Genomic DNA, 263,919 nt, shown 5'->3' on the forward strand with positions numbered 1-263,919 from the left:
GCACATAGCATGGATGAAACAGCGCTTGGTAACAACAATAAAGATTGTGATGAATGTCCTGCAATACAGACCAAGGGAAAGGGAGAAGTGAAAAAGAGAGGGGGGGAGAGAAGAAGGGAAGGGGGAAGGGGAACAGGGATAGGGAAAGGAAGGGAAAGGTGGGGGAGGGGAAAGGGGACTGAAAGACTGAAAAGTGTCCGTGCACATTAGTCAAGGGAATCTGCAAAAAGAGTGCTAGATCCCTCTCAATCAAATTGCTAGCTGCACTAGAATTTATGAAAGCAGAGAGGTAATGAGAAAACTTGGCAGAACTAAGTTGTGCAGGAACAAATAGTTTATATCCATGGGGAACCTGGCACTAGTGATGGGCCGAACACCCCCCCAGTTCGGTTCGCACCATAACTCGCGAACATGGAAAATGTTCGGACTCGAGCCGTGAACCCTATTAAAGTCTATGAAAACCGAACCTAAAAAAACTCCCAATTTTGAAGGCTCAAATGCAAGTTATTGGCCTTTAAAAAGGGTCGTTTAAAGAAGCAGTGATAATATTGATGCTTAAAGTGAAACAATTAAAATGAAAAATTTCTTTAAATGTAGTGCCTTGGGGTGCATCTCTGTACCCTGTATAAAACATGCTGCAGCAAGACTGCCATACATAAAGAAAAAAAAATGACATTTAAATTGATATTTCCTGCTGCAAGCCATTGCTGGCAATACAAAAATGTTTAAAAAAAGTGGTGTGGGGGTCCTCACAATCCATACCAGGAACTTTGGGTCTCGTATGGATTTTAAGGGGAACCCCACGTCAAAACTAAAATTAAAATAGTGTGGGACCCCAAGATCCATGCCAGACCCTTATCCAAGCATGCAGCCTGGCAGGCCAGGAAAGGGGGGGGGGAGAAGAAAGCACCCCCCTCCTGAACCATACCAGGTTCATATCAGACCCAAAGGGCTTGGTATGGATTGGGGGACCCCCAATGCCGTTTTTTTCCCCCCACATTTTTGTATTGTCGATAATGGTTCTTTTTTGATTCAGCTGTAAGTGGGTAAGCCCACCGGCATCCGTCTCCCGGGTTCACTTCTCTGCAAGCGTTGCAACGCTGGGGGGCGGAACCAGGTGGAAAATTTTTAAAAAGTACACAAAACATGACATGATACATTGTAATCTGTTAGGATTACATTACTGTATCAAACCATTTCACCTCAGTGTTGTCCCTAGTGATTTGTCCAGTGCCCTGCCTGCACTTTTATTGTTTTATTCCTTTTATTTTTATTAATATTTTTTTATTAATCTTTTTTTCATTTAATTTATTAATTAATTTATACATTTATGAATATTTTTTATTCCCCTTTACTGGTTTGTTCCTAAGAATTACAGGCCTATAATATAAAACAACAGATTTCCATGCAAAACGATGTACCGCTTTGACATTCAAAAATACTGACATAATCAGACCGCCAGGGAGGTTAAGGGGGATCCACAGCTCTTTTGTGAGGTCTTTTGTGACCCCCAACATAGCGGAGCATGCCGAGACCCCCAACATACCGGAGCGTGCCGGGACCCCCAACATAGCGGAGCGTGCCGGGACCCCCAACATAGCGGAGCGTTCCGGGACCCCCAACATACCGGAGCATTCCGGGACCTCCAACATAGCGGAGCGTGCTGAGACCCCCAACATACCGGAGCGTGCCGGGACCCCCAACATAGTGGAGCGTTCCAGGACCCCCAACATAGCGGAGCGTTCCGGGACCCCCAACATAGCGGAGCGTTCCGTGACCCCCAACATACCGGAGGGTGTCGGGGCCCCCAACATACCGGAGCATTCCGGGACCCCCAACATAGCGGAGCATTCCGGGACCCCCAACATACCGGAGCTTTCCGGGACCCCCAACATGCCGGAGCTTTCCGGGACCCCCAACATAGCGGAGCTTTCCGGGACCCCCAACATACCGGAGCTTTCCGGGACCCCCAACAAAGCGGAGCGTTCCGGGACCCCCAACATACTGGAGCGTTCCGGGACCCCCAACATAGTGGAGCATTCTGGGACCCCCAACATGCCGGAGCTTTCCGGGACCCCCAACAAAGCGGAGCGTTCCGGGACCCCCAACATAGCGGAGCTTTCCGGGACCCCCAACATACCGGAGCTTTCCGGGACCCCCAACAAAGCGGAGCGTTCCGGGACCCCCAACATACTGGAGCGTTCCGGGACCCCCAACATAGCGGAGCATTCCGGGACCCCCAACATACCAGAGCGTTCCCGGACCCCCAACATAGCGGAGCGTGCCGAGACCCCCAACATAGCGGAGCGTGCCGGGACCCCCAACATACCAGAGGGTTCCGGGACCCCGAACATAGCGGAGCGTGCCGAGACCCCCAACATACCAGAGCGTTCCGGGACCCCCAACATAGCGGAGCGTGCCGAGACCCCCAACATACCAGAGCGTTCCGGGACCCCCAACATAGCAGAAAGTTCCGAGACTCCCAACATAGCGGAGCGTTCCGAGACCCCCAACATAGCGGAACGTTCCGGGACCCCCAACATAGCAGAGCGTTGCGGGACCCCCAACATAGCGGAGCGTTCCGGGACCCCCAACATACTGGAGCTTTCCGGGTCCCCCAACATAGCGGAGCGTTCCGGGACCCCCAACATAGCGGAGCGTTCCGGGACCCCCAACATACCGGAGAGTTCCGGGACCCCCAACATAGCGGAGCGTGCCGAGACCCCCAACATAGCGGAGCATTCCGGGACCCCCAACATACCAGAGCGTTCCGGGACCCCCAACATAGCGGAGCGTGCCGAGACCCCCAACATAGCGGAGCATTCCGGGACCCCCAACATAGCGGAGCGTTCCGGGACCCCCAACGTAGCGGAGCGTGCCGAGACTCCCAACATAGCGGAGCGTGCCGGGACCCCAACATAGCGGAGCTTTCCGGGACCCCCAACATAGCGGAGCGTGCCGGGACCCCCAACATAGCGGAGTGTGCCGGGACCCCCAACATAGCGGAGCGTGCCGGGACCCCATAAAAAAAAAAAGTAGTAGTAATAGTAGTAGCCCTAACAAAATAAATAAATAATAAATAACCCTAACCCCTAATCCTAACCTAACCTAGTTTTCTCTGTTTGGTAATAAAAAAGCGCCAAAGCCCAAAAAACACTCAGGTGTGAATGCAGCCTAAGAAGTAAAGGGAAAGAGGAGCAGTCAGCTCAGGAGAGGAGGAAGTGGGGTCCAGTGACAGAGGTTCTGTCGGAGGGATGGATTGTTGGCTGTATGGTCTACAGCCTTTATACCTGAAATGTCAGAGGGTATGCAAGCAGGTAGATGCTTGGGCACGGTGCACTGGGTGTTAGACATGCCTGTTTGAGGCATAGGAACTGGTAGTGGAGCCCCTAGATCTCAATGGAGATGCCAAGGCTGTTCCCAAATCCAACTTATCAGGCCGGTGATGAAGCTTGTGTCAAGGGGGTGGATTGAAGGCTGTATGATCTACCCTTTTAAGCAGCAAGGTCCTTGTATTAGGGCCCGTTGTAAAACAGAACCCTCCTATGGATCGGGCCTGGACCATGGACATGCAAGGCCTTGCAATGTAAACATCAGCTTCCCTCTATGCCTTTGGTCTGAAGAGTAAAGTGTAATGCATAATGTGTGTAAAAGAGCTGGTGGAGTAAAAATGGTATTCTACACTGTTTCCCTCAAGATTTCTCTGTAGTCAGTGCTGGGACAGTTTTCCGTGGCAGGTGAATGTAAGAATTCTATTCTCTTCAAAATACAGCCTTTCTAACATTAGCTGGCTTTCTGATACATCTGCTTTTTTTTATATATTTGATTTGTATTGGTTGTGGGGGTATATTTTGACACATACTGTCACGGAACCATGAACCAGACGTACAACAACAGATAAGTGAAAATAAGACAGCTTTATTGAAAAACAAGCTATAAAGCAAAAGTCCAAACGGATGGCGAAACCGATGCAGAGTCTTTGCGAAGCCAGGGGTCAGGAACCAGCAGGGTAGTCAGACGAAGCCAGGATCAGGAACCAACAGGGTAGTCAGACGAAGCCAGGAACAGGAACCAGAAGTAGCAGCAGTCTTAGTAGCATGTGAACACAGGAGGACCAAGCAGGGAACTGAAGCCACAGACCTCCTATATATATGAGCTAGGCATCCAGCTCCTCCCAGTGGGAAGGAGGAGCCGCAGGGTGGGAGGCTACAAGAAACCCAGAAACCAAGATGGCCGCCAGCACATGTCAAACGAAGGAGAACAGCAAGAAGGTAAGACCATGACAGTACCTCCCCCTCAAGGGCCCCTCCTCCGCGGAGTAAAGAACGGTTTCTGAGGGAAGCGTGCGTGGAAGGCTCGGAGCAAGGCAGGAGCATGGACATCTGCGGAGGGAACCCAGGAACGCTCCTCTGGACCATAACCACGCCAATGAACCAAAAACTGCACCCGACCGCGGACCAGGCGTGAGTCCAGGATATTGCTCACCTCATACTCCTCACGATTGCCCACTCGGACCGGACGAGGCCGAGGAACCGAGGAAGTGAAACGATTACACACCAGAGGCTTCAACAGGGAGACATGAAACACGTTGGAGATCCGCATGCCAGGAGGAAGCGCAAGGGCATAGGCTACCGGGTTTACCCTGCGAAGCACTCGGAAGGGACCAACAAAGCGAGGCGCCAGCTTGGGAGTGGGCACTCGAAGGTTGAGGTTGCGGGTGGACAACCATACACGGTCTCCGGCCTGGTAGGAAGGAGCAGGCGCTCGTCTGCGATCAGCCTGGAGTCTCTGGCGCTGCGCAGAGACCTCAAGGGACTTCTGGATCTGTACCCAAGAAGCACGTAGGACGGAAAGGTGATCCTCCACAGCCGGAATATCCTGGGGAGAGAATACCTCCGGTAACACGGCAGGTTGGAACCCATAGTTGGCCATGAAGGGAGACGTCCCAGAGGAAGAGTTCACCGCCGTGTTCCTGGCAAACTCAGCCCAAGGCAGGAGGTCAACCCAATTGTCTTGGTGATCGGAGACATAGCAACGAAGGAATTGCTCCAAGGCCTGATTGGATCGTTCTGCGGCCCCATTGGACTGAGGGTGGTAGGCCGAGGAGAAGGAGAGATGAATCCCCAACTGGGAGCAAAAGGCGCGCCAGAACCTGGACACAAACTGACTCCCCCGATCCGACACAATCTCCTTGGGCAAACCGTGCAACCGGAAGACCTCCCTGGCAAAAATCGTGGCCAACTCCTGTGCAGAGGGTAACTTCTTGAGAGGAACACAGTGACACATTTTGGAAAACCGATCCACAATCATGAGAATGACCGTATGGCCTCGGGATGCAGGGAGGTCCACAATGAAATCCATCCCCAGGTGTGACCATGGGCGCTCCCCGGTGGCTAAGGGTTGCAGAAGGCCCAACGGAAGGTGCCGAGGGGACTTACTCTGGGCACAAACGGAGCATGCCGCTACATATGCGGCGATGTCGGAACGTAGGGAAGGCCACCAGAACAGACGTGAAACAGCCCAGGACAGCTGATTCTTTCCAGGATACCCCGCGGTCTTGGAGTTATGGTAGGTTCGCAACAACCGAGTGCGCAACTCCTCAGGCACAAAACATCTGCCGTTGGGTCTCCCAGAGGGAGCACCAGATTGAGCCGCCAAAATCTGCTCACCCAGGGGAGAGGTCAGGCTGGTGCGAATGGCAGCCAGGATCTGATTCGGAGGTATGACCGAAGTCGGAATCGACTCCTCCCTGGACAGGTCGGAGTACTGCCGTGATAAGGCATCAGCCCTGATGTTCTTGGAACCGGGTAGGTAGGAGACCACGTAATTAAAACGTGACAAGAACAGAGCCCATCTGGCCTGACGTGGTGTCAATCTCTTGGCCTCAGAGAGGTAGGTCAGATTCTTGTGGTCCGTCAGGATGAGGACCGGAACCACCGAACCCTCGAGCAAGTGCCTCCATTCTTTAAGAGCCTGCACGATGGCCAATAATTCCCTGTCACCAATCTGGTAGTTGCACTCCGCGGAAGACAGTTTCCGGGAGTAAAACCCACAAGGAAGCAGAGGACCCTCTGGTGTTCTACGCTGAGACAGAAGGGCGCCTACTCCCGTCTCAGACGCGTCCACCTCGAGGACAAAGGGCAACCCAGGGTTGGGATGCGACAGAATCGGAGCCGACACAAAGGCGGACTTTAGAGCCTCAAAAGCTCGGATGGCCTCGGGCGGCCAGACCTGGGAATTACTGCCCTTCCTGGTCAGATCCGTGAGAGGCTTGGCTAGCATGGAAAAGTCCCTGATGAACTTCCGATAATAATTGGCGAAGCCCAAAAAGCGCTGCAGGGAGCGAAGACCACTGGGCTGGGGCCACTGTAAGACAGCCGAAACCTTCTCAGGATCCATGGAGAACCCCTCAGCGGAAATGATGTAACCTAAGAAGGTTACCTGGGATCGGTGAAATTCGCATTTCTCAAGCTTACCGAACAGCTTGTTCTCTCGTAACCGTTGCAACACTCGTTTGACATCCAGAATGTGGGTCTCCATGGACTCAGAATATACCAAGATGTCATCCAGGTAGACCACCACACACTGCTGCAACAGGTCACGGAAAACATCGTTGATGAATTCCTGAAAGACTGCGGGCGCATTGCACAGCCCAAAGGGCATAACCAAGGATTCATAATGACCAGTCCTGGTGTTAAACGCGGTCTTCCACTCATCGCCCGCCTTGATCCTTACGAGGTTATATGCCGCCCTCAGGTCGAGTTTGGTAAAGACCGTGGCCCCTTTAAGGCGATCGAACAGCTCGGAAATCAAGGGTATCGGGTAAGCGTTCTTGATCGTGATGCGATTGAGACCCCTGTAATCGATGCAAGGCCTCAACTCACCGCCCCTCTTTTTCACAAAGAAAAATCCAGCCCCTGCCGGGGACGAGGATTTGCGAATGTGTCCATGTGAAAGCGCCTCCCTCACGTACTCCTCCATGGCCTCATTCTCCGCTACCGACAGTGGATAGACTTTGCCACGAGGAGGAACGGCACCAGATTGTAACTCGATGGCACAATCGTATGGGCGGTGCGGAGGTAGGGCAACCGCGCGCACCTTATCGAATACATCCCGGTACTCCTCATATTCAGGGAGGGGGCAACAGAGAGTCCGAGGAAGTACACAGCAACTTGACAGGCCCATGGATGCAACTAGTCCCACACTGCGGTGACCACGAGAGGATCTCGGCCGATCTCCAATCGAAAATCGGATTATGCTTCTGGAGCCAGGGGTACCCCAAGACCACCGAGTAGTGTGGAGACGAAATAACCTGGAAGCAGACCGACTCTCTGTGGACGGCACCAATGGCTAACCCCACTGGAAGGGTCTCATGAGTCACGTGTGGCGGCAGAAGGGGTCTGCCGTCTATCGCCTCAAGAGCCAGAGGAGAACCTCGAGCCTGCAGAGGAATGGAATTGGCGGTAGCGAACACACTATCAATGAACAAACCACCAGCACCAGAGTCCACCAACGCCTGGGTCGTCACCGAGCCCCCGACCCAGGAAAGGACAACAGTGATCAGTGGTTTGTCAACACGGGAAACCGGGGACGAGGAGACTCCACCCAAGATCTGCCCCCGACAGGATCTCAGGTGCGAGCGTTTCCCTGGACGGTTCGGACATGCCAACCGAAAATGCCCACCGATCCCACAGTACATGCATCGGCCCTCGCGTCTCCGGAGTACCCTCTCCCCCTCGGACAGGCGAGCAAACCCCAGCTGCATGGGTTCACCCCCAGACAAGTCATCCCCAGGAGGCGTGGGAGGAGAGGGAGGCACAAGTGGGACAACAAAGGTAGGCGCCAATCTGTTAGGAGGCCTCCGCAGACTCTCCTTAAAGGAAGGTCTCTCCCTGAGTCTGGTGTCAATCAAAATCAGGAAAGAAATAAGAGACTCGAGCTCCACTGGTAGGTCCTTAGCTGCAACCTCATCCTTCAAGGCATCCGAGAGACCATGAGAGAAAGCAGCGACCAGAGCCTCATTATTCCAGCCCACCTCTGCTGCCAGGGTACGAAACTCAATGGCGTATTCAGCTACGGATCGTGAACCCTGTCTGATGGACATAAGGAGCTTCGCAGCAGAGGCAGCACGAGCCGGCACATCGAATACCTTCCGAAGAGAAGCAACAAAACCGGAAAACTCGGCAACCACCGGATTGTTGTTCTCCCATAAAGGGCTGGCCCAGGCCAAGGCCTTGTCCGAGAGCAGCGAGATTAAGAAGCCCACCTTTGATCTCTCAGTAGGAAAGGCATGTGGCAGCAACTCGAAATAAATGCCCACCTGGTTAAGGAAACCTCGGCACTGAGTTGGCTCTCCCCCAAAGCGCTGTGGAAGGGGGGCAGAACCGGACATACCCCGAAATACCGCGGGCGCAACAACAGGTGTCGGGGTAGACTCTGGCGCAACAACCGGAGCGGCAGTAGGAGCGGACCCAGGAGCGACAACCGACCCATCGGCAACGGGAGCGAAATGAACCGTGCGTTCAAGCAGGGTTTGCAACGCCACGGCGAACTGACCCAACAGGTGATCCTGCTGATCAAGTCTGGCTACCAGCGTGGGTAGTGAGGATGGCCCTGTACCGTCAGAATTCATGGCCTGTGGTACCGTGCGTTCAAGCAGGGTTTGCAACGCCACGGCGAACCGACCCAACAGGTGATCCTGCTGATCAAGTCTGGCAACCAGCGTGGGTAGCGAGGATGGCCCTGTACCGTCAGAATTCATGGCTTGGTCCTAATGTCACGGAACCATGAACCAGACGTACAACAACAGATAAGTGAAAATAAGACAGCTTTATTGAAAAACAAGCTATAAAGCAAAAGTCCAAACGGATGGCGAAACCGATGCAGAGTCTTTGCGAAGCCAGGGGTCAGGAACCAGCAGGGTAGTCAGACGAAGCCAGGATCAGGAACCAACAGGGTAGTCAGACGAAGCCAGGAACAGGAACCAGAAGTAGCAGCAGTCTTAGTAGCATGTGAACACAGGAGGACCAAGCAGGGAACTGAAGCCACAGACCTCCTATATATATGAGCTAGGCATCCAGCTCCTCCCAGTGGGAAGGAGGAGCCGCAGGGTGGGAGGCTACAAGAAACCCAGAAACCAAGATGGCCGCCAGCACATGTCAAACGAAGGAGAACAGCAAGAAGGTAAGACCATGACACATACATTGTTATTTAGCGCAGAGTAGGACTGCAAATATCCTTCTGCTGTACGTCCTGTAAAGTAATTTGAACCAAGTATGGCCAATTTATTTATGGCCATATGGGAGGAGGATGCCGTCTATGCATATAGGCACCCGAAGCTTGTACTCTGGGGAAGATACATAGATGACATCCTCCTGGTATGGAATGGCACTTTGGAATCTTTGCAGGAGTTTATCCATACTCTTAATACCAACAATCAGGGCATTGCACTCCAGTGTGAAGCCAGTGCCAACAAAATCGATTTTTTTGACATAACTATCAGGGTGGGGATGGAGGGTCTGTCGACTGTCACCTATTATTAGAGATACTGACAGAAAGTCTTATCTAGACCACACAATATGCCATCACCCCTCATGGCTAAAAGCAATATTGAAAGGTCAATTTTTGCGCCTGAGGAGAAATTGCTTTATGATCGAACATTTTTATGTCCAGTCACAGACTATAAAATCATGATACATTGAAAAAGGCTACAACAGTTGTGAGTTGGATGCAATCATTGAACAGGTGGCTTCTAGAAGGTGGGCAGGTGAGGAATATCTATCCCAATATAGGGATAGAATCAGCCCAAGGTGGTCTGTGTGAAGGCAACCAAGTCTGTGCACGATCACCCCCCTCCAATGTCACGCTGGTCTGGTGTGTCAAGGGGGACCCGTCCTTTAAGGAGGCAGCCGTCTCCCACGATGGCATTGGGAACCCTCACAGCAGCCGAGTTGATATAGGCGTGCACAGGTCATGGCGTCATTAGACGCCACGTGTGTGATGCCAAGCGTGGCACCGATGCATCGTGGGATCCACCCACCCAGCCTACCCGCTTGGCGTAGAGGGAAGGGGGAGGGGGGCCAGGATGAATCGCAGCTCCCGGATATTAGACATCCAAACAGCCCCGGTGAGGCACATAGCATGGATGAAACAGCGCTTGGTAACAACAATAAAGATTGTGATGAATGTCCTGCAATACAGACCAAGGGAAAGGGAGAAGTGAAAAAGAGAGGGGGGGAGAGAAGAAGGGAAGGGGGGAAGGGGAACAGGGATAGGGAAAGGAAGGGAAAGGTGGGGGAGGGGAAAGGGGACTGAAAGACTGAAAAGTGTCCGTGCACATTAGTCAAGGGAATCTGCAAAAAGAGTGCTAGATCCCTCTCATATGGCCATAAATAAATTTTGCGCCTGAGGAGAAATTGCTTTATGATCGAACATTTTTATGTCCAGTCACAGACTATAAAATCATGATACATTGAAAAAGGCTACAACAGTTGTGAGTTGGATGCAATCATTGAACAGGTGGCTTCTAGAAATAGAAAGGACCTGTTGGTGACTCATGAAGGACATGTGCCCAATTGTGAGAAATACAATTGGTCATTCCTTACATCCTACTCACAACATAGATCTATCAAACATATTTTTAGGAAACATTGGAGGATCCTACAGAATGATCCTGTTTTGAGTCCTCTAATTCTGGAAAGACCTGATGTAATTTTTAGAACAGCCCTATCCATGAAAAATAATGTAGCCCCTAATATCGTTGACCCCCCCCCAAGAAACCCCAGTTTTTTCAAGATTTTAAATGTTTTTTATCCTTGCCGTAGATGTGAGGTCTGAATAATAAAACATACAAAATCAATTCTCTTATCACATGCGATACTAAGATTGTCGTGTGTATGATAATTTGCCCATGCGGTTATCAATATGTGAGCAGGACAATCAGGAAAATGCCAACTCAATTAAAAGTACATATTTCCAATATTGGGGGGGGGGGGGCAGTTGTAAACCACAGTGTACCCAAACATTCTGCTAGATTTCAAGGAAGATACCCCACTTTTCTATTGACAGGTTCTCTCCACACTGGAGGGGCAGCAGCACCAGGAGGAAGGTATCTCATTTGGAAACAAAGTGGATATACAGACTTATGACTTATATGCCCTTCGCTATGAATGTCGGTTGGGACATAAATTGTTTAATTAATAATGGCTGATATACAGCTTTACCCTCCTGGTGTTGCTGTAAACCTGGGATTACATGCACATTCTCCTTGCCTATGAGTTAGTTTTGGGTGGTGCGTATGGATTATTAAGTCTGCTTATGTGATTGAACTGTTTATCTGAATTTAAGTTAAGATCCTTGTTATATTTCTTTGCTCTAATATAAATACATTGATGCTCAACCCAAAGCAGCAAGTTGTATCTCTGATGAGGTTTTAATAGATGTTTTAAAATGTAGTATGTGGCTTTCCCCGCTAGATGGAGCCCTTTTTGTCCATAGGTGTTTTTACATAATTTGATGGCTTTTATGGTATCTCATTCTTCTTACAGGTGTGCTGAGTTCCATTATCAAGCACCCTAGAGCTTGTGTTGGTTGCCTGGTTACCAACAATGCTTTATAAGTCCTAGCGTGGTGCAGGTAGTCTAAGCCGGTCCCCCAACAACATCATCTCTCTGACTAAACACATTAGGATAACTAATATAATCAGTTGCCCTGAATAAAATACTAGGCAATTGTCAAGAATAATATTGTTTGTCCAATTAAAATTCAGTATTTCCCAACACTGCCCTTATAATCCATTATAACACACCCAAAACAATTCCCTTTGTTTCCCTTTGATGCTTGGGAGAAAAATAGGTGTTTTATCTGTCTTTTGATTCATTCTCATTATATTTTATTTTTATTTTTTGTGTTTTGAGTTGTTTATGCTTTGTGTCAACAAATGGATGTCAATAGGTATTGCTATTGCTAAAGAGGGTCTAGAAGGAGTAGTGGTAGAGATGTCTGACCCTGTGGCGGGGGTGTGGCTGGTAGCGCTATCAATAATCCATGAGAATAGGCTCCTCCCTGGTCGAGCACCTCCTCAGGGATCATGGCGGCACTCTTGTGGTTAAGCCTTCTTGTGGTGGTTCCAGAATGCACCAGTCCACCTGTCGCTCGTGGCAAGGGTAGTGCTCCTGTGCAATCCCGTACTGTATTGCATGTGCACCATCCTGCATGCAGCAGGTTGGGGGGGGGGGGCGTGTACTCGGCCAGGACGCCTCGGTTTGAGAATACATGAAGAGTTGTGGCAGAAAGCCAGCTAAGAGTGCCACAATCTCAGGTAGCCTAAAGAGACTGGCAGCATCTTGTACATTTAGTCTGGTTGGTGGCGAATATATTCCCCCTAGGGTATTGAGATCTACTTAATGCTATAACAAGTAGTTTTACAATTAAAGATATCTACCAAACACACTACATTTTCTTAGGATAAGAGTCTGTATTCTCCTACGCAGGGCTGGTAGATCTGGGCGCCCCGGGGGGAGGGGGGGCTGGGGCGTGCGGCTGGCACGTCTCCCCCCCCCCCCCACGCCGTTCCTCTTTTCCCTTTTGCTTTTGTTCTCTCCTACAACTCTCTGTGCCTCCTGGACCTTCCCCCCCCCCCATTCTTTTCACCATCCTGCCCTCACCTTCCCCCCCCACCTTTTTCTTTTTTTTTCTTTCTCTCTCTTCTTTCTTATTTTTCTTTTTCCCTTGCCCTGCTGGTTCTGATGTGTTGGAGAGCCCGACGGTGATCGACCCCATGGGCGGGTCGGGCTGCTCCACTCCTATATAAGTATGGCTAGCGGTACTCTGATTGTTGCTCATACGGACACTATTTGTGTCCCATGCTCAGGACACTTTTACTTGACTTGTCAGTGTACAACATGTTGCTGTTACTAGGGTTGAGCGAACACCTAGATGTCCGTGTTCGACGGGTTCGGCCGAACTTTAAAAAAAAGTCCGGGTCCGTGTCCCGGACTTTTACCGAACTTTTCCCGGACACCGAACCCCATTGAAGTCAATGGGGACCCGAACTTTAAGGCACTAAAATGGCTCTAAAACACCAAAGGAAAGGGCTAGAGTGCTGCAAATGGCAGCAAAACGTAATTAAGAGCATGGCAAGTGCTCTGCAAACAAATGTGGATAGGGAAATAACTTAAAACAACAAAAAAAAACAGAAAAATAAAACAATGTTCTTCTTCATCTCTGAAGGACGAGGCCCATATGGAGTAGGAGGGAGGTTAAGGTGGTGGTGGATGTGGCGGTGACATAGGCGTGCGCACAGGGTGTGCTGGGTGTGCCTGGGCACACCCTAATCACCTAGGGCACATAGCATTGCCAGTGAGGAGATGGGAAAGATCTCCCTGGGACCTGCTCTGCTCTATTTCTCCTTGCCTACAGGTACATGGCCCCGATACATTACTCTCCCTGCTGGCAAACACATGCATGTGTATTTCAACTTTGGGGTGCACACCTTAATGCAATAGGCTGCGCACACCTATGGGCGGTGTAGGTGGAAGCGGCGGTGGAGGAGGACCAGGGCCGGATTAACAGCATCATGGGCTTGGTGCTGAGGATTTTGAAGGGCCTTAGGGCCGTGCCTTGCCATGCACCCAGAGGAGGAAGGGTGCAGCCATGCATGCCTAATTCAACATGGGATGCTGTCTCTGAAGCCCATAAACACATCCATGCATCGCCAACTGTCCCTCCTTGTCCGGCCTTCACGCTGTGTGGGGAGGTTCTGAGGGTGCTGCCTGGGGAAGCGAGCATAGAAGCCAGACTTCTGTGTTTACAAGTGACAGAAGAGCGGTAACAGTGAATATGGCCAACCCGGGGCCTATATAAAAGGTAGGGGCCTGGAGCTGCAGCTCCAATAGCCCCTACATTAATCTGGCCCTGAGGAGGAGGACGAGGTAGCCAACACTGCTTCTTTTCACAAATTTTAAATGAGGGTACACCCCAAAAGAGTGAGAAAGAGCAAAAATGGAACAATGGGTGGGTAAGGTCGGTATCCATTGCTATTCTGCATAAGGTACGGAAAAGTCCCGTGGGATCCATGCCTGGTTCATTTTAATGAACGTGAGCTTGTCCACATTGTCTCTGGACAGGCGGCTGCGCTTGTCTGTTATAACGCCCCCAGCCGTGCTAAATACCCGTTCAGATAATACACTGGCTGCAGGGCACGCCAGCACCTCCAAGGCGTAAAGGGCAAGCTCAGGCCATGTGCCCAATTTGGAGACCCAGAAGTTGAAGGGGGCAGACCCGTCATTCACTACATGTAGGCGTGTGCACACATACTGCTCCACCATGTTGGTAAAATGCTGCCTCCTGCTAAGACGTTCCATCTGAGCTGCTGGTGCTGCTGTTTGTTGTGGCGTGCTGACAAAGCTTTTCCACATTTCGGCCATGCTAACCCTGCCTTCTGAGGTGCTGGCGGTGCCCTGGTTGCGTTGGCGACCTCCTCCTCCTCCTCCTCTGCCTTGTGCTTCCACTGTGGCCCCGCTGTCAGATGGGAATGCCAGCAGCATGGCGTCTACCAGCGTGCGCTTGTACTCGCGCATCTTGCGATCGCGCTCCAGTGAGTGAATTAAGGACGGTACGTTGTCCTTGTAACGGGGATCCAGCAGCGTGGCCACCCAGTAATCAGCACAAGTTAGAATGTGGGCAACTCGGCGGTCGTTGTGGAGACACTGCAGCATGTAATCGCTCATGTGTGCCAGGCTGCCCAGAGGCAACGAAAGGCTGTCCTCTGTGGGAGGTGTATGGTCCGTGTCCTCTGTATCCCCCCAGCCACGCACCAGTGATGGCCATGAGCTGGCCTGGGTGCCACCCTGCTGTGAACATGGTTCCATCTCCTCCTCCAGCTCCTCCTCCTCCTCATCCTCCTCATCCTCCAGAACTGTGCCCCTGCTGGACAATTGCGTCCCTGGCGTTTGCGTGTGCAGGAACCCACCCTCGGAGCCCCTTGCGAATGACTGCCCTGAAAGCCTTGGAAATGTTACCTCTTCATCCTCCTCCTCCTCCTCATCCTGTGCCACATCCTCTTCCATCATCGCCCGAATTGTTTTTTCAAGGAGGCATAGAAGTGGGATAGTTAAGCTGAGAACGGCGTCATTGCCACTGGCCATGTTGGTGGAGTACTCAAAACAGCGCAACAAGGCACACAGGTCTCGCATGGAGGCCCAGTTAAATTAAATAGCGGAATAGAAAATATGATCCAAAAAAAGTGTATGTATATCACACGTACACAACCACACTAGGCCCCAATTACTATTGTTTGTACCCCTAAAAGGCTAGATGAGGAGTAGGGGGAGTATGGAACAGGCAGCACCCTCAAACCTTCAGAAGTATGAGATGAACCCCAACAACTTGGAAAGGTGGATCTCTCTCACACGTACCGACACAGACTATCCCGCAATTCAATTGATCCTCAAAGGTTTTTATTGAATAGCGGAATAGGAAATATGATCAAAAAAAGTGTATGTATCTCGCACGTACACAACCACACTAGGCCCCAATTACTATTGTTTGTACCCCTAAAAGGCTAGATGAGGAGTAGGGGGGGTATGGAACAGGCAGCACCCTCAAACCTTCAGAAGTATGAGATGAACCCCAACAACTTGGAAAGGTGGATCTCTCTCACACGTACCGACACAGACTATCCCGCAATTCAATTGATCCTCAAAGGTTTTTATTGAATAGCGGAATAGGAAATATGATCAAAAAAAGTGTATGTATCTCGCACGTACACAACCACACTAGGCCCCAATTACTATTGTTTGTACCCCTAAAAGGCTAGATGAGGAGTAGGGGGGGTATGGAACAGGCAGCACCCTCAAACCTTCAGAAGTATGAGATGAACCCCAACAACTTGGAAAGGTGGATCTCTCTCACACGTACCGACACAGACTATCCCGCAATTCAATTGATCCTCAAAGGTTTTTATTGAATAGCGGAATAGGAAATATGATCAAAAAAAGTGTATGTATCTCGCACGTACACAACCACACTAGGCCCCAATTACTATTGTTTGTACCCCTAAAAGGCTAGATGAGGAGTAGGGGGGGTATGGAACAGGCAGCACCCTCTAACCTTCAGAAGTATGAGATGAACCCCAACAACTTGGAAAGGTGGATCTCTCTCACACGTACCGACACAGACTATCCCGCAATTCAATTGATCCTCAAAGGTTTTTATTGAATAGCGGAATAGGAAATATGATCAAAAAAAGTGTATGTATCTCGCACGTACACAACCACACTAGGCCCCAATTACTATTGTTTGTACCCCTAAAAGGCTAGATGAGGAGTAGGGGGGGTATGGAACAGGCAGCACCCTCAAACCTTCAGAAGTATGAGATGAACCCCAACAACTTGGAAAGGTGGATCTCTCTCACACGTACCGACACAGACTATCCCGCAATTCAATTGATCCTCAAAGGTTTTTATTGAATAGCGGAATAGGAAATATGATCAAAAAAAGTGTATGTATCTCGCACGTACACAACCACACTAGGCCCCAATTACTATTGTTTGTACCCCTAAAAGGCTAGATGAGGAGTAGGGGGGGTATGGAACAGGCAGCACCCTCAAACCTTCAGAAGTATGAGATGAACCCCAACAACTTGGAAAGGTGGATCTCTCTCACACGTACCGACACAGACTATCCCGCAATTCAATTGATCCTCAAAGGTTTTTATTGAATAGCGGAATAGGAAATATGATCAAAAAAAGTGTATGTATCTCGCACGTACACAACCACACTAGGCCCCAATTACTATTGTTTGTACCCCTAAAAGGCTAGATGAGGAGTAGGGGGGGTATGGAACAGGCAGCACCCTCAAACCTTCAGAAGTATGAGATGAACCCCAACAACTTGGAAAGGTGGATCTCTCTCACACGTACCAACACAGACTATCCCCCAATTTAACTGATCCCCAGAGGTTTTTGATTAAATAGCGGAATAGAAAATATGATCCCAAAAAAGTGTATGTATATCACACGTACACAACCACACTAGGCCCCAATTAACCCCTAAAAGGCTAGGAGTAGGGGGAGTATGGAACAGGCAGCACCCTCAAACCTTCAGAAGTATGAGATGAACCCCAACAACTTGGAAAGGTGGATCTCTCTCACACGTACCAACACAGACTATCCCCCAATTTAACTGATCCCCAAAGGTTTTTGATTAAATAGCGGAATAGAAAATATGATCCCAAAAAAGTGTATGTATATCACACGTACACAACCACACTAGGCCCCAATTACTATTGTTTGTACCCCTAAAAGGCTAGGAGTAGGGGGAGTATGGAACAGGCAGCACCCTCAAACCTTCAGAAGTATGAGATGAACCCCAACAACTTGGAAAGGTGGATCTCTCTCACACGTACCAACACAGACTATCCCCCAATTTAACTGATCCCCAAAGGTTTTTGATTAAATAGCGGAATAGAAAATATGATCCCAAAAAAGTGTATGTATATCACACGTACACAACCACACTAGGCCCCAATTACTATTGTTTGTACCCCTAAAAGGCTAGGAGTAGGGGGAGTATGGAACAGGCAGCACCCTCAAACCTTCAGAAGTATGAGATGAACCCCAACAACTTGGAAAGGTGGATCTCTCTCACACGTACCAACACAGACTATCCCCCAATTTAACTGATCCCCAAAGGTTTTTGATTAAATAGCGGAATAGAAAATATGATCCCAAAAAAGTGTATGTATATCACACGTACACAACCACACTAGGCCCCAATTACTATTGTTTGTACCCCTAAAAGGCTAGGAGTAGGGGGAGTATGGAACAGGCAGCACCCTCAAACCTTCAGAAGTATGAGATGAACCTCAACAACTTGGAAAGGTGGATCTCTCTCACACGTACCAACACAGACTATCCCCCAATTTAACTGATCCCCAAAGGTTTTTGATTAAATAGCGGAATAGAAAATATGATCCCAAAAAAGTGTATGTATATCACACGTACACAACCACACTAGGCCCCAATTACTATTGTTTGTACCCCTAAAAGGCTAGGAGTAGGGGGAGTATGGAACAGGCAGCACCCTCAAACCTTCAGAAGTATGAGATGAACCCCAACAACTTGGAAAGGTGGATCTCTCTCACACGTACCAACACAGACTATCCCCCAATTTAACTGATCCCCAAAGGTTTTTGATTAAATAGCGGAATAGAAAATATGATCCCAAAAAAGTGTATGTATATCACACGTACACAACCACACTAGGCCCCAATTACTATTGTTTGTACCCCTAAAAGGCTAGGAGTAGGGGGAGTATGGAACAGGCAGCACCCTCAAACCTTCAGAAGTATGAGATGAACCTCAACAACTTGGAAAGGTGGATCTCTCTCACACGTACCAACACAGACTATCCCCCAATTTAACTGATCCCCAAAGGTTTTTGATTAAATAGCGGAATAGAAAATATGATCCCAAAAAAGTGTATGTATATCACACGTACACAACCACACTAGGCCCCAATTACTATTGTTTGTACCCCTAAAAGGCTAGGAGTAGGGGGAGTATGGAACAGGCAGCACCCTCAAACCTTCAGAAGTATGAGATGAACCCCAACAACTTGGAAAGGTGGATCTCTCTCACACGTACCAACACAGACTATCCCCCAATTTAACTGATCCCCAGAGGTTTTTGATTAAATAGCGGAATAGAAAATATGATCCCAAAAAAGTGTATGTATATCACACGTACACAACCACACTAGGCCCCAATTACTATTGTTTGTACCCCTAAAAGGCTAGGAGTAGGGGGAGTATGGAACAGGCAGCACCCTCAAACCTTCAGAAGTATGAGATGAACCTCAACAACTTGGAAAGGTGGATCTCTCTCACACGTACCAACACAGACTATCCCCCAATTTAACTGATCCCCAAAGGTTTTTGATTAAATAGCGGAATAGAAAATATGATCCCAAAAAAGTGTATGTATATCACACGTACACAACCACACTAGGCCCCAATTACTATTGTTTGTACCCCTAAAAGGCTAGGAGTAGGGGGAGTATGGAACAGGCAGCACCCTCAAACCTTCAGAAGTATGAGATGAACCCCAACAACTTGGAAAGGTGGATCTCTCTCACACGTACCAACACAGACTATCCCCCAATTTAACTGATCCCCAGAGGTTTTTGATTAAATAGCGGAATAGAAAATATGATCCCAAAAAAGTGTATGTATATCACACGTACACAACCACACTAGGCCCCAATTACTATTGTTTGTACCCCTAAAAGGCTAGGAGTAGGGGGAGTATGGAACAGGCAGCACCCTCAAACCTTCAGAAGTATGAGATGAACCCCAACAACTTGGAAAGGTGGATCTCTCTCACACGTACCAACACAGACTATCCCCCAATTTAACTGATCCCCAGAGGTTTTTGATTAAATAGCGGAATAGAAAATATGATCCCAAAAAAGTGTATGTATATCACACGTACACAACCACACTAGGCCCCAATTACTATTGTTTGTACCCCTAAAAGGCTAGGAGTAGGGGGAGTATGGAACAGGCAGCACCCTCAAACCTTCAGAAGTATGAGATGAACCCCAACAACTTGGAAAGGTGGATCTCTCTCACACGTACCAACACAGACTATCCCCCAATTTAACTGATCCCCAAAGGTTTTTGATTAAATAGCGGAATAGAAAATATGATCCCAAAAAAGTGTATGTATATCACACGTACACAACCACACTAGGCCCCAATTACTATTGTTTGTACCCCTAAAAGGCTAGATGAGGAGTAGGGGGAGTATGGAACAGGCAGCACCCTCAAACCTTCAGTATGAGATTGTGTTCACTGTACCCCACAAAGATTGAGTTCACTGCACCCCACAATGATTGTGTTCACTGCACCCCACAAAGATTGTGTTCACTGCACCTCACAAAGATTGTGTTCACTGTACCCCCCAAAGATTGTGTTCACTGCACCCCACAAAGATTCTGTTCACTGTACCCCACAAAGATTGTGTTCACTGCACCCCAAAAAGATTGTGTTCACTGCACCCCAAAAAGGATGTTGTTCACTGCACCCCAAAAAGGATGTTGTTCACTCCACCCCAAAAAGATTGTGTTCACTGCACCCCACAAAGATTGTGTTCACTGCACCCCAAAAAGATTGTGTTCACTGCACCCCAAAAATGATTTTGTTCACTGCACCCCAAAAAGGATTTTGTTCACTGCACCCCAAAAAGGATGTTGTTCACTCCACCCCAAAAAGATTGTGTTCACTGCACCCCAAAAAGATTGTGTTCACTGCACCCCACAAAGGATTTTGTTCACTGCACCCCAAAAAGATTGTGTTCACTGCACCCCAAAAAGGATGTTGTTCACTGCACCCCAAAAAGGATTTTGTTCACTGCACCCCAAAAAGATTGTGTTCACTGCACCCCACAAAGGATTTTGTTCACTGCACCCCACAAAGATTGTGTTCACTGCACACCAAAAAGGATTGTGTTCACTGCACCCCAAAAAGATTTTGTTCACTGCAGCCCAAAAAGATTGTGTTCACTGCAGCCCAAAAAGATTGTGTTCACTGCAGCCCAAAAAGATTGTGTTCACTGCAGCCCAAAAAGATTGTGTTCACTGCAGCCCAAAAAGATTGTGTTCACTGCAGCTCACACACAGAAAAATGGATGTGGATCACTGACACCTGCCTATCTCCAATCCCACACCACACAGCAATATCGATTGTAGTTTGTAGAACACAGTTTCCCTAAAATTCAGCAGACTCTGTCCCTAACAGGATTGAGAAGAGATCGTAGATCAGGATTGAGTGCAGACCCCACCCCCCACACAGCAATATCGATTGTAGTTTGTAGAAGACACTGACCCTATATAATTCAGCAGACTCTATCCCTAAAATGCCTACAACTCGCCCTGCCTAAACACTCCGACCTGTCCCTCAATTCTATCCGGACACAAATGGTTTTTTCCTGCCTATCTTTCCCTAATCAGCAGCCAGCACGTTGATGTGTGCTCTGTCCCTGAATCTAAGCAGCATAATGACGCCGCTGCGGCTGCCTCGAACTTATAAAGACTTGGTCACATGCTTCAGACGGCCAATCACAGCTACTGAGACATTTGCAGGCATGGCTGGGATGGCTTAAGGCACACCAGTTAAACGATTGTTGATTGGCTGTTGAAAGCCCGCCATGAAAAGAGCGCCAAAGCATGCAAAACCCGGAAATAAAACGACCGAACACGGATTTTTACCCGAACATACAGTAAAGTGTCCGTGTCCGTGTTCGGGTACAAAAAATCCAATTATTCGGTACGAACACGAATAATACAGTCCGTGTTCGCTCAACACTAGCTGTTACGTATTTGTAACCAAACAAAACAACCTGTATGTTATATTTTCATGCGCTCATTAGAGCAAATGTTTGTAAACTCCTTTTTCTCTTAGGCTCCATTCACACCTGGGCGTTTTCAGCTCCAAAAACGCTCAAAATAAACGTTTCCAAAACGCCCAACAAGTAAAACCCCATTCATTTAAATGGCCCCTGTTCACATCTGAGCGTTTTAACGCCTGAAGCAAAACGCCTAACGCTCAAAAAAGTACATGAGCTTCTTTTTGGGCAGATTACAGGCGTTTTCCATTGGTCTCTAGTCAATCTAAAAACGCCTGCACAAAAAACGCCTGTAAAACACCTGCAAAAACGCCCATAAAAACGCCTGAAAAAAACGCCTGAAACAAAAACGCCCAGGTGTGAATGGAGCCTTACTCTTTAATAAACTATTTTGATGGAAAAAAAAAAAGAATCTGTATTCTCTCTCAATCGCATATATTGGGTGCAGTCTGTAAAGCTTGGAAAGACTTTTCGGTTTACATTTAACTACTGCAAAGACATGGATGATTAGTCACAGGTATAGGACAGAATTTTTCTGTTTTGTATTGACACCCTAGGTAAGAGCGCCTAAATTACGGGGTTTATTATTTATTGGGGACCTTCCTTTTCCCCTCTTTTTTGATCTGTTTATAGTTGTACTAGTATACTAACGGGGACAATGGTGATATATTAAGGTTCCCAACATTATATATATGAATACATATGGCTAGTCTAGCAACCTTATAGCCTTAGCTCTGCCATTACCTAGGGCAGCAGCTTAGTTGGATAGCTAATAGCATTGGGGTAAATGGTCTATATATGATGTTCTTGCCGCAACATGTATTCTGGGCTGGATGCTTCATGCTCCCTGTACCTTTCTATACTCACTTCAGATGTTTTGTTGAATTATAATACTTCTTTTGTAAGTATTTCTAGGCCTGAAGGCAAAATAAACTGTGAATCTTCTCTTATATATATGATACATGTGTATTGAATACGTTACCTTTTTCTATGTAGAACTCTCTTTTTTTATGGTAATAAGCTCCTTAAGAAGTGCAGTCGGCGCGAAACATGTAGAGCCAAGCTGTATCCCTACCACTGGACACACTACCCCACTGTTAGTTACCCGTGTAGATCTCTACACAGGAATCTACCAATACAGGTTCCATGTTTTAATGTAAATTGTGGGTGTGTTTATCCAACAGTGAAGTGGATAGTCCATCTAAGTGGTGGGATGATGAGATAGTTCTTGAAACCTATATGTCTTATTGATTGTCTTGTGACTGTTTTTCTTTTAATGAGAATATAATAAAATGCATATTTTAGACAACTTCACTTGTTTGTGAGATTATATTGTGCCACCAAAATCAATTTCTCCCTGCTTTCTCGTAATTACATAATGATAGGATGAGGCACAGAACTACATAACAGTGTCCACAGTGCCACTCTGTGGTGACACTCAATACTTTATCCATGGCCACGCTACGTCATCACCCACGCTTGCTGATTGGCAGGAAAGTCCGGTGCGGCCACACAGCTTGCTGTCTATGGAAGAGCAATTGCATTTTTTTCTTTCTTTTAAGCTCATTGCTTGTTGAATTATATAGTGGGATTCCGCTTACTAGCTGTACAAGCTTTATTTGTCCATATGTCTTTTTTAAAATAAATGTTTTTTCACATATTACCTTTTGGTCGTATATGTGCCTTTTATTTTTTCATTATGCTGATGAATCTACTCTTGACTGGATGCACCTGGCGCTGTGGAGTTTCCCTGCCCAAGCAGATTTAATACGTGCATTCTACCATATTATATGATGGTCCATATGATCCGGTAAGAGGCTTGTGCACTTGGCTTCATCTGCTGGTGGAAGCACTGTAAATTGGGATTGGGGGCGACACCTGTGGAACTTTTAATTGTGGATGGTCCGTCCCTCTTTGAACTTTGTTGTCCACTAATTCCCTATCCAGATTTTGCTGATGGGCCTTCATGGACTCATATTTTTTGATTATTTGGTGTCATGTTTGGTTCAGAAATATTATTTTAATGTCACAATATATATTTATGTACAATTTATTTTTGTTTCACAATATTAATTTAAGATCAATCACTCGTTCACTATTTTAGCGCTGCTTATACATATTTCTTTTGTCCTGTAAAGTAGTTTGTCCTCCAGCCTTGAGGGGTGCTAACACACACATTGAAGCAATTCCATCATGCTAACACTTCACCCAGGTAATTAATCTAAGAGCACTCAGTTCTCCCATGCTGCCAGAACTTAGCGTAGTCAGCAGGATTCACTGTGTGACAGGATTTACTGGGAAGAAAGGCGCTAATGGACAGTGTATCAGTATTGTGACAGACCCAACCAGGACAGAGGCTTTTGGAGGGGACTGCAAACTAGCCTCTTGCCCACTGACTGTGGGTCCTTGCTTTTAAGGGAACACTACTCTTTGGGAGGTGTGTGCCTGGGGGACACTTGGAGTGGCCTTGCTTCGGATTCAAGTCTATGTTTCCCCAAAACACACAGACTCTGGGAACTAGAGGACCCCTATACATATTTGGGGTCTCTAGGCCCCAACCAGCAATGATTACTTCAGACTGTGAGACTCAGAGCAGATGTTAATATAATCAGCTCAAGCAACCTGGTGCCGGGGGTCTCCTCCTATAGTCTGTTTATTAAGGTGTTATGTGTTTATTAAGTGTGTCTCTCCCATTGTGTAAATTCTTATTGTTAATTAACTACTTGCCTTCTGTGCACTTAAACACCCTTCCCATCCAGGCCAATTTTCAGCTTTCAGCGCTGTCACACTTTGAATGACAATTGCGCGGTCATGCTACACTGTACCCATTTGAAATTTTTATCATTTTTTTCACACAAATATAGCTTTCTTTTGGTGGTATTTAATCATCTCTGGGTTTTTTATTTTTTACAAAAAAAAAGAATAAAGACAAAAAATTTTGAAAAAAAAAAAAAGTTTTTCTTATTTTCTGCGAGTAAATTTTGATAATAAATTTTTCTCCTTCACTGATGTGCGCTGATGAGGCGGCACTGATGGGCACTGATAGGCTGCACTGATGGGCACTGATGAGGTGGCACTTATGGGCACTGATGAGGTGGCACTTATGGGCACTGATGAGGAGGTACTAATATGCCGCACTGATGAGCACTGATAGGCGGCCCTGAGAGTCTGCACTGATGAGCACTGATAGGCGGCACTGCTGGGCACTGATAGGCGGCACTGCTGGGCACTGATAGGCGGCACTGCTGGGCACTGAGAGGTGGCACTGCTGGGCACTGACAGGTGGCACTGCTGGGCACTGAGAGGCGGCACTGACGGGCGGCACTGATGGGCACTGATAGGCGGCACTGATGGGCACTGGCGGATGGCACTGGACACTGACGGGTGGCACTGATGAGCGGCACTGATGGGCAGCACCATCAGTGCCCACACTCAGTGCCCATAGTGCTGCCAGTCAGTGCTCATCAGTGCCTAGATGAGCAGGCACTGATGGGCACTGACTAGCAGCACTATGGGCACTGATTGTGGGCATTGATGGGGGGCACTGATGGCGGGCACTGTGGGCACTGATGGGGGGGCACTGTGTGTGTGTTTTTACCTCTTGTAATCAGGGCACTGGTGATCAGTGCCCTGATTACATTCTCCTGTGTCCCCGGCGCTGTGAGGCTCCCCCTCCTTCCTCACACTGCAGGCTCCGTGTGAGGAAGGAGCGCCGGCGATGAGAGATGATCTCATATGTTTACATATGAGATCATCGCTCATTGGACGGCCAGATCACGTGGTGAATGGCCGCTGTGATTGGCCATTCACCACGATCTGTGATCGGCCGTGTCCAAGGGACACGGCCGACACAGATTTTCCCCGCAGCGCGCTCGCGGGAGCGCGCTGGGGGCGTGTCACTGGGAGGCCGTTTAAAAACGGCCTCCCGAAAATTCGAGTCCGCGCTGCAGCCGTATATAGGCTGTAGCGCGGATGGGTAGTGGTTAAGGTAATCGAGTCACCTATTGTTTCTGTCTGTTGGCTAACTTGGCTAACTCTTGGAAGTATCTTTGATGAGATTAACCATGTGTCAGCTCTACCTTGTTATCATTGTGTGATGTTTTGGGTAAATATTTGGTTTCATTGTTCATGTGGTGGCCGACCTACTATTCAAGTGTATAAAAAGCCTGTATTTCTGTTCAATAAACAGTCATTTCTTTGGTTCTATCCCAACATCTTGTCTGTCTATGATGCTTGGGGTAAAAAGGGCTGGTATTAGCTCTCGGTCTGCTCGGAACAGTTTGGAGGGCAGGAGGCACTGTTATTGCTGGAAGCACCTAATCGGGGTGCCAAGCAGTTCCATCACAATAATTTCTCTAATCTCCCCTGCAGCCACTGCTGGCTGACACAGGAGATCATGTGACCGTCCAAAGCGGGCTGAAAATAGGTAAATATTATATATCTTTCTTACACAGATTAGTAAGCATAGGTGTTGGGGGGGATTTTTAGGAGTTAGAGTTTAGTCTAGAATTCCACTTTAAAGCTTAAGTCAGGGATTAACAAATATTGTCGAAATGGAAGAGGTATGTGTACTGTTGTTGTTGTGACTTGATAAGAGTTATGTGTACTGTTATACTTGTGACTTGATAAATTATTAAAGCTGAAGTGTGGGATAAACAAATATAATCAAAATACAAGAGATGTGTGTACTGTTAATAATGTGACTTGATAAATCATCAAGTCTGGAGTCTGGGATAAGCAAATATTGTCGAAAAAAAAAAAGAGGTATGTGTACTATTATTGGAATCCCGGTGTGCTTTTAAAATTTTTCCTGACCTATACAGTGATCTAGTGTGAAAATTTGTATATTTGCAGGAACTTCTTGTAACACAGACTGGTCACGTCATGGTCTCTCCATGTACAGGGGCACTGGTCTTGTCTCCACCCCCTCCTGCAGTTTTCTGTGGGCAACCTGTAGTAGGTGGGGCTTCCCATATTATCTGCACAGGCTAAATGCAAGCTCAGTGATGATATCACTGCAACATCAGGGATTTCAAAGGCGTTATATGTACACAATGTGGATGTATATCCTGGGTGGCTATTATGTAATATATTTAAAGGAAACTTTTTGTGCCCAGAATTAAACTTTAAATTTTCTTGGAAAATCATAAAAGAAATATGTCAATAGATCTTGCACTTTGATAAAGGAGAACCTTCAATGTATTTTAGAAAATATGCTTTTCCATAAATAATTTGCAGTACCTGTTTTAATAACTTACAGCCTTACGCCAGGCAATTTTTTTCAGTTTTAGATAAATATTTATTTGTCTGGAATTTTATTAATGTCTGTAACCCCCCTTGGTGAGATTTTCTCTCAATTCCTGTCCTTGTGACACGTGCATGTGAAATGGGGGTAAGGTAGTTATCGGAACAGATCTCCCCAGTAGGGAAACAGACAACAATAAAAGACCTAAAAAGGCTTTAAAGTGGAACTAAACCCTCCTGTCCTTTTCAGTCAAGGAAGCTGCCACCTTAGTGTCTGTTTGATTTACAACTGCCATAGCACCACTCATGTGATCAGTTATGACACCAGCCATTTGATGAATTGACAGTTCAGTTGAGAGCACAAGCAAATGTGACAGTTAGCACTCCTGGCATGCCTGGAATGTAACTGTTTTTTTTTTAAACTGTTAAAGCGGTTCTCCAGTCTACCCACAAAAAAAATTTAAAATCAGCAGCTACAAATACTTTAGCTACTGACTTTTACCCACTTCTGAACAGGAAGGTTTTAACCCCTAAATGACCAGACCATTTTTTGCGATACGGCACTGTATTAATTTACCTGACAATTGCGCGGTCGTGCAATGCTAAACCCAAATAAAATGTATGTCCTTTTTTTCCCCACGAATAGAGCTTTCTTTTGGTGGTATTTGATTATCTATATTTTGTTTTGTTTTTTCGTGCTATAAACCAAAAAAGAGCGACAAATCTGAAAAAAAAAATCAATACTTTTTACTTTCTGCTATAAAACACACAATAAAAAAATTGAAAAATCTATTTTTTCATCATTTAGGCCAATATGTATTCTACTACATATTTTTGGCAAAAAAAAATCCCAATAAGTGTTTAATGATTGGTTTTCACAAAACGTCAGCACATCTAAAAACTAGGGATAGCTTTATGGCATTTTTTATTTTTTTACTAGTAATGGTGGTGATCAGCGATTCTTACTGTGACATTGTAGCGGACAGATCAGACACCTAACTGACACTTTTGAGGGGACCAGTGACATTTCTACAGTAATCAGTGCTAAAAATATGCATTGTTACTGTACTAATGACACTGGCAGGGAAGGGGTTAACACCAGGGGCGATCAAAGGGTTAGGTGTGTCCCTAGGGGATGCTTTACTGATGCTTTACTAGGGGATGCTTAAATGTGTGGGGGACGTACTCACTAGATGAACACAGAGATCTGTGTCCTTAAAACGCAGGAGCACAAGATCCCTGTGTTCATCTCTAACAGAACGGCGGTCTGCCTTGTTTACATAGGCAGACCGGAGTTCTGTCTCTCTGGGGAGCGATCACGGGTGGCCAGCGGACATCACCCACCCACTGCAATGTACAGGTATGTTGTTTCTGCTGGTGGTCAGCAAAAGGTTACTATAAGGACACTTACCTGTCTAGGGATCTAGCGCTGTCCTCACCCGAGCCAATTCTTCAATTGGATTCGGGTCCAGGAGCATTTTAACTGAGGGAAACCGGACATGAAGCCTTGCAACCTCACTGTCGGTTTCCCACACACGCATGCTTGAGCTGCGCTGCACATTGTGAATGGTCCCATAGTCTTCTGGGACCTGGAATGTGTCCCAGAAGGCTGCGAGGGAAGAAGGTTGAGCGAACTTCCGCTTGTATCACTTAGACGATGAGACCAGGAGTGGGAGCAGGTACTTGTCAAATTTCCCTACCAAAAAGTGCCAAATGTCAAAGAGGAGGGGGGTGGAGGGGGGATGCAAATAAGCGGAACTTCCCCTTTTGAGTGAAGTTCCATTTTAAATTGATGGGTTTAGTTCCACTTCAATTCATTCCTGTTCTGTGACAAACTAAGCATAACATTTTTGACTGAATTTGGGCTTCAGCTTTAAAGACTCACTAGGTTTCACCTATTCCCCACTCGGTGAGGTTTCCTCCATGCTTTAGAGTTTTCAATTATTTTTCCATTGTTAGATCTCCTAAGAGAACCATGGGTAAGGGAGCTGTCATATTACATGACATAACTCAGATCAAAGCCTGGAAGCATCAAAATACAGATCCTTGGCTGGTGTGCACCAGAGGTCCTAGAGGTTTAGAGGTCTTCTGGTGGTCACTTGATAGGCTGGATCCATTTCATTTTATCTAGCACTGTGTGGTCCTTGATGATGCAGATGCTGCATCTTTGTATCATAGCACTGTAAATTAAGTGTGCCATGAGAAATACCCCGTAAGAGGGCGATCCCATGACACCCTATGCTTATAGCATGTCTTCAGGGCTGAATGGTGTTGTGCATCATACAACCCAAAAACAAAAGGAACCCTTGTAACAAAAAGGACAGCACCAGAATAAAAGGCAGTACTCACACCTGAGTTGCTTGCATTTTAAGCACTTTCTGGGGGAATTCTATTTTATTTTAAAATGATTTGCCTGGAGTTGTGCTTTAAAATCAGCTTTGAATGTTACCTGATAATTACCCAAGGGTGAATGCCGAGGAATCAAGACAAATTAAAGGGGGGTAACTCCACTTTCATGGGAAAAAAAAGCAAATATAAAAAAATAATATAACGTAAAACAATTGTGATACAAGTCATATTGTATTTGGATGTTATTAAAAATTACCTTTCCTTTTCAATCTGCAGCAGCTGTAATTTTCTGTAAAATGCAATGCAATATGGCTACCTGGAGGTGTTCTGCACACAGAATGTTTACTGAACACCTTCAGAAACATAATTTCCTGCTTGTCTGACTTTCACTGATTTTCCCAGAAATCTGCCTCAGATACAAGTCAGATTTCAGGTATCCCCTGGAAAAAAATGTAATTTTTGGTTAGATACTCCCAATAGGAAATCACGTCAAAAGGGATGCAGACCCTACAACTTTCCTCATTAGAGCCCTGCAGGTGCAACAGTTGATTGATAATTTTGGAACCACTCCCATTAGACTCACTTACCACATGGACACAGACAAACACACAGGGATTTCTTCAAAATAACAAAAGGTAAGAATCTGCAACAAAGTTTGTTATGATCTTTGCAATGTACATTGATCACCCAGAGGGGAATGTTTTTTTCTCAACAAAAATGGAGTTACTTTTTAATGATATAGATTTTCAGATTTTTGTTAATGTGCCCCTGGGTAGATTGTAAAACCAGTTTGGTACATTTGTGTCCAGGTTTAAAGGCTAAATGCACCTTTTCAGAGAGAATTTCACTTTTCACATAATATAGCAGACTTTTTCAATGTCTTTTCTGCCCAATCCCAGTGTGCCTATACCTAACTTACCTAGTGCATGGCAGCTTTGAATCTGAATTTCTCAGTTCAAAATCTATAAAAATGCCATTGTTTCCTGTGGCATCATGTGACCTTCCAGGAAACTTCATATACCATCATATACCATCATGCACTGCCTTACTGCTTCACAGAATAGGGCGTGTTTTACTTCTGTGGATAACAACTCCTTCATTACTATACCACCTCTTTTTTATTTATTTCCACCAACTTTCCTACTTCTTCCTTTAAGGTGGCAATACATTGTACAATCTGATTGTACAATCTCCTTTAGATCTACCATCCACTATATAGTGCAAGGACTTTCCTGATTTGATACAAATTGAATAGTTTGTTTAAGTGGATCCTCCTATTACATAGTTTTGGTAAATCTAAAGGAAATTGTACATAGATTGTACAATCAGATTGCATCGTGTATGGACAGCTTTATATAAGTACATGGGAAGGAGACATTCATCTGTTAATGGTATTGTAATCCAGGGCCCTCTTATGGAAGGGGAGGGTGTAAACATACCAATTTCACTTTCCGGTCCTTCTCACACAGAGTAGCAGGAGCATGTTTTTTTTTTCTTGTGAAACACAAAGGGCATCCCATTGATTTTAATTGGTGGTCCTACATGCAACAAATGCAGCAAAGTAGCTCATGAGGAATTTTGGCGCATTGTGGTTTGCACATTTATACTCAACAAAATACACGTTGCTTCCATGTTTGGGGTGCCATTAACAAATAATGGCATTGAAAGTGCAACTAATTAATTTTAGGTGTATAAAGGAGGTTATATACTATGCAATCCCCTTTAGATTTAGGAAAACTATAAAAAAGGAGGACACACCTATCTATTCAATCACTCTGTATCCAATCAGACAGGCCCTTGCAATACATAGTTGATGGTAGATCCAAAGGAGATTGTGTAATCAGATTTTAGAGTTTATGGTGATTTTTACAGACTTCCAGGGACAAACTTAGACTGTCATGTGATCGCTCTGCTCCTGCACACTCTGTCAAATGAATGATCTGTGCAAGAAGAAGGTACAAAACGAGATCTCAGCAGAGAAAGAGGCAGGAGCCAAGCATCATTGCACAACTTCCGGTTTGTGTCTGTGGGGCGCATATCGCCCTGGATTCCTGGAATCCAACACGAGAGATTGTTTGGTTTTATGTAAATGCACTACTTTTATCAATAAAACTTGTTTATTACGATTTTACACTATGGAGACTGTTTCTTCCATGTTCCACTGACCCAATGCCACTAGACCATCTAATACGCGGGGGAGCATAAGGAGACCGTGAAGACTATATACAAGCCAGGCATACTTATATACAGTGGGATACCCCTGTTGAAAGGGGTAGGATATCTGGTGAGTTCGATACCAGGTAGGGGAAACGAGTGGAGACACTGGGGGTCACTGCATGTTGTGGTTCTAGCTTGAGTATAACAGCACCTCCTAAGGTTTTTCACCAATGTCACTACAAGGAGCAGCAAGGCCATGAAGGGAATAAAATATAAAGGACACTGCACTTTTTATCTATAAAATTCCACACATTTTTTTTAACTATACATTTTGCACTGATCATGAGCCTTATGTATGATTTATGTATATGCATCTACTAGAGGGGTTTGAAACCTCATCTATTTCAGCACTTGCACTTTTGGCAAATTTGCACTATTCCTGTTTTGCACAAGGTTGTGAAGTTGGTTTCTAATTTTTTATCATTTTTAATTGATGTGAACATTTATGTTCAATCTTGCTTTTTGCACAATAGGAACAGTTTGTTTGCACATATAGCACATGCTTCATTTGTAGGCCACAGAGATATATATATGTTTGATTATTAGTTTATGTTTCTATTTTAATGCAAGCACGTGACACTTTTAATATTAGTCTTCTTTATATGTAAACTAATCAAATGGCACTACTCTAGTTTATATACGTCTTTCATGTCCATTTAACTATACTTGATATATGAGCTACCATAACACTCAGATGTAATATAGAGCAGCGCCAACACCCACTTTTTTTATCTTGTGCACACCCAGCAGAGAAAGACACTGGCTATGTATTCAGGGAGAACAGTGCTCACTAACATTGATTGCATTTAGGTACAGGGGTGGGTGGGAGCAATCTCCTAGAGGGGAAGGACAGGTGAAGGGTGTCTGTTAATGAGGTTAACTGCTGAATTACTTCTTTTTTCAGTTTACCTGTCCCAAATACCAGGATGTAAACCAAGTAGTAATGGAGGAGTTTTCTATAGGAGATAGTGGAGGCTGAGGTAAAGCCTGCATTAGAATATACAGAAATATTTTTCTTTTCTGCAGCAGAGGTGCATTAATGGTATATTTGTACACAGTAAAGCTGGAATTTAGGGAAAAAAAGTGATCTTAGCCTTTAATAAAGTCTCTCCAGCCCCACCAAAGCACAGCTGGCCTTTCTGAGAGTTAATTTATAGTGCCTGTGAGCACAAGTCACAATGATTGACCTGTGCATATCAGCTCCATTATTGCCAGACTTGATAATTCAATGTATCAATCTGCAGCTATAAGCAAAAGTGACCTTGTGTTAAAAATACACAGCAGATCAAGGTAGAAGGTTATATTACTGTGGCATTTGCTCATTGTGAGTATATCAGGACAGAAATGCAGCGGATAACAGTGCACAGTTTGAACAGCAGTGGCTGGATACAGCTGACCAGATTTGCTGCTACAGGGCAGACTTTCTGTGCAGAATCACGTATTTATTTATCTGATTCTGCACTTCCCGGGTAGGGGATGATTAGTCACAGCAGAAGCCGATCAGAGGGTGCCAGCCAATGGATGACCACCGGCACCCGGTGATCAGCAAGGAGACAGCCTTGTCAGCGGGGAGGTGCTGGATCTTGTTTCCCTGCAAAGCAGGGAAAAGCAGCACACTGTGCACATAAAAATACTGGTTAGGCACACATTTAACCCTTTGATTGTCCTAGATGTTTAACCCCTTCCCAGCCAGTGTCATTAGTACAGTGACAATGCACATTTTTTAGCACTGATCACTGTATTAGTGTCACTGGCTCCCACAGAGTGTCAAAATGTCAGTTAGTATCAAATTGCCAGCCGCAATATCGCAGACCCGCTATAAGTCTCTTATCGCCCCCATTACTAGTATAAAAATAAATAAATACAAATTCCAGTATATATATCATAGTTTGTAGACACTATAACTTTTGCTTAAACCAATCAATATATGCGTATTGGTATTTTTTTTTAACAAAATGATGTAGCAAAATATATATTGCCCTAAATTTATGAAGAAATGTTTTTTGTTTTTTTTTTAAGTATTGGATATGTTTTATGGCAGAAAGTAAAACATTTTTCTTTCACAATTGTCTGTATTTTTTGGTTTATAGCACAAAAAAAAAAATAAAAAAAAACAGAGGTGATCAAATACCACCAAATGAAAGCTCTATTTGTGGGGAAACATGACCTAAATTTAATTCTTGTACAGCGTTGCAATTGTCGGTTAAACTAACACAGTTCTGAATAGCAAAAAATGGACTGGTCCTGAAGAGGGGTAAATCTTTCGGAGGTCAGTATTTCTGATTGTATTTCTTAAAATGTTTACTTTTTGTAAAATTGGTATTGTGGCTGCTTACTAGCTACTGGAGCAATTGTGTATTGCACATTGTTGACTAAGTGTAGGCAGTACTGGGTGTGTTCCAAATAGCATACGTAAGAGAAGTGAGGTATTATTTTAATTGGTGTAGTATTTAAAAGGAGCAGCAAAACTGTAGGGTTTACTGTGTTGAGTTTGCTCACTGTGAGTGCATCAGGACAGAAGTGCAGCGGACAAAAGTGCATAGTTTGAACAGCAGTAGCTGGATACGGTAAGTTTAAAGTATTTGTGATTGGTTTTCTTAAATTGTTTACTTTTTAACTTTGATACTGTGATTGTCGTCATTGGTATTTGTTTACTCGGTACTGCAGTAATTGTTTATTGTGCATTGTTGACTACGTTTTGGGAGTACTGTGTGTGTCACATTTTTTTTTTTCCAATTCTTTTATTAACATTTCACATAATAAAGTCAACTTACATAATATATCCCATCATTTCCAAGAAAAACAATTACATAACTCAAAATAGCTCCAAACACATTCATTCATATCATCTCCTCCACCCCTTCACATATATACAAAGGTCCCACTCTCTCCAACCCATGCAAACCCAAACTCCCACATTTTTACAATAAATCCCATAATTACCCACATTTCTTATATACATAAATTGCAATTACAAAAAAAAATCACCATGCCTCTTTTTGGCCTATATTTATGAAGAAAGATTTATCTGCAAAATTGGAAAAAAAGAAACAAATAAAAGCACATTTCAATATCTTTGGTCATTTTTTGTTTATTTACCAAAACATAAAAAGCCCTGTGGTGATTAAATACCACCAAAAGAAAGCTCTATTTGTGTGAAAAGAAATGATAAAAATGTCATGTGGGTAAAGTGTTGCACTTTCACCTAGCAGCAAGAGGGTCGCTGGTTCGAATCCCAACCACAACACTACATGCCTGGAGTTTGCATGTTCTCCCTGTGCCTGCATGGATTTCCTCCAGGTACCCCGGTTTCCTCCCACACTCCAAAGACATGCTGGTAGGTTAATTGGATCCTGTATAAAAAAAAATAAAAAAAAATTGACCCTACTATGTATGTATGAATGTGAGTTAGGGACCTTAGATTGTAATCTCCTTGAGGGCAGGGACTGATATGAATCTGCAATGTATATGTAAAGCGCTCCGTAAATTGACAGCACATTATAAGTACCTGAAATAAATAATAAATAATAATAAGTTCCTGGTATTGAAGTGGGTATTCTACTAACCACAGGCAATCCTTCCACAAATTTTCCTAAACTGGTCCACATTTGCCTTGCAAAACCATGCTCTGTTAGTTATAATTTTTTGTTTCGATATTCTGAAAACTTATATTGGCAAGAAAAGTCCAAAATAGAAAATCCTTCCAGTTCTTGTGTTAAAACTCAAAATGGATTTTATAATAAAATGGCATATGGCTACAAGAAAAATAATAAACTACAAAATAAAAGTTAATACTAATAAAAGTGTAGCTATATTCTTGAGATACAAATTGTGTGTGTGTAATCGTGTGTGTGTGTGTGTAGCAGTGGTCAGCTCATCCTCGTGTAAATGTCTACTTTCCAGTCTTCGCTCTCTTCCTTTTTACTCTGAAATGAGCAATTCAGCCCTCACTTTCTCCTAAAAGTGGTCTGGTTTTACCTCCTGTAGGTATATGTATAAAATGCTCCTAAAAGTTTATTTATCAATATATGTATATAAGATTCTATCTTGTATAAATATCTTAATCAACAAATATCACAGTATAAAGAACCTATATTCTTAACATATACTGTACATACTTTAACCTTTAGTCCCCGTTCACATCAGCGTGACTTGACATGGGATTTGACAGGTCAAATCACAGCCTATTGCAAGCAATGGGAGCACCCCCAATCGGTGCAACGCCAACATTGCAGCGCCGCACCGATTTCCAAAAGTAGTTCCTGCAATACTTTTGGCGACTTCAGGGACAACTTCAATAGACATCACTTAGGGATGTACTCACTTTTATTGCCAGTGGGTTAGACATTAATGGCTGTGTGTTGAGTTATTTTGAGGGGACAGCAAAGTTACACTGTTATACAAGCTGTACACTCACTACTTACATTGTAGCAAAGTGTCAGTGTTCAGTGTTGTCACATGAAAAGATATAATAAAATATTCAAAAAAATGTGAGGGGTGTACTTACTTTTGTGAGATTCTGTATGTATATATACATATATATATATATATATATATATATATATATATTCCACAGTCTAGTCACATTCATATCCATACATACTTTTAAATCTTAAAATAATTGATTTTAATATATTTTCAATTGTGATTCCAGTACATTTGATAAACCTAACTTTAGTTTTGTATGCCAAAATATATTTTTGCCCTCATTATATTATTTTTCCCTTAATAAAATAATGAATAAATGTAACACTGTGGTACAACACTTTGAATTATAAATGTCACTTCAAAAATAGATGTTTCATATTTTCCCTCCAACATGTGTTTGTCATAAAGTTCCATAACATACACCCTTTAACCACCTCAAAACTGGGCACTTTTCAATTTTTATTTTTTGCTAAAAAATATCTGAGAATTATAATATATATATATATATATATATATATATATATATATATATATATATATATATATATATATATATATATATATTTTTTTTTTTTTTTCTTAGTTTCTTAGTCTGTTGGAAATAAGTAATTTTTCTCCTCCACTGATGTGCGCTGATGAGGCTGAACTGATGGGCACTGATTAGGCGGCAATGATGGGCACTAATGAGGCAGCACTGAAGGGCACTGATGGGGTGGCACTGATGAGGAGACACTAATATGCAGCACTGATGGGCACCAATAGGTGGCACTGATATGCAGCACTGATGAGCACTAATAGGCAGCACTGATGGGCACTGATTAGTGGCACTGAAAGGTGGCACTTATGGGCAATGATATATGGCACTTATGGACAATGAAAAAACAACAAATACTATGGTGAGTGAGGAGTGAAGATTGGGATGCCATTAAAGTTCATCTGTGTGTAAAGGCAGGCGTCCCAATACTTTTGGTAATGGGTAGTGTTTATTGGTTATAAACGTCCAAAATAGAAAGTCCTTCCAGTTCTTGTGTTAAAATGGCTTAAAAAATAAAATAGCAAAAGATTACGAAAATAATAAGAAAAATATTAAAATACAGAATGAAAGTTAATAATAATAAAAGTGTAGCTATTTTCTTGAAATACAAATTATGTGTGTATAATCATGTGTGTGTAGCAGTGGACAGCTCGTCCTCACGTAAAGGTCTCCCGTCCAGTCTTTTTTCTGTTACTTTTTACTCTGTAAGGAGCAATTCAGCTCCTACTTACTACTAAAAGTGGTCTGGTTTTCCTCCTGCATATTTTAGTCCCACTATAGTATCTTGAGACAAACGCCTACAGTGGGAAAATAATTACTGGATTCCCTGCAGATTTTGTAAGTTTGCCCACTTGCAAAGAAATTAAGGGTATATAGTTTTATCATAAGTGTATTTTAAATGATAGACAAAATATCAACCAAAAATCCGGGAAAAAACACATAGAACAAATGCTATAAATTAAGTTGCAGTTTAGTAAGTAAAATAAGTATTTGATCCCCAAGCAAAACATGACTTAGTACTTGGAGGAAAAACCTTGTTGGCATGCACAGAGATAAGACATTTCTTGTAGTTGGTGACCAGGTTTGCACACATCTCAGGAGGGATTTTGGTCCACCCTTCTTTACAGAGCTACTCTAAATTCTTAAGTTTTCTTGGCTGTCTCTTGGCAAGTCGAATGTTTCAGCTCCCTCAAAAAACATTATATAGGATTAAGGTATTTAAGGTCTGGAGACTGACAAGGTCACTCCATGACCTTAATGTGCTTCTTCTTGAGCCACTCCTTTGTTGCCTTGGCGGTATGTTTTGGGTCATTGTTGTGCTGGAAGACCCATCCATGACCCATCTTCAGTGTTCTGGCTGAGGGAAGAAGATTCTCATCCAAGATTTTACAATACGTGGCCCCATCCATTGGCCCCTCAATGTGGTAAAGTTGGCCTGTACCTTTAGCAGAGAAACAACCCAAGGCATCATGTTTCTACTTCCTTGCTTGACTGCACGGATGGTGTTCTTAGGGTCATAGCCAGCATTTTTCTTCCTCCAAACAGGGTGATGCACCTCCATCCTTGTTAACATCCTTCTACATCAAATCTTTTCCTGACACAAGCATGACAGCATACACATATGGGTAGGCTCGACCAATCAGGACTGGCTATACTAGATAAATGAGTCACCTCCCCTAAGGCAGCATTCTCTTTTTGTTCCTCAAATGCTCAACTGGTTATAACTATGGAAAGAAGATTTTTATTTTTGCCTTCACCTTGCCGGATTTATCTGGTCAGCAGCACGGGTTTAGCCTCTCTCCTGTGATAAAGCTCCCTCCGTTCAGGTGTAAACTGCCTATACGAGGGAGGCCTCCCCCCAGCTCCAGGTACTGGGGTGCAGGATACTGGTCTCTGGATGCAGGTAAAACAATTCTGCCTTGTTGTTTGTTGGGGCTGATCCAGTCTCTCCTCCTGGTGAATTATGGCCCCACACACTATTGGTTAGTCTGGCGGTCTGTGTATATTTTGTTTCCCTTGCAAAACGCTGGCATTGTTGTTAGGGCAGCTGCCACCTTCCAAAATGGCTCCTTGTGTTCTTCCTGTGGCTGTACTGCAGGCTGCCCTTTCCAGATTGATGTGTGGATGGGGATGGCGCCTGGCAGAATTGAGGTTGACAGGGAGCAGAAAAAAGCTACCGGGCACCCCGGGCGGCTGTCTGGGTGTGTTGGTGGCCACCTGTTCAGGAATCGAGCCTCTGCCATCACTTTAGAGCTAGTCAGGGATGTGTGCTGCACAGGCAAGTAAGCTAAACCATAGGCTGTTATGATGATGGTCTATCATGATTATTATGCGGTTAATATTAAAGGATTAAAGTGTTTGATATACGAAACATGTTAACAAAGTACCGACATCCCAGTTGAATAATCAATATGTGGTAGAAAAGGACTACCAAAAAAAGTGGATGGGGGCTCGAGGTGTTCGAGCCTTCATCCAGAAAATACATGGAAAGCCATGGATGAGCATAGAAAGGAAAGAAATGTAGGGAGGGGGAAAAGCAAAGGCTGGGTAAAAAAGGGGGGGACGAGAGACAGAAAATGAAGAAGGAAAGAGAGGGAGGGGAAGAGAAGGGGAACAGGAAGAGAGAAGAGAAAAAAAATATATGGAAAAAGAGGAAAGAGAAGAAAAAAGAAGAACAAAGAGACAAAAAATAGAAAAATGAGAAAAAAAGAAAGAAAAAAAGAAGAACAGAACAAAGATCCAAGAAAGAATATTAATGAGGGCTGGTGGGATTTTAATGGTACCGTAGAAAAAATCATAGAAAAGGTGATAAAATCAAGTATTTTATTTATACATCATTAAAAACCAGGTAGGGGAAAACATTTGTATATGTATAAAAACATATCAGCGGGTACAAACAGTACAGTAACAAAGGTATGGACAATAAGCGATGATAGATTTATAGCTCATCCGGTGTGCAAGACCTCGGAGAATTAACCCAACATGTTTCGCAGCCTGTATAGGGCTGCTTCTTCAGGGGTCTGTAACATGCTATATAAGAGGAGAGTTTTAATAAACCTATGTAGAAACAAAACAAGTAATGAATAAACAAATAAAATACAACTTAATGGTTAAACATGCACATGCGGCTCCTGTGTGTACAATGCACAGCCCATCACCACAAATCATCACCCGGCAGTGCACCAAGGAGGGAGAGAGCCCGGGATCCCCACAATACGTCTTACCCACGGATGTGGAGGAGAAATAAGACAAGGATAGTCAAATGGCGTAAGTGTTGTGAACCAACCGAGGTACCCCGAGGGATACCAGTAGGGTTCGAAAAATGAAAAGAGAGAGCACACCAAAAATTTCCAAAGGGATATCCAAGGGAAGTGTTTGCTAAGGCAAGTAAAATTAAAAATAGAACTTAAAAGGCAATAAATTTACCTTTAATGGTACTGAATTATATATGACTCGATAATGAGACCGAGTGATTTGGAACCCTAAAGCTCCTATCTCTAAAGAGAGAAATATAGAATATATTAAAAGGCATAAACTGATCCTGACAAAGAAGCAACTTAGAGGGACAAAACGAAAGGAAGGGAAAAGGGAAAGGAGCCAGAGAACATAAAAAAGAGAGAAAAAAGGATAAAACAAAAGAAGCAACACAGGGAAAGAAAGAGATGGGGAGAAAGAATGGAAAGGGAGACAAAACACACAACAAGCGTTAAAAAAGGAAAGGAGAAAAAGGGGGTAGGAAAAAAAGGGGGGGAGGAGGAAAAACAAAAAAGGGAAAGCAAATGAATGAAAAGAAAGGAAACGTGAAAGAGATGACTACCTCACAGAGAATGCTGATAAAATATGGAGAGGCCGATTGAGGAAAAAGCAACTAAGCGTCTACAGCTGCAGTGGGTAGTGTCTAATTGTCATGCTCGTTCTGAGGTACGCCAGAGGGAACCACCTATAGGTATCCAGATAGAGTTGACCAAGTAGCACAGAGCACCTAAAGGGAAGATACAGAAATAGTTTGAAATTGAGACATAGCCTCGGGGTTCGTATGATAGCAAACCTCCAGGCATGGCCATCGATCAAACAACAGACCTCCGGGCATGACAAGCAACACGTACTTACCCACATGTGTTCAGATGGAAAGCATGGCCTTCTCACAAGGGTATGAAACGCCAAACCTCCCGCTTATATACTACCTCAACCCGACGCCGGACGCACGTCATAGACATGCGCCACGGCGTGGGTCAGATCCTCAACGATGCGCGCACCGGAAGCGCGCATAGTGCTGCACTGGACTCGGCCGCACCACGCAGCCGCGTGCAGCCATGGAGAGCGGAAGTGGAGGTAATCATACCTCCACATCCCGCGCCTCCATCCGAGGATCACACATCCGTGGGAAGCGAGAGGAGGAGCCAGGGCTCTCCAACCCATCACAGGGGCAAAGCAAACCAGGCGATCGGAGGGGTAGATGAGCGTGCATTGCAGATAGAGACAAAAGGAGCAAAAAAGCATGTGAATGGATGACACACATACAAAAAAAGAATTAACATATAAACAACAAAGTATACAAAGTCATACACCTAGTGCAGCAATCAATGCAGCATACATGAAGCACTCCATTTAGCAATGACGTGGCGATCCGTGGCTGGGAAGAAAGGACGAAAAAAAGGGGGGGGGGAGAGAGATACAGGAGAGGAAGGGAAACATCACCAGCCAAGGACCGTCACGCTGTATACAATATAAAGTATCACAAATTACCTTTCCACAAATACATCAACAATTTATGGAAATGGCCACAAGGGTCCAAAATGAGGATTGGTCAGGAACAAATCATGAAGAAAATAAATAAATATAGCTCCCAGGGAGCGGTTATCAAAAAAAGCCTTACAAAGGCACAATTCCGTCTGTGGAATGAGCAAATTTTTAGATTTTTATTTCTCCCAGAGTCTTTGTGGCCCCATCTCATGACCGCCAGGTGAAACAAGGGACCAACGTGCAAGGGGTAGGGGTCCCACCAGGTGTGAGTGGAGTAGTATGTCTAAATGCAAGAATGCAAGACAGTCTCTATCCAAGGAATGGTTTGTAGGTTAAAACCTCATTAATTCCTGGGGGTTTGATAGCATCCAGCAACTCAATCCAATAGGTTTCTTTTTGTAAGATGCGCTTGTCCCAATTACCCCCGCGGGGGTCTGGGGCAATGACATCCAGAACCGTGAATTTCACAGTTTTATTATTGTATCCATGATGCAAACCAATGTGCCTGGTGACACTCGTTTGTATGGTTCCGCCGTCAGAGTGGTAGATGTGGTCCCCAATACGTTGGCTCAACTTGCGAATCGTCTTGCCGACGTAGAAGGCCCCACATTGACAGGTCATCAAGTAAACAACACCTTGCGTGTTGCAATCAGCAAAGTGTTGAGGCCTAAAGTATCTACCGTTGGGTAATCGGACCTTAGATCCGCAACGGATCCAGGGACATTTGTCACAGGATCCACAGGGATAGGTACCTTTTTTTGAAAATTGGGGGGTGTTGTATGGTCTATAGTGACTTTTTGTCAAGCGGTCACGAAAGGAAGTCGCGCGTCCCTGGGAGCTATATTTATTTATTTTCTTCATGATTTGTTCCTGACCAATCCTCATTTTGGACCCTTGTGGCCATTTCCATAAATTGTTGATGTATTTGTGGAAAGGTAATTTGTGATACTTTATATTGTATACAGCGTGACGGTCCTTGGCTGGTGATGTTTCCCTTCCTCTCCTGTATCTCTCTCCCCCCCCCCTTTTTTTCGTCCTTTCTTCCCAGCCACGGATCGCCACGTCATTGCTAAATGGAGTGCTTCATGTATGCTGCATTGATTGCTGCACTAGGTGTATGACTTTGTATACTTTGTTGTTTATATGTTAATTCTTTTTTTGTTTGTGTGTCATCCATTCACATGCTTTTTTGCTCCTTTTGTCTCTATCTGCAATGCACGCTCATCTACCCCTCCGATCGCCTGGTTTGCTTTGCCCCTGTGATGGGTTGGAGAGCCCTGGCTCCTCCTCTCGCTTCCCACGGATGTGTGATCCTCGGATGGAGGCGCGGGATGTGGAGGTATGATTACCTCCACTTCCGCTCTCCATGGCTGCACGCGGCTGCGTGGTGCGGCCGAGTCCAGTGCAGCACTATGCGCGCTTCCGGTGCGCGCATCGTTGAGGATCTGACCCACGCCATGGCGCATGTCTATGACGTGCGTCCGGCGTCGGGTTGATGTAGTATATAAGCGGGAGGTTTGGCGTTTCATACCCTTGTGAGAAGGCCATGCTTTCCATCTGAACACATGTGGGTAAGTACGTGTTGCTTGTCATGCCCGGAGGTCTGTTGTTTGATCGATGGCCATGCCTGGAGGTTTGCTATCATACGAACCCCGAGGCTATGTCTCAATTTCAAACTATTTCTGTATCTTCCCTTTAGGTGCTCTGTGCTACTTGGTCAACTCTATCTGGATACCTATAGGTGGTTCCCTCTGGCGTACCTCAGAACGAGCATGACAATTAGACACTACCCACTGCAGCTGTAGACGCTTAGTTGCTTTTTCCTCAATCGGCCTCTCCATATTTTATCAGCATTCTCTGTGAGGTAGTCATCTCTTTCACGTTTCCTTTCTTTTCATTCATTTGCTTTCCCTTTTTTGTTTTTCCTCCTCCCCCCCTTTTTTTCCTACCCCCTTTTTCTCCTTTCCTTTTTTAACGCTTGTTGTGTGTTTTGTCTCCCTTTCCATTCTTTCTCCCCATCTCTTTCTTTCCCTGTGTTGCTTCTTTTGTTTTATCCTTTTTTCTCTCTTTTTTATGTTCTCTGGCTCCTTTCCCTTTTCCCTTCCTTTCGTTTTGTCCCTCTAAGTTGCTTCTTTGTCAGGATCAGTTTATGCCTTTTAATATATTCTATATTTCTCTCTTTAGAGATAGGAGCTTTAGGGTTCCAAATCACTCGGTCTCATTATCGAGTCATATATAATTCAGTACCATTAAAGGTAAATTTATTGCCTTTTAAGTTCTATTTTTACTTTTACTTGCCTTAGCAAACACTTCCCTTGGATATCCCTTTGGAAATTTTTGGTGTGCTCTCTCTTTTCATTTTTCGAACCCTACTGGTATCCCTCGGGGTACCTCGGTTGGTTCACAACACTTACGCCATTTGACTATCCTTGTCTTATTTCTCCTCCACATCCGTGGGTAAGACGTATTGTGGGGATCCCGGGCTCTCTCCCTCCTTGGTGCACTGCCGGGTGATGATTTGTGGTGATGGGCTGTGCATTGTACACACAGGAGCCGCATGTGCATGTTTAACCATTAAGTTGTATTTTATTTGTTTATTCATTACTTGTTTTGTTTCTACATAGGTTTATTAAAACTCTCCTCTTATATAGCATGTTACAGACCCCTGAAGAAGCAGCCCTATACAGGCTGCGAAACATGTTGGGTTAATTCTCCGAGGTTTTGCACACCGGATGAGCTATAAATCTATCATCGCTTATTGTCCATACCTTTGTTACTGTACTGTTTGTACCCGCTGATATGTTTTTATACATATACAAATGTTTTCCCCTACCTGGTTTTTAATGATGTATAAATAAAATACTTGATTTTATCACCTTTTCTATGATTTTTTCTACGGTACCATTAAAATCCCACCAGCCCTCATTAATATTCTTTCTTGGATCTTTGTTCTGTTCTTCTTTTTTTCTTTCTTTTTTTCTCATTTTTCTATTTTTTGTCTCTTTGTTCTTCTTTTTTCTTCTCTTTCCTCTTTTTCCATATATTTTTTTCTCTTCTCTCTTCCTGTTCCCCTTCTCTTCCCCTCCCTCTCTTTCCTTCTTCATTTTCTGTCTCTCGTCCCCCCCCCCTTTTTTACCCAGCCTTTGCTTTTCCCCCTCCCTACATTTCTTTCCTTTCTATGCTCATCCATGGCTTTCCATGTATTTTCTGGATGAAGGCTCGAACACCTCGAGCCCCCATCCACTTTTTTTGGTAGTCCTTTTCTACCACATATTGATTATGCGGTTAATATGTCAGGCTGCCAAAGTAGGGTGACTTGCTTTTATAGTTCTGTTTGTTTCATTAATGCCTCGCGGGTTTTTGTTTTGTCTGCAGTACTGTTAATGCAGGGCCTAATAAACAGGTGTTGCTGTGCAAAGTTGAGTCTTTCCTATTAACTCAGCGATTCCCGGCTCTGCAGGTTGGATTACTGTTTAATGCTCCAATACCTGGGTTTGCTGTTTTTAACTTTGCAGACCAGTGGCCTAGTGTAGGTTATCCTGCCAGGGCTATTGGTCTGGGGTATATTAACCCTTCCTTGTGCTACTTATGATATAGTAATGCTTCAGTATTAATGACTGATATGTGTTGTATGGCTGCTATGCGTTTAATGCCTGCTTTTGGCTGCCAAACATTGATGGCTGCTATACGTTAGGAACTGCTATGTGTTTAATGATTGTTATGCCTTAACCTGTTATGTCTAAATTCTGGAGTGAAGTTCAGTGCTCTGATTAAATTTACAGTGTCTTAAGTAATTTGTCTAATACACATCTATTGTTAATTACTTTTTCTGAGAGATTAATCTTAGCTCACAATAGCATATAGCATATATCCATTTGCTGCTTCAATGTCTGCAGATGGATGTGTGGATGGCCACTGATAGTGTAATAATGCTAATGTCCTAGCCAGTACTTCCAGGCATTTATTATGACCACAAACCTGCAGCTCATATCCTTGATGTATGAGCTTACCCAGAGACCAGCCATGATCATTAAGGTGAGGGTCAGGTAGGTACACTATAATAAAGAGTGCACGGGCAGTATGGATGGTAAAACTTTCCAGCCCCTAATACCTTTTCCACTCCCCAAAGGAAAAGATGCAACTTGTTCCTTCAACAGTGACAGGTCCTCTCTGGCTCTGAGGAAAACCACTATACATTCAAGGTGCTGCCAGGAGGGGCAGACTAAAGGAAACCACAATAAGGACCATCCTGGGCGGTATGGGGAGTGTGGTTAGCTGACGTGCCTGCCAAGATGCCATGCCAAGTTGCATATCAGGTGACTGTAAACAAAAAGGCAGATGTTTTGGCACTCTTCAAACTGACTAGGTGGATCTCTAGTCACTATTACTAATGCTCAGGTACTAAGCTAATTAGACAGCTAGGTTTGTTTAAAGAATACGTCTGCCTCAAAAGCAATGGGACAAGGAGCTTTCATCAGATTGGCCAGATGTGTCTTCATGCTAGCGGGGGATGCAAGATCCTTTCTGTAAAGTCAAGCTTTACTTCAGAGCCAGTTGGCCAGGGAATCTTAATCAGACTAGCCAGAAGTGGCAGTCTGCCAGCGGATGATGCAATATTCTTTGCAGAGGCATAGGAACAGCAATATAGATTTGAAAATGAAGTTTATTATATCATTAGGAAGTGTTGTGTGGCCTACGTGGGTATTCACTTCAGTAGCCAAGGCTATATGGTTCTCAGCAGATAAATTGAAGGCAAACTGGATCATTAATACGTCTCTGTGGTGTGTGATCCCTGAGTGAAATTAAAGAATGCTGTTCCTCTAGTATTCTGTGTAGTTAGTCAAGCCATATGGCTTAAACCCACTGACTGCATATGTCTCTTTCTAAGTGAATCGACTGCAATTCAAGATGGAATCAGTGATGTCTAGATTTGGGACTAATCCTTTAGGCTAGTCACCTTGGCCCAGAACAAAGAGTTGGTGACAGGGCCTGAAAGGAGCTATAGAAGAGATTGAAAGATCCACAATCGTCTTTCTTTAGTTGCCTAAATCCAAGTCTGCTCCTCGCTAGCAGCAGCAAAATTCCTTTCACTCGAATTTGCCCAGTAGGTGTTATTGCAGGAATTATTGCAAATTGGGGCAGTGAAGGCTCAGGATCGGTGGGGCCTGTGCAGTAAGGAAATCATTGGAATTTTCTTTCCATTCCTCCAAATCCTCTAATTCCCACTATGCTTCTTTAAAGCTTTAAACAAAGGGAAGCATGTTTCATAGCTGGACAACAGCCTGCGGGTGGCTCAACATCCTGCAGGTCCTGGCAAATTCAGACTCAGATCAAATTTGGACGGATCATCAGCTGGGGAAAGCCAACTCATATCATTATAATAATGGCATTTTGGACACTTAGTAGAATACTGCAGAGTCGCTCTCACAGAAAGTGACAGTATTAGGTTCACACTTGGGGCAAGTCCTAGCTCTATCCTATCTGTTCATATCCCATGTTCTTAAATGATCGAGAAGTAGTCTGCAGTAATCCATGCAGTCGGTTGGACTCACTGGAAGATTGGGAACATTATAATTTGCACTTCTAAGGTAATGGAAGATTTGCTTCCTACTCCAGACAGGATGACCCCCACATATGAGACAAGTCCCGTTGGTGGGGGCCGAGGATAGTTAGTTAATCTTTTTCAGATTTCATTCGCTTCCTGTCATACCAATCATCACAATCTATTTACTTTCTTGGTATTCACCTTTTTGTTTGGTCATATCTTCATAGCAAAAGGGAATACAATGTTATTAAATCTTTGTCAAAGGTAACTCCCATTCAGGTTTGCCAACAGTAGAACCTGTCTCATATCATTGTTCTTTGTGTTCTGGCTTCCCAGAACTTCCTGTCAGACACTGTAAGATACAAAGTCTTGGATGTCAAGAGTGTGTCCCTAGACCAACAAGCAGTTCAATATATCTCAACCTGACAGTTACCTCTATAGTCATGAATGGAATTTATTCCTGCAAGAAGGAGCTTCCCAGAAGTTGAAACAGTGAATTTACGAACATCCAGTTGGGTCGGCAGGTTAGCCTATATAGGCACCAGACCCAGTAGTCTCCAAGCTCCTCATCAGGAACCGTAGTTGTCCAGCTGTGATGAAGGCACTAATGTCCTGGTGGCCTTGCAGGCCGCAATGTCCTCAAGTACAGTCTTTGGCCCAAGAACCTCCTATTTTCCTTCCTTAGATTTCAGACCGTACATGGTGGGGCAAAGTGTATCCAAATTCATCCAAGTTAAATCTAGCAGCTGGGAGACCAGGTTTGGAAGGCTCATCCAGAGTCTCGCCTTTCAGTATTTGAAACCCTGTGGAAGCCAGGGAACCTGCTACAAACTTCAGGTATAACAGAACGTGGGAAACCTCGCAGAATTTAAGGATGGAATCCTCTGCTCCCAACTGTAAATATTAAGATGTCTGCAAATAGGCCGAGATAAGGGATTAAGTGGTAGTCAAGTCTTGGTCAGGTCCTCACTTCCTGGGATCGAAGGACCGCTGCACATCTTGGTAAACCAATTCCGAAAGGCCTGCACAGATCATTCTTTTCCCTTAGAAACTAGCAGAGTTGTATAAAGTACTCGAAACCCATACTTGAGTAAAAGTACAAGTGCTCGATCAAAAAGTGACTTGAGTAGAAGTGGAAGTGCTCGATCAAAAAGTGACTTGAGTAGAAGTACTAAAGTATTCAACATTTTTTGTACTTAAGTATTGCAAGTAGTTTTTTTTTAATTTTGCTACTCAAGTACTGAAAGTAAAAGTACCAGTAGTTTTGAAAAAAAAATTGCTACTCAAGTACTGAAAGTAAAAGTACAAGTACTGTGTTATGTAGTTATTAAAGAAAGAAGTCAAAAGTTTGAACATCATATTGTTTTTTATTATTTCAAATGCAGCTTTTATTTATACATACAGTAGCATTTATTTCCGTATGCGCTGATAATACACGTGTTTTGAGCTTCATGAAACCTGCCATCTACTGTTCTAACAGTGGTAATTTTTATAATTGTAACGAGTAACTATGCAGCACAAAAAAAAATATCGGAGTAGAAGTATTGAAATCATTGAAAAAATGTAGTGAAGTAAAAGTGGAAGTAGGAGAAAAAAATTCTACTCTAGGAAAGTACAGATACCGCCTTTCGGTACTTAAGTACAGTAGTGAAGTAGTTCTACTTAGTTACTATACATCTCTGGAAACTAGTGTTGGGAAGGTTGTCCCACTCCTCCATTCTTCTGAGCAAGACTTCCTCAATATTTTCTGTGACACTAAAGCAGTATTTCCTAAGGCTATCATGTCTGGGAGCCCTGAGTTATCTGGCTCTTATATTAAGCCAGCACACACCTGTGCCACCAGTGTGCTTGCTTCTGCCAAAACCTATCTTAAACCACCATTTTAAACTGTAGCACGGGGTCACCCTGCTACACAATCCATACATAAAACCAAGGCGCAATGAATACAATATCAATATACCTCCTACCTCATATCTCACCTTACATCCCCCAGTACTATGTTTTTTAGTAATCTCTACACACATACTAACATGCTTCACCACCAAGAACCCTTCTATACACACCAGCCCTTTTTGCCCACTCATTTCCACTTTCATTACCTTGCTTCATGTTTTCCATTTTGAATTACCAAAAAAAGCTAAAACAAAATTTTATAATAATTTTAAGCATCTAGTACAGGGAAAATAAAACACAAAAACAACAAAATTGGTAACTGACTTAAAGGAAAAGTTTTTCTTAAGAAAAACAATTATTGCAGGTAAAAAAATGTGCATTTACTATTTTTTTTCCTAGTATCCAATAAAGCAACGCACACCCGATCAGTAGATCACATGTAGGCAGGTTTCCTACAGGTGCATTAGTTAGTTTGCAGCTAAACTGAGGATGAGGGGGGAAAGAATTATTGTATATGTTACAGTTCCCAGGCTTTTTGGATCCAGCTTACTCACCAGTGATATAAATATGGAGGAAAGCAGGGAGACCCATTCTTCCATAACCAGGTGCGTGGCTGTAATTTGCTGAATGACCAAATAGTCATATTCCGGCTTGACTAGCTCTATCTGATCCATATATATGGTACCCTATAACACAGTCTTGGTACATCTGGTGAAACCAGGCCTCGATCTAATTATTTTAAATCTGCAATTCCCGGAGGTGTTCCAGCATGTAGAGTTTTTCCCAAATGGCCTGCCTTTAAATTTTAGGTCTTTCTTCCTCTTTCTGTCAGAAAAAATCTTCGGGCACAAAAGAGAACGTACAGTATTTTGACTCCTACAAAGGAGTCGAAATAGCATTGAAACCTTGACAGCCTGGTGACTTTCCCACCTGGAGATACTGACCCTTGCAGGACATAGCTGTCCACAGGGCAGCGAGTCAATGCTTGTAGTCTGTTACTACGGGATCTAGGGGCAGGTCATTCTGGAGCCTCTTATGGAACCTGTGGTAGGGGAATAATGACCTCAGGCCGAAAATAGGCAAGGTGTTTGTTATATCTGCATTTTATCAGGATTCCAGCCAGTCTGGTGACAGTGCAGGGGCGTATCATGAAATCATGTCAAAATGTGGGCGTGGCTTAAACTGCGCTAAATATTGGCTTAAAGGGGGTGCGGTTTATTCGAGTCTGAGATTACTTAAATTATGCAGAATGCAATAATGTTATATAGGGACTTTACAATGCGGAGTGTACAGCGGTGGGTAGTATGTGCAGGAGAGGGGTGTGGAGTGTATGGCAGTGGCTAGTATGTGAAGGAGAGAAGTACGGTGTGTATGGTGGTGGGTAATATGTGCAGAAGAGGAGTATGGAGGGTATGGTGGTGGGTAGTATGTGCAGAAGAGGAGCATGGAGTATATGGTGATGGGCAGTATGTACAGGAGAGGAGTGTGGAGTGTATGGAGGTGGGTAGTATGTGCAGGTGGGGAGTGTGGAGTGTATGGAGGTGGGTAGTATGTGCAGGTGGGGAGTGTGGAGTGTATGGAGGTGGGTAGTATGTGTAGGATGGTGTCAGTAGGGCAGTGGATGGTATAAGTAGTTGTTTATTTTTATTAATTTTTTACAATTTAATGTTTTATTATTTTTGTTTTCATTTTTTTTAAATGCTTTTTGGGGGCCAGTGGATGGTGTCAGTAGGGCAGTGGACCATGTCAGTAGAAAAATGGATAGTATTTTTTTTTTTTTTACAATTTATTTTTGTACTATTTTTTTTCACAAATGGGAACAGTGAATGGTGTCAGTAGTTTTGTATTTTTATGTATTCATTTTTTTACAATGCTTTTTGGGGGAGGGGGTTGGGGCAGTGGACAGTGTCAGTAGGGCAGGGAGAGTGGTGTCAGTAGTTTTTGTTTTTTCCTACAGTTTTATTTTGTATTATTTTTTTTATTTAATTTTTTAGAATTTATTGCTTTGTTGAGATATCAGATAACAGACCCCTGACATCTCCCCTTTGAGACAGAGAAAGGGACTGAGGACAGAGATTCCCCAGTCCCTTTTCTCAGAAGCCTCAGCATTGAAAATGAATGAACAGTGACAGCAGCTCCCGTTCATTCATAAACTGAAGCAGAGTAAACACAGCTTACTGTGCTCAGTTATCACAGAACACAGGAACTATCGGTAGCAATAGCTCACTCTGCCCAATTCAGAAAAAGGAAACAGCTGGTAAATTAAATTTTTACTGGCCCTTTCCTCTGCTCTCCATCCTGACACATCCCCCAGCAGCCAGCAGGGGAGGAGAGCCCCCCCCCCCCCCCACTGCTGCTGGGGACTAGGGGGGCAGAGGTGGAGGACAAAGGACCGAAGGAGCGGGCCAGAGGAGCACAGGGGGGGGGGAAGGAGGAGGACATGGATTGGGGCTGAAGGAGGATGACATACAGGGGGGTTAGAGGAGGAGGACACAGGTAGCAACCAGGGATGATCAGTGCAGTGGGAGGGCCAGCTGTGAGTCCTGATTTTCCTGAATGACTTTTAAACTGACAGCCATGAGAGGGAGAGGAGGAGAGGCGCCTGTCAACTGAAACACCATGCAGAGAAATTGGTGCTCACAGCTTTCGGCAGTTTGAATAGGCCACGTCAGAAAGGACATGCTATAGCTGCTGGACTGCTGCACCTTCCTGCTGGGACCTTATTCTGTTACTGGGAGGGAAGTAACAGAGGTACACTGGACTGGTGGGGAGGGTGCAGGCTCAGCAGTGTGCCTCCTAAAGCAACATCCATTAATTTACCGGTCCCATGCATTGGTGAGCCCATGCACAGGCCGTCAACAGCAGAAGTGATTAGCCCTTTTGTCAGGTTTGGATTGTTGTTCAAATGTAACCGGTGGGGAGATTTATTTCCTCTATTTGTCCTGATGTGCATTCTTATTGAGATAGAATGGGATGGAAAACCAAATTTTCCCCAATGGGACGAAAAAAGAACTTGTCAGAACTTTTACGTAGTCTTTACTCCATTCAAATCTAAAAATAAAACATTTGCTTTATATAAATTTGAAAGGCTTTTGGGACGTATTCTACAATAAATATAACAATGAGGTGTGCAGGGTCCAGTAGAAACTGATCAGATTTCAGGTTTAAATGATTTTTAATTGGTATGAGATTTTGCACAATATCATTCCAAAAGGAACTATATTACAAGCTAATACACAGTATCTCACAAAAGTGAGTACACGCCTCACATTTTTGTAAATATTTTATTATATCTTTTCATGTGACAACACTAAAGAAATTACACTTTGCTACAATGTAAAGTAGTGAGTGTACAACTTGTATACCAGGGTAAATTTGCTATCCTCTCAAAATAACTCAACACACAACCATTAATGTCTACAGTAAACCGCTGGCAACAAAAGTGAGTACACCCCTAAGTGAAAATGTCCAAATTGGGCCGAATTAGCCATTTTCCCTGGGCCGAATTATGTGACTCGTTATGTGTTACAAGGTCTTAGGTGTGAATGGGAAGCAGGTGTGTTATCGCTCTCACTCTCTCATACTGGTCACTGGAAGTTCAACATAGCACTTCATGGCAAAGAACTTTCTGCTGATCTAAAAAAAAGAATTGTTGCTCTACATAAAGATGGCCTAGGCTATAAGAAGATTGCCAAGACCCTGAAACTGAGCTGCAGCACGGTGGCCAAGACCATACAGCATTTTAGCAGGATAGGATCCACTCAGAACAGGCCTTGCCATGGTCGACCAAAGAAGTTGAGTGCATATGCTCAGCGTCATATCCAGAGGTTGTCTTTGGGAAATAGACGTATGAGTGCTGCCAGCATTGCTGCAGAGGTTGAAGGGGTGAAGGGGGGGGGGGATCAGTCTGTCTGACCATGTGCCGCACACTGCATCAAATTGGTCTGCTTGGCTGTCGTTCCAAAAGGAAGCCTCTTCTAAAGATGATGCACAAGAAAGCCTGCAAACAGTTTGCTGAAGACAAGCAGACTAAGGACATGGATTACTGGATTCATGTCCTGTGGCAAGCATGTGTGGCGGCAACCAGGTGAGGAGTACAAAGACAAGTGTGTCTTGCCTACAGTCAAGCATGGTGGTGGGAATATCATGGTCTGGGGCTGCATGAGTGCTGCCGGCACTGGGGAGCTAAAGTTCATTGGGGGAACCATGAATGCCATGAACCATGAATGTCAACATGTACTGTGACATAAAAAAAGGTGCACTCTATACAAAGTTTAAAATGAAAAAACTCCTCATGAGTCCACTAGCGGCACTGTAGGTACGTTGTCCACATACACTGATAAAGTTAAAAAATGTCCTAATATATGCAATGAACGGATCTTTACTTCTTGTATATATTATTAGAAGAGCGATCCCAAAGATAGTCCATTGCCGTGAGTGAAATCATATGAAGAAAGACAGCTGGGCACACAAACCTCCACCACACCGCTGTGCTCGCCTAGTGGTAATGAACTCACCAGAGGCAGCTTGAAAACAAGCCTATAAACCAGACACAGAAGGAGATGGATCCTCAGCCAGCCTCCAGATATTATAGCATCTTCTCCAATATGGTAGACAATTCACTCGTCAGATTATGCATGCAAAAAAATGTTCAGAGACACATAGCGTAATCCCGTTACAACATTTATTTCACAAACCCAGTGATACAGTGAATCCCGTAAGAATTTGCACTCACATGTAAAACAGAACAATCAAGCATATAGATCAGGTTACCGAACAGCTTCTCGTCAATCCCCGTGTACACGAACAACCGCCCGGTACCTAGGTTGGGTGTCTTCCGGGTGTGAGGTCAGACGCTGCCGAGTACCATGGAAACCGCGTGCTCACGCTCTAACGCGTTTCGTCATCACGGACTTCAACTGACGCCCTTTTTTTATGTAGATTGTGTTAATAGTGGCAGCTGTTGATTGTATGAGTTTTGAGTACATTTTTGTTGCATTCAAAACATATTTATTTTAGCGCTGGGTGAGTAGGATACATTATCCATTTTTTCTACTCCTTATTTTGTATGTACTGTGTTTTGTATGTACACAGCATGATCCCCTCCCTTCGGAGACTGGGCCGCAGGGCAGTATTACAACATGATAACGGCCCCAAACACACCTCCAAGATGACCAACGCTTTGCTAAAGAAGCTGAGGATAAAGGTGATGGACTGGCCAAGCATGTCTCCAGACCTAGAACCCTTTTGAGCATCTGAGGGTTATCCTCAAACGGAAGGTGGAGGAGCGCAAGTTCTCTAACATCCACCAGCTCCGTGATGTCATCATGGAGGAGTGGAAGAGGACTCCAGTGGCAACCTGTGAAGCTCTGGTGAACTCCATGCCCAAGAGGGTTAAGGCAGTGCTGGAAAATAATGGTGGCCACACAAAATATTGTCAATTTGGGCGGCCCAATTTGGACATATTTCACTTAGGGCTTTACTTACTTTTGTTGCCAGCGGTTTAGACATTAAGTGCTCTGTGTTGAGATATTTTGAGGGGACAGCAAGTTTACACTGATATACAAGCTGTACACTCACTACTTTACATTGTGTAGCAAAGTGTAATTTCTTCAGTGTTGTTACATTAAAAGATGTGAGGGATGTACTCACTTTTGTATGATTCTGTATATAAATAACTGTTTATGGACTGTACTGTTCATTTCAGGGGAAGGGCAATATATTGACCTATCCTCTCTAACTATAGGCTTGGACAAATACTAAAGGTCACTATGTCTTCTAAAGGGACTTGACTGCCTACTTAAAGCCCAGCATGCCACAGTACCCATTCAAGCCTGGTAACGATACTGTCCTATTCCAAAACTACCTCTGCCAGCACTCAAGTATTAAAGTGGTTGTAAACCCTTACATATACCCAATGAAGGGACTGGTCTCATATAATAAACAGAGATGAAACAAATTCTTCTACATAACTTGTACCTGTTTATCTGCAGTATTCTCTTTTCTACATTCATTCAAAGGCCAAAATTGATATAGCATGTCTGAGCTGTCAGAAAAGAGAGCTGAAATTACACACTACAGAGCTCAGTGAGGAGAGCTCTGAGAGCTGATTGGAGGGAAGGGGCACACACCCCTTTACACAGCACACAGGAACAGAGGTGAAGCTATCAATCTAATAGAGCTCCCTCCTCTGTCACCCTTTTTCTCTTGGTGTCAGGAAAGCTTGTCAGAAGCGACTCATGCAGATAGGAGAGGAAGAAGGCAACAGACAGAAATTACACTTAGTGCTCTGGATAGAGACAGGTACACACTGTAGAGGGATATGCTTTGTTCATATTTCATGTCTGTGGTGTACAACCACTTTAAGCCTCCTCCACCATTACCCAGTTTACCCCAAAAGGAGATAAGAGCACTATGGTGCAGGAGGCTTAAAGGGGTTGTAAAGTCAGAAGGTTTTTTTCTCCTATTGAATTCTATGCATTAGGATAAAATAACCTTCTGTGTGCAGCAGCCCCCTCAGCCCTCCCAAATGCTTACCTGAGCCCCATCTCCATCCAGTGATGCCCATGATTGTCTCAGCCATCTGGGACTCCCCTCCTCATTGGCTAGGACACAGCAGTGGCACCATTGGCTCATACTGCTGTCAATCAAAATCAGTTAGCCAATGAGGAGAGAGAGAGGGGGCGGGCACGAACCGCAGCTCCATGTCTGAATGGATGCCCATGTCTGAATGGATACACAGGGCTGTGGCTTGGCTTGGGTGCTTGCTATGGGGGCACTCAAAGGGAGGGAGGGGCCAGGAGAGCTGAAGAGGGACCCAAAGAGAGGAGGATCTGGGCTGCTCTGTGCAAAACCAATTGCACAGAGCAGGTAAGTATATCATGCTTGTTATTTTTATTGAAAAAAAAAAACCAGACTTTACAATCACCTTAAGGGTGATAATTATGTGCTGTCAGAGATAGTGTTGGAATAACACAGTATTGTTACTGGTCAGGAATGAATCCTGTGGCATGTTTGGCTTTAGGTAGGCAGTCAAACCCCTCAGTAGCTACAGTGGCCTTTAGCATCAGTCCAAGCCTGTAGTTGAGGAGGATGGGTCAATATGTTCACCTTCCTCTGCACACTTCTCCTTTTAGACAACAGTAATTGTCTTTTGCAACAACAGTAAAATATATCTCTGCTGGTTGCTGACATGTTATGTTTTTAATATCTTCCTTTGGATGGAGCCACTTATGCATACCTCCAGCATTTTATGCCCCTACACTAGACCCATACTTCCATGTGGGTAAGGTCACATACCTGGCAGTCTTTTGAATTCCTTAGACTTTCTATATTATGTATTTTATATATTCTTTTTTTTTTCTTGTTCTGTTTTATATATTCAATAAAAGTTGTTAAAAAATGTTTTATGCCATGGTGGGTTTTAAATGTGTGGGTTTTGCGCATCCCTGTTTCTTGTTATTTTATAGAATTTTCAAAAAAAAAGGCCAGTTAAGATAGTAAATGTATATATCAGGCCACTAGCTACTTTAGGATTTCAGCATTTAACTCATTCTTCACATAAATTCATTATTTTTTTATAGGTATTTATATAGCAAGAGGAACTTATATCAGTCCCTGTGCCATGGAGCTTACAATCTAAGGTCCCTAACTCACATTTATATATATGTATATATATTTATTTATATCTCCAAAAGTATTGGGATAACTGCCTTTACACGCACATGTTCTTTAGTGGCATCCCAGTCTTAGTCCGTAGGATTTAATATTGAGTTGGCCCACCCTTTGCAGCTATAACAGCTTCAGCTTTTCTGGGAAGGCTGTCCACAAGGTTTAGGAGTGGAGTATCTATGGGAATGTTTTACAACTCTTCCAGAAGCACATTTGTGAGGTCAGGCACTGATGTTGAACGAGAAGGCTTGGCTTGCAGTCTCCGCTCTAATTTATCCAAAAGGCATCCTATCGAGTTGAGATGGGGCCAGTCAAGTTCCTCCACCCCAAACTCGCTCATCCATGTCTTTATGGACCTTGTTTTATACACTGGTCCAAATAATTTGGTGAAGCGGGTATTATGGTGTGGAGTTATTTTTCAGGGGTTGGGCTTGGCTCCTTAGTTCCAGTGAAAAACATGCCAAAGAACATTAAGTGTGAATGGAGCATGACAGTGCAAATGGTGAATGGTTTACACCCTTCCCCTCCCTTAGCTGGACATTGATTACAAGAACATTGACAGTTGAATGTCTCCCTCCCATGTACTTGTATAAAGCTGGCCATTTACAATGCAATCTTATTGCACAATCTCTACAATTTCCTTTAGATTTACCAAAACTATGTAATACCTGAACAATCAATTCAATTTGTATCAAATCAGGCAGAACATTTCACTACATAATTGATGGTAGATTTAAAAGAGATTGCACAATGTATTGCCATATTAAAGGAAGAAGTAGAAAAATGTGTGAAAATAAAAAAAAAAAAGAGGTGGTATACAGCATTAATGTGGCAGCTATGGTCCAGAGAAGTAAAACACATCCTATTCTGTGATGCAGTAAGGCAGTGCATGATGGGATATGAAGTTTCCTGGATGGTCACCGTCACATGATGCTACAGGAAGTCAGGTCTTAGAATGCAGTTTTGTACATTTTGAACCGAGAGGTGCAGATTCAAAGCTGCCATGGACTAGGTAGGTGAGGGAAAAGCACATTGGGATAACTTGGGCAGAAAGGACATTAGGAAAGGCTTCTATTTATTGTGAAAAGTGAAATTAGGCCTGAAAAAGGTGAACTTAGCCTGTAATCCAGGCTCACACAAACTAGCATTCAAATATGTTTACACTATAAGAAAATAATAATCATTTTTGGATTTTTATTGCTCTTTGACAAATAAAACTTCAAACATTTAGCTTAATTTAAACTGATCATATATTTTTTTCTTATAGGAAATATGACAGCTAAAGACGACTACAGTTCACTGGTCCATGGCCTTGGTAGCCTGGACTTCTCTGGAGACAGTGCACCCTGCCAGCTTCTCCTGACTGGTGACACGGCCTTCCCAGTGCTAGTGACTCCAGCACAACATGTCCTCCTGGCTGCCTCTAAGTATGGGAAGGGTAAAATAGTGGTCATGAGCCATGAGTCATTTTTAGACCAACCACAATTCATGGATTTCCTGAAGAACGCTATAGCCTGGCTGAAACCATCCCTTAAAGCAGGAATTGGTGTTAACGGCAACCTAGATCGCCTGGAGCAGACCCTGTCTTCTTCTGGACACAGGGTGGAAAAGGTGTCTGGTCTGAAGAAAGATCTAGGGGTGTTCTGTACTAATGGATGTGATGACAGCCAGGCAGAAGATATTGTCACATTTTTAAGACAAGGTGGAGGTGTGCTTATTGGAGCCCAAGCCATGAATTGGTCTCAATCTCACCAACAAGAAAACGTTCTGTGTCATTTTCCTGGGAACAAAATAACATCAGTTGCTGGAGTGTATTTCACTGACAAATATGGAGAGAAGGGAAACTTCTCTGTGAGTAAGAACATAACGTGGATTCCAATTTATCAAGAGTGAGTACGCTATGACTAATAGTCCTTACAGAAATAGAGCTGTAATAAGGAATAAACTGGTCTCTGTATCTTGAAAATGCATAGTACATTTTAGGATTTCTTTCATCATATCTTTAAAACTATTAAATAACTGTAAATATATAAGTATCTCCAAAGATTAATTTTTAGATTCTATATTTTACAGGTGCCAAAGAATCTAACTGTTCACTGCAAGAATCTGCTCTATAGCAAATCACAAGAGGCCAGTGGGCTAAATGGAAAACAAAACAAAGCAACAGATTTCTCCATCCACACAAACAAGGACAATGTATTCTGACAGCGGGACCCTCTGATATCAGAATACACTAATCAGTGTCTGCAGCTGATTGTCTGCAGCCGCTGATTGACAAAAGGTTTCCAGCATGTCCCATTGACAGAATTTAAATGCAATATTCGATCTAGATTATTACTTGGCATGGATGTACCTAATAACCTAATACAAAAAAAAAAACTATATCTGACGCTAGGGCCACTTTAATTTTCACACTGCAGTACAAGTTATTAAAGGAAAGTGCAAAGTATTTTAACCATATTGTATTGTATTTGAAACCCTATGTGCAGATCACTTTTGTGAAGTGCAATGGATGGTGTGGTGGTTCACAACAGCCGTGGACTACTGAGCAGACCAGATTTTCTTGGTGATCCACAAGTTACTGATCTTCTTCACAGTTCACTCACCCTATATACAAAAGGTGGTGCTTTGTGTATGTGAGGGCTACCTACTTGCTTCCTTCCAACACTGAAAACAGAACTCGGTATTATTATGCACATGATTCACTTTTTATTATGTCACTTTCAGCAGTTATTAGGGCTCTATTTATTAATAAGTCAAACAATAGTTGCACTATGTGTCAAGGCAAAACAGTGAAATTGATTTCTCAGTGACAGTCGCAATCAACAAATATCTACATAAAAATATAAGTGACCAGTATAACCAAAAATGTGTTGCGCTATTCAAATAAAGTGCAAATGCATAAATATAAAACAAATAAAAAAATTCAGAAATCCATCAGATGAAATGACAATTCATTTAAGTGAAATGCATAAAGTGTTTAAACATATAACTTAATATTTATTATATACACACTCATAAAAAAACGGTCCGAAAGAAATCCCTGTTGACAGAAATGTGCTCGGTGCAAAAGCTTATAAACAAATTCATATATCACCAGATTCCAGTGACCAACACTCTTCACCCAGGTACACACCCCCACTGACAAACTGCTTACAGGCAGGTAAGATCTCAATGATGGAGGAGGTCTGGCTACACTTTGGGAAACAACCCACTGAGATGGATGGATAATGCGATCCGGGGCTCAAGTGAAAAACATCGGCCAGGACAATCCACATATGGAACTCAGTAAAAGGCAAAGAAGTATTTTATAGTGTAGTAGTTGTAAAAACCAGCATTTAATAAACTACTTACAACAAACAGGCAAGAAAATCACATGTAACAAAGGTATTCCCGATCAGCATCCTGGCAGGCATGATGACGTCTGCGTTTCATCCAATGAAATGCATCGGATGGAGCTACATCGGTGATGTCATCACGCCCACCAGGGTGCTTATCGGGATTACCTGTGTTACATGAGATTTTCTTGCCTGTTTGTTGTAAGTAGTTTTACCTTATTCAGTGCTGGTTTTTACTTATTTTTCTATGCTTTTTACTGAGTTCCATATGTGGACTATCCTGGCCGATTGGAAGTTTTTCACTTGAGACGTGGATCACATTATCCATCCATTCCAATGGGTTGTCTCCCAAAGCGCAGCCAGACCACCATCACTGAGGTCTTACCTGCTGGTAAGAAGTTTGTCAGTGGGGGTGTTCACCAAGAGTGTTGTTCACTTCAATTGGATCACTGAAATCTGGTGACATATGAATTTGTCTATGGACTTTTGCACTGAGCACATTCCTGTCTACGGGGATTTCTTTTCTACGTTTTTTTTTTATGAGTATGCATATATTATTATTGATTTATATGTTTAAACACATTTATGCATTTCACTTGTATGATTTGTCATTTCATCTGATGAATTTCTGAAATTTTTTATTTGTATTATAGTTATGCATTTGAACTTTTTTTGGATAGCACAACACATTTTTGGTTATACTGGTCACCCTATTTATCAATGTTTTAAAAAAAGATTCACACAACCTTTACCCAAGGTTCACACATTTTTCTATTTAAATCTTAGGTGGAACAAGTGAAAGCATTGATAAATAGATCACTTAGTGTACTAATAATAAAAAAGAAGACAAGAAGACCACTTTTTGTACATGGTTATTATTAATTCAACATATCAGCGTTTGCCCCACTTTAACCTAGCATGCTATGTTTTGTGGTCATAATGTATGTTTCTTGTTTGCAAAATGAATGCCTGCATGGGTGTCTGATTTTGTTTTATACAGTATAGATTTTTCGGCGGATCTAAAGCATCTAATGCAAGGGGTTAATGACCTGGACATCAGTGGAGGATCTTTGCCCTCAGAACTTCTTCTTCATGGACCTCTAACATTTCCAATTGGGCTCAGCGACAACAATCAATGCTTTTTTGGTGCTGCATACTACGGCAAAGGACGTGTTGTTGTAGGAACACATGAAGGCAACCTCTCCAAGCCAGAGCTGAAGACCTTCATTCTCAATGCTGTTTCATGGCTAGACATGGGCAGAAAGGGAAAAATCGGTGTTAAGCAACTGGGAAACGTCCTACATGTGTTACAGAAGGAAGGTTTATCTTGTGTGGCTTCTGACTTGATTCCTGGTCTCAGTGTGTATTTCTGCACTTCATACAGTGATGCAGAAGCTAAAAAGATCCATAGATTTGTGGCAGAAGGGGGGGGCCTGCTTATCGCTGGCCATGCCTGGTACTGGTCTTACTCCAACCCAAATGTGCTTTCCCAGTACCCAGGAAATAAAATCCTAAACAAGTTTGGAATTAGTATTTTAGCAGAGACAGTTAAGCAAGGAGTTTACAAGGCGTTGGATCCCAAAAAAGTTGATAGTACCTACCACTTCCCTAGAGTGGTCTGCGAGTTGCTGAGGGACTTGAAAAGTGGAGTTGAGCTGAAACCTCCTCTCACCACTTTGTTGGACAGGCTCAGACAAGATGTTTCATCATACATGAGGCTTCCAGCCAGCCCTCTCACCTCATTAATACAGCAAGAACTGGCACATCTAGTACAAGAGTGTCCTTTACCCACTGTCAATAAAAAGTGTCCTGTGAAAAACGGCTCCAAAGAGGCTTTTATCATGGGTTTGGCTCAAGAAGTCAGCTGTCTTCAATGTCTGGATGACAGTGAGGAAGGTATCACTGATTTATTGGACCAGACCCCTGTTACAGTACAGATTGATGCCACAAACCCAGGTATAGCATTAAAAAGTATGTCTGTGTCTCCATCAATGCAAGATTTGTAGTACATTAACAATTACTCCATTACTTGTAGGTGGTGATGCATGGAGAAGTACTGGACTCTTTCTGCCCCCTGGAAAAAAAGCATTACTAATGTTTCCAGCATCAGCTGTTAGACATGGTCTTCAGGTATTTCTTTTCTGAGTTTTACTTGATTTTGTTGCCCTATTTTGAAGTCTCATTTGTCATGTTGCTCACTTCAGTTATTCAGTTATTTGTAAAGCAAATTACTGTTCGCATTGATTCCCCAGTCAATGAACTGAAATCAGTGAATAGGAATGTGCTTTTCATGTGATTGGATAACTGAAGTGAATTTTCTAACAATTTAGTGTATGAAGATTTTCTACTCTTGGTTAAACAGGCTTATTGTGTATAGATCATAGTTACATAGTTACATAGTTACATAGTAGGTGAGGTTGAATAAAGACAATAGTCCATTCAGTTCAACCCGTGTAGGTGTGTGTGGCTGTAATCATCTCACATAGCCCTGAATGTTCTGATCCTTGAGATGTACGTCTAAGAGTCTTTTGAAAGGCACCATACTACCCGCAGAAACTACCTCTTGTGGTAGAGAATTCCACAATCTTGTAGCCCTAACAGTAAAGAACCCCCCACGTTGCCTGAGGTTAAAACTCTTCTCCTCTAATCGCATTGTATGCCCTTGAGTCCTCATGCAATCCCTTCGACTGAACAGCTTATTTTCTAAGCTGAGATCCCCATTGAGATATTTAAAAATTGCTATCATGTCCCCCCTCAGGCATCTCTTCTCCAGGGAGAATAAATCAAGCGATTGCAGATGCTCTTCATAATTAAGGCCCTCCAATCCCCTAATTAGTTTAGTTGCCCTTCTCTGGACTCTCTCCAGCTCCAACACATCCCTCCTGAGGACTGGCGACCAGAACTGGACAGAATACTCCAGATGCGGTCGGACCAGAGTTTTATAAAGTGGATCAACTTGTAAGCTAGAGACATTTTGCAAGGGTTGTATTTTGTCATCTGACAAAAAAAAAAAAAAAGAAAACACAAAGTGTGTGTTTAATTTTGAACTCTATGTTATTTATTAACAGTATAACAGAGAAATGCTTCCAAAAGGGAATTTTGGGGTACACTGCTTGCAAATTTTCTCCATTTAGGCTTTATGCACACAGCTGCAAGAGGGCATTCAGTATGCACAGAGCATAAGTAGCAGGTATAAGAGAGCCACAGGTACAGCACTCAGCCTCCCATTGCAATGCTATATGACAATGTACTCTGGAATGTGAGTAAACGTGTGCATACACACAGGCATATAACTCTGGATGCAGCCTGTGGCTCCTTGTTTATGCACTATGCACGCTGCACGCCATTTTGTCGCCGTGTGCATAATGCCTTAAACTATAAATACTTGATCACGACTCTCTAAATAAAGAGTTTGTAGTTATTGTGTGAATATTTTTATCCAATTTTAAAGCCAATATTCAAGCAAAGATCTCCTGCCTCTAAACCATTCCACCCCAATCCACCCATTTGGCAGCTTAAAAAACTACCTTTGAAGGTTTTTCTTGCATACCTAACTCTGTCACACATGTCCAATGACTGATGCTGCTTCCTGGGATTATGAACTGTGGAGTATAGTGATATAGCCTATGCTCATGCTAGTTTGTAGCCTCTTTATAATGTCATCATACTGCTGCAGACTGGACACCGATAGAAGTGTCTATGTCACCTTGGAAGCAACCTGGACAAAAGAAGTACCCTCTGCCTCTGCACTGACAAAGATAGAGGAGTCAGCATCTGATGTGTCACGTGACCATGAATTTAGATAAGTAAAAGGAACATTTAACTTTTTTTTTTTTTTTTTAATTAACAAAGAATTTAAAAGACTAGGGGGTAAGTTAATTTTTTTTAAAAGGCACAAACTGAACTCCCAGCAGGAACCATTATTAGGAAGTTTACAAGACTGGTGAGTATATCACAAGATTTAAAAAATCTGTTTCTTTCTACAGAAAGTGGTTAAAAGACACTGGGGCATGATGTAGAGGGGGAAGTTTGGGGGTCAATTTTAATTATTTTCAAACAATCCTTTAAGATTATAATAACTAAGCAAAACAAATTCAATATTGCAATTACACTTCAATGACCCTCCTATATACGTTCAACTTACAGGTTTCTTTAACTATTTTTCCAGGTTCAGGTTGGCTGCCAGTCAGATAACTTGAATGGAGCAAAGGAGTTCTGTCGTGCTCCTGTGGTCATACATCGGAAAGATGTTAGTGGAGAAAAAGTGAAAATATCTTGTATATGGGGAGGTCTTCTATATATTATTGTTAAAGAGAAAAGCAAGTTGGGTCTGATTCCAGTCACAGTGTATGGTGCAGAACATGCTCCAACATTCATAAAGGGTAAGCATTTGAAAAACAAATATACTAAGTACACAATGTTTTGCATTTTGTCTGTAAAAGTGCATTTTGACTGGTAAATATATACAGATTATAAAACAGGAGATATTTTTGTTTAATATAGTTGCATAGTTTTGAAATTTTGCAGTTATTTTGTTAATTAAAAAAGGTTATAAAAAGGCAGAGAAGCTTAAAAATGGCAAATAATAGAAATGTGGCTCAACAAAAGTCCTGATTGGGTAATGGATATGGAAGGTCATGGTGTGTTTACAAAAGCTTACAAAGGATAAAGAAGACAAAAAGAGGGCAGACTTTGTGTCAGGCAGTTAACTGAAGTGCGCATGCACCAGCACACAGACAAGGAATTCATGCCAGTAACTGACTTGGGTTCGCACATTGGTGCATCTGCATATGGGTACGCAGAGGCATATGCTTGTGCATGCCCAATCTCAGAATCAATCTGCCACTAAGTGCCCTATTTAAAGGAAGGATTGGTGACTGACAAACGCTGGATAATCTTCAGCCACCATGTAATCTGTGCTCCTGTGTTCCTGTTTCCTGGTTACTTGACCCCTGAAAACGCTCTGCTGAACTCTTGATCTCAACCTTGGCTGTCCAGGTCCAGTTATGATGTCACTTCCTCTTGTGACATCATGTGTGGATCAAATGTGGATCTGGAGACCAAAAAATGGACATGCTGTATCTAACCAAATAGTTAATTTTAGCTGGTGAGAATCCAATGTATGGGGTGTACATGCAGTGGTGGATAGAAAGACTGGGCATCACATTGGTGATTTTGAGATTGCACTTGCACATTTATGTAAGCACAATCAAGAGTATTTTCTGTTGGTTTTCCTGTATAATACTACACTATGAGTGTTTTTTCATTTGCTTAAGGCTCCATGCACACTGACTTAAAAATCTCTGCTTCTAATGGAGTTTTGTGTTTTGCCTGTAGAAGAGACTCAATCGTCCATGCACATTAGGGCGATTACAGGCATATTTAAGGCTCATCATTTATAGGCAGGAAAAAAACCTGGTTTGCGTTTCTGATTGGAGATTTGTCTCCTAAATTCTGTGCAAGGAACCACTCTATGTGAGCATTTATTTCTGCCAAGGGAGCTGCCGTTTTTTTTAAGCCTTGAGTGCAACGAGCCTTATGCATTTTTGAGTGGAAGTGAGAAGTGAAAAATCTTGGAAACGTCTGTCGTTAAGGGAGGAGTGCAACACCTACTGGCTGTTTTCACTATTGCACAAGCTTAATATGGCTCATTGGTATTTAGGGTAAAACTGTCTGGTGAGTATTTTACTCAGATATTCTTTATTAAACGTTTTCATTTTTTTGATTTAACCCATTTACAAGAATTTTTTTAACAATAATTTTTGTCTCCAGGTAACTTAATAATTAAAATTAACATGTAAATACATATACAAAATGCAATATAAACCTACAACAGTGCACTTCATATACCCTCAAGGACCCTAGGTGAAACATCTTACATAAGGAATTTGAAAGGTGAAATTATAGAGTGAACTTTCTTTATATAGATATACTGTGTAATAATAACTCTCTAAAGAGCTAAAGATTCTCTAAATAACAATCCACTTAATATTATATTATATTATATTATATTATATTATATTATATTATATTATATTATATGTCTGTATGCCCCACCACCCCATTTATATTTGTGACAACGTTATGAATTTCAATCATTATTTTTCATAAAGACTTTTTAACCACTTAAGCCCCAGAAGATTTTACCCCCTTCCTCACCAGGGCCTATTTTGCGATTCGACACTGCGTGACTTTAACGGACAATTGCGCGGTCGTGCGACACTGTACCTAAACAAATTTCATGTCCTTTTTTTCCCACAAACAGAGCTTTCTTTTGGTGGTATTTGATCACCTGTGCAATTTTTTGATCATGCACTATAAACAAAAAAAGAGCGACAATTCTGCAAAAATAACAATATTGTTCATATTTTCTATATGAAATTTCCCCAAAAAAAAATTTAAAAATGACAATTTTTTAACATTTTTGGCCAATTTGTTTTCTGCTACATATGCTTGGTAAAAAAAAAATCACAATAAGCATATTTTGATTGGTTTGCGCAAAAGTTATTGCTTTTACTAACTAAGGGAAAGATTTTTATCATTTTTGTTGGTTTTTTTTTTTTTTTACGAGTAATGGCGGCGATCTGCGATCTGCGATTTTTGTTTTACATGTTTTACATTTTAGAATGGGATTCCTTGAGACTGTCCATAATTTTAAAGGTTGCCTTGAGACTGCCCATAATTTTAAAGGTGCCTTGAGATTGTCCATAATTTCAAAGGGTGCCTTGACTGAAAAAAGGTCGAGAAACACTGGTCTAGAACATAGATGTGGTGTGAGGCAAATGGGCAGCATGAATGTATATACAATTCTGCCCAATCCCAGGCAGGGTGGCCCTGAAGGCTGCTGGAAGTCTGTATAAATACTATGAGACACAGAGGAGGGGAACACAGCCTAAAGGGCTCACCTAAGCAACCCTGCCATGTGCTTGCTGTTTGTGAGGCCTCAGTTGTGCTACCCGAGGGCCTGCTTTTCTGGAAGCTACTGAAAGCTGACTGAGGGGTTGTAATCTAAAAAACTAGTCTGGTATCACTGGAAAAAAAAGGTAAAATCAAAAAAGTTACTCTCCTCCTGAGCTCAGGTGTTATGCTTTTAAGAAAAGGAAGAGTATCTTATACTTTATTCGTAGTTGTAATGTTCTGGTACCTCTGGTACCCTTGTTCCATATTTCTCCTTTGCTAATTGCGTCCCATCTTGTGTAACAAGAGACGCATATACCTTTAAGACCGGATGACATCATTGCCGAGCGCCGCTATGAGCGGCTATTTCAATCGCCGGCTTTCTCTCACTCATCGCTCGTTCAAACCACATGTTCACCGCACCTTCTCCTGTGAAGTCGGAGCTGCTGACATTTCCTTTGCTGAACTGACGCCGGAACCTCGCCGCTGATCCGTATCTCGCTACGGGATCACCTCTCTCTCTATGGACATTGTTACTACTAACCTATCTAAGTGATAAGTACCCCACAGGGGATTCCTACTGTCATCTACTGCAATTACCAGGACTATCTATCTATCTATTCCATACCATCTGCATTGACTGTTAGCTCTTGGGACTACCTTCAACTATCCTTGCACTAGGTTACTCTGTCTAAGTATACTCCATCTGTGTCCTCTTACCATCTGCACTATACTAGACATCAGAACCTATCTGCTTTACCATCACCTGCAACTCTCCTAATACTACTCCTAGTAATCACCATACAAACCTGTCTCTCACCTATACATTCTCATATGTTCTATCCCTCCACTAAAACATCTGATTGAGTATATGTATATTGCATAACAGGCTGTACACCGTGATGAAGTCCTGAGAGTTGGATAGGTTTATTCAACAGTATCTCTACAAGGCTACTGAGTGTGATAATTCTGCAGCTGAAAATCCATCCATTAACAAAAACGCATGAACGTTACAGTAGTGCCCACAGATAACGGATGTTAACGGATGATCATCCGTTGTCATCCATTTGTACATAGAGATGCACTGATGTCCATTTTTCATCCGTCAACGGATGGATGAAAAACAGACAAACGGATCATATGTGTGAAAGGGGCCTTAGACTTACCAAAACCATATAATATGAGGTCAGACCTAAACACTTTCAATTTGTATGCAATCGGGCAGGCCCATGCACTACATAGTTGAAGGTAAAGCTAATGGAAATCTACCAACAAAAGTTGTATAATGCGTATCCAGCTTTAGATTCCGAGAAGGCTTGAAAGACAATCTATGCTCTAAAATGACTGCATTTTATAATTTGCATGCAATAATTTCCTTTCTTCTCTGTTAGAGGAAACGTGATTGTTCTTTTGCAGTGATTGGAGGTCTGTAGTTCCTGACACATGCACACATTTATCAAGCATGTGTATATTGGGTACAAACTAGAAGCCCACCATCTATTGTCAAAGGATAAACAGTATATAAACAGAATACAGTGTATGGGTAGGTACACAATATAAACAAGCCAAAATAAATAAATAAATAAATCCAGTAGTAGAACAATGAGGTCAAAACAAAACAACTTTCAATTGTATCCATTTAGGGAAGCCCTTACACTACATAGTTTAAGGTAAAGGAAAATTGTACAAGATAATTGAACATGTATGGACAGTTTAAATGAATAATTCCAGGGCTAGAATTATCAATTGAGAATAATTATGCCATGATGCAAATGTGCATGTCTTGCTTTCTGGTTATGTAGAATATATGCCAGTAAATTCTATTTGGAAATGTTGTTTAAGACATTTTGAGATTGCATTTCACTAGAATATTAAATAAAAACTTGTAAAAAAAAAAAATAGAATAAGATTTTTTATATTCTTGTTTAGGTCAGACTAGCCTCTCTTCATGGCAGCAAACAATTCGTAACTATCCAGTTCCTTGGGCTGAGCTTATCACCGAAAACATAATTCTTACTGTGCCCTCTGATGCCATCCGCTCACTAGATGATCCAGAAACTTTGATGTCATTGTGGGATGAGATCATGGAAGCTGTTGCTGATCTAGCAGCAATTCCTAAGAAATTTCCTCGTCCAGAAAGAATGGTGGCCGATGTACAGATCTCAGCTGGTAAGGAATTTTTTTATTTCATTGATCATTGATCTTTGGAGAGGAGTGTTAGGAAGTTGTATGAAGGCTGCTCTCTGGGATAATTGTATAAATATATGCACAACCTCAGTCAGTAAAGAAAACTGAAAATTTCCTATCAAATACTTACCGTAATTTTCCTTTCCTGGTGGACTCCATGGCAGCATAGGTATGGGTTAACCCCGTCTCCACTCCTACCCTATAGGTCCCCACTCCCATAAATCTTTGCTCGAGCCAGAGGCGGTGTTCCGTAACTAGCCTACTCGTGACTCTGGGAGCCATGTATTGTCAATCTGACCTAGAAGGACTTAAAACCCTAAAAGAAAACAAAATAGGGTAGAAAGGGAAAACCCAAAAGGAGTGTCCAGGCAAGCGAGGAAAAGAAAGGGTTAAACACACCCTCTCATCCCCGCTACACAAGGGCTGGACACAAGGGCTGGCCCCAAGGGGGGGCAGTGATACATTCGTAGTATGGAAACTGCACAGACAGCCAGCCTGCACAGTGGATAGAACCATCAGGATCACACACAGGCAGCACACAAAGGCGTTATTGCAGAGCATATACCTGTGATGGTTGCACACAGCATTTACGGAAACTGCTGCAAGCTGCCCACAGAGAAATCCCAATATCAACAGTACTGATGATTCAATTTCTCCAGTGTAATGAAACCACCCCCGTCCACAGCACACATGCACTGAGTCCCTGGGCATGAGTAACCCAGGGACACCAGGCCGGAAGAGAGAGCGGTGACTTGGAACGCAAATGTGCTCCAGCTGCCACAGGCAGCTGGAGACTCCACACGTCTTTCGGGGCACAGCTTGCCGAACAACCAGGCCTCGATCGTGGACACTTCATTCAAGGAAAGACTTTAACCATTCTGGTCCGTAGAAGAAGGACAAAAAAGTAGCATGGCCTCTGGCTCAGAGCAAAGATTTATGGGAGTGGGGTCCTATTTGGGAGGAGTGGAGGTGGGGTTAACCCATATGTATGCTGCCATGGAGTCTGTCAGGAAAGGCACACTTTATGTTAAAGAGGAAGTAAACTTCCTCTACTGACTTCTACCTATAGGTAAGCCTATAATAAGGCTTACCTATTGGTAGTGTAAATATCTCCTAAATGTGGACGTGGATGTTTACATTACATGCAGCCAGTTATATGACTGGTGCATGCTCTCAAAAAGAACGGCCACCTGTGCTCTGTGCATGAACGGCGGCTCCAAACGGAGCCCGTGAGCCCCGGAAGCAAGACGGGTGAAGATAGAAGCGGCTGCAGTGCTGATATTGCGGGACTGGAACAACTTTGTTTCAAGGTAAGTTTCACATAACGGTCTAGTATAGTATGCAATGCAATTTTCCTCCAGCCGTGGTCCGAATTGCTCTCTAATAAAACATAAACGTAGGCTAATCACATCCATATTTCAAGTAAAAGAAAAAAAAAACACCTTGTGTCCCCATCAGAATGCCTCCTTACATCAGGTGTCCCCATCAGAATGTCTCCTTACATCAGGTGTCCATGTCCACATCAGAATGTCTCCTTACATCAGGTGTCCCCCTCAGAATGTCTCCTTACATCAGGTGTCCCCATCATAATGCCTCCTTACATCAGGTGTCCCCATCAGAATGCCTCCTTAGTCCTTACATCAGGTGTCCCCATCAGAGCACCTCTTTGAATCAGGTGTCCCCATCAGAGGGCTTCCTTACATCTGGTGTCCCCATCACAGTGCCTCCTTACATTAGGTGCCCCCATCAGAGTCTCTGAGTCCCGCTGTTTCAAAACCTGGACTATATGGGGAATCCCGGACAGGTGGTAACCCTATGCACCTATCTCCATGGGTGATTACCTGTCACTGCTCACACAGCCAGTGCAAAAATCCAGGGATTTTCTTTGTTTTCTTTCTGAAGGGCTTGCCAGCATGTGACCACTTTGACCAATCAGAATCACTGTGATCCATGCCGGAAGCCCTAGGAAAGAAGAGGAAGAGAAAGAGGAAGAAGAGTGGGGCTTTTAAATCTCTGGACCATTGCACTGTCTGTGTGAACAGTGGCAGTTAATCACCCACAGAGGTAAGTGCAGCTGTGTCCGGGAGACTGTATGTTGTTAGCTCACCCTTTGATTTTTTGTTAAAAAGTGAACTTACACATTAACCCCTGCCTATTGCAAATTGATGGGCGGGTGGGCAGGATTTTTTTTAATTCCAGGTGGACATCATATGGCGTCCTCCCGGAGTGCAGTCACACTGCGGGCACGATCTGTCAGCTCCCGTGTCCACTGGACACAGCCGATGACAGATCAAAGTACCGGCCTGGTGCCGGTATTATGTGATCGCTGTGACCAATCACAGCAGATCACATGACAATTGTAAACAATGAATGGCTTCCTTTCATACCATTCATTGTGTACAATTGTGATGCTAGCTGTGGTTAGTCAAAGTGATCACATGGTACAGACATGGCCAATAACAGCCCATCTGTACCATGTGATTAGCTGTGGCCAATTACAGTTAATCACAACAATACTCACTGAATGAAGCAGTTTCAGCCAGTAAAAATGGTTGCTTATACCAATTAAGTCTAGGTTCAAATCTATGCGGGCTGTGCTTGATGCGTTTTTCCGGCGCGTTTTGCATTTTTAAACCTGTGTTTTTGCATGCAGTTTTCATGCATTTTGCTTTTTTTTGTTTCTCTTTAAACACACTGTATATAGTTGGTTGCTAAGGAGCGAGCCAGGAAGCCGACCACCGTGTCGTTAACAACCAATGACTCGTCAGCTCTCAGCAAGGCAAAAAAAAAAAATCGGGAAAAAAACAGCGTGGGGTTTCCCTCCAAATTAGGGGGAAGATCCCAAGCCATTTTTTTTTAAAAATAGCGTGGGGTCCCCCCAAAATCCATACAAGACACTTACCCGAGCATGCAGCCCGGCAGATCAGAAAAGGGAGGGGACGAGCGAGCGCTCCCCTCCTGAACAATACCAGGCCACATGCCCTCAACCCTGGGCAGTGGTTGTGGGTGTTTTTGAGAAGGTGTTTTTTGGTGAATACCCCTACTTATTCACCAAAAAAGTGTAAATGTGAATAAAGACACTAAAAGGGTTTTGACAAGTCCTTTATTAACCACTTCTGGAAGGATTTGCCCCCTTAATGACCAGGCCATTTTTTTTTCCATTCGGCACTGCGTAATTTTAACAGACAATTGCGCAGTCGTACGAAGCTTTACCTAGATAAAATGTATGTCCTTTTTTCCCCACAAATAGAGCTTTTTTTGGTGGTATTTGATCACCTCTGCGATTTTTATTTTTTGCGCTATAAACAAATTCTGAAAAAATATATATATATATTTTTCACATTCTGCTATATAACATTCCCAAAAAAAACATCTAAAAATCCGATTTTTTTTTTTTACATTTTAGGCCAATTTGTTTTTTGCTACATATTTTTGGTAAAACAAAATCGCAATAAGCATATTTTGATTGGTTTGCACAAAAGTTATCGCGTCTACTAACTACTGGAAAGATTTATGTCATTTTTATTGTTTTTTTTTGCTAGTAATGGCCGCGATCTGCAATTTTTAGCGGGACTGCGACATTGCGGTGAACAGATCGGACCCCTAACTGATATTTTTGACACTTTTGGGGGGACCAGCGACATTCGAGGGACCAGCTAAAATATGCACGGTTACTGTAATAATGACACTGGCAGGGAAAGGGTTAACACTGTGGGTGATCAAGGGGTTAAATGTAAGCCTAGGGGAGTGTTTCCAACCGTATGGGGGTTGGGCTTTTGAAATGATCACAGAGACCTGTGATCCTATATAGAAGGATCACAGGCGCTCTGTGATCATTGAGAAGAACGTTTACGACAGCTGACTGTCCTTCTCTCTCAGCGGGGAGCGATTGCGGGTGCCCACCAGTTCTGTGCATCAGAGTCCCCGCCCCCTAGCTGCAGGCTCGTGACCGACATACAGTTACGTCGGTTCGCGCAGGAAGGGCCGCCTGCTGCAGTAAATCTGCAGCGGGTGGTCCTTAAGTGGTTAAGAAATATAAAAAAAAATGTCCCCCTGATGTAGATACATCATCAATCACAACGCCCGCCGCCACCGCCTGACCCAAAAAAATAAAAATAAAAAAAGCACTGCTCGCGACTTACACTCCCGCGGTTTACCTGCCCCGTTGTGTGAAATTTCCTAAATAGCTATAGGGTGGGGCCACGCAGCGATGCGACCTAGTGGCATCGCCCCCCTGTGACGTCGATGGCCCAGCATGCACTGGTCGATTATGTCACTTTTACAATTACATACGTTTACCAGTCAGTGTCCCTGTTCATCGCCAATCCGGTTATATGATTATGCTGTAATGCACTAGTCACAGTATGTAAAAACAAAAATGGGAAAAAAAACTTTTTTTATTTTTTGATATTCCACAAAATTGTGACAAAAAATTACAACTTAAACAAACTCGCCATGCCTCTTACTAAATACCTTGGACTGTCTACTTTCCAAAAAGGGGTAAATTAGGAAATACGTATTTGTATTGTCCTGGTGTTTTTGCGCCTGAAGAAATGTGATAAGCCGTCAGTACATGAGAATTGATCAGTTTTCAGATACTGTACATACTGTACATACTGTCCATAGTTTGTGGACTCTTTAACTTTTCTACAGACTTAATAATAAACACTGATTTGGGTTATTTTCACTAAAGAAATGGAGCAGAATACATTTTGACCTAAATGAAGAAAGATTTTTTATTTGCAAAATGTTCAGTCTTTTTTTTTTTAAACCCAGTGGTAATTAAATACCACCAAAAGAAAGCTATATTTGTGTGCGAAAAATGATACAAATTACATATGGGTACAGTGTTGCAAAATGGCGCAAATGTCATTTAAAGTGCGACAGCGTTCAAAGCTGAACATTGGCCTGGGCAGGAAGGTGGTGATAGTAACCAGTATTGAAGTGGTTAAGCACCAGAAATTTGCACATACACATTTTCTACATATATATCGTTTATTGTATGCGCAATACACCGATCATAACTCTAAACAATACCTTTATCACATCCTAAGAAATACAGTCTCTATTTATTAAAATAGACATTTTATCTTAGAGGCCTGTAAATACTATTCTATTGAGTTTTATCATACTGGTATGTAATGGCTAGTAACATGCTGATCGCTCTAAAATCTGATAGGCAACTTCACTTTGTGGTTTAAATACACCTATAGAGGTGTACAGAGCCGCGCTCATCTAAAGTGCACTAAGTGTAGTGTTTTAATATAGTGAACCATTAACAGGTAATAGTATATATATTAAAAATAAATCACTAATAACAATTGATATGAATATAAATATAAAGTGCATTAACAGTGGTGAATATAAAGTGCAACAACAATAAGTGAAATAAATCACATATAAAGTCCCATGCACAGCAAAATAAATATAAAGTGCAGCAGCAATAAGTGAAAAAAATCGCAATAAGTGAAAAAATCGCATATAGAGTCCCATGCACCAACAGACTTCAGTGCAGTCTCCAAAGGATTCTTCCACACACAACCAGATCTTCAATCCCTTCACCACATGGACACCCAATGTGTGAAAAGGCTTACCAGAAATCACCCACCCCTTAGTTATAGGGGGACAGTGTAAGCTGAATGATATTCATCAAAGCCAAAATTCCAGAGTAGATTAGAGCCCTCCTGGAGGATCCACCTTGCAATCGCCAGTATAATATATAACTTCAGAATCCTTAGCCAGCCCCACGTTCCTCAGCAGTGTAAAGTAAAGGAATGGCCAATATAGTGAAGTACGTACAGGCAATATTTATTGAAATAAGGTAGATACACTTACATTTAGCAGGAAAAAAACAGGCATTGGATCAAACAAATGCTGGGGATATCGGGTGGCGCTTCCACATCTCAATGCGTCAGATCTGGTCTCAGAAATAACATGGCAGTGTGATTGCACTCCTAGGTCCCGACCGGTTTCGATAGCACACAGGTCGTCGTTGTCAAGGGTCATAGGGTCCAACTTCAGTTTGTGTATGCAGTTTCATTACAGTCCGTTCTAAATTGTACATCATCCCTGGGTCATATACTTCTGCTGCCCGGCACAGTGGGTACATTGCATCACAAGATGAGGATATATCATTCTCTGGATACTGCACAGGTTCTTTAAAGGGGAACTTCATTCTCTCAATCAACAATGACTATTTTTAAACCTTATGTTGTCATAATCCTAATGACAAGCAATGTCATACATCCCTGGAGTCTTCAGGAGGGGAGGCGGGTTTTTCTCAGCTAAGCAACTCCTGTCTGCATGCTTGAATTAAGGGCAGATGGATTCCAGGAACTAAATGCTACATTAATCATTTTCCCTTACTCAAGATGGCCATGGCCAGAAAGGCTAGGGGGTGTTTTTCAAAATGTTTTCTCAGCAAAATAAAGCATGAAGATATGAATAAATGGGGGAGTTTGCTTTGAATATTAAAAATTAATTAAATAGCGTTTTTGATTTGTGTTGCTCAAATTGCGAGTAGTTCTGCTATAAGTGCTAAATACCTTATTCACAAACTGACCCAGGTCATATTTTTCCTTTTGGCCCCTTTCACACGGGCTTTCCGATCATGTCCGCCTGTCAGTTTTTCAGGCGGACCTGATTGGATGCTCCGTGCCCCTTTATGGAGCAGTAGATGTCAGCGGCGACATGGCAGCTGACACCCGCTGCTATCCGATCCGATCCTGTCCATGAAATCCAAATGGATGGTAACCCTATTTTCCATCCGTCTGGAGGATTGGATGGGATCGGATGAAAATGGACATAGAGGAGTGCGGGCTCTGACAGGTCTGTCTCAGCACAGTGAGCGGAGATGGACCTGTCATCCGCCTGCTCAGCGGGGATCGACGGATCGATCCCCCCGCTGAGCAAAACAGAGTCCGCCGGGTGGAAACCCCGTGTGAAGGGACCCTTTGTTTTAAATGTGTTGTATGTTGATCTGTTACTTAGTGAAATTACCTTGTTTTTAAGGTTGGATGCATGCTGGATACCCAATAATGTGTCATTCAGAGACAGTAAAGGAATTAATCAGCACCAACAAAAATGGTTTCTGGGGATTTGTACATGAACTTGGCCATAATGAGCAGAAGGGCAATTGGGAATTACCACCTCATACCACAGAAGCAACGTGTAACCTCTGGTCAGTATATGTACATGAAACTGTCCTGGATATTTCAAGGGATAAAGCACATCCTGATCTAAAGCCAGATAACAGGAAAACTCGAATCCAGCAATATTTAAAAAATGGAGCCAAACTGACAGATTGGAATGTGTGGACTGCTCTGGAAACCTACCTACAGGTATTGTACATCAGATGACAATGATATCTACCAATGAAATTATATCTTACTTTTCAACTCATAAAGACATAGGGGTCAAAAGGGCCAAATGTATGATTAACCCATGATTTGCTATATGTTTGCTGACAAATTATTGGCCAATTTATAAAAAACATTAGTCCTTCAAAGAAAATTTTGGAATTGTTGTTGCTTGAGGGCTTTTTCACACCATCAGTATAAACAAATGGCAACCACCCCAGCCTGTCACTGGCCTTGCAGCAAAGAGCAAATTGGAAAGGTGACGTATGTAAAAAAACAACAAATAAAAATTCAAAGCTCACTTAGCACAATCTCAAGATCCAATCATGCTCAAGATTTGGGCGAGGGATCAGAGCAACTCACTGACCTATACCAAAAAGAATGATCATAGACCCCATGTGATCCTTCTATATAGGATCACATGTCTCTATGGTCATTTCAGAAGCCACGCCCCCCACAGTTAGAATCACTCCCCTAGTCTTAGATTTAACTCCTCGATCACCCACAGTGTTAACCCCTTCCCTGCCAGTGTCATTATTACAGTAACAGTGCATATTTTTTAGCACTGATTACTATAGTAATGTCACTGGTCCCCCAAAAGTGTCAAAAATGTCAGTCAGGGGTCCGATCTGTCCGCAGCAATGTCCCAGACCCATATAAAATCACAGATTGCCGCCATTAATAGTGAAAAAAAAAACAATAAAAATTACATAAATCTTTCCCATAGTTAGTAGACGCAAACCAATCAAAATATAATACCTCTGCTGCACTAGGACCTTGCCTTATGGTCTACAGCATTCTGCTACCTGCTACTTGTTCCTGGTGTTAAAAACTCTGTTGCCGTTCTGATCCATCTGACCATGTTTGTACTCTTCCTGACCTGACCCCTGGCTTGCTCTTCGACCATGTCTCTGCTTGATCCCTCTGTCTGCCTGTTTGCTGTTGCCAACTCCAGCCTGAACCTGACTACTCTACTGCCTACTGCTCTGTTCCTGACAAACCTGCTAGTTACCGACCCAGCTTGCCAGACCCTACTGTGTGTCCAGCTGTCCTTATATCTGCTGTCTGCTACCTTCCAGCCTGCCAACTGCCTGCTGCCTGTGACCTGCCAGCCTACTAAGCATCTGCTGCCTGTGACCAGCCAGTCTGCCATGTAACTGCTGTCTGCCACCTGCCAGCCTGCCAAGTACTTGCTGCCCTGCATCACGATACAGCCTGCATCCAAGTACGCAAAGACCTCACATCTGCAGCCTTTACCATCTGAACTTCTAGGGCCTATAATCTAGGTACTCATGCCACTCCAGGCTTCCGTGTCTCCTGTTTACTTTATCAGGGGTACCAGGCCGGAGGAGTAAGAGATCGCCTTCCTCTCCACGTCAGGCTCCATTTCCAGGCAGGTACATGATAGGATGTTCTCACAAATTGATGCTAGCAGTACTCTGACGGTTTCTTGCAGACCCCGTCCACTAGCTCAGTCTCAAGATACTGTTCTAAACACAGATGAAGAAGAGAAACAGCCCCAGTGGTCCCCAGATTTGAGATGCCAGAGCTCATGCCTCAAACGTTCTTTTTGTTCCATTGACCTCAGGCATTGGAGACCCCCATAGCTTTTTTAAACACTGTTTTCAAATTCTTTCTTGAGCATTCAACAAATCCTTGGTGAGATGGTATGGACATCTGATCTAAGAAAGTGCCAAAGGCTAGAACAACAGGTAGTTGAACTTCCCTCCCAAACATTAGCAGGTATGGTGAATAGCCCATAGTGTTGGGCATGAGTTTACTTTTATGTACACACTACATACAATACTATCCTGCATAGATGATAAGCCATGTGTAGTGGCGTTTTATTGACAAACTAACCAACTTTTCACATTTTTAGTTACAAGAATGCTTCGGATGGGATCCCTTCAAGCATCTTTTTGCAGAGTACCAGAAACTGTCAAATGTCAGTGGAAATAATACGGATAAGATGAATCTCTGGGCAGAGAAGTTCTCTAACGCTGTCAATAAGAACTTGGCTCCATTCTTCAAGTCCTGGGGGTGGCCCATTGAAGAGCAAACCAGCCAGAAGTTATCTGCATTGCCTATATGGGAGGAGGATCCTATGAAGAAATATATCAGTTCTAAATAAGAGCTTTTACAGAAACCACTTTTCCTATTGAAATGAGTGAAAATATGAAACAAACCACACCCACATATTATTATTCTTTTTGGAATCACTGAATGGCTAAAACATTCTGTATTACCTTTTCTTTTTGAGAATTCCCACCAGAGTTGCATTAATAAGGATATTTGAAGTTCCTCTATGCAAAAACCTGCAGTTAGGTATGTTAAAGCCTAATTCCAGGAATACTATGATTTAAAAATTTTTATTTGGGCCAGGCTGGCCCAACAAACTCTTTTCTTTACTAATTAATGCGGTGACTGTTGCCAGAAAACAGCAGCTCTATACTGTAGGTAGCTGATGCTACATATGGTTCATACAGCTCTTACAGCCACTGCATAGTAAAGGAAAAGTCCAGTATTTTTGTGAGTTAGGCTTTACCTCTCCTGCCTTGCAAGCTCTGGGGTCATCAGTTTGAATCACAACCACAACACAATCTTAGGGCTGGCCATACAATTACCTTTTTTTTATTCATTCACCACCAGGTTGAACAGAAAAAAAAAAGACCCGATTCCTGCATTCACACAAAATCTCTTCCGTTGTGCTATTGTGTTCTAACAACGGAGAACACCATCAGAATACACTAATCAGTTCTGCCCGCTATAGCTGGCAGCACTGATCATTCAGGAAAAACCCAACAGGCTGGTAGACCAACTTTTGTACAACCAGCCTTCCCATATGTGGATCAAAAGTTATTTGGTCCTGCTAAACTGGCCAAATTTTGATCCATGTATGGCCACCCTTATGGAGTTTGCTTCTTTACCTGTGCCTGCGTGGGTTTCCTCCATGTACTCTGGTTTCCTCTTACATTTCCAAGACATACTAGTAGGTTATTTAGCTCCTGTTTAAATTGTCCCTATTAAGTGTATGTATGCATGTGAGGTAGGGACCTTAGATTGTAAGCTCCTTAATGGCAGGAACTTATGTGAATGTAAAAAAGGTACTGTTTAAAATTGTCAGCACTATATAAATACCAGTAATAAATAAATTACTTATTATAAATATAAATTATTACTCTCATTAGTTTACTCTGACCCCCTTCATTAACAGGCTGAACCACAGACACATAGCAGTGGGAAAGGTGTAGTAAATATAGCTTTTGTTTAAATAGGATTCTCATGCACAGTGCATTTAAATCGGTTTCTCATACACTGTGCATATTTTAAAAGGACAAGGGCTACAGACTAGTTGCTGTATATAGTAGTTGAATGCCAAGGAAGTAGCCAAGCTGTCAATCAATAATACTAGTAACAAAATCAGACATACAGAAATACTAATTTACAGGGTCTCTGGTTGCCAGCTACTATAGGGGTTCTTAAACACAGGCAGTAAGCTTCTTGTACTCTGAAAAGCAATCCACATTGAATAATTTTTCAGAGGGTGGTAAAGCAGTGGCTGACATGTGTTTGGCTCGTAGTTGCAGTGTGGCCCCATTGATCCCAATAAGCAAGTTTGACAGTTGGGGCCACATGCCAAACTGCAGCCCAAGTCAAAAAATGCTGCACCATGAAGCAGAGCATCGCCACTGTGACATATGAGCAGCCCCATCAGTCTGTTATGTTAGAATTTGGGTAGGCGGCCAAGGGGAAAAACCACAGCCCAGCCGTTTCTGTTTACTGCCCCTGGCCCCCTGTGTACAGGAGCCTTTATTGTTTCAAATTATTGGAGACTGTATATAATCTATTGTATGTAATGATCCAATGGTAATGATCCAATGTGGCGCTCCCATTTTTTTTTCTACAGAGAAACACATTTTTAAATGTTTTTAATACAAAACAATACAAGACTGATTACATTAATCTGATCACTTTCACAGACAGTATACTGTAAATCTAACATATTCAATATAGTTTGGTTTCTATTTTACCTTACTGTAGGATTATCCTTAACTTTTTCTTTACTGAAGTATAAAGAAATACCTAACACATAGTTACATAGTTTGTCTGGTTGAAAAAAACACAATTTCATCCAGTTCAAACAATAAAAGGGAAAATAAATAAATACATTCTTCAGAAAAAAAATACAATTCTATATACAGTATACAATCCTATACCCACAGTTGATGTAGAAGAGGGCAAAACCCCAGCAAAGCATGAATCAATTTGCTACAGCAGGGAAAAAATCCTTTCTGATCCCCTGAGAGGCGATTGGATATTTCCTGGATCAACTTTACCTATAAATATTAGTACCCAGTTATATTATGTGCATTCAGGAAAGAATTCAGGCCTTTTTTAAAGCAATCTACTGAGCTGGCAGAACCATCTCTTGAAGGAGTCTATTCCACATTTTCACAGCTCTTACGGTGAAGAAACCTTTCTCTATTTGGAGATGAAATCTCTTTTCCTCTAGACATAAAGAGTGCCCCCTTTTCCTCTATGATGACCTTAAAGTGAATGACTCAACACCAAGTTCACTATATGGACCCCTTATGTATTTGTACATGTTGATCATACCCCCACCAATCTCCTCTTCTCAAGAGAGAATAAATTCAGTTCCTCTAATCTTTCCTCATAGCTGAGCTCCTCCATGTCTCCTATCAGTTTGGCTGCCCTTCTCTGTACTTTCTCCAGTTCCCCGATATCCTTTTTGTGAACTATTGCCCAAAACTGAACTGCATATTTCAGATGAGGTCTTACTAATGATTTGCACAGGAGCAAAATGATATCTCTCTCTCTGGAGTCCATACCTCTCTTAATACAAGAAAGGACTTTGCTTGCTTTGGAAACCGCTGATTGGCATTGCATGCTATTATTAGGTTTATAATAACAGGTCAGGCAGCATATATAGCTATAAAACAGAGCAAGAAAGAGCCCAGCATTTTAGGCGTAAAACTTATGGCAGTTGGTTACACATTTATGATACATCATAGAGAACTTGAACAAGGAGGTTGGTTTGAATTTATTAGCTGTCTGTCGTAAACAATTGTTTATCTGCAGATCACATTTTTTTTGCTATTAATTTACTTTGATTATATGTTGATTGTAATCTTAATAATGTGTTACAAATTAAGTCTGAATCAATAAAGAGCTCTTAAACTGAATCAGTTGCCTATCCTTGATGTCTTATGATAATTATTGATGAGCTGAACACCCTCCCCCCGGTTCGGTTCGCACCAGAACACCGCAAACAGAGAAAAAGTTTGTTCGAACAAACAAACTTCATTGAAGTCTATGGGACTCGCACGTCAAAAGTCAAAGCTATATATGTCCAGAATTTTAACCTTACCCTAAACGGTAAATAACAATAAATCATAAAATAATGTATACAGAGGAGAGGCGAATATGTTATAGAAACCACCAAATCCTCTGACTGGCCTTAAAAAATATATTATGAAAAAAACAAAACCAAATATCAAATAAAATAACATATTTTAAAAAACTATAAATTTTGACCATATATAGAATATATATAAAAAAAATTCTCAAACGAAGAGAACTCCACCTAGTGGTCAAAAAATAGTATAAGATAAAAAATCTCTGTGTATGCAATGGAGCACCTCCATTGCCTTCATATAATTACTGCATCAGAAACAGAGAACATTTAAAAACAGAAAACAAAAACAACTAAATCAACTATTATTGATAAAACAATTTATATCCCACTCCACGTTCATGCCATGGGGAACATACATTTTTAACAAATAGATCCACGAGTTTCCATGCGGGATATCTCCCTCTTTGTATTTGATCCCCCTCCAGTGGGGAACAAACGTATCTATAGAGACAAAAAAGGTTCCATGAGGGTTTCTCTGATGGCAGAGGTCGTAGTGTTTAGAGAGACTATGGCCTGGGAACCCCCTTTTAATGTTTCCCACGTGTTCTAACAAATGTGTCTGCATAGCTCTCATAGTGCAGCCTATATATTGCTTGCCACACTTACATTGGAGCATGTATACAATGTTTGTGGTAGAGCATGTGATGAATGAATTGATTACTCCATACCCGTCTTCTATGACTGAAATTTTTCAATTTTCCTGCCCTTGGTCTATACAGACCTGACCGCTAGATACTGAATGGCCTGATATATACTCAAGTGGCCTATATATACACAGTGCATTGCGAAAGTATTCGGCCCCCTTGAACTTTTTGACCTTTTGCCACATTTCAGGCTTCAAACATAAAGATATAAAACTGTAATTTCTTTTGATCAACAACAAGTGGGACACAATCATGAAGTGGAACGAAATTTATTGGATATTTCAAACTTTTTTAACAAATAAAAAACTGAAAAATCGGGCGTGCAAAATTTTTTTCAGCCCCCTTAAGTTAATACTTTGTAGCAGAGAAAAGAAACAAGGGCGCCAAGTCATAAAGGTAGATGAACAGCTGTGTAATTTAATGTAGTAACTTACATGTTAAAAACAGGTATTCCAATGAAGCAGCATGCATGGTGTAAAAGGACAGTCCCCACAGTAGATCAGATGGAAGATGCAAATGAAGGACAGTCACATCTGGGTCCTATGTGGCGCGTCCTGTGTAGTGGTGAAGGAAGTCCTGAGTACCGGCAATGCCCGGTGATGCTGCAAATGGCGTGGGCTCCCTGGCTGGGCAGCCTCACCGCTGTCTGCCGTACAGCAGAAAGGTAATGACCCGGAACCGGAAATACCTCAGTTGCCTGACGAAGGAGGAGGTCCTCCGAAACGACGTTGCAGCCCGCCCTCCACTCTCGGTTCAGTGTACGTTCCTGTCGGCTTCCGTGGAAGAACCGACAGACTTGTCCTTCTATTTCCGGTTCCGGGTCATTACCTTTCTGCTGTACGGCAGACAGCGGTGAGGTTGCCCAGCCAGGGAACCCACGCCATTTGCAGCATCACCGGGCATTGCCGGTACTCAGGACTTCCTTCACCACTACACAGGACACGCCACATAGGACCCAGATGTGACTGTCCTTCATTTGCATCTTCCATCGGATCTACTGTGGGGACTGTCCTTTTACACCATGCATGCTGCTTCATTGGAATACCTGTTTTTAACATGTAAGTTACTACATTAAATTACACAGCTGTTCATCTACCTTTATGACTTGGCGCCCTTGTTTCTTTTCTCTGTTACATGTTTGGAGGGTATCCCTACCTCTTGAGGAGCTGCCTGTCCAATCTTCACCCCAGTACCCTGATTTGGACTTTTTGTACTCTTTCATCAGCAAGGATCCATCCGGGATCATCGCATGATTGATTAGGACTTCCACACACTTGAGGTTCTTGTATCTTGTTTGCCCTGCTATATTTTCTATACTTTCATTGTTATCCAATTTAATTTATTTATTTATCCATTTATATTTATTTTAATTTTATATTTTAATTTTTTTTTTTTTTTTTTATTGGTGATTCATCTGTGGTACCACTGGTCATGTGGTCCCCTCCATAATGGTCCAGTGAGCGCTGATTCACTGACCTAGGTCAGTGTGTGTCTTTTTATTCATTAATACTTTGTAGCGCCACCTTTTGCTGCGATTACAGCTGTAAGTCGCTTGGGGTATGTCTCTATCAGTTTTGCACATCGAGAGACTGAAATTTTTGCCCATTCCTCCTTGCAAAACAGCTCGAGCTCAGTGAGGTTGGATGGAGAGCGTTTGTGAACAGCAGTTTTCAGTTCTTTCCACAGATTCTCGATTGGATTCAGGTCTGGACTTTGACTTGGCCATTCTAACACCTGGATATGTTTATTTGTGAACCATTCTATTGTAGATTTTGCTTTATGTTTTGGATCATTGTCTTGTTGGAAGACAAATCTCCGTCCCAGTCTCAGGTCTTTTGCAGACTCCATCAGGTTTTCTTCCAGAATGGTCCTGTATTTGGCTCCATCCATCTTCCCATCAATTTTAACCATCTTCCCTGTCCCTGCTGAAGAAAAGCAGGCCCAAACCATGATGCTGCCACCACCAAGTTTGACAGTGGGGATGGTGTGTTCAGGGTGATGAGCTGTGTTGCTTTTATGGCAAACATGACATTTTGCATTGTTGCCAAAAAGTTTGATTTTGGTTTCATCTGACCAGAGCACCTTCTTCCACATGTTTGGTGTGTCTCCCAGGTGGTTTGTGGCAAACTTTAAACGACACTTTTTATGGATATCTTTAAGAAATGGCTTTCTTCTTGCCACTCTTCCATAAAGGCCAGATTTGTGCAGTATACGACTGATTGTTGTCCTATGGACAGAGTTTTCCACCTCAGCTGTAGATCTCTGCAGTTCATCCAGAGTGATCATGGGCCTCTTGGCTGTATCTCTGATCTCCTTGTATGAGCTGAATGTTTAGAGGGACGGCCAGGTCTTCGTAGATTTGCAGTGGTCTGATACTCCTTCCATTTCAATATTATCGCTTGCACAGTGCTCCTTGGGATGTTTAAAGCTTGGGAAATCTTTTTGTATCCAAATCCGGCTTTAAACTTCCCCACAACAGTATCTCGGACTTGCCTGGTGTGTTCCTTGTTCTTCATGATGCTCTCTGCGCTTTAAACAGACCTCTGAGACTATCACAGTGCAGGTGCATTTATACGGAGACTTGATTACACACAGGTGGATTCTATTTATCATCATTAGTCATTTAGGTCAACATTGGATCATTCAGAGATCCTCACAGAACTTCTGGAGAGAGTTTGCTGCACTGAAAGTAAAGGGGCTGAATAATTTTGCACGCCCAGTTTTTCAGTTTTTTATTTGTTAAAAAAGTTTGAAATATCCAATAAATTTCATTCCACTTCATGATTGTGTCCCACTTGTTGTTGATTCTTCCAAAAAATTACAGTTTTATACCTTTATGTTTGAAGCCTGAAATGTGGCAAAAGTTCGAAAAGTTCAAGGGGGCCGAATACTTTCAAAATGCACTGTATGTAGATATCAATATATGGTTTATACTGAAATGACCGCTAGATACTGAATAGCCTAATATATACTCAAGTGGCCTATATATATTAGATATCAATGTATGGTCTATACTAAACTAACCGATAGATACTCAATTGCCCTATATATGTATAGATATCAATGCATGCTCTATACTGAACTGACTGATAGATACTCAATGGCCTAATATATACTCAATTGTCCTATATACTGTATATATATATATATATATATCAATGTATGCTCTATACTGAAGTGACCGATAGATACTCAATGGCCTAATATATACTCATATACTCAATTGTCCTATTTATATATAGATATCAATATATGGTCTATTATGAAGTGACCGATAGATACTCAATGGCCTAATATATACTCAGTTGTGGCTTACGAGCCCCACACACTTGGTTTATATCCTTTCATTCCCTTGGGTGTCACCCTTTATCAGTATACTTTCTTTATCCCAGCATTTGGCAAGCAGCACTATATATATTTTTTACTCTATTTTTTACTACTTTATATACTCATGGATATCAATATATTTTTTTCTGCTGCTTACAGCATTCAGAATGCATTGAGAATCTACACAAAAGATTGGATGAGGCACTAAATAAAATCGATGATCTGGAAAACTGGTCTCGTCTGTACAATTTTAGGGTTCAGGGTGTCCCTGAATCTTTTACTGATGCCGAAGCCATTGAAAAAGAACTTATTGTGCACCTCATTCCTGATATTGCTTCCCACAAACTGGAATTGGACAGAGCACATAGGGCCCTGATGGGGCCACGTGATGATGGACTATCAAGGGATATTATTGTGAAACCCCATTATTACAATGTCAAGGAACAAATTAGGTCCAGGGCTAGAGAAATAGAAGACCTACAACTCGGAGACCATAAAATCCAGATTTTTGCAGACATTTCACCGGCTACCATCCAGAAACGCAAAACCAGGAAGCCACTGCTACAACCACATATAGCTAAAAACATCAAGTATTATTGGGCTTTTCCCTTTAGGCTGAACTTTACCTATCGTAATAAGAAGCATTCCTTTGCTACATTCCCTGAGGGGGAAGCTCTCCTGAAGAGACTTTTCATCATCTCTATTGTTCCGGATGGACCCCCTTGTACCCCTCAACCCAAATCTCCTGTCCCCAGACCCTCACAAAGCCCTTTGCCTCCAGTGTGGCGTTCCACCAGAAGCCAGGCCAAGCTGAAAGGCAGACCCCCCTGATGGACGGCTGTGACCTCTAGGTCCAAGGAGATCAAGTGCAAATTTTTTTCCCTTCAGTTGTTGTTTTTGACTTTCCTCTTTTTTCTTCATTGATCCTAGGGTGGGATCTCAAGGGGTTCATCTCACCTGACCCCTGATAATACATTGCTAGAAATGGGAGCGGCGACCCCGGGACCAGGGTTTAGACAGTATCGGGGCTTTTTTTCGTGTTGCTCCGTGCTGGGGTCTCTGGGGGCTCTGGGTCCTCGACTCTCACAGTTACCAGTTAATGTTCTTATGATAAGTGTTTTTTTTATGGGCGGGTAAGGGCCAGTGGTGGTGGTCATGTACCTTGTTTGTCTTTGCTTCCCCCTCCTTGAGGGAGAGACGGAGTTAAACCGAGTCCTTGTCTAGGCCCAGTGTAACATTGATAGTTCACCAGGGTGTATTCCCTAGGTGGTTGAAACTTAGTTGAATTACTGTTCATTTATTGAGTAACTCCTATAACTCTCTTAATTACAGGTCAGTTACATTCCTGGGAGTTTTCCCACTCTCAATTTCTTCTTCTTGTCTTCTTTTGTGCTTTCTCTACCCTCTCCTTCTGACTGATTTCCTCTCCTTCTTACGTCCTCCTGGCTCTGGACGTCAGCCTACTGAATTTCGCTACGAGCTAAGTTGTCAATCCGTACTGCCCTGAGTTTGGTAAGTGCGTATGTATAGATCTTGGTGCACCATGGCTGACATTACCACTAGGCTTCCCACCAAGTTTGTTACCCATAATGAGAAGGGACTGAACTCTCCGATGAAACGGAGGCAGGCCTTTCAACATTATAAATCATCACACGTGGATGTGATTCTCCTGCAGGATACACATTTCCCACCAAACTATAACCCGAGCTTCCTACATCACCAATACCCCACTTTCTATTTAGCTAATGGCCCAGGCAAAACTGGAGGAGTAGCGATTTGCTTCTCAAAGCGGGTTTTCTTCTCATTAGAAAAGACGATTAGCGACACAGAGGGACGATACCTGATGGTGGTGGGTTATTTGGAAGGCTCCCTGATTTCCCTAATTTCCTATTATGCTCCTAATTCAGGCCAACTCCCCTTCTTTCTTTCTCTATTGCATACGCTCACCCCCCACTTGGTGGGAACAGTACTCTATGGGGGGGGGACTCTAATGTAGCTCTGGATTCCATCTTTGACAAAATATCTAAGCCAGCGTCCTCTTCTAAACACAATCCCAAGATTGGCTCCAAACTTGCAAAAATGCTGCACTATCATAACTTGAAAGTATTTGCAGCAATAATTCGATGCATGAAAACCTTAATAGTATCTGAAATCGGAGAGAAACATTTCAGTATACAGGTTGACTCCACACAGGATGTTGGCATTGTAGATCAAGCAACTGTGGTTGTGAGATATGTGAAAGATGAAGAAATTAAAGAACAGCTTGTGGCGATTCTCCCTGTTAAAGATGCTACAGGAAAAGGATTTCATGAACTTCTAATGTCCTGTTTTGATGTACTGGGATTAGATTTCCAAAAAATTGCCAGTGAATAATTTGATGGTGCAGCAAACATGAGGAGTAAGTATGTGGGACTACGTGCACAGATCGCGAAGGTAGTGCCAGATGCGGTCTATATTTGGTGCTATAGTCATATCCTTAACCTGTGTGTCTCAGATTGCTGTCAAGCATTGGAAGAAAAAAATATTTTTGGTCTCCTAAATCGTTTGGCAACCTTTATTGGAGACTCCCACAAGAGAATGGATATCTGGAAAGATCATCTGGATAAAAGACATGGACAAGAAAAACTTTTAAAATTACAAAAACTTGGAGAGACAAGATGGTGGGCAAAAGAAAAGGCCCTTAACTGGATTTTTGGCGAGAAACATTCTCTTTATTTGGACACCCTTGAAGTTTTATATGTAATTTCCCAGAGCAACTTGTTTGAATCAAAAACCACTTCCGGGGCCTCATTCCTTTTCAAAATCTTTGTCAGTTTAGGACTATCTTAGCAGCAAACATATTTTTGCAGGTTTTTGATGTTATAGGCAAAAAATTTGGGGGAGCATACCCATGTATTTCTAAAGCTGGTGCAGCTATGAACCAAAAGACATGTATATTAAAAAAGAATAGCGCACACATGCAAAAGAAATTATTACCAAATTTGAAGACAATCCATAAATAAAAATGGGGATTTGGTCCCACCATATGGCCATATAGTGCTCAAGCCCACCACTACGTCAAAGTACCCCATTATCAGTGGGTCCTACACTATCCATGAAAAAGAGATGAATCCAGCCTTTCTAACCCTTGGAGACAACACTCCTTGCTGGGAAAGATGTGCAAATGCACTACAGGGGACTCCTCCTATATCCACTTGATAGTGGACACTGATAGAGTACAGGTGTGTGTGGGGGGTGGGGTGGGTTGCTCAACCTCGGTAGTCTGGTCAGACCGAATACATAATAAACAAGCAAAAAATTTGGGGGAGCATACCCATGTATTTCTAAAGCTGGTGCAGCTATGAACCAAAAGACATGTATATTAAAAAAGAATAGCGCACACATGCAAAAGAAATTATTACCAAATTTGAAGACAATCCATAAATAAAAATGGGGATTTGGTCCCACCATATGGCCATATAGTGCTCAAGCCCACCACTACGTCAAAGTACCCCATTATCAGTGGGTCCTACACTATCCATGAAAAAGAGATGAATCCAGCCTTTCTAACCCTTGGAGACAACACTCCTTGCTGGGAAAGATGTGCAAATGCACTACAGGGGACTCCTCCTATATCCACTTGATAGTGGACACTGATAGAGTACAGGTGTGTGTGGGGGGTGGGGTGGGTTGCTCAACCTCGGTAGTCTGGTCAGACCGAATACATAATAAACAAGCAAAAAATTTGGGGGAGCATACCCATGTATTTCTAAAGCTGGTGCAGCTATGAACCAAAAGACATGTATATTAAAAAAGAATAGCGCACACATGCAAAAGAAATTATTACCAAATTTGAAGACAATCCATAAATAAAAATGGGGATTTGGTCCCACCATATGGCCATATAGTGCTCAAGCCCACCACTACGTCAAAGTACCCCATTATCAGTGGGTCCTACACTATCCATGAAAAAGAGATGAATCCAGCCTTTCTAACCCTTGGAGACAACACTCCTTGCTGGGAAATATGTGCAAATGCACTACAGGGGACTCCTCCTATATCCACTTGATAGTGGACACTGATAGAGTACAGGTGTGTGTGGGGGGTGGGGTGGGTTGCTCAACCTCGGTAGTCTGGTCAGACCGAATACATAATAAACAAGCAAAAAATTTGGGGGAGCATACCCATGTATTTCTAAAGCTGGTGCAGCTATGAACCAAAAGACATGTATATTAAAAAAGAATAGCGCACACATGCAAAAGAAATTATTACCAAATTTGAAGACAATCCATAAATAAAAATGGGGATTTGGTCCCACCATATGGCCATATAGTGCTCAAGCCCACCACTACGTCAAAGTACCCCATTATCAGTGGGTCCTACACTATCCATGAAAAAGAGATGAATCCAGCCTTTCTAACCCTTGGAGACAACACTCCTTGCTGGGAAATATGTGCAAATGCACTACAGGGGACTCCTCCTATATCCACTTGATAGTGGACACTGATAGAGTACAGGTGTGTGTGGGGGGTGGGGTGGGTTGCTCAACCTCGGTAGTCTGGTCAGACCGAATACATAATAAACAAGCAAAAAATTTGGGGGAGCATACCCATGTATTTCTAAAGCTGGTGCAGCTATGAACCAAAAGACATGTATATTAAAAAAGAATAGCGCACACATGCAAAAGAAATTATTACCAAATTTGAAGACAATCCATAAATAAAAATGGGGATTTGGTCCCACCATATGGCCATATAGTGCTCATGCCCACCACTACGTCAAAGTACCCCATTATCAGTGGGTCCTACACTATCCATGAAAAAGAGATGAATCCAGCCTTTCTAACCCTTGGAGACAACACTCCTTGCTGGGAAAGATGTGCAAATGCACTACAGGGGACTCCTCCTATATCCACTTGATAGTGGACACTGATAGAGTACAGGTGTGTGTGGGGTGGGGTGGGTTGCTCAACCTCGGTAGTCTGGTCAGACCGAATACATAATAAACAAGCAAAACATTTTTGGGGGAGCAAACCGATGTATTTCTAAAGCTGGTGCAGCTATGAACCAAAAGACATGTATATTAAAAAAGAATAGCGCACACATGCAAAAGAAATTACCAAATTTGAAGACAATCCATAAATAAAAATGGGGATTTGGTCCCACCATATGGCCATATAGTGCTCAAGCCCACCACTACGTCAAAGTACCCCATTATCAGTGGGTCCTACACTATCCATGAAAAAGAGATGAATCCAGCCTTTCTAACCCTTGGAGACAACACTCCTTGCTGGGAAAGATGTGCAAATGCACTACAGGGGACTCCTCCTATATCCACTTGATAGTGGACACTAATAGAGTACAGGTGTGTGTGGGGGGTGGGGTGGGTTGCTCAACCTCGGTAGTCTGGTCAGACCGAATACATAATAAACAAGCAAAAAATTTGGGGGAGCATACCCATGTATTTCTAAAGCTGGTGCAGCTATGAACCAAAAGACATGTATATGAAAAAAGAATAGCGCACACATGCAAAATAAATTATTACCAAATTTGAAGACAATCCATAAATAAAAATTTTTTGCTTGTTTATTATGTACTGTTTAGTGATAATGCCGTCAGATAGCAGCCATCTGAGCATATAGGTTAGTATTGAAAGTGCCAATCCTTGAGTTTGCTAACATAGAAATTTATTGGAAGGTTGGGAAGGAAGGATTTTCCGGCACATAAATTCTTTAAAAAACAATTTTATTCAAATTCCATAGCACAAACATAATAATAAAGAAAAGAACACATATAAACACAAACAAAACATGAAATAATGGTTAAAATAGGTAACATACAGCAGTTCTACTTGATGTGGTCATGCATAGTTTGTACTGTTAGTCACAGTTTGCAACTATATATACATGCCTATATACTTAGAAAATGGTGACAAAAAGTAGTAGTTCGATTGATCAAGTTGCTCTACATGTTTCGCCTCATAAAGAAGCTTCGTCTGGAGCCTGTTTGTAATCAGAATGGATAATTCTATATGGAATAGAAACATACAGGATTACTGATGGTGCAAGTAATTTCCAAAAATTTGTGTCATAATAAATAACATCTATAATTAGAGAACTACATGCATGTTCATGGTAACGTCTCCAGTCACTGGCTGGGCGAGTGCAAGCCAAGCGAGCGGTCAAACCCCATGGGCGCAACGGACAATGCACCCCGGAAGTTACCCATAAGATCACATGTGGGGGGCCACACAGTAACAATTTATATGTTGGATATCAGAAAATGGTACATATGCCAATAAATAACTGGGTTTATACATACCTGTATAATTGTTATGCAGGACAAACGTCATAGAATATACCCTGAATATACCCTGAATATCTTATTTATATCTATCCCAGGACTTTGACATACTAATATCTGCTGGTATATTTAGCTGGCTTTTCTCCATCTAATACATGGAGAGATGCTTTCATAGTACAACCTGTTTGGTAAGACATGAGGCCGTTTCTGGCACTCTACATTTATTATGTGTGTTTCTTTCTTCTGCATGTCCTCACACGGTCCTCTGGGAGGTGTATATCAATCTTTCATCACGCTCTACTTGCAAACTTATCTTTGGTTCCACAATTCCCTATAGTCTTTTCTGACTATATATGATATTTATCACTATTATTAATGGGTATGCTATTATGTCCTTATGTAGGTGGCTCCCAGGCTTTACTACCCCTGGGTTAATCTCCTCCCTCTATACCGAGCTCTATACCTATCCATGAATGTCCCTTCGTTATTCATTACCATGTTCTTGCGGTGACGTTTGTCCTGCATAACAATTATACAGGTATGTATAAACCCAGTTATTTATTGGCATATGTACCATTTTCTGATATCCAACATATAAATTGTTACTGTGTGGCCCCCCACATGTGATCTTATGGGTAACTTCCGGGGTGCATTGTCCGTTGCGCCCATGGGGTTTGACCGCTCGCTTGGCTTGCACTCGCCCAGCCAGTGACTGGAGACGTTACCATGAACATGCATGTAGTTCTCTAATTATAGATGTTATTTATTATGACACAAATTTTTGGAAATTACTTGCACCATCAGTAATCCTGTATGTTTCTATTCCATATAGAATTATCCATTCTGATTACAAACAGGCTCCAGACGAAGCTTCTTTATGAGGCGAAACATGTAGAGCAACTTGATCAATCGAACTACTACTTTTTGTCACCATTTTCTAAGTATATAGGCATGTATATATAGTTGCAAACTGTGACTAACAGTACAAACTATGCATGACCACATCAAGTAGAACTGCTGTATGTTACCTATTTTAACCATTATTTCATGTTTTGTTTGTGTTTATATGTGTTCTTTTCTTTATTATTATGTTTGTGCTATGGAATTTGAATAAAATTGTTTTTTAAAGAATTTATGTGCCGGAAAATCCTTCCTTCCCAACCTTCCAATAAATTCCTTGTTTATTATGTATTCGGTCTGACCAGACTACCGAGGTTGAGCAACCCACCCCACCCCCCACACACACCTGTACTCTATCAGTGTCCACTATCAAGTGGATATAGGAGGAGTCCCCTGTAGTGCATTTGCACATCTTTCCCAGCAAGGAGTGTTGTCTCCAAGGGTTAGAAAGGCTGGATTCATCTCTTTTTCATGGATAGTGTAGGACCCACTGATAATGAAGTACTTTGACGTAGTGGTGGGCTTGAGCACTATATGGCCATATGGTGGGACCAAATCCCCATTTTTATTTATGGATTGTCTTCAAATTTGGTAATAATTTCTTTTGCATGTGTGCGCTATTCTTTTTTAATATACATGTATTTTGATGTTATAGGGCCAGTGTCAAAATATCTACAAACCAGTGGCCTTGACTTCATGGTAGCATGGGAAATTATTTAAAGTGCAGTTGAGCAACTGAAACAAATAGATTTCATCTATCTAAAACAAAAGGCTGAACACTTTGCAATAAAAACAAATGAGTTGATGGATGAAAGTGACATTCTCAGCTCCTTGGAAGTTGAGACTGTGCTTCCAGTTTGAAGAGTGTCACGAAAAAAAACACATGGCTGGAGAATCTTCACATAATGAACGACCTGAAGATGAAATGCAATACTTTTGAGCTAATGTGTTCAGATCAATTCTGGACCAAATCATACAAAGCTTAACAGATAGATTTTCAGAAAATAAGCAATTGGTTATGGATTCCCACTTTTCTGAAAATTAGGACAGATCCCAAAGTGCTGGATGGAGGGGCACTGGAGAGAATTTCTAAGTTAGCCAGAGTAAACAAATGTTCTCTCAAAATGGAATTAATAAGTTTTGCCAAATTATTTCCCAGTCTTACAGGATTTCTTTCTGAAAATGAGACACAGAAAGTGGAAATAATTCTTGATGATAATGAGGAGGAGGATGATGACAGGATTTCCCCTACCGAAAAACTAGTCGAGGTACAAAAGGAATCAAAGTGTGGTTCTTGCAGGCAGTGCTTTTTTTTGCTGTCACAGGTTGTTGCTAAAATACAACCTTTATTCTAAAGCTTATGAAAATCTTTCAATCACCTATGAGTACCTGTTGACCCTTTCTTTTACACAAGTGTCATGTGAGAGAGCATTCAGCAAGCTGAAAATCATCAAGAACCGACTCCGAGCCACAATGGGACAAGAACTGCTTGATGCCCTAATGCTCATGTCAGTGGAGAGAGATCTTCTGGAACTGGTCCAGTTTCTTGATGTATTGGAAATTATTTGTCAATGTTCTTCCTTGATGAGGTCTTTGCTAACTGTTTGAACAAATATTTTGTTTAGTTTTATACAGATATTTCTTTCTCTGGCTTCTGTATTTTCAGAAAAAGTTAAGTGTGAAGATTTATCCATATCCCTAAATGTATCACATTCTTTAAGTGTATTGTGTACAAACATTACCTTCATTTGTTAAAACTGTAGATTTTATTTTTTTTAAACCTCCTTTGTTGCTATTAAAATTAAAATATGATACCACATTGTGTCATATTTGTCTTGCTATACAACATCAATATTCATTTTAAAACCAGGTGGGCATGGATGGTGAGTTAATTCGGTGGTTCAATGGGCCACTTGACTGGACTTGCCCCCTAGGCCTAAGGCTGTCAGCCCTCCCCTGTGGACTGGCCAAGCATGTCTCCAGACCTAAACTCTATTGAGCATCTGTGGGGCATCCTCAAATGGAAGGTGGAGGAGTGCAAGGTCTCTAACATCCACTAGGTCCGTGATGTTGTCATGGAGGAGTGGAAGAGGACTCCAGTGGCAGACTGTGAAGCTCTGGGGATCTCCATGCCCAAGAGGGTTTAGGCAGTGCTGGAAAATAATGGTGGCCTCACAAAATATTGACACTTTGGGCCCAATTTTCACTTAGGGGTGTACTCACTTTTGTTGCCAGCGGTTTAGACATTAATGGCTGTGTGTTGAGTTATTTTGAGGGGACAGCAAATTGACACTGTTATACAAGCTGTACACTTGCTACTTTACATTGTAGCAAAGTGTCATTTCTTCAGCGTTGTCACATGAAAAGATATAATAAAATATTTACACTAATTAAAGTGGTGTACTCACTTTTGTGAGATACTGTACATATATATATATATATATATATATATATATATATATATATGTACTGTATTTATATATATATATATATATATATATATATATATATATATATATATATATAGATATATATATAGATATCAATATATGGTCTATACTGAACTGACCGATAGATACTCAATGGCCTAATATGACAATGTATGCTCTATATTGAACTGACCAATGGATACTCAATGGCCTAATATATAATCAATTGTCCTATATATATATATATATCAATGTATGGTATATGGTCTGTGGTATATACTGCACTGCTGAATATACTTTACTATCTGATCTCTTAAATTGTAAAAAGCAGAAATCTCTCTCCCTGCCTAACTGACTGCTACTAGCAATGTCTTCTTAATTAGACTACACTGCATTGTCTTATAAACTGCAAATCACTTTCCTCTCCCTGCCTCCATCACGATCCTCTCCCTGCCTAACTCACTGCTAGCAATGTCTCTAATTAGACTACACTGCACCATCTGATAAACTGCAAATCACTTTCCTCTCCCTGCCTCAATCACGATCCTCTCCCTGCCTCAACCACTTCCTATCTCGCCCGCACAATCACACTACACGCGGCTGCTGTGTGTGAGCAGCCTTTATATAGTGTGGGGCATGTACTTAGCCCCTGAGCCCTGATTGGCTAAAGGCAGCCTGCCTTTGTCCAATCATGGCAGAGATGATTTGATTGGCCAAAGTATGGAGGTCAGGGTGCATGCTTTGGGCAATCACATATTGCACTGCATGCACGCACAGTGCATTATGGGTGCGGGCACATTTGACAAAAGAGCGAACGCCCGAAAGTTTGAGTCGAACTTACGTTCGACTCGAAATCGAAGCTTATCCCTACTTGTTGGAAGCATTGAATGGCTAAGATATTCTGTATAATCCTTTATTTATTTGAGATTTCTCCCCCAGTTGTATTAGATTCAATATTCAAGACTGTTTAACCTCCCTAGCGGTATTCCCGAGTGTGGCTCGGGGTTAAATTTCAGTGCCAAAAGCTGTAACCCTGAGCCACACTCAGGGTACCGCTAGAAGGATCGCTAGATCACTGGATCCTGTAAGAGAGGGTACTCCCCTTGTCCCCGGGATCCAGCGATGTATCCCGGCAGTGTGCGGCGGCCGGATCTTCCGTCTTATGCTCTGAGCCCCGGCTTCCGTCTCCTGCGACGTGACGATCGCAGGGGGGTGGAACCAGCGGCAAATTCAAACAGTAAAACACACCAAACACACTGATACAGTACAAAATAAAATAAATTCACATTGGTTTGCCCCCCAGTGCCCTTTCCTGCAGTTTTACTGTACTTTTGATGTGTGTGTATATATATATATATATATATATATAGAGAGAGAGAGAGAGAGAGAGAGAGAGAGAGAGATAGATATACACACACATACACGTATATATATATATATATATATGCACATATATACATATATAATATATGTATATACTGTACATATATATATATATATATATTGTGAGGGGTTAGCTCGGTAGCGGGGTTCGTTACACAGAGAGACAGCCGAGGAGTGGTTGAAAACAACAGTCTATGGTTTATTCTTCCAATTTTCTTCAAACAAGTGCAAGCATCCAAAACAGCATAACTCAAAACAAACATAAAATAAACCCTGGCCACTTGGGGCGTCTACCTTCACACACAGGAACCTACCTATGGTGTCTGTCCCAACCTACTGCTGGGCAGACACTGCTGGTCATACAGCAGAAAACCAATAGTCTTCGTTTTCTTTTCACACAGAAAAAATCCAACACTTCACCTTCAGAAGTCTTTCAGCTCACTGCTCTCCTTAACGCACACAGCTTCAGGAGGCTTTCAGCTCACTGCTCTCCTTAACGCACACAGCTCCAGGAGGCATTCAGCTCACTGCTCTCCTTAACGCACACAGCTCCAGGAGGCATTCAGCTCACTGCTCTCCTTAACTTTTTCAACGTCCTTAAACCTTTCTGGCTACCTCTGCAGCCGACACCCTATAGTAATTGGTGAATTGTCTAAACAAGGCAGAAATGTATCTCCCGTCTGTGACAACACCCACAGATTTACCCGACTTCCTGTCACACTATATATATATATATATATATATATATATATATATATATATATATATATATGTATATGTATATATACAGTATATAGATATATATCTATATATACATACATACTTTAACTTACTTATAGTTATTTATTATATTATAATTTATGATTTTGTGTTTCAAACTTTACCATACCCGAGATGTTATAAAGAAGAACGCACAGTAAAAAAAAAATCATATGTAAATAGTTGGTTTGGGCTGCTCGTTCTTACGAATTACATGCAAAATAATGGTACCGCTTTCAGCACCTACAATCGGAAAGAATCATACCACCAGGGAGGTTAAAAAAATGTATTATCCTTCAAAAAAAAAATACAGAAGTAGTCCCATATTATAAAAAAAAAGGATCTAATATTGCATGTAAAAACATATATAACCACATACAAACACAATGGAAAAAATACACACACCCTCAGTCTAAATTGTCTGAATATCCCCTTCCAGAGTTCAAAAGTTATATAGTCCGAGTAAAGAAACTATTTTGAAGCCTGGTGGCTTACTAATTTACAAGGTCTCTTGTTGCCAGCTACCACATGAGAGGTTCTTTCAGAGGGTGATATAGCAGTAGCTGACAAGCGCTCATCTTATGGTTGCAGTGCAGCTCCATTGGTCTCAATGGGCAAGTTTTTGACAGCCGGTGCCGTCTGTCAAACTCTGCAGCCTAAGTTGAAAAAGTTGTGGCTGCGAAGCAAAGCATTGCCACTGCAGCATGTGCCTGTCTGGCTGTAATGTTAGATTTTTTTGGTGGGCAGCAAGTGGGGTAGTAAAACAGTGGCTCTACCGCCGGTCTTTGCCACCCCCAGAGCCGCCCATATGAAACAGTCCTTAGTGTTTCAAGATATTAAAGACTATAAATAATCTATAGTAGGAAATGAATCCTAAATGGGGTGCATAGGCGCAGCCTATTCAAATGGCTGCATTTTAGTCCAACTCTGCACATCCCAGGTATTCTGGGCAACCTCAGACTGTACACAATAGAAAACCAATTGGAAGCCATTGGGACCAGTTCAGCAAACACTACATAAGATACAGGATCTTTCAAAGGCACTGAATTGATTTCTTGAGCTGGCAACCTGAGCAGTCTATCCTACATCATGGGTCAACCCGATAAGGCAAAAACAAAGCTACGACCTGAGCAGAAATCTTTGCAATGGTCCTTATCCAAGATGACAATGATCCTTCTGAAGGGTAAACAATGTGCCAGTCTGTAAAAGACTCCTAATAGTTTACTGGGAAGCCTTTAATAGTTCTCTCTCCACACTGCCCTCTCCTGGCTCAAAGAGATCAGAGGGATCAGGAGGCAATGTACTCTCAACTGCTACTTTACATTTTGTGAATTTCAGGTGACTTACAAACTGTCCATAGTGTCGATTACGGACAGGGGCCGCGGACCGGCTATGGAATTGCTCGTGGGAACTTGCACAGTAGTGCCAGGGTTGCCTCATAATCCCTTTAAAACCAAACACATATTAATTACACAGGTTGGAGAGCTAATTGAATGCAGGTGAGGCACTATGTGAACCACCTTAATCAGCCACAGAGCCTGTGCAATTATTATGTGTTACATTTTAAAGGGATGAGATGGCAACCCTAAAGCCGGGTACACACTATTTGTTTTTTGTTTTTTTTGGGGTTGAATGAAAACAAAACTGTCAGCTCAGAGGGGGAGATCGCTGAACTAACCTCACATGGTTACTACAGCAGCTCCGACTGGAGCTGACAGTCTTTTTTGACAGGGGGACGGCCCCCCTGCCAGAAAACTCCAATCATTGGCGGAGAGCGCTGATCGGGAGTCGGTCAGATGCTGGTTTTGCAGCATGCACGTCTGACATACACACAGGCCGAATGTCAGGTTTTTTTTTTTTTTTAACCACCCCTTGTCTCCTTACATTTGGCCAGTGTATACCTGGCTTTAATGGCGCATGCCTTTTATGAACAGAGGCCAGGGCAGGACTGGAGTGGGAGGAGATGGAAGCGGGAGCACTACTACGCCGTGGTCAACTGAGTTGTCTTCTGGGCTGGCTCTGTGATCAGGACAATGGTGCGTGGGGACTGGGGATGGCAAGCAACTTGAAGCAAACACGACATACGAGGAAGGTATCAAAAAAATATAAAGCTCAGTGTTGTAATATCCTAAGGACTATCTGCTACATTCCTAAAGATATATAGAACACAGAAAAACAGAGCACCCCCAAATGGGACTTTTTAGGCAGTAAGTAAGTAGAGTAATGAAAGTATAAAATCAATACATTTTATTCAAATAAGTAAAATAGTGACAAATATAAAATCAATGCAAAAATTGGCCATCTATTTGAGTACACATACCATAAATTCATTAGATATTATGTACTGTTTGTTGGGAATACCCTTATGTCTACTATCATTTTTTCACTAGGATTAGTTTCCTATTTTTTGATCCTTGTGGGTGACCAATGTGGCGGATCCCTTGAGCATTTACTTTTGAAGTATTCTTTTCTTTCCATCTTTTGCCTTTATAGACGCAGCTTTATCCCAGGGAAACACACTAAGGCATGGTTACAATGGGGCACGTAAATATGGGCCAACTGCAATGTTCTGATCCAATTGTATAGTGTGAGTATATAATATAGTATAGTATGTGCCATGAACATTGTATGGATTTGTTGTGATGATATTAATTGGTTTAACTAAATATACCTACTTGTTTACTATTGTATTTATAGACCTCAGTACCTTGTTCCCATTTTCGTAATCGTGTACGTAGACAATATCCTGGTTTTCTCTACTTCCCTGGTCCAGCATTGAGAACATATTAAGAAAATACTCCACCGACTCCGGCAGCACAGACTCTACGCTAAACCAGAAAAGTGTGAATTCGAACAGCAGAGTATCCAGTTCCTTGGTCTGGTGATTTCCTCAGAAGGGATCAAGATGGATCCACAGAAGGTCTCTGCCATTCTGGACTGCCTAGCACCTGTGGATAAGAAAGGGGTGCAGCGTTTTGTGGGGTTTGCAAATTTTTACAGAAGATTTATCAAGGGATTCTCCTCCATCATCTCCCCTATTATCCTGCTCACCAAACAGAGTACCCAATTTCACTGGACTCCCGAGGCTCAGGCCACCTTCACAACCCTAAAAGAACTGTTTACTACTGCTCCTACTTTGAGTCACCCGGATCCTACCCTGCCCTACCTACTCGAAGTTGATGCTTCTGAAAACGCGGTAGGAGCAGTTATCTCCCAACGCCAGGGTATCAAGGGCTTGGTCCACCCTGTAGCCTTCTTCTCCCGTAAACTCTCACCTGCGGAGAGAAATTATGATGTGGGAGATCAGGAACTCCTTGCTATCAAGACCGCTCTGGAGGAGTGGAGATACCTGTTGGAAGGAGCAGCGCATCCTGTCCTCATCTACACCGACTATAAGAACCTGGAATATTTAACAGCCAAATGCTTGAGACCTCGCCAAGCAGGTTGGGCACTTTTTTTTTCTAGGTTCTCATTCCACATCACGTACTGGCCGGGCTAAAAAAATATAAAACCAGACACTCTCTCCCGGATGTACGACGGTCCAAAGGAAACTGCCGTACCAGACACCATTTTACCCGAAGGTAATTTCCTGTTGTTGCAGGCTGATCTTCTTTCTTTTCTGAGACAAGCCACGGTAGATGTTCCCCAGCCTCCTGGAAGTAGCTGATACCCAGGAATGGTTTACTATGGAAAGGAGACCAAATTTTCATTCCGGAAAGTGCCTGTGTAACCATACTGGGACTCTGTCATGACCATCTGCTCGCAGGCCATTTTGGGATTCATAAAACCTTTGACCTTATTCAGCACATGTTCTGGTGGCCCGACTTGGAGAAAAGTTGGAAGCAATACGTTACCTCTTGTGCCATCTGCAACGAAAGCAAGACTGCTTGAAACAAAGCATGGGGCTTGCTCAGACCACTACCGGTTCCTGACAGACCATGGAAGATGATTGCCATGGACTTTATTGTGGGACTTCCTCCGTCAGATGGGTGCTCTGCCATTTTTGTAGTAGTGGACCATTTGTCAAAGATGGCCCATTTCGTGGCACTGAGGCGCACACCTTCCACTCCGGAGACTGCACAGGTCTTTATTAAAGAAATAGTGAGGCTCCACGGGGTCCCAACAGACATTGTGTCGGATAGGGGGGTTCAGTTTACCTCTCGCTTTTGGAGAGCACTATGTGAGTCTTTAAAGATCAAATTGACAATGTCCTCTGCTTACCATCCCCAGACTAACGGGCAAACCAAGAGGACCAACCAGACATTCGAGCAATATATCTGATGCTTCACCACCTTTGTCCAGGATGATTGGGTCTCATTGCTACCCTTGGCGGAATTTGCATACACCAATGCCAAGCATTCGGCTACAGGTCAGTCCCCGTTTTATGCCAACTACGGGTTTCACCCATCCTTCCTACCCTGCCTTGTTCCTGAATCCGCAGTACCAGCAGCCTGGGATACCGTGGATTTTCTCAAACGTAACAGCAAACTGTTACAAGACACTGTGACCAAGGCTCAGACCTCCTATAAGGAGACTTTTGATAGAAAAAGAAGAGGGGAGCTAGTTCTATAACCAGGCAACCAAGTATGGCTGTCTACAACAAATCTTCGATTGGCTTGCCCTTCTAAGAAATTGGCACCCAGATTTATAGGTCCATTTCCGGTGAAGAGGAAATTAAATGAGGTGTCGTATGAACTTGCCCTACTCGACTCACTCAAAATACATCCGGTTTTTCCTGTATCGTTGTTGAAACCCGCAGTACCCAATCCTTTTCCAGATAGAAGCTCGAGACCGCCTGCACCTGTAATTATCAATGGTAACGAAGAATTTGAGGTAGAGGCCATTGTAGACTGCAGAAGAAGGAGAAATCAGCTGCAATACCTGGTCAAATGGAAATGCTACGGCCCCGAAGAGAATTCCTGGGAACCTGAGCGGGACGTTCATGCCCAAGAGCTAATCCGTAATTTCTTTCACAGCCATCCTCAGAAAAGGAATATTTTGGGCACCCAGAGGTTGCCCATAAGGAGGGGGCAATGTCAGGGATTCACTATTATGCACTGGTGCATAATACCGGCAGCGAACGCCTATGCGCATGCGTGTACGCAGTGGTGCCTTGAATAGTTTGAGGCTACCATGGAACAGTCCAAGGCTACCATGGAATAGTTTGAGGCTACCTATCATAATTGGCGCCAAATGTCCTATTTAAGGGGAGTGGTCACACTGAATGCTTGCTGTGTGATCTTCAGCTCTCCTGTCTCCTGAACCTGAAATTTCCTGCTGTTCCTAATCATCTGACCCGGCTTGCCTTCGACCTTGATTACCTGCTGCCTGCCTTGACCTCGGCTTGTCTTGACTACTCTTCTGGCTCACCCTGATCTGCTTATCCGCTACCGGCTATTGGACCTGGACCTGCTCTTGGCCCGGATGGGGAATCCGGAGGACTGCGACCTGGTGTTAGCACGCAGCCAAATGCATCCCCACCATCAGGGGCCCTGGTGAATACTGGCTAGCACTTAGACTCAGCCCCTCTGGTAAACCTGTGTCCTGCTAAAATACCCCGTCAGCATCCCTGTCCTGGGATTGCACATAGTTCCAGGCTCTTCATCTGGTGAGACATTCCTCTACACGTCAGGCTCTGCCACGACATCCCTGACAATAGACTTCCCTAGTCACTCCTGATTGGCTGGGCGCGACCAATGTCTCCACCCATTCTTCTTGTTTGGCGGTGGCTCCTCCTGCTAGGCAGAAACTTTTAGCTTGCGCTTTCCCGCGCTGTGCAGTAACCCTTCCAATGCTGCGCTCTCTCTCCTCAGCCGACACAGAAGTTGCTGCAAAGCGGACCATATCCCTCACCAGACATGCATCCACTCTTCTTGTTTGTAGCAGGGCCCCAGCTGCGCCTTCACCTCCAGGAGCCAGCTGTCGCTGTTTGCCAGGCCAGAGAATTGTCCCGCTGTCACATGCACGGTCGACAGTCCGCTTCCCAACACATGTACAAGCAAGGCCCGTCACCATACTGTCTCCGAAAAAAAACTCCACTGCCCTTCCTGGCATGGCCGACCGCTATCTTCACAGTATCGACACAGTCGCTATATAGAATAAATGTCCCGCTGTCACATGCACGGTCAATATCACTCCATATAACCTTGACACACACATGGTCCCTGGCACACTGCTCCATGTGCCCCTAACCGCCATTTTCTCCATCCAGACTTGGACCTTTTCCTGTCAGGCAGATGCAGTCATTGCTCACAGTCAGAGGCCTTTTTATCGCTTTCCAATGCTTTATTGAAGTGTACATATCATAGCTGAGGTAGAAGGTTCCTGCGATTTTGCGATTCTGACTGGAATGTTTGCGTTGCCGCGGGCAACCTTCAAAGTGCACTTTTATCTTCATCCCACTCTCCCTATCTCCTGTGGAGCAGGCCTCACACTTGGTTTGAATAGCAGAACTATGTTACAGACATAAAAATTAAGATTTTGCAAATTTTCTTCGGCTGTTGCCGTTAGCAACTGGCCCGGGGCGAAATCCCGGACGAGCCCCCAACTGTAGCACAACTCCCAAGGGAGCCACTGAGTGTGGGTCCCCCTGGGTTACCACTAGCAACAACAGTACCTTTAGACATGTTTTTCAAGTGTGAGCACCTCACCAGTTCAGTTTCTTTGGTTTTTAGTGTTTATTTGAGAACTTGGATAGGAGAACGGAGAAGTGGGATACTCCAACAACTGAACTATGCACAAATTGGCAGGAACACTGAATAATGCTGCTTGACGCTATTTAGTGATTCACTGATGCCGGTTAACGCTTCATTGATGCTGGTTAATGCTGACTGATGCTGGCCTCAGCAAGACCAGTTACTAGAACTTCACCTCTGACAGTGGGAAAGTCCCCTTTGAGCTCCCCAGAATACTCCTTCCTGAGGTAGCTGACATTAAAGCAAACTGTATTGCTGAACACTTCATGGCCCTTCCTGGTGCCCACTTGGCACCCCCTTTACTGTACACTCCTGGTTAGCTGGCTCCTGGATCCCCTTTGACCTCACTGGAGTGGTCCCCTCTCCTAGGCAGACCCCTGGGCAGATCTTGAGTACTCACGACACTGTTTTTCCTGAAGATCTCTGCCCAGCAGCTCTACTCAGTCAGCAACTCTGGATCCCTTCAGCCCAGCTCAACCTCCAGTCCCTAGGCCGATGTAACGCTCCTGCGTTTGTTTAGTGAACTGGATTTGCAGCTGCAGAATTTCCACTCAGTAGTCGTGTAGAGATGTGTTGAATTACCATATCAAACTCTCCAGACTCATCATTGTGGCCCAGCCTGCCTCAGCATGCAAATATACAGACACTCAGATAAGATGTTCCTGGAGTGATAGGTTGTATACGATAGTATAGAGGTGATGTGCTGAAAGGACAGAGGTGAGTAGTGATAGCAATGATAGGCACTCAATAGTAATGTTCAGGAGTGTTAGCAGATGGTGATAGATAGTATGCAGATAGGTTAGCAATCATGTACAAATAACAGGTCGTAGGGGACAGCAGATGAAGTGTACAGGAATTGCTAACTCAGTGCAAGGATATAGATGGTAGTAGACTCAAGAGCTAGCAATCTATGTAACAGTGCAGATGATAGAAATAGTAATGCATAGATAGCAACAGTCTTTAGTATGCAAGAGTAGATAGTGTAAGTTGATAGGAAGGAATCCCCTGTGGGGTACTTATCACTAGTTGGTTTAGAGAGATGAGGGGTCCGGTAATGAGATAAGGATCAGGTAGCGAGATAAAGGATCAGTAGCGAGATACAGGATCAAGTAGCGAGACTCCGGTCTATCCAGATACTAGGGAAATAGCTGGAGGCTTCGGCAGCGTCAGACAAGGCTGTATAACAAGCGGTAGGATCAGGTAGCGAGATACAAGATCAGAAAGTGAGATACAGGATCAGGTAGCGAGATACAGGATCAAGTAGCGTCAGGTATAGCTCCATACAGGTGGCTTGCACGAACACCTTGTGAGTGAAAGCCGGCGATTGAAATAGCCGCTCAGAGCGGCGCCTAGTGATGACGTCATGAGAGTTAAAGGGACAGGTAGCTATATGCGTTCCACCTACCTGAATGGTGGAACGCAATGCGGAAGAAATGGGCTGGAAGGGTACCGAAGGTACCAGAATCTTACAGCCGACTGCCTGGACCACTTTCTCACTTTTACAGGAGGAGAGACATCCGTCACCTCCTCCTGGGACTGATGCTCCTGCCAAAAGACACTCTGTCACATGCTCCCTCTGGATTTATTTCCAATCCCAGGATGCATTGCAGCAATGCCCGGCCACTGGGACAGTCATAAACCCTGGTGTGCTATTGGCCAGGTTTCCTCTACTGTCCAACAAGATCCCTCAATGGATACAGTGGGGAAACTCCCCAGACTCAACAGACCACACCTGGAAGCATGTGACAGATTAGCTAACAGATCAGGCCCCCCTGATAACCAGACAGGACCACATACTGTATATGCTTTGTCCTAGCACCTACCTAGGAGAGTGCTACACATATATATATATATATATATATATATATATATATACACCTGGGGGCATGGTGATACCCAAATCACCACCACTCACCGTTGGCTGATAGTAGAAAACAGGTGTGAAGGTAGCCTAGGGAAACCGTGTTAATCTAGGAGGTCACGTAGATCCGTTCACTGCCCCTAAGAATGGCATCCAAGATGATTCCCCGGCCCGGCGGCATCCGGAGCTGCCATGCATGCACGGCAGTGTCCGACATCACAAAGTCGCCAACACGCACATAGAAGCTGCATCAACAACCGATGATGAGGGTCTCAACGTGCACATGCGCACCCCGCCATCTATGTTAAAAAATATGTTACAATCAATCTTGCAACAAAAGAACCAACATATATATAGTGAGAACAACATATATAAAGACAAAAATAGGGAGAAGGAGAAGGAGGAAATTCACAAAGGAGAAAGTGAAAGAGACTATCGAAAGATATTTACAAAATACTAGTAATGTTTGCTATTATTAAATAATAATATAAGAGTAGTATATATTAGTCAAAACTTTTGCCCCAGAGTGAGCCCATTGACATTACAATAAACTAGCATTCAATGTAAAATGACAAAAACTCCCTCTGGGGAGGCATGTCACACGCAAACATGATGGTAATACTCCCCAAATATCTTTTTTGGCATTGGATCAAATCCACCCCAGCTCACGAGGCAAAGACCTCAACAAGCTCCTCCTACAGTGTGAGCTGCGGTGGATTTTTGATCTAAATGCCACCACTGCTTCAGGACTCAACAAGGCCTTCAACTTTAAGCCATTCCTTCAGGGCTTTACCTCTGGAGGCTTTGAGAGAGACTTGTAATTTTATATTGAATGCTAGTTTATTGTACTGTCAATGGGCTCACTCACTCGCTCGCAAAAGTTTTGTCTAATATATACTACTCTTATACTATTATTTGATAATAGCCAACATCCCCTCAGTTGTTCTAATTCCAAAATGTCCATATACTGTACTAGTATTTTGCAAATATCTTTCGATAGTCCCTTTCAATTTCTCCTTTGTGAATTTCCTCCTTCCCCTATTACCTATCTTTGTCTTTATATACATTAGGGATCTTCAAACTATGGCCTTCCAGTTGTTAAGGAACTACAATTCCCATCATGCCTAATCATATCTGGGAATGTCAGAGTTTTACAGTGCCTCATGGGATGTGTAGTTCTGCAACAGCTGGAGGGCTGTAGTTTAGGATCCATGATATACGTTGTTCTCACTATATATACATATTGGTTCTATTGTTGAAAGATTGATTGTAACATATTTTTGAACATTGTTTGTTTTTTTTGACTAAGTTATGTTTTTTATTAACTACCAGTCTGTTTATCTGCTGTTATTTTCTAATTGGTATATGTATCAACTTTTTGCCCTGTGGACGTGCCTCATTGGCATATGCTCCTTCCTGTGGGTATCTGTCGCTCTGCTGTCACTCCCCAGCACACAAAGGCCCCGGGGCGTCTTTTAGCCTAGGGGTCTTATAATGTGGACACACTGTGTCCTTGAGCCGGTGCCACTAGATGGCGCGATGCACATAAGCACGTTGAGACCCTCATCATCGGTCGATGATGCAGCCTATGTGCGCGTCGGTGGCTCTGTGACATTGGACACTGCCGCGCATGCACGGCAGCACCGGACCCTGCCGGGCCCGGGGGATCATCTCGGACGGCCATTCTTAGGGGCGGAGAGAGGCTCTACGTGACCTCCTAGATGAACACGGTTTACTTATGCTACCTTCTCTACCTTTTCCACTGTCAGCTAACAGTGAGTGGTGGTGATTTGGGTATCACCAAGCCCCCCAGGTGTATATATATATATATATATATATATATATATATATATATATATATATATATATGCTGTCCCCTCAAAATAACTCAACACACAGCCATTAATGTCTAAACCGCTGGCAACAAAAGTGAGTACACCCCTAGCAAAAAATTTCTAAATTGGGCCCAAAGTGTCAATATTTTGTGGGGCCAACATTATTTTCCAGTACTTCCTTAACCCTCTTGGGCATGGAGTTCACCAGAGCTTCACAGGTTGCCACTGGAGTCCTCTTCCACTTCTCCATGATGACATTACGGAGCTGGTGGATGTTAGAGACCTTGCGCTCCTCCACCTTCCATTTGAGGATGCCCCACAGATGCTCAATAGGGTTTAGGTCTTGAGACATGTCTTGGCCAGTCCATCACCTTTACTCTCAGCTTATTTAGCAAGGCAGTGTGTGTAAAACTGCCCTGCATTCCAGTCTCCGAAGGAAGGGGATCATGCTCTGCTTCAGTATGTCACAGTACATGTTGCCATTCATGGCTCCCTCAATGAACTGTAGCTCCCCAATGCCAGCAATACTCATGCAGCCCCAGACCATGGCACTCCCACCACCATGCTTGACTGTAGGCAAGACACACTTGTCTTTGTACTCCTCACCTGGTTGCTGCCACACCTGCTTGACACCATCTGAACCAAATACGTTTATCTTGGTCTCATCAGACCACAGGACATGGGTCCAGTAATCCATGTCCTCAGTCTGCTTGTCTTCAGCAAACTGTTTGCAGGCTTTTTTGTGCATTATCTTTAGAAGAGGCTTCCTTCTTGGACGACAGCCATGCAGACCAATTTGACGCAGTGTGCCGCGTACAGTCTGAGCACTGACAGGCTGATCCCCCACCCCTTCAACCTCTGCAGCAATGCTGTCAGCACTCATCCATCTATTTCCCAAAGACAACCTCTGGATATGACGCTGAGCACATATACTCAACTTCTTTAGGCGATCATGGCGAGGCCTGTCCTGTTAAACTGTTGTATGGCCTTGGCAACCGTGCTGCAGCTCAGTTTGACAATTTGTCAGTTTGATAATCTTCTTATAGCCTAGGCCATCTTTATGTAGAGCAACAATTCTTTTTTTCAGATCCTCAGAAAGTTCTTTGCCATGAGGTGCAATGTTGAACTTCCAGCGACCAGTATGAGAAAGTGAGAGCGATAACACCAAATTTAACACACCTGCTCCCCGTTCACACCTGAGTCCTTGTAACACTAACGAGTCACATGACACCAGGTAGGGAAAATGGCTAATTGGGCAAAATTTGGACACTTTCACTTAGGGGTGTACTCACTTTTGTTGCCAGCGGTTTAAACATTAATGTTGAGTTATTTTGAGGAGACAGCAAATTTACACTATTAATTTCACAACGAGCCGGCGCGAATGGGAAAAAATCTCAGAAAGGGGCTCAGACTGAGCTATCAATAAAAACCAAAGGAGACTCCTAAGATGAGATGTAGCGGTAATAATCATACAATATATACCGCTGATGAGATAAGGCAAGTATATACTCAATCAAAAATTAGAAGATGTATGAAGATCAGCAGACTTAAACACAAAATCGTATAGAATCCTAAAAATCAATCCGATTCCTAAAACAATTTGCAAAAATGTCTTCAATATATATATATATATATATATATATATATATATATATATATATAGCAATAATGGGTCCAATGTATCTAACTAGTAGCAACTCCACCTACATGACCAATAAAAAATATATGCCGACTATGGCAGGAATCGTATATGGTGCGAATCCTAAAATTCAGACAAAATTCCTAGCATCAATTTATATATAAATCCTCAATATATGTTCAAAGATAACTGTTCCAGGTAAGTATTAAAAATAGGTCTCTGACCAAAGTCCACTGTAAAATCACACAGAGAAATGGCTAGATAGTCGCACCAAGTGACTAAAATCGCTACTCCAATAGCTCAATAGCCCAGCATCCCACCCCCAGGGTCAGAGACCAGCTTAAAAGCGCCTTAAAAGGTGCAGTGAGGTGAGCGGCCACTGTGCCTATATTATCACAGCTCACTCCGGATCACAGCACTGGATATCCACATTATTGTTCTAGAGAAGCACTAATTGTCACTTAATCATATGTGCACGGATGAACTTCACTTTATCACCGCACCTACCTCATTTATTACATATGGACTGTTTATTGCACTAGATCTATATATTTATGCACATGGACTGTTAATTGCACAAGAATCTATTTATTCATTTATTGATCACCGCACTTGATTGTTATTATTTATACTTATGAAATATTTATTTATTTATTAATTTATGCTATTTTTCTACATGTTGGTTATTTAGAATGCATATGGAATATTTATTGATTTTATTTCACCTTTAATATCTCGTCACCTTATATATTTATGGATACTTAAGAAATACATGCACTGATCGATTTATTTACACCACCTTTTACTAGTTTTTAAGGATCATCACATCTGCTAGTATTGCTCTATTTTAGACTACTGTGAATATTAGTCTATTAGCTCATCCATTGCTTATTTATTTTGCTTTGCGATTTTAGTCGCTTGGTGCGACTATCTAGCCATTTCTCTGTGTGATTTTACAGTGGACTTTGGTCAGAGACCTATTTTTAATTCTTACCTGGAACAGTTATCTTTGAACATATATTGAGGATTTATATATAAATTGATGCTAGGAATTTTGTCTGAATTTTAGGATTCGCACCATATAGGATTCCTGCCATAGTCGGCATATATTTTTTATTGGTCATGTAGGTGGAGTTGCTACTAGTTAGATACACTGGACCCATTATTGCTATATATATATATATTGAAGACATTTTTGCAAATTGTTTTAGGAATCGGATTGATTTTTAGGATTCTATACGATTTTGTGTTTAAGTCTGCTGATCTTCATACATCTTCTAATTTTTGATTGAGTATATACTTGCCTTATCTCATCAGCGGTATATATTGTATGATTATTCCCGCTACATCTCATCTTAGGAGTCTCCTTTGGTTTTTATTGATAGCTCAGTCTGAGCCCCTTTCTGAGATTTTTTCCCACTTGCGCCGGCTCGTTGTGAAATTAATATTGGTATTGGTATTTTAGTGATAAATACTAGAGTTGGCTGCATGGGGGAGAGGATTTGATCCTAATCTCTTAGTCATTCATTATTTTCTACTAACGACATTATATTAGAGGTTATCCTCCCACTTGGATACCTGCGTGACAGCGCGCATATCACTCCCCAATTTTTTCCTAGCAAATTTACACTGTTATACAAGCTGTACACTCACTACTTTACATTGTAGCAAAGTGTCATTTCTTCAGTGTTGTCACATGAAAAGATATAATAAAGCGCTGCGCAAACTGTTGTCGCTCTATAAATCCTGTATAATAATAATAATAATTTACAAAAATGTGAGGGGTGTACTCACTTTTTGATGCTGGTTAATGCTGGCTTGCTGCCTGTTAACTCCAAACTGACTTTGGACTGCTTTCTTGCATAAAGAAGTCCTCTTTGAGCTCCCTTAAGCACTACTTGCTGAGGTAGCTACTTGTACTACTGCTGCACTGCTGAACACTTCAGGGTTCGCACCGGCATCTCCTTTCTAAGCTTTCTCCGCAGGTGAGCTGGCTCTCAGATCCCTCTGACCTTCTGGAGTGGTCCCCGCTCCTAGGCAGACCCCTGGGCAGTTTTGAGTAATCACGATACTGTTTTTCCTGGAAACTTCTGCCCAGCAGCTCCACTCGGTCCACAGCACACTGGATCCCTCTCTGCAGCTTAGCTCAACCTTCGTCCTCTAGGCCTACTGCCCAGGACACCTCACTAGCGCTGACAGGAGGAGAGACAGCCATCACCCTCCTCCTGGGACTCTGCTTCCCGCCATAGATGCCCTGTCACATGCTCCCCTCAGACGTATAGCCCATCCCAGGGTGCAATGTGGCAAACTCCGCCCACTGAGATAGCCACAAGCCCCGGTGTGCTATTGGCTAGGTTTCCTCCACTGTCCAATAAGAGCCCTCATTCGATACAGTGGGGAGACTCCCTAGGCACAACAGGTCACACCTGGAAGCATGTGACAGCCTAACTAAATGATCAGGCCCCCCTGATATGCAGACAGGGCCACCAATATACTTTTACCTAGCACCTACCTAGGAGGGTGCTACATCTATATATATATATATATATATATATATATATACAGTATCTCTCAAAAGTGAGTACACCCCTCACATTTTTGTAAACATTTTATTATATCTTTTCATGTGACAACACTGAAGAAATGACACTTTGCTACAATGTAAGTAGTGAGTGTACATCTAGTATAACAGTGTAAATTTGCTGTCCCCTCAAAATAACTCAACACACAGTCATTAATGTCTAAACCACTGGCAATAAAAGTGAGTACACTGATCTCAATACACTTCTCACAGACTTCACCCCAAGCAAAAAAACCACACCGGTGTTCCTTGGACCTTATCCAGCAAGGGGATCTTGGATTGCAGGGGACTACAAAGCCCAGCAGTTGCCATCTCTCTGGCCGAGGAGGCCATCAGGCTCTATAGGTCTTTTTGCCATAAGGTAATTAAGACCCACATTCTCTGGTGAGTTTACATCTTTACTATTTCCTGAAGCCATTTCATAGCATTGGCGGTTGGACCACTGGAGGACCCAGCACATAGCACTTGCACTTTTTCTTCCTTTTTTGGCACTGAAGTTTACCTTTCTGCACTTAAGTCACATATGAACTTTGATTGGACTCATTCGGCACTTGTTTTGCACTTTAACCACTTAAGCCCCGGAGGATTTGGCTGCTAAACGACCAGGGGGTATTTTGCGATTCGGCACTGCGTGACTTTAACGGACAATTGCGCGGTCGTGCGACACTGTACCTAAACAAATTTGACGTCCTTTTTTTCCCACAAACAGAGCTTTCTTTTGGTGGTATTTGATCACCTATGCGCTTTTTACTTTTTGCGCTATAAACAAAAAAAGAGCGTAAATTTTGCAAAAATAACAATATTTTTCACATTTTTTTATATAAAAATTCCCCAAAAAAAAAATGTAAAAATCAAAATTTTTTAACATTTTCGGCCAATTTGTTTTATGCTACATATGTTTGGTAAAAAAAAAATCGCAAAAAGCGTATTTTGATTGGTTTGCGCAAAAGTTATCGCGTTTACTAACAAAGGGAAAGATTTTTGTCATTTTTGTTGTTTTTTTTTTAACGCGTAATGGCGGCGATCTGCAATTTTTTTTGCGGTACTGTGACATTGGGGCGGACAGATCGGACCCTTGACTGACATTTTTGACACTTTTGGGGTTACCAGTGACATTTCTACAGTAATCAGTGCTATAAATATGCACTGTTACTGTAAAAATACACTGGTAGTGAAGGGGTTAACTTTATTTGAGAGGGAGGGGCTGTGTGTGTCCCTAGGGGCGTGATTCTTACTGTGATTGGCTGTGACTTGAGGTGTAAGGACACTGATCAACGGTTCTACATAGTAGAACCGTGTGATCAGTGTTTTTACACCGAGGAGAATGACAGGTGGCTTGTTTACACAAGCTGCCTGACTTTCTCCCTCTCCCCCGAAGATCGCCGAGTGACCGGCGGACATCGGGTCCGCCGGTCACACGCGCGGGGGGGTCCGTGACCGCGCGGGAGCGCGCCTCCGGCGGCGCGCGCTCGCTCCCCAGACCCTCCCAGGCTAGTGACGTTAATTAACGTCACTTTGCCTGTGAGGGGCTGACCGCCGCAGTAAATTTACTTGCGGCGGTCGGCAAGCGGTTAATGGCACATATGTGATTTTAATTATTTATAGTCTGACATTTTATGAATAATTATTGATTTTACACTGCAATATTGTGTGATACACTATTATCCAGTTTATGATTTTTTAGTCACAAATCAACGTTCTTATATATTTATATATGTATATTTACTTCACATAATTTATTTAGATTATTGTGAACCCTGGTTCCCAACAGCAAGCGCTATAATAATCCCAATACCTTGGGGTTTTCTTCATTCACCAGGCTGACTGCCTGTTACCATCACCAACTGCTGCAGAAGAGGAGGCAGCCACCACCCTCCTTCTGGGACTTTGCTTCCCGCCAAAAGACCTCTACCTCATGCGCCCGTGGCTTTTTATACCCTGCTCCATAATGCACCGAGACCAACTGTCTGTGTCAATCACTGTGACAGTACCAAAAGCCTGTGTGTCATTGGCAACGTTTCCTCCAGCATCCAATGTGCCTCCGAATTGGATCAGCGGGGGACACTCCCTTGGACCAGATGAATCACACACTGGGCACACTGAGCAGACCTAACTTGCAGATCCTGATCCCTGATAAGCAGAGTGCAATATAGATTTTGCCTGCTGCTCCTCTGATAGGCAGACAGAGCCAAAACGATACTCACTACCTAGCACCTGACTAGGAGGGTGCTACATCCACCCCCCACCAAATGAGCCATGTCCTCACTGGCTCTGGGGCAGCCACCCCCTACATACATTTCCTACAAAATTACCAACGGAGTATCCCCCAAACCTGGAAAGGGGGAAAAGGGAAAATAACCAATGTACAAGTAACAAATTACGTATAAAAATAGAATTATGCTGTACAAATCAAAATCTAGAGTAAGGTCCAATAGGGTATGCTACTACTGTTGCTCACTCACCCAGCACTACAGATAAGTAATAAACAAATATAAAAAACCTTATTTAGGTATAGCTGCTGCTATAAGAAAACAAACTAATACACAACATATGTGTTAAGTTGCTCAGATAAATGGAATGAATAGCAGCGCTTATCACAGTCCTTGTATTCCCCAAAGGGGATTCACAGTCCATAAATAAATATATAAACAGGTTCACAGTCCCTTGATGTAACCAGGATATTATGTCTTTTCACCAATGTGTTTAATATCCAGAATATGCGCCTTCAACACACCTCGTGTGCCGCTCCCTAGGCAGTTCTCACTCACTGACTAGACTCTTGTACTGGGCCTTTGTTATATTCAAAGCACTGAATTCGCTATAACACTCACTTCCACTCACTGTCGGTATGTTTCTCAGATGAGATCAAGCGCTCCAGTGTTGAGAATGAGAATGCAATGACAAAAGTGAGGACTCAGGGTAATATTGTAAAAAACAAACCATTTATTGCAAACGACCCTTAACCCCTCTCTCATTACGATCACTCAATATAAAGGCATTAAAACGTCAAATTCCATGTAAATTCAATAATAGGCTTAACCGCGCTGATGCGCTGTGTCCATCTCACCCTCCGCTGCTGATGGTTCGTCTGAGGTTCCCGGGAAGACTCGCACAGCCTGACCAGCGTCCTGTTACTACGGTGACCGCGCGCTCACGCTCTGACGCGCTTCGTCATCACAACTTCAACTGAGGGCTTGGGCACGCGGCACGGCCACTTTTATTTTTCTCCCTCCTCTATGAGCGATTAACCCCTTTGGCCAGCTGTCAGACATACAGTCATTGTTGACCAGGAGTCCCATCTGCTCCTAGGGAGATCATTGATAATACACTTCATCAGTGCTGGCATATATCTCCCTCCTCTCTGAGCGATTAACCCCTTTCAGCCTACTACCGGCTATATGATCATTACTGATCTGGAGTCCCATCAGCTCCCAGGGAGGTCATTGATATTACAATAGTTATTGCCAGTCTTTAAAATTCTCCATCTGTAATTGATAACGAATTACACCAATTTAACAGATTACCCTCAAGCGAATACAAAATTATTCTACTGATAATCTAACCAAGCGAATAACATATTCAAATCAAATGCCCTTACTTGAATATATATATATATATATATATATATACATATATATATATATATATATATATATATATATATATATATATATATATATATATATATATTAGAATTATGATTAGATGCAATATGTAACCTAAAATATACTGCAGTAAACTTCATAGTTATTACCGCAGGTATAAGTAAACTGACTACATAGCAGTATTTCGGTATATATTCCACTAAAACAGCAGGTTAGCTCCTAAATGTGAAAATCAATAAAATTATATAAAAAAATTACTAAAATAATAAATAAGAATATTATAGAAATGCATACTATCCTATCTGGACATAGGGATAATCTATATTGCATATTTTGAATGATCTCACCCATTCCTATAGATAGATGAAAACTGTCATGTTCAAAATACTTAGATCAATAATTGCTAATATAGCAATTTACATCTAATTCTATATTTAGTTCATTTGGATACAGGGCATTGGCCAAATAGATCCAGTGTGTTTCACACTTAGATAGCTCCATAACTGAGTTAGATCCTCGCCACACTGGTTCCATTTTTTCAATGCCCCAAAACTTTAAACTGGACGGGTCCCTATTGTGTTTCTGTCTGAAATGCAGAGACACACTATGATCCTTGAAACATTTGTGAATATTCGCTACGTGTTCTGATACCCTTTTGGCCAAGATTCTCTTGGTGCGCCCAATGTAAATAAGGCCACAGGGACATTCCAAACCATAAACCAAGTAGCTGGAATTACACGATATGAAGTCTTTAATGACAAAGGAGCTTCCATTAGCTCCAAGAACAAATGAGGTCATCCATCTCGGGTGTGTATTAACCTGTCTGCAAGCTTTACACCTATGGCAGGCATAAAATCCCGCTTTGTCCCAAAACATTTTGGGCCTCCTTGGAGGATCTACCACCTTTTGGACAATCCGGTCGCCAAAAGTCAGGGCTTTTCTGCATATGAATACCGGCTCTTTGGGCAAAACCTTGCCCAAAATCTTATTCATGCCCAGGATGCCCCAGTGCTTTCTAAAAATTTCCTTCACCTCTCTATGTTCATTATAATGTGTGATGAAGCCCTATTCATTTTTGTCTCAACAGCTTTTCTTTTCTTCTGAAGACATTCCACCTGTGGGATCCTTCTCACCTCTTGTATAGTCTGGTCCAAAACTGACCCACCTTTAACCACTTGATGACCGCCCAAAGCAGATTTACTGCGGCAGGCAGCCGCTCCTGGGCAAACCGACGTAGCACTACGTCACTCGCACAGGAGACTCTAGGGGGTGAGCGCGCGCCGGCGGCGGCACGCTCCCGCCCCCCGCTGATAATCGCTCATAGAGGATGGAGAAAAATAACAGTGGCCGTGCCATGTGCTCCAATGGCCATCGGCCACTTGTGATCTCCCCCCCGCTGACAGAGAAGGACAGGCAGCTGATGTAAACACAGCCATCTGTCATTCTCCCTTAGATGATCACAGAGGCTATGTGATCCTGCTATATAGGATCGCATGTCTCTGTGATGATCTCACAAGCCACGCCCCTCTACAGGTAGAATCACTCCCCTAGGCTTACATTTAACCCCTTGATCACTAATAGTATTAACCCCTTCCCTGCCAGTGTCATTATTACAGTAACAGTGCATAGTAGTGTCACTGGTCCCCCCAAAAGTGTCAAAAATGTCAGTCAGGGGTCCGATCTGTCCGCCGCAATGTCGAAGTCCCGCAAAAAATCGCAGATCGCCACCATTACTAGTAGAAAAAACAAAACAATAAAAATGACATAAATCTTTCCCGTAGTTAGTAAACACAATAACTTTTGCGCAAACCAATCAAAATATGCTTATTGCGATTTTTTTTACCAAAAATATGTAGCAGAAAACAAATTAGCTTAAAATGTTAAAAAGTTTTGATTTTTAAATTTTTTTGGGGGGGATGTTAAATAGCAGAATGTGAAAAATATTGTTTTTATTTCAAAATTGTCGCTCTTTTTTTGTTTATAGCGCAAAAAATAAAATTTGCACAGGTAATCAAATACCACCAAAAGAAAGCTCTATTTGTGGAAAAAAAAAGAATGTCAATTTTATTTGGGTACAGCTTCGCACAACCGCGCAAATGTTTGAGCAGCCAAATCCTCTGGGGCTAAAGTGGTTAAACATTAAATTTCCCATTAGCACAGGAGTTCTTAGACATTCCAATCTGCTACTGATAATACTATTGTACAGTGGAATTTGCAGCCCTCATGTGGCCATCCAGCAGAAGTGCAGCCTCAGAAGGCGTTGTCGGGAATGAATTCTTTTTTAGCAGATGTTATCACTCTGAATGGAGAATGGTGGCCTCTAGTGGTCATCCAGAAGATGTACAGCCCACAGGAAGGACGTGAACAGCTGTCATTTCATTAACAGTCTTGTACTGTACATAGAAAAAAAAAGTAGCAAACTCACTTCCTGATCTACAATGACGTATTGACCTGGGATTACAAACCAGTTCTTCTTGTTCATCCTCTCTGTCCTGTTATAATCCCCCCTTTGTTAGTGTGCTGATGTCTACACTTTCATCTATGCACTCCACCCAGTGTGAATGTTATATTGCTGGACATCCCCTTACTGGAAAGCTAAATCTGAACAGAGCTTGCTGGATCCACTCCTGATCGTCTGCTTCTGTGACAGGTATGTATCTATCAGATTATTCCCCCAATTCTTCCATTCAACTATATACTGATCATCTGTTTATAATCAGTCGATCCAATGTTGTTTATTTATGGGAAACCGCTAGCATTGTAAGGATAATTTTGTATATTCAACAGTCTAGAAGGTTAATTGACTCCTGTCTAATGGCCCATACACACAATCCAAAAATCGTACGACAGATCTGTTATTTTTGCATGCTAGTCTCATATCAAAAATGAAGAGTTTACAAAAGTGACAGAAATTCTCATATGAGAAAATACAAATTTGGAAGTGATGTGTTGTAGTGTATTTGTATTGTATTTTCGAATGACAACTGTATTGATTAAACAAACATTGTACGATCTGGTATCGTCCAAGAAAAAGCATGCTTGTCCAATCAGATAACATCAGATGAACTCTCGTGATCGGCTGTTGAAAGCTGTGTACTAACTATCAGATTATCGTACAATCGCTTTGAAAGCTGTATTTTTCGTACAATTTATGTACTGTGTGTGTGTGTGTACGGGCCATTATGCTGGCCATACACTATGTGATCCTCAGCCGATTCCTGATGACAAAATTTGCTACGTGAAAAATTGACAGGTGAACAACAAGCTGTCACCAATGAAACTCAGCTGCTGTCCAGGTATTCTGACTGGTGGCAGCTGTCAGAATACAAAAAAATAAAAAAAATGTTTTCGTTTAGCCTACAAACTGAAAGTATGTGTAAACCCTAATCTTGTAAAACAACCAATTCAGTCTAAAATAGAAATGAAAGGCAAAACATTTGTGTATGGATAGAAAAAAAACATTATAAACATCTCTTCCCCTTTTTTATTATTATTATTATTATACAGGATTTATATAGCGCCAACAGTTTGCGCAGCGCTTTACAATGTGAGGGAAGACAATACAGTTCAAAACAGGAGGAACTAGAGGGCACTGCTCGTTAGAGCTTACAATCTAGAAATCACATTCCCTATGTTATCAGCTGCAAAAGCTGGCTAGGGGAGAAACAGCAGAACACTGATCTTCCCAGTGAAAGGCTGTGCAAGAGGCGTGTGTCAGGACAAGTCTGATTATTAGAAAAGAACAGACAGAGTTCCCAGCACAGCTAGAGAACTGACCACGCTGTGCTCTTCTGCTTAGTGAGGTCCGTTTTTAATAGGAAAGCAGAGGGACTGGCCGGAACACCAGGGATTTCACACAAAGGAAGCAATACAAAGAGAACAGGAGACTTTCTCATACAAGTACATGGTACAGCAGGCACATATCAGGAATATGAAATGTTGGGGTAACAACATACAGGAAAAAAATAACTAGCAATGCATACCATCTTTAATTGGCCCTAATATGTATGTGTGTGTATGCATGTGCGATAAGGACCTTTGATTGTAAGCTCCTTAAAGTGATTGTAAAGTCTCATTTTTTTTCCTATAAAAATAACAAACATGTTATACTTACCTCCTCTGTGCAGTTGGTTTTGCATAGAGCAGCCTGGATCCTCCTCTTCTCAGGTCCCTCTTTGCTGCTCCTGGCTCCTCCCTCCTGTTGAGTGCCCCCACAGTAAGCAGCTTGCTATGGGGGCACCCAAGCTGAGCCACAGCTCCCTGTGGCTGAGACACTTGTGGACATCGCTGGACAGAGAGGGACCTCAGGTAAGTATAAGGCCCCTTTCACACAGGCGGACCGTTCAGATCCGCCTGTCCATTTTTTGGGCGGATCTGAACGGTCCCCCTTTGCATCCCTTTGTTGCATCGGATGTCAGCGGAGACATGTCCGCTGACATCCGATCCGATACGTCAAATCTGGACGGATGGAAACCCTATTTTCCATCCATCCAGCGAATCGGATGGGATCGGATGAGAACGGACCGATGGTGAACAAGCTCCCAACTGTTCATGGAATGCACTGTTATGCACACAGCATTTTCTACTAGTAGCAAGTTCCTAAAAGTTTAATCCATACCTGAAGATTCTTGAATAATTATTCAACATTGTTACACTTTTTAGTGAACTCTTTTCAGGTGCAATCTAGATTTGGAATCAAGGATTGTGACCTTTAGTTTTACTCTTCTAGGTCAACGAAATGTGGATTAGGAGGCAGGATAAAGTTAAATAATATTATGTTCAATTGGATGAATCAATGTATAGTAATTGGTTCTACACACACTGACTATGCACCAGCCAATGTGTGTAGAACCAATTACTATGAGTGATAAGCATTTGTAGGATAGTATAGTCCATAATCACCACTATGGTCAACAAAGTATGTTCTATAACTAACCCCTAACCATTACCCTAGCTCTTTATCTGTCACTTAAACTAATTTTAACCCTAAACTTCAAGCCATAACCTTTCAACATAACCTAAATCTTCAAGTGAGGGCTCGTTCACACCATTTGCATTGGGGTTTGCTGGGCAGCCTTAACCAGCGCAGTTCCAATGCAAAGACAAAGTATTTTCCCTTGTTTGCTATAGTATGTGAAACTGAACAGGCTAAATACGGTACCTCATCCATAAATGATAACTGCCAAAAAACAAATAGGAACCTAGTGGAATTTACTGGTACCAGAGAAGGACGGTGACAACAATATAGATTAAAAAAGTAAATTTTATTACAAATATATAAAAAACATTTAAAAAATCATGAGGAAATGCTCGGTTTGGCCAATACAAGTCTAAATGCTAGAGCTGCTTATAACAGCACAATGTACTGTATTGCTAGAGGTCGACACGTTTCGCAGACATTGCTTTCTCAGGACCTCTTAGTCTTGGCAGCAAAAAGCATTGGCATGCCTATACAGAGCCCAGTTATAGATGGCGATATGGTAGTGTGATAACATTTTCTGATTAATTGCTGAATATATCAGGTAGCTGTCATACCATATGGAGCAAAATGTTTTTATTTGCTGTTTCCCTGGAAAAACGTCAAAAAGACAGTCTGTTGTCAGGTATAGATTCCCACTGTATATAGTCGACAGCAGCCTGGTCCACACTCATATTCAAATAATGCGTCAGATGGTACAGCAAGACCCATCCATGGAACACGCTTCCCAGCAACAGGAAGCCATCCACAGGCCTGCAGCAGTTGTATTTCACCATCTACGATGTGTATGGGTAGATGGTGATATACAGAGGCTGCAGGCCTGTGAGTGGCTTCCTACTGCTAGGTAGCGTGTTCCATGGATGGGTCTTGTTGTACCATCTGATGCATAATTTGTATATGAGAGTGGACCAGGCTGCTCTCAACTATATACAGTAAGAATCTATACCTGACAAAAGACTGGTTTTTTTTTATGTTTAGGGGGAAGATGGGGAGAGATTCTGTTCTGACACCATAAAAGACACCAATAGTGATTATGTGCCAAGGCACTATCCCTCATAAAATAAAGTAGAAAGGAGGTAGATCCCACCCCCTTTCTCTCCCTTGGGAGGAAAACGAATGGAAACAATAAGAGGGATTTAGAGGAGCCAGGCACAAATTCACACATAAGCAATAATTAAAAACAATACATTTTATTAATATGGCATCAATAAAAACCATTAACATTTGATAATGCAATAGCAATACATTATTTCACATGGTGTGCCTCACTAGGCATAGAGTAGTGGTTGAAGCAAATGTGGGTAATTCCGTATCTACGCGTTTCACCCAAAGCTAGGGGCTTTTTCAGGATTCAAGACAATTGAATTAACACCACTAAGGATGTAAAGATATCATTTAGAAAAACATCATACAAATAAACACATGAATACCAATATCCATCTGTACAAGTTGTAATTAAATATACATCACATTATAGAAAGAAGTAGTAAAAAATACATACAAGGGGAGTGGAGAATGAGAACAAACAGCACAAAAAAACAAAAAACAACACCATGTGTGTAAATGCCCTTACACGTACAGGCAAAAAGTTGTATGCACTTACAACGGCCCACACACATATTCAGAATCAGGAACGATGAGGGGAGATACAGGTGAAGATATCAATGGCTGGGGGGAACAAGAGAAAATTGGTATTCATGTGTTTATTTGTATGATGTTTTTCTAAATTATATCTTTACATCTTTAGTGATGTTAAAGCGGAGTTCCACCCAAAAGTGGAACTTCCGCTCTTTTGTTTCCTCTCCCCCCTCCGGTGCCACATTTGGCACCTTTCAGGGGGGAGGGGGGAATGGGTACCTGTAAGTGACAGGTACCCTTCCCCACTTCCGGGATATGGCGCTGCGGCGCCGTCCCTCGGAAGCTCTGCCCCCTCCTCCGCCGCCGAGTCAGTAGGAATGTGCAGTGCGCTTCACGCATGCGCAGTAGGGACCCGCCCGTGAAGCCGCAAGGCTTCACTGCCGGGTTCCCTTACCGGCAGCGGCGGCACCCGACAGCTGATGTTTCCATCGGCTGCGGTGCTGACATCGCTGGACTCCAGGACAGGAAAGTGTCCACATATTAAAAGTCAGCAGCTACAATATGGGTAGCTGCTGACTTTTTTTATTTTTGAAGGTGGAGGCAGAACTCCGCTTTAGTTCAATTGTCTTGGATCCTGAAGAAGCCCCTAGCTTTGGGCGAAACGCGTAGATCCGGAATTACCCACATTTGCTTCAACCACTACTCTATGCCTAGTGAGGCACACCATGTGAAATAATGTATTGCTATTGCATTATCAAATGTTAATGGTTTTTATTGATGACATATTAATAAAATGTATCGTTTTTAATGATTGCTTATGTACGAATTTGTGCCTGGCACTGCTAAATCCCTCTTATTGTTTTCATCCCTTTTCCTCCCAAGGGAGAGAAAGGGGGTGGGATCTCCCTCCTTTCTACTTTTTTATGTTTTTCCAGGGAAACAACAAATTAAAACATTTTGCACCATATGGTATGACAGCTACCCGAAATATTCAGCAATTAATCACAGAATTTTATCACACTACCATATCGCCATCTATAAAATATATTGCGTAATACCTTGTGCTATTATAAGCAGCTCTAGCATTTAGACTTGTATTGGCCAAACCAAGCATTTTCTCATGATTTTATAAATGTTTTTTATATATTTGTAATAAAATGTATTTTTTATCTATATTGATGTCCCCGTCCTTCTCTGGTACCAGTAAAGTCCACTATGTTCCTATTAGTTTTTTGCTTGTTTGCTATAGTGTTGGTTCGTACCATAAAACCGTGATTTGGCCTTCGCCTTAAAGCCTAAGTTTACCCACAAAGATAAAATACAAAATTAGCATCTTCCATTATTTACAGCTTCTATGAATGAAAATGGATTTATGAATGGAGGACTAGGAAATGATATCCATTCATAGATCAGATCACATTTAATTCATAGAATTATTAGTACTGGTTTCTATGAATGGAGGAGCTGGGAAGAAAGGGCAGTCATAGTCAGGCACTTTTGACGATACTTTGACAGCTCCTCAGTTCTATTAAGCCCTGCCACATCAGAAGATTGTGGTGGCAGGGATGGGAGGGCTTCAGATGACAGAAGATTTCTACTAAAGCACAAGGGACACACTGAGCCCACATTCACATTCTGCCCACATTCTGATCGAATTGCCGGCAATGGCACTGTCCGAATCGGTACTGTCCGGCACTGTTCGAAAAGTTTCTGCACTACCTTTGGCAACTTCAGGGGGTGAGTTCAATAGACATCTGTGCAGGAACCTGCACAGATGTCTGTGAAATCACCCCCAAAGTCCGACTGAAAATGCTGTTTTTAAATCGTGCGAGTTCAGCTGAACTTGCATGATTTTAAACCTGCCTCAGTGTGAACCTACACTGTAGGTAAATAATGTCCCCTGTGCTTTGTGTTTTTTTTTTTGTAGGTAAGCTTAGGCTTGAAGGCTAACCCTGCATGAGCCTATGTTCACCTTTCCTTTAGGCTTTGATTTGTGGGCTTTGATTGCTCTTTGACTAATAAAAACTTCAAAGATTTAATTTTATTATAATTGGTTACATATTTTTTCTTATAGGAAATATGACAGTTAAAGAAGACTACAGTTCACTTGTCCATGGCCTGTGCAGCCTGGACTTCTCTGGAGACAGCGTACCCTGCCAGCTTCTCCTAACCGGTGACACGGCCTTCCCATTGCTAGTGACACCAGCACAACACGTCCTCTTGGCTGCCTCTAAGTATGGGAAGGGTAAAATAGTGGTCATGAGCCATGAGGCATATTTAAACGAACCACAATTCATGGATTTCCTGAAGAACGCTATAGCCTGGCTGAAACCATCTTTGGAAGCAGTAATTGGTGTTAACAACAATCTAGAACACCTGGAGCAGACTCTGTCCTCCTCTGGACACAGGGTAGAAAAGGTGTCTGGTCTGAAGAAAGACCTAGGGGTGTTCTGTACTACTGGATATGATGACAGCCAGGCAGAAGATATTGTCACATTCTTGAGTCAAGGTGGAGGTGTGCTTATTGGAGCCCAAGCCTGGTACTGGTCTTACTCTCACCAACAGGAGAATGTTCTGTACCATTTTTCCGGGAACAAGATAACATCAGTTTCTGGAGTGTATTTCACCAACAAATATGGCGAGAAGGGGAGCTTCTGTGTGAGTGAAAACATACCATGGAGGCCAGTGTATAAAGAGTGAGTATTCTGTGTGATTTATCAGTGTTTTCAACCAAGATTCACACAACCCTTACCCAAGATTCTTCTTTTTTTTTCTAATTAAATCACACCACTGTGTCAAATATGGGCTGTGTAAATTCCCTATGCTCACTCCTTCCCCCCTCCCTCTGTGCAGCTGCGTACCTTACCCAATCAATGGTAGGGAGAGGATACAACAAGCTTTGAGGACACTGGGAAATGTAACCCAAATTACCCCCACAGGAGCTGCTTGAAATAATGGGTTCTCTGTTCTGCCACAACTCTTTAAGCTGCTCAGCCCCCCACTGACACACCTGGTTATAGGTTAAAGACCGTTCACACCTGTGTAATGCTACTACTCTATAATATTACACATAAAATGGGACAACGGGATAGTACGTTGTGGATAAACAGGTGTATTAGAGCTGCACAATTATTCATTAAAAGATCACAATCTCGATTCAACCCCCCCCCCCCCCCACGCAATCTTAATCCAGCATTTCCACTATTCAGTGCAGAGCAGTTCCTCTGCTCATAGCTGTCAAAAACAAAAGCAGCATGCAATGTTTATCAACAAGATTGTTCAGCCCTGAAAGAGAGGGGATAAAAAGAAACATTGTTTCTTTTATTTCCTTCTGTTTATTAATTTACAGATCAAAGGGATGAACTTTGGTCTGCAAGTGAAGTAAAGTAAAGTAAAGTAAGTGAAGTACAGTCTGCAAGTGAAGTAAAGCAACCTGTCAAATAAAAAATAGTTTATTCTAAAAATTATTATTTTTTGGGGGTTTTTTTAATTAAAATGTTCTCTCTGTTTAACCCCTTATTAACCCTTACTCCTTCTCCATTTATTTTTTTTCCTGCGGATTTTTTTTATTTACTTCTATTTTATAAACTATTAATCATTTTTTTGTTTGCATTATTCATTAATATTTTTACATCTTTAACACGTGTTTACATGTGTCACATTGAAAGAAGCACAACATTTTAAAAATACATTTATTTCATTTGTAAAATAACTTTTCAATGCTTTGTACAATTGCTGACAGCTAAAGTGTAAACAAAAAAGATGCGGTAGGTATCGTTATTTGGTATCGGCGAGTACTAAAAAAAATACCCTAATATAACTTAATGGTAATTATTTTATTTCTATACACATTACATTATTTTTCATTACATTTCCTTAAATTTGATTGAAGCAAAGAGTATTAGGTCTTATTTTATTGCTATCTTGTTTAATAACCTAATGTTCAGGGGTTGTAAATCTTTAAAATAAAAACATTCTTCAGAATCATGAGAGAATCATGATCTTTATTCTAAGCAAAAAAAATTGTGATTCTCATTTTATCCAGAATCGTGGAGCTCCAAGGTGTTTTAAGGGAAGGTGGTTAAACAGTGAATGAATCAATAAGCAGAGAGCTGAACAGGTTTAAGGATGCAGCACTAGATAATGTGAACACAGACCCAATCAATTGAACTGTGGTAATGATAATCCAAAGTATAACTGGTGCAAACAGGGTTAATGGCATTATCGCTTAGTATCTCAGTCCTTTAGTCCCTGGAGTGGACGCAGGCAGCTCAGTGATGGGTCTGCACTGCTCCAGGTCCCTGCATACAAGAGGCTCGTAATGGCTCAGTCTCTCCGCACTCTAACGTGTGGATGTGTAGCACTTACCCCCACAGAAGCTGCTTGAGATGAAGGGTTCTCTGTTCTGCCACTACTCTTTAAGCTGCTTAGCCCCACACTGACACACCTTGTTTAAAGGCCATTCACACCTGTGTATCTTAAATGTTAGCAAGCTACCACTCTATAATAATACACAAAAAATGGGACACAAGTAACTGTATAGTAGATAAACAGGTATATTAAGGCAAGATAATGAATCCCTTCCCACCTGGTCTATATTATTAACAAGGCCGGATGGGTCATATGATGTCCTCCAACTCGCATGCCTCATGCGCGCCATAAGAGCTACACAGTGGCACGATTTGAACACAGATCATTGTATCAGGCTGCTGTTTGTGGCCTTGATACCATGTGATCTCTGTGATTCACTTGTCATTGGTAAACAGTGGTTGTAATTCATAGCCATTGTGTACAATTGTGAGCTCAGTGATGGTGTGATTGGTCAAAATAGATTACATAGGCCAATTACAGTGGACCTGTACCATGTGATAGCTGTGGCCAAATACAGCTGTCACAATAGGGTATGAATTATTGTTTATACAGTGATCATCACTGTAATAAGCAATGATGGTGTACAAAAAAAATCCTCATCACTTCCCCAGAACAGTACAGTGTCACTATGGTGACTATGCTCTAGTGACAGTATGTAAGTAAAAAAAATATATATATTTTCTTTCATACTGTCACCAGCTAGTGTCCCTGATCTCCGCCACACCAGTCATATGGTGACACTGTGCTGCTCTGGTGACCGTATGTTAAAAAAAAGCAGCGGTGAAGAGAGGAGAGCTGGAAGCACAGTAACAGGGGGAAGGAGGGAGGGGGAGAGCGGGTGAAACACACTGCAAGCTGCACCCACTTACTCTTATAATTCCTGGTAATTTCTTATTGTATGCAAAACTAATGCCTGCATGGGTGTCTGATTTTGTTCTATACAGTGTACATTTTTCAGCGGATTTAAAACATCTAATGCAAGGCGTTAATGACCTGGACATCAGTGGAGGATGTTTGCCCTCAGAACTTCTTCTTCATGGACCTCTAACATTTCCAGTTGGGCTCAGCAACAACAATCAATGCTTTTTTGGTGCTGCATACTATGGCAAAGGACGTGTTGTTGTAGGAACACATGAAAGCTACCTCTCCAAGCCAGAGCTGAAGACCTTCATTCTCAATGCTGTTTCTTGGCTAGATATGGGCAGAATTGGAAAAATTGGTGTTAAGCAACTGGGAAATCTCCTCCATATGTTACAGACTGAAGGTTTACCATGTGTGGCTTCTGACTTGATTCCTGGTCTCAGTGTGTATTGCTGCACCTCGTACAGTGATGCAGAAGCTGAAAAGATCCATAGATTTGTAGCAGAAGGTGGAGGCCTGCTTATCGCTGGCCATGCCTGGTACTGGTCTTACTCAAACCCAAATGTGCTTTCTCAGTACCCAGGAAATAAAATCCTCAACAAGTTTGGAATTAGTATTTTAGCAGGGACAGTTGGGCAAGGAGTTTATAAGGCGTTGGATCCCAAAGCAGTTGATAGTACATACCACTTCCCTAGTGCAGCCTGTCAACTGCTAAGGGACTTGAAAAGTGGAGTTGAGATAAAACCACCTCTCAGCTCTTGGTTGAACAAACTCAGACAAGATATCTCATCATACATGAGGCTCCCAGCCAGCCCTCTCACCTCGTCACTACAGCAAGAACTGGCACATCTAGTACAGGGGTGTCGCTTACCCACTGTCAGTAAACAGTGTCCTGTGAAAAATGACTCCAAAGAGGCTTTTATCATGTGTTTGGCTCAAGAAGTCAGCTGCATTAAATGTTTGGATGACAGTGGGGAAGGTGACATGGATTTATTGGACCAGGACCCTGTTACAGTACAGATTGATGCCACAAACCCAGGTAGAACATTAAAAAGTATAATGTCTGTGTCTCTATCTATGCAAGCTTTGTGGTACATTACCAATTACTGCATTACTCCTAGGTGCTGATGCATGGAGAAGTACTGGACTCTTTCTGCCCCCTGGAAAAACTGCAATACTAATGTTTCCAGCATCAGCTGCTGGACAAGGTCTTCAGGTATTTCTTTTCTAAATGCTACACTGAGCTGTACTTACCTTTGTTGCCCTTTTTGACATCCCCATTTGCCATGTAGTTGCAAATCATAACATTTGAGCTAATTTACTAAACGGGTTATGAATCTTCACAATATGTTCTGTGATTGCTGGTTGTCCAGTCATGTGAAAAAAACTAAATACTGTTCACTTTGAATCCCTATTCAAGTGTAAATGAAATAAGTGTGAATTTGCATTTCACGTGATTGGGTGAAGATTCTCAACACCTTTGGTTAAATAGGCTAATTGTGTATAAGTTAGCTTTTAAATCCGACCATAGACGGTTTGAATCTCGACTGGTTCAGCAGGAACCGTCTGAGATTCGAAAATGTATGGGCAGGCTGAATGTACCCAATTTGATAAATCGATTGACTTGGGTACAACCAGCCTGTCGGATTTTATATGTGATTATTGCTAGCTGGTATAACAGCTGCTAGCAATAATCACTGTGTTCTCCCAGCAGAGATGGCTTCCCCCACCCCCCAGCCCCAAAACAATGGCTCCGCAGAAGGGATTCCTCCATCAACACAGAGTGTCTTGATTGGGCCTTCATTTCTTTCCTGTAGCCCGTGGTTGCAGGAAAGAGATTTGATCCCTCTATGGCCACCCTAAGTTGCAGACACTTTGCAAGAGCTGTATTCCACATAAGTTTGTCATTTAAAAAAAAAAAAAAAATTGTATTAGTTTTATTAACAGTAAGTTCAGTAGTAAGTTATGTATAACAATATAACAAATTGTCCCAAAGCAGAACTTAGGGGTGGACTACTTACAAATAGCCAGCATAAGGGAGCCACAGGTGCAGCATACAGCCTCCCATTGCAATAAATGGATGTACGCTGCTATATGAGGCTTTACACCAATGCTTGCTCAAACTCGCTCATGAGCAAACAACCCTGGATGCAGCCTGTGGTTCCTTTACAATGGCTATTTACACTGAAAGCATACTGTCTAAGAGGAATCCATTACTGGACACTATTGGAAGTGTCCATGTCACGGAAGCCGCAATGTGGACACCAAAAGAAGAAGATAAAAGACTCAGGACCTGACGCATCATGTGACTATGGATTTAGGTGAGTAAAAGGGCATTTAGCATTTTTTTTCTTTTTTTTTTTTCTTAAATAAACACAGAAATTAGTTGGGGTTGATACTGGGTAGGTTAAGTTTTAGTAAAAGACACAAAGTGAGCTCCCAGCAGGTGCCACTATAAGAAGTTTACAAGTGTGGTGAGTACATCACAAGAATAAATAAAAGCTGTTTCTCCATATGGGAACTGGATAAAAGGAAAAGGGAGCATTGGGACACAATCTAGAGAGGGAAATTTGGGAGTACATTTTGGTAATTTCTATACAAATTGTTTAAGAATAGATTTATTGAGCAAAACAAATTCAATATACCATTTCTTTTTAAAGAAGTTATATAAACATTAAGCTTATACATTTCTTTTACTTTTTTTTTCCAGGTTCAGGTTGGCTGCCACTCAGATAACTTGGATGGAGCAAAGGAGTTCTGTCGTGCTCCTGCGGTTATACATCGGAAAGATGTTAGAGGAGAAAAAGTGAAAATGTCTTGTGTATGGGGAGGTCTTCTATATGTTATTGTCAAAGCAAAAAGCCAGTTGGGTCTGATTCCAGTGACAGTGTGTGGTGCCCAACATGCTCCAACATTTATTAAGGGTAAGTATTTGCAAAAGGAAAATACTGAGTGCAGAATAGTTTGCACTTTATCTGTAAAGGTGCATTTTTGCTATTAAATATATACAGATTATATTGCAGGGATACATTTTTGTTTAACACAGATAGGTTTTGAGTTTTTGCAGAGATTTTGTAAAAAAAAAAAAAAAAAAGAGAGAGAGCGAGAACAGAAGTGTGGCTCCACAAAACTCATGATCAGTTATTGCATATGGAAGGTAATGGTTTGTTTACAAAAGACTACCAAGGATAAAGCAGATAAAAGGAAGGCTTGCCTGTTTGTAGAATCTTGCTTTTATTAGTTATGAAAATAAAGGCCATGTTGGTATTAATAAATGTACAATTTTACTGATTTTTATTTTGTTTGATAGAGCGGGGTACAGTTTAAATTACTATCTGTTACCCCATTGGAGAAATTTCCCATCACATCAATAGAGATGCTATTTGTTGGGCTTTAAAATAAAAGTTTAGAACACATGCAGTTGTTGGTAGAAGCCTAAATATCAACACTTTGGTCTTCTGATACATTCGATTCTACGAAGGCTTTAAAGACCATGCTCCAAAATGACTGCAACAAATAATTTCATTGCTTCTCTATAAGGCCTTGCTTACACTTGCGGTTGGGGGGCACTACTGCCTCTGAACACGACCATTTAAGTGTATGGGGCAATGCCAGAACTGCCCTGTAACTGTGTGCAAACCAGGTGGTAAGGAAGCAACATTTTCCCTCCAAATCAACTGTCAAACATTATGTAAAAAGCAATTCACTTTGGATCATTCATAGAAGGTGACAGGTGTTAACAAGCTCTTAGAACAGTGGTCTCCAAAGTGTGGCCCGCGGGCCAGATACGGCCCTTTGCGTGCCTTTATCTGGCCCTCGGAGCACCATTCCTCCCACTGATATGAGGCACTATTCCTCCTACTAACACTAACTATGAGGCATCATGCCTTCAAATGTGGGGCATAATTCTTCCCACTCCCACTATTCAATTGTGGTGCGCTATTCCTTCCACTGACAACAATGGGGCTTAATTTCCCCTGGTAACTGCAATGATGGTGCACTGTTTTACCTTTTTTTTTTGCCAAGACACTTTCTACTCCCACTGTCCATAGTTCGGCCCCCCCTAAAGTCTAAAATACTATGAACTGTCCCTTTATTTAGAAAGTTTGGAGACCCCTGTCTTAGAGAAAGCATTATTCAATAGTATTTTCAATAATTGGAGGACCGTAGCTCCTGACACATGCACACATTTAGCAAGCATGTGTATATTGGGGTGCAAAGTAGAATCCAATCAGAATGTTTTTTAATGACAGACCACCATCTGATGTCCATGGATAAATAGTATATAAACAGTAACAGTCTATAGGTAGGTAAACAAGCCAAAAAATAAATTCCAGTAGCAGACTGGAATTCATTTTTGGCTTGTTTCCAGGGCTGGACCTAACATTGAAACGAATTATTCCCTGATATAAAGCCACATGTCTAGCTTATTAGTAATGTATACAACAAGTAGTATCTGAAGTACAGAAATATGTACAGTACATTTCTGGTATCAAATAAAAAATTATTACTGAAACTGCAGTGGGCTGTCAACTTAACAGCAGTTTGGGTATGGTCGATCATAAGCCAGCTTCTTCCTTTTGGAAATTTTACTCAATACATTTTATACTGCAATACCTTACAATTAAATGTTATAGGATTGTCAAATTCTTTTAAAATAAAGTAGTAGAATAATCTCATTTGTATTCTTTTTTAGGTCAGACTAGCCTCTCTTTGTGGCAGGAAACAATTCGAAACTATCCAGCTCCTTGGGCTGAGCTTATTACAGAAAACATCATTCTTACTGTGCCCTCTGATGCCATCCGCTCACTAGACGATCCAGAAACTTTGATGTCGCTGTGGGATGAGATCATGGCAGCCATTGCTGATCTAGCAGCAATTCCTAAGAAATTTCCCCGTCCAGAAAGGATTGTGACCGATGTGCAGATATCAGCTGGTACGTTGTTATTTTTGTTTTGGTGATCATTGATTAAGAAATACTTTAAAGGCTACTCTCTGGTATAATACTGTAAACTTGCAAACCTCAGTCAGTAAAGAAAGGCACACTTTATGTTATAGGCATTTAATGTAAAGTATTTTTCCCATGAAGCAAATGTTTAATCATGGCAAAGTGAGCACATTTTCACCCATTGTGCAGGAAAACAAATTAACTTGGACATGTTATGTGGATAATAGCTGCATAATTCATTTTAACATACCATATACAGTACATAACTGGTGCCACTTCAAATGATGGGCAATGACCCCAATCCACACCACCATCTTTTGAATGTATTTAAAAAAAAAATACTTCACTAAGAACAGGGCTGCCATTGTATACTTACCAGTAGCCCTGGTGAAAACAGTGCATTTTTTTGTGACTTCTTAATGGAGATCTCTACCCTCCAATACACGATCTCCACCTCTTCTCGAGTCCTCTGCAGTAATAGGGGTTTTGTTTTTCTTGTTTTTATTTTCATTCACTTTTTTTTTTTTTTTAAATAAAATGTCCACCTAGGTGAATGACATGCAATCTCCTCCCTTTGCCTCCCAAGAGGCATAGCCCTTTATTAAGGAAAGGAGGAGGGGGCAGGCCTGTCAGCACATCATTGCAAGGCATGCTGGCTGAACCCAGAACAGCTGGCAGCCTTCTGATAATGTCAAAAGAAAACATGGCAGTGCAGGACTGAGTCCTGCCAGAAGAGATGAAGATCTCAGCTGGACAGCACTGGATCTGCTGGGTGGGCAGGTATCCAGAATTAGCAGAACTCGCAGCCAGAGAAGCAGGGGTTAATAAAACAAAATGGGGGTAAACGAGGCGATTAAATGCACATTTGGTGGTCCTGCCCCTGCCTCGTGAGATTTTGGTCAAGGGTCTTCGGACTCCTGTCTACCCTCTTCCACGTACCCTTCCACAAGGTCCCCAAACTTGCATTGCTCCATTGTCTGATCCTGGGCCTCTTCTCTTACCAGCAGAAACTAGCCCCCTATCTGTTTATCGCGGCAAATTGCACAATAGCAAGTGCCTTGAAAAAGCCAGCTATATAATTTTTAGAGGTGAAGAGCAGCTTGACCACCCTTATGATCCATGAAAAAATGACCAGTATCCTACACAACTCCAATGCCAAACTTCACACCCTAACAGCCTGGGCCTCTCAAACTAACTTGACCGGACCCCATCCCCAGCCTGGGGTAACTTCCTTTTCCTACCCCTTCTTTACCTCTCCTCCTGCCCTTTTTTCTATTCCTGGGCCCCTTGCACATTACTCTAATAACCCCCCCCCCCCCCTCCGTTTTTTTTTTTTGTTTGTTAATTTATTTGTTCCATGCTTAGTTTTGGTTTTGTTCATCCAATTTTCATGGAAAGGGCTGATCCTCTTGCCCACCTCAGCCCCTGAGTGTGCAGGCTCAGGCATCCTGTGTTGGCCCCAGCCTGAGGGTCACTGTTGGTTTATAATTTATATCCTAGAACACATTTTTATTGGTGTCCTTGTCTGAAAATTTTTATTATGTTTCATGTTTATATCCCCTGCGTGGAAAATTGGCATCTGGTTTTCCTTCGCATATCAATAAAAACATTGTAACAGAAAATAAAATGGGGATGGAGGGTGAAAATCTTCTTTTAAGTTGCATTTTTTTGGTATTATTTAACCATCATAAGACATACCCATTTACTGACACATTTTCTACATATAACTTTTACAGCATGTACAATACACCTGATCACGCGTGCAAAAAAAAAAATGTGTTTTTTTACATCTTAAAAATAAAATATTCATTTATTAAACATGACATTTTTCCCATAGAGCCTTTGAATACTCATTAGCACTTCTGTTGAGAAGTTGAATCATAATTAGGGGCTAGTACCACATCGATGCTACAAAAATGTTTTATTGTTCTAAAATTGGAACTTGGATTGCAACTTCTGTTTGTGCATGATTACATTACTGTCTAAATTGTACATGATCTTGAGTCATATACTTCTGCTGTACAGTGGTTACATTGCAACACATGAGATAATATCATGCTTTGGATACCACAATGCTCTTTAAAGAGATAGCATCACTTTATTTTTTTTTACAGTATTTAGTTCCTGATTGGACAAAGTACACGCAGTGTTTTTTCCCATCCTCCTAGGTGCATGGCTGCCTGACACCGCAGCTGCTTTATAGTGAGTGCCTGTCTTTGGCTCCCAGCACTTGTACAAGGCAAACACCTGCAAGAGGATTGCAGAGCTATTGGAGGTTGATGCCTCACCTCTTTCTGCATTCCTTCTGCTGGTGCTTTCTGTGGATGTATTAGTGTGATTATAGTGATGTGTGATGTTGATCTGTAACTTATTGTGTCTTGTTTTTAAGGTTGGATGCATGCTGGATACCCAATAATGTGCCATTTACAATCAGCAACAGAAATAACCAATGTTGAGCACATTAAAAACAATGGTTTCTGGGGACCTATACATGAACTTGGCCATAATGAGCAGAGGGGCAATTGGGAATTTCCACCTCATACCACAGAAGCAACATGTAACCTCTGGTCAGTATATGTACATGAAACTGTCCTGCAAATTCCAAGGAATCAAGCACATCCTGCACTAAAGCCAACAGACAGGGAGACTCGAATCCAGCAATATTTAAACAATGGAGCCAAGCTGGCCGAATGGAATGTGTGGACTGCTCTTGAGACCTACCTTCAGGTATTGTACACCAAACAACACTGATATCTAACAACAAAAAAATCTTACTTGGCAACTCATAAAGGCATAGGAGTCACCTTATAAAGGGCTAAATCTTAGATTTACTCATGATTTGCGAACAAATTATTAGCCTGATTTATAACATACCTTCAAGAAAAATTGGCGTTTGTTCTTGTTTTAATGTTAATTGCTGATTTCTGTAACATTTACCATATTTATAAAACAAGAAACATGCTCACAGTCAGAGGGTGGAACTAGAGATCATAAGACCTCATTGCAAAATTTTGACCTCTCTATGCGGTCAAAATATGTAATTGACCTTAACATAAAGTATGTCCAATTCAAGGCCATGTTGGCCATGTTGCAGGGAAAATGTCAGTGTAGTCACTAGTCAGTTCATTACTCCAGGTAGAAGTTGCAAGAAAAGAGCAGCAGTGTGGGAAAATAACCTTTCTTCATTTCTTCAGCTATCAAAATGTCCTCAGTAACTCACCAGTCTTCTTATGTATCAGTTGTTCTTTTTTCCTCCACCACTATCGATTTAAGCTGTGTTTTTTTTAAATGATAATCCTTAGTGGTCATATCAGTTTTAACCACTCTGTATTTAAAGTCTCAGGGACACTGTGTTAGGCATACAGTGTTAATACTGTATTAGAGTGCTGGCCTGGATGACCTGAAGCTCTGAGGGCTTATAATCTACTCCTAGATGGTGTGGGGAGCAAAGGAGAGCTGTGACTGACATGAAAATCCTGAAGGCTTCTCCTATGTGTCTGATGTCAGCTCTTTTGGACAGAAGACTTTTTAGGGGATCAGAGTTGTTGGCAAATGCAGCCTATAAACTGACCATGCACTACTTGAATTTTGGCAATTTCCTGATGAACGATGAAATTCAACCACGTCCCACCCGACATCCCTTGATTGGAAAATCAAAGGAGTCAGACAGAAAACTGTTGAACAAAGAGCAGCCACATCCAATCAGATGCAGCTGCTCTTTGGGTATTTTGAACGGGGACACATAGGCTTTTGTAGCTGTCCCAGTGGGTTGGCATAAACAGTGGTGCATCCTGGGATAGGCTATAAAAGCCAAGGGCACATGTGGCAGGGGGTCTTTGGGCGGGAAGCCAAGTCCCAGAGGGAGGGTGACGGCTGTCTCTACTGCAGTTGTGAAAGGTGGTCACAGGCAGTCGGCCTGGTGAACCTGAAGGTGTGGCTGAACCCAGAGGTCCAGTGGAAGCTGACAAGTGGAGTTTTGAGGGAACGGTGACTCTGGAAAAGCAGTGTCCGTGAGTACAGAGGAACTTGCCCAAAGGGTTTGCCAGGAAGGGGACCACTCTAGAAGCTAGGGTCAGCGGACAGGTGTCAGCACATAGGCATTGAGAGAAAAGGGGGTGCCAATTTCAGAACCCAGAAGAGAGTATTTACTCAGGAGCATTTAAAGCAACTTCACTTAGTGGCAAGGTGAAGCAGCGGCCTTGCCGCATTCTACAAGTTATTTGTCCTTCAGTCTGTGAATAGTGAGTAGTTGGAGCATCCCACTCATCCCTTCTCCAAGTTCTCAATAAAACCACAAAAACCAACATCCCCTGGATTGATTATTGACTGAGCCAAGAACTTTTAAAGCTGTTAACTGCTGTCTGTTGCTAAGGGTAACCCGGGGGAATCCAGAAAGTGTAATTCTCAGCAGTCCTCTAGGACTATAGGATATATATATATATATATATATATATATATATATATATATATATATATATATATATATATATAAAAATGCATTACATGTAGAGTTTTGTAGTAGGAAATTAAGTTTGTTCGGACTTTGCAAAACTCAGATACCTTGCTTGGCTGAGCTCTAACTAAACAGAAACTAATACCTTACATAGTATTTTGCCAGCGGTAGATTCCTGCTTTTTTCTTTTAGCATCAACTACTAGGTGGTGCCATAACCCAGGGGCCACAAACTCTTCATGCCACACAGATGAGGTATATAATTTCAGTCCATTAATGATTAGTAAGCCAGTCTTAAATATGTTTATGGTTGAAAGGAGTCTGTAAGATTAATGCCTCTATACCCCTTGCACAGGTTCTTACCTCACTGCTTTGGTTAAATGCACAGCACACTAGATATTTTATGAAGAGTATCATTGGCTAAAAAAATGGCATACCTTCTATTCAAGCATGAGTTAAGGGACTAATTTCTATTGTGACTATTTTGCTTATTCACTGGCTTCAGTACCTGGGGAAAGTACAGGTTTGCATTTTATTAAAGTCAGAGGAGACCTCGTCTCACTTATTTCACTTTAAGTGTTTCACAAGTGTGTAACTCACGTGTTAATTTTTGTATTTTGTATTGTATTTTTGCAGCACAAATAAGCTTATTTTCTATTTAAAAAAAAAAAAAAAAAAAAAAAGTCAGAGGAGACGTCCTTATTTTCATACTTCAGTTCAGGAACTGTCAAAGCTAGATAATCAGCATGACAGACAGGCAACTAGCATTTTAGACGTCATCAGTGGCAGCCTCTATGGTTTTTTATTTTTTATTTTTTAGAAACTCATGATTTCTGGAGCGCACTTAAAACATTGTACCAATACTAAAAATGATCACCTTTTATATCACTTTGGAAACAGTCCAATGCAGCCAGCATTTTATCATATAAGTATTTTCTGTTTGTCCTTGTTTTCCTGCTGCAATGTGTGTGGGCAAAGCGGAAGGGGACTTGGAGAAAGGGTAAGGCATAGACCAGTAAATATGCACAGGTGAGATTAGATTAGATTTATATTGGGCTCCAACTGCAGTACACAAGTGAAAATTAGACTAACTCAGCTATATTAATATATAGTAATTGTGTTTGACTAGTAATATAGTAATTGTGTTTGACTAGAGTTTACAATGTACATATAACAGGCAGCACTATTTTGCATACATGATAAGCTGTGTGTAGTGAGCTTTTATTAACACAATAACCAACTTTCTTGATTTTTAGTTACAAGAAGGATTCGGATGGGATCCCTTTAAAAGACTATTTGCAGAGTACCAACAACTGTTAAATGTCAGTGGAAACAATACAGATAAGATGAATCTCTGGGCAGAGAAGTTCTCTCAAGCTGTCGATAAGAACTTGTCTCCATTCTTCAAGTCCTGGGGGTGGCCGATTGAAGAGAAAACCAGCCAGAGGTTAACTGCATTGCCTATATGGGAGGAGGATCCTATGAAGAAATATACCGGTTCTGCCTAAAGGCATTTACAGCAACCACCCTGTATCATATTTCAACGAGCAGACATTTAAAACCAAACCAAACCCAGATATTATTCTACTTGTTGGAAGCATTGAATGGCTAAAACATTCTGTATAATTTTTTCTTTTTGAGATTTCAGTTTTCTTATTAAAAATATTAAAATCCCTGATCCTTTGTGTATAAACCTGCACATAGAGATGTTAAAGCTTAATTTTAGAAATACTATGGCTTTAAGCAGTATGTTTGGGCCAAGTTGGCAAAATAAACTATTTGCTTTCCTAGTCAATGAAGGGGCTTTCAGCATAAACTGTGTTTAGCATCAGCTACAGGAAGCCTTGCATTTATTCATAAAATTACAAGGCTTCCTGTGAATGGCTGGGCAGCACTCAGCCTGGCTTCATTTTGCACTGGGAACGGGACAGGAAGTCCTTGTACTGCTGCCAGAACACAGCTCTGTATACTGTATGTATGTAGCTGGCGCTACACAGAGTTTATATAGTGCTGACAGATGCTGCATTGGTTATTAAAGGAAATAGTTTGGACCAGCTTGGTCCAAACAATCTATTGACGTCATATAATTCCTGGATTAGGGCTCTAGCTCTCCTGTCTTGAAAGCCCTAGGATCATTGGTTTGAATCCCAACCATGACACTCCCTGCATGAAGTTTGCATGTTTTTCCTGTGTTTGTGTGAGTTTCTACACACTTCAAAGACATGCTGGTGGTTTAATTGGCTCCTGTCTAAATTATCTGATGTGAGTGTACAATATGTAGTAAAAGTGCTGTGTAAGGCCCCTTTCACACGGAGCGGACCGTATTGCGATCCGCTCCGGCACTTTTTTTTTATTTTTTTCACGGACACGGATGACATTTGTGTCATCCGGTCCGTATGTCCGCATATCATCCCATCCGTTTGTGGACGATATACAGACATAATGCATGTCTATGGGATTGCGGATGTCAGCGGATGACACCGCTGACATCCGATTTTGCGTCCTTTCCGTTTTTTAAACGGAAGAAAAAATAGGGTTCTGTTCCGTTCCAAAAAACGGAACAGAACTGAAAGGACGCAAATCAGATGTCAGTGATATACGGACATACGGAACGCCCGTGTGAAAGGGGCCGAAAATTGTTGGCATTATTTAAATACTGTACATCTAATAAGCAAACAAGTACCCTTATTATTTTACTGACCCTTAATTAACAAGCTGAAGCCACAGGTGCAGCAGGCTGATGACAGAGAGAATAGAGAACTTTCAACACTAACAGACTAATCCTGTCCTACCTGTTTGATTACATTAGCAGTGTACTAAATGTGGCTCCTGTTTACCTAGGATTTTCATGCATCCTGTGTTTAAATTGGATTCTGTGATGAGAGTTTAAATAGAATTCTTAGACACTGTGCATATTTTAAAAGAGCAAATGAGACAGACTACACATACAGTTCTGGGTGTGACCCACCGACCAATCACAGCCCAGATGAAAGAATTTTACTATATATTTTATTAACAATAAAAACATGAAAACACACTAATCTACAATACATTACATCACATACTGGCCCAACAACCAACCAAACTCTTTCTAACACTTTGACTGCCAAGGAATGGCTAAGCTGTAATCCGATAATACTACTAACAAAAACAGACACACTACTTTACAGAATCTTCACCATATAAATGTTTCAAGGTATTACAGACTGTAAAGAAACTATTGTATAAAATGACTCCAGCTAAATGTAATGATCAAATGTGGTGCTTACATGTTTTTTTTTACTACAAACTATACAGAGCAATAACGTTTTTTTAAACATTTAGTTGGGTTGATAATTGAAATGACATATTACATAAATCTTCATTCCTTTCACATAAACATCTAAGATCGTTAAATACTTTAGTTACCCTTTTACCTTACTGTAGCAATACCTTTACCTTTTTCTTTATTGAAGTATACAGAAACACGTATAACCGGTCAGGCACCATATATAGTTTGTTATATAACAGAGCAAGAAAGAACCAAGCACTTTAGGTGTACAAGGTATGTAAGTTGGTTACATACTTATGCTACATCATAGATAACTTGACCAAGGAGGTTAGGTTGAATTTACAAGCCTTCTGTTAATAAATTCAAACCAATTGTTCCAAAACAATTTGTTATCTGCAGTTTGCTAGTATTTTACTATTTTATGTAGATTGTCAACATAATAGTGTTTTACAAGAAGGAGAGGCGCCTCTAAGTCTAGGAGTAAAAAATGATTTAATAAGTATAAATGACAACTCACAAGCCCTCGAGCTTGAAAAAGGAGCATGACTGCCGGGTTTTTCGCAGTTCGCTGGCTCAGAGATGCGTCCCATTACAGTGACGTCATAACTCCACGCTGCCCTCCATCTGCACCTCAAGCCTCACTTTGTAACCTATTCAACCCTACGACCAACTTTCTACTAGCAAGGAATGATTTTACACGAGCTGGCTAGCAGTGAAACGTCAACTGATGGGAGCTTATCGGGATTATCCATTTTTCCCTACAGATGTGCCTGATTTACTTTTATCCTTGTGAGCTGCCATTTTATACGTCATTAAATCGTTTATACTCCTACACTTAGAGGCGCCTCTCCTTCTTGTTTATTCTGAGCTGTTGCTGGAACCTGCTTCTGTTTCCTCGTTGGTGGCTGCCCTCAGTGAATGGATTTTATTGCTACAGACATTTGCATTGTTACCATTTGTTACATGGACTCTTGATTGGAGAGTGGTTCAAACTCCCGACATAGACTATAATATTGACATTATTTTTAAAGGTATATTGTTTTATGGAATATTACATTTTGCACTTTAATTTGTGTTTAATAAGGTTTTTACCATTGACATTTGAATCAATAAAGAGTGCTTTAAACTAAATCAACTGTCTATCCTTGATGCCTTATAATAATTTTGTAGGAAAAAGGAAAAAAAAAAAAAAAAAACAGTTAAAGAGGGGAAACATGGAAATATGTTGGAAGAGAAAAAAAAAATCACGGGAAAGTGAGAAAGGATATAGGGGGTAAAGCACCTGTCAGGGGAGACAACAACCTGTAAATGAGCCTGTATAGTATGCACCTTGGGGTGCATGAGTATACAGCACATTCAATTTTACTTGAACCCTTGAGAGCACTGCCAGAAACTCCGTATATCATATATTACTGGCATTTTAAAAAGGTAGGATTTACAAAGGATTGGGCATGTCCTCCACAGTCCTTGCCTACCTTCATGTGATAGCACTGTTGAGAAGCTGCTCAGGCTCTGAACACTGCATTGTGAGATAAGGTGGGGAAAGTAGTGAATTAAAGTGACACTCAGCTTTGGTTTAAAAGAAAAACAAACAATCAATTCAAGTTTGTATCTCAAATTAAAAAAAGTACCTTCTATTACTTTCAGCCTTTTCCAAATTCCTTATCTTTGCTGCTGTGAACTGACTTCCTAGAGGGTGCATACCTTCATTCTCCATGGTCCCTCTGTTTGTAGAAACATAACCACCCTTTCTTGCTTGCTCCCATGGTGGTCTAGGGTCTATGGACTATGGCAGCAGTCCCCAAACTGCTCCCAGCAGACCGGATGTGGCCGTTTTCTTGCCAGATGCAGTCCTTTGGGCCCTCTTCCTCTCACTGACACTTACAATTGGGCACTATTTCTCCCACTGATATAAATGATGGAACACTATTCTTCTCACTGACTATGAGGATAGAACACTGTTTCTTTTACTAACACCGATAATGGGGCACAATTTCTCCCACTGACACCAAAGATGGAACACTATTCCTTCCATGGACAACAATGATTGAACGCTATTCCTACCACTGATAACAACGATGGGCACTGTTCAGCTCACTGAAATTATTAATGGTGTACTATTTCTTTTAATGACATCAACAGTGGGGCATATTTCATTCCACTGACACCTGAGATGAAGTACTTTTCCTCCCACTGACACCAATTATGCGGCTTGAAGTAAAGAAAGGTTTCCCTATGACCACACATCCGTACCATCCCAGAGATCAATGGTAAATCGCAACCTCAGCATGGTACAAAATGGATCTATATATATATCTATATGCTTTTGGGAAAATTGAAGGATTTTAAGAAAGGCAAATTAATTCTGGCAGGGGACCTTAACTTCTGCATGGATCCAAGGGCAGATAGTACGTCACAGGCACTGGGGACTAGGAAGTGTCAACTCAGAAGGGTAAAAAAATAATTTTATAAATGTCAGCTTGTGGATGCATGGAGGGTACAACACCCTGAGATGAGAGATTACACTTCCCACTCCTCGGTGCATGGGACGTACTCAAAATTAGACTATATAATGGTAGAGCACAGATTGCTGGAATCAGTGATAAACTCATCCATAGAAATAATGTCTCAATCAGATAATGCCCCAGTAACAACTAAATTTAAAAAAAGCAGGAAGTAGGGACAATATGAATATCTAGACACTAAATTGAGGAACTAATACTTAATAGAGAAACTGAAGATAAAAAAAAGCGATTATGTTGCGGGCGGACCCACAAGTCCGAGGCATTAAGGTAGGGGTCATTGAAGAGAAGTTGTCTTTATATGCAGACGACACCTTGATTTATTTGGCGGATGCATCCACATCATTACATAGGGCCTTACAATTATTTGACATCTTTGGCCGGTTTTCAGGTATAAATATTAATTGGTCTAAGTCCGTCCTTTTTCCACTACACCCATCGATATCTTTAATTGATACTCATACACCGTTGAAATGGGTACAGGATATGGTGTACTTAGGCATCAAAGTGGGTCCAACACTGGAGGTATATCAGCAAAATAACATTGACCCTTTAGTTTTACAACTAAATAAAAAGTGCGCGTCTTGGCGCATGCTTCCCTTGTCCCCCGTTGGAAGATAAAAAAAAGAACGAGTACAATATTTCAAGCTCAACGAAACCCCAGAGGTTGCCGAAAATACAGTATGGGCGGCCCATAAAGCCTGTATTAGAGGACCATTGAGCTCTATAGGGATCAGGAAAAATGGGAAAGGACTAGGTATATAAATAGAATAATAACAGAAATAAATGAGTTGGAACAAGCACAGAAAACAGGCATAAAGTTGCAACATCTGTTAGTATTAAAAAGAGACAAGCAAGAACTAATGGAGCAAGAAACAAGAAGGGTCTTTAATAGAGTTGCCAAGAATAGATATCCATCGGGAATAAACCTGGACAATATTTAGCTAGAATGGTAACAAAAAAAAATCTTTACATTTCATAGGGAAAGTTAAAAAACGGAAAAGGGGAAACCATATATTCAACAACAGATATACTGTAGCCTGGATTTGTCAAAACTACTATAGTATTTTATATGCAGTACGACAAAAGGGTGCACAAGAGGTGCAACAAATAAGAACACAAAAAATACAAGAGTATTTAAAGACAGCTTAACTACCTAAAATATCAGAGGAAAGATTACAACTCTTAGAAGGTCCAATAACACAGGAGGAGATAAGCACTGCATCAACAAATACACCAACAGGAAAAAGCCTAGGCCCAGATGGATTTACAATAGGTTACTATAAAAAGTTTTAAAAGTCACTATTACCAGAACTGTGTAAGTACTTGAATGAAAAGAAATGCGGAAGGAATCCCTGTTGGCATATATCACAGTGATACATAAGGAAGGGAAAGATGCCACTCCGTGCTCCAGCTATAGACCTATAGCATTGTAAATGCAGACACAAAATTGTATGCTAAAGTTCTAGCTACCAGATTGAAAGAATTGATGCCTGAGTGGATCCGTGCAGATCCGACTGGGTTTATCCCAGGGAGGGAAAAGATAATGGTATAAGAACATTACTCCTCTTGAATAAATTGAAAACTGGAAAGATCCCCGCTCAATAGATGCTAAAAAAGCGTTTGACAGCGTAGACTGGGGATTTATGATGAATACAAAAGAAAAAATAGGAATAGGCCTTAGGATGATTGGGTAGATTAAAGAATTATGCAACAATCCTATGGCATCAGTGAAAATCAACGGAAGTCTGTCATCCCCCTTTGAAATGTTCAGTGATGTAAGACAGGGATGTCCGCTTTCGCCACTCCTGTTTGTTCTGGCACTAGAGCCATTACTGGGAACTATACGTAACAATGTAGATATTGGAGGAGTAAGGATTGGGGACGAGGAACACAAAGTAGCGGCATATGCAGATGATGTCCTGTTTGATATAACAAATCCGAGAATTACACTGCCAAATTTAAATAAGGGAATTAAAAAAATATGGAGAATTGTCTAATCTGAAGATTAACCCTATAAGATTTTAAACATCAGCCTAAGTAAGGAAGAAGAGCAAGCCCTATGAGGAGAATTCCCTTTCTTATTGGGGAAAACAGAGTTACATTATCTAGGAATAAAACTAACACCTTCGATAGGGAAATTATACCAATCAATTCATTCCATTAATAAATTAAATGAAAGCAGAACTTAAAAAAAGATCACTTTTTAGGACGAAAAATACATTATGATGGTACTATGACTCATATATGGTGGGAATTCCCAAAGATAAGGGAATACTTACGGGAGGTGCGGCAATATATAGAAGAGATCGTGGGTGTGCCGATGACCCGTGGGTCTGCCTATTCCATAACATGAATAAAACAAAAAAACAGTATAAAAATACAGTAGTGCATTTCCTATTAAATGCAACTAAAGGAGTAATACCAAAGAAGTGGTTAGACCCAGAAAGACCCACTATGGGGGAGTGATTCAAAAGAACTGAATATATCTATAAGATGGTGTATCTGAGTAGTAGAGATGAAGACCAGGTAGAAAAATTATCTGCAATTTGGGAAAAGGGATTGGATTTAAAAAAAAATGGAGAATTTAATAGGGGTGTAGGAGCCCAGAAAGAAGGGAAAGAGAGGATAATGTGGGCTTCTGATATAGGAAGGGGGGGGAGAGGGGAGAGGCGGGAAGGGAAGGGAAGGGGGTTAGAGGCATGATAATATATTGGAGATAAAATTATGTCATATTTTTTGTGATTTTATAATTTGTATATTGAAATTAAATAAAATTTTAATAAAAAAACAAAAACAAAACACCAGTGAAACACACATGAACCCTACTAAAATAACCTGACGCTGTATACTGTATACTGTATACTAGAGAACTAACTAATGAATGACAGAAACTTCAGGTCCAGGGACCACATTGCCATCAGCAGGTGCTCTAGTCTTTAACAGGAATTTAGGACATATTTACTAGGCAATGTAACATGACATGTCCTTTAGGGTAAAGGTTAGCTTTAGAGAAATTTGGACCAATCAAGAAACATACTGCTCCCATACCCTGGAGCGTTCTGGCTGTACCATTTTCCACACCAGATGGCTGACTTAATTGAAATATAAAACAGGCTATTTACCCACTTTGGGACTGGAACAATTTTTTTCCTTTTGCACACAATTAAAAATCTTAAATGAAAACCCCTAGTTACAGTATATATTTTCTTAGGGCCAGTTCACACCAGAACGCGGTGCGGAAAACCCCTATTCCATTTGCGTTTCCTGCACCGCGTACAAAACGCACTGCATTTGCGTTCTGCGGCAGGTGTCAGTGTTATTTTGCAGGTTGCAAATGCAGTGCGTTTGCCACACCAAAAGTAGTGCATCCACTACTTTAGAAAAAATGTGCATTAAAACCCTGCTGGAGGCATCTCCCTCCTATACTATCTCCAATGGTACGCGACAGGGATGTCTGCTCCTGCCATTACTTTTTGCATTATGCATCGAACCACTGGCAGCTCAGATACGTTGGGATTCAAATGTCTGCGGGGTTTCGATCAGGGGTCGAGAGTTTAAGATCTCCCTATTTGCGAATGACGTTCCCCTCACTGTAACAAGCCTCCAAATAACCCTTCCCAACCTTCATAGGCTACCAGACAAGTTTGGATCCCTGTCTGATTACAAGGTTAACCTCTCTAAATCGGAGGCCTTGCCCCATCTGAAGTACAACATCTTTCAGGGACTTTCCCATACACCTGGAAGACCACTGCTATCAAATATCTAGGGACTTACATCACGGCCCAATTAGATTTTTTATGTACCGTGTTTCCCCGAAAATAAGCCCGGGTCTTATATTAATTTTGGCACCAAAAGACACAGTAGGGCTTATTTTTGGGGTAGGTCTTTGCTGTAATGTGCTGTCTTCTCTTCCCTTCCTGCCTGTCAGGAATCCCGTGGGATCCTAGTTTAGTGTATATAAAATCCTAGAATCCACTGTGTGCTTTTATAATAGAATAGTGTGAAATACCTGCATTATATCAGCGATCGGTGCTCAGCTGATTCCCCGCTCTGCTGTCTTTCTACACTCATAGCTGTCAGAGGGGGATCTCAGCCCCTCCCTTGTGCAGTGTACACAGAAGTGTCGGATATTAGATTACAATTGTGTGAAATACCTTTGTTACATCGCCGCTTGGCACTTCCATGACCCCCAGCTGCCAGTGGGAGAGAAGAGAAGGAAGAGCAGCGGCAGATGAGCTGAGATCCCCCTCTGACAGCTATGAGAAGAGAAGAGAAGAGCGGGGAATCAGCTGTGCGGCGATGTAACAAAGGTATTTCACACTATTAGATTACAAAAACACACATTGGACATTATATAAAACACTAATAAAGTGCATGCTAGGATTTTACAAACACTAAACTAGGGCTTATTTTCAGGGTAGGACTTATATTGCAGCCCTCCCCGAATATAACAGTAGGTCTTACTTTCAGGGTAGGTCTTACTAACATGGTAGCGCTAACATTAATCCCCTATTTACAGCTATTAGATCCCTTCTAGCCAAATGGAGACATTATCGGATCTCATGGCTAGGCAGGATCGCTTTGATTAAGATGACGATCTTGCCCAAGATCTTGTACTGCTTCCTGACTATACCGGTACCTATCCCCCTGGCACATCTCAGGAGGCTTTAGGGAGATCTTTTAAATCTTATATGGAATTATAAACAGCACAGAAAAGCCCACTTAGTCTTGTTTGCCTCTAGGAATGAAGGGGGAATGGCCATCCCTAACCATATACACTATTACCACGCTGCTCAATTAAGGGCAATATTCTCTTGGACCGCCCTCCCAGCATATAATCGATGGACACAAATAGATAAACTGTAGCTAGCCCCGATTCACCCGAGCAATTTACTATGGAATACTGATGCCAATATACCCTCAGCCTCTCTCCTGCGCACCATGGCCTTATCATGCAACATTTGGCGACAGCTAAAGGGTACTCACTCCCTCCTATCTGAAGCCTACCTATTGACTGCCTTTCTTCTCAACCCCAAGTTTCCAGATAGCTTGACCCACCAGATGATTTCTCAGTGGTTGCAGAGAAATCTCTTCCACTATGGTCATCTGATAAATCCGATATCGAGAAAGCTTTTTCTACATTTACGGAACTTAGAGAGAAATAATACCTTCCCCATAGCGCTTTCTTTGGCTATCTCCAAATACGCCACTATGCCTTGACTTTTGCCCCTAGCCTCCAATTCTCTAACCTAACCCTATTCGAATGCCTGATCCTTTCTGGTCCTTCACAGAAAGGTTTAACATCGGAAATCTATAAATTATTGAACTCATACAACATGGACGCTCAAGGCAAACATAGCTATATGATCAAATGGGAGCAAGGTCTTGGGAAGGAATTTACCACTGCCCAGAGGCAGACAGTGTGGTCTCGGGCTGCTAAGAGCTCTATATGCACTCTTTACAAAGAAAACACATATAAAGTGTTATTTTTTTGGTACATGACACCTTCCCGTCTCCATGCTGTAAACCTGTCATCCTCCGATCGCTGCTGGAGGTGTCACAGAGAACGAGGTACGTTACTCCATGTTTACTGGCAGTGCCCTGTTTTGAAATCCTTTTGGCGCTTGGTCTAGGACCTCCTCCGCCGGCTTTTAGAGATTAACATCCCCCTCCTCCCAAGAGCGTACCTTTTAGGACTACTACCCCCTAATCTTCCAGGTCTAGCTAAAATACTGGCTAATCATATACTGACGGCGGCCAAATGCCTGGTAGCCCTTCAATGGAAGAGACGTAACCCACCAACCTCATTAGAGCTTTATGCTAGGATCCAGGATGTGGAGATTATGGAGTCCATGACTGCGCGACTGGCCAATAAGATAGACTGCCATCAAGCGGCGTGGGAACCATGACATCTCAGAGGAGATTCCTTTAGGCTATGAGTTCTATCTTGGGCCGAGAGCCTGGTTTTTAATTTTTTTTTATTTTTTGCGGACCCAGAGGGTCTATTTTCCAGACACAAAGAACTGGTAAAGCACAGGCAGGGCACTGGAAAAGTCACCAGGTGCAATCCTGTGGTGAAATGGCATGATACAGTGTAATCCGTTAGGATCACAACTTTGTATTATGTCATTTGTGTATTTACATTTTTGAAATTGCGGCCGGTTTTACTCCCCTGTGTCACAACGCTCGCAGGGAAGGGAACTGGAAGACAGGTGTCAGCATCGGCTGGGAGGACAGCGGGGGAGGACGGCAGGAGATCGCAGGGGAAGGTGAGTTTTAAAATATAAATATGCAGATTTCCATGCAAAAGAATATACTGCTTTTAGCACAGAAATCCTGACATAATAAGACCGCCAGGGAGGTTGTAGTAGTTTATGTGTTACTTTGGGTGGGGTCCCACGAGACTTCAGCTCATTTAAATAAATGGGTTGAAATCGCACTTCTTCCAGGTCACATGTGATTAGCACAGGTACAAGCAGTGTGTTTCTATGTGATTCACTGTGTGAACGGACCCTGAAAGTAGAGGCTCTGTAGAATGGTAATTTCAATTTTCTTTATGTTTCACAATATTTGAGCAAATGTTATTCAAAATAATATTTTTAGGAAAAAATACACTAAAAGAATTTCAGAGCACGCAAGCACAATATAAATACCCACATTTTTATAAAATATAGAAGATAGCATTGCATTGGGTAAAGGTATACTAAACGATTTGAACCTTAACCACTGTGGCAGGGCACATGGATCCGTGATTGACGGAAGATACGTGTCACCGTGGTTCCTGGCCTCGGTGGGATAAGAGTCGGTAATTCCGTGTCAGCAGCAGCTAGTGCTGCTTGACACTTTTCTATTTTAGTATGGCTGCAAAGCCGAATCCGGGCCGGCTCTTATTGGGAGCAGTCAATGTGTGGGTGGGTGGCTGCTCTCCACGCTCCAGGCCAGGTCTTGCCTGGGGTTTATAAGGCAGAAAGCCTAACAGGTGATTGAGGATTATCTCCATGCACCAGAAGGCTGTGGAAGTGAGTGCTGAGGCTGGAAAGGTTACAAGCAGGTGAACTGATCAGTTGCTGTGTGTGAACAGCACCAGAGAGACTCAGGTGAATGGACTTGTTGCTGTGTTTAAACCTGCCTTAAAGACTGTCGTTTTCCTTTTTGTTGGGTGTGAGTTAACACTTGAAAGAAAGACTGTTACTTTTGTGTTCCTGAAGTGTAAATAAAACACTCCTGATTTACTTGAAGAACCATCTGTTTTGCCTCTATACTGCACCCGCAAATCCTACCTACAAGAGCAAATCCCCACACCACTTAAGGACTAGGCCTATTTCTGACACTTGTTGTTTACAAGTTAAAATCAGCATTTTTTGCTAGAAAATTACTTAGAACCCCCAAATTTTATATATATATAAATATATATTTTTTTAGCAGAGACCCTAGAGAATAAAATGGAGATCATTGCAACACTTTATGTCACACCATATTTGCGCATCGGTCTTACAAACGCAATTTTTTGGAAAAAATACACTTTTTTAAATTAAAAAATAAGAAAACAGTAAAGTTAGTCAATTTTTTTCCATAATGTGAAAGATAATGTTACGCTGAGTAAATAGATACCCAACATGTCATGGTTCAAAATTGCGCACGCTCGTGGAATAGCGACAAACATTGGTACTTAAAAATCTCCATAGGCGACGTTTTAAAAAATTCTACAGGTTACCAGTTTAGAGTTACAGAGGAGTTCTAGGGCTATAATTATTGCTTTTGCACTAACGATCATGAAGATACCTCACATGTGTGGTTTGAACACTGTTTCCATATGTGGGCGCAACTTGCATATGCGTTCACTTCTGCGCGTGAGCTTGGAGGGACGGGGCGCTTTAAAAAAATGTTTTTTTTCTTATTTATTTTACCTTTTAAAGGTATTTTTTATATTTATAATGTCCCTTTTAAAAAATAAAAAAATGGATCACTTTTATTTCTATTACAAGGAATGTAAACATCCCTTGTAAAATAAATAAGCAGGACAGGTCCTCTTTAACCACTTGCCGACTGCCGCCCACGCAGATTTACTGCGGCAGGGTGGCTCGGCAATCTTTGGGGAAACTGACAGGAGAGCCATCTGCATATGTAAACAAAGCATATGGCTCTCCTGTCAGACAGGCACAGTGAGATCATGTAAGCCTTTCAGAGTCCCTTCCCCCCCCCCTATAGTTAGCAAGCACATTTAGGCTTACACTTAACCCCTTGATCACCCCCAGTATTAACCCCTTCCCTGCCATTGTCATTTTTATACAGTAACAGTGCATATTATTTAGCACTGATTACTGTATTAATGTCACCTGTCTCCAAAAAGTGTCACTTAGTGTCAGATTTGTCCGCCGTAATGTCGCAGTCCCGTTAAAAACCGCTGATCGCTGCCATTACTAATAAAAGCAAAAAAAAAGGAAATAAAAAGTCCAAAAATCGATCCCATAGTTTGTAAACGCTACAACTTTTGCGCAAAACAAGCCTCTAAAGCAGCCGGGTTGTCCGGCGAAACTGGTCAGGCGTTAGCCCTCGTGTTGGGCTCATCTTTATATCCCCCCCATGATGGTGTTGTGGCATCAGCTGAAAAGCCTTCTAACATGGCGGATGGTTGTTCTGACAACTTTGTAGAACTACAGAAGCCAGCCAGCCAGAGATGCTGTGCACTTTTGGCCCCCTCACTCTCGTCCCCTCTAACTTCCTCTTTTAGTAATGCATACAGACATGTGAGACAAAACCACAGGTCTGAAATAGCATTTTACAGGAAAAGAGATCCAGAAAGAGAAGTATGTCTCGTTAAGCTGAAAGAAAAGTTAAATTTTTTTTATATGCACTTGTGAGGTAACTATGGATATATATGTGATGTACACTCCTATTTTGTGGTCTTAGCAAGCAGGCATTAGTCAGGCTAAGACACTTTCGCTAGCGAATGAATGAATAAAAAAGCTTGTTTCCAGTAGAGCTTGAGTCCAAGAAATTCATTTGGATTTCCCGCTACAGTGTCTCTTTCTCTTTAAAGCCATGAGATGGCAGGAGATGGACATTCTGTGAAGTGCTACAACCCCTGAGAGGAAACCAGCTTCACTAGAGACTTTTGATGAGTATTTCATCTTTACTATGCTGCATTCAAATAATTGAACTCTATCTGCTTTCTTCATATCAGTACCAGAACCAAAGCTATTCAAGTTGCTTTTTTATTTACAAAATGACCACAGGAACTGATCAGAATCGAGCCATTTATATTGTTTCTTTACATTGTCTACAAAATGACCATTGAAACTGATGAGGATCTCTTACTGGGAAGAATTTCTCTCTAATTGATGATTCCTTTGTATGAACTTTGCAGAGATCAGACTGGGGTCACGTTCTGTGATTCTGTGCGAGGGAGACACAAGGACCAGGTTTGTATCTACATTTCTCGTTCAATACTTTTATTGAGTTTTATAAAACAGCCATAAAGCAAGTTACAAAACAAAAACAGAAGTAGAAATACTGTTATTGTTACAGAAGTATTATAAATGTTATACTGTATAGTGAAGTTTGCACAAAAGGAAGGAACAAAAGAAAAAGGTAGAATTATTAATATGATATTCTGAGATATTAAGATTTTGAGAAGGTATTCAGAACATGGCTGTGGGGGAAAAAAAAAAAAAGGAAAAGGAAGAAGTCAGCAGGGTGTGGGTAGGGTAAAGTGGGTAAAGGAGAGGGCATTGAGAATAGAACTTGTACCACAAAAGTTAATACAAAATAAATAAAATATAAGTCTTAACTACCAAGCATTCAGAACCTGTTCCTCAAAACCCGGTGATAGGCCATGTTTAATCCAAGGGTCCCAAATGCTTATAAAAGTACTAAATTTATCGCAATCCATGGCTTCCATTTTTGCATGTAATAATGTATTATTCATCCTATGTTTAACTTCTACAAGATTCAAAGTTGTAGTCTTCCAAGCTTTGGCTATGGTTTGTTTAGCGGCATTAAGAAGGAATAATTTGAATTGTTCTCGTGTCAGGCATGCAGGTTTTAAATTTAAAATGGCAATCACCGGATCTGGAGTAATATCTATTTCAAACATTTTAGATGCTAGAGAGAATATTTCTTTCCAAGAAACTGTAGCAATTGAGCAATTCCACCATATATGAACATGTGTACCTATTTCCGTACAACCTCTAAAACAAAAGGCCGGATAGTTTGGTGTGAACTTGGCGATTCTAACTGGAACCAAGTACCATTGAGAAAGAACCTTGTATGATGATTCAATTGCGATAATATTTGAAGAAGAAGATTTTGTTACAGACCAGATTTCAGACCATTCTGATTGGTTAAGTGTACGGCCAAGATCTGTTTCCCATTTCCTGACATAGTTTGGTGCATCTACGTCTGGATTGTTAACCCTCCTCTTATGTTAGGGTCCGAACCGACCCGTTTTCATTTTTGAATGTCTATAAGTATCACATAAATTTGTTTATTGCATCAAGATTTTTTTACTTTGTCAGGAACCTCTATTTAAACAATGTAATGGAAAAAGAATCCTATTCACTAAATTATAAAATACTGTGGTGAAAATTAAGACGTTTATGGTGTTAGGGTCAATTCTGACCCAGTTATAATATAGGATTTTAGGACACTAATAAGTGCCAAAACTAAAATCATAAACACTCTCTCTGCTTAGTAACACTGACAGCCAACCCTGTGAGCTGTAGTTAGGGAGGGGCCTATCTCTTTGCCTGCTTGTCTGCTTCTCTAAATAAAGTAAAGAAACATAGGACCAATACATTTCAGAGTTGCTGACTTTATTTTACCATTTTTTAAATTTGAAAATGAGAGGTATGCTATCAAAAGAAAGGTCTAAGGGGTCACACGAAAAATATTAAAACCAATCTTTTCAAGGATAAAGAAGCCTAACAAGGTAACCAAGAGGTAAGAAACAAATTGGATGATAAATAATTGTTCCAAGGGTATTTTATGGCTGATTTAAGACACGGTGTAACAGAAAGCTAACATAAGAGGAGGGTTAAGCAATTGAGAATGTAGGCTAGAAATTTGACCTCTGGAGTGTGGGTTGTTGATACAGATACGCTCAAATTGAGAGAGCTGATTCAGAATGGTACCATTTGTTATAAATGGGGTATAGAAATTTTTAATTTGGAGATATCAAAAGTTCTGAATGTGGTAAATGATGTGACTCACAAAGTTCAGGAAAACTTAAGATAGAAGAGCTAGAGACCAGATTAAATGGCTTTGACAGGCCTGACCTAGACCATGCCCGAAATGAATTTGGGAATTCCAAAGCCGGATAAAAGGCTGGATTTCTCAGAAAAGGTTGTAGTGGATTGTGTGTAGACTGTAAATTATAATTAGTCTTTAGTCTATCCCATAAAGAGAGAGAATGCTTGGTAATTGGATAAGTAATATGTTTTCGATCTGATGGTTGTAACCATAAGAGATTGGAAATTGAGATGGGATCACATTCGATAGATTCTATTGTAACCCATAAGGGAATTTCAGTAGTGGCATGATACTTAGTTAATTGTGCCAATTGCGCAGCTTTGTAATATGTGGCAAAATTGGGGAGACCCAGTCCACCCCTTGTTTTGGGGAGAATCAATGTGGATTCGGGCAATCTAGGTTTGATTGAACCCCAGGTGAATTTAATTATTTTACGTTGTAAGATTCGAAGAAAATGTGCAGGTATATGAATTGGCAGGACCCTAAATAAATATAAAAATTAGGGTAGAATAACCATTTTGATTGCATTTATCTTCCTAAACCACGACAATGGAAGTGATGCCCATTTCGTCAGTAGTTCAGTAACTTTTTTCAATAATGGAGTAAAGTTGGCTGCATAAAGATCAGAATGGTTGGGAGTAAATTTTATACCCAAATATGGAATGTGCTTCAAAGACCATGAAAATGGTAACGCATTCTGCGCTAAATTTAACTCAGATTCACTCAATGAGATATTAAGGGCCGTGGATTTTTGAAAATGTATATTTAGTCCTGAAATAGCAGCAAATTTATTAAGGGTAGCAATGAGATTAGGGGCTGATATATGGGGAGATGATAGAAAAAGAAGAATGTCATCTGCAAATAAACACAACTTATGATGGTGACCACCTAGTTCTATACCAGAAATTGAGGGATTACTTCTAATACTGTGTGCTAGAGGTTCTATGAGAAGGGCAAATAAGAGAGGAGAGAGAGGGCACCCCTGACGCGTGCCTCTCTCTATGTTAAACAAGTCTGATTTATAGCCTGCGTATTTAATATATGCTTTAGGTTTGTTATAAAGCACAGAGATCCATTTTAAAAAATTTGGGCCAAAACCCCATTTACTAAGAGTATATTGCATATATGGCCAGGATATGGTATCAAAGGCTTTTTTAATGTCTAGTGATAGGAAGCACGAGGGGATGCAGCGTGTTTTAGCTATATGAGATAACAGAGTTGCAAGTCTGATGTTGTCAGTAGCTTGGCGAATAGGTATGAAACCTACTTGATCCCTATGAATGAGTTGTCCTATGAAGTTATTTAGTCTGAAAGCTATAATTTTGGCTAAAATTTTAATATCTAAATTTAATAAGGAAATAGGTCGATAGTTCGACCAAATCTTGTCATCAGTTTGAGGCTTCGGGAGCACACAGATGATTGCTGCTAAAGTTTCCTGTTTAAAGGATTGGCCATTGTAAGATTCTGGTACCTTCGGTACCCTTATAGGTCATTTCCTTCTTCATATTGCGTCCCACCTTTTCAGCTAGGTGGAACGCATATACCTTTAAGCCGCATGACGTCATCACTAAGCGCCGCTCTGAGCGGCTATTTCAATCGCCGGCTTCTCTCTCACAAATTGTTAGTTCAAACCGCATGGTATACAGCCTTGTCTTACGCTGCTGGAGCCTCCAGCTATTGCCATACCTGGATAGACCGTAACCTCGCTATTGATCCCGTATCTCGCTACCCGATCATTCACTCATTAACGGACCCTTCAGCTTACTAATCTAACTAGTGATAAGTACCCCACAGGGGATTCCTTCCTATCAAACTTACACTATCTACTTCTGCATACTAAGGACTGTTACTATCTATGCATTACTATTTCTATCATCTGCACTGTTACATAGATTGCTAGCTCTTGAGTCTACTACCATCTATATCCTTGCACTAAGTTAGCCTCTCTTGTACACTCCATCTGCTGTCCCCTACCACCTGTTATTGCACATGATTGCTAACCTATCTACCATCATCTACTACTCTCCTGAACATTACTATTGAGTACTCATCATTGCTATCACAACTCACGCCTGTCCTTTCAGCACATCACCTCTATACTATCATATACAACCTATCACTCCAGGAACATCTTATTGAGTGTTTGTATATTGTATGCTGAAGCAGGCTGGCCACAATGATGAGTCTGGAGAGTTGGACATGGTGATTCAACACATCTCTACACGACTACTGAGTGGAGATTCTGCAGCTGCAAATCCAACTCTCTAAACAAACCCTAGAGCGTTACAGCCATTAAGAAGTGTATTGAAAGCATTAGCTAGGATAGGCAAAAGGGAATCGGAAAAAACCCGGTAGTATAATGCCGAAAAACCATCAGGGCCTGGTCTTTTATTTAATTTTAGTGATTTTATAACTTGAGACACTTCATCTGGTGTTATTGATTTTTCCATAAATTCCATCTGAGACTGAGAGAGTCGGTAGTGATAGTTGAGCAAAAAATGTATTTGCCGCAGAAAAATTCAAATTGTTTTCAGATGAATATAGAGTAGCTAGGTGTGTTTTAAATTTCTTAAGAATTTTTATAGGGTTGCTGGAAAATGTATCTCTCGATTTTAAGACGTATGGGTTTAAATGGTTTATGGAGTGACGCGACCATGCGGGCCATGGGGGAATCTGGTTTATTTGCTTTAATGTAAAAATTGTGATGCGATCTGCGAAGTGTCTTATCTGCAGATTCTGTAAGAAACCGATCAAATTCAAGCCTAGCTTTATCAAAATTTTTTTTTTTTTTAGAAGAAGTAGGATTATTTTGATATACTGTGTAGCATGTGTTAAAGTTTGTTTCTAATTTCTGGCTAAGTGTTTTACGTTCACGTCTAAAGAGTGCAGCCTGTCTCAAACAAATACCACGAATAACTGGTTTGTGTGCCTCCCATAAAGTAAGGTGAGACACATCTGGCGTTGAATTATGTAATAGATATTCAGAGAGAGCATTTTTAAAATATCCAGACAGTGAGATGTATTTTTTAATAAAGAGTCATTAAGGCACCACGTAGTGTCATGTGCTTTAGGAATAGTTGAAGCAATAACTGTGCATACTGCATTATTGTCAGACCATGTGCTTGGTATGACCATAGATTCAATCGTTTCAGGTATGAGACCTATAGTGAGAAATATATGGTCTATGCGGGAGAAAGTTTTATGAGGGTGCGAATAATATGTGTATCTACGCTTGTTTGGATTCACCTCTCTCCAAGAATCTACCATATTATGTTTTGCAAGCAGTTATGAGAATGAGAGTTTATTAGGGCTGCTCGAAGAAGATATAGGGGATTTATCCAGAAATGGGAAAATAACTTGATTTGAATCACCACAAATCATAACTGCACCCATTCTATGAGAATCCACAACCTGAAAAAGATGCGAAAGAAATGGAATAGGATTTTTGTTGGGAGCATAATATGACACTATAATGATAGCGGAGTCAATAAGGTATCCCGTGAGAATCAGATACCTGCTCTCAAGGTCTTTGATTTCATGTACAAGAGTAAATGGAGTAGACCGATGAAAGGCCACTAGCACACCTCGTTGTTTTGTAGAGGCAGAGGCAGTGAAAATTTGAGGATATTTAGGACTAAAATATTTGGGACTGGATTGTAAGGTGAAGTGTGTCTCTTGAAGACACAAAATGTGTGCTTTTAATGATGCAAAGTTGCGAAAAGCTTTAGTACGTTTGTTTGGGTTATTTAGTCCCTGAACATTCAAGGACATTATGTTTAGGGGGGCCATGAGATTGTATATAAACGATGTCTAGCATACCCTACCATTGTGGAATTTGTCAATTGTTTCATACTCGATGTGGGAAGAGGGAGGAAATGTGTAGAGAAAAGGGAAGAACTAAACAGAAGGGACAATTGTGTGCTTAGCATAGAAGGTAATATATAAAACAAATAGTTAAGGCACAACCAATAGGAACGTATGCCGTTGATGGGAGATGGAAATCCCCCAACAAAGGCTAAATAGCTACCGTCAGTAGTCTCTGAAAGGGAGAGGCCACCGAGGGTAACAAATTGAGGACGCACGGAACAACCTAGGAAGGTACAGAAAACAACAAGTTAATAATCACTAAAAAATATACAGTAGTCTAAGCGACTTATGCTATAATAACGAGCAGAAATCACAGTACTCCTGCCAGTAGTAGCTGTTTAAGATACTGCGGATCTAAGAATTCATTTCATAGGAATGAGTATCAACTATAAAGAACTTTATAGAGCTCTAAAGGAAGTTATCCATGTCTTCTAGCACATATTATAGATAGGAAAGGATGTAGCACAGTGAAACTGAATAATAACCATATTAAAAAAAAAAAAAAAAGGAAGATTGATTTGAACCAAGCAACAGGGATTAATCTACAATAAATAGAACTAAATGGAATTCTGTGCCTCAGTGTAGTTTGCTATAACATGTATGAGCTTGAGCATTTAGCTCAAAAAACAAATTAGAAGTATGTGGCAAAAAGGGATTAGATCCATGAAATATTATACTGGCAAGTTAAAAAAAAACAAAAACTGAAGTCTTTTCTAGGAAAAAGAAATTGGATGACCAACATGGGACACATTGGCATAAGAAAGAAGAGATCAAAGAATTATCTGGTCCATCAGTCCATGGAATCTTCAGCAGATGGAGAAGGAGAAATGAAGCGACCACGTTTATGTGAATCACGACGATTTTGTTTCCCAGAGGATTTTGAGAAAGTGCGTGGTGAGCCAGAGGCAGATCTGCGTCGAGAATTTTCTGAGCCTTGCAAGTTCTGGTGTTCAGTTAGGTGAAGGTCTTGAAGGGTGTTTTGAAAATCTTCCGATGAATGACATTTGTACTTAGTACCTTGAAAAGTAAAACGCACCGAAAAAGGAAAGCCCCACTGGTAGGGGATATGTTTTTGCTGCAATATTTCTAATAATGGTTTAAGAGCTCTTCTTTTATTTATGGTGATAAGAGACAGATCCGCAAAGATTTGGTATTCGTGACCCTGAAAATTTAAGGATCCTTTTTCTCTAGCAGCTGATAAGAGCTGTTCCTTTGTACGGTAATAATGGCATTTAATGATGATGTCTCTGAGTGGACCCTTTGAATTTTTAGGAGATAAGGCGTGATGGACTCTGTCCATTTCCAGGAGTTCGACTGGAATAGCAGGTTGCAATTCCTGAAACAAGGCTAACATTGTGGCTTGTAAGTCAGTTATGGATTCAGGAATGCCTCTTATGCGCAAATTGGAACGTCTTGCCCTGTTTTCAAAATCTTCTAGACGAGACTGAAGTACTAAGTTTTCCTCTTTAAGATTCTCAATTTCTGTATTTTGGTCCTGTGTAAAATTCTCAATATCCTCTATCCTTGTTTCAAGATTAGCTATGCGTGTGCCCAGCTCCCTTATCTCTTTAGTCAGGCTATTAGTAATATGATCAGAAGTCTGTTTAAGTGCCTTTTGAAACATACATTCAATATGTGATATTATATTAGGAGAGACTCACTCAATGTCCTTTTCATCCTGTGAAACTGAGGTACTGCGGACTGTTTCAGTTTCATATGTGAGGAGAGGAGGGAATAGTTTCACTGCTGTGTCAGTGCTGTGAGGTGATTCTGAGGTGGCTGAGGGAGCGGGAGCTGACGCCATTTTAATTGAGGCTCTGGACAGCACTTCCTTGCCACTTTTGGACTTAAATTTAGTCCGAGACCCGCTAAAAACCATACCTTTATGTACAGCACAGTTTCCTGTACTAATGCTGTAAAAACTGAGCGAATATTCGGCGGGCAGCCTCTGCTGTATGTGGTTTTCTGTCCCCTAGGAGTGGAGCATCAGCCAGACATGTCTGTGCTTGAAGACTCCGCCTACTTCCTCTGTATCTACATTTCAAATCTCCCATTGCTTATACACAATTTTTCCTGGTCACTGAGCATATATTGTATGATTCACCAGTGAATCAGTATATAAAAGCAGGACTGTTACAAGGAATAGGATTTGTCAGCTCCCTCTTTTCTGCAGGTGCCTTTGTTTCATATTAACTTTGTGGATGAGCTTCAATATACCATGTGAAGGCTCACACAGGCTGTTTGACTTTGAAGTATTTTGTTCTACATTGGAAATGTAGGGGGGGTAAATGTTGGGGGTATATATCCATCTCCCTAATGAAGCAAGGAGGGCCATGAAAGAGTGTGGAAACATTTTTCATGGAATGTTATGTCTATTAGAGCAAGTCTCTTCAAACTTTATCCTTATCAGCAATTACCTTTTCAAGTGAAACTTGAGTTTGTCAAGCTATGCATTATGAGAACTTTTCATATAGCAGTTTTTACTTTTTGAAAATTCCACAATACCCTGGAGTTCATCTTTGAATGACATCCCGGCTTCATTATCCAGTGCATCTCTCATGAAAATATAAACCTTTTGCATTTCTTGCATTTATTCGTGATGAGTGTTGGTGATGCATGCAGCTAGATTGGTCTGCAAATTGGAGTTGATTTGATGGAGATACATCCAGGGGGGAGGGATGAGCAACAAAATGTCTTTTGTGATATCATGTTTAAATGTATGTTTTATCATGCTTTATTTGAGATTAACCACTTTAAGACCGGAAGATTTTGCTGCTCAATGACCATGCCACTTTTTTCAACTTGGCACTGCGTGACTTCAACTGACAATTGCGCAGTCATCCAATGCTGTACCCAAACAAAATGTATGTCTTTCTTTTGGTATTTGATCACCTCTGCGCTTTTTATTTTTTGCGATATTAATAAAAAAAGAGCAAACATTTTGCGAAAAATTTACATTTTCTACTTTGACTGTTAAAAAATATCCAATATATTAAATTGTTGTCATATATTTAGGCCAAAATGTATTTATATACATATCTTTGACCAAAAAATTCTCAATGAGCATATTTTTATCCACTTTAAGACCGGAAGATTTTACCCCCTTCCTGACCAGGCCATATTTTGCGATTCGGCACTGCGTTACTTTAACGGACAATTGCGCGGTCGTGCGACGCTGTACCCAAAAAAAAATTTACATCCTTTTTTCCCCCTCACAAATAGAGCTTTCTTTTGGTGGTATTTGATCACCTGTGCGATTTTTAAATTTTTGCGCTATAAACAAAAAAACGAGCGGCAATTTTGGTTAAAAAACAATATTTTTCACATTCTTCTATATAACATACAACATTTTAGGCCAATTTGTTTTCTGCTACATATATTTTTGGTAAAAAAAAAAATCGCAAAAAGCGTATTTTGATTGGTTTGCGCAAAATTTATCGCGTTTACTAACTACGGGAAAGATTTATGTAATTTTTATTGGTTTTTTTTTTTACTAGTAATGGCGGCGATCTGCGATTTTTTTTTTTTTTTTTTTTTTGTGGAACTGCAACATAGCGACAGACAGATCGGACCCCTAACTGACATTTTTGACACTTTTGGGGGGACCAGTGACATTACTACAGTAATCAGTGCTATAAATATGCACTGTTACTGTAAAAATGACACTGGCAGGGAAGGGGTTAACACTGTTGGTGATCAAGGGGTTAAATGAATGCCTCATGCTTACTGACGTGTGTGGGGGGAGGGGGTTCTGTGACAGAGACAGAGATGGCAGGTTCAGCTATGCTGAATCCTGTGATCTCTTCCTGTCTGTCACTGAGAAGATCCTCCTGCTTTGTTTACACAAGCGGGTGCATCTTCTCACACTTTCCCCGATGATTGGGGAAGAGAGGCGGTGATCGCCGCCTCTCCTCCTCCAGCCCGACTCCCATAGTGTCTAAACACAGCGGGAGCGAGCCTTCGGCGGCGCGTGCGCGCCCCCGAGATCACTAGGAGTCCAGCGTTGTAGGTCTACATCGCTGGACCCAGGGGAGCCGACCTGCCGCAGTAGTAGTACTGTGAGCGGTCAGCAAGTGGTTAAAGGTTTATTAAGTTCACCACATGTAGCCCTGGCGCTTTTACATTGAACCCATATTTATGATGTGTATGTGGTTGACCTATGGTCACCAACACATATTAGTTACACATTGATATAGGTGAGGGAAGGTCGAGCTGCTATCATTTGGTTTTTTATAAACTTTTACGCAAACCAATTAAAATATGCTTTTTGGGATTTTTTTTACCAAAAATATGTAGCAGAATACAAATTGGCCTAAACTGATAAAAAAAATTAGATTTCTTTTTAAAAAATTTTATTGAATGTTTTACTGCAGAAAGTAAAAAAATATTGTTTTTTTTTTTTTTTTCCCAAAATTGTCACTTTTTTTTTATTTATCGCACAAAATCTAAAATCCACAGAGGTGATCAAACACCACCAAAAGAAAGCTCTATTTGTGGGAAAAAAAGGACATCAATTGTATTTGGGTACAGTGTCACACAACCGCGCAATTGTTAAAGTAACACAGTGCCGAATCACAAAAAATGGCCTGGTCATTAAGGGGGTAAAACCTTCTGGAGCTGAAGTGGTTAATGTGAGAAACTAGAAAAGAGAACCTATTGCTCCTGCGCTTGAGAAGTTGCTGTGCGGCTGATTGAAAACATATGTCTCCACTGATTCAGCCTCCACATCGGCTGTGGTGCCACTCCCAACAGGTCAGGGAAAACCCAAATTAAACTCTAAAATGAAAAAAAAAAAGAAAAACACATCTAGCGCCAATTTTTTGGTAAAATGGTGTACACATTGTACTCACAAAGGAGATGAAATATCAAGGGAGGTATATGTAAGAAGTTCACCAGATTCTCCACTCAGCATGGACTAGTGACAGTTGTGGAATAAGATGTCCAAATAAAGCTTACGCGTTTCGAGGGATGTCCCCTCTTCTTCAGAGCTCACCTCTTTAATGTGAAATCTGGGGTCAAAAAGACCTCAGATCTCACATCTACCCTTAAAAGCAAAAAAAAAAAAAAAACCCAAACAAAATTAAATTTTTTTCAGCAAGAAAAAAAACGGGCCCTTTAAGCCTGTTGGGCGGAAGCGATTTATGACGTTGCTCCGGTCCTCCAAGGCCATAGAGTTGAGTAGGGGCCAGCTTGCCCTCACTCGACTTCCTGCCTGGGACTGCAATGGACCGAATCGTTTTCCCTGCTACCGACGGCTCTGGTAAGAGGGGAAAAAGACCGGGAAGTGGCGGGAGGGGGCTGGGCACCTCTCCCGCCGCCCATAAAAGTGATCCCACGATGAATCCGCCACCGGGACTACTTTTATGTGAAAAAGGACCACCAGCCCTGTAAGAAAATACCGGTGTTATAGCAGCTATCTGCTGCCATAACACCGGTATTTAATGTCAAAATACCAATGTAAAACTGAGGCGGGTGGTCCGAAAGCAATTTAAACTGTGCACACCTGTGAAATGGTGAAAAACGATGGTACCCAAAATTATCCACAGCTAATGAGGGTCTTAGAATTTTTGCTTTCACACAAACATTCATGCATGTATGTAACAGATGTGGTGTAGTTGTCCTTTTCACGTGTAAGAACAGTCAATGCATGTCGACATTCTTACATGTATGCATGTGGGAACAGGCTCTGAAAAATATTTTTATGTGTTTTTTTTTTTATATGCCACTTAAATTTTTTTACTTTTTTTTTTTTTAAGGCCCCTTTCAAACAGCTCCGTTCCGTTGACAGAGCCATTCTGCTCAGCGGGGGATCGATCCGCCGATCCCCGCTGAGCAGGCGGATGACAGCTCCGTCTCTGCACACAGAGCGGAGCTGTCAGATCCCCGCTGTCCTCTATGGGAGAATCGGATGAGAACGGACCGCCTGTCTGTTCTCATCCGATCCGCCAAATGGATGAAAAGTAGGGTTTACATCCGTCCGGATTTGATGGACAGGATCGGATCGGATGTCAGTGGACATGTCTCCACTGATATCCGCTGCCCCATAGAGATGGGGCATCCGTTCAGATCCACCTGAAAAATTGACAGGCGGATCTGAACGGTCCACATTTGCGAAAGGGGCCTAATACTTAAAGTGATTGTAAATTCTCTTTTAAAAATAAAAAAATAAACATGTTCTACTTACCTCCTCTGAGCAGTTGGTTTTGCACAGAGCAGCCTGGATCCTCCTCTTCTCGAGCCCCTCCCTCCTATCGAGTGCACCCAGAGCAAACAGATTGCTATAGGGGCACTTGAGCCGAGCTGCAGCTCCCTGTGTCCATTCAGACACAGAGCTGCCATTCAGCCCCACCCCCTTTCTTTCCTGATTGGCTCACTGACTTTGACAGCCGCGGAAGCCAATGGTGCCACGGCTGTATCTCGCCCAATCAGGAGGGAGAGTCCCAGGACGGCCAAGGGACTCGTGGACATCGCTAGACAGAGAGAGAGCAAGGGTATTAGGGGTGCTGGGGGGACTGTTACACACAGAAGGCTTTTTATCTTTAACCACTTTCCCACTGCTCACATTGCTGCTACTGCAGCAATGTGGCTCGTTATCGTCCAGCGACGTAGACCTACGTCGCTGGACTGCTCCCCCTGTAGGCGGCGCTAGCGCACCGCCGGAGGCGCGCTCCCGCTGTTTTCAGTCACAGCGGGAGTCGGGCTAGGGGAGGAGCGGCGGTGATCACCTCCTGCTCTTCCCCGATCGTCGGGGAATCGAGTGAGGAGATCCACCCGCTTGTGTAAACAGAGCGGGCGGATCTCCTAAGTGACAGGCAGGGACAGATCGCAGTGTTCAGCATAGCTGAACATCCGATCTGTCCTTGTGTCACTCAGTCATCTCCCCCCCCCCCACACATTAGTAAGCACCAGGCATACATTAACCCCTCCCTCTCCAATAAAATTAACCTCTTCCCTGCCAGTGTCATTTTACAGTAACAGTGCATATATATAGCACTGATTACTGCAGTAATGTCACTGGTACCCCCAAAAGTGTCAAAAATGTCAGTCAAGGGTCCGATCTGTCCGCCGCAATGTCGCAGTCCCGCAAAAAAAATCGCAGATCGCCGCCATTACGCGTTAAAAAAAAACCACCAAAAATTACATAAATCTTTCCCTTAGTTAGTAAACGCGATAACTTTTGCGCAAACCAATCAAAATACGCTTATCGTGATTTTTTTTACCAAACATAGGTAGCAGAAAACAAATTGGCCAAAAATGTAAAAAAAATTTGATTTTTACATTTTTTTGGGGGGGAATTTCATATAAAAAAAATGTTAAAAATATTGTTATTTTTTCAAAATAAACGCTCTTTTTTTGTTTATAGCGCAAAAAGTAAAAATGGCACAGGTGATCAAATACCACCAAAAGAAAGCTCTGTTTGTGGGAAAAAAAAAGACGTAAATTTTGTTTGGGTACGGCATCGCATGACCGCGCAATTTTCAGTTAAAGTCGCAGAGCGCCGAATCGCAAAAAGTGGCCTGGACGTAAGACAGCAAAATCCTCCGGTGGTAAAGTGGTTAAGCATAGAATGCATGAAGATAAAAAACCTTCCTGACCTAACAACTCCTTTAACTTTATTGCTGTCACACAGAGGGCGAACAAGCCCCCTATGTTATAGCATAATGGAAACGACAGATCCTCTTGACAAGCAGCAGCACCAGCATTCTCTAACATCCTGCAACTGGACTGGGCTCGCTCCTTTTAAAGACATGGTACTAGGGTGACCACATTTCCAAACTGCCATTCAGGGACCCCCCACCCCAGCATGCACCAGTCAGTGATGTCACAATTGGGCAGTGCCACCATGTGACATTGCCGGATGGCCCTGTGCCTTACCTATTTAAGAAATTACACTCGGCTCACAATGCAGTCAGTGGGTGCCGTGCTCACCGTGATTGATGCTGGTTTTACATCAGGGGACATACCCCCTTTCAGCACAAATCATCACCATCATTTACCCCCTTTCAGCAAAACCCCCCTCTCAACACAAATCATCACCCTCAAAATGCCCCATTTATCCCTACTCCCAGCATAAATCCCCCCAATCCCCTGCTTCTTATACATATTCTCTTACCCCCCCCCCCAATCCGCCCTCTCAGCACACATCACCCGCCCATCTCCCTCCTATCAGTACAAATCCCCCCATATCTCTCCTTTCAGCATAAATCCCCCCCCCCCAAACCCCTTCTTACACAAATGATCTTAACTACCCTCCAAATCTCCCTTCTGAGCACAAATCCACACCCCCATATACCCCTCTCAGTAATAAACTCCTCTTCTTACATAATTTCTCCTATTCTCCCATCCACGCCACCCTCAGCACAAATCCTCCTTTTCACATTTTCCCTGCCACCCCCAATACAAATGCACTTGCCTCCAAATTTTCCCAGCAAAAAACCTCCTATCCCTCCCAGCATAAATCCCCCTTCCTGTTCTTGGAAAAATCCTCAGATTCCTGCCCCCAGCACAGACTTACCAGTTACCACTTACCGGGACCTCAGTGCTGGGAGATCTCCTTCCCAGCTCCTCCTCCTGTCTGATGATATGCGCCAGAGTAGAGGAGGAACCTGCGGGAAACTTCCCTCTGCGCTCTGACACTGCTATAAACATGCAGCCGGCTGCCAAAGTGTCAGCAATTACTGCGCTGGAGATCCAGGGACACCTTGCAGGAGATGTAGGCAAATGCTCTGTGCTAGCAATTGCCTACATTGTAGCAGCCCACTGGCGCTCCTCTCCATGCTAGTACACTGAGTCCAGGACTGGAGCCCCTCCCACCCCCACCTAATCCCAGCCCTGTCACCCCTCTTGCGGGTGTCACTCAAGTGCGGCCCGCACATCCATAGCAACGCCGCTGGTAGGGTGGCTGTGTTAGTCATTCCGGGACACTGTGTTGTCCTGAAATTAAGATGCCTGGGACCTGGAACTTCTTTTGGACCACAGGCATCCTGCGTCCCGTAACTTCAGTGCCATTGAAAATATTTGCAAAAAATTTGCGGTGATACTGAATCGTGGGCAGAATTGTGGCAATTCCACCCATGATCCGGAACGCCATAGTGTGAATGGAGCCTGAGTGGCTGAAAGGTTAGCCAGATATCGGAATCGGATTATCTTAAATTAGAGATAAGTGAAAATTAGAGCTTTTATTTCTGGCAAACGTTTGTCATTTAACAAGGCACAGGTGAAGGAAGATTTGGCCGTCAGAGAAAGGAAAATTTTGTTTTTCTTTTCTTTTCGAAGCTTGTGCATCACATAGTAATTACATGTGTGACTTGTTTCAAATGACAGAAGCCTTTTATTTGTATTTTAAAGCAGTATTTAACCCAAACTTTTATTATATTGCTGCTTACCAAATTCTTAAATGGCTGCATTTATTTTCTTTTTATGCATTTTTCCTTTATTTCTCCAAGGGATCTGGTCAATAAGTCTGTTGTCTTTCTAAAGAACAAGCTCTCCTGCAAATGTAGCAGTTACAGGGTTGAGACAAACAATTTACCCCTGACAGGGGTGCTTACAATAATAAGCTTTTATTTATTCATGTAAAAACCTTTATCCCAAAAGGAAAAAACCGTTAGAAGCTCAACTATACCGGCCTGTTTTTGTGCCAAAAAAACTCTCATCATTTTATTTCATTAATTTTTTTTTCCACAGAACACAGAAAGAAAAAACGGGCAGTGAATAAACATAATTTAGGTAATATTTAAAGTGGTTCTAAAGCCTGGACATGTTTTACCTAAATGCCATCTCTGCATTAAGGTAAAAGTCCCAGTGTTTGTATCCCCCCTTCATCCACCTTCATACTTATATCCAATATCGATCCAGCGTCTGCAGCAGCTCTTCCCCCTTATCATTTTTTTTTTTTTTTCACAATAAAAAGTTTATTGAAAAAGTTATAGAAACACAACATAGATAAATGCAGAAACATTAATGAGTAGACAATGTTTCAGTGAACAAAGATAACAAAGTTAAATTTACCAGCATAGTAGGTAAAGGTACATATTTAGAGACATATGTGTTGTAAAGATGAAGAGGGATACAAACGTTCTAATCACAAGTCAATCACATCTCAAAAATGATATTTTATTTGTGAGTTCGTGAGTTTGTTTAATTCTGTAAGAGGGCATTCGGATGCACCAAGATACCGGAGATTCATAAGTTCTAGAAAAGAAATGAAAAGAAAGAGAAAGAAAAAAAGAGTGAAAAGTAGAGCTAGAATAAAGGAGTGATTAGGGGGGGGGGGGATTAAGGGAAGGTGGGAAGTGGGGTGTTGTATAACCCAGAGGTTTTTAGTTCAACAAAAGTTATTAAGAGCATCATAATCAGGTGTGAGAGTGGATATCGTCCAGGGGCACCATATTTTATGGAAAGTGGCTTCATTTTCTCTTTTGATGGCTAGGGTTTCCTCCATTTCAAAAAGATTTTTAACCTTCATTAACCAGTTTTGTATAGAGGGGACCCGTATTGAGTTCCAGTTTGTCTCCATGTCTCTAAATGAAAGGTATATCTTTTCACATGAGATTTGGCAGCAGCAGAAGCCATTGAATGTGCTGCTCTTAATCAAATTCTGAGAGGAGGGAGTGGGGGGGGGAAGCCTGAGACATGTGGTTTGTGTCTACAGACGCATTCGGGAGCGAAACTGCAGGTGTGCGCCATAGGGAGTGGCTTTCTATGGTGGCACACCAAGAAGAGTTGCCTAGAGCATTGGTGGGGGACCATTGAAGAGGAGGATCTGTGCCACTCAGTGCAATACCATTACACAGAGCAGGTAAGTATAACATTTTTTTTTTTTTTTTAAAAAAAAAGTAACACAACACAAAGATGAACCTTTTTGCTGCCAGAGTCGTTTTCTTCTATTCCCCCCCCCTCCCCCCCATGTTTCATCTTCATATTTTAGGCCTACTTAAAACCCCTAAAACATAAAATATTTTTTCCCCGCAAATCAGAGATTTGTAGAATAAAATATTTGTAGTTGCAAATCACCATATTAGGGCAACCGTTTATCAAAAGCAAATTTGTAGTAAAAATGACACTCAGATTAGTTTTAGTGCACACAAGCAGTGTCAGAATACAAAAGATGAGGTCGTGCTGAGTAAATAGATACCAAACAACATGCTCAGTCTTAAAATTGTGCAGATTATAGGTGAAGTGATTCATGCTTTATTTGCAACTTTATATTATTTTTTTTTGTTTTATAATGCGCTGCACTGTATTTTTTAGTATTCACTCAAAGGTTTTAGGTATTGACCTTTAGTGTTCAGCTGTCATTGTATTCTATTCATTTATGTGTTTGCGCTGAATATTGTTTTATTTTTAAAATTGTGCAGACCCAGGAAATTATGAAAAACTGTAAAACCCCAAACTGTCCCTAGGCGACACTTTAAAAGCTTTTACAATTCATCAATTTAGAATTAACAGTGAAAAATCGCCCTACATTTTTAAAAAAATAATACTGTTCCACTCAACCTTTTTGCTATCACATGGGGCTGACAAACCCCCTATATGGCAGTAAAGTGCAGGTGACAGGTTCTCTTTAAGAAGACATCAGAGGTCCATTGGACCTCTGATTTCACCTCTGCACTCTACTGAAGCTAATCAAGCAGATTGTGCTTGATTAGCTTTATCTTTGACCACAGTGGCCAGTTCCAATGAACTGAAATCAGAAGTAATGTTCACTGAAGGTCTTTAAAAAGAGGTATGAGAGAGAAAGAGAGAGAGAGAGAGAGAGAGAGAAAGAGAAAGAGAGAGATTTACCCCTGTACAAATCATTAGAAAGACCTCATCTGAAGTATGTTCAGTTTTGGGCACCAGTTCACAAAAAAGGATATTGGGGAACTGGAGAAAGTGCAGAGAAGGGCAACCAAACTGATAAGAGGCATGGAGGAGCTCAGCTATGAGGAACAATTGGAGGAACTGAATTTATTCTCTCTTGAGAAGAGGAGATTAAGTGGGGGATATTCACCCTAGGGTTATCACAGAGGACATGGGGGTATTCTTTACGTCTGAAGCAAAAGAGATTTAATCGCCATAAACAGAAAGGCTTCTTCACAGTAAAGAGCTGTGAAAATTTGGAATAGACTCCCTCAATAGCTGGTTCTGGCCAGCTCAGGAGATTGTTTTAAAAAAAAAAAAAAAGCCTGGATTTTCTCCTAAATGCAAATAATATAAATGGATACTAATATTACTAATATTTAGAAGTAAAGTTGATCCAAGGAATATCTCCGATTGCCTGTTGGGGGATCAGGAAGGATTTTTTTCCCCCCGCTGGAGCAGATTGGATCATGCTTTATTGGGGTTTATTTGCCTTCCTCTAGATCAACTGTGGGTATAGGATTGAATATATGGAGGTTTTCCATTTGTGTTTTTTTCTCTATCTATGTTGGTTGAACCAGATGGACGTGTGTCTTTTTTCAAGCAGATGTAACCCGTAGAGCCCCTTGAGTTTTAGGTCCAAACTGTACATGGAGCCTTGACCTCTGCCCAAACTGAACTTAAGCCGTGATGATTCGTGTGCCCTACCCCCTAACAATTACCTCTCCAATTCCAAAAACTCCACTGTGCACTGTTTTGACAATTAACATTCAAATGACCGGGAACAATACCTAATCTTAAACTGAGGAGAAATCAGGAGTCCATTTGGTTAAATATAAACCTTGAAGTCAATATTGCCTAATAAAGTCCACATGAAAGCAGGGAGCCTAAATCAGTAGGATGAACTAAGAGAAGCAAGATGCCAAAGCACCGTTAAAGGGAATCTCCAGTTATAAATGACATTTTTCCTATTAATAGTATGTCAAATATCTTTATCTTTGAGATTATTCCTTTTCTGGCTAGCTGCTTGTGTAGCTTAGAAAGTCTTATCTAAGCTGGGCAAACAGCTTCTTCCTGTTCTTCACCGACAATGCTATCTCCCTTTATCTGACTTTGCTAAGCTGTCTTTCACTTCCTGAAAAGGTTGTTATTCATTCTTAGATAGGCATGCCTAGACCTGCTCAGCCCCACCCCCATCCCTCCTATCCTTTACAGAACATGATCTCCTGTCTTCATAGCCTTGTTTAGACTAGCAGCTTCTCGAGAGAGGGGGAGAGAGAGAGGGGGGGGGGGGGGTGTCACGTGACCGGCACAATATATGAAAGAAATAAAAGGTACAAAGGAACATTTTTGAAAGCTTAGGATACAGATCAATTTCTATTGCTAGTAATGAGTTTTAGGCCCCATTTTACAAGTGATGAGTTTTAGGCTAGTGTGACTTGGCATGCGAATTTAGACACAGTCACATGACAAGTCACAGCCCATTGATTTCAATCGCAACCGTTCCCATCTATGCGACTTTTAGGAGGTGCCTGCACTACTTTGATGCGACTTTGATCCAGTGAGTGTAAAGTTGGATCAAAGCTGCACTTAATTTGCACTCTAAATCGCACAACTTAAGAGTAGCACTAGTGGAAACCTAGCCACTAGGCTAGAGTACGACTTTGAGTGCAGCTTTGATCCAACTTTACACTCTCTGGATCAAAGTCACATCAAAAGCTGCATCAAAGTAGTGCAGGTACCTTTTCAAAGTTGCATAGATGGAAACGTAGACTTAGTGAGGTTGCCTGTACGATGATCATTGTAGACTGTGAGCTGAGAGCCCAGCCTGAGAAGCCCAGCACAGCCATACTGAATATGTGCCTCCCCTCCCGTGTCCTGTGTGATACTGTATATGTGCCTCCCCTCCCGTGTCCTGTGTGAATTATTTCTTCATTTTTTCATGAATTGGGATGTACAATGCATCCTTACTGATGAGAGAACACTGGGCGGGAACCTATGATCAGCTCCTCCCATTCTGTATAAGCCCACTGGCTACACAGGAACAGTGCCCCTCCCTGGAAGTGATGTCACTAGCTTTCAGTAACCACACCCACTTGCTTCTCTTGGACTCAGCAGAAAGTGGAATTGAAGTCATGTGACAGCACTGAAAAATAAAGGTAGAAAAACTGGGATTTTTTCATTCTGACACATAAGGCTGAACTACGCTCACATTAATGACTGCAAGGGAGAATTTAATTAATCTGTACTTCCGCTTTAACATTGCCTGGTAAACCAAATTATCCACATAAAACAAAGTAATCAACCAGTCCTGTAAAGATAAATATATACAAAATATATAGGTAAATACCAAATATAAAAAAAATATTTTATTTGTAATAATCCAAGCATACAGCAAATGATTTCATGGTAAAAGGGGAGATATTAAAATATTTAACACCTTAATAACAAGGCTTGTTATGACGACATAAGTTTGACTACTATAAATTTACTAATAAAAAGTCTGATCACTAATCTAAGCCAAGCAAAACGTGGTTATTTAAAGGGCTGTTTCACACCACATGAAGTCAACTGTGGTTTATTTTCTGCGTCAGAAACGCATGGATAGTTCACACTAGCGTGGTCAGTTCCAGAAAAAAAAAAAGGTAGAACATGGTGCATTTTTCTGTACTGTACTGGAACGCGGTAAAACGCATCAAAAACCCACCGGAACACATGTGAGAGGAAAAAATGCACCAGAACGCATCAAAATCTATCTATGGTGTGAACCGGCTCCAAAGGAAGAATAGTAAGACAACATCTAAAATCAAATTTTACTTTGTTGACTTGTCTTGAAACTACCTCAATATTAAAAAAAAACAGCAGAACATTTATTATTATAGGGAGGCAAATCTTCAAGAAAGCTTCCTGAAGAATTTTTTCTTTTATCAGTTAAGAAGATGAAAGGTGTAATGTAATCTTTCTATTGTGTAAGTGACACATTAAAGGTGTAATCTTCTTAATGTGAGAACACAATCCATCTGTGATCCTTACATAAGATGCAAAGACAAGAGATCCAAGCATTCAGAGAAAACTGTGGACCTGGCAAAGTGTGGTTCTAATATTTTCCCCCAGATATAATCCTTTTGGCAATTCATCTTGCGAAGTCTCTGAAGGGTCACAATCAGGCTGTGTTGCAGTGAATCATAAATTATTTCAAAAGGCATAATTTATGTCCTAGGTAGCCAGTTTACAAATTGCACTGGGGGAGAATCCAAACACTCCAGGGTACATTGCACATCATCTTACCTTGTAAGGGAAAAAAAGAAAAAGAAAAAACCAGGACCTTCGTACTTAGCGTAAAATTTGTTTATTGGAATATATTAATGGACACAGAATCGGAAATAAATCAGAGGCAACTGGGTTTCACAGCTGCCTATAGGAAGAATTTGACACTGGCAAGCATGCATTTAATGCCTTTGTTAGAAAAGCAATATTATAAGTAGATCATAAAAACAGAGGGGTGGGAACTTTGAGCCTGAACGTTTTTTTTTTAAGTTCCGTACTTGGGTGTAATTTTAATTTTTTATGATTTTTTTTTTTACGTTTTTTTTTTTTATTCCATAGGGGACAAAAAGTCCCCTTGTGATAGTTTTTGGGTGACATGTTCTCTTCAATGAGACATCCAAGGTCTTCACCTGTGCTTAAATTAATCTAATGCAGTGCAGCTTGCACTGCATTCGATACTTTCCTGGCTATGCTGGTGAGGGAAAGTGAAAGGAGGACCCAAGTGACATTGTACTCGTTTCCAGGTCAGCAAGAAGAAGGGGAGGAGAGCGGTTGCTGCTCCCTGCTCTCTACCGGTAGTACCTGCCATGCTAGTCCTGGGTGCGCCAATGGGGGCGCGCAGCCGGGATACATAGTGGGAGCGCGTATGGGGGCGCCCGTTACTGGTGGGTTTGGAAAGCAATTGGGTGGCTGTGGAGGTGCTGGATTACTTCCACTGGACAGCCAAAAGAAGAGTTCTCAGATATATACACAATCTCGGTGGCTGCAGCCACCAGGAGTGTGTGTAAAACTCTCCCGCTGTCAGATCCGAATGATGAGTAAAAGGGTTCTCTGCATTTTAAAAGATAGGAGATCAATCTTGGAGAATTGATATACAATACACTAATCTGCCTATAGTGTAACGTTGTAGTAGTGTGTAAAAGTTCTGAATGCACCATAACTCAACGAGAAGTAAAGATAATTTTGGATATGTCAGACATATGCTTAGTCCATACTCATATGGTCTAGCAAATCGATTGCATGGCTGGAGTTGACCAAGTCACTGTAGACAGCAGCATGGACAGACAGAGTTAAAACCCTGTGACCCTTGCAAGTAGAGCAGTGGCAAAAAGAAAATCTTCTTAATAAAAAAAAAAAAGGCAGGAAGATATAGTGTAGAGTACAAGCATAACATAGCAATTAGAGGCACAGCACATATTTCTCCTGCACATATACTTTTATTAGGAAAAAACAATAGTGAGAGAAAGAGAACAGTGCACAAAGCTCTTATAAGGCTAAGTCTAAGAGACTTACTAGAGTCGTAGGCCTGGGGAGCATTCTAGAACTAGTGTACTAGAGATTACCATATGCAGAACCCAGTGACTAAATGCCACAATCCAGGAGTTTTGCCTCCCATCCTAGGGCATACTACCAAGGGAGTCATGACTGACACACACAAGAGGCTGTACAACGACCCTGGATGTGTAGAGTTCTGGGGCTAACAAACCAGTGCATTAGGTGTCTGGGAAGTACCAAAAACAGAGCTCAGTGACTGAGGGACACATTACAGGCAAGCCCTGAAAATCATTCTTCTGGCAGGTTAAGGGTATGGCTACTGAGGTGGCACAAAGCATTAACTAATCCAGATAGCTGCCTAAGAGCTCAGTTAAGCAGTGAAGAGATGACATACTTTAATGAAGTAAAAAAATCACGGTAAAAGAATATAAAAGGTCTATTAAAAATGGATCAACATTTCTCAGAAGAGAAAAAATGTCTATCGTCCTAAGGCTCCAGTTAAAAAAAAAAAAAGAAATTGAGCATGATGGGAGTTGGAGAGGGTACACCTGGCTGTCCAAGGTCTTTTTTGTTTTTCTGTTTACAACTTCTCCTGTAGGCAGCAGTAAAAACCCAATTAACTCTGATTTAGGCCCCTTTCACATTTGTGTGACTTGTCCTGCGACTTGGGACTGCAAAGTCACATGACAAGTCGTACCCCATGATTTCCAATGAGTACCATTCATATCTGTGTGACTTTAAGTCGCAGCGACTACAAAGTAGTCTCTGCACTACTTTGGTCCGACTTTGTTGCAACTTGAGGTCCACAGACCTCAGAATACACAGGCATTGCTTCAGGTCCAGTCAAAGTCGAGGCAAAATCGCGGCAGGTCGCACAAGTGTGAAAAGGGACATATATCCGATTCTGTGTCCCTTAATGAATAATAAGAAAAATAATTTGTCACTCTACCAGATATGAAACTGAAGTGTGCAGCCCATCTTAAAAGATGTCCACTAGAGGTATGAGTACTCTTTGTTGAGTAACAGTATGTCTATAAAAGTCCAGTTGAGTAACAGTATGTCTATAAAAGTCCAGTAACAAGCTGCCTTCATGATTTCTTACTTAGTTCTGAGGAAATCGACATTGCATATAACACGCCACAAATGAACCCTTGGTCGACAAGTCCATAAAAGTAAATTCACTATACCAGTCCCAAGATGGCTTTGCCACTATTCAAATTTACATGAGTAATATCTTAGTTTTTGCCATACCAGGAGGTAAACAAAAATGTTTGGTATGTATTCTCTGAAACTGTTAAACAATATCCTACAACTGAGGACAATTGAATCTCTCTTTCTATTTAGTTTCATAAAGAGTTTAAAAGCTACTGAGGTTTGTCCCTTATGGTCTGTCCCTTATCCTGTGATATCCTGGTGTGGTAGGTAGTGGGCCTGGCCAATGTCAAAGAAACCTATGCCCAGTATGGTTTTTAAAAGTCCTCTTTAATAGTATTTCACAAAGCGTCCCTTGACTCATTGTCTTCAGAGGTCTCCTCATTTTGGGATTGGTCATCCGGCTTCTCAAGCTCAAAGTTCTGTAATAGAAAATAGATGATTAGGTCAAGTTAAAAAAATTGTAACCTACAAAAATCAAAAAGGGATTTCCCTCTATTTCCTGATCTAGCGATAAAAAAAGAAGTGAGAGGTTATCGATAGCAAGTAGGAGGAACTCCCCTCATTGACAGGTGTCATTGAAACGGGTACCCTCTGTACAAAAACTTTACAGTGCCTTGAAAAAGTATTCATACCCCTTGAAATTTTCCACATTTTGTCAAACCAAAAACATAATTGTTTTTTATTGGGGTTTTATGTGATAGACCAACATAAATTGTGAAGTGGAAGGAAAATGATAAATGGTTTTCAATTTTTTTTACAAATAAATATCTGAAAAGTGTGGCATGCATTTGTATTCAGCCCCAGTGTCAACACTTTGTAGAACCACCTTTTGCTACAATTATTAGTCTTTTTGGGTATGTCTCTACCAGCTTTGCACATCTAGAGAGTGACCTTTTTGCCCATTCTTCTTTGCAAAATAGCTCAAGCTCTGTCATATTGGATGGAGAGTGTCTGAGCAGTATTCTTAAGTCTTACCACAGATTCTCTATTGCATTTAGGTTAGGACTTGGGCAGTTCTAACACATGAATATGCTTTGATTTAAACTATTCCATTGTAGCTCTGGATGTATGTTTAGGGTCTTTGTCCTGCTGGAATGTGAACCTCTGCCCCAGTCTCAAGTCTTTTGCAGACTCTAACAGGTTTTTTACATAGTTAGTGAGGTTGAAAAAAGACATCAGTCCATCCAGTTCAACCCATGATGCGTGTGTGTGTTTGCTTTTAACCGTACATTGTATACCCCTGTATGTTGTGGTCTCTAAGGTGTCCATCTAATAGTTTTTTGAAACTATCAATGCTCCCTGCTGATACTACTGCTTGTGGAAGAGAATTCCACATCCTTACCGCTCTTACAGTGAAGAACCCCTTACGCACTTTAAGGTTAAACCGCCTTTCCTCTAGTTTTAGTGAGTGGCCACGTGTCTTGTTGTATCTCCTTTCTCTGAATAGTTTGTTCCTTATGCTCGGGTGACCAGTACAGTATTTGTACATTGATATCATATCCCCCCTCAATCGTCTTTTCTCCAGAGAGAAAAGGTTCAGTGCTTGTAGTCTTTCCTCATAGCTGATGTCCTCCATTCCCCTAATTATTTTTGTTGCCATTCTCTGGACTTTCTCCAGTTCCAGCACATCCTTCCTGAGGACCAGTGCCCAGAACTGGACAGCATACTCCAGATGTGGCCGGACCAGAGTCTTGTAGAGTGGGAGAATAATCTCTTTATTTCTGGAGTGAATCCCCTTTTTTATACATCCCAGTATTCTGTTGGCTTTGCTTGCGGCGGCTTGGCATTGCATGCCACTGCCAAGCTTGTTGTCTACCAGTACCCCCAAGTCCTTTTCCATCCTAGACTCACCCAGAGGTTCCCCCCTAGTGAGTAGCTTGCTTTCTGGTTTCTGGCCCCCAAGTGCATTACTTTACATTTTTCAACATTAAACCTCATCTGCCATGTAGTTGCCCACCCCGTTATTTTGTTCAGGTCTGCTTGCAAGGTTTCCACATCCTGCATAGAAGATATTGGCATGCCTATTTTAGTATCATCTGCAAATACTGAGATTGTACTAGATATCCCCTCCTCTATATCATTTATGAATAAATTAAACAGGATTGGTCGCAGGACAGAACCCTGGGGGACCCCACTTTCCACACCCGCCCAATCCGAGTACTCCCCATTAATCACCACCCTCTGTACTCTCCCCTGGAGCCAGTTCTCTATCCAGGTACTCACCTTATGGTCCATACCTACCTTCCTTAGTTTGTACAGTAATCGTTTGTGGGGAACGGTGTCAAAGGCCTTTGCAAAGTCCAGATACACCACATCCACAGGCTTACCTTTATCTAGGTGGCAGCTCCCTTCATCGTAGAAGGTTAATAGATTGGTTTGGCACGAACAATTTTTCATGAATCCATGCTGATTACTACTTAGAATACCGTTTTCATTACTAAAGTCTTGTATGTGGTCCCTTAACATCCCCTCCAAAATTTTGCAGACTACTGATGTTAGGCTGACCGGCCTATAGTTACCCGGGATATATCTCGGCCCCTTTTTAAATATTGGTACCACGTTGGCTTTTTTCCAATCAGCTGGCACCATACCCGTCTGTAAACTATCCTTAAAGATCAAGAATAATGGTCTGGCAATCACCTGGCTGAGCTCATTAAGAACCCTCAGGTGCAAAAGCCATCCGGTCCCGGGGATTTATTTATGTTAAGTTTCTCTAGTTTAGCTCTAAGTCTATCTTCTGTTAGCCATGGCGGCACTTCCTGAGGTGTATTATTTAGTTCGGCCTTACAAGCTGGGTTCGTGTAGCCCCCCGATTCCTTTGTGAAGACTGAAGAGAAGAAATTATTTAACACTTCCGCCTTTTCTCTGTCCTCAGTGGTCATATTTCCTTTATCATCTTTTATGGGGCCAATGTGTTCTGGCCTCGCTTTCCTACTATTTATATACTTAAAGAACTTCTTGGGGTTCTTTTTACTCTCCTCCGCTATATGTCTCTCGTGTTCTATTTTAGCCGCCCTGATTTCATCTTTACATTTCTTATTACACTCTTTGTAATGCTTAAATGCTGCCAATGACCCCTCAGTCTTTTATTTTTTGAAGGCCTTTTCTTTAGCACCAATATACATTTTTATGTTGGAGTTTAGCCACCCAGGGTTTAGTTTTGCTCTTTTAAATTTATTTCCCTTTGGAATGCACTGGCCAATCCCCTTGTTAAGTATGCTCTTGAAGCACTCCCATTTTTCCTCCGTGTTCTTTGTTCCCAGGGTTCTATCCCATTTGATATTTTCTAGCAGCGAGGGCAGTTTAGGGAAATTGGCTCTTTTGAAATTCAGTGTCCTTATATTTCCCTTGTGTTTCCTATTACTGTAATTAATCCTGAAACCAATTGACCTATGGTCACTGTTCCGTAAGTTGTCCCGTATTTCTATATCCGTGAGCAGGTCTGTATCCTTGGTAATCAGTAGGTCAAGTACCGCATTGTTTGTCGGTGCATTCACCATCTGACCCATGAAATTGTCCTGCAAAACATTTAGGAACTGCCTAGCCTTGGCTGAGTGCGCGGTTCCTTCTGCCCAGTCTATATCTGGATAATTTAAGTCCCCCATTATAATGACATTTCCCATCCTTGCTGCCAATCCTATCTGTAACATGAGGTCCGCCTCACCCTCCTCCCTCTGGTTGTCGGGCCTATAGCATACGCCCAATATTACCTTCCCCACCGTGCCTTCCCTTTGAAGCTCTACCCATAGGGATTCTGCCTCATCCATAGCTCCATTATTATCATCCCTCATTTTTACCTGTATACTGTTCTTAATATACAGACATTCCCCTCCCCCTTTTTTACCTTCTCTATCCCTGCGATAAAGGGAATACCCCTGAATGGTCGTCATCCAGTCATGAGAGCTGTCAAACCAAGTCTCAGTTATCCCCACAAAATCTAAGTGCTCCTCAAACATCAGCAGCTCCAGCTCTCCCATCTTGTTGGCCAAGCTTCTGGCATTGGTATACAAACCTCTTAATTTTGATCGGTTACATATATCCTCATTTGTTGTTATTAGGCTGCTCTCTTGATTTTTCCCCATACCCACCCTGGGTTTAGGAGCTCCGAACACCCTACCGCTAATGCCCCCATTTCTGCCCTCTGAATCTTGCTTTCCACTGGCTAATTCTACATCTGTACCCTCCCCCCCGTCGCCTAGTTTAAAAGCCCCTCTAACTTTGTGGCCATCCTCTCACCCAGTACGGCTGCATCCTCCCCATTTAGGTGCAATCCGTCCCTACCAAAGAGCCGGTGGCCGACTGAGAAGTCGGCCCAGTTCTCCAGGAACCCGAAACCCTCCTTACTACACCAGCTCCTCAGCCACTCGTTAACTTCCCTAATCTCCCGCTGCCTCTCTGGTGTGGCTCGAGGTACAGATAGTATTTCGGAAAATACTACCTTGGAGGTCCTACTCCTCAACTTAGCGCCTAAGTCCCTGAAATCGTTTAGGACTCTCCATCTTCCTTTGCCTATGTCATTGGTACCCACGTGTACCATGACAGCTGGGTCTTCCCCAGCCCCACCCAATAATCTGTTCACCCGATCCGCGATGTGCCGAACCCGAGCGCCCGGCAAACAACAGCCTGTTCGGCGCACACAGTCTTTGTCACAGATTACACTGTCTGTCCTTCTAATAGAGTCCCCTACCACCAGCACCTGTCTTTCCTTTCCCTTTCTCCCGGCCTCACTGGAGGAGTTCTTCCCCTGGCAGCTAGGGGCGTCGCTCTGCTCCAGCAATGCTGGTCCCTGGCTGGTTTCCCCAACATCACACAACGGGGCGTATCTATTGGGGTGCTCCAGCCCAGGATCAGCCTCCTTGCCTTGTCCCCTTCTACCCCTCCTAACTGTCACCCCTCTACTCTGCTCTGATGCCTGCACCTCCAATACTCCGCCCACCTCTGTGCAGACCCCAGTCTGCACCTGACTGGTAGGATCCTGGCTCTCCTCCAGTTATTCGTCTCAGTGTTGCCAGCTGCTTCCCTAGATTCAGGACCTGAGCTTCCAGGGAAGCAACGTGCTTACATTTTGCGCATTTGTATTCGCCCTCGATCACATGTCTGAGGAACGCATACATATCACAAGATGTACACCGAGTCGCATCTCCACACCCGCATTGTACCTACTAATCTAATCTAATGGGGATTCAGTAATTTAAGTCTATCCTATGTGGCTATTTCCTGGCTTCCTAACGCTACCTTCTCACCCTCTGGTACTCCGCTACACTCGCTTGACACTCAGTTGCACAACACTCACAATCTCACAGCCCGGTCAGTCTCACGACACTCCCAGTCGCACCACCCGGTCAGTCGCACAACACTCCTGTCGCACACACTCAGTCTCACAGCCCGGTTCAGTTGCACCACACTCACAATCGCACAGCCGGTCAGTCGCACAACACTCTCAGTTGCCCAACACTCAGTTGCACAGCCCAGTCAGTCGCAAGGACACTCGGCAGTCGCAAGGACACTCGGCAGTCGCAAGGATACTCCCCAGTCGCAAGGATACTCCCCAGTCGCAAGATGCTCACCAGTCGCAAGATGCTCACCAGTCGCAAGGATACTCACCAGGTACTCACAGAGCCTCAGTGTTCAACCTCAGTCACCAGTCCTGTGTGTGTCCCTTTAAGCCTGACACTTGCTTAGGCTCCTGCCTCCCTCCTCTGTCACTTGCCGATCAGTCTCCCCTCAGCTCCTCTCCCTGCCAATGGTCAGGTATTGTGCGTCTCCTCTGCCCCCCTGCCCTCTCTCTGTCTGCCGCCCGCCCTTGCAGGGGGGGTTACCACACCGCTCGCTGCCCGCACACCACGCTCTTTCCTCTGGGGGGGGGGGGTTCTCGCACCGCTCGCCGCCGCTCTTGTTAGGAGGGGGGAGGGTATTCACACAAACACTCACTCGCTCCTTCAGTCACACACACACACGCGCTCCTCACACACGTCCTCCTTGTCAGCCTCTGCTCCCGCGCCTTGTCAGCCTCTGCTCCCGCGCTGCTCAAGTCCGCAGCACAGCACCACCTGTCGGCCGCAGCACCAGCCTCTGGTCCCGAGCGCGCGATCGCGCTATGCGGCAGGAAAGTCCGCGGCTTCGCGTTGGGCACTAGGCCGCGATTTCAGAATGTCCCCAAACTCGCAAATCTTGGTCTCAAAATGTTGCTGGGGGTCACATGGAACCCGACGGGGTGAAGAAAGGCCCGTAGAAAGCGCCCTGCTGGAGGATGGCTGCAGATAGAGTCCGGGGTCGGCGGAGCTCTCACCTCGCACGTCTGGCTCCCAACGTAAAGTGATAGTGCAGTAAAGTGCTTGACCACTGCACTAGTTCTTCTAAGATTGCCCTGGTTCAATCTATTTTCCCATTAACTCTGACCAGCTTCCCTGTCCCTGCTAAAGAAAAGCATCACCACAACATGATGCTGCCACCATCACGTTTCACAGTGAAGATGGTGTGTTCAGGGTGATGTGCAGTGTTAGTTTTCCGCCAAACATAGCATTTTGCTTTTAGGACAAAAAGTTCAATTTTGGTCTCATCTGACCAGAGCACCTTCTTCCACATGTTTGCTGTGTCCCCCACATGGCTTCACGCAAACTGCAAATGGGACTTCTTATGGCTTTCTTTCAACAATGGCTTTCTTCTTGCCAATCTCCTATAAAGGCCAGATTTGTGGAGTGCACAACTAATAGTTGTCCTGTGGACAGATTCTCCCACCTGAGCTGTGGATCTCTGCAGCTCCTCCAGAGTTACCATGGGCCTCTTGGCTGCTTCTCTGATTAATGCTTTCCTTGCCGGCCTGTCAGTTTAGGTGGACGGCCATGTCTTGGTAGGTTTACAGTTATGCCATACTCTTTCCAATTTCAGATGATGGGTTGAACAGTGCTACGTGAGATGTTCAAAGCTTGTGATATTTTTTTTATAACCTAACCCTGCTTTAAACTTCTCCACAACTTTATCCTTGACCTGTCTGGTGTGTTCCTTGGCCTTCATGATGCTATTAGTTCACTAAGGTACTCTAAAAACCTCTGAGGGCTTCATGGAACAGCTCTATTTATACTAAGATTAAATTACACACAAGTGGACTCTATTTACTAATTAGGTGACTTCTGAAGGCAATTGGTTCCACAGGATTTTAGTTAGGGGTATCAGAGTAAAGGGGGTTGAATACAAATGCACACCACACAGATATTTGTAAAACATTTTGAAAACCATTTATCATTTTCCTTCCACTTCACAATTATGTGCCACTTTGTGTTGGTCTATCACATAAAATTCCAATAAAATACATTTATGTTTTTGGTTGTAACATGACAAAATGTGTATAATTTCAAGGGAATGTACGTCTTCGTGACAATGCCCACCAGGACAAAATTAATCTTTCTAGTAGGTTAACAAAGTAGAAACTTGATAGAGTTTCAATTCCTTTCAGATTCGATCCAAAAGTAAAGCTAGAAATAAAATCTTCCTAGTGTATGTGTTTTAATGGCAGTAACTGATTCACCACCAATGATTGATTGATGATAGTAACATTCACTACTTCATAAATATGCCTCTTAATGTCATAGGTAAAAGGACACATTAAAAAATATTTACTGACTGTAATCAGACAGTGAAGGAACAAAATAGAGTGATAAGGTTATTCCTGTGTTTTTCCCCTTGTAAACATATGCACATGTTGAACTGAAAGTAGTATGCTAGGGAATAGGCCCTGATTGGCTCTAAGTGTTGCCCATCTTGCAGTCTGCATGCTACTGTACAGAAGAGGAGGCCAATATCAATATTGATTCAGGAATTTATGGCAGCTGTAAAAATACAATTCATGATTTGATGATACACAGCTAAATTATATGGTGTTTTTGTATATCTACCTAGAGTTCAGCTTTAAATAAGATAATTCACATTATAACACTCCAGTGGGATTATGATTACCTCCAGTTCCCGCATCACTTCATCTAAAAAGTCTTGTGAGTTCTGTTTGTAAGATACAGCAAGTTTGATAGCATCTGTAAACAACTAAAAACACAAAGGTAAAACGTAAAAAACTTACACAAATCTTTAATGACAAAAGAGATGCAAATTCCAACCACCAATCACTAACTTACCAATTGACATAGCATGAATGTTATATCCGCTTACCCAAACGAAATCCGACCTCATATTTCCACAACCATCCCACCCTGAACCCCCCCCCCCCCCCATCGTTCCCTCCTCCCTGACTTTACCATCAAGATCAACAATACAAATATCAGTCCCTCCCCTCATGCCATGTTATTCTAGACTCTGAAATGTCCTTACTAGCCCAAATCTAGTCACTGTCAAAGGCTTGTAGACTTCTTCTCCATAACATCTCTAAATCACGCCGCTTTTTAGACAACGAAGCCACCAAGCTACTCATTCCCTCTCTGGGTATCTCTCGCCTTGACTACTGTAACTCTTCTCTAAAAGGCCTACCTCTACACAGGCTATTCCTCCCGTCAATCTATCCATCATGAATGCTGCTGCCAGACTTGTCTACCTTACCAACCGTTCAGTGTCTGCCACCCCTCTCTGTCAATCCCTCCACTGGCTTCCGATTGCCTAATGTATTAAATTTAAAAAACGAACAACATAAAAACCCATTCACAACACTTCCCCAAGCTACAATTGCCACTCTACAATTGCCACCTAAACGGTCCTCTCCATTCCTCCCAATACCTTCTTCTCTCTAGCTCGCTTGACGATCCCTGAAAACTCATCTCTTCATGGAAAGCCTATCCTGCTTCCACCTAACAACTGAACTTTTAATTCTTATATCAGCTCTTCCCTCACAGTTTCTAACCTTTTGTACCATTTGTCCCACCCTATTAGATTGTAAGTTCTTATGGGCAGAACCCTCTTGTATTATATTATAATGTATTGTAACTGTACTGTCTCCCTTGATAATTTAAAGCACTGTGAAAACTGTTGGTGCTATATAAATCTTGTATAATAATAATTATCCCTCCAGGTGTGGGAGTCACTATTACAATGCTCCCCAGTAAAAAATTGTTGTTACAAATCGACATCCCCTTATCAGTTTGTGAGTACCTTATACCATTCTTTGTGAGTTCAACCATTGGCCCACAAGGGTCCTCAAATAATAACTTGACAAGGTGGGAGAATGTACATTCCCCTTTCATGCAAATTCACCACTTCCATCTTAAACATCCCCTCCAACAGATTACTTAAGATTCAGCCATTTGGCAGTACTTTAACACTTCACCTTTGACAACAAGAGCATATCCTAGTTTTAGAATTATCTACAATATGATGTAGAAGTCGTCAAAACTTCATATATGTTAAACTGGGAAAAAGACCTAAAGAAGGAATTCCCACCATCAGAGTGGAACAATGCTATACACAATATGCACTATGCACTGTGTGAATCATTGGAATAATGCTATAAAATCCTACATAGAAATCTGACCCCTTATAAATTATCTACAATATTGCCTAATACCTCACCGTTAAGCTGGCGCAACACGGGTCATTTATTTCACATCCTATGGGAATGTAAAAATATATAAAACTGGAATGCAATATTTTCTCTTATAACCATTGTTACTGGTATTTTATCATTTAGAAACTGTAATATCCCATATATTAACAGCAGCATGCTTAACTATTAGGAATAGCTGGAAAGCAACTACAGCTCCTAACCTCTCAGTAGTAATTTATAGAGTCAATGTTCAATTTCTCTACTAGAATTTCTTTGCGTACAATGAAATCCAATATTTACCTTGACCTCTATTAAACGTTGTATTGATCAATGATGCCTATTCTTGTTACTCTAACTGTCCTTGTCTTATGTTTTTTTACCTTTTCTATTTTTTGTATGCTTATGGTGTTTTTCAAATTAATTGATTTGATGCTAATACCGCAAACTTTGTGATGCATGATATCCATGATCTTATCATTGCCTGTGCATTTTGATCTCACTTTTATCATAATGCCCGGTAAAACTGTATGATCATAAGCATCACTAAAAACTACTTGGAAAACAAATAATAATAACTAATAAAGTGCATTACCTTTACCACATTTGTGCCATCTGCCGCAGAAACAAAGTAGAATGGCAGACTGTGCTTCTTAGCAAAGTTAAAGCCTTTCTGAGTCACACGAAGATCAGCTAGAAAACAAACAAGTGAAAGTACTGATGGATGACTAGTGACAAAGTAGACGGCAGGGGACATGCATCACCTGCACAATGTAGATAAACATGTTACGGTATTGTGAGAAAAGATATGCTACCTTGCAAAATAACAACTCACCATCAATCTTGTTTGCTACAACAATGCAAGGAATCTCTGGCCTGTATTCCCGCAGCTCCTGGTACCAACTGGTAAGGTTCTTGTATGTAATTTTTCTTTGTACGTCAAATACCTGTGTATAAAAACAACAGCAATAAACTTGACAGCAGCAAAGTATTGCAATGCATATGATATGTACTGTATAGCATAGCTCTCTGATTTTAGATTTCAAATAGAAAATAATGATGTTAATGGCTAGAAAGAATGAAAATAGTGGATCACATTGAACCACCATTGAGCACATAATGCATTTTATGCATTAAGATAAAAAAAAACCTTCTGTGTGCAGCAGCCCTCCTAGGCCCCCCTAACACTTGTTTGAGGTCCCTCTCTGTCCAGCGATGTCCACGAGCGTCTCAGCCGTCCGAGATTCTCCCTCCTGATTAATGCCATTGGCTGCTGCTGCTGTCAAAGTTAGATAGCCAATCAGGAGAGAGAGGGGCCAGGTCAGGGCTCCATGTCTAAATGGACACAGGGAGCTGTAACTCTGCTTAGGTGCCCCCATAGCAAGCTGCTTCCTGTGGGGGGCACTGAACAGGAGGTAGGGGCCAGGAGAGCAGAAGAGGGACCCGAGAAGAGAAGGATCCAGGCTGCTCTGTGCAAAACCACTGCAAAAGAAGAAGAGGTAAGTATAACATGTTTGTTATTTTAAAAGGAAAAAAAACTAGACTTTACAATCGCTTTAACTACTTCTCAACAGCCCTACTTGTAAGGTAATGTTCTCCAAGGCAGGTCTCTGCTCTGAATCGACAAAGTATTTTTCTGTGTAGCTCCATATGATGGATTGCGCTGATCTTCAAGAGCGTTGTTTACAGTGCCAACAGGGCAACCCAAGGTTGGTAACCATTCTGAGATGATCAACTGATCTTAGTTGTTAAAGCTGAAATTTAGCTAAACAAAAAAGAAATCCCTACAGTAGTAGTAAAGATGGCCCGATGGGGACATGCCCCCTTCTTCCTCCACTGAAAAAAAGGTTATTTCATTGAATACACCGCTCGTAACAGATCAGGTTACAAACAATATGATCAATTAACCACTTCAAGACCGGGCACTTTGACCCCCTTCCTGCCAAGGCAAATTTTCATCTTTAAGCACTGTTGCACTTTGAATGATTGGACAGTCATGCAACACTGTACCATATGACATGGTTATCATTTTTTTTTTTTCACACGGTTTTTCTTTTGGTAGTATTCCATCACCACTGGGTTTTTTATTTTTTGCTAAATAAAAAAAACAGAATTTTTTTTTTTTTTTTAAAACTTGTTTTTGATTTTTTTCGGTTATAAAATTTTGCAAATATATATTCTTTCTTCATAAATTTAGGCCAAAATGTATTCTGCTACATTTCTTTGGTGAAAATACCCAAATCAGTGTATATTATTTAGTCTATAGGAAAGTTATAGAGTCCATAAACTATGATATGTCTGAAAATTGATCAATCCTGATATACTGATGGACTGTCTCATTCCTTGAGGCCTGAAAATGCTAGGACAGTACAAATATCCCCCAAATGACCCCTTTTTTATGAAAGTAGACAGGCATTTAATAAGAGACATGGCGAGTTTTTTGAAGTAGGGAGGCCTCTCCCTCTGCGCTGACATCAATGCCGCCGCGTCCTCATGGTAGGAGTGGCGGTTTTCTCTGAGTTTTATGGCCATTTTTACTTATTTATTTGTCGATGTACCTTTATTTTACCTAATAAATACTACACTATATGAGCAATACTTTGGCTCCTGTTGGTGGGCTTTTTTACACGGTGTATATCGCATGGAAAGTGACTAGAATTGTCACAACGAACCATATCTCCAGCATACTGCTTAACAGCAATACAAGGCTCATCTTATTTGATCTTCTGGTGAGTGCATGGATTGGTGGAGGGAGATCACTGTGAAAAAGCATCTGACAACACTTGGTGTATTACCTTTTGTTTTCACTGCTGTTACTGTCTGATGAGTGTTCTGACACCTCTATGTTCATCATTGGAGGAATTTTTCCAAACACAGTGTATTACTCAGCTGTCAATTGACTGTTAATCTTCATTTGGGTTCACCATTTGGGTTCACTATTTGGACTTTATGTGTATTTAGAATTGTGTTAAATGTTTGATCACTCCTTGATAGTTTATTTTCTTTGTTTGGACATTTACCTGTTGCCCATGTTGGGTTCTGTCACCTATGCACAAGTGACTGAATGGCTGTAAAATCACCATATCACTTCCATCTGCAAGCATCAAGTTGCTTCCCTTCTAGTTTACCATGCTTCTGGTCCCTGAGTTCACCCAGCTTCTACACCTGGGATTGTCGCAATGGAGTCAGGGTGGATAGCAGGAGTAGATCAATGAACTCTCCAGCAAAAATATATTTAGAGTTGAACAAACAGAAACATACAGAAGTGCTTAGCTCTGTATTCATTCATGTTCAGAGCATTCGCTCCCTGGCGGCAGCAGTCGGGTAAGATTTAGATCAGGAACTCTACCCCTTGATCTGCATGGCTGGAGGCAGAGAAGACATCAGGGGACTGATCTTCTTCATTGAAATACCGGTCATACACTCAATACTATCACAAACAAAAATAAAAAAATAAAAAATTAAGACCCTTTGATGCACACACCATAAATGCCTATTACACAACCTGTATTGGGTATCTCCACATATGGTAGGGGTAGAAGAACAATATTAGGATTTATTATTTTAGTTTAACTCTGAACTATTTAGCTGTAAAGATTCCTAAATCATTACCTATTTGCAGTTTTGCATTCATATATCTTGGGGTTCCTGTACCCAGTATAAAAAGAACAAAAATCATTTTGTGAACATATTTAGAAGTATAAAATTATTCAAAATATGTTACAACTAAAGTAAAAGGCGGACTCCGTTTTTCTCAGCGGGAGATCGATCAGCCGATCCCCCACTGAGCAGGCGGATGATAGCTGTGTCTCCGCGCTGTGTGTGGAGACACAGCTGTCAGGTCCCCATTCTTCTCTATGGGGGAATCGGATGATCTTATCCGATCCGCCAGACGGATGGAAAATAGGGTTTCCACCCATCCAGTTTTGACGGATCGGACCAGATTGGATTGGATCAGATGTCAGCGGACATGTCTCCGCTGACATCCGATGCCCCATAGAGATGCATAGGGTGTCCGTTCACATCCGCCAAAAAAAACTGACAGGCAGACCTGAATGGGCTCCCTGTGTGAAAGGGGCCAAACTGCATTTTCTTCAGGTTTTTGCTCATTTCTCTGCTTATTAAAAGTTATATTGAGGGTTGTGTCACTGTTTTGATTACCCCTGGACATGAAGAGAGTAAAAAAAAAAAGACTATAATCCTCAAAATCATATTTTGTATGGTAAATATTATAAGATTTTCTTTTGTTTTTCTATAGTTTGTTTCCTTTCATGCCTTCTGTTCAGTGTGCTGATTTGAATGAAGCTTACCAAGATGCAGGCATGTGCCTTGTGATAATAGGAAGCATGCATGCTTTGGAATCTCTCTTGCCCGGCTGTATCCCAGAAGTCTGAAATAAAGGAACACATAGAAGCAAAAATGGATTAAGGCAGAATGGGACCTATGCAAAGTAGCAGCATTTCTCCCTTCTCCCCTCTCCCTTCAATTCATTGATGAGGACTGTAACAGGCACATAGAAGCTGCCCAGTTTGAATTCTTTACATTGCAATATTTTTATATAATTTGCTTGAGATAGATCAAGCTTTCTTTTGGTGGTATTTAAAAACATTTATTTGATTTTTTACTAAGGAAAAAAAAGACCATTCATTTACAAAAAAATGTTATCTTTATTTTTTGTTGGAGAACATATCAAATAAAAAAGCCAGGACAGAGCGAACACCCCCGAAATGGTTTTTGAAAAGTAGACACCCCAAGGTGATAGAATTTTTTGCCACAATATTTTGGATATGAAGAAACCTGCTGGTATTTAGGTGGTTAAACCATGTCGCTTAGTACATTAGATACAGTACATCATTAATCCCGAGCGTGACTCGGGGTTGGTTTTTCATATCAGGAGCGGTAACCCCGAGTCACGCTCGGGGTGGATTGCAGAGAGTGCAGCGGTGTTCTCTTACCTTATCCTGGCGATCCAGCGATGATCTCTCATTGCTGTGACCGCCAGCCGAGATCCCCGCCGCTCCTCCGTCGGTCTCCGTCGCTCTGATCACTTCCTAGTTCCGTTCCCTGCAGCAGCAATGCTGCATGGGAGCGGAACTAGGGAGGGAAATTCAAAAAAAAAAAAAAAACGTTGCACAAAACACATTATATATATATATATATATATGCACACACATATATCTATATATAATACATAATGCATGAATTATAATCTAATCAATAATATAATTTTATTATATATATTATATATTAAATAATAAAATAATATTATTGATTCGATTATAATTCACGTGTTTGTGTTTCAAATTTATCACATCTGGGATGTCTACTAGAGTCTTGTTTTGGTCAGGTTTAAGTCAGTAATTACTAAGAATTGTAGGCCTATAATACATAACGCCAAATTTCCATGAAAAGAATTGTACCGCTTTTGGTATGTAATTCCTGACATAATCATACCGCCAGGGAGGTTAACTAGTTCTGCTCTATGGACTCTTCCCAGCACCAAATCCATCGGCTTCAGGTAACCCGAGCGGGAGGAGAACGAGGAACATCTGTTCCCCCGATTTTCTCTGCACTAAATAAAGCCAGAAGGGATGATGATCTTGTCACTTCTGGTTTCAGAGCCATCATTCTCTTGCTGATTCAGCCAGGGAAGCATCTAACAGAGCAGATCTCTGCTCAGTTACATGCTTTGGAAGACAGGGGAGACATTGGGGCCCCCCAATGCAATGTCTCCATTAAGAGTACCTGTCACCTGCCCAATGCTATCACTTGGAGGTTTATTACCACTTGTGATAGCAATAAAAGTTAAATAAAAAAGTAAATACATAAAAAGTAAAAAATAAAATAAATAAATGTATTAAAAAAACAACAAAAAAATAACAGTAACCCCCACTGCCTGCACACACCTGCAAATTCAAACATGCGCACAGGGTGTGCATGTGTACGTAAACCGTGATCATACCACAGATATTGCCGCAGACGCCAGAGTGAGAGCAATAATTCTAAACTTATGAGCTGTAAAGGCTTTTAATATGGCACATGCAATTTTAAGACTTTACATGTTTGGTATCGATTTACAAAAAACTGGGTAATATATTATGTGTCTTTGCACTAAAATTCATGTTATCAATTTTTTTCCTGAAAATATAAGTTTAATAAACATGCAACATAAAAAACTGCAACAACTATCTGTTTATTCTACAGGTTCTCTGCTTTCAGATAATGCCGAATATAATGTTTTGAGGATTTTAAGCAATTTTATACACAAAAATGCAGATTTTTACATGCGTGCAAAAAAGAACAAAAAATGAAAACATTACTCTAGTGGCAAAGTATTATTGAACTGGTCATACAAGCAAAGAAGAGGAGGAGGTTAGACAGGAATTGTGCAGGATAAACGAGGTGAAAGGTTAATATACAAGTCTAATACAGGACAGGTGTGGGATCAGTAGTGTAGGAGAAGAGAAGGAAATTAAAAGGGTTATAGTTCACCTTAAATATAGGTGGAACGCATAACATTAGGGCTGAACGATAGTCGATAAGATATCGACTATCGTTCTGCGGCTGTAGGCGATATTCATATCGCCGAGGTCACGATATTTTGCATAGCAAGGGGAAGGGACTCGGAGGAGGACTCACAGACTTCCGTTAGGCAGGGACTCGGAGGAGAACTCACACACACACGGCAGTGCACCCGTGTCTTGAATCTCCCACCTCGCAGCTCCGTACAACTTGTGGCTCCGGCTTTGGCTGAGGCTCTCCTGAGGCGCCGTAGATTACGTTGGTATAGTGTGCAGGCGCACTAGAACTGGCATCCGGTGACCAGGCAACACAGGAAGTGAAGGAGAGCGGGGATACAGCGGCGGCAGCCGCGAATGAGGAGACCGCAGAGTCACCATCTGGAGGGACGGGAGGAGCGAGTAGCTCCTGTTGGAATGCTGTAAAGCGATTGTCTTAAAGGAAAAGTGTGAGTGCAATTCCAATGTACTGTGTTGTTGTCCTTTATTAAAGCGTTATTGCCCGAGGTTGCGTGCGCTTTTCTTTACAGATTTGAATTGTTTTGATCCCCCCCCCCCCAGTGGAGTGAGAGAGGAGCAGCAGCAACCAGGACATTTCAGCTATAAAACATACAAACAAAGGAGGTGAACACATGGACAGCGCCATGGGCTGGTAAAGTACTCCTCTTTGTACTTGTTGTATATCAGCATGTGCAGGATCTGTCCTTTTTGACGGCTCAGATAATCCGCCTGCCAGTTCTCCACCCCCGGAATGTGAACTGCAGATATCGCCGGGACGTGCGTCTCGGCCCAAGACAGAATGTCGGCTACTTCCCGAGCCGCGCGGGCACTCCTGGTGCCCCCTTGGTGGTTGATGTAGGCCACCGCTGTGGCATTGTCCGTCTGTACCCGAACTGGACGGCCCTGAAGCCTGTCCGTCCAACGCAGAAGACAGAGATTTATCGCTCGCAATTCCAGAATGTTGATCGGAAGGGAGGATTCCTCCTCCGACCAAGTTCCCTGGGCGGACAGAACGCCCAGAACACCACCCCAGCCCAACAGGCTGGCATCCGTGGTGATCACCGTCCATGACAAAGGACGAAAGGACTTGCCCCCCGACACCGCCGGGGTCTGGAGCCACCACAAAAGACCCCTGCGGGTTAGATGGCTCAACGACAGCCGCAGATCCAGAGATTGCGGACGCCCGTCCCACTTGGCCAGGACCTCCGCCTGAAGCTCCCGTGTGTGAAACTGGGCGAAGGGAATCGCCTCGAAGGCCGAAACCATCAATCCCAGACACCTCATACACGTCCGGAGGGACGAGCACTGATTGTCCCTGAGGGACCTGACTTTGCACTGAAGTGTCCGAAGCTTGTCTTCCGGCAGGAAGACCTTCGCTTGAACAGAGTCCAGAATCATCCCCAGGTAGGGAAGACGAACCGAAGGACACAGCGTTGACTTTGGAAAATTTATCGTCCAGCCGAATTCCTGCAGAGTCTGCATCGTGATGGACAGGTCGTTCACCAGGCCCTGACTGGTCGCGGACCGAATCAGGATATCGTCCAGATACCCCAGGACAGAAATGCCCTGGGCCCTCAATAAGGCCAGAACCGGCGCAAGCACCTTGGTGAAAACCCACGGAGCCGAGGCGAGACCAAAGGGCAACGCCACGAATTGATAGTGATCCTCCGCAATGGCAAATCGAAGGTACCTCTGGTGACCCTCGAAAATGGGGATGTGAAGGTATGCATCCTTCAAGTCGCTGGAGGCCATGAATTCCCCCGTCACCAGGGCAGCCACCACTGATCGCAGGGATTCCATGCGGAACTTGCGAACCCGCACAAAGCGGTTCAGAGCTTTCAAGTCCAGAATCGGACGTACCTTGCCCTCCTTTCTGGGCACAGTGAACAGATTGGAATAGAACCCCCGAAATCTGTCCCGATGAGGCACCGGAACCACCACTCCCTGGGCCCGCAGGTCCCGCACTGCCAGGTGCAGATCCTGCAAGCGCTCCGGAGTCAGCTGAAGGTTTGAGGGAAAAAATCTGCCCGCCGGCCGAGAGAGAAACTCGATCTTGTATCCAGATCGAACGATTTCCTGAACCCACCTGTCCCGAACGCGGTCCAGCCAGGGTTGAAGAAAACCGAGCAAACGTCCCCCCACCCCAGAAACGGGTGAGGGCACCCCTTCAGGCCGCATTGTTATGGGCAGCGGATCCGGACTGGCCGGACTTCTGCTTACCCGTCCACGGCTTCTTCTGGGAGCCTTGGCCTTTGAAGGGCTTGCCCATATAGTGCGACCGAAAGGCACGAAAGGACCCCTGAGAGGGCCTAAACGAGGCATTCTTCTTACCACGAACAAACTTATTCTTGTGAGATTGGGGCAAGAGAGTGCTCTTACCCCCAGAAATACCCTTTATCAGAGTATCCAAAGATTCGCCAAAAAGGCGAGATCCCGCGTAGGGCAAATTAGCTAAAGTCTTGCGGGAAGACTGGTCAACAGACCAACATTTCAGCCATATCCGGCGACGGGTTCAAGACCGCCACACTAGAAAGACGCGCAGCCAAAGGGACTAAATCCAAGTCCGCATCACACAAATACATGACACCCTGATGAATCTGATCCACCATAGCCAAAGTTGTCGGCGGGGCAGAGTCAGCCACCAGAGTGCGCCTGAGCACCTGCGTCCAATCCGCAATAGCCTGTGCTGCCATAATGGAAGCAAAAATAGGCTTCAGCATAGAGCCGGCAACCGTATAAGCATGACGGGCCAGAGATTCCAACCTCCTGTCCGTCGGGTCCCGGAACACCGGGGTATCCTCAGCAGGGATCGCAGTAGATTTATTCAAAATCGCCACCGCGTGATCCACCTGAGGCGGCACACACCAACGCTCATCAGTAGCTGGTGTAAAGGGATAACGCAGCTTGAACCTACTCGGCACAGCAAAAGGCTTCTTCAAATTGCGCCATTGCTCATCCACCGCGCGCTGAAATTCCGTAGAGCGAGGAAAAACCTGCGATGTTTTGCGTTTCCTTTGCGTCCCATAAGAGGACATCAAAGCAGGAGGACATGGTTCATCCTGCAAATGCAGCGTTTGTTTGATAGAAGCAACCAACTCATCAAGCTCTTCAGACGAGCCAGGGGGAGAATTATCAACCCCTTCCACCTCAGCCTCCCCGTCAGACCCCACAAGGTCTAGGGATGAGTGAGACCCTGAGAAGGGCACTCCAGCCATAGCAGCCCCATCGCCCTCTGAATCAGAGGAAATAGACACTCTGGGCCGTTTTGTGGATCGATCAGCCACCAGCATCTGCACTTGAGCAGCTAAGTTTGCCACAATAGTGGCCAGATCAGCCCCCTTGGGGGAAGCAGCAGCCCCTTGGCCCCCCACCAAGGTGGGAGGAAACTTGCAATCCTGAGAATCCATGCCCCAGCTAAATAAGTAATAAAGGGTACTGCCCCTTTAAGATCGCGGCGAGCGTAGCCCACCGCACCCACTGAATACACTGACCCCCACAGGGACAAGAAACTGGGCAAGGAATACAGGAAAAAAGGAAATATAAAAACCTGGAGAGATCACACAGGCTGCTGCGCCGATCGCTGTCCCAGAGCAAAAGGAAGTGATGCAAGACTGACTGCCCCTATGAAGCCTATGCAAGGCTACACAAACATGGCCGCTCGGCTGAGGAATCCTTGGGCAAATAGAACATGGCGCCGACATGTGGCCTGATCGATCGCCGCTCAAAATGGCGGCGTTTTGGCGCCAAAAACGCCGTGCAGTATCTCACAGGACCTGCCACCATGATTTTGCCCCAAAAAAATGGCGGATCGCCGCAGCGATCGCCACACAGCATGCCCAGAATCTGACTGCTTCACTATGACACCCAGCAGAGCGGGAGAGCCCCCCCCCTTCACAGCCCACACACAGGCAGCAGGTCCACACAGGAACTGACAGGGAGCACAGCAGCCACACAGACATGCAGGGTCACACAGTCCCAGACTGACACCCAAATAGACAGTTCCCCACATAGTTACACTTACCAGTCCGGATGGCGTGGGGAGCCTGCTCCAGTGACCAAACCGCTGCACTGAGGACAGGGAGTGTCGCAAGCATGACGCAGCTGAACTGCGGTGCGAAACCGCAATGGCATCCAGTGAGGTAGCCACCTCACCGATAGCATCCCTGCAGCGAACAGGGATGGGTCGTTCAATGTGCCAGGGCAAAACCTAAGCTGAACGCTCGATGGCAGGCTGGGAAGCCCCTGGCCCTGAGCCCTGGGAACCAGGGTGGCCAGACTGAGACCCAGCTCCGCACGATCATCTTCATCAGAAGAAACCAACTAACGCTGAAAATAAACAGCTAAGTAAAAGAGAGAAAAAACTTCAAATAAAATCAAAAAGAGAAAAGAAGCTGAGACTAAGAGCTCCAGCACAGGAACAGCCCAACCGACTCCTGAGCTAGGCATTAGAAACTGAGTTGGAAATGCAGGAAGCAGGGAGGTATGGACTGAGGGACCACCCCCTGGGGGTGGGATGTGCTAAAAGCTTTGATATTAATATATTCTGTTGCCTAGCTACTCCTACGGAGCAAAGGTCAATAACCCCATTAGTGACGAATATGAAGAGGCGGCGACTGTCGGAGGACGTAAGAGAAAAACCCCTTTAATGAACTAAAAAAAAAAACAAAACACTAAAGTTAGCCCGATTTGTAAGATGTAAAAGATGATGTTACGCCGAGTAATAGGATACCTAACTTGTCGCGCTTTAAAATTGCGTCTGCCCGTGGAATGGAGGCAAACTACGGTGCTTAAAATTTTCCATAGGCTACGCTTCAAACGCCTTTACAGGTTACCAGTTTAGAGTTGCACAGGAGGTATGGTGCTAGAATTATTGATCTAGCACTGATGTTCGAGACAATACCTCACATGTGCGGTGCCAGCACCGTTTACATATGCAGGTTTTTTTTTTTTTTGTACTAACTTTATTGCTAACACAAGGGATGAACAACATCCCTTGTGACAGCATGGGCCATAACAGGTCCTCTTTATGGAGAGATTTGGGGTCTATTGGCCCCAAAATCTCTTCTCTGGCCGCTGGTGGCCAGGTAAACAAAGAGGCGTAACTGGAAGTGACGGACTACACGTCGCTCCTGGTTTCCAGGGTTACAGAGAGAGAGGGGAACAACGTCAGTTTCTCTCGCTCTGTACAGGGCAGCCATCACCACTGGCTGGATTGCTCCCGGGCACTGCGATCGTACGGTAGAGCCCGGGAGAGGCGGTGGCGGGAGGGGGGGTGGGACCCTCTTTCGCCAACCACAGAAGTAATCAAGTGGCTAAATAGCCATTCAGATCACTTCTGCCCTACTCAGAATCGCCGGCTAAAAAGAATGATACTGGGATGATGCCTGTAAGTGCAAGCATCTTCCCGGTATAACCACTGAAACCCAAGGACGTACAGAAACGTCCATTTGGGGAAAGTGATAGATAAAAAAAAAAAAAAAAACGCGGCTGTGCGGGGCTCTGCCTAAACAGCTGTGCCATTCACAGATTCCTGCGATTGCATAACCTACAAGTATCATTTGCCACTGCATGATTTTATGTCAATGCACAACTTTAGCAAAACTATTTAGGAGTTAATGGCACTTACCCACAAGAACAGTCTTGCCATTCACAGTTGTGGTATATTTATATAGTGTCAGAGCGAAGGTTGAGAGCTGCTGAGGACGACTGTAAAAAGTTAAGGCTCAACAAAAAAACAAAAACAGAAATACCTCTCTCTTATTTTGGGATTATTTTCAATTAATTGGCTTTACAACTTTACTACTAAACATATCCCCTATTTTATACATCGTTACTGGACTGGGGTGATTAGCACCATTAATACAGTTTTTCACATTACCGTACCAGTTGAACCATCTACATGTATTCTAGGCATCCTAGATGACCTTTTGCTGACTGAAGCTCAGAAACCTGCTGTTAATAGAGCCCTATTTCAGGCCTGTAGACTCATCTTACAACGATGGAAGTCTGACAGGGTTCCCACTCACGGAGAATGAGTACTTAGCATGGGTGATACTCTCACAGGCTTGAAAGTTATTTTTCAGCATCAGGGTCGCCCAGGCAAATCCAAAAGGCTTTGGGGGGGGGGGGGGGGAGATTTGCTAGCAGTCTTGCCCCGGCTGATCGAGTAATGGATAGAATTCTCTGTCAAATTGATCTACTGTTGGTGAATCTTTCTCTTATCATGTGTACATTATGGAATTCTGCATCCTTAATGTGATTGGGCTCTAATGGCACTTTTCCACTGCAAGTACCGGCTCTTACCGGCTCGGCTCTACTCGGCCCGGTTTGCTTTTCCACTGCTGGTACCACATGGTACGGTGTTGGAACGGTTCGGTACGGTACGTTATAGGTTTGCTTTTCCACTAAAGTAGTACTAAAGTTAAGTGAGTGGGATAACAACGGGGTGAGTGGGATTCTCTGACCAATCAGTGGCTAGTAGTGACTGCATGCAAAGGATTGTGGGATATGGTAACAGTTTGGTACCTGTTGGAACCACAATCGAGTAGGTACTGTTTTTTCAGAGCCGTACCGTACCGTTCGGTTCCATGCAGTGGAAAAGCAAACCTATACCGTACCGTACCGAACCGTTCCGACACTATACCATGCGGTACAAGCAGTGGAAAAGCACAAAAGCGTGCCAAACCGTTACGGTTCCATGCAATGGAAAAGCGCCATAAGAGTATTTACCGGTCTTTTGTTTCTCGGTGGGATATATGAATGGCAGAACTTGTGGTTCCACATTACTGACCCATTAGTGTTGGTTGTACTTGCTGTATTCATTTGTAAAAAAAATTATAAAAACTTTATTTCTGATTTAAAAAACAAAAACACATATCCCCTCTCGAATCTACAAATCTACACTTTCTGGGGTGTGCTGTAAGAGGAAAAACAGGCGCCACACTAAGTGCAGTATATCTGGATAAACGTTTAATAGACCAAATAGAAAGGTACTCACAAACGATGATATAAAAACAGCATATCAGTAGTAAAGGAAATGGTAATCCCAGTGTCCAAATTCAGGATGGCACAAGCGGTCTCAAAGCATCGGGCTGTAACGAGTGGAGGATCGATACTTCCCGTCTACTGGGGACACAGCGCTGGCCGCTCTGACGTCACTTCCGGGATACGTACTGGCGCCGGCGACGCGTTGTCGGAGCATGCGCTCCTTCCTCAGGCCGATAATGCGCCATTTTGCTCAAGGGCTTAAGTGGACAAGGAGGCAGAGCCAGCTGGGTCCTAAAGAGTGCCAATAATCCTCACTCAAGAGGAACCCGCTGTGATACTGAACAGGGGCAGTGTACATTATGAAAAGAAACCAGAGCAGTAGTCAAATATATAGTAACAAGAAATCTGTTATAACTAGTTCTCAACAAAATAAGAAATTTCGGAATAAATGGAAATAGGGATTGATGTAAAAATAAATAAGAATAAAAATAAAAATAAATATAAAAATAAAAATAAAATAAATAATAATATAAATAATAAGAAAAATAATAATGATAATAATGGTTGGAAAAAATAAAAAAATAAAAAAATAAGAAAAAATGAAAAAATTGAAAAAAAGGAGGAAAAGGATAATGAGAAAATAAAAATAAAAATAAAACTAAAAATAATATAATAAAATAATAATAAAAAAAAAAAAAAAAATAAAAAAAAAATATAAAAAAAATTAAATAAAAAAAAATAAAAAATGCTAACATTAAATTATACAAGTTTAAAATGCACATTGTATATGTATACATCCACATATTGTTACACATAGGGATATATTATCATAATACAATGATATAGTAATAATAGAACCGTAAATATATGTATAGATATCATTATACTAAAGAATATCATTATTCTTTTTTAAAAAAAAATTTTATATATAAAAATATATATAAAAAAAATATATAAAAATATATATATATATATAAAACACCGTAGAAAAGAGGATAAAATCATCCAAAAGACCATCAGCCAATATAACCATCCACTAATGTATCCTATTCTGGCTCCATACATAATTGTTATAAAAGGGTATAAAAAAGGTGGTGGGGCATTATTCTCAGACGTCCAATCCAAAATTATTGGATGGAGTCATATGAGAGTGTTGGTCTCAATTTCTTCGTTCAAACCACCCGGCACTAAAGTGCCCAAAGTATATATCCAATAGGCCTCCCTTTGGCATAATCTCTTAAAACGTTCTGCAGGCGCCAAAGTAGCAGGTATGGACTCGATAATCCACACCCTGAGGCCGAGAGACAGGTGTTCATGATGCAGCAGGAAGTGGCGTGGAACACTGTGCTTATCATTACCAGCCTCCACAAACCTGCGGTGCTCACCGAATCTCTTCCTCAGGGTGCGGATTGTCCTTCCTACATAAAACAGCCCACACGGGCATGTGAGGCAATAAACAACAAACTCTGTGGAGCAATTGTAAAACTGTGTCAATGGGTATGTTTTTCCTTTTGCTAAAAAGTTTTTCTGTCCATGAGTAACGTGTTTACAGGTCAGACACAATTTTTTGCGGCATTGGAACATTCCAATAAGTGGGATCAAACAAGGTCTCTCTAAAGATGATATAGGGGGACCCTTCAACTTACTGGGTGCCACCATGCTCTTAATGTTCCTTGCTCTTCTGTAAGTGACCTTGGGTTTGGGGGGTAAATTCTCCCTCAGATGGGGGTCTTCCAGTAAGATTGGCCAGTGCTTGACCAGAATTTTCTCCATTTTTTTATACTTAGTGTGAAATTGAGTCACAAATCTGGGTGTAATAGCTTCTGTATCGGGTTTTACCTTTTTAATACTTTCGTGGCCGGCCAAATAGATGTTATGAGCATGGTTAAGAAGGGTTTCCGGAAAAGCCTTATCGGTAAATTTTTTCTTGAGTTGGGCACTCTGTTCTATATAATCATTATCGTTGGTACAGTTTCTTCTCAGTCTGCAGAACTGGCTCTTGGGGATGTTATTTATCCACCTTGGATGGTGGCAACTCTTAAAATGTAGGAAGGAATTGCCCGCTGTGGGCTTCGTGTAGTTTTTTGCTTCTATTCTCCCTTCATGATGATATAAGAGTAAATCTAGAAAAGCCAGCTCTGCAGAATGATGAACTGAAGTAAAAGATAAATTGTACTCATTGCTATTGCAGTGACCAACGAATTCAAAGAGTAAAGATTCAGGGCCATCCCAGACAACAATAATGTCGTCTATATATCTCCCATAGAAAACAATGTGAGAGGCATATGGATTGTTTTTCCAGATGTATTTATCCTCCCACATCCCCATAGTTAAGTTGGCATAACTGGGGGCAAAATAAATAAAATAATAATTAATACATCTGGAAAAACAATCCGTATGCCTCTCACATTGTTTTCTATGGGAGATATATAGACGACATTATTGTTGTCTGGGATGGCCCTGAATCTTTACTCTTTGAATTCGTTGGTCACTGCAATAGCAATGAGTACAATTTATCTTTTACTTCAGTTCATCATTCTGCAGAGCTGGCTTTTCTAGATTTACTCTTATATCATCATGAAGGGAGAATAGAAGCAAAAAACTACACGAAGCCCACAGCGGGCAATTCCTTCCTACATTTTAAGAGTTGCCACCATCCAAGGTGGATAAATAACATCCCCAAGAGCCAGTTCTGCAGACTGAGAAGAAACTGTACCAACGATAATGATTATATAGAACAGAGTGCCCAACTCAAGAAAAAATTTACCGATAAGGCTTTTCCGGAAACCCTTCTTAACCATGCTCATAACATCTATTTGGCCGGCCACGAAAGTATTAAAAAGGTAAAACCCGATACAGAAGCTATTACACCCAGATTTGTGACTCAATTTCACACTAAGTATAAAAAAATGGAGAAAATTCTGGTCAAGCACTGGCCAATCTTACTGGAAGACCCCCATCTGAGGGAGAATTTACCCCCCAAACCCAAGGTCACTTACAGAAGAGCAAGGAACATTAAGAGCATGGTGGCACCCAGTAAGTTGAAGGGTCCCCCTATATCATCTTTAGAGAGACCTTGTTTGATCCCACTTATTGGAATGTTCCAATGCCGCAAAAAATTGTGTCTGACCTGTAAACACGTTACTCATGGACAGAAAAACTTTTTAGCAAAAGGAAAAACATACCCATTGACACAGTTTTACAATTGCTCCACAGAGTTTGTTGTTTATTGCCTCACATGCCCGTGTGGGCTGTTTTATGTAGGAAGGACAATCCGCACCCTGAGGAAGAGATTCGGTGAGCACCGCAGGTTTGTGGAGGCTGGTAATGATAAGCACAGTGTTCCACGCCACTTCCTGCTGCATCATGAACACCTGTCTCTCGGCCTCAGGGTGTGGATTATCGAGTCCATACCTGCTACTTTGGCGCCTGCAGAACGTTTTAAGAGATTATGCCAAAGGGAGGCCTATTGGATATATACTTTGGGCACTTTAGTGCCGGGTGGTTTGAACGAAGAAATTGAGACCAACACTCTCATATGACTCCATCCAATAATTTTGGATTGGACGTCTGAGAATAATGCCCCACCACCTTTTTTATACCCTTTTATAACAATTATGTATGGAGCCAGAATAGGATACATTAGTGGATGGTTATATTGGCTGATGGTCTTTTGGATGATTTTATCCTCTTTTCTACGGTGTTTTATATATATATATATATTTTTATATATTTTTTTTTATATATATTTTTATATATAAAATTTTTTTTTAAAAAAGAATAATGATATTCTTTAGTATAATGATATCTATACATATATTTACGGTTCTATTATTACTATATCATTGTATTATGATAATATATCCCTATGTGTAACAATATGTGGATGTATACATATACAATGTGCATTTTAAACTTGTATAATTTAATGTTAGCATTTTTTATTTTTTTTATTTAATTTTTTTTATATTTTTTTTTTTATTTTTTTTTTTTTTTTATTATTATTTTATTATATTATTTTTAGTTTTATTTTTATTTTTATTTTCTCATTATCCTTTTCCTCCTTTTTTTCAATTTTTTCATTTTTTCTTATTTTTTTATTTTTTTATTTTTTCCAACCATTATTATCATTATTATTTTTCTTATTATTTATATTATTATTTATTTTATTTTTATTTTTATATTTATTTTTATTTTTATTCTTATTTATTTTTACATCAATCCCTATTTCCATTTATTCCGAAATTTCTTATTTTGTTGAGAACTAGTTATAACAGATTTCTTGTTACTATATATTTGACTACTGCTCTGGTTTCTTTTCATAATGTACACTGCCCCTGTTCAGTATCACAGCGGGTTCCTCTTGAGTGAGGATTATTGGCACTCTTTAGGACCCAGCTGGCTCTGCCTCCTTGTCCACTTAAGCCCTTGAGCAAAATGGCGCATTATCGGCCTGAGGAAGGAGCGCATGCTCCGACAACGCGTCGCCGGCGCCAGTACGTATCCCGGAAGTGACGTCAGAGCGGCCAGCGCTGTGTCCCCAGTAGACGGGAAGTATCGATCCTCCACTCGTTACAGCCCGATGCTTTGAGACCGCTTGTGCCATCCTGAATTTGGACACTGGGATTACCATTTCCTTTACTACTGATATGCTGTTTTTATATCATCGTTTGTGAGTACCTTTCTATTTGGTCTATTAAACGTTTATCCAGATATACTGCACTTAGTGTGGCGCCTGTTTTTCCTCTTACAGCTCGCCACAAGTCCCTTCTACTTGCTTACAGAGCAGCTTGCGGAGTGTAGCATATGGAGACGTATGTACATGGACTTTTTATGGACTCTTCTAATTCAATTCAATATCTTTAGGCTACTGTGCCATTTAAGTAGCATACTGTCTGTATTGGAGCTTGTGGAAGTTTTTGGACACTCATTTCCCTAGTTGTGCGCCAGGTTTACCCCCCCTTACTTTCTGGGGTGTGCATCCCAAATAATTCTGCATCTCTCCATTTCTAACATTCCAGGTTTCCCAACCCAGAATCTTGCATCATTCAACACTAAGCTGCTAGCAATCACTAGCAAAAGCTGCTAAAAGGAAAACACAGAACACTCAGGGGATTGGGAACAGTTAACATTATGTCATACATCAGTGCCCATTTCTGTTCTACTGTCTACTTAGACCTCAGCACTGTTCAATCATCCGGCTCAAACCATGCTAGCTTTAGAGAGGGCAGTGATACTATGCAATACAATCATGGGGGAGAAAGGTTAGAGGTTTTAGCATGACACTATAATTTAAGGAGAGGTGTTCTGGCTTAGGTTCAAAATACAAGCAGCGTGTTCTTTCTGAGCTTATCTCAAGCAAATTATAATTTAACATGGTTTATAAAAGCTGGTCTAAAATACAAGGCTTTGGACTACTATAGAAGACCACAAAAAAAAAAAAAAAACTACAAAGTAACAGAAATTAGATATGTTTTCTGAATACCTTTTAAAATGCATAGAAACTAAAATCCTAAAAGTAAAAGGGTCTTGGAAGCTCTGTATTTTACATTTTTGGTGTCTATTTATTTTAAATTGGTTGTAAAGGATCATTTTATTTATAATTAAATAACAAACAAGTTAAACTTGCCTGCTCTGTGCAATGGTATTGCACAGAGCAGGCCCAAAACATCCTCCTCTCGGTTTCTCCCCTTCTGTGTGTACCCCCATAACAAGTTCGCCTCCCACTCGCTCCTCATAGGGTGTGATTGACAGCAGCAGGAGCCGCCAATGGCTAGCACTCCTGTCCCCTGTGAAGGAAGGAAAAGTCCAATGCCATTGCAAATTGGCACTACACTGTATTGAAATAGGAAATGTCTTGCCTTTACAACCTCTTTAAATGATGGTAATAAAAAATTATCTTAAATCTGTTATATGCATCACTGGGGTACCTCAAAACGATCCCCCTTGTTCTGCTGCCACATCACAGCACAGAATCAGGTCACGTGACACTTGTAGGAAGGCTGATGGTTGACTATTCCCATGTGACCAACCGGAGATCACAAGTATAATGAAGCATTCATGGTTACCCGGATTACATGCACTCTATGTTCTTATGGGTAGCCAGGCAACAATATGTAAAATGTAAAAGAGTTAAAGCGTAGTTCCGGCCACAAAATCGACAGTCGATTTTGGGCCATCCGCTTGCTATAGCTCACCTGAAAAAGAAATGGGAAGTTAGGATTTTTTTTTTTTTTACTTACCTTGTAATTGCAGAAAAAAAATACTCACATTCTTTCCACTTCCTCCCTCGGCCGCACGGCTCGCGCCGTCACTTCCGCTTTGCAATGATTCCTGGGAGCTGAACGTCATCGCTCCCAGGAATCAATGCGCCTGCACCGGCCCCGACGTCAGTTCCGGTTCAGGCGCGTCATACCTTGCTAAATAGCTTCTGGGCATGCCCGGAAGCTGTGCAGGGATGACGCTGCAGACCCGGAAGTGACGGAGGGGCCGGCGTAGTGCATCGTGGGACCGAAGAGGACGGAAGAGGATCGCGCTGGCTTCAAGCTGCCCACACCTGAGATGGCAGCGCTGGAGAAGAAATTTTAAAAGTAAGTATTTCTTCTAAAAGGTAAGTGCTAACCGGGACAGATCAGAGGCTAGTCATTGTGGAATGCACTAGCCCTGACTGTCCAGGGGGTATGTTCCAGGGCTGTCTTTAACACAGTGCAAAAGGGGCAGCTGCCCCGGGTCTAGTCATTGTTGTGGGGCCCAAAGCAGCTGCCCCTTGAGCCCCCAAATAGTTGATAAGTGGATTCAAGAGGGCCCAAGAAAATTTTTGCCCATGGTCCAATCAATATTAAAGACGGCCCTGGTATGTTCATTGAAATTTTGTTTTTGTGGCCGGAACTCTGCTTTAATAATGGTGTGTGTGAGGAAAAAGTAGTCCATTTTTAGAGAGCAAGAGAAGGTGGCTACACTTTGACATACAGTGGGACCATACAGAACAAATGTAGCCACCCTCTAATGGGAAGTCAGATCACAGCAAAAAAAAAAAAAAGTGAAAACATTTTAGGAGGAATAGAAGGTTCTTTTTTGGGTTTAGGGCTTGTAAAGGCTGAAGGTTTTTTACCTTCATGCATTTTATGTATGATGGTAAGAAAACCTTCTATGTGCTCCCCACAGCCCCCCCTAATAGTCACCTGAGCCCCCTCTTGATCCAGCAATGTGCACAGGAGCCTCGGCTGTCCCGGATCTCTCTTTTCATTGGCTGAGACAGCAGAAAAAGCCATTGGCTTCCACAGCTGTCAATTACAGCCAGTGAGCCAATGAGGAGAGAGCAGACAGGGGGACCTGTGAGCTACATTGGGCTGAAAGAAACACTGAGATCATAAAGGATACAATCCATCCATAAGAAAACGTTCCATTAACCTGCAAAAGAAATAAACCTAATTAAGAGACAATAATGCAAGTCTGCAATAGTTATGCTGGTTAAATAAAGCACATCTTATGCAATCAACTGTAACAGTTAAGAGATTAGCATTACTGCCTTGCAGCATTGGGGTCCTACATTCTATTCCAGCTTAACATTCCTGTACTCCAACAAAGTCCAAACTGAGAAAAAAGTGCCTGCTATTCCCTTTATGAATTAAAACTCCTTGTCTGCATGCCTGTTGAACCCCCAATCATTCGGTGAGCTATGTAAGGTAATTGAGGCTTCAAATTCTTTACCTTTACCCCACCCCACTACCAGGGAAGACACATGCTCCCTTCCAGCCCAGCCCTCTTACCTACGAGGTTTACCAATAATCCCATGTTTTTCTCATACAGTTAAGAGGGAGAATCTGCTGCTGAAAAGGTACTTTTTGAATCAAGCAAGAAAATATAAAAAAAAAAAAAAATTTATTTATATATATATATATATATATATATATATATATATATATATATATATATATATATATATATATATATATATATATATATATATATATATACACACTGTATATTATGCTATATAATATTTTATTATTGATCTATTCACTGTGAAATTACTGGTTTGAACTTCAAACTTCAGTAATTTGTCCCTTAAAGAGGAAGTAAACTCAGCTTTATTATTCTCTTTTTTTCGAATATTTGTGTACAACAAAGTATTTTTATGAATTGCACATTGTAACCTTATAAAACCATTCGCAAATACCTTTTTGTTGATTTATAACATATATCTTCTTCCGGGAATCGGCTGTGCCATCTTTACTAATGATTTCGGTCTCCCCTGTGGAGATCATTTCTGCCCTTACTTGTTCTCTCTGTCGAAATCTCACGCATACGCGATCGTGTGCTATTCAAGCCTCTTTCCCGATTGCCGTTACTATGGCAACCAAGCTCCAGCGTATCCTATGGATGTGTGTGCGATGCCCTGGTTCACTACCCCTGTGTGACGTCTCGCAGTCACAAGGGGAGAACCAGGAAGGAGGAGGAAGTACAGCACAGTATCGCAAGCCTTCATAGCATGCCGTTTTGCAGAGGAACTGTGAGACCCGGCATGCTGTTAACCACTTTACCACCGGAGGATTTTGCTGTCTTACGTCTGGGCCACTTTTTGCGATTCGGCACTGTGCAAATTTAACTGACAATTGCGCGGTCATGCGACGCTGTACCCAAACGAAATTTACGTCCTTATTTTCCCACAAACAGAGCTTTCTTTTGGTGGTATTCGATCACCTGTGCAATTTTTACTTTTTGCGCTATAAACAAAAAAAGAGCGACAATTTTGAAAAAATAACAATATTGTTCACATTTTTTTTATATGAAATTCCCCCCCCCCCCCCCCCCCCAAAAATGTAAAAATCTAAATTTTTTATCATTTTAGGCCAATTTGTTTTCTGCTACATATTTTTGGTAAAAAAAAAAAAAAAAAATCACAATAAGCGTATTTTGATTGGTTTGCGCAAAAGTTATTGCGTTTACTAACTAAGGGAAAGATTTCTGTCATTTTTGGTGTTTTTTTTTTTTTTTTTTTTTTTAACGAGTAATGGCGGCGATCTGCGATTTTTTTTTTTTTTTTTTTGCGAGACTGCGACATTGCGGCGGACAGATCGGACCCTTGACTGACATTTTTGACACTTTTGGGGGTACCAGTGACATTACTGCAGAAATCAGTGCTATATATATGCACTGTTACTGTAAAAATGACACTGGCAGGGAAGGGGTTAATTTTATTGGAGAGGGAGGGGTTAATGTATGCCTGGTGCTTACTAACGTGTGTGGGGGGAGGTGACTGAGTGACACAGGGACAGATCGCATGTTCAGCTATGCTGAACCCTGTAATCTGTCCCTGCCTGTCACTTTGGAGACATGTGTAAACATGTGTACTTGTGTAAACAAAGCGGGCGGATCTCCAGACTCGATTCCCCGACGATCGGGGAAGAGCAGCGGCGATCGCCGCTGCTCCTCCCCTGGCCTGACTCCCGCTGTGACTGAATACAGCGGGAGCGAGTTTCCGGAGGCGCGCGCCGCCGAGAAGGGGGAGTGTCTGCCGACGTAGGTCTACGTCGTCAGACCTACAACAGCCACTTTGCTGCAGTAGAGCTCTAGTGAGCAGCGGCAAAGTGGTTAAAGAAACGGCACACATAGCGTTACCGTGGATTGAAGGACCAACTGCGCAATCGCCGGTGATGTAATAAAACTTTTCTTTACAGATTGTAGGAAGTTGATAAAAGTAAGTAAAGTTTCACAGGCAGCGATCTATAGCTATAGTAATGTAGACTGGACTGAGCCAAAGTTTAAATGGGGAGTTTACAACCACTTTAAGCCACCTGTTTGAGTCCAGTTTTTTAAAATATAGTAAATTACCTTAAAAACAATATATAATAATTATTTGTATATTACTTACTTATGGTAATTAACCACTTGCCACCCAGGCCAATTCTGACACTTCTCTCCTACATGTAAAAATCATCATTTTTTTGCTAGAAAAATTACCCAGAACCCCCAAACATTGTATAATTTTTTTTTAGCAGACACCCTAGGGAATAAAATGGTGGTCTTTGCAACTTTTTATGTTACACGGTATTTGTGCATAAATTTTTCAAACGTGTTTTTTTTTGGGGGGAAAAAAAAACTGTTTTCATGAATAAAAAAAACAAACAAACACTAAAGTTAGCCAGATTTTTTTGTATAATGTGAAAGATGATGTTACGCCGAGGAAATGGATACCGAACATGTCACGCTTTAAAATTGTACACACTTGTGGAATGGTGCCAAACTTCAGTACTTAAAAATCTCCATAGGCGACGCTTTAAAAATATTTACAGGATACCAGTTTAGAGTTACAGAGGAGGTCTGGTGCTAAAATTACTGCTCTTGCTCGAACGTTCCCGGCAATACTTCACATGTGGTTTGAACGCCGTTTACATATGCTAAAACAAGTCCTTATGCTGGTTGAATTAGTAAATTATGAGAATTTATGAAGGTGCTATCTATAATCTATATAATCAGAGAATGGTCCAGGTTCTATTCTTTTATTATATAGAATATTTATGGCACTTTCATTAGTTCTCACAGTCTAGTATTTTAACCAACATAAGGACTTGCTTTAATAAAATCAGGACTGTTGGTAGCTATAGATAGAGCACAGTGTAATTTTTATTTTTTATTTCTGAATTTTGTAACAGCCCTGTACTTGACCAATGAAATTCCAGCATTTACAGGGCTGTTACAGAATGCAGAAATAAAAAATAAAAATGCACTGTCCAATAGATTCCTTTCACCAGACGCTTATTTGTCTGGGGGAATCTGATTGACTGACTGCGTCCTGGCGCACGGGTTTTAGGCGTAAACCAATTGGCTGAAGATTCAATTTTTCATCTCACAGCGCTCGGCTACGCTGTGGGGGTTTATTCACTAAATATTGTGGGGGTTGTATCTGGCTCCGATACTAGCCAGTGCCTCACTGCACGTCCCTGGCCATGACCCAGTAAAAGAACCTCAATGCCGATATCCTCAGTGGATAGTGTAAAGGCCAAGCAAAATCTGAGAAGTGACAGGTTTGCTATAGTCCATGGCATCTTTAACTACCTCCCACCCGGGCCATAGTACATATACGGCCGGGCGGGAGTCTCGTCCTTCTGAATGGACGTTCCGGAACGTCCTTCAGAAGGAGAGAGATCGCGCCGCCGCGGGCACGCACAGCAGCGCGATCTCGATGTGCCTGTGTCCCTCGGACACAGAGCAACATCATTCGGCAGAAGGGCCCTGTGATTGGCCCTCCTGATCACATGACGGCTGTGTCCAATCACAGCCGTCATGTAATGTAAATAGAGCTGTTGTAACGGCTTCGATCTCTTCTCCTCCTGACAGATCCTGTCAGTGAGAAGAAGAGGGATGATCGGTGCTGCTGCAGGGGTGATCAGTGAGTATTTCTAATTACTCACTGATCACAGGGGGGGTCTGTGCTGGTAATCAGAACATTGATTACCAGTGCAGCCCTGGGGGGGGGGGGGGGGTGCCACTAAGCCACCAGGGATGCCCACCCATGACCACCAGGGATGCCCACTATGGCCACCAGGGATGGCAAGCAGGGCTCAGAGAGCCCCCCAGTTCCCTCCTCCTATCAGTGTTGCCCACCAATGCCATCTATCAGTGCTGCCCACCAGTGCCGTTATTGCCATCTATCAGTGCCGCCCACCAGTGCCCATTATTGCCCACCAGTGCTGCCTATCAGTGCCCATCAGTGCCGATCAGTGCCCCCCATCAGCGCCGATCATTGCCGCTCAACAGTGCCGCCAATCAGTGCCCATCAGTGCTGCCTATCAGTGCCCATCAGCGCTGCCTATCAGTGCCCATCAGCGCTGCCTATCAGTGCCCATCAGCGCTGCCTATCAGTGCCCACCAATGCTGCATATCAGTGCTATCTATCAGTGCCACATATCAGTGCCCATCAGTGCTGCATATCAGTGCTACCTATCAGTGCCCATCAGTGCTGCATATCAGTGCCACCCCATCAGTGCTGCATATCAGTGCTACCTATCAGTGCCCATCAGTGCTGCGTATCAGTGCCACCCCATCAGTGTCTCCTCATCAGTGCCTGTCAGTGCGGCATCATCAGTGCTCATCAGTGCAGGAAAAAACATATCTATTTACAAAATTTTATAACCTAAACAAAAAAATTTTTTTTTTTTTTTCAAACTTTTCAGTCTTTTTTTTATTTGTGCACCAAAAAAGAAAAAACCTGAAGGTGATCAAATACCACCAAAAGAAAGCTCTATTTGTGGGGAAAAAATGACACAAATTTGGTTTAGGTACAGCGTTGCATGACCGCGCAATTGTCATTCAAATTGCAACAGCGCTAAAAGCTGAAAATTGGTCTGGGAAGGAAGGGGGTTTAAGTGCCCTGTATTGAGGTGGTTAAGGACAAAGTTCACACCATCAATACACTGCACCAAAGAGTTACCCTGCTAGGTCCTAAAGATACAAGAACCTTTGGAGAGGGAACCCTCCACAATCAATTGAAAGCTGCAAAAGAAAGTCAATATACAATGAATGGCTGGAAATTTTCAACAATTGGGAGCGGAGTTATAAATTTAGAGAGGTATAAGTGGTATGTTTCATGCAATAGTCATAATTGACAATCTAGAGAGCATGGTGATAGGTAGAGCGCACATCCATTGTGTATTGGCTTTCTTTTGCAAGTTCACACCATGCCCACACAGGAACGTGCTGTGCATTCCCTTGCAATTCACATGCAGTTCTGTGCAGTGCGATTTCAGCCAATTCATTTTGAGTGGGCCAAAATCGCATTGCACCAAAAGCAGAGCATGCACTACTTTTAGAAACGCATTGCTTTGCGATCCAGGGTGGGTAAAGGCACTGTGTTTGCATCCTGTTTGGGGTGTCATTAACTTACTATTGACATTCGCTGCAGATCGCATCTGCAGTGCGTTTTGCACCAAGTTCCTTTATTTCCAGCAATTTTTAAGCCACTGTAGCTGTAGCAACATTTTTAATTTGCATGTTAGTACTTCCAGGTGCCTACCTGCTAGGTCTAATTTTCCATACAGGTTTCTGTGATTCCTGAAAAATGGGGTCTAATGCCCCATACACATGTGCAGATTATCTGCAGACTTTTGTCTGCAGACTTACCTTTTTTATGTAGTGCAAGGGCCTGCCGGATTGCATACAAATTGAAAGTGTTTAGGTTTGACCTCATATTATATGGTTTTGGTAAGTCTGCAGACAAAAGTCTTCAGATAATCTGCACGTGTGTATGGGGCATAAGATACAATTAGCAGCCAGCTCTGCCCACTCCTATCTCCTGCTCATACGGTTTTACTACTGTGATTGGGAGACTAAAGATGGCCAAACACCAGTAGATATTTCATATGAACATTTGTATGAAAATTCTCATCAGTACATTTGAGGACATTTAAACATTTGATTTTGGGAATAAAAGCCGGTTCACATACATGCGATGCGGGAACCCTGCAAATCCACTGCGGGTTCCCGCATCGCATTCAACTCGCATGCAGTTCACACTGCCATATGCGAATCGCTGGGGGTGGCAATACAAAGTTAACGACACCCCCAGATCAGTTTGCATATCACAGTGCGAACTGTCAGTTCGGACATGAATCCGATCGCGTAGGTGTGAACACGCATGCAATCCGCTTCTGGTGCAGACCCAAAAAAGGGTCCTGTGCGAGTTGTGTCCGAATACGATGTGAATTCAGCAATACAATCTGTATGGCTGAATTTGCATCACACAGACATTGCATGTGATTTGCAGAGCAGTGCGCTCCAAATCACATGCGATATCTGTCATTACATATATGTGAACCGGGACTAAATGGACTTTCCCAAAGGAAAACCATATTCTCTGTTAGAAATTTGTTTGCTCAAGAAAAATTATCCATCCTGTTGTTTTGAATTGTCTCAGCAGTGCGGGGAGTGTTGATTTGACCCCACCAACACTCAGAAAATCAAACAAATGTTCTTAAAATTCAGATTTTTAAAAGGAAATTTTACAATTATATGGCCAACACATACAGTAATTAGTGGCAGAAGGTGGTAAAGGGCAGGCCCAGCTGAGGGATTAAAAAGAGGTTTGCATATCAGTTTATCCCTGTTTGCAATATTCCTGGAGCAATCAATCTAATGATAAATTAATCAGACAAGCAGGAGCCTGTAGGTAGCTGCTGTGAGTGCCAGTTTAAGGTCTAACGCTGTCTTTGTTCCATCTAATTTGCTGCATGTCACAATGTAGGCACAATGTAATCATAGATAAAAATTGATTCAAATTTTCAGTGGCCCCTTTCTTATTTCTTGCCAAGCAGTACAATGCTACATTTAATACTATTTTCATGCTCCACAGTCTACAATTAAATGCACAAGCATTTTACATGCATCGTTAAAGGTCATCATTAGAGAAAACAAAAAACAGAACATTAAAAAAAACTCCATCTAAAAGGCAAAACTTGTTTTAGTTTTAATTGAAGCAGGAAATGGTCAAACCCCCTTTCATTTTTTTTTTTTGTTGCATTGAAAAGATTTTCCCTTTACTTTCTGTTGCGGAAAAACACAAGAGGAAGTGATAGGAAATCCCCTAAGCCTCGGTTCACATATATTTGCTGTGGGAAACACAGCAAATTCTGTGCGTTTCCAGCAGCGCACTAAAATCGCATGTAATAAAAATAATAAAACACCCTACGCTCCATTCAGTAATATAAGACTGTTACTTTTCACAGTAAAGGAAAAACATGTCAGGTGTAAGAAAAAGAAGTCCTTCTTCCAGGAGGATGTGTGTAACTTTTACATAGTGCTTACAGATTCTACTCACTTTGACTTTCCAACTGCGCTGTCTCCCAGACAGATGATTTTGACATTCTCATCAGCATCATACTTGTCCTGATCAATCTCAGTGACTACCTGCCCATCTCTCGCCATGTTGGTGACAACTTTCATGGACATCAAAATGAATAATACAGGAGTATATTAGGAAGGCTGCAGTCAGTGTGAGTATCGGGATGTTCCACCTTTAAAAAAGCAAAAAAAGGAGATAACATTTGCAAAGTGATTTGATTTTACAGATAAAACATTGTTTGCAGATTAATAACAAAAGACAACCCTAAGAAAAATCACTTTACTGAATAGGCAAATTCCGAGTTCCAAATTCCATATTCCGAGTTCCAAATTCCATATTCCGAGTTCCAAATTCCGAGTTCCAAATTCCGGATTCCAAATTCCGGATTCCAAATTCCAAATTCCGGATTCCAAATTCCGGATTCCAAATTCCAAATTAAGGAGTTCCAAATTCCATATTACATATTCCGAGTTCCAAATTCCGAGTTTCAAATTCCCAGTTCCAAATTCCGTATTCCAAATTTTAAATACCGAGTTAGGAATTACAATCCGAGTTCCAAATTCTGAATTTTGAGTTCTGAGTTCCAAATTCTGAGTACCAAAATCCAAATTCAGAGTTCCAAAATCAAAGTAGGGGCCCTTTCACACGGGCGTTCCGCATGTCCGTAAATCATCCTATCTTTTTACGGATGATATACGGACATAATGTATGTCAATGGCATTGCGGATGTCAGCGGATGACCATCCGGTTTTCATCCTTTCAGTTCTGTTCCATTTTTTGGAACGGAACAGAACCCTATTTTTGTTCCGTTTAAAAGAACGCAACGGATGCAAAATCGGATGTCAGCGGTGTCATCCGCAATGCCCATAGACATACATTATGTCCCTATATCATCCGCAAACGGATGGGATGATATGCGGACATACGGAGCGGATGACACAAGTGTCATCTGCTCCGTGAAAAAAAAAAAAAAAGTGCCGGAGCGGATCACAATGCGGTCCGCTCTGTGTGAAAGAGGACTAAGGCCTCTTTCATACGGTCCGCCTCCGTAGGCGGATCCGTGCTGCTCAGCAGGGATCGATCCGCGATCCCCGCTGAGCCGGCGGATGACAGCTCCGTCTCCGCTTGCAGAGCGTAGAGGGAGGTGTCTCAGCCCCCGCAGCCCTCTATGGGGGATCGGATGAGAGCGGACCGCCTGTCCGCTCTCATCCGATCCGATCACTGAACGGATGGAAAAATAGGGTTTCCATCCGTCCAGATTTCACGGACAGGAGCGGATACGGATGGCAGCGGGTGTCAGTGGAGGTGTCTCCGCTGATATCCGCTGCCCCATAGAGCTGCATGGAGGATCCGATCAGATCCGCCTAAAAAACTGACAGGCGGATCTGATCGGATCGCCCGTGTGAAAGGGCCCTAAGAGGGAGTTTTTTTAGGAATAGGATGTAACTGATAATAAGGAATTGATGTTAATGATGTGCCAATGGATTGAGAATGCTGAATGCCCTACTTAGACAGTTCTAACTGATGGTAAAGCAAAAAGCCTAAACCAGCTATATGGAGCTTGAAAAAAATGGCTTCATGAACGTGACACAGAAAACTATACACTATTTTGTGCTCTAGACAAGACCAGCTACTTGAACCCCCCCTCCAAAAATAAATAAATAAATAAAACTTAAAAAATGAAAACAAAAGAAAAACAGTAGAAAATATTAAAATAAGAAAACATGATCTAAGGTGTGCCCAGCCTCGAATTACCAAGCAGTACACATGTAAGGTGTCCCCAGCAGTACACATATAAGGTGACCCCAGCCTCTGATCATCAAGCAATACACATGTAAGGAGTCCCCAGCCTGTGATCAGCCAGCAATGCACATGTAAGGTGTCCCCAGCCTTCGATTACCTAGCAGTACACATGATGTAAGGTGTCCCAAGCCTCTGATCACCCAGCAATATACACATGTAAGGCGTTCCCAGCCTCTGATACTCCAGGACTGAACATGCAGCCATAGTAAAGCCCACCCCCCCAGTGCCACGTGCCATGTGTCCTCCTTGCAGGGAGTTGGTGTGTGGACATCTCACCTAGCTCTGAGCAGGCTCCAGCTCCAGCTCCAATCTGATAGAAGTGATCTGACTAGGACATCAGAGTGATGATTATGCATGGGTCATGAGTGGTGTCATACTGCTCCAGGACAAATAATCTCCAGGTGGGGGATCCAGCAGGCTGCTGAGTAACAGCCGACCCCCACTCCACACTTTCACACATAGATAATAATCCCCCGGGCATTGTCACATCCAATCCCCGGCACGTATCGCACAGTACGGGGCAAGCCAAATGTCTATCAGGGTTCAGGCAATCTGACAAGCTGGATGTTTGCTGCATGTGAGGAGGCTGGAGAGGGAGGACACCTCTTCTACTCCACAATTTGTCCTTCACTCCTCAGCAAAGGCAAAACAAACTATGCAAACACAGCCCACTTGTAGCAGAGTACAGCAGGGGAGCCCGGGTGGTAGATCCTATTATGGCCACTGGCCCCCTCCTGCCTATAAAATTTCTGTGTCCAGGGCAACTCCCCCCTAAGCCCCCTGTCCCGAACCTGGGGAAACCAGTGGTCATGACTGTGCCCTAGGGGGCAGTGTGCCCTAGGCGGCTACCTAGTTCGCCTAGCAGTAGCGCTGGCCCTGCACACACAGGGAAGTGGATTTCAATTGATCGTTAAGATAAAATTATAAATTATCATTCACAGCTCTGTTTCCACCATGTAATCTCATAATTTGACAGCTCGATATAGGATTGTATTTGTGAACAAAGTATCTAAGTACTGCCAATCGATGCAAAACTATTATCCGCCCTGGCCAATCGACTTTGATCAAACCTGATTGAAACAAGGCCTAAATGGATCCAGACGGAAGTTATGGCCATATGATTGTTTGCAGACTTGATTGTTTTGACTAAATCGCACACTAATTGGATAAAAAGAAAAAAAAGAAAAAAAAAAGAAAATTGAGACCGAACTGAGTAAGTTTTTTCATAAAAAATTGCCTTCAGATATGTCCCCAATTATAAACTGGGCGGCCCATAAGGTCACTCTCCAAGGAAAGCTAATACAGGTGTCTGCTAGAATTAAATGTGACAGAGAAAGTGAGATTAAACAACAAGAAGCAAAACTGAATAGCTTATTGTCCAAACAACGCGCATTTCTGCAGATAGATATCAGACATAAATTTGATCTTGCCAGAAGGGCAATAAATCTGAGCCTTAGCACACAGGATGTAAAGTGAATCTGCTGGTCGCAACACAGATATTGTACTATGGGTGATATACCCACCACTTTGTTAGCCAGAAAGTTGTTGCCCTGACTTTATATGCCGGCCTTACCAAAACTTAGACTGCAAAACTTAGACTGCAAAACTTAGACTCAAAATCCTGAACTGGAAGCATACGCATGTCTGACTAGGCCGATCTCTCATATCCTATGGTTTCCACCTAAGTAACAGCCTCCAATTTTATGTCCTTTACTTTCATCCTCGTTGGAAATTTGGGATAGACTCTCCAAATCTCACAAACTTAAATCACCTCACACCCCTCTTCTTAAAAATAAGAAGTTCCCCCTTGGCCTCATCCCCCGAACCTTTGACTGGTGGTCTAATAAGAGCTTTCTGTGCATAGCGGATTTTTGTGATCACAGGAAATTTCGACAAAAACCAACCTAATAGAGAAACATCAATTACCAGACTCCGAATACTTTCGTTATGCTCAGATAACACATTTTTTTAATACAGTGTCTCGCAAATCTGATAGAGTACCATGTCCCCTATGGAATATTTATGTCTAAAATTTAAAGCCACATTTCAGAGATCTACACGATCTTGACTAATACTTCTGTTAAACAGTTATATGGAAAAATGGGAGCTGGACCTCCAGGAAACTATTGAGCTTGACGAGTGGCACTCCACAGCCCAGGAGGCTTCAAGGTCTCTCATTAATACTTTTATTTTTGAAGCAAATTATAAAGTGTTACTGAAATGGTACGGCCAAGGCTGGCCTCCTATGTCCCGGGAACGTCTTCTTTGTGCTTTCGCAGCTGCAGTCAAGAAGGGATGGCATACCATATATGGTGGCAGTGTCCTTAAGCGGGACGTTTTTGAAATGGAGTGTACAATTTTATTTACACTCTCACCCAACCTAATCTTGCCAATCCCTGTGATAAGCTCTTCTGGGCTGTGGGGTGACTCATGAATCAAGTATCTGACTGGAAATCCTAGATCTATTCCCGATTAGGTGGTTTAGAGACAGTGGGAGTCGGAGTGCGAGGTCTTATCTTCTCCCTCTTTAAACCCCCCCACCCCCCTTTCTTTTTCAGTTTATCTTTGCTACCACTTTTTTAAGTTCTCCTTGCCTCTTTTTTTTTTTTAATTTAGAAGACGATACTGCAAACTCAGTGAGGCGGCTTGTTTCTGTGTGACGAGTGGTGCGGCTTTCCTCCGCTGGAGGTATAGGCCCCGTTCCATGAATGCATACAGAATAAATCAGGCGTACCTGTAAGCCATTGTGGCCTTCATACTGATCTTCAGATCGGAAGTGTACTATGTAGTTGTATTGTCTTTTCAGTTTTTTTGGGGGATATGGCCCTTAGTATACAGCAGGCCTGAAGTGTTCCATGTCAATGTACAATTCAGTGTTTTTGACAAAGGTTTGGGGTCACCCACCACAAACAATGCATTTTATAGTGTTTGTGAAGCTTTTTGGAATATGCCTTTTCTATCACAATTTTCAGATTAATACATATTTTGTATGTATTTTACATATTGGAGGATCCGCATCTATTGTCATATCTTTTCTATTCTCTTTTGTAAAAATTACTTAAAAAAACTGTTAAAACCTAAATATAAATACAACAAAGCATGTCTCAGTGGTCACACACTGCCTAGGAAATGCAAATAATAAAAATGTTTCTGACATCAGAAATAAAAAGTAATTGTGGGGATCACGACAGAGAAATTCCCAGCACCAAAACCCCAGGTTATCGCACACATACAGATCCTCTAATGTGCTAGAATAGTTCACTGACCAATCACTTGTCCCCATTCCTCACCTGCATCAGTTCATCGCACAAATGTTCAAGAAAGGACCCAAAGCCTACTGCAATCACCGTAGTAGTGACAACTACTGCAGTGATCTCATGTTTCCACAGTGGTCCCCCAGGTATGAAATACGAATACAGACATCATGCCAAGCTGGAGATACGTAACCATGCAATAAAATCCTTCCCTGGAGTTTGGACTTAAGCTGGATACACACTATCCAACTTTTGTGGTTAGATTTCCTTCAGATTTACCTTTTCTATGTAGTGCAAGAGTCTGCCAGATTGCATACAAATTGAAAGTGTTTAGGTCTGACCTTATATTATATGGTTTTGGTAAGTCTAAAGGAAAAAGTATTCAGAAAATCTTATAGTGTGTATGGCCCATTAGGCTGCATTCACACCTGAGCATTCCAGGAATGTGGGCAAAAAACAAGTGTTTCTGCCTGAGTTTTCGGGAAACGTGAAAGATGTGGCAAATTGCTCTAGCGGTGGCATTATTTGTTAATGGCACCCCAAACGTGGGTAGCAGTCGTGTGTTTTGTCGCTAGAAAAAAACATGTTTACATGCACACTGCCAAAAAAAGTGGCATGTTTGTCGTCCGTAGTGCAGCCTATTCAAGTGAATGTGCTGTCCTATGCTGTATGACAAATACACAAAAATTGCACCAAAAAAAAAATGTGTTGCTTCCTGCAGGTGTAGATGAGGCCATAAGGTATAACTAAAGGAAACCTTATTTTAAAGGATAAGTTCACTTTTGGGAACATGTTACATGTTCCACCTGTCTTTAGGGTAGAACATGAAACATGTTCCCACTGCTGCAGCCATTCCCTGCCGCCCTCTGTCCATGTGACAGCAGTACAGGGAGAAGTTCCCCTTACTAGGGATAGCCTGATATGGTTTTTCCAGGGCCGATGCCGATACCCATATATTGGTCACAACGATATTTTGTACATTTAAAGTTTTAAAAAATAAAGACAATTTTTGATACAAATCTGGTACTGAACATGTGGGATAGGTCTTTTAGCTGTAATGTGCTGACTTCCCTTCCTTCCCTCCCTGCCTGCCAGGAATCCCGTGTGGACCTAGTTTGGTGTAATTAAAATCCTATAATCCCCTTTATAAGTGTTTTATATAATGTCCAGTGTGTGTTTTTGTAATAGAATAGTGGGAAATACCTTCATTACATCGCTGCTCCGGGCTCTCCTTGCTAATATCCCGCTCTGCTGTTTTCTCCTCTCATAGCTGTCAGAGGAGGATCTCAGCCCCTCCCCTCTGCAGTGTACACCGAAGTGTACGGGTATTCGATTAGAATATTGTGAAATACCATTCGTTACTTCTCCTTTACATCTCCGCTCCGGGCTCAGCTAATCTCCCGATCTGCTGTTTTACTCCTCTCATAGCTGTCAGAGGGGGATCTCAGCCCCTCCCCTCTGCAGTGTACACAGAAGCGCCAGGTATTCGATTAGAATAGTGTGAAATACCTTCATTACATCTCCTACTCTGCTGTTTTCTCCTCTCATAGCTGTCAGAGGAGGATCTCAGCCCCTCCCCTCTGTAGTGTACACAAAAGCGCCGGGTATTAGATTAGTGAAACACCTTCCGTTACTTCTCCGCTCTGGGCTCAGCTAATCTCCCGCTCTGCTGTCCTTCTCTCCTCCCCCACTGACAGCTGGGGGTCACCGAAGGGCCAATGTAATGAAGGTATTTCACACTATTAGATTACAAAAACACACACTGGACATTCTATAAAACACTAGTAAAGTGGATGCTAGGAATTTACATACACTAATATCGGTAATATCTGCCAGTTCCAGGGCCGATACCGATATATCAGTAAAAGTGAGTATCGGCCCTCCGATAATCGGCTTTGCCGATAATCGGTCCATCCCTACCCCTTACTATTACTGTCACTTTTTGAACAGCACGGCCGTGCAGGACTCCGGCCACACGGTTGCATCATTCACCCACAGAGCGCTGTGTATGAATGAACTACAAATCCCGACATCCTTTGCGACTGTCAGCTTGTAGTTTTCAGTGAACTACCAGGGGGCGTTGAGCACTGTCGTAGTGCATTGAGTCTTCCTGTGTAAAGCTGCCTGGCCGTACAATGTACTGGCTGACAGATTACACTGATACGCAAGAGACCTCCGGGCAAAAATGTGCATATATTTTTTTTTTAAATGAACTTACCCTATGTATTGGATAGAGTGAAGAGAGATAGAAGCAGTGAGGGTTTTTTGCTGTCTGTGTCCCCATTAGGGAGATTCCCCCTCTTCATTTGTCCTGTTTATCATGACCACCAAAAGAGTTGGATAGGTAATAGTGCAGGAGCAAAGAACAAATCTCTAGATAGGCCCACAACCATATGCACTCGCATCCGTGGTGATACTTACTTGAACTGGTGGAAAACAAATCCTTCCCTCCCTTAGTTGACTTGGTGACTTTCACCATCCTAGCATTCTTTTGAATAGGCGAGGGATTTGTATGGACCCCCAATTCAAGTACGTATCACCACAGATGTGAATGCATATGGTTGGGGGACCCATCTAGAGAATGGTTTTTGCTCCTGCACTATTACCTATGGCTAGGATCCTAGTGGTAGTTAGGTAAAACAGGATCAGGCTGGTTGCCAACGCTGGCACTATTGTGAAACTCATCGTCCTGGGAGGATGACTTGGGAAAGAAAAATGTTTTGCTTTTGGCTAGGTTTAGACATGTGGTTGGGGGGCCTTTATAGCACACAGTTGAGCCACATTTTTAGCTCCCCTCAACCGTCCAAACACAAAACCACACGCATTCCGAACCTGCAGTTTGGCATATTATTATTACTATGCAGGATTTATATAGCCAACAGTTAGTGAAGCGCTATACAACAATAGGGCAAACAGTACAGTACACTATAATTCAATAAAGGAGGAATTTGATGTACAGGGGTGCAGTTATTTCTTAGAGCAGATCTTCACCATTGGAATAAACTTAACTCCAATCCACCCCTCCTCTAATTAAAGTGGAGCTCCACCCAAAAAGGGAAAGTTCAGCTTTAGGGACTTGTGCCCTGCTCCTCCTAAACAATTGGCACTGTTGAGGAGCGGGTACCCGATTGTGACAGGTAACCGCTTCCCACTTCCGTTCTAAACGCTGCGGCCTTGGGCAACGGAAATTCTCTTTCCTCCCTCCCCCCGTAGCCTTCTGAGACACTGACAGCTTCCAGAAGACTGCATCCACCACTCACGATGTGCAGCACGACTCGCGCATGCGCTGTGAATACCCTGCTGTGAAGCCGCAAGCTGTCACAGCCGGGTACCCATAGTGAAGATGGTGGTGCCAGGGACCGAAGACAGCGGGTGAGGCCGCCTGGGGTTAGCTCACGGCTGGACCGTGGGACAGGTGAGCGGCTGTTTTTTAAAAGTCAGCAGCTACACTTTTTTTTTAGCTGTTGACTTTTATTTTTACTACAGGTGACTGGAACTCCGCTTTAAATATAGCATTTTTTTTTTTTTTTTGTGAAAAATGTGCACCCCTAATGCACGTCACTTACCTAGGCAAATGACATGCACTGTTCTCCCTGTGCCCTTCATCCACAGAGGAGGAGGGGGGAGTGTCTAGTGCCGCGCCATTGGGAGATGAACCCGGAAGAGCCGGAATGTTGTAATACAACATAGCGCCAATGGTGGCATGGGACCAAGTGGTGACAGAAGAGTAGAGGATCTTAGCGGGACAACACTGGAAATGTGCACAACACACGACCTAGTAAACAGGGGTAAAAAAAGAAAAAAAATGGGAGGGGGCGCACAGATCCACGATGACCGTTGCTACCTTCCACCTGCAGGTTTCTCGCTATATTTACTAGAATAGAATAATAATACAAATGTAATACTTTGAATCAGTATATAAGGTGAGTTTATTGCTAAAATAAATGTAAAATTCAAGACTTGCATGGGTGTTGTTGGAACGCATGGCGCATGCGCAGTAAATTGTTCTATCCTGCCCACCAACCATTTGCAATGAACTCAGCTGCAGCACATTTGTTTGCCAATGAGGGGGGTTAAGGGGGCGATCTCCCCCTCACCGCCAATCAATCGCCTCTGAAAAGCAGTGAATTCAGATCGCTTTTTACAAGAGCGGCACACTTAGTCGCACGTCTAACCCCAGCCTTCATCTCCAGTTCTATTATAAGGAAAGGGGGAGTCGGGGGTCCAGCCTACTCTTCATGTCTGGTATGGGGGGGCACACACAGTGTTCCAGCACAGGGGTCCTATGGTTTGTCACCATCTGTACAAACAGACAGCTCACCATTCATCTATGGAGCCCCTCTCCTTTCCAATACACACATCTAATGAATGGGCACCTTGTGAAGTCCCTGTGGGTGAGAAGTACACGGACACAGAACATCATACCTTGTATACATAGGACTGGAGTTACCGATGTACGATGTGATCTTCTCCTACAATCAGCGTCACTCGCCTCCATCCGCTTCACTCTGCTTAGCAACAGATGCCTGGGAGCAGAGACGGCGCATGCGCACTGGGAGGTCTGTACACGGCGCACCGCTTTCATTTAGTAGAGGTGATAGGAAGCCGGAAAAGAAAGTCTCCACATAGGAGCGGCGAGGTCTCCATTGGCGGCCATTTTTTAGAAGCCCAAAGAAACTCACTTGTACTTTTAGCCCCAGAAATATGTCTTCTTCATTAGAGACAGGAATACAGCACGCCGGAGAACAGTTTTGTGTTCAGGGCTCTCTAGCGCCGGGTGAGGTGACCCGGAAACGACGCACTGTGGCGTGCAGTGTTGCCATAGAGGAGTAGTGCGGGAGGGGTGAGTGTCCCCATCAAGGACATGGTCACTGGGAGGGAGGAATGAATGAATGGTGCTGAGCTGACAATATCCTGTTTGGATTGGCTAATCTCAGATCAGCCTCTTGTATAAGAACTCCTTCCATACTTCACCCATTGAGCTGCATGCAACAACAAGGGTCTATAGGAAAGAGTCGTTGTAGGGTGTATAGACACCTAAAGAAGAACTACAGTATAGGCAATCCTTTTTTTCTCTCTTCATTTTGTATGGAGTATTATAACCACTGTCAGATTTTTTTGCCATGTGTCCCATTGGGTAGATTCCCCTTTAATTTCCTGTTCTGTAGCCAAAACAGGAAGTTTCCTCCTCTGTGCAGTTGGTTTAGCACAGAGCAGCCCGGATCCTCCTCTTCTCGGGTCCCTGGCTGAAGTTCCTGGCGCCTCCCTCCTGTTGAGAGTGCCCCCACAGCAAGCAGCTTACTATGGGGGCGCCGTGCACCCATCCAGACACAAAGCTGCTGTTTGGCCTTGCCTCTCTCTCTCCTGATTGGCTAACTGGGTTTAATTGACATCAGCGGGAGCACTTGTGGACATAGCTGGAAAGAAAGGGGGCTCAGGTAAGTATGGGGGGCCTGCTGCACAGAGAGATCATTTTATCTTAATGAATAGAATGCATTAGAATAAAAAATCCTGCCTTTACAACTCCTTTAAGACCTAATAATCACATAAAAACAATGTTGTTTAACAATTCCAGGTACTTAGTACAATATGTGTCTTTATTTTGTCTTCACAGATAGCGCTTTCCTTCATGAATGGGATCATGTCCACCTTGCGCTGGACTCGCTCTCTCCAGCTCACTTTAGCTGTCATTAAGCCTGATGCTGTGGCCCATCCAATTATATGTGAAGTAAGAAGGTTTGTTTTCTCATCATACAACTGTTAGATAGAAAGATACAAACAAGGAAGCAGGGATGAGCTCAGGCTTGTTCGAGTTGCTACGTGCCCGGTCCCAACAGGGAGTGGACACTGCACTCCACTAATCACAGGCACATTTCCCGATCCGCAGCTGCACAGATCCGGAATTGTCTCACTGCCTGTGATTAGTGGAGTGCAGTGTCGACTACCTGTTGGGATCGGGCACGTAGCAACTCGAATACGCCTGAGCTCATCTCTACAAAGGAGATCCTCTTAAAATAAATGGACATTGCATCTCCTGTGCACCAATCCGGCTGCCAGTTGGTGTGCAATTCCTGTTTGCTGAAATTAAAGAGCAGGAAGATGAGCTCTTGGGATGTTTCTAATACTGCAGTTCTGGCAGTTTCATATTTCAGATACTGGGGTGGCATAGAGAACACCAATCACACAAGTTAGAATTACCAAACCACACTGAAGAATTTGGGGAGATATTGGACCTTCCTGTTGACTTCTTAATCTTTTTATTGGTTGTCCACAGTAAATATCTTTTTTTTTTTTTTTTTTTTTCCTTGTGTAAGGAGCCGAATGGCATAGATTGAAAAAAATTCGGTTCAATTTGTTTTGGACTGAAATTCACATTTCTCTATCACTCTTAATAGGCTGTACATCAGAAGATCCTGAATAACAATTTCCTCATTGTAAGAAGTAAGGAACTTAATTGGCGGATTAATGATTCACAGAATTTCTACCATGAACACACAGGTGAGAATTATTTCTGAGGATAAAACATGTATTTTATTATATATAAAAATGTGTTGTGGAGAAAGCTTTAATTTTGTCCCCTTATTGAAACACACCTCAGGTGCTATCTGTTTAACCACTTGCCGACCGCCGCAAATATACTGCGGCGGTCAGCCCCGGCCAGGCAAAGTGACGTATATAAACGTCACTAGCCTGTCACCGGCTTGTGAGCCAATAGCAGGCGAGCGCTCGCACGCCACGGCTCGTTCACTAAGCAGTTAGTGCGTGTGACCGGCGGACCCGATGTCCGCTGGTCACTCGGCGATCGTCGGTAGAGAGGGAGGCGGCTGATGTAAACAAGCCGCCTGTCATTCTCTCCTGTGTAAAAATGGAGATCAGACGGTTCTACTATGTAGAACCGTTGATCTCTGTTTTTACAATAGTACACATGTCCCATCACAGTTAGAAGCACGCCCCTAGGACACACTTAACCCCTCCCTCTCCAATACAGTTAACCCCTTCCCTGCCAGTGTCATTTTTACAGTAACAGTGCATATGTATAGCATTGATTACTGCAGTAATGTCACTGGTAACCCCAAAAGTGTCAAAAATGTCAGTCAAGGGTCTTATCTGTCCGCCGCAATGTCGCAGTCCCGCAAAAAAAAATCGCAGATCGCCGCCATTACTCGTTAAAAAAAAAAAAACACCAAAAATGACAAAAATCTTTCCCTTTGTTAGTAAACGCGATAACTTTTGCGCAAACCAATCAAAATACGCTTTTTGCGATTTTTTACAAACATATGTAGCATAAAACAAATTGGCCGAAAATGTTAAAAAAATTTTGATTTTTTTTTTTTTTTTTTTTGGGGAATTTCATATTAAAAAAATGTGAAAAATATTGTTATTTTTGCAAAATTTACGCTCCTTTTTTTGTTTATAGCGCATGATCAAAAAATCGCACAGGTGATCAAATACCACCAAAAGAAAGTTCTGTTTTGTGGGAAAAAAAGGACGTCAAAATCGTTTAGGTACAGCGTCGCACGACCGCGAAATTGTCCGTTAAAGTCACGCAGTAAAAAATCACAAAAAAAACCCTGGTCAGGAAGGGGGTAAAATCTTCTGGGGCTTAAGTGGTTAAAACATACTTTTTTTTTTTTTTTTCTTTCTTGGAAGAGATCTTGGGGAACTCATGAAATAATTTCCTTCCTGATCTACAGCTTACAGAACATTAGTAACAGTATCTCACAAAAGTGAGTACACCCCTCACATTTTTGTAAATATTTTATTATACCATTTCGTGTGACAACACTGAAGAAATTACACTTTGCTACAATGTAAAGTAGTGAGTGTACAGCTTGTATAACAGTGTAAATTTGCTGTCCCCTTAAAAAAAGGTCTAAACCGCTGGCAACAAAAGTGAGTACACCCCTAAGTGAAAATGTCTGATTTGGGCCCAAAGTGTCAATATTTTGTGTGGCCACCATTATTTCCTAGCACTGCTCTAACCCTCTTTGGCATGGAGTTCACCAGAGCTTCACAGGTTGCCACTGGAGTCCTCTTCCACTCCTCCATGACAACATCACGGAGCTGGTGGATGTTAGAGACCTTGCGCTCCTCCATCTTCCGTTTGAGGATGCCCCACAGATGCTCGATAGGATTTAGTTCTGGAGACATGCTTGGCCAGTCCATCACCTTTACCCTCAGCTTCTTTAGGAAGGCAGTGGTCGTCTTGGAGGTGTGTTTGGGGTCGTTATCATGTTGGAATACTGCCCTGTGGCCCAGTCTCCAAAGGGAGGGAATCATGCTATGCTTCAGTAGATCACAGTACATGTTGGCATTCATGGTTCCCTTAATGAACTGTAGCTACCCAGTGCCAGCAGCACTTATGCAGCCCAGACCATGTCACTTCCACCACCATGCTTGACTGTAGGCAAGACACACTTGTTTTTGTACTCCTCACCTGGTTACTGCCACACATGCTTGATACCATCTGAACCAAATAAGTTTATCTTGGTCTCATCAGACTAGAGGACATGGCTTCAGTAATCCATGTCCTTCTGGGACGACAGCCATACTGACCAATTTGATGCAGTGTGTGGAGTATGGTCTGGGCACTGACAGGCTGACCCCCATCCCCTTCAACCTCTGCAGCAATGCTGGCAGCACTCCTATGTCTATTTCCCAAAGACAACCTCTGGATATGATGCTGAGCACGTGCACTCAACTTCTTTGGTAAACCATGGCGAGGCCTGTTCTGAGTGGAACCTGTCCTGTTAAACCACTGTATGGTCTTGGCCACTGTGCTGCGGCTCAGTTTTAGGGTCTTGGCAATCTTCTTGTAGCCTAGGCCATCTTTAGGTAGAGCAACAATTCTTTGTTCAGATCCTCAGAAAGATCTTTGCCATGAGGTGCCATGTTGACCTTCCAATGACCAGTATGAGAGAGTGAGAGTGATGACACCAAATTTAACACACCTGCTCCCCATTCACACCTGAGACCTTGTAACACTGAGTCGCATGACACCAGGGAGGGAAAATGGCTAATTGGGCCCAATTTGGACATTTTCACTTTGGGGTGTACTCACTTTTTGTTGTCAGCAGTTTAGACATTAATGGCTGTGTTGAGTTATTTTGAGGGGACAGCAAATTTACACTGTTATACAAGCTGTACACTCACTACTTTACATTGTAGCAAAGTGTAATTTCTTCAGTGTTGTCACATGAAAAGATATAATATAATAATTGCAAAAATGTGAGGGGTGTACTCACTTTTGTGAGATACTGTGTGTGTGAAAAAAAAAAAAAAAAAATATATATATATATATATATATATATATACACTGTATATATAAATAAATGGGCCCGGGTGTGCAGCAAAGGCTGTAGTACATATAGTCCAAAAGAGAGCGTGGCACTCGCGGATCTTGAGAGGTAAATGCACAGTGAAGATTAAAATCTTGCCACGTTGAAATAAAATCTTCGCTGTGCATTCACCTCTCAAGACCTGTGACTGCCGCTCTCTCTTTTGGATTATATCAAACATTGATATGTGCCAGCAAACAAACTCTGCCAATATTTGGCATCTATATATCATTTATGGATGCATACAGTACAACTGTGGCTTGATCATACTTTAAATGTTATACTATTAAAAGTGTTACTAAACCCAGGACCCTGCATTTACTATATCTGGTCTCCCACAGTACACAGAACAAGCAAATGCAATGGTTTTAGTAAATATAAACTGCTAAATACCTTTTTTCATCAGCAGTTAAAGCAGTCTTGTAACTTCTATCAGTGTCTGGTTAAAGCTTCGGAGTTTTCATTCTCCCATGATTGTCCTCGAGGCTGCAGAACCCCTGACCCTCTGTCTGGACAGTGCTGATTGGCCCTGTGCTAATCACATGTACTCTTCCCCAAAAAAAAAAAACACAAAACAGAGCATGTGCTGCTTTGTCCCCAGCCTCTGCATTACCTAGAGATGGTTTGGAGACAGTGGAAGAAAGGGAGGATCAGAGAAGACAGGAACAAACGGGTCAAACAGCCTTTTTACACAACGCAGAGGATTAACTCTTTAGGTTCCACAGGGAGTATAACAAGCATGCTTTACTGCATACACACATTGATTTTATTGTTGTGGGTTTAGTAACACTTTAAGCCACATATGTACAATAATAGTATAATCCATAAATGACATCTAGGTGCTAAATATCATTGGTCGATCTATTTTCTGCCAGTCATGAAAAAGTAATTGGGTGGCTCCAGTCCCCAGATCACTTTTGCACACAAGCCCAGAGCCCATCAATAAAGATTAAAGCAAGCTCACAACGGCTACTGCAGCCCTGAGCTTATTTTACCAGTTCACTGCTTGGATGTACCACACACATGTCCAAAGAGCTAAACTAGGTAAAATATCCATAGATTTTTATAGGGCTCGACCAAAAAAATGTCAAATATCGCAAAGCGGAATTCAGAAACCTAACTGTGTAATGTGTCAAAAGCACAACTAGTTAACCAGTATATGAAGGACACCTTAGGGCACAGGTGTCAAACACAAGGCCCGTGGGCCGAATCCGGCCCTCAAGGCCATTTCATGTGGCCCTCGCACCTCTCCTGCAGCTGCAGGAGAGCTCCAGCCCTCTTCTGGCCCTCCTCCAGACCCTGTACTTTTTGCTTTTCAGCAATGCCTACAGCTTCTTCCCAGCAGCAGCACAAGATAAGGGGGTGCACTGTGATGGGAGGGTGGGGGGACTCAATTTCTGATGGGGGGCGAGGCTCTTGACGTCTTATGTAAGAGTAGGGGACGCTCTGGACATCTAGTCTTGCAGATGCAACCGGCCATTTTGAGAGCAATAATAATGCTGATGCGGCCCACGATTAAATTGAGTTTGACACCCCTGCCTTAGGGGTATGTGTAGTTCTCTACTAGTGGTAACTTCATAGTGTTGTTTTATAACTAAATCTGTGGGCAAAAGTAGGCACCTCAAGGTGGTAGTTTGCCAATTGTTTTTCTTTTCAGGCTGCCTTACCTGCAATCATTAATGGCCAGTTCATTCCAATATACACACATCAGTCAGCTGTTATAGATGCCGGCCCTGGCCCACCACCTCCACCTTTATGTACTTCATTAATGGCTCAATACTATCATGAATGTCCTCACTAAATAATATTGAAGAGGCCAGAGGCAGCAACCACAGGTGGGGGTGCATAAAGCCCCTTTGACACTAACAGACTGATCAGGTCTGCCTGTCATTTTTTCCAGTGAAACCATTCAGACCCCCCGTTCTCCTCTATAGAGTAGTGGTTGTAAACCGAGACGTGTCCACATCCAATTCGATCCAATTTGCTAAAAATAGACAGATGGGGATCCATTACCCTTATGTCTAGCAGATCAGATGGCAGTCGGGTGTAAACGGACAGGAGGTCGGTTTATATCTGACCGCCCACAGAGGAGAGTGGGCTGTGTCTGCTCTGCATAAGCAAACGGACTCCTAGAGGAGCCCAGCCCATGTGGAAGGGGCCTAACAAAACACCCAAATATTTTGAGCTGCCAGGGCACACTGCAAGAAATGTAACCTGGAACTGCGTACTGTTGATTTTACAGTATATGGCATTTTATTAGGTTAAAGCGGAACATTAGGTAAACCACTAAATACACAGTTCAGATTAGGGATGCACCGAAATGAAATTCTTGGCCGAAGCCGAATAATAATAAAATGTTTGGCCGAAGGCCGAATACCGAACGCGGTGTTTTGCATTTTTTCCATTTATTTTGCCAATTTTTTGTCCTCTCTCTTGTCCTCTCGTGTCTCTCTCTCTCTCTCTCTCTCTCTCTCTCTCTCTCTCTCTCTCTCTCTCTCTCTCTCTCTCTCTCTCTCTCTCTCTCTCTCTCTCTCTCTCTCTCTCTCTCTCTCTCTCTCTCTCTCTCTCTCTCTCTCTCTCTCTCTCTCTCTCTCTCTCTCTCTCTCTCTCTCTCTCTCTCTCTCTCTCTCTCTCTCTCTCTCTCTCTCTCTCTCTCTCTCTGTTCCTCTCACTCTCTCTCTCTCTCTCTTGTTCTCTCATGTCTCTCTCTCTCTCTCTCTTGTCCTCTCATGTCTCTCTCTCTCCCTAAATGTTACTGTAGGGAATGGGATTCACTGCACACTGCAGCCTTGTACCATAGGGTTAATGTTAGTGACACTGTAGGGATTGGGAAGGATGCTGGGAATGGAAATCAGGAAGCATGCAGGCAGCCTTGTAAATTTTAATTGCAGATACAGGGCACTGGGCAGGTCAGGGTTAATGTGGTAACATCAATTACTCAGTGACACTCAGTCAGTGTCAGTGTGGACTCGATCAGATTATACAGTGACAGACAGTCTCTCATAGTGGTGGTAGTAGGAGGCTGGAGGTGGACTAGTAGTAGCCTGGAAAGGAGCACAGCCGCATACATACATTACTCACTCGTGCACTGCAGCCCGCCCCACACATTCAGTGAGTCTTACTCTCCTCCCTAGTTTTTTCAATGGCACATTCAGGAAGCCAATCACGCCATGAGTAGCGGCACAGCGGAACCAATCAGGTGTGCACGGCGTGATTGGCTTCCTGAATGTGCCATTGAGTAATGTATGTAATGTATGTATGCTCACCGCTGAAGTGTCCCGGCTTCCCCTGCCTAACACGGAAGTCTGTGAGTCCTCCTATCCTCCTCCGAGTCCCTTCCCCCTGTAAATATCGTGACCTCGGCGATATGAATATCGCCTACGGCCACAGAACGATATTCAATATCATATCGACTATCGTTCAGCCCTATTATTCGGCACAAAATTATTCGGCCTTTTGACTTATTCGGCCGAACACCGAAAGTGCTATTTTTTCTATTTTCGGCCGAATAATGTTCGGCCGCCGATTATTCGGTGCATCCCTAGTTCAGATATACTGTATATGTTTTACTTTTTTACCTGCTGAAGGATTTGTATATAAAATCTTATGATTTACACACCCCTCTCACCCAGACAGGAGATGCCCGCATTTCCTGAATCAGCAGTTCTGCTTCCTGTGTTACCTCTCCACTATTCTGGATAAAATGAGAATCACAATTTTTTTTGCTTAAAAAAAAAAGATCACAATTCTGGGCATAACATCCTCTTTTACATTATACAAAAAAAATGGGCTAACTTCACTGTTTAGTTCTTATTTTATTAATTAAAGTGAATTTTTCCCAAGAAATTGCATTTGAAAGACCGCTGCACAAATACAGTGACATAAAATATTGCAATGACCGCAATTTTATTCTCTAGGGTCTCTGCTAAAAAAATATCTATCTGTGTGTATGTATGTATATGTATGTATATATATATATATATATATATATATATATATATATATATATATATATATATATATATATATATATATATATATATTAGTGTATATCTCTATCTCTCTATAAAATGTTTGGGGGTTCTAAGTAATTTTCTAGCAGAAAATACTGATTTTAACTTGTAAGCAACAAATGCCAGAAAAAGACCTGGTCTTTAAGTGGTTAAACTGCCCTCATTTGCAGACCAAAGTTCAATCCTTTGATCTAAAAGAATGACATGATACAATGTTTCTCATTCTTTCTCAGCACTGAGCAATGCTGTGCTCCTCTCCTCCTGCTGACAGCAGCCCAAGGGGTGGAAGGTGCCAGTCAGGTGCACAAGCTCCTTGGCTGGGTGTGAGGTGTGGGCACACGGCAGCAGGTCTTTCAGCCTGGATTCTAGAAGCTCATTGCCAGTCTGGATCTGGGACAGCTGGCGGTGCATCTTTTACTAAATAATGCTGCTCGAGGCAAACGCCTTGTTTGCCCGGCAGCAGATACGCCCCTGTCCCCACCCCCATTTTGCACACTGAACAATGCATTAGCATCAATGCATCTGTCTAGTTATCAGGGAAGTGAGCCAGGAAGTGGTAAATCTGAACTAAGGAGCATTAGAGTGATCATCTTGTGCAGTTTGGCAGAGGTGTGTGATTTACAAGAATGGCTCTACACAATTACAAAACTTTAGCTAGATAAACCATTAGACCTATACGAGTATGTATTTCAAATGTGTGTTTGAAAGCTTGCTTGTTTTCACTTTTAATTTCTTCAAAGGTTAACTTGAAATAATTTAAAATGCAAGGCAGTTATATTCCCACCAAAGGAGACTACACCGTCACGGAGAGGACAGTAAAACATTTAGGGCTCCTTCACACCATACATATACTAAAACTGATGGAAAAACCACACAATTTCACTTGCAGATACATGAGTTTACAACAGATTTCATGTGCGTTTCAGTGAGGTTTTTATGCACGTTGACATAAGTTTTCATGTAGGTCAGTTATGTGTCAAGTTCACACCACAGTGTTGGTATCATGTCATGTTATTTCTGTGCAGAAACCGGCATAGACATTACAGATTCCTGCGCAGAAAAAAAATTGCGTCCAATACCAGTGTTGTGATGTAAACAGGACACACAGAGAACAATTGTTTTTTTTTTTTTTTACGTCCTTGCAGGACACGTGCAAAAAAGCTGTCATCTCTGCACATGGTGTGAACGAGGCCTTAAAACTTAACAGCCACTTTGTAAAATGATCTGGATTTCTAGGGGTTATGTCCAAAGAGGTGAATGCTAACTAATGAACTAATCTCTTTACCTTTTTACAGAGCGCCGGGAGCATAGCTCTCGGTATACTTTGGAAGCTGGACCTTCTGGTCTCGGCTCCAGTATGCAGCCAGCGTGCCTGCTCCTGCCCTCCTTCTGCCCTTCTCATTCACAAAATACAAAGGCTTCTGTAAATGGGAAGCAGAGGGGAGGGCAGGCAGAGATGCTGTGTTTGAGAAGGCACCATCTCTACTGCTAGAGCTCCAGGAGTGTAGCAATGCCTGTACTCCCACAGCTCAAAAAACTGTCAGCTGTAAATGAAAAAGATAAGTTCATAAGGTGGCATGCACCTTATTGAATTTAGAGTATAACTAAAGAAGAAAACGTTTTCTTCATTTCAGAGTGAAGAGGGATTAGAACATCTGTCAGATTTTTATTGTTGTCTGTGCTGAGTGATTCTTTTCACATCCTGTTTTGGTTATGGGACAGGAAGTGAAGGGAAATCTCCACTGGGACACAGATGAAAAATATAAAACTTACAGAGGTCATAACACTTTCATTACGCTATCCAAAATGACAAAAAAAGTTTTGCCCTTAGTTCTACTTTAACTCCTAGTATGCCAGAACATTTTACAGCTTGGCTAAACTCCTGTAGTTCATCTTTAAAGTGTTTGAAAACCTCAGATATGAAATATGAACAAAGCATATTCCTCTATAGTGTGTACTTGTCTCAATTAAGAGCACTAAGTGTCACTTTTGTCTGCTTCTTCATTCCTCTGCTATCAGCATGAATCAAGTCTGACAAGTTTTCTTGACACCAAGAGAAAAAAGGTGACACGGGAGAGAGCTTCACCTGTTTGACAGCCTTAGCTTTGTCCCTGTGAACTGTGTGGAGGGGATGTGTCCCTTCCCTCTAATGAGCTCTCAGAGCTCTCTTTACTGAGCTCTGCATAGTGTAACTTCAGCTCTCTGCCCCCTTTTTAAGGAACTCTCAGACAAGCTTTAAAATTCAGCACTTTGAATGGATGTAAAGAAGAAAGGGCTGCAGATAGACAGATGAAACTTACGCAGAAGGATTTTTTACATCTGTGTATCACCTGAGGCCAGTCACTTCACTGGTTATACAGTGCCTTACGAAAGTATTCGGCCCCCTTGAACTTTGCAACCTTTTGCCACATTTCAGGCTTCAAACATAAAGATATAAAACTGTAATTTTTTGTGAAGAATCAACAACAAGTGGGACACAATCATGAAGTGGAACAAAATTTATTTGATATTTCAAACTTTTTTAACAAATTAAAAAACTGAAAAATTGGGCGTGCAAAATTATTCAGCCCCTTTACTTTCAGTGCAGCAAACTCTCTCCAGAAGTTCAGTGAGGATCTCTGAATGATCCAATGTTGACCTAAATGACTAATGATGATAAATATAATCCACCTGTGTGTAATCAAGTCTCCGTATGAATGCACCTGCACTGTGATAGTCTCAGAGGTCCGTTTTAAAGCGCAGAGAGAATCATGAAGAACAAGGAACACACCAGGCAGGTCCGAGATACTGTTGTGGAGAAGTTTAAAGCCGGATTTGGATACAAAAAGATTTCCCAAGCTTTAAACATCCCAAGGAGCACTGTGCAAGCGATAATATTGAAATGGAAGGAGTATCAGACCACTCCAAATCTACGAAGACCTGGCCATCCCTCTAAACTTTCAGCTCATACAAGGAGAAGACTGATCAGAGATGCAGCCAAGAGGCCCTTGATCACTCTGGATGAACTGCAGAGATCTACAGCTGAGTTGGGAGACTCTGTCCATAGGACAACAATCAGTCGTATACTGCACAAATCTGGCCTTTATGGAAGAGTAGCAAGAAGAAAGCCATTTCTTAAAGATATCCATAAAAAGTGTTGTTTAAAGTTTGCCACAAGCCACCTGGGAGACACACCAAACATGTGGAAGAAGGTGCTCTGGTCAGATGAAACCAAAAATCAAACTTTTTGGCAATAATGCAAAACATTATGTTTGGCGTAAAAGCAACACAGCTCATCACCCTGAACACACCATCCCCACTGTCAAACATGGTGGTGGCAGCATCATGGTTTGGGCCTGCTTTTCTTCAGCAGGGACAGGGAAGATGGTTAAAATTGATGGGAAGATGGATGGAGCCAAATACAGGACCATTCTGGAAGAAAACCTGATGGAGTCTGCAAAAGACCTGAGACTGGGACGGAGGTTTGTCTTCCAAGACAATGATCCAAAACATAAAGCAAAATCTACAATGGAATGGTTCACAAATAAACATATCCAGGTTTTAGAATGGCCAAGTCAAAGTCCAGACCTGAATCCAATTCAGAATCTGTGGAAAGAACTGAAAACTGCTGTTCACAAAAGCTCTCCATCCAACCTCACTGAGCTCGAGCTGCTTTGCAAGGAGGAATGGGCAAAAATTTCAGTCTCTCAATGTGCAAAACTGATAGAGAAATACCCCAAGCGACTTACAGCTGTAATCGCAGCAAAAGGTGGCGCTACAAAGTATTAACTTAAGGGGGCTGAATAATTTTGCACGTCCAATTTTTCAGTTTTTTATTTGTTAAAAAAGTTTGAAATATCCAATACATTTCGTTCCACTTCATGATTGTGTCCCACTTGTTGTTGATTCTTCACAAAAAATTACAGTTTTATATCTTTGTTTGAAGCCTGAAATGTGGCAAAAGGTCGCAAAGTTCAAGGGGGCCGAATACTTTTGCAAGGCACTGTATGTAAGGGTTTACAACCACTTTACCTTAGACTAGAATCTTCTTTTGATATAAAGCCAAACATTTTAGTCAGTATCTACATTTCTGTTGGTGCTGATATGCCAGTGTCCTTGTTCTTTAAAGAGCATATATACATATATTGTGTACGTAATCTATATTTATATTTTTCATTAAGGGCGATTCTTTTATCATCGGTTGGTGGAATTCATGTCCAGGTAAAATGCGTATTCTTTACATTGTTTAGCTGTATGCAGATACTTTCAGAATTCATTATTTGCATAGAATCTTAGCAGAGCTGAATCAGTAATTTACTGGGGGTAGACAGAAATACTAAAGCTATGCTACAGCACTGTAGGGTGTCTGCTTTTCTGCTGTGTACTAAGCTTACTTTTGATGTTTACATGATAGTTGTACTTTAAAAGTTTTCTTGCATAGTAACCTTTTTTTAATGTGTTTTCAATTACTATATTTACACACAGTGGCCAGTTTATCTTTTTTCCTTTCTAGTACCCATAAAGGGGTCAACAACAGTACACTTTAATGTTTAGCATGCCCCTCTGCACTCCACTGCTGTACAGAACGCTTATTAGAGCAGATGTGGACCTCTCAGATAGAACAAGTCTGGCCAGTCTTCTCTCACCTCTCTCATTAACCAGGTTTTTTCATCAACAGAACTGCTGCATCAGCAATCAACCCATGGTCATGTACATCACGCATCTCCCCCATTATATTGTTTGTGTGATCAAGAGCTGAAGCTCCTAACCATGTCTGCATGCTATGTATTAAGATAAAGCCACATGAGTGTTTGAGTGGTAAATAGTAGTAGTACCTCAGTTACTTACTGTGATTATAGGTAGATTATTAGCTAAGTGTTCATTTTTCATTTCATTCAAAAATACCAAGCATGCAAAGTTTTCTGCTGATGAAGACCATGAAAATGTCATCTGACTCTTCTAATTACCATGCAGTGGCCCCATGCGGGCATACATCCTAGCACATGACGATGCTGTCCAGTTGTGGAGGAGGCTTATGGGTCCAACAAAGGTCTTTAGAGCAAGACTTGATGCTCCAGAAACTATCCGGGGAGAATTGGGACTTACTGACACTCGTAACACCACTCATGGATCAGGTGAGACCCTTCTAACTGAGTTCTGTTTACAAAGAATAAATTGGGCATTGATATGTCATCTTCCACATCGGTTATGCAAGTGAATCTTGTTAGGCTAATTTGGCTGTACTTCTCCTGGGGATCACAGTTCTGCCTTCCTGCGACCCTTTTTTTAGCCAACAGCGGGCTAAATCCTGCTGTCTGCTGATGTCACTCAGCTGGTCTAGGCTTTGGATAGATCCTGATATTACAGTCAGGATCCACCCAGATGCCTGGACCGGCAGCTGGCTCAGCCTCTCTGCAATCCACTGGGAGACTGGGTCAGCCACTTCCATCCCCCCCCCCCCCCCTCCACTGTCCAGCGATGCAGTCACCGGCTCGCTACTCACTGATGGCTGAGAACCAAGGGATCAGCGGCCTTTGATCACTCAGTTCTCAGTCTTAGAAGCGGCACAGGACCGATGCAGCATTGAACTGATACTGCACCCCCCATCACAGCAGGTGATGTCATATCAGCATTACCTCTTTTCATGCTGTGATTGCTGCCCATCCCTTTCCACAACTTCCTGGATTCCCTGAATGCTTTGCAACTTGTCTGATCATTTTTTTTTTTGGTTTTACTTTCAATTCCTAAAAAGGCTTTGACAGATCTTCCCTTTATGGGGGAGAGGTTTTTTGGATCCTCTCTGGACGAGTTGATCAAAGGCCTTATGGGGGGGGGGGGGGGGGGGAGAGTACTCTTCTTCCTCAGTCCTCAAGATCTGCTGTTGCAAGTGGTGATTGTGCCAGTTCCCTTTCAGGAATGCTTTCAAGGGTTTATTCAAACCTGTTTACTGTGCCCAGAAAAGAAGGCCAAGTGCGTACAATTCTGGACCTCAAGGCTCTGAAACGCTTCATGCGGGTACAGAGGGTTCGCATGGAATCCATTCGAACGGTAGTGGCGTCACTACACCAGGGAGACTTTTTGGCCTCTATAGATATCAAGGATGCATATCTACACATCCCTATCTACGCTGGTCACCAACGGTTTCTTCGCTTTGCTGTAGCAGAAGAGCATTATCAATTTGTGGCGTTACCCTTTGGTCTCGCCTCCGCTCCCATGGTTTTTACCAAAGTATTGGCCCTGGTGTTGGCTTTGTTGTGCAAATGGGGGATTGCATTACTGGGGTATCTGAACGATCTCCTATTGAGAGCAGACTCTCATTCAGCCCTGATGAGTGACCTGACGATCCCTGTCAGCTTCCTGTGGGAGTTTGAGTGGAACATCAATTTCAAGAAATCCACCTGGATACTTTCCTTGAGACTGGATTATCTGGGCCTGACTCTGGACTCTGGAGGGTCTTTCTCCCCCGGACAAGCTGCAGGGGGTGATCCGGTTGTTGTTGGCAAACAATCTGTCCTCTCTGCGAACTTGCATGCAGGCCTTGGGTCTGATGGTATCAACCTTTGTGGCGGTTCAGTTTGCTCAGTTCCATACCAGACCTTTTGCAAAGGGAGATTCTTGTCAAATGGAAGAAGGATCCAAAGTCCTCGGACACTTTGATTTGGTTAAGCCGCAACACAAGATCTGCTCTATTATGGTGGCTTCATTCTCCAGCACTATGCTAGGGCAAGTCCCTCCTCCCGTTGTTTTGGACGGTGGTAACCACGGACGACAGCCTGTGTGGCTGGGGCGGGGTGCTGGGGAAGGTCTGTGCAAGCCTGGACAGTAGAAAAGTCCAAACTGCCGATAAATGTTTTAGGCTTAGGGCAATAAAGCTTTGTCTGAGCCACTCGACGACTCGTCTGCAAGATTGTCCGGTTCAGATTCAATCGGACAATGCCGCGGATGTGCTTACATCAATCACCAGGGGGAGCACCAAGAGTGTCTTGGCGGCCAGGGAGGTGGCCAAGATTTTGGCCTGGGCAGAAAAGTTTGTTCCAGCCTTCTCTGCTGTGCATATCCCAGGTGTGGAAAACTGGCAAGCGGATTACCTAAATCGTCAGGTGTTGGATCAAGGGTGTGTGTTCAGTGGGGGACGTCCGAGGTCGATCTGTTTGCGTCTCTTCTCAACAAGAAGGCGCAGAGGTTCATAGCCAGGTCTCAAGATCCTCTGGCCGATGCCACAGACGCGCTGGTGGCTCCTTGGGGTCAGTATCAGCTGATTTATGCCTTTCTTCTCCTGCCGAGGTTTCTATGCAGAATAGAGGTGAAAGAGATTCCGGTCATTCTGGTGGCTCCAGACTGGTCTCGTCAGTCTTGGTACACAGACCTAGTAAGGTTGGTCGCCGATGCTCCTTGGAGACTTCCTCTCAGGTAAGATCTGTTGTCTCAAGGTCCGATCTTCAATCCTGCTTTACAGTCACTGTCTTTAACACATGGCTGTTGAAAGCTAGTTGTTGAGGGATGAAGATCTTTCTGACTCTGTGATTCCTACGCTATTGAAGGCTAGGAAGTCGACTACAAGGAAGATATATCATCATACATGGAAATTGTACATTTCATGGTGTGAATCGCTGAAGGTGCACCCTCGCTTGTTTTCAGTAGCTACGGTTTTGGACTTTCTGCTAGAAGGGGTTGAACAGTGGTTGGCTTTGGGCACTATCAAAGGCCAAGTGTCGGCTTTGGCTATATATTTTCAACGCCAGTTACGCTACGCATGCCTTGATTCGTACTTTCATTCAGGGAGTGCGCCATATGGCTCCTCAGAGACGGTCCCCGCTACCCCTGTGGGATCTGAATCTGGTATTATCTGTTCTTCAAAAACCTCCCTTTGAGAACATTCGGGAGATTCCTCTGCCTTCGGCAAGGTTCCTCCCTTCCAACTTGTGCCTGTCCCCGGATCAGCTGGGAGGTCTTTACAGGGCGGTGCAGCATCTGTTATCAAAGGGCGTGATTGTGCCGTATTCAGAGATTTTATTCAAATCTGTTTACTGTTCCCAGAAAGGAAGGCAAGGTCCGTCCGATCTTGGACCTCAAGGCTCTGAACTGCTTTGTGCTAGTCCATTCGCACGGTAGTGGCATTCCGTCATCAAGGGGATTTTCTGGCCTCTATCGATATCAAGGACGCTTACCTTTTTATATCCTAATATATGGCGGGCATTAGCGTTTCCTTCACTTTGCCGTGGGAGAGGAGCAATATCAATTTATGGCGTTATCTTTTGGTTTCGCCTCAGCTCCGCAGGTGTTCACAAAAGTGTTGGACCTGGTGTTGGCCTTGCTCAGGCAGAAGGGGATTGCGCTACTGGGGTACCTCGACGACCTTCTTCTGCGAGCAGAGTCTTTGTCGGCTCTAGAGGTTGATCTGGATATCACTGAGCGAACTCTGCAGGAGTTTGGCTGGACGCTGAATTTTCTGGCATTCAGCTCTGATTCCATCCACCAAACTGGACTACCTGGGCCTGACTCTAGATTCAGCCTCCGTACGGGTGTTTCTTCCAGAGGCAAAACTGCTTAAGTTGAAGGAGGTGATTCAGCTCCTGTTGCCCAACCGTCGGTTATCTCTCAGGACTTGCATGCAAGTGCTGGGTTTGATGGTCATCACCTTAGAGGCGTGTCCCTTTGCTCAGTTTCATACCAGACAGAAAGTGATTCTTGCCAAGTGGGACAAGAATTCTCAATCATTGGACAACCTGATTCAGTTGAGCCCAAATGCGAGGGGATCTCGGATTTGGTGGCTCCGTTCCCCGGCGCTTCGGCAAGGGAAGTTCTTTTTCCCCCTTTTTTGGACAGTGATTACCACAGTCTGTCTGGGTGAGGCGGTGTTCTAGGCACAGTCTCTGCTCAAGGTGTTTGGACTCGGGAGGAGTCCAGTCTGCCGATCAACATCCTGGAGATTCGGGCGATCAGGCTTTGCCTGTCTGAGAGGACGGATCTTCTGCAGGGGTGCCCGGTAATGGTTCAATCGGACAATGCCATGGCTGTGGCATATGCAATCATCAAGGTGGTACATGAAGTGCCCTAGCGGCCTGGGAAGTAGCCGGCATTCTAAGGTGGGCAGACTGATCTGTTCCAGCCCTCTCTGCGGTGCACATTCCAGGGGTGGAAAATTGGCAAGTGGACTACCTCAGTAGTCAGGCGTTGCAGCCGGGGGAATGGTCTCTTCTCCCGGAAGTGTTTCAACAACTGTGTCTTCGGTGGGGGGACCCTCAATGTGGACCTGTTGGCCTCTCTTTTCAACTGGAAGGTTCAGAGGTTTGTGGCAAAGTGTCAGGATCCTTTGGCCGACGCTCTGATGGTCCCTTGGGGTCAGTATCACCTAATTTATGCTTTTTCTCCACTACAATTTCTGCCGAGACTGCTTCGCAGAATCAAGGTGGAATGGATTCCAGTCATTCTTGTGGCACCAGACTGGCCTCGCCGATTTTGGTACGCAGGCCGAGTAAGGCTGGTAGCCAACTCTCCTTGGAGGTTTCCACTCAGAGAAGATCTTTTGTCTCGAGGACCGATCTTCCATCCTGCTTTACGGTTGCTGGCTTTAATGGCTTGGCTATTGAAATGCAGGTGCTGAAGGACAGAGGGCTGTCGGATTCAGTGATTCCTACGCTGTTAAAGCTAGAAAATCTACATCAAGGGAAGATTTATCATCGAGTCTGGAGGGCATACATTACTTGGTGTGAGTCTCGGGGGAGGTTTCGTCCTGTTCCTTTTCTGTGTCCCGCCTGCTGGACTTTCTACAACAAGGTGTAGATCAGCGCTTGGCTCTGGGCACCATCAAGGGCCAGATTTCTGCCCTGGCAATATCTTTAGAACAGCTGTTGGCTGCTGATTCCTTGGTTCACACTTTTGTGCAGGGGTTTTGCCATCTGGCTCCTCCGGTGAGATCCCTGGTACCTCCATGGAACCTCAATTTGGTACTGTCGGTTCTTCAAAAACCTCCTATTTGAAAATATTCATGAACTTCCTCTGCTCACTCTGTCACAGAAGGTGGCCTTCTTGGTGGCTAGTACTTCTGCGGGTAGGGTTTCGGAGTTGGCTTCATTGTCCTGTCAGTCACCTTATCTGGTGGTTCACAGGGACAAAGTGGTGTTACGGCCCTGTCGGGAATTCCTTCTGAAGGTCGTCTCGGGGTTTCACTTAAATGAGGATATTGTGTTACCATCTTTGTGCCCTAATCCAAAACATCCTTAAGAAATTGCCCTACACTCCCAGAATATGGTTCGGGCGATCAGGGTGTACCTTGCGGTGACTGAGTCGATTAGAAAAATCAGATTCTTTGTTTTTGTCCTTATGAATGGTTCTCGTAAGGGGCAGGCCATGTCTGCTGCGACCATTTCCAGATGGATCAGGCAGATAGTGGTTCAGGCCTATTCCATTAAGAGTCAGGTTCCTCCTTTCTCTGTCAAGGTGCATTCTACAAGGGCACTTAGTGCCTTCTGGGCCTTCTGTCTTCAGGCGTCAGTGGTTCAGGTGTGCAAGAAGGCTACGTGGCCGTCTGTGCACACATTCACAAAGTTTGATAAGGTGGATGTGCTTGCATCTTCGGATGCTGCGTTCAGCCGCAAAGATTTGCAGGCTGCGGATGCAGAGGCTCCTGCCTCTTGAGGGTGTATTTTTTCCTGGTGATGAGCTCCAGTTGTTCCTGGATGAGCTCCTGGTTGGCTATGTTTAGCCCTTTGTTGGGAATTATATGTATTGCTGTGTTTTTCCCACCCCTCATATTGATACTGCTTTGGGACCTCCCAAGGGTCTAAAAAGATATGGAGCTGTGTCCGTCAGTGAACGAAAGAGAGAACTGGATTTTTGTCTTACCGCAAAATACTTTTCACTGGCGGTTCACTGACAGACACAGCACCCGCCCCTCTGAGTTGGATTATGTATTCTTCTGACGCTGCTCGTTAAAACTGAAATCCTAGAGCAGGAAGTGGGAGTATACCCCTGGGACTGCCCCCAGGGGCATACCCAAAATTATTTCCGCCTAGCCCTACTCCTGTCGAGAGAGCAGTGTAAGCCCAAGGGTCTAAGAAGATATGGAGCTGTGTCTGTCAGTGAACCTCAGAGAAAAGGATTTTACGGTAAGACAAAAATCCGGTTTTTCAAAATAGAATAGGCTAGATGTAAATGAAATACAATGTAGAAATCAATATTTTTGACCATCAATACACTTTTTAAATGTAAATTTTTTTTTTTTTTTTATTTGTTTCACTGTTTAAATGGTCTTCCCTTCTAGATTCCGTAGACTCAGCCCGTCGTGAAATCTCCTTTTTCTTCCCTGACTTTAATGTTAGTCGCTGGTATGAAGAAGAAGAGCCTCTTTACAGAGAGGGGCCATTATACTACGACAAAGAGAAATTGGAACATCGACGTGTGCAACAATGAGAGAAACACAAAACCTTGCACTGTTGAATGGATTATAGCCAATACTTCAACAATGGTCTTATGCTAGGGATGTATTTCCATTTAAAATTGCATCAAAAATGTCAAAAAGTGAACTAATGGAAAGATGGTAAAAGGACAGAAGCCGTAATCCTGAAGCAATATATGGAATATTTATTTTGAGCTGGACTTTCTTCTTAAAGTGACCACATTTAAGGTTAAGAGTTTCTGGAGGTATACACAGCTGTTTTTACACAAAGGATACACATCACCCCCCCCCCCCCCCCCCAGTGATGTCATGTAACAAAGTAACTTTTGAATTTATTGGCATTTAAACTTTGATGCACACTAGAAAGCTAAAATCTGCTGTAAAAAGGTTGGACAAGAAAAGCTAATGTTTTAGCCGGCAAACGCGTCCTTAACCATGGTTACATTTTCAGTTGTCAGCGGGTTTCCCCATGTTGTCCCCCAGACCCTTATCCAAGCAAGCAGCTTGGCAGGCCAGGAAAGGGGGGGGGCGAGCACCCTCCCCCCAAAAGCACCTTGTCCCCATATTGATGGGGACAAGGGCCCCTTCCACCAACCCTGGCTGGTGGTTGTGGGGGTCTGTTGGCAGGTGGCTTATCGGAATTTGGAATCCCAATTCCTGGACCCCCCCTCCTCCATGTAAAAGAGTAGGGGGTACCCCTACTCATTTTGCCACAAATAAAAAAAAAAAAAAAATAACACAAGTTTTTGACAATCCTTTTTATTAAAAAAATAAAAAATGTTCCCTGCTGTAGATCCATCGTCAACCACACTCCTGCCCTCTGCCGACTCCACCGTCTGCCAGCTCTTAAATAACTAAGGGGCGTGGCCATCCGGTGATGTCGCCAGATGGCACCACCCCTTGTGACGCCACCAACTGAGGGCATGCTTGCTCGTCTCTCCCCCCCCCCCCCCTTTCATGGCCTGCCAGGATGAATGTTCGGATAAGTGTCTGAGGACAAAGTGGGAAATCCCGCTGACAGCTGAAAACTTAACCCCCCCTTTCCTGCATGCTCAGATGAGGGTCTGGTATGGGTTGTGGCCATTTTTTTCTTTTTTTAATTTTGGCGTAGGGGTGCCTCTAAAAATTCATACTAGACCTAAGGGCCTGGTGTGGATTGGGAGGACTAGCAAGGTTTTTCTCACATTCTTGTAATGCCAGTAATGTTTTTTTTTTTACATTCAGCTGTCCGCAGGGAATCCCACTGACAGCTGATGACTCATCCTTTGTTAAGTGCACGGCGACCGGCTTCTCGGCCCGCTACTTAGCAACCAGCTAATCACTGGTTGTTAAGGAGGCCAAAAAAACCCTGCTAAATGCTGGACACTGGTGTTTAGCAGAGTTTAGGAGCTGTCAGCATTTTTTCTGCCAAAACGTTGCTGCTCCAGAACATGCTGGCAAAGGGTTTTTTCTTTCTTCTACTAAACGCTCCTGCCAAAAAAACGCTGATAAAAGCCTATGTGTACACGAAAACATAGGATAACATGCAGGAGAGTTTAGAGGCAGTTTAAAAAAAACATCTGATGCCCAAAACAACAGTTTTAAAAATGGCCAGTGTGCATGAGGCCTAAGAGAATCCTAAATGCCTGAAGATTGAAATTGGTTGTACATTTTTATTGAGACTGCACTGAAAATTGTCCAATTTGTTGCATCAGTCTTTAAAGTGCATTTTTCATTTAACTCTACTTACTTACTTTCTAAAATAATGGGTTCCATGGTCACAGTAGCCTTTCAGGAGAGATAAAATGCATTTTAATAAGCTTTAATAAAAATCATGAACTGGCATTATTTACCATAACTTCACGTTTTAGGATGAGCTGCCCAAAATATGTATCATAGTTGAGAAAAGAGCTTGGAAAAGCATATCATTAAAAGTCTAAATCTATCGTATGCCTTCTTAATATTGCTGCTAATAATTTATAGCATGTTATAGTAATTCAGAGTACTATCCACTATATTTCATTAACTGTGACTGAGATGTTAAATACCATTTTAGTACTTACTATTAGGCAGTGCAGGCACAAACAAAGAATAATTTAGCATTTAACATAATTGTCATGATAAAATGCAATACATGAGAATACAATGTGGGATCACAGCAAGTACAGACTGGCATCAAAATGAAAATATTGTCCAAAGGCCACTGCAAGGAACAGAAGACAATTTCAGAGGGTAATGCAATACAGCAGTATTTGCTATGTGTCTAGTCTCTTGGAATGCAACTATCTTCAGCTGATGCCATGTCCATGCAGAAAAAGGATCTGAAGTTAAAACTATCTGTGTTTTTTTTTATTTATATATATATTTTTTCATTTTAGTTTCTTAACTTTGATTAACTTGCAGGCATGGTCCTGTTATAAAATAATTGTGTGTACATATTTAAAACACACTACCCCAAGCTTTACATCTAAACTTGTATATGTTATATGTTTATGTAGAGTTTTATTGATCCAGATCTGTGGCCTGTTTGTGCTGATTAGCTGAAGTCATCCTCTGCCCTCCATTTGTATATCACCGCATGAACATGACACTGGATCCAATAAAGACACAGCTCTGCTTGCTTTCACATGATGACAAATGGCAGGCCAGTGACTAAGGGTCATGGTACAGTGCCTTGCAAAAGTATTCACCCTCCCCCCTTGGCATTTTTCGTGTTTTGTTGCCTCACACCCTTGAATTAACATGGATTGTTTGAGGACTTGCATCATTTAACCACTTTACCACCGGAGGATTTTGCTGCTGTACGTCCAGGCCACTTTTTGCGATTCGGCACTGTGCGACTTTAACTGTCAATTGCGTGGTCATGCAATGCCGTACCCAAACAAACTTTACATCCTTTTTTTCCCACAAACAGAGCTTTCTTTTAGTGGTATTTGATCACCTGTGCGATTTTTTTTTTTTTTTTTTTTTTTTTTTTTTTTTTTTTTTATCATGCGCTATAAACAAAAAAAGAGCGACAATTTTGCAAAAATAACAATATTTTTCAAATTTTTTTTTATATGAAATTCCCCCCCAAAAAAATGTAAAAATATAAATTTTTTAACATTTTAGGCCAATTTGTTTTCTGCTACATATGTTTGGTAAAAAAAATCGCAATAAGCGTATTTTGATTGGTTTGCGCAAAAGTTTTTGCGTTTACTAAGGGAAAGATTTTTGTAATTTTTATTGTTTTTTTTTTTTTAATGAGTAATGGCGGCGATCTGCGATTTTTTTTTTTTTTTTTTTTTTGCGGGACTGCGACATTACGGCGGACAGATCGGACCCTTGACTGACATTTTTGACACTTTTGGGGGTACCAGTGACATTACTACAGTAATCAGTGCTATAAATATGCACTGTTACTGTAAAAATGACACTGTCAGGGAAGGGGTTAACTTTTATTGGTGATCAAGGGGTTAATGTATGCCTGCTGCTTACTAACGTGTGTGGGGGGGAGGGGACTGTGTGACACAGGCACAGATCGCAGGTTCAGCTATGCTGAATCCTGCAATCTGTCACTGTTTGTCACTTAGGAGATCCGCCCGCTTTGTTTACACAAGCGGGCGGATTTCCACACTCGATTCCCTGACGATCGGGGAAGAGCGACGGTGATCACCGCCGCTCCTCCCTTGGTCCGACTCCCGCTGTGACTGAAAACAGCGGGAGCGAGCCTCCGGCGGCGCCCACAAGGGGAGCAGTCCAGCGACGTAGGTCTACGTCGCTGGACAATAACGAGCCACTTTGCCGCAGTACGGTCAACGTGACCGGTCGGTAAGTGGTTAATTTACAGAACATGCCCACTTGCATTTGGCCGCAGTGTTTTGCAGGCAGCTATGTAGATCTTGTGGTCTGATGGCGGGATTTATGGTGTCCCCCTCCCCTCAAGTGCACTGCTATGGGATGTCCCATATGGTAATGAATATGGTTCTGTGTCCCGTGATGTACTCCAAGAAATGGATTTTACAGTTAAACTGTAGGAAAAATCCATATATCTCCCTTCCACCCTTCATAAAGCTTCATGTCTAACTCCTAGTTAAAATGCTCATATATCCTACTTCTGGCTGTATTTATTATCATATATGATATGAGTAATATAAAGTTTGTTACTTTCACTGTTTCGCAGTATAAATGATCCCCTTATATTAGCGATTATCTGCTTTTTTGTGTATTATAAAGGGCTATTTAAAATTTTTTTTAACCCCATTATGACAGTTGATAAAAAAAAAAGCACCTTGGTTTCCTATGGGACACCTTCACACCTATGCTGCATATTTGGAATGGGTCAAGGACTTTTTTTCCAAAGCAAAACAGTGCTTTTTTTGGTTCAATGGACTTTAATGGAGAAGCTACAGAAAAGCATGTAGTGCGTTTGCGCCGCAATTTGCGTTTTTTAAACTGCCCAACAACAAATTGGCCAAAAAAAGCACTGCAGAAACAAATCAAAAGAAAACTGTGTAGGTGTGAACCGAGCCTTATGCTGGCCATACACATATCGATTTTCAGACGACAATGTTCATACAAAAAAATCTTTGTACATTCGCTGAAAAAATGTAGTTTGAAAATGTTGCTTGCTTTTAACATTCAGTTTTATAATGAATGTAATTCCTTTGATCAAAAAGTTTTATATTCTGCTCCTTCAAATTTTCCTTTCACTGTGGTCGAAACGAATGTCGATTTGACCCTACCAACCATTAGAAAATCGAACAAACATTTTTGAAGGAAGACATTTGTTTTTATATGGCCAGCATAAGTGACAGCAGGTGCAGGTAGCTTTTATCATGCCACCTGCCTATGACAAGGGAGTGCATCATTCACAATATATTACAATTCTGTCTGAAAATCGGCAAAACAGTCTTCAAGTTTTTTATTTAAAGAAAAAAAAATTAATCTCTGAGTCTGATGATATTTACCAGATTCAACCTCTAACAGTACAGTGGGTACGGAAAGTATTCAGACCCCCTTAAATTTTTCACTCTTTGTTATATTGCAGCCATTTGCTAAAATCATTTAGGTTCATTCTTCTTACTCATGAATGTACACACAGCACCCCATACTGACAGAAAAACACAGAATTGTTGACATTGTTGCAGATTTATTAAAAAAGAAAAACTGAAATATCACATGGTCCTAAGTATTCAGACCCTTTGCTGTGACACTCATATATTTAACTCAAGTGCTTTCCATTTCTTCTGATCATCCTTGAAATGGTTCTACACCTTCATTTGAGTCCAGCTGTGTTTGATTATACTGATTGGACTTGATTAGGAAAGCCACACTCCTGTCTATATAAGACCTTCCAGATCACAATGCATGTCAGAGCAAATGAGAATCATGAGGTCAAAAGGAACTGCCTGAAGAGCTCAGAGACAGAATTGTGGCAATGTACAGATCTGGCCAAGGTTACAAAAAGATTTCTGCACTTAAGGTTCCTAAGAGCACAGTGGCCTCCATAATCCTCAAATGGAAGACGTTTGAGACGACCAGAACCCTTCCTAGAGCTGGCCGTCTGGCCAAACTGAGCTATCGGGGGAGAAGAGCCTTGGTGAGAGAGGTAAAGAAGAACCCAAAGATCACTGTGGCTGAGCTCCAGAGATGCAGTCAGGAGATGGGAGAAAGTTGTAGAAAGTCAACCATCACTGCAGCCCTCCACCAGTCGGGGCTTTATGGCAGAGTGGCCCGACGGAAGCCTCTCCTTAGTGTAAGACACATCAGAAGCCCGCATGGAGTTTGCTAAAAAACACCTGAAGGACTCCAAGATGGTGAGAAATAAGATTCTCTGGTCTGATGAGACCAAAATAAAACTTTTTGGCCTTAATTCTAAGCGGTATGTGTGGAGAAAACCAGGCACTGCTCATCACCTGTCCAATACAGTCCCAACAGTGAAGCATGGTGGTGGCAGCATCATGCTGTGGGGGTGTTTTTCAGCTGCAGGGACAGGACGACTGGTTGCAATCGATGGAAAGATGAATGCGGCCAAGTACAGGGATATCCTGGACAAAAACCTTCTCCAGAGTGCTCTCGACCTCAGACTGGGCCGAAGGTTGACCTTCCAACAAGACAATGACCCTAAGCACACAGCTAAAATAACAAAGGAGTGGCTTCACAACAACTCCATGACTGTTCTTGAATGGCCCAGCCAGAGCCCTGACTTAAACCCAATTGAGCATCTCTGGAGAGACCTAAAAATGGCTGTCCACCAACGTTTACCATCCAACCTGACAGAACTGGAGAGGATATGCAAGGAGGAATGGCAGAGGATCCCCAAATCCAGGTGTGAAAGACTTGTTGCATCTTTCCCAAAAAGACTCCTGGCTGTATTAGATCAAAAGGGGGCTTCTACTAAATACTGAGCAAAGGGTCTGAATACTTAGGACCATGTGATATTTCAGTTTTTCTTTTTTAATAAATCTGCAACAATGTCAACAATTCTGTGTTTTTCTGTCAGTATGGGGTGCTATGTGTACATTCATGAGGAAGAAGAATGAACTTAAATGATTTTAGCAAATGGCTGCAATATAACAAAGGGTGAAAAATTTAAGGGGGTCTGAATACTTTCCGTACCCACTGTATATCTCTTCTGTATGGTATTCTCAGAGTGGATTAGAGATTTTGCTCCCTAACCATATAGTTGGTTATTTATATTTACCGCTGCATATAGCTATTGAAGAATAAATCGCCTTTTCTTTTTTTTAAACTTTACATATTAACTAAATTATACACCACGCTTTTTTTAAGGTTATTATCCGGTTAATCGAAACAATAATTGGCCAGCTAATCAATTAAGAAAATAATCGTTAGTTGCAGCCCTATACTTGATATTGATTGTAATGAGTTGGTTTGCCAGATAAGCTCCTTTTGAATTGGAAGATACATACAAAAATTCTCATAACTGATCAGGTATTCTTGTGTTTTATAATACTTGACAAATTTAAATCAAATAGACATCAGTGCACGCTATATTGGTTACTAACAATGAGCCAGTTCGCCAGATTCCTTGCTTTCCAGTTTTATATGCTTGAGAGTGAGTGGGTAGCGCTGGAACCTTGGTTTAATGGTGTAGATTGGCTGGACAATAGGCTGGTAGCTTCTCCAAAGCAAAAAGGGCTCCTTGGTCACCTTGGGCTGTGACTGGAATGGATAGGACTAGAACTGTGCCTGCCCCAACCAGCTGCTGCTGAAAATGTATGCCAATCCACACACCACCAGTATTAAATTTCCAACTCTATGTACAAACCCGATTCCAAAAAAGTTGGAACACTGTACAAATTGTGAATATAAACAGAATGCAATGATGTGGAAGTTTCAAATTTCAATATTTTATTCAGAATACAACATAGATGACATATCGAATGTTTAAACTGAGAAAATGTATCATTTTAAAGTAGAGTTCCACCCTAAAATGTAACTTCCGTCCATCTTCTTGCTCCGGGTCACCTGAAAAACAAATGGATAATCGCAATTTTTTTTTTTTTTTTTTTTTACTTGTTTTAGAAGATAGTATACTAACCTTACTTCCTCTTCCTTCCTCGGCGGCCACGGCGAGTCGTCACTTCCTGGCTTGCAATGATTCCTAGGAGCTGAACGTCATCGCTCCCAGGAATCAATGTGCCTGCACCGGCCCCAACGTCAGTTCTGGTGCAGGCGCCGTCATACCTTGCTAAACAGCTTCTGGGCATGCTCAGAAGCTGTGCAGGGATGACGCTGCAGCCCCGGAAGTGACGGCGGGGCCGGTGCAGTGCATCTTGGGACCGAAGAGGACGCAGAAGAGGATCGCGCTGGCTTTAAGCTGCCCACACCAGAGATGGCAGCGCTGGACAATACATTTTCAAGGTAAGTATTTCTTCTTGCAGGTAAGTGCAACCCGGGACAGTTCAGAGGCTATCCATTGTAAGAATATTTAATAATAAATATCTTGCGCTCGTACTTATGTCAGAATATTTATACTGCTCTGAATATAGCAGTGTATTTATTTATGGTTAATAAGCAAAGATCTGTGAAAAAGGAGAGTCTTCACCTATTGCCATAAATCAATGTCGTGAATTCTTTTTAATTGATTAATTTCTTTTTAAAAGCATATACCAATCTTAGTGAGTACAGTCTACAGTATGGAATATATATAAAAATATTTATTCTCAAGACATGCAAACACAATATATGATCAAACAAGAAGTGACACAAAAATAACTCTACATAAAAATACTAACTTCAAACAATCAATGCAATGTGATGTTTAGCTCAATAATGAAAGTGAAACTGAAACAAAGTGAAACAAAGTGAAACCAAAACGAAAGCAAGATTACCATTTCTTCCCAGGTATAGTATAAGCCATAAATTAATGTTCTATATAAACAGACTACAATGGTCTGCGAATCACATAGCCCAAAGTCATTCCACTGCAGAAGGAATGAGAATAAGCCATGCGAAACGGAAGACTTAAAATTGCAAATAATGCACTGAATCTGATATTAATAAAAATGTATAAAAACAAAAATCAGCTTTTTAGAGAAAAATCTACCATGGTTTATACGGCTGGGATTGTAATCTCATTACCCTTAAATATGCAATATAAAACATATAAGGAAAGAATAAACAATTGTTGAATAAAATCAAATAATACAGCAAGGCATAATTACCACACTTAAGATGGTGTTACCAGAGTCCTAAGATGGATGCCAGTGAGGGAGGAGTTTCCTCCAAGTTTCAGATGAATGATGGACCAGGGAGTATGTCTGGATGAGTCTATCGAAAAATGTAATAGCGTGTGTGGTGTAAGTGTGAGGTGTGTTGTCAGTAGTGTAAAGTGATGTGTGTCATCTCTCATCTGGGTTGGTCTTTTATATGGTAAGAACAAAGAGCTATAAAAATTACCATAAGTAAAACCCAGAGGGATGAAACATTATCCCAATTGGTTGGGATATTCTATACCTAAACTAGTGAGGTCAGAGACACACCCCTTTTGATAATTAACCCCATACTTGGATAATAAAGTTAAATGATGATTTCTCTATATGCAAGATTAATCATATAACACATATAAAACTTTGTCTAGACTCCCAGCACATACATAAATGTCCACCTGTATCTTGGCAAGTAATGCCATTTCAATAATTATATTATTTAACACAATATAATATTTTTATATTGGAATATCTCAAATTATCTCAAGACTGCACCTGGTATTTCGCCTCCAGAGGGCAGTATCGTATCGTTCATTAGATTTTGTATTTAACATAATTTGAAACAATTACCCATCATGTTCTTATCTGATGACCTCTCTGACCTCTGGCTAGTGAATAGCCATTACTTATTTGGATTCTGACATAACTGTCAGGCATCCAGACTAGGATAGGAAGATCTATAGTGTCATAAAAACTTACACCAGACCTACACACAAACTTCTCTGAAATGAGGTAATTAGTAACGAGATACACATGTCTTTACACTTATTAGAAAAGTATACTTATATATATATGTATATTATATATCTAATATTATATAAGTATCAAGTTCACACTTCTATATTAATAAGAATACAATGTACTATCGTTAATATACATCTTACATATGATGATGTTTTCTATAAAAACTTATATGGTTCATCTTTAAATGTCTGCTAGAATATACTGGGGTATTGTCCATTGTTAAATACCTATAGACAGACTGAGATATCACCCCCTTTAACATAGCGTCAGACTGACTAAGTTTTATCTGATCGAGATGTCAAAAGGGATCTTATTTACGATTACATAGAAATACAAAGATCTCTGTTGAAACCATAGACCCTTTGTAAGCCTGTGAGAGACATTTTGTTTAACAAGTATATATGAACTTTGTTTCACCCTGAAAACAAGATGGACGCCAGGCAGCACCATTCAGAATCTCTTATATGCATAATATGAAATATACATGGCTTTTAAAATCATTTTTCTTTTTACCTATTATTATTTTAATCAACCCCCAATAACCCCGACATATCCCCCCGTTTCTTCCCAGTAGACAAGTGAGCAACATAGGCCTATCTGGAAAGAAAGCTTTTTAAGGAGTAGTAAAAGGAAAAAAAAATGTCTTGTTCTCTTTTTGTAAGAGAATAGTTCATATTGGGAATTGTTCATAACTCTTAAGTACAGCGGTAAAAAAAAAATTTGAGAAAAAAAAAATCAGTTCAAAATGTCAGTTCGTAGCGACTTTGCAATGTTAGCTATGTCACCAACTGTTCCTTGTTAGTCTCTTTGACTTCTGATCTCCTAGTAAAGAAACTCAAATGTTCCTTGAAATCTGCATCTCCAGCTTGCAAAGTGTTAATGGAGACAGAAATTAACTGCTGCGATGGCATTGGCAATTACCATTCAAAGCGCAGTAAAACAACGTTGGCAATCAGGAATCCGAGAAATCTGTTTGGACGTTCAACCTTGGATGTTGGTTGAATAATGAATGGTTTCAGCATGGTCTAGAGTGTCATACACCTAGACTGAGGTTTGCTCACATGTGCAATGCACCATTCTCACATCTCCTTCAACTGAAAACAGGAGGTAGTGCGATTTCACTCAATGGATTTCCTCAGGTCAAATGCACAAAGATCTGTTGAAACAAATCTTCCTCTCCGTCAACAAGAATCTGGGGCGTCTCGCAGCTTGATTCCTGAAGAGGGACCCAATTCAATGAGGTGTTCCATCCAGAGCTGGGCTTTAAGGAGAGATGATCCATCCGATCGCTGTGTCTTTGGCAAACATCATCGTCTGTACCAATCAACGACCTGGCATGGAATGTTAATCTCTTCCTATGGGATGAAACATATAGTATGAATATACATTCTTATCAATTGACATTTCAATGCGATGTTGGTACCCTAAGCTTTCTCAGAGTTCTCTTTTACTCCACCGTGTGATCAGTCTTTTATATGACACCAGGGAAAGTGAGACTATATATGCGACCTTTCCTAGGGCGACTGACTTCTGGGGCTTACTAACATGGGATGTATATTTATCGCCATGGATACCACGCATTGAAAAATAATATAATATTTGGTCTAAAATTTACCTACTACTTAGGAAAAAAAAATATCTCCCCCTATGGGGCATCAATGCAATTTATTGGAGGCAATAAAACTACCTGGCATTGAGGATTCCTTCTTGGTTACCGTATACAACCTTTAACCTGTTGACTGCATTACATCATTAGGGTTTGATCCTCCTTGGTATCACCGTCATTGGCGATTTTTGAAAATGTGCCCGCTTTAAGCGACCTGTTTGAGTCAGAGGGATGAAGTGACCACTAAAAAATAGGAGGGTAGTTAGTATCTATAACCAAGATCCCCCCCCTGGCAGGGATTTCAGGATCCTCAATGCTGTGACCTGGGGATAAAATGGTGTTAGAACCTCTGTATCCTATACCTCTATTCAGTGTATCCCTCTGATTCCTTACCACTTGGGCATTTAAAGATTTTGTGGCCTTTGGCTGGCCATAGGATTGGTTCCTAAAGAGGAATGTATTTTAGTTCTGGGCTGTAGTACCCAGAGTGAACCAATTGATCAGCTGATCAATTTGGCATCTGCTATGTTGAAAACTTTTACAAAATTGGATTATTGGCTCCGCCTCCTGCGGTGCCTATGTCTCTCGGGTTCAGACAGATGGGACAGATCCCCATTAGAACCAGTTACTCGGTTCTGGCGTGAGGTCTGGGCCTTAATGTCACTTGATCTTCCCGAGGATTTTGGGGAACCCTAGGATGGGGCAAATCCCTATTTAATTGCGGTTGTCCCCCCCCCCCTTGTTAATGGGATGTCCGGGATCCTCCTAAAGGTATCCGGTGTCCCCTTTGGGGCCTAGGTGGCATATCTTTCTCCTTTTCCAAACTTTTTATTTTTATGTGCATGGGCAATGCATCAAAGCACAGGGATTTAAATTCCAGGTGGTTGTACTCAGCTCCTTCATTGAAGGGTGTTAGTCACTTTTGAGTACAGCAAAATAAAAAAAAATTCAATGGGACTTTGATGCTGTGTACATTTTAAATTGTAGATAACAGCCCTAGCAGCAGTAAAGTTTTTTGTATGGGCTTAATTTTAAATTACATCTTGCAGGCACAACACAGACAGGCTGTTTTCATAGGCCTCAAGATGATCAATAAAGTTTAAGGACCTTTTATTAACAAAAAAAATATACAGGACAGTACTCTTTTTAAAACTTTTAAATTCTGGAGGTGCATGGTGTCTTTTTAGGGGTGCTAGTCTTTTTGCATTGACCTGATATGACTCATACCTATTTATGCATGGCTGCCCAATTTCTGCCCTCCTATATTAGGAATATGGCTGGGGTAGGACATGGACTCTTTGCCTGACTCCCCTCCCCTTTGTGTGGGTCATGACCAACAGACTGGGAGTCATGTCTGGGTCTATGAATAATTATATCATATTTAAAATGCAGGACTAATAAAGCATTGCCCTTTTACATGGACACCATGACCTTGTGGAATTTTCCTATTTATTTACTGATGAGTTCCTGTCATGACATGAACTGTTACATTTTTTTTTTTATTTTTTTTATTTTTTCAAAATTTTCCACTGCTGATTACTCTGCAACTTTTTGCTAGAAAAACATTTTTCCTTGCTTAAAACTTCCTAATTATTGCATTAATCATTTACATTTCACTTTCACATGATTGCTTTCATTACAGCTTTCTTGATAAGACTTCTGCCACAGTTCTACTTTATTTTGCAGTTTCACGCTACATTCTCTAACTGATGTGTCCCAATAGAGGTTACTTTCACCTGCTCAAGGAGGTTCCTAATCTCATTCTCTCATTTATTTGGAGTTGAGATTGAAACTTTACTAAACTCCTTTTTGCTGAGCCTTCTGGTGCAGTTCCTCACAAAGATACAGTAAGATTAGCCATGACTAAAAAGTATGTGATCACACTTTCTGACGTCTTTTGGTGTTAGATAAGCTATTGGTGAGTTCATACATACAGGTTGTCCTCTACCCATGTCAGATGCCCTTTATTGGCCCGACTTTTGAGGATTTTGATATATGACTCTAACCAGCATTTACATATTCCACCATTTCAGACTCAGAGAGGTGCTTCCACACATTTATGATCTGTGCCAAATCTACTAGGGTTGTGGCATTACCACTAGGGACTGACACCTTGCCAGAGTTGGCAGCATGAACATTACCTGCTGTGGACATTTTAAGGCATTTCTATTACATTCATAATTAATAAAAAAAAATTCCAAAAAAAAAATTTTTTTTTTAAAGTTATTGATTATGTCACCTGATCAATATTATGATTGGCATATGTAAGAAATCAATAATGATCTCGCTGGGGCCTCCATTATATGTAAGAATATTTAATAATAAATATCTTGCGCTCGTACTTATGTCAGAATATTTATACTGCTCTGAATATAGCAGTGTATTTATTTATGGTTAATAAGCAAAGATCTGTGAAAAAGGAGAGTCTTCACCTATTGCCATAAATCAATGTCGTGAATTCTTTTTAATTGATTAATTTCTTTTTAAAAGCATATACCAATCTTAGTGAGTACAGTCTACAGTATGGAATATATATAAAAATATTTATTCTCAAGACATGCAAACACAATATATGATCAAACAAGAAGTGACACAAAAATAACTCTACATAAAAATACTAACTTCAAACAATCAATGCAATGTGATGTTTAGCTCAATAATGAAAGTGAAACTGAAACAAAGTGAAACAAAGTGAAACCAAAACGAAAGCAAGATTACCATTTCTTCCCAGGTATAGTATAAGCCATAAATTAATGTTCTATATAAACAGACTACAATGGTCTGCGAATCACATAGCCCAAAGTCATTCCACTGCAGAAGGAATGAGAATAAGCCATGCGAAACGGAAGACTTAAAATTGCAAATAATGCACTGAATCTGATATTAATAAAAATGTATAAAAACAAAAATCAGCTTTTTAGAGAAAAATCTACCATGGTTTATACGGCTGGGATTGTAATCTCATTACCCTTAAATATGCAATATAAAACATATAAGGAAAGAATAAACAATTGTTGAATAAAATCAAATAATACAGCAAGGCATAATTACCACACTTAAGATGGTGTTACCAGAGTCCTAAGATGGATGCCAGTGAGGGAGGAGTTTCCTCCAAGTTTCAGATGAATGATGGACCAGGGAGTATGTCTGGATGAGTCTATCGAAAAATGTAATAGCGTGTGTGGTGTAAGTGTGAGGTGTGTTGTCAGTAGTGTAAAGTGATGTGTGTCATCTCTCATCTGGGTTGGTCTTTTATATGGTAAGAACAAAGAGCTATAAAAATTACCATAAGTAAAACCCAGAGGGATGAAACATTATCCCAATTGGTTGGGATATTCTATACCTAAACTAGTGAGGTCAGAGACACACCCCTTTTGATAATTAACCCCATACTTGGATAATAAAGTTAAATGATGATTTCTCTATATGCAAGATTAATCATATAACACATATAAAACTTTGTCTAGACTCCCAGCACATACATAAATGTCCACCTGTATCTTGGCAAGTAATGCCATTTCAATAATTATATTATTTAACACAATATAATATTTTTATATTGGAATATCTCAAATTATCTCAAGACTGCACCTGGTATTTCGCCTCCAGAGGGCAGTATCGTATCGTTCATTAGATTTTGTATTTAACATAATTTGAAACAATTACCCATCATGTTCTTATCTGATGACCTCTCTGACCTCTGGCTAGTGAATAGCCATTACTTATTTGGATTCTGACATAACTGTCAGGCATCCAGACTAGGATAGGAAGATCTATAGTGTCATAAAAACTTACACCAGACCTACACACAAACTTCTCTGAAATGAGGTAATTAGTAACGAGATACACATGTCTTTACACTTATTAGAAAAGTATACTTATATATATATGTATATTATATATCTAATATTATATAAGTATCAAGTTCACACTTCTATATTAATAAGAATACAATGTACTATCGTTAATATACATCTTACATATGATGATGTTTTCTATAAAAACTTATATGGTTCACCTTTAAATGTCTGCTAGAATATACTGGGGTATTGTCCATTGTTAAATACCTATAGACAGACTGAGATATCACCCCCTTTAACATAGCGTCAGACTGACTAAGTTTTATCTGATCGAGATGTCAAAAGGGATCTTATTTACGATTACATAGAAATACAAAGATCTCTGTTGAAACCATAGACCCTTTGTAAGCCTGTGAGAGACATTTTGTTTAACAAGTATATATGAACTTTGTTTCACCCTGAAAACAAGATGGACGCCAGGCAGCACCATTCAGAATCTCTTATATGCATAATATGAAATATACATGGCTTTTAAAATCATTTTTCTTTTTACCTATTATTATTTTAATCAACCCCCAATAACCCCGACACCATTGTAGAATGCACTAGCCCTAACTGTCCTGGGGGTATTTTTATGTATTTTTTGGGGTTTTAGGTGGAACTCTAAGGGAAAAATACGTTGATTTTAAATTTCATGGCATCAACACATCTCAAAAAAGTTGGGACAAGGCCATGTTTACCACTATGTGGCATCCCCTCTTCTTTTTATAACAGTCTGCAAACATCTGGGGACTGAGGAGACAAGTTGCTCAAGTTTAGGAATAGGAATGTTGTCCCATTCTTGTCTAATACAGGCTTCTAGTTGCTCAACTGTCTTAGGTCTTCTTTGTCGCATCTTCCTCTTTATGATGCGCCAAATGTTTTCTATGGGTGAAAGATCTGGACTGCAGGCTGGCCATTTCAGTACCCAGATCCTTCTTCTACGCAGCCATGATGTTGTAATTGATGCAGTATGTGGTCTGGCATTGTCATGTTGGAAAATGCAAGGTCTTCCCTGAAAGAGACGATGTCTGGATGGGAGCATATGTTGTTCTAGAACTTGGATATACCTTTCAGCATTGATGGTGCCTTTCCAGATATGTAAGCTGCCCTATGCCACACGCACTCATGCAACCCCATACCATCAGAGATGCAGGCTTCTGAACTGAGCACTGATAACAACTTGGGTTGTCCTTGTCCTCTTTAGTCCGGATGACATGGCGTCCCAGTTTTCCAAAAAGCACTTTAAATTTTGATTTGTCTGACCACAGAACAGTTTTCCACTTTGCCACAGTCCATTTTAAATGAGCCTTTGCCCAGAGAAAATGCCTGCGCTTCCGGATCATGTTTAGATATGGCTTCTTTTTTGGTCTATATAGTTTTAGCCGGCAACGGCGAATGGCACGGTGGATTGTGTTCACTGACAATGTTTTCTGGAAGTATTCCTGAGCCCATGTTGTGATTTCCATTACAGTAGCATTCTTGTATGTGATGCAGTGCTGTCTAAGGGCCTGAAGATCATGGGCATCCAGTATGGTTTTCCGGTCTTGACCCTTACGCACAGAGATTGTTCCAGATTCTCTGAATCTTTGGATGATATCATGCACTGTAGATGATGATAACTTCAAACTCTTTGCAACTCCTTTCTGATATTGCTCCACTATTTTTCACCGCAGCATTGGGGGAATTGGTGATCCTCTGCCCATCCTGACTTCTGAGAGACACTGCCACTCTGAGAGGCTCTTTTTATACCCAATCATGTTGCCAATTGACCTAATAAATTGCAAATTGGTCCTCCAGCTCTTCCTTATATGTACATTTAACTTTTTCAGACTCTTATTGCTACCTGTCCCAACTTTTTTGGAATGTGTAGCTCTCATGAAATCCAAAATGAGCCAATATTTGGCATGACATTTCAAAATGTCTCACTTTCAACATTTGATATGTTATCTATATTATACCGTGAATAAAATATAGGTTTATGAGATTTGTAAATTAGTCCATTCCTTTTTTACTCACAATTTGTACAGTATCCCAACTTTTTTGGAAGCGGGTTTGTATATGTTCTTTCTCCTAACAAATCCAGGGATTAAAAAAAACACAGTAATCCAAAGGGCTCAAGTATAGATTACTGTACACACTCCAGTGATGTCTGTGTGGAATTTGCCTTCTTCATGAAAAGTTACATTTATTGGAGATTAGGGTGGATACATTCCTGTGTAGTAGGCAAGGGTGATTTCCTAATACGTTTCTTGTGTTGAACTGGCACATGTTAATAGCTTTGTGGTCCTCAGAATAGACTGGTGATAATAGATATTGCTTGGATAAAGGTACAGTGGGTACGGAAAGTATTCAGACCCCCTTAAATTTTTCACTCTTTGTTATATTGCAGCCATTTGCTAAAATCATTTAAGTTCATTCTTCTTCCTCATGAATGTACACATAGCACCCCATACTGACAGAAAAACACAGAATTGTTGACATTGTTGCAGATTTATTAAAAAAGAAAAACTGAAATATCACATGGTCCTAAGTATTCAGACCCTTTGCTGTGACACTCATATATTTAACTCAGGTGCTTTCCATTTCTTCTGATCATCCTTGAGATGGTTCTACACCTTCATTTGAGTCCAGCTGTGTTTGATTATACTGATTGGACTTGATTAGGAAAGCCACACACCTGTCTATATAAGACCTTCCAGATCACAATGCATGTCAGAGCAAATGAGAATCATGAGGTCAAAGGAACTGCCTGAAGAGCTCAGAGACAGAATTGTGGCAAGGCACAGATCTGGCCAAGGTTACAAAAAGATTTCTGCTGCACTTAAGGTTCCTAAGAGCACAGTGGCCTCCATAATCCTCAAATGGAAGACGTTTGGGACGACCAGAACCCTTCCTAGAGCTGGCCGTCCGGCCAAACTGAGCTATCGGGGGAGAAGAGCCTTGGTGAGAGAGGTAAAGAAGAACCCAAAGATCACTGTGGCTTAGCTCCAGAGATGCAGTCAGGAGATGGGAGAAAGTTGTAGAAAGTCAACCATCACTGCAGCCCTCCACCAGTCGGGGCTTTATGGCAGAGTGGCCGTTGGAAGCCTCTCCTCAGTGTAAGACACATGAAAGCCTGCATGGAGTTTGCTAAAAAACACCTGAAGGACTCCAAGATGGTGAGAAATAAGATTCTCTGGTCTGATGAGACCAAAATAGAACTTTTTGGCCTTAATTCTAAGCGGTATGTGTGGAGAAAACCAGGCTCTGCTCATCACCTGTCCAATACAGTCCCAACAGTGAAGCATGGTGGTGGCAGCATCATGCTGTGGGGGTGTTTTTCAGCTGCAGGGACAGGACGACTGGTTGCAATCGAGGGAAAGATGAATGCGGCCAAGTACAGGGATATCCTGGACAAAAACCTTCTCCAGAGTGCTCTGGACCTCAGACTGGGCCGAAGGTTTACCTTCCAACAAGACAATGACCCTAAGCACACAGCTAAAATAACGAAGGAGTGGCTTCACAACAACTTCATGACTGTTCTTGAATGGCCCAGCCAGAGCCCTGACTTAAACCCAATTGAGCATCTCTGGAGAGACCTAAAAATGGCTGTCCACCAACGTTTACCATCCAACCTGACAGAACTGGAGAGGATCTGCAAGGAGGAATGGCAGAGGATCCCCAAATCCAGGTGTGAAAGACTTGTTGCATCTTTCCCAAAAAGACTCCTGGCTGTATTAGATCAAAAGGGGGCTTCTACTAAATACTGAGCAAAGGGTCTGAATACTTAGGACCATGTGATATTTCAGTTTTTCTTTTTTAATAAATCTGCAACAATGTCAACAATTCTGTGTTTTTCTGTCAGTATGGGGTGCTATGTGTACATTCATGAGGAAGAAGAATGAACTTAAATGATTTTAGCAAATGGCTGCAATATAACAAAGAGTGAAAAATTTAAGGGGGTCTGAATACTTTCCGTACCCACTGTATATAAAAGTGAGGCTGATGGCTACAGAAATGTAAAACAAAAACAAAAAAAATAACACAGACTGCACTGTTGATTATATATGTTACCAGAGATTCCTAAAGCGTTACTAAACCCAGGACCCTGCATTCACTATATCTGATCTCCCACAGTATACAGAACATGGAAATGCAATTATTTTAGTAAACATAAACTGCTAAATACCTTTTCTCATCAGCAGTATAAAGCAGTCTTGTGACTTCCATCAGCGTCCCGCCATGCGCTGATTAAAGATGTATGAGGAGTTTTCTGACTGACCTATGAGACATCAAGACCTCTGACCCTTTGTCTGTACAATGCTGATTGGTCCTGTGTTGATCACATGCACTCTCCCAAAAAAAAAAAAAAAAAGTTCTCTAGCATTACACAGAAAACTGAGCAAGTGCAGCCTGACTCCATAACTCTGTGTTGTCAGGAAATTATTAGGAGTCAGTGGAAGAAGGGGAGGAAGACAGGATCAAACATCCTTTTTACACAATGCGGAGGATTAACCCCTTGGGTTCCACAGTGAGTATAACAAGCATGTTTTACTGCATATACAGACTGATTTTACTGTTGTGGGTTTAGTAACACTTTAACTATTCAATTTGTTAAATAAGAGATTTTAACTGGCACCATATGACATACATACAGGTGCATCTCATACAACTAGAATATCATCAAAAAGTTAACTTTTATTTCAGTAATTCAATTCAAAAAGTGAAACTCATATATTTTATATAGATGCGTCACACACAGAGTGATATATTGCAAGCATTTCTTATTGATGAATATGACCTACAGCTAGTGAAAACCCAAAATTCAGTATCCCAGAAAATTAGAATCTTACATAAGACCAATAAAAAAAAGAATTTTGAATACAGCAATGTTGGCTTACTGAAAAGTATGTCAATGTGCAGTATAGTATGCACTCAATACTTGGTCAGGGATCCTTTTGCATGAATTACTATATCAATGTGGCGTGGCATGGAGGCGATCAGCCTGTGGCACTGATGAGGAGTTATGGAAGCCCAGGTTGCTTTAATAGCGGCATTCAGCTTGCCTGCATTGTTGGGTCTAGTGTCTCTCATCTTCCTCTTGACAATACCCCACAGATTCTTTATGGGGTTAAAGGGGTTGTAAAGGCAGAAGGTTTTTTATTTTAATTCATTCTATGGATTAAGATAAAAAGCCTTCTGTGTACAGCAGTCCACCTCAGCCTTCCTAATGCTTAGCTGAGTTCCCTCTAGCTCCAGTGATGTTGTAAGAATGTCTCGACGTCCAGGACTTCCCTCCTCATTGGCTGAGACAGAAATGCGGCACCATTGGCTCCTGCTGATGTCAATCAAAGTCAGTCAGCCAATGAGAATAGAAAGGGGGTGGGGCGGGGCTGAGTCGCAGCTCCATGTTTGAATGGACACATGGAGCTGGGACTTGGCTCTGGTGCCCCCATAGTAAGCTGCTTGCTGTGGGGGCACCCAACATGAGGGAGGGGCCAGAAGAGCAAAAGAGGGACCCGAGAAAAGGATCTGGACTGCTCTGTGCAAAACCACTGCACAGAGTAGGTAAGTATAACATGTTTGTTTTTTCAATAAAAAAAATGAGACTTTACAATCACTTTAAGGTCAGGCGAGTTTGCTGGCCAATCAAACACAGTGATGCCATGATCATTAAATCAGGTATTGGTACTTTTGGCAGTGTGGGTAGGTGCCAAGTCCTGCTAGAAAATGAAATCAGCTGGTTAGCAGAGGGAACCATGAAGTGCTCTAGAATTTCCTGGTAGAGGGCTGTGCTGACTTTGGACTTAATAAAACACAGTGGACCAATACCAGCAGATGGCATGGCTCCCCAAATCATCACTGACTGTGGAAACTTCACACTGGACCTCATGCAGCTTTGATTCTGTGCCTCTCCACTTTTCCTCCAGACTCTGGGACTTTAATCTTCAAATAAAATGCAACATTTTCCACTGTCTGTGATTTCGGGAGCCATGTCATCTGCTGGTGTTGGTCCACTGTGTTTTCTCAAGCCCAAAGTCAGCTTAGCCCTCTACCAGGAAATTCTACAGCACTGCATGCTTTCCTCTGCTGACCAGCTTTATGGAGAATCGGATTTAATTTTCCAGCAGGACTTGGCACCGCCCACACTGCCAAAAGTACCAATAATGATTATGGTATCGCTGTGCTTGATTGACCAGCAAACTTGCCTGGCCTAAACCCCATAAAGAATCTGTGGGTTATTGTCAAGAGGAAGATGAGAAACACCCGACCCAACAATGCAGATGAGCTGAAGGCCACTATCAAAGCAACCTGAGGTTCCATAAAACCTTAGCAGTGCCACAGGCTGATCACCTCTATGCCACGCCGCATTGATACATTAATTCATGCAAAAGGAGCCACCACCAAGTATTGAGTGCATACTATACTGTACATGGAAATACTTTTCAGTAAGCTAACATTTCTGTATTAGGAATCCTTTTTTTTTATTGGTCTTATGTAATGATCTGATTTTCTGAGATACTGAATTTTGGGTTTTCACTAGCTGTAAGCCATAATCATCAAAATGAAAGGAAAGAAATGCTTGAAATATATCACTCTGTGTGTAATGAATCT

At 42.2% G+C, this 263,919-nt stretch overlaps 3 protein-coding genes across 3 annotated transcripts; 2 read left to right on the forward strand and 1 right to left on the reverse strand.

The window, feature by feature from the left end:
- The first annotated feature begins 33,694 nt into the window (after positions 1-33,694).
- LOC309552561 (uncharacterized protein) lies at positions 33,695-138,650 on the forward strand. The gene is made up of 24 exons (XM_082253513.1): positions 33,695-33,784; positions 57,300-57,921; positions 60,371-61,326; positions 61,406-61,500; positions 63,539-63,752; positions 68,197-68,436; positions 75,466-75,794; positions 77,692-77,932; positions 78,195-78,265; positions 85,380-85,810; positions 86,553-86,715; positions 87,279-87,585; positions 87,715-87,880; positions 93,561-93,669; positions 99,788-100,415; positions 101,750-101,932; positions 114,443-114,502; positions 123,819-124,440; positions 127,060-128,015; positions 128,098-128,192; positions 129,687-129,900; positions 131,673-131,912; positions 134,314-134,651; positions 137,633-138,650. Exons 2-24 carry the CDS (start codon positions 57,305-57,307, stop codon positions 137,882-137,884), a joined length of 7,527 nt encoding a protein of 2,508 aa, XP_082109639.1. The 5' UTR covers positions 33,695-33,784; positions 57,300-57,304; the 3' UTR covers positions 137,885-138,650.
- A 36,388-nt stretch (positions 138,651-175,038) lies between these two features.
- LOC309554871 (rab-like protein 2A) lies at positions 175,039-222,550 on the reverse strand. Its single transcript, XM_082256594.1, has 9 exons — positions 222,135-222,550; positions 212,629-212,824; positions 205,194-205,223; positions 196,453-196,532; positions 188,619-188,698; positions 185,144-185,255; positions 184,904-185,001; positions 182,784-182,867; positions 175,039-175,249 (listed from the first exon to the last, which is right to left on the reverse strand). Exons 2-9 carry the CDS (start codon positions 212,757-212,759, stop codon positions 175,169-175,171), a joined length of 696 nt encoding a protein of 231 aa, XP_082112720.1. The 5' UTR covers positions 212,760-212,824; positions 222,135-222,550; the 3' UTR covers positions 175,039-175,168.
- Positions 222,551-223,316: 766 nt separating this feature from the next.
- NME6 (NME/NM23 nucleoside diphosphate kinase 6) lies at positions 223,317-242,720 on the forward strand. Its single transcript, XM_082254212.1, has 5 exons — positions 223,317-223,437; positions 224,105-224,207; positions 235,221-235,260; positions 236,014-236,174; positions 242,303-242,720. Exons 1-5 carry the CDS (start codon positions 223,339-223,341, stop codon positions 242,449-242,451), a joined length of 552 nt encoding a protein of 183 aa, XP_082110338.1. The 5' UTR covers positions 223,317-223,338; the 3' UTR covers positions 242,452-242,720.
- The last annotated feature ends 21,199 nt before the right edge of the window (positions 242,721-263,919 follow it).

This window comes from Pelophylax lessonae, assembly GCF_965119305.1.
Source record: "Pelophylax lessonae genome assembly, chromosome: 4".
NCBI lineage: Eukaryota > Metazoa > Chordata > Amphibia > Anura > Ranidae > Pelophylax > Pelophylax lessonae.

Bases quoted from the DNA above. Each gene is read 5' to 3' on its own strand.
- LOC309552561 (XM_082253513.1), top strand. From the start codon at position 57,305: ATGACAGCTAAAGACGACTACAGTTCACTGGTCCATGGCCTTGGTAGC. The intron at 100,416-101,749 runs GTTGGGCACTTT...ATCCTTTTCCAG, and splicing joins CTTGAGACCTCGCCAAGCAG to ATAGAAGCTCGAGACCGCCT. The intron at 129,901-131,672 runs GTAAGTATTTGC...ATTCTTTTTTAG, and splicing joins TGCTCCAACATTTATTAAGG to GTCAGACTAGCCTCTCTTTG.
- LOC309554871 (XM_082256594.1), bottom strand. From the start codon at position 212,759: ATGTCCATGAAAGTTGTCACCAACATGGCGAGAGATGGGCAGGTAGTC. The intron at 185,256-188,618 runs GTAAGCTTCATT...TTTTATACACAG, and splicing joins AGGCACATGCCTGCATCTTG to GTATTTGACGTACAAAGAAA. The intron at 175,250-182,783 runs GTAATCATAATC...TTTCTATTACAG, and splicing joins AAGTGATGCGGGAACTGGAG to AACTTTGAGCTTGAGAAGCC.
- NME6 (XM_082254212.1), top strand. From the start codon at position 223,339: ATGAATGGGATCATGTCCACCTTGCGCTGGACTCGCTCTCTCCAGCTC. The intron at 223,438-224,104 runs GTAAGAAGGTTT...CACTCTTAATAG, and splicing joins CCCATCCAATTATATGTGAA to GCTGTACATCAGAAGATCCT. The intron at 236,175-242,302 runs GTGAGACCCTTC...CTTCCCTTCTAG, and splicing joins TAACACCACTCATGGATCAG to ATTCCGTAGACTCAGCCCGT.